This window comes from Mus caroli, unplaced genomic scaffold, assembly GCF_978045245.1.
Source record: "Mus caroli unplaced genomic scaffold, Mus_caroli_1 scaffold_1, whole genome shotgun sequence".
NCBI lineage: Eukaryota > Metazoa > Chordata > Mammalia > Rodentia > Muridae > Mus > Mus caroli.
In genome coordinates, this window is record NW_028227256.1 from 71,314,627 (window position 1) to 71,522,723 (window position 208,097).

The 208,097-nt window shown below is 47.5% G+C and overlaps 7 protein-coding genes, 1 non-coding gene and 3 pseudogenes across 17 annotated transcripts; 8 read left to right on the forward strand and 3 right to left on the reverse strand.

Moving 5' to 3' along the window:
- The first annotated feature begins 5,542 nt into the window (after positions 1–5,542).
- On the forward strand, positions 5,543–5,649 carry LOC115032347 (U6 spliceosomal RNA). Its single transcript, XR_003838027.1, has one exon. It is a non-coding gene; the product is annotated as a U6 spliceosomal RNA (small nuclear RNA).
- A 33,076-nt stretch (positions 5,650–38,725) lies between these two features.
- Arpc2 (actin related protein 2/3 complex subunit 2) lies at positions 38,726–70,985 on the forward strand. 2 transcript variants are annotated; one of them, XM_021157274.3, is made up of 11 exons: positions 38,726–38,844; positions 39,052–39,133; positions 48,732–48,766; positions 50,765–50,877; positions 54,041–54,086; positions 57,618–57,804; positions 58,771–58,864; positions 65,297–65,423; positions 66,549–66,649; positions 67,181–67,281; positions 70,555–70,985. In XM_021157274.3, exons 2-11 carry the CDS (start codon positions 39,060–39,062, stop codon positions 70,577–70,579), a joined length of 903 nt encoding a protein of 300 aa, XP_021012933.1. In that variant the 5' UTR covers positions 38,726–38,844; positions 39,052–39,059; the 3' UTR covers positions 70,580–70,985. The 2 variants fall into 2 exon arrangements, with proteins under 2 accessions (XP_021012933.1, XP_085694468.1); XM_085838342.1 differs by having other exon boundaries at positions 38,766–38,784.
- Positions 70,986–88,711: 17,726 nt separating this feature from the next.
- On the forward strand, positions 88,712–89,707 carry Gpbar1 (G protein-coupled bile acid receptor 1). Its single transcript, XM_021177263.2, has one exon. The coding sequence runs from the start codon at positions 88,718–88,720 to the stop codon at positions 89,705–89,707; it is 990 nt and encodes a 329-aa protein (XP_021032922.1). The 5' UTR covers positions 88,712–88,717.
- A 266-nt stretch (positions 89,708–89,973) lies between these two features.
- Aamp (angio associated migratory cell protein) lies at positions 89,974–94,869 on the reverse strand. Of its 3 annotated transcripts, none has more exons than XM_021158225.3 (11): positions 94,656–94,869; positions 94,040–94,195; positions 93,240–93,359; positions 92,549–92,688; positions 92,165–92,309; positions 91,873–91,956; positions 91,663–91,778; positions 91,465–91,568; positions 91,224–91,314; positions 90,918–91,072; positions 89,974–90,444 (listed from the first exon to the last, which is right to left on the reverse strand). In XM_021158225.3, the coding sequence occupies exons 1-11, from the start codon at positions 94,774–94,776 to the stop codon at positions 90,369–90,371; spliced, it is 1,308 nt and encodes a 435-aa protein (XP_021013884.1). In that variant the 5' UTR covers positions 94,777–94,869; the 3' UTR covers positions 89,974–90,368. The 3 variants fall into 3 exon arrangements, with proteins under 3 accessions (XP_021013884.1, XP_021013875.1, XP_021013891.1); XM_021158216.3 differs by having other exon boundaries at positions 94,040–94,198; XM_021158232.3 differs by lacking the exon at positions 94,656–94,869 and adding an exon at positions 94,327–94,553.
- A 307-nt stretch (positions 94,870–95,176) lies between these two features.
- Positions 95,177–167,911, forward strand: Pnkd (PNKD metallo-beta-lactamase domain containing). 4 transcript variants are annotated; one of them, XM_029474495.2, is made up of 10 exons: positions 95,177–95,290; positions 96,020–96,188; positions 161,512–161,627; positions 161,766–161,878; positions 163,111–163,169; positions 163,654–163,746; positions 164,060–164,223; positions 164,852–164,938; positions 165,748–165,863; positions 166,014–167,911. In XM_029474495.2, the coding sequence occupies exons 1-10, from the start codon at positions 95,224–95,226 to the stop codon at positions 166,185–166,187; spliced, it is 1,158 nt and encodes a 385-aa protein (XP_029330355.1). In that variant the 5' UTR covers positions 95,177–95,223; the 3' UTR covers positions 166,188–167,911. The 4 variants fall into 4 exon arrangements, with proteins under 4 accessions (XP_029330355.1, XP_021013958.1, XP_021013904.1 ...); XM_021158245.3 differs by lacking the exons at positions 95,177–95,290; positions 96,020–96,188 and adding an exon at positions 145,778–145,954; XM_021158253.3 differs by lacking the exons at positions 95,177–95,290; positions 96,020–96,188 and adding an exon at positions 156,653–156,809.
- On the reverse strand, positions 98,373–115,016 carry Tmbim1 (transmembrane BAX inhibitor motif containing 1). 2 transcript variants are annotated; one of them, XM_085838343.1, is made up of 13 exons: positions 114,887–115,016; positions 114,546–114,802; positions 105,176–105,417; positions 103,631–103,725; positions 102,729–102,793; positions 102,557–102,610; positions 102,170–102,220; positions 101,780–101,819; positions 101,510–101,547; positions 101,285–101,372; positions 100,890–100,985; positions 100,001–100,054; positions 98,373–99,654 (listed from the first exon to the last, which is right to left on the reverse strand). In XM_085838343.1, the coding sequence occupies exons 3-13, from the start codon at positions 105,375–105,377 to the stop codon at positions 99,508–99,510; spliced, it is 930 nt and encodes a 309-aa protein (XP_085694469.1). In that variant the 5' UTR covers positions 105,378–105,417; positions 114,546–114,802; positions 114,887–115,016; the 3' UTR covers positions 98,373–99,507. The 2 variants fall into 2 exon arrangements, with proteins under 2 accessions (XP_085694469.1, XP_021013927.1); XM_021158268.2 differs by lacking the exon at positions 114,887–115,016 and having other exon boundaries at positions 114,546–114,832.
- LOC110291245 (glutathione S-transferase P 1 pseudogene) lies at positions 131,305–132,817 on the reverse strand (annotated as a pseudogene).
- Positions 167,912–174,446: 6,535 nt separating the features above from the next.
- On the forward strand, positions 174,447–175,035 carry LOC147006062 (large ribosomal subunit protein eL20 pseudogene; annotated as a pseudogene).
- Positions 175,036–177,802: 2,767 nt separating this feature from the next.
- Positions 177,803–184,612, forward strand: Catip (ciliogenesis associated TTC17 interacting protein). Of its 3 annotated transcripts, none has more exons than XM_021169350.3 (10): positions 177,803–177,845; positions 178,026–178,166; positions 178,393–178,590; positions 178,924–178,979; positions 179,964–180,050; positions 180,196–180,363; positions 181,903–182,027; positions 183,078–183,154; positions 183,426–183,514; positions 183,684–184,612. In XM_021169350.3, exons 1-10 carry the CDS (start codon positions 177,821–177,823, stop codon positions 184,362–184,364), a joined length of 1,647 nt encoding a protein of 548 aa, XP_021025009.1. In that variant the 5' UTR covers positions 177,803–177,820; the 3' UTR covers positions 184,365–184,612. The 3 variants fall into 3 exon arrangements, with proteins under 3 accessions (XP_021025009.1, XP_085694470.1, XP_085694471.1); XM_085838344.1 differs by having other exon boundaries at positions 183,690–184,612; XM_085838345.1 differs by having other exon boundaries at positions 178,026–178,130.
- On the forward strand, positions 181,012–181,120 carry LOC147006063 (U2 spliceosomal RNA; annotated as a pseudogene).
- A 7,344-nt stretch (positions 184,613–191,956) lies between the features above and the next one.
- Slc11a1 (solute carrier family 11 member 1) lies at positions 191,957–202,971 on the forward strand. Its single transcript, XM_021161834.2, has 15 exons — positions 191,957–192,064; positions 192,456–192,589; positions 193,552–193,674; positions 193,916–194,035; positions 196,765–196,871; positions 197,179–197,249; positions 197,605–197,672; positions 197,838–197,993; positions 198,655–198,813; positions 200,372–200,461; positions 200,558–200,677; positions 200,956–201,105; positions 201,621–201,694; positions 202,064–202,217; positions 202,316–202,971. The coding sequence occupies exons 1-15, from the start codon at positions 192,058–192,060 to the stop codon at positions 202,427–202,429; spliced, it is 1,647 nt and encodes a 548-aa protein (XP_021017493.1). The 5' UTR covers positions 191,957–192,057; the 3' UTR covers positions 202,430–202,971.
- Positions 202,972–208,097: the final 5,126 nt, after the last annotated feature.

Here is a 208,097-nt window from a genome sequence, read left to right on the forward strand (position 1 = left end):
AGAGTGAGTTCCAGGATAGGTATTTGAGAGACTCCAGAAACACAACAGACATGCAACAGGGTAAGACAGGCCAAGCACACACAGCAGAGAGGCTACAGTCAGATGAAAGGCCGCAAAACCCCTAGAGACGGAAGATACAGGGAGGGAAATGGGGAATTCAGATATGGGCTCATTCATGGTCTAAACTATTCCAAGGGGTTGAAGAGATGGCTCAGTCCTTAAAGGCTAATTCATTCTCTGACAAACGCCACATCCACTTGACTAGAACCATCTCCTTCTCTGTGGGCAGGGTTTTGTATTCTCGTGAGGTTTCAGAGAGCTCTAATGAACATTTGTGTCTCTGATGCAAGCTTTCTTATTGCCTCTTACGAGCTGCCAACAATACCACGTTCTACCCTGTGCATCCCAACGAGCAAAGTCAGCATGCTGTGTGACAGACTGACTGTCAAAGCAGTATCCTTGGTTGCAGTAAAAATAAACTGCACAAATGGCTGCCAGGGGTGGGGCTAGAGCTGGGTACAGAGCAGATGGGAGACAGGTGGAGAAAGGCTGTTCAGTAATAGCTGCTTTTTTTTTTTCTTTCTTTTTCTTTCTTTCTCCCCCCCCCCCCAGGGTCTCATTGTGTACTCCAGGATGCCTTTTAATTCATGATCTTCCTGCATCCACCTCCCAAGTGCTGCAGACGTATGCTGCTGTGCTCTGGCTCTTTGGTAGCTTATAGCTCTCATTGTATATTTTAATCTTTAAAAAAAAAATGCTTGCCGCCACCCGGCAGTGGTGGTACATGACTTTAATCCCAGCACTTGGGAGGCAGAGGCAGGCAGACTTCTGAGTTTGAGGCCATCCAAGTATACAGAGTGAGTTCCAGGACAGCCATGGCTATACAGAGAAACTCTGTCTCTAACCCCCCCCCAAAAAAAAAGCTTCCCAAGAATACACAAAACCTGGGGTTTGAGCCCCAGTACTGCATACAGTAGGTGTGGTCGTGTATACCAGTGATCCTAGCACTCACTCGGGAGGTAGAGGAAGGAAAAATATTAGTCCAAGTTTGTCCTTGGCTACTTAGGGAGTGTAAGGTCAACCTGGGCTAGGTGAGAACCTGTTTTAAAGAGCGGGGGGGAAAAAAATGATTCACTTAAATGTAGTGGTAGAATATCTGTGGTCCCAGTCTGAAACCTCGTTTAGGCTATCGCAGCCTCAATGTGTGTTCCTGGCTGTTCATCTTCACTTAAACCCAAAGAGTCCAAGATGTCTCCAACCAGCACCCAGGTCGTCACTTCCCGGCTCAGGGGCTTTGTCCTTCAGTCTTCACAACCTGGTTTGCTTGTTGTTTGTTTGTCTGGGGTGTTTTGTTGGGTTGATGTTGTTTGTTTTTTGGTTTGGTTTGTTGTTTTGAGATTCAATCTCAAAGTACGGCCAGCCAGTCCTTAAACTTTGATCCTCCTGCCTCCGATCTCAAGAATGCTGAGAACTCAAGCATGTACCACCTTACTGAGCTAGCTGACTCCTTCAAACTGCCCCCACCCAGTTCCACCCTGTCCTCTGCCCCGCCCTGTCCTCCGGCTTTGCTCCCAGCTTAGCACAGGCGTGTTTGCTCTGTAGTGCACGAGCGAACGCTGTTAGCTGAGTGTGGAAGAAGTTGGATGATTTTTGCACCTAGAACATAGAAAGAAAATAAGCATGTCAAACTCCAAACGAAGGCCAGCGAGAGAGCTCAGAGGTAAAGATGCCTGCCACAAAACCTGAGGATCTGCATCCGCCCCCAGGACGGAGTTCCGCTTCCCCTGGTCGAAGGAGAAAATCAACTGCCAGTGGTGGTTCTCTGACCTGCACAAATGTGTCTAGAAACAGGAATCAATAAAAATTTAAAATCTCAAGTATATTTTCTAAAAGTCCAAACTCAGGTGAGAGAGGCTTAGCTAGCAATAGGGTCTGTGCAGGCATGGAGACCTGCACTCAGACCCCAGCGCGCGTCAAAAGCGGGGGTGTGACTTTTCAGTGCCTATATGCCAGGCCCGCTAAGGGCAGAGAGAAAGTGACTGAGCAGGCCACCCACCTGGGGTCCTTCTCTGCCGAGTCTACCTCACCTCACACATAGGTACAAAAGATAAAGAAATACATATGTGTTTATTTCACTTCTTTAATAATAATTGCTTTGAAGCCAGGCACACCTATAATGCCAATACTCAGGAGACAGAAGCAGGTGGATCTTTGAGTTTAAGGCCAGCCTGGTCTACAGAATGAGTTACAGAAGAGCTAACAGATTGAGCCGAGAAGCCAGATAGGCTCGTCTGTTCAGATTGTCCAGTTCTGGGCTTCCAGGCAAGGGTCTCTCTGACACCTGTACCACAAGAGTCAGCTGCCTAAGTTCCTTTTTGTTGTTGTTGTTGTTTAAGATTTTTATGAGCATTGGTGTTTTTTTTTTTAAGATTTACTTATTTATTATATGTAAGTACACTATAGCTGTCTTCAGACACACCAGAAGAGGGCGCCAGATCTCATTACGGATGGTTGTGAGCCACCATGTGGTTGCTGGGATTTGAACTCAGGACCTTCAGAAGAGCAGTCGGTGCTCTTACCCGCTGAGCCATCTTGACAGCCCGAGCATTGGTGTTTTGCCAGCATTTATGTCTGCGTGAGAGTTTCAGGTTTCCTGGAACTGGAGTCACAGACAATTGTGAGCCACGGTGTGGGTGATAGGAATTGAACCTGAGTCCTCTGGAAGAGCAGCCAGTGTTCTTAACCACTGAGCCATCTTTCCATCCTATTTGTTCTTTAAGACAGAGTCTTGGACTGATGAGATGGCTCAGTGGTTAAGAGCACCGACTGCTCTTCTGAAGGTCCTGAGTTCAAATCCCAGCAACCACATGGTGGCTCACAACCATCTGTAATGAGATCTGACACCCTCTTCTGGTGTGTCTGAAGACAGCTACAGTGTACTTAGATATAATAGTAAATAAATCTTAAAAAAAAAAAAAGAGTCTTATGTAGTTAGCTGCCTTCAAACTCACTAAGTAGGTAAGCACAGGCTTACACTGCCTGATCCTCTGCCTCCATAGAAGGGGCACTTGAGTTGGGCTTTTTAGACTGAATAGAAGTTTTTTAGGTTGACATGGAGAAGGTCTACCATGGAATCTGGAAGAACAATAAACCCCAAAGTGCCAGCAAAGAGAAACCAGTGTGATGCACAGTCATAACAGACAGCCCAAGGAAGACTAGTGAAGCAGGACAGAAAGCTAAGGACCAAATCGTCCCCTACTGGCCACGCTACAGAGGGAAGGTTGACCAAGCACCGTAGCACTGGTTTTTCAGAAAGATACCTCAGGGCACAGTGACCTAGTCACTAACAAAAAGGACCAGGCCGATCCCAATTCCATCCATCCATCACTCAGAAGCACCTGGAACACTTGCCCTGCATTCAGATTCCCCATCCTGTGGGATGGAGTCTAGACAAAGGGGTATCGTGAACAGCACACCTTGTTTTCCAAGGACCAGGTAATGAGTACAGGAGATAACAGACCCATCCTCTGAAAGGGAGGCTGGAACTCAAGCTCCAAGAAAGAAGGAGACGGGGACATGAGGTGATTTCCAGAAAGAGACCTGGTAGCATGGGGTGGGGTTTGCAGACCTGGTGATGATGACCTTTGAGTCTGTCTGTGTTGTACCTTCAAAAAGAGATGGGCCCGGGCCCGGAGTGGTGGCACATGCCTTTAATCACAGCACTCAGGAACAGAGGCAGAAAAATTTCTGTGAACTCAAGGCTAACCTGGTCTACTTAGAGTTCTACCCTATATTTTTAAATTAAAAAAAAAAAAAAAAAAAAAAGCACAAAACAGACAAGCTGCCTGCTTCCTTAATCCTGGCCTGGAAGTACATCTTGTCCCTGTGGGCTGGAGCTGGGTGCCTGCTGTGGCTCTGCTGCAATGTTCTCTTTGGGAAGATACGGTTCCCATCTCTGCTCTCTCCCCAAGTCCACACTTGCCTGCATAGGGGTGTGATGGCTGCCCCTCACTATGCCTGCCTCTTCCTCTTTCTCTGGCAGGTCCTCAGTTTGATGAAGATAATCTGAGCCATGTAATTAAAGATAAAAGTCAGCAGAGAAGACTAAGTTGCCTTGCTGTTTGTTGTTGTTTAATAAAGCCACAGGGCAGGGCAGATGGCTCGGTGGGTAACGTGCTTCCCAGGCAAGAGTAAGAACCTAGGTTCAGATGCTCAGAACCCACATAAGTGCTGAAAGGGCATGGCAGGCCACCTGTGACAGAAGCACTCCAAACTCTGCCTCAGTGAAGAATATAGGAGGGAGGGGAGACGTGCTTACTGTCAGCCTCTGGTCTAAACCCACACAAACACACATACATACACGCATGAATGCACGTCACACACAGAGACACATATGAACATACACACAGACACAAATACAGATAAACACACAGAAACACACAGACAGCCCTACACACACACACACACACACACACACACACAGACCCTTACATAGATATATACACCCACACACATACAAACATGCATACATGCATCACACACAGACACAAGCAAAACAAAATTAAACCACGGGATAAAAGAAAAGTCAAGGAAGAATTGTTTTTAAATTGTGATATTATTCATATTAATCTCACTAAACCACCAATTATTTTGAAATACCTAAGAAAATTGCAACTTCAGTCCCACAGCAGTAAAAGGCATGAGAAGAACTCCATTAAAAATACATGCTGGTGGCACACGCCTTTAATCCCAGCACTCGGGAGGCAGAGGCAGGTGGATTTCTGAGTTGGAGGCTAGCCTGGTCTACAGAGTGAGTTCCAGGACAGCCAGGGCTACACAGAGAAACCCTGTCTCAGAAAACCTAGATAAATAAATAAATAAATCTATAGATAAACAAGCAAACATGTCACAAGCCAAAATTCACATTTGAGACGTCTAATTGCACTGGAGATCATCTGCTTTCTTCTGATGGGTAGGATTGAAAGCTGCCAGTTGTCAGCAAGGATGAGAGGAAACGGCTGCCCCTTTGTTCTGGGAAGGAAGCCTAAATTGGCAAAGCCTTTGGAGGGTCATTGAACAGCGAGGTGTACAAATATGAAATGAGCATGCACACTGTGCACTCTGGCCTCCCTGGGGAAGTTACTTTAAGAAAATAACAGCACAGGTGTGCCAAGCTGTTTGAACAAAAATGTCATCCTATTGAAAAGCTGGAAAGAGCCGGGGATAGGCTCAGGGTGTCTCTGAGGCAGAGTGCTCCCAAATGAACAGGGCCCTGGGTCAGCACCAACAACCCAAGCAGAAGAAGGGAGCTGGAATAAGAACAGCCTCAATGTTAATGAGGGGTTTTGTTTATGTGTTAAACTCAAAGACAATTCTATTAGAGTTTAAAAATGAGTCCCTCCCACCCCCAGGACCAGCAAACTGTAAATCTCAGCAGGTGCCTTGAAGAGAATGGAGAAGATAAGGGGTGGGGACAGAGGGGGAGTGAGGCTGTGACAGTTCAAGCAGACAGCCACTTGGTAAGCTTAAAAGAATGGATAAGGTGCTCTCTTCAGCAGCACATACACTAAAATTGGAACGATACAGAGAAGATTAGCATGGCCCCTGTGCAAGGATGACACGCAAATTTGTGAAGCGTTAAAAAAAAAGAATGGATAAGGAAGCTGAAAATACTGGGAAAAGGATGCCTAGGCTCTCTGGCCAGAACAGATGAGAAGGATAATAATAATAATAATAATACTTTCTGAATCAGGAAGTGGGCAGACCCCAATCCTTGTGGTGGATCATAAGGACTGCTCATTAATAAGGATTTGGTTAGTTTATGACACAGATGTTACGAGGACCAAGCAGGTAGTATGAAAGACAGAACCAACAAAAAGCATTTGGTGTTGCTTATTATTTGTGTGTGCATGTGAGTGTGTGTACACACGCATGTGAGTGCACATCTCTGTGTGTGTGTGATGCTGGGAATCACACTTGGAGCTTTGCACATTTTTTCTTTCATCCTTCCTCCCTATTTTCTTGTCTCTACTTCCCTTTTATTTATTGTTTGTATTTCTATTTTTTATTATTGTATGTATATAATAAGTGCATTGCCTTCATGTATGTCTGTGCATCACATGCGTGCAGTGACCACAGAGACCAAAAGAAGGCATTAGAGCCACTGCAACTGGAGTTACAGACAGTTAAGAACCATCACATAGGCGCTGGGAATTGAACTTGTGTAGCTGGGCTTCTGCTACTTTATGGGTTCTTTTTTCCTTCATGCTTCTCCCCACCTCTTCTTCCACCCTTTCAGACCCCTAACACTAGATAGGAGAGAAAAAAAGGATAGAAAGAAGAGATAAAGAAAGAAATCTCCAAATAAAGTCAGGGACAGGAAATGCGTGACAATATTGTTAGACTGCTTCCTGCTGATTAAGCGCATCAAGTTCCTTAGGTCAAGTTTGATCTTCACTGTCAAGATATCTAATTTTCACACTCAGGAGGCAGAGGCAGGCGAATTTCTGAGTTCAAAGCCAGCCTGGTCTACAGAGTGAGTTCCAGGACAGCCAGGGCTACACAGAGAAACCCTGTCTCGGAAAAAAACCAAAAAAAAAAAAAAAAAGATATCTGGTTTCTTTTTCTCATCTCTCTGTGCATGACTATAGCAACCCACCAACAACCAACAACAGCTCCCCAACTCTCGGGGCCCTAGCATTTATATATCCTCTGAAAAGTCCCCAGTAATTCCAAACACCACACACTCACAGAAACTATCTGTAGCTGTCAAAATCCACACTCAAGCTAGAGCATGAGGCAAATCATATTCACCTGCTATGAAGCAGCCCATATCCCCACATCTGGGATTAAAATGAAAACATATACCTACAATATTTCTGTGTTCTTTAAAGAAACCAAAATTCTCACTACAAATGAGACCTCTAAAAGGGCAGTCGGTGCTCTTAACACTGAGTAATCTCTCCAGCTCCTTCTTACTTAGTAAGAAATTTCTCTCCTTGAGTGGTTTTCATTGCTGACACACAAGTAGGACTGCAGGAGAGGAGAGGACGAAGATAAAGACAACAAACATCGCTGGGCACTTCATCACATGCATGTAGTCCAAGCACTTGCAAGGTAGAACAACCAAGAGTTGCTCAAGACAACCAAGAGTTCAAATCCATGGCTTGTCAGGGAGAATGAGACTCACCACACAAACCTCAAGGACTCCTGAAATCTGTCTTCCAAAGAGACCTTGCCTCAGGCTTCAATCTCCATTCTAGTGCCTCACAGATCTCATCCAGTCACTTAGTCATCCGGCTGAGCACTTCCTGTATGTCAGGAGCTCCAACGAGCACTGTATATTGAGTAAAAAACAAAATAGCCATGACCCTGAGTGTTTGATTCCACAGGAGGACAGCTAAATTCAAGGCTCTCCCTCAAGCCTTGGAATCCCAGTACTCTGGAGGTTGAAGCAAGAGGATAAGAGGATCGCTAGCTCAAGGCCAGCCTGGGCTACAGAGAGAATAGGTACATACATACATACTACATACTACATACATACATACATAATGCAGGGCATGGTATTCCAGACATGTGATCCCAGGAATTGTCACCCTTACTCAGCCCAGTCTGGACTCTGTCTTTCTCTCTTGAGGAGCCTATACCTTCGCGTAGGCACACAGTATGTCTTACTTTATTCAGCTCTTGGAGAAGCTCATGCCCATGCTCTCAAGTGTACTTTCCTTCTGAGTGCATCTCTTGCTCTGCCTCATACCTAAGCCTATATTAAGATGTCTCTATTAAATCCTAACTCTACTTCATTTTATTAAAAGGTATGTCCGGGGTGGGGTGGGATGACTGGAGGGATAGGTTAAGAGGACTTCTTACTCTTCAGCAGACTCAAGTTCATTTCCCAGGACCCATCTCCAACAGCCTATGAGGGCTACACAGAGAGAGAGAGAGAGACAGACAGACAGACAGACACAAAGAGACAGAGAGAGGAAGAGAGAGAAGAGAGAGAGGGAGAGAGAGGAAGAGAGAGAGAGAGAGAGAACTCCGAACCTGGCTTGCTTCTCTTCAGTCTAACAGCTGTGTCTTAGTCAGGGTTTCTATTCCTGCACAAACATCATGACCAAGAAACAAATTGGGTAGGAAAGGGTTTATTTGGCTTACACTTCCATACTGCTGTTGATCACTAAGGAAATCAGGACTGGAACTCAAGCAGGTCAGAAAGCAGGAGCTGATGCAGAGGCCATGGAGGGATGTTCTTTACTGGCTTGCTTCCCCTGGTTTGCTCAGCCTGCTCTCTTATAGAACCAAGATTACCAGCCCAGAGATGGTCCCACCCACAAGGGGCCTTTCCCCCTTGATCACTAATTGAGAAAATGCCTTACAGTTGTATCTCATGGAGGCATTTCCTCAACTGAAGCTCCTTTCTCTGTGATAACTCCAGCTGTGTACAAGCTGTCAGTCAGATCACTATAGCAGCTGTTGGAAGGTAGCTGTCAGCCCCTTCGGTTATGTCTTAAGGGTAACCGGAAGTCGTTCTCTTGAAGACTGGAATGAGAGAGACTCCCTTGCACTTGTTTTTGTTTGTTGCTACATCAGTCTCTTGAAGCCCAGGCTAGACTCAAGCTCTCTACAATGGCCTTGAACTTCTGAATCTCCTGCCTCCACATCCTCATGCACCTCCAAGTCTGGTTTCAGTGGTGTTGGGGATTGAACCTAGCAGCTGGCTAAGCAAGCACTCTACCAAGGGAGCGGTAGCCCCATGCCCTTTGCAGGCTTTGAAGAAGCATGCCATCACGCTTGCTTGTTAAGGAGGAGGACTGAGTAATAATAGCAGGGTTACAGCTGCAGGGAGATGAATTTTGAAACATCCTGAGGCATCTTAGAGCATTGCCCCAGTTGAGCCTGGGATAGACCACAGCTCCAGTCAACAACTGGATTAAAATCTGGTGAGACCTAGAACAGAGCACCCAGCCATGCTGCCTGTGACTCCTAAGCCACTGTGAGATAGTAAATGGTATTTAAGGCTTTGAATTAAATTGCAGCAGCTTTTTATTCCACATGGAAAACTAGTGCAGCACCTATCCAATTCATCAAAGAAGCTCTTAAAATAGCCTTCTGGGGGCTGGAGAGAGGGCTCGGCAGTTAAGAGCTCTGGTGCTTATGCAGGGAACTCAGCATCTACAACTCCAGCTCCAGAGGATGTGATATCCTCTGACCTACAAGGGCCCTGCGTACACATAGTGCACAGACACATGCAACCAAAACACCCATACACATAAGATTAAATAAAAACAAACAAACAAACAAAACACGCCGGGTGTGGTGGCGCACGCCTTTAGTCCCAGCTCTCAGGAGGCAGAGGCAGGCAGATTTCTGAGTTCGAGGCCAGCCTGGTCTACAAAGTGAGTTCCAGGACAGCCAGGGCTATACAGAGAAACCCTGTCTCACAAAAACCTAAATAAATAAATCTTTCTCTTAATCTATTTCTGGGACTGAGGAGATGGCTTAGTGTATAAAACACTTGCCACACAAACGTGAGAACTGGAATTTGGATCCCGGGGCAGACAAGGCAGCCTACCCAACTGGATTCCCAGTACTCAGAAGGCAGAGACAGGAGATCCCCACAGCAAGCTGGCTAGCTAAGATTAGTCACATAGGTAAGCTATGAGTTTATCTGAGGACAACTGAATTAAAGGCCCTTCCTCAGGTCAGGTCTGGTGGCTCCTATCTGCAATCCCAGTACTCTGGAGGCTAAAACAAGAGGATCTCCAGCTCAAGGCCAGCAAGAGTAAGAGTACATGCATACATACAAATACATACATACATAATACATACATACATACATAAAGTTTATACACACACACATGAAGAGGAAATGTAGAGGAAGACACCTGTGTCAATCTCTGGCCTCCGCACACACAAGATCACACATGTACACATGAAACCACACACACATGTGTACCCATACACATTTGAGCTTGCATACACACATGCAGGTATACAACACACACATACATACATCTGTCCATTTCCACCATTCTACCCAGAGCAAGCTACATCAACTTCACCCAGGCAAACTAAATTCACTATACATTTCTGTCCCTCCTCACAGAACGGAGCCAAGACACAGAGCCCCCAAGACAAAACGAGAGTTTGGCATGCCTTCCTTCCGTGGAAATAGGAGCTTTTGATAGTCTATTAATAAAAAGTAGTATGCTTCTGTTTTTATGCCAAAATGAGACATTCAATATATGTAAGATTTTTGTAAAGCAGATAGCTTCCTGGAAGGCGCCCCAAGCCACTTAGCGTTTAAACAACAAATTGATAAATTCCCATTTCCAGTAAACACAGCTTATTGCAGGCTCTCAGCTGACTGTAAGAAAGAGTGGTTCTTGTGGGACTCATGTCGGGTGGGAAGAACAGTTTGTACAAGCCCTTCGCAAGTTTTTAATTTTTATGTAAAGCAGCGGATCTTTATATGGTGCTTATGATTTTAGGCCAGACCTGAGGTCATGAATATTTGCCCTTACCTTTTTTTTTTTTTTTTCGGTTTTTTGAGACAGGGTTTCTCTGTAGCCCTGGCTGTCCTGGAACTCACTTTGTAGACCAGGATGGCCTCGAACTCAGAAATCCCCCTGCCTCTGCCTCCCAAATGCTGGGATTAAAGGCATGTGCCACCACCGCCCGGCTGCCCTTACATTTTTATCTAATAATGCTACAGTTGGGGCATTTATATTTAGGGCATTGATCCAGTATGGATTGGCAACTGTATATAGAGTAAGGAAGGATGTGTGACTCAGTTGGAAAATGCTTAAGAGCCTGTGTTCAAGTCCTAGCACAGGCTAAGAGAAAGGGAAAAAGAGGCAAGGGTACGGTTTATCCTTTTGTTATCCTATTATCTAAATATCCACAACTTATTAAAGAGATTGATTTTTATGCCCACTAAATGTCACTCTTATCAAAAAAATTAAATCAGCTGCAGTTGTTTTGGATTGTCACTAAACACTCAGATCTACTACATTGTTTGATAGCCACATGTCAGCACAACACTGTCCTGATTGTCATACATAAGAAACCAGAGGCTGTTCTGAGGCAGAATTGTTCCTATCTAAAAGAACCACAGGAACAAAAATGGAAAAGAGACTGAAGGAAGGTCTGTTTAGTGACCGGTCCCAACATGGGATCCAACTCAAGGCAGTGGGGGGCGGCACCAAGGCCTGACACTATTACCAATGCTGTGGTGGGCTTACAGACAGAAGCCTGCCATGGCTGTCTTCTAAGAAGTCCCACCAGCAGCTGACTGAGACAGATGCAGATACTTACACCCAACTGCTGGACTGAGGTCAGGAACGCCTATGAAGGAATTAGGGGAAGAATTGAAGGCGCTGAAAGGGAGGGTGACCCATAGGAAAACCAGCAGTCCCAACTAACCTGGACCCCTGGGAGCCCCCAGAGACTGAGCCACCAACCAGGCAGCATACAGGAACTGATCCAAGGGCCCCGACACATGTATAGCAGAGGACTGTCTGGTCTGGCCTCCGTGGGAGAAGGCGCACCTAATCCTCCAGAGCCTTGAGAACCCAGGATGGGAGATGGGGGAGCACCCTCTCAGAGGCAAGGAGGAGGGGGAGGGGGAGAAGGAACTGTGGGAGGGGCAGGGGAAGGGGAGGCAACGGATGGAATGTAAATAAATACAATAATTAATTTTTAAAAAGAAAAAAGAAAGCAGAGGCCGGGCAGTGGTGGTGCATGCCTTTAATCTTAGCACTTGAGTGGCAGAGGCAGGTGGATTTCTGAGTTCAAGATCAGCCTGTTCTACAGAGTGAGTTCCACACCACTTAGAGCTACACAAAAACAAAAGAGGAAGGAAGGAAGGAAGGAAGGAAGGAAGGAAGGAAGGAAGGAAGGAAGGAAGGAAGGAAGGAAGACAGACTAGAAAGCATGAGACCTCTATTTTTTTTTTTATTTTTATTTTTTCAGTTTTAGTTTTCAATATTGTTTTGGCCACTCAGAGGCCCTTACATTCCCATATAAGTTTGGAAGTCAGTTTAAATTTTGGCAAAAAAGAAAAACAAAAAAGAAAGAAAAAGAGCCATTGGAAGTTTGATAATGATTGCACTGAATCTATAAATTGCTTTAAATAATAATAACAATATCATTAGCTCTTTCAATCTATCTACATGGTTGTCATTCTGTTTATAGAGCTCTTTTTAGATGTCTTTCATCCGTGCTTCACAGATTTAGTACAAGAATCTTTCATCTCCTTATCTAAATTTATTCCTAATTTATTCTTTTGGATGAATTTTAATCTTTTCTGGCCTGGAAGCATACTGTGTAGACCAGGCTCACCTCAAACTTGTGATCCTCCTGCTTCAACCTCCTGAGTATTAGGGTTATAAAAGCACACACCATATTTTGCTTTGTTTAATTTTAAGATTATCTTATTTTATGTGTACGGTATTTTGCCTGCATGTGTGTGTGTATATACATATATATATGTATACATGTATGTATATACGCAGATATATGTGTATGTATATATGCGTTTGCATGCCTGGGGCCTGGGTTAACCAGAAAAGGTGTCAGATTTCCTGGAACTGGTTATAAAAGATTGTGAACCTCCACGTGGGTGCTGGGAATAAAACTCAGGTCTTCTGCAAGACCAGCCCCTGCTTTTAACCACAGAGCCACTTTTGCAGCCCATTGTGTGTGATGTTCCTAATGTGTGATGCCTCTTTTTATACATCTCATGTAATCCAGACTGGCCTTGAATTTGCTACATATCAGAGAATTACCTTGAATTTCCACTTCTCCGGCTTCTACCTTCCAGGTGCCAACTTAGAAGTGTGTGCCGCCACACCCAGCTCTGTAATGTCAATTTCTTTTCCTCTTTTCCCTTTACATCTCTTTCCACTGTATATTTTAACTTATTTTCTTAGTGGTTGCCATGGGGATTACAACTGGCACCCTAAACTTGGAGAAATTCAGTTTGAATTGGTACCAACTCAGTTCAACAGCAAGCGTTAGCAGCAGCTATCCCAGAACCATCCGTTCCTCTCTGATAGTATTGGCCCAGACAACATCTTTAAATATCCTGTAACAGATTCGTAGTTATTTACACGTTTGTGCTTTAAATCACATAAGAAATAGAGCCATGATGTTAAAGAATACAATTGTACTACACTTTATGTTTACCTGTGTGATTACCTCTGGATTTCCTTATTCTTCACACACCTACAGGGTGGGAGTCTTACAGCCTGTAGTTTTGTTTTGCTCTAAAGGATTTCTTTTCTGACTTCTCACTGGAAAGGGCTGCTAATGGCTTTTGCTTTTGTGTGTGTGTGTGTGTGTGTGTGTGTGTGTGTGTGTGTGTATGTGTGTGTGTGTGTATTAATCTCATCTTACCTTATGAAGAATAATTCAGTTAGACACAACATTCTGACTGACAGGTTTCTCTTCTGGCTTCTCAAGGATGCCATCCTCCTCTTGTCCCCTGGCCTCCATGATTTCGAATGAGAAATTAGCTGTTAGTTCTTGCTGAGGTTCGCCTGATAAAATGAATCAATCAACCATCGTTTGCTACTTTCAACATTTTCTCTCTGTTGTCTTTCAACTTCTTGACTATAATGTCTCTAAAATCTCTGGTTTTACTCTGCTTTAAGTTTGTCCAATACATAGTAAATACAGGTTCATGTGTTTTATCAAACTTGGGGGGGGGTTGTGCATAAAACTGGAGTCACAGATGGTTGAAGGCTGTCATGTCCACTTTGGGAACTGAGCCTAAGCCCTCTGGCAGAGCAGTGCTTAACCACTGACCCTTCTCTCTGACTCCTTCTTTTCTGGTTTTTTGTTTGTTTGTTTGTTTGTTTGGTTGGTTGGTTGGTTGGTTTGGGTTTTGTTTATTTTGTTTTGAAATAGGGTTTCTCTATGTAGTCTTTTCTGTCCTAGAACTCACTATGTAGACCAGGCTAGTCCCAAATTCACATATATCTGCCTGTCTCTGCTTTAAAATTGTGCTTTACAATTTTTTAAGAAAAGAAGACAATTTTAATATTAAAATTATAAGTTGGCAAATCAAATTTTCTCACTCCAAACTATCTCAAGGATTGTTGTTAGCTGGGAAAGGTTACAATCCTTCACTTATATTTTCAAATATTGTTATTTTTGTTATTTTAAGACAAAAGTTTCGGGCTGGTGAGATGACTCAGGGGTTAAGAGCACCGACTGCTCTTCTGAAGGTCCTGAGTTCAAATCCCAGCAACCACATGGTGGCTCACAACCATCTCGTAATGAGATCTGATGCCCTCTTCTGGTGTGTCTGAAGACAGCTACAGTGTACTTATGTATAATAATAAATAAATCTTTAAAAAAAAAAAAAAAGACAAAGTTTCTCTGTGTAGCCCTGGCTGTTCTGGAATTCCCTTCATCCACAAGGCTGGCCTCAGACTCACATTGATCCACCTGGCTTTACCTCCCAAGTGCTGGGATTAAAGCCATGCACCACCACATCAGGCTTATTTTTGCTTTTTTTTTTTTTTTTTTTAATGCCTGTGAGTACACGGTAGCTCTATTCAGACACAGCAGAAAAGGGCCTCAGATCCCATTACAGATGGTTGTGAGCCTCCATGTGGTTGCTGGGAATTGAACTCAGGACCTCTGGGAGAGCAGTCAGTGCTCTTCACTGCTGAGCCATCTCTCCAGCCCCCTTATTTTACTTTTTTTTTTTTTCTCTGTATAGCCCTGGTTGTCCTGGAACTCACTTTGTAGACCAGGCTGGCCTCGAACTCAAAAATCCGCCTGCCTCTGCCTCCCAAGTGCTGGGATTAAAGGCGTGCACCACCATGCCCAGATTTATTTTTACTTTTAATTGTGTGTCTATATATGGGTATGTACACACAAATGTAGGTACCCATAGAGGCCAGAAGAGGGTGCCAGATCCCCCAGACCTGTAGACACAGACCCTGTGAGCCATCAAGCATTAATACTGAAAACAAAACTCAGGTTCTCTGCAAGACCAGTATATGTTCTTAACTGCTCAGCCATCTCTCCAGGCCCATAATTCACATGCCTGGTGCCTTTTCCAAACTATTTTTACAGAGACTAATTCTTGGCATGTGTAGTGTAGTGGTCTGAATATGCTTGGCCCAGGGAGTGGCACTACTGGGAGTGGCCTCATTGGAGGAAGTGTATCACTGTTGGGGTGGGTTATAGGATCCTCCTTACTACCTGTGAGCTAGTTTTCTTTTAGCAGCCTTCAAATATGTAGAGCTCTCAGCTCTTCCTGCACCATGTCTATCTGGATGCTGTCATGCTCCTACTTTGATGATAATAGACTGAACCTCTGAACCTGTAAGCCAGCCCCAATTAAATGTTGCCCTTATAAGACTTGCCTTGGTCATGGTGTCTGTTCACAAGAATAAAACTCTAACTAAGACACGTAGTCACTGAAAATTTTTTTTTTTTTTTTTTTGCTATTGTTCCAGTCAGCTAGTGGCCCAACAGACTTCCTTAAATACTTATATCCAAAAAGGAAAGAAGAAAACTAGTTGAAAAACAAGCAAAAGGTCTGTTGGTCTCTTCAGTCCTCTCCACCAGTAGGAAAGCCACTTCAGTCTACACTCAGGAGGTCTGAAGCAATGACCAGCTTCTATGATGCTAGGCAGATAAAACACACAATCGCAGTCCTTGTGGGACAAGGTCTCTCTTGCCCATACTCACATGAGTAAACAGTATCACTGATGTGATCCACAATCCTCATGATTCCCTGCTGGGAGGATGAGCTCACCAAAATATCCATCAGCCTCATCCTTCAATATATACTTCTCTATACTATATACTTCATATACTGTAAAATGCTCAGCTGGTCCATTGTCCCGAATAATTGAGTCTTCTGGTTTTTTGGGTTGTTTGTTTGTTTGTTTGTTTGTTTGTTTTTAATGATTTATTTATTTATTTATTTATTTATTTATTTATTTATTTATTTATTATGTATGGGTGTTTTCCTGCATGTATGTGTATCACATTCTTGCCTGCTGCCCATACAGGTCAGAAGAGGGTGCCAGATTCTTTGAGAATAGAATTAAAGACAATTGTGAGCCATCACGTGGGTGTTGGGAATAGAACCTGTGTCGTCTGCAAGAACAGCCAGTGCTCTTCACAGCTGAGCCCTCTCTCCAGACTCAATTCTCAGAGTTCTTGCCAACTTTATAATTACAAAGCATGGCTTGGGGGAGAATCACTGGACACACGCACTAGGCCAAGACTAACGGGAACTAACTGATGATCAACTCTCCATCCGAACAGGTAAAGAGAAAAGAGGTGGCTGGGGCAGAAAGAAACTGAGAGGAGCCATGACATTTGGTTGATGATACAACCAGCCAGAAGTGAGTGCCTAAGAAGGAACCAGGAGTTAAATACCTGACAGCACTCTCTCACCCACTGTTTTCTCTTCCTGCCGGGGCTCCCTAGTGGCCAACCAACATCCAGTTTATGTGGGGATAAAAAGAATGAAGAGTGGACTGGAGGAGTGAATGGAAGACAGCCAGGAGCCTCCTAACCCCCAAATTATCCCCAGCTTCTACCTTTAAGACTGAGAGCTGGAGCGGTAGCTCAGCTTGTAAAGCTTGACTTGTAAGCGTCTGAGATTGAGCCCCAGAATCTGTGTTCTTAAAAAAAAACAAAGCATAGTGATATTTGCTTGTGATCCTAGAACTGGGTAAACAGATCCCTGAGCCTGGCTGGGCAAGCTCTAAGGCAGTGAGATATGCTATCTTTAAAAAAAAATGCTGTGCAGTGGTGGCAGAGGCAGGAGGATCTCTCTGAGTTCAAGACCGTCCTGGTCTGTCTACAAAGCAGGTTCCAGGACAGCCAAGGCTACACAAAGAGACCCTATCTTGAAGAATAAAATAATTAATTAATAATTAATTTTTTTAAAAAATGCTTTTGCCGGGCGTGGTGGTGCATGCCTTTAATCCCAGCACTTGGGGGCAGAGGCAGGCGGATTTCTGAGTTCAAGGCCAGCCTGGTCTACAAAGTGAGTTCCAGGACAACCAGGGCTATACAGAGAAACCCTTTTAAGGTAGAAAGTAGATTCAAATCCCTAGAACCCATCTTAGATAGTCATGGAGCCAGACAGTGATTCCAGCCTTCATAAGACAAATCAGGATTCCCAGAGCAAGCTGGATAGGCAAACTAGACAGTTAGAGCACTGGCTGTATAGGTGGACTCAGTGAGAGGCTCTGTGTCAGTGAATAAGGCAGAGTGATGTAGGAAGACACCCCCCCCCATGTCAACCTCAGTTCTTCACACTCAGGCACACACACACACACACTCAGGCACACACACACACACACACACTCAGGCACACACACACGTTCATGTGCTGGCATATGCATGTGTGCCCACACACATGCAAACCACACGTAGATGAGTGTAGAAAAGGTGGCTGTCTCACGAGGAGCCACCTCTGAAGCTATCCACTGACCCCCACATCCACCTGCACTTGTACAAGCACGCCCACACATCACACAAACACAGAAGTTCAAATACAGCACAACTCTGTTTTGTTTTGTTTTGTTTTGTTTTGTTTTGTTTTGTTTTGTTTTGTTTTGTTTTGTTTTGAGACAGGGTTTCTCTGTGTAGCCCTGGCTGTCCTGGAACTCACTTTATAGACCAGGCTGGCCTCGAACTCAGAAATCTGCCCGCCTCTGCATCCTGAGTGCTGGGATTAAAGGCGTGCACCACCACGCCCGGCACAGCACAACTCTTGATGTCTTAGAACAGTTACTTTCCCTATTTTGACCCTCAGGATTCAGCAAAGTAAAGACCCAACCAAGAAGTTCTTGATAGGACATGTGCGCACACAAAACCTATAATTTGGGGGCTGAAGAGATGGCTCCATAACCAGAAGCATTTACTATGCTCGCAGAGGGTGTGGATTCAGTTCCCAGCATCCACACCAGATGGCTCACAACCATCTCTAACTCCAGTTCCAGGGTTCCATCATCTCTGGCTTTCAAAGCACCACACTCATGTTCACATACCAGTATGCCCACACAAACACACATTTTAATTATAAAGAAATAATTTTTAAAATAAAAAATAAGTCTTTTAAATATTTAAAACTGGAAATGTTGGTTTTTAAAAAGTTATTGATATTTTAATTTTTTTTAGAGAGATTTGTTTTATTTTATGTGTTTGACTGTTTTGCCTACATGTATGCAGGTGCACTGTATGTGTGTCTGGGCATCAGATCCTCTAAGACCGGAGGAATTACCACAGATGACTGTGAACCACCACATGGGTGCTGGGAACTGAACCCGAGTCCTCTACAAGAGCAACAAGTGCCCTTCACTGCCATCTCTCCAGCCTCCCTGACATTATTTTTAAATTATTTATAATTTGAAAATCGCATGCATGTGCATAACATATCATTCATCTCCCATTACCCTCTCTTATCCCCCTCCCACTTCTTCTAAACTCCTTCTTCCCAACACATCTTCATTCTACTTCCCTCTTAAAGGCCCATGTCTTCGTTAGGGTCACTATTGCTATGGTAAAACCCCATGACCAGAGCAATTTGGGCAAGAAAGAGTTTCTCTGGCTTATGCTTCCACTTCACAGTTCATCATCAAAGGACAGGGACTCAAGCAGAGCAGGAACCTGGAGGCAGGAGCTGATGCAGAAGCCATGGAGGAGTGCTGCTTGCTGGGTTGCTCCCCACGGCTTGCTCAGCCTGCTTTCTTATAGAACCCAGGGATGGCACCACCCACAATAAGCTGGGCCCCCCCACCAATCACTAATTAAGAAAACGCCATATAGGCTTACCAAACAGCTTGACATTAGGAAGCATTTTTCTTTTTTTCTTTTGTTGGGATTTTTTGTTTTGTTTTGTTTTGTTTGTTTTTGTTTTTTCGAGACAGGGTTTCTCTGTACAGCTCTGGCTGTCCTGGAACTCACTTTGTAGACCAGTCTGCCTCAAACTCAGAAATCTGCCTACCTCTGCCTCCCAAGTGCTGGGATTAAAGGTGTGCGCCACCACCGCCCGGCAGGAAGCATTTTTCAATTGAAGCTCCCTCCTCCCTGATGGTTTGTGTCAAGATGACTATAAAACTAGTCAGTAAGTTATTTAAGTTAATTCTTGTGTGAGCATGTACATAGGGTTATTTAGTGGAATGTGGCCAACTTACCAGTGGCTAGCAATAGCATATAGAAAAATGAGTCCACACTGAGGAGACAGTTGATAAAGTGCTTACCACTCAAGTTTGAGGACTTTGGTTTGATTCCTAGCACCCACAAAGAAAAAAAAGTCAGGTGTAGTGGCACACACTTGTGATCCCAGTTCTATGGAGGTACAGACAAGTGGAACCCTGGGGCTCACTAGCCAGCCAGTCACCCAATCAGTGCGCTCCAGACCAGCAAGACACTCCACCTCGCAAAATAAGGAGGGCAGATCCTGAGGAAGCATACTGAAGGTTGACCTCTGACCTCTACACACATGTGCGTGCACACACGTACACGTCAACACAAAATAACAGCAAATGAATAACAGCAAAATACATTCTAAAAGAAAATTACTCCCCCTTCCCAGGAGCCATTAATTGTCAATAGCTCTTCAGTAGGCTTTGACATTAGCTTAGGAAGAAAATGACAGAATTTTTAACATTCTGGTTTTTATAATTTCTTTGTTCATGGTTTTTGAGACAGGGTTTCTCTGTGTACCTCTGGCTGTCCTAGAACTCTTTTTGTAGACTAGGCTGGCCTAGAAATCATAGAGCTCCATCTGCCTCAGTCTCCTGGGAGCTGGAATTAAAGCCATGTACTTGTGTCATAATTTTATCATATTTTAAAATACAGAATCATCCGTTTCCGTATTGGATGCCTGTGTTGCATAGTGTCCCAGGTCATAATGCCTGGACTCGGTTCCAGCTCTGTTCCAGCTCTGTGCAGGACTACGGATGGACTCATCAGGTCCTCACACCTCAGCTTCATTAACTATTAACTACAAGATGAGGAAGAGGAGCATCTACTTCTTAGAGCTGTCACCGAGATTCAATGAGTCAGAATGGGGAAGCACTTAAAACGGCAGCCAGCAGAGCTTCAAGCCACGGGTATCAGCCACTCTCCAGTCCCCAGCTGTCCAACTCAGCATTCCCCCTGCAGCGGTCCCTGTAACACGCTAGTCTGTTCCCCTTCCTGGGTGACGTCATGTTCCTTTTCCTGTAAGTGCTCGTACATGCTTCTCTAGCGGCCTGGCTGATCGCTATTTTTAAAACAACGAGACACTTTTCTCATATTGATCCATTTTGAAGAATGATAGTATCAAGTGCTAGCAAGAGAAAGGGTGAGTGGCTGGAGAGATGACTGAGGGGTGAAAATCACCGTACAGGACTCTTGCAGAGGACTGAGGTTTTGTTCCCAGCAGCCACATGTTACTCCACTTTTTGGGGACTGACACTCTTTTTTGACCTCCAAGGGCTCCTGCATGCTCGTGGTCCATACAAGTACTTCCGGGAACACACTTATATACAAAAACTGAATAAAAACAAACATAAAAATATTTAAATAAATATTTTTTGGGGGGGGAGGGGGTTTCGAGACAGAGTTTCTCTGTATAGCCCTGGCTGTCCTGGAACTCACTTTGTAGACCAGGCTGGCCTCCAACTCAGAAATCCACCTGCCTCTGCCTCCCGAGTGCTGGAATTAAAGGCGTGTGCTACCACTACCCAGCTAAATAAAAATATTTAAAAGAAACCATTTTCAGGTAGAGATATATAATATGATACAATTAATACAAGCTTATTTTTGTTTTGTTTGGTTTGCGTTTTTTTCTTTTTTTTTTTTTTTTTGCTTTGAAGAGAGTTGGGTCTTTTGTTTCTTTTTCATTTTGTTTCTTCTTGTTCTTCTCATAGCCCAGGGCGGCCTAGAACTAGCCACCGAGTTGAAACAAGGCCTTGAAGTATTAATTTTCCTGCCTTTACTGTCCAGGTGCTGGGATTTCAGGTCTGTGTCAACACACTTAGGTTTGTACACTGAAGTGGAAACTTAAAGGTACTTTGGTGAGTGAGATATGTTGAATAGTGTTTTTCTGGGGCAAACACATGATGGAGTGTTTTCCTGAAGTGAACACAGGTGAAAGGCTCAGGGAGAGTCGTGAAGGAATGTTTCACTGAAGCAGACACAGGAGAGAGGATATTCTGCTAAAGCAACCATGTGACAAGATACATGGTGAAGGATTCCTCACTAACAACACTTGTGTATCAGTCCGCCTTGCATTGTGTAGTCAAGCTGCATTTGTCAGGACTTTGTAGAGAGAAATGCACTAAAAATCTTCTGGTGATGTGCTGTAGTTTCTTGCCGCTTCCTCGGACATGGGCTGATTAGCAGAGTGACGTCAGCTGAGACAGATGCACATGCTGAGGTAAACATGTGCTTAGGCAAGGCACATGGAGGACAAGGGATGTTTGGAGGGTATAAAAAGGACCTGATGGATGGCGATGGAGGGTGAGCTAGGCTTGCTTATAGAGCTAGCTGTGCAATGCTTGTGGGTCTTGAGTCTTCACTGATCTTTGTAGAATCCAAAATAAATATAAGACCACCTAGCCCCTTCCTCCTCTTGAAGGGACTTCCCAAACTATACTAGCAGGCCAAGTGCAGACCTAGATAAGGAAGCTGGCTGACTAAACAATGCTGAGAAAAAACCATAAGGACAGGCAGAGTGAGGGACTAGGCCAAAGGTAGTCATCCTATGCAAACCAACCAATGTCTGAAATGGTTAGTTGTTATACCAATTAGAATAAGCCAGCTAGACCTGTTGCCTAAACCTGCCCCTTACAAGACATAAAAAGTGTGTTCTTTGTTTGTTCGGGGACTCTCCTCTTGCCTGCGTGTGAGGGGGTTCCCCAGTGTGTTGGATTAAAAAAAAAAAAAAACTCTTCTAGTTTGCAGCAATGTTGATCTCTGTGGTCCTTGTGAGTGTGGGTCTCTGGCGGACTCCAACATCTTCACTTCCCTGAGGGAGGCACAGCTGAGAACTTGAAATCCTGGTGTTCCTCCTGATCCCTCCTGCTGTGACCCATCCAGCAGGTCCAGTTATTCGAGGGTCTCAAGGGGACCTTCTCCTAAGAACCAAATGGGGGTAGGGAGAGACAGACACCAAGTGCAAGAACACACGGAAGCAGTCTGATTAGCATCAAGGTGTCACTGTATTCAGCAAGGCTCAAGGCTTAAATGCATAAGCAAAAGGGGAAGTACTTCTCAGCAGGAGGAATGGGGCAGCAGAAAAAGAGTATCCCGAGCTTTTGTCCCCGCCGGCAAGAACACACTCAGGACAACCGGAATCTTCTGCAGCAAAGCTTTATTGCTTACTTCTCAGGAAGATCTCGACCCCAGAAAATGGAGTCCGTTATATAGCACTCAGCCATGACGTTTCAGCACCTGATGTGGTGTGACAGCTCTTGATTCGTTGCTCGCTCATCACACCACTATTACACCCCGAGAATGGGCAGTGACTAGGAGTGAGTTCACTCTCGCACTTGCGCACAAGGCTTGTTTACTAGTTTGTCACAGCGGAGGCCAGCGCCATCTTATAATGGTGATTGCTCGCGGCACGAGCACGGCTCTCCACAGTGATTGCTCGCTGCACGCTGCACGGCTTTCCACATCTCCCCCTTTTTATTTTATTAAATTGAGGCTGGACTAGGTCTGTGTAATTATGCCCATCCGCTGTGGCTCCTGTCTTAGGTCGTTCCTCCAATGTCACAGCCTTTTCCTGTCATAGGGTAACCCTATCGCCACTGGGCCCCGTGTCTTAGGATGATCTGTGCATGAGGAAAGTTGCCCGTCCCTGGATACCGCAGTGCTATGTGACAGTAACTACTAAATGACCTAGGGCGAACTCTACAAAAGAGGCCAGCCACCAATGTCAACTAATTTTTGAGCATAGATAGCCAGATTTCGGGGGAGGCACCTTGCTCAATGGCAGCAAGTGCTTGAGCTATCACAACCTTGTCACGTGTTTGTTGGGTTCTGAGCTTGCAAACCAACCAGAGCATGAACACAAGTCCACAGCAGGTGGCAACGCCAAATAAACCCACCCCCACCCATTCCTTAAAATAAGAAAATGCAGATGAAATCCAGGAGGAGAGGCCCTCTGTCAATGACAGGTCCACTCGCATTGAGTTGATCTTTAAAACTGCCACCCTCAGGGCCTCAAGAGTCTCATCGAATCCCTCAGACCAATTTCCTGCAAGATACAAGGAAAGCTGTCTAGACAGATTAGCTGCATAAGTAAAATTTTCATATTGGACACTGGTAATACACAGGGCTTCCAGTTTTCTTTCACAACCCAACTGGGCCATCTGGTATAGAACTCCTATCTGTTCTTCTGCCAAGTCAAGGCGCTGATTCAATATCATCAGCCCTCCCTTTAACTTGGTACTAGCAGAAGTTTGGACAGTGATGGCATCAGCCAGATCTGCTGAAAGCTGATTTAATTTTGTGCCTGATTGAACCGTACTAACCATAGCATACCCTGCAGCTGTAGCAGCAGCTGCACTGGCTGAAATTGTTTGATCACGGCAGCAGTAATTCCAAAATCTCTTTTTTGTCAAAACAGGGATAAAGTGGAGGGTGTTTCCACTGGAACCGGGATCCAACGTGGGATCCGTGCTACCATGGCACGGGTGTTCTTTGTTATGTCCCAACATTGAGAAATCCAACAAGAATCATTGGAACAGACTTCAAATGAATCATTTGAAAGAATAAACAAGAAAGGGGGGTAAACACAGACTGGGGTAGATGGATAATTAATCTGGTTTACCAAAGTTTTATTGAACCCAGTGATCTCTACACTGGTATTAGTATATCCATAAGAATCCTGGGAGGCAGCATGTATTCCCCAATACTGAGCAAATCTTGAGATGCCATTAAAAGAAGCTTTTCCAACTGCTCCTCCCTGGATAAAGATCAAAGGATTGAGTTCTGTACAACTGCCATTGACTCCACAAAGCACCCACTTGTGAAAGGGATGCATTCTAAAGTCCTGTATGAAAAGTCCCTTTTTCATAACAAATTCCTTCTCTGGATCATCTATCATGTTGGGAGAAAAGGAAAAGGTTTTACTCTGATCTGCCCAACGAGTGATGGAGGATTGACAATCAGACCAAGGCAATATCAGCCCTTCATCTTCCAAGCTACAATGAGGGGCTATTTTTGGTTGGTGGGGACGTTCTTTGTCTGAAAAGTTAGGTGGTAGAAATGTACCATTAACCCAAATTGCCTCCTGCCAAAAGGTCCGATTTGTAAATGTTATATCTGCATTGGAAGTATCTTGGGTTGTGCTTACCCAACCTCCTCGGTGCTCATTAAACTTCCCCAAAGCTCGAGCTGTGAGGTTGATACATTTTCCTGGTCCATTAATTTGAAAACATAAAGAACCCTGTTCTAATAAAGAGCGATTTTCCCCTAATGGTGCTCGGGTGGGATCATAGGGTAGATATGGCAAATCTAATGTTTTATTAGTAGTAAAGAATTTTGGAAAAACTATAGCATTATGGCGAACTGGCATTGGTTTAGGGAAAGTCGAAAGAATGGCCCATCTCTGTTCGCCCCTCATACTAGGAACCTGAGACAAGTTCAGCATTGTCAGGATCAGGAGCAGTCCTCGGGAGGTCAGCATCTTCTGCACCATCCTTGATGAATATCTTGCGGGTGAGTCGTTCCGGCAGCCAAAATGGGTTGTCTTCACTCTGTGGAAAAACACAAACAGCTCCCCTGGATCTTATCAAAATAGGATCCGGGCCTTTCCACAGACCAGTTAAGACATCCTTCCATTTGACCATTTCTTTTGGTCTATCAGGGTCTGAGCTATGTCGATCAGCTGCAGAGCGACCTTGCTCGTCAAGATTCAAAAAATTGAGTGTAAAGAGTGACATAGATACAGCTACTCTTGGCACTGAGGGCAGAGTCTCATCAACTCCCCTTTTTTGTTTTATGAGATAAGACTTAAGTGTACGGTGAGCACGTTCCACAATGCCTTGTCCTTGAGGATTATAAGGAAGGCCAGTCAAGTGAGTGACATCCATTTGATGACAAAATTGCTGAAATTTAGTAGAGGTATATGCTGGCCCATTATCAGTTTTAAGAATTGTGGGCTTGCCCCAAGCACTCCATGCTTCTAAACAGTGCTGTATAACATGAGAGGCTTTCTCACCTGTTAAAGGTGTAGCAAACATAACACCAGAGCAGGTGTCAATGGAAACATGTAAATATTGATTTCTTCCAAAGGAGGAAATATGAGTGACATCCATTTGCCAGACCTGTAATGGTCTGATGCCTCGGGGGTTTACCCCTACATGAGGAGTAGGCAGAAATTGACAACAGTTTTGACATTGGGTGACAATGTCACGAGCTTCTTTCCTAGTTAAAGTGAAACAGCGGCGCGTAATGTTTCAGCCGTCACGTGGAAGCGTTTATGAAACTCCCTTGCAGCCTCTGACTGCGAGGACAGAGCAGCAGCCACGATTCTAGTAGCTTTGTCTGCCAAGTCATTTCCATGAGACATGGGGCCAGGAAGGCCAGAATGAGCCCTAACATGAGTAATATACACAAGATGTCTTCTATGTAACAAGGCTGACTGAATTTGCTGAAAAATGTGAGCAAGCTTGCTAGAGGGTCTAATTAAACCAGCAACTTCAAGCATATTAACTGCATTGACCACATATGAAGAGTCAGATACAATATTGAGCGGTCCCGGAAAAGTTTCAAGGACTTCTAGAACTACCAAACACTCTACAATCTGGGGTGATGTCTCATTATATTGTTTAGATGTTACTTGGCCATTTTCTACATATGCACCTATGCCAGATTTGGATCCATCTGTATACACTACTACCCCATCCGGAAGTGGGTGTTTGGCTGTTATTACTGGAAACACTATGGCTTGGCTTAAGGCAAATTGTAAAATTGGATGTTTTGGATAATGATTATCAATTTGTCCTGAATAAGAGGCAACCAAGACTGCCCAATCGTTAGTTGTTGCTGCCAGGGTTTGAACTTGAGCAGAAGTATAAGGTACGATTAGCATATGAGGTTCTTTCCCAAAATAAGTAATAGCTGCTTTTATCCCCCTAAGTGCAAGTTGAGCAATTGCATTAGGATACCACTCAATAATTTTTGCAGGGGAAGCATTAGGATGGACCCACAATAAGGGTCCTTTTTGCCATAAGACTGCTGTTGGTAACTGTGCAGTTTTTAATATGCACAATTCAAATGATTTTGACTCCTCAATGCGTTGTAATTGAGCATCTTGTAAGGCCTTTTCTATCGTTTTTAAAGCTTGACATGCAGCTGGGGTAAGTGCTCTGTGGGAGGAGATGTGGGTATCTCCCTCTAATATGTCAAATAAGGGCTTTAATTCTGCTGATGGAATTTTCAAAAATGGTCTTAGCCAATTAATATCTCCTAGCAATTTTTGGAAATCATTCAAGGTATGTAGTTGATCTTTGCGAATCTCTAATTTTTGAGGAACAATTTTGTCAGGATAAATGAGTGACCCTAGGAAGGCTCCCATTCGAGCAACTTGCACCTTTTCAGTGGCCACCTGCAATCCCCATTGCCCTAACGTTTTTATTAATATAGGGTATGCATCTTGCAATAACTGCGAATTTTTATGGCAAATCAAAATGTCATCCATATAAATTATCACCTGTAATGATGGAAAATGCTCTCTAACTGACTTAAGTGCCAATTGCACATACAGTTGACACATGGTGGGGCTATTCGCCATCCCCTGAGGTAGGACCTTCCATTGGTATCTTTGATCCGGTTCTAAATGATTAATGGCTGGGATGGTAAATGCAAATCTTTGCCTATCTTGAGGGCATAAAGGTATAGAGAAAAAGCAATCTTTAATATCTATAATTATAATTTCCCAATTTTTGGGTAAGGCAGAAAGCAATGGTAGCCCTCGCTGAACTGGTCCAAATAGACGCATTTGTGCATTAATAGCTCTAAGATCATGTAATAAGGGCCATTTGCCAGATTTTTTCTTAATTACGAAAATAGGTGTATTCCAGGGTGAGGTAGAGGGCTCTAAATGACCCAAGCGTAGCTGTTCAGAAATTAGTTTTGTAGCTGCTTCTAACTTTTCAGAGGAGAGAGGCCATTGAGGAACCCATACAACTTCCTCTGTAAGCCATGGTATGGGCATGGAGCCCTCAACGGCCCCTAGAAAAAACCCAAACCTTGTCTCCCATTATTACCTTTTTGAGGGATAGGTTCAAGTTTACCCTGCTCTCCTTTCCCTAATCCCCTTCCTTCTTTATAGCCCATTTTCTTCATTATTTGAACAGCTTGTGGCGAGTATTCATTAGTCAAGGTCAATCCTAGTGCCTGTAAAATGTCTCTCCCCCAGAGATTTACTGGGAGTGGTAAAACATAGGGAGTGAATCGTCCTGTTTGACCTTCAGGAGCTGTCCAGCTCAAAGAATGGGAACTAATAGTGGGACAGGACTGATAACCTAAACCTTGCAAAGAACGTGATGACTGAGTAAAGGGCCAAGTTTTTGGCCACCATTGGGAAGACAGGATACTTTTATCTGCTCCTGTGTCTAAAATCCCTTTAAATTGTTTTCCTTCTATAACTAATTCTAAGAATGGCCTGGAGTCAAGAGGCATCACTAAGTAAGCAGAATCATTTCCAGTAGAACCAATCCCTCTGGTAGCTCGAGGGACACCAGAGGAAGGAAAACAGCCATGTAGGCTTGGCAAAATTATTAACTGAGCTATTCTATCCCCTTGTGAAATAGAAAAGACACCCTGAGGACAGGAACAGAGAACTTGAAGTTCCCCTTCATAGTCTTGATCTACGACTCCAGGGTGAACAATAAGACCTTGTAAGGTAAGGGAGGCCCGGCCCAATATTAGGCCAACACTCACGGATGGCAGAGGTCCTTTATAGTCAGTAGGAATAGGCTGTACCCCCATTTGGGGCATTAGCATGAATCGGGTGGTGGTACGGAGGTCCAACCCAGCTGATCCTTCTGTTGCCCTGCGGACTGTGGGGTCCACCTTTTGCCTGTCGAGGTCCCATATGTTTTCGGGCCCTGAGACCTGAGGGCCCTGTACTGGTTTTTTGGAATGGTCTCATTATCTACTGCTTGAGGGAATCCTGGCTGCAGGGGCCTGCCTCAAATGTCCCTGACTGAACGACAATCTCTAGCCCAATGATATCCTTTTCCACACTTAGTACACAGTCCTGGTGCTCTCCTTTTGACAAGGGCTCTACAGTCCTTTTTTAAGTGTCCCGGTTTGCCACAATTATAGCAGAGTTTGAACTCAGCCATGTCAGGGTGTTTTTGCCCTTGTAGAATGGCAGCTGCTAAACCTGCATTAGTGAGTGGCCCTCCAAGCTCACGGCAAACCTTCAACCAATCCTGCAGTCCCTTGCTCTTTCTAGGTGTAATAGCCACCCTGCATTCCTGGGTAGCCTGTTCATAGATCAACTGTTCAATTAAAGGCATAGCTGTTTCTGGATCCCCAAAAATTCTCCCTGCCGCTTCTGTCATTCTAGCTACAAAATCTGAGAATGACTCCTGTGCGCCCTGGGTGATCTTGGTCAAATGCCCACTTGCCTCTCCCTTCTTAGAGAGTGCCTTCCATGCCTTAACTGCAGCAGCTGAGATCTGAACATAAGCTCCCCAATGGTAATTTGTCTGGTTATTAGCGTGTTGTCCCTGACCTGTAAGCAACTCAAAAGTCCATGTTCCTTGGTCCCCTTCAACATTGGCATTGGCCCTTGCCTGTGCTTGGCAGGAGTCTTGCCACAAAGCTTTCCATTCTAAATACATTCCCATGTTAGGAGATGCGGCTTTTACTACGGTCATCCAATCGCCAGGGGTCATTGCCAGAGTCGCAAGCCTTTCGACTTGGGCTACAGTAAAGTTGGCATTGACTCCATAGTTACGAACTGACTCTGCTAATTCTTTAATCTGTATATACTCCACTGGGGCATGAACGCGTCCACCCTCTGCGCCTTCGAAGACTGGGAACGCTTGCTGCACTTTTCTCTGTTCCTCTTTTGAAATGAATGAGTCTGATTGATACCTCTGCACGTAGGGCGGAGGTGTACTAGGACCCAGAGGTTGCGGATCTGAAGATCGCATAGTGATTTGACCTTTGTCTCTAGCTACTTTTGCTTTCTTTATGTTATTCTGTAACTGATTAGCTCTTCTTTCATCTGGCTGGTATCTTTCTTCCTCTAAGTCTGTTTCCTCAGAGGAGCTACGTTCCTTATCCAATTCTGAGCTACTGACAGCTATTGCCTTAAACTCATCTAATGGCGGGTAGAGGCTCCTTTCCTTATGTGCCTCTCCAGTTCTTTCTCTCTTCTTCTCTCCCTTTCCATCCCTTTTTCTAATCTCTCCCAAGGCATTCTTTCCTTTGTATCTCTTTTCCTCGGGCTCAAGGCCCGTGGAAAGGCCTAAATTCTTCGGTGCACCTTGTTTCGTCCCAACTTTCAATCTCTCTCCCCACTCTGCCTCTGATAGACTGTCTTGAATTTCGTCCAAAATCTTCTGCCCTGCTTCTACCATCTGCTGACAATCCTCATCTGTTAAGCACGATCTCACCAATTTCCATAACGGCATGACCCCTGCTTTAAGTTTGCCGTTCTGCTGTTCCCTAACTAGATCTCCTTTCAGTTTATCCCAAGAAGTGACAGTTAACGAACCTGAGCAAGCATACCATGGTGCCACACGGTCTACCTCCCTGACAAATGCCTCTATACTCTTAGTGGCGATTTTTAGGCCACACTGCTTCAGGACCGACCTTAACGCCACTACTACAGAGTGAGAAATTCCCATACTGCCGCTATCCAGTCCTGACCATGACTGAAACTAATCACTGTCCAGGCACTGTCCAGGTGCTGTCCGAGCCTGACTGCGACTGGGAACCAGTCAGCAGTTCCAGCGGTGGAAGCAAAACGAAACTGAAAGGGAAAGTGCAATCGCCGTGCAAACAATCAAAAGGGCATCTAACTCTGGAGAAATTTCAAGACAATACTTACCTTGCAGAGCTGTAGTGTCCCGCAGTTCTGATTCCGCCCCGCGAACAAGGGATCTTCCTTGCGCCGGTGTGATGGTATAAAGTTCCCGGGTCTTCGGCGCCACTTATCCCGAGCTTTTGTCCCCGCCGGCAAGAACACACTCAGGACAACCGGAATCTTCTGCAGCAAAGCTTTATTGCTTACTTCTCAGGAAGATCTCGACCCCAGAAAATGGAGTCCGTTATATAGCACTCAGCCATGACGTTTCAGCACCTGATGTGGCGTGACAGCTCTTGATTCGTTGCTCGCTCATCACACCACTATTACACCCCGAGAATGGGCAGTGACTAGGAGTGAGTTCACTCTCGCACTTGCGCACAAGGCTTGTTTACTAGTTTGTCACAGCGGAGGCCAGCGCCATCTTATAATGGTGATTGCTCGAGGCACGCGCACGGCTCTCCACAGCGATTGCTCACTGCACGCTGCACGGCTTTCCACAAAAGAGGAAGTACTCCTCAGCAGGAGGGATGGGGCACCGGAAATTTTTCTTTTGGCGACTACACAGGGAAGCAGGAACTTGGTGGTATCAGGGTACATCTTGTGGTCAGGACATCCAGCGCTGACTTAGGGCTGGAACATTCTGTCCTTGTTCTCGGAGCGGTGCTTCGGTGGCCCGCTTTTGACCCCCCTTTACTTCTGGGGGAGGGGGGAGGCCCAATTCAGAGATCAGGACAATTGTGTTGTCTTAATAGCTCCCAACACTGCTGACTTGAGCCAAGGCTGAGGCATGGCTGCCCTGTTAGGTCATGCCACCACTGCTGCTAATCTGACTCTACCGAACTGGACAGCTGGTGTATCCATGAAGTGTTTACAAGTGGCTTGAGCTGCCTGCTGACCTGTGAACTGAACTGCCAATTTCCAAACAACACAGCAGGGAGTTGCTCCAAAGAACCTTTCTAAACAGGTCCCACTTCTCCCCTATCCTTTCCCACTACCTCTGATGGGTGTTGGGCTAAAAGGGAGGTTAAAGCATTTAAGAACAATCATTAAAAATAGGTTTTGGAAAAAATTAAATTACAGTCTACTGTTCTAGACACATGCATACAGAATAGGAGCACAGATTAGAAGCACACGTGGGAAAGGTAAATGTCAAATGCAATTCATGGTTATATTTTCTAGATTTCTAGGAGGAAGCAGAGAAAGGGCTCCATTTAGATGGGCCTGATAGAACACCTCAACTGTATTTCATATTTTGTTTTATAATTTATTTTTATTTTATGTTCATTTGTATTTTGCCTGCATACATGTGAGGGTGTCAGGTCCCCTGGAACTGTAGCTACAGATGGCTGTGAGCCACCATGTGGATGCCAGGAATTGAACCTGGATCATCTGGAAGAGCAGCTAGTGCTCTTAATCTCTGAGCTGTCTCAACAGCCCCCTGTATTTCATTTTTTAAAAGCCCTGAAATAATCTTATAAATGTTAAATTTCAAGAAAGCTGGGTATTTATTTCCTTAATCATAAGTTGAAAGAGACCAAAACCAAGACAAAGTACAAAGTACATGGCGGGGGTGGGGGTGGGGTGGGGTAGGGGAATGGCTAAAAGTCTGTGTTCAAAGCCTTTAGAATTCTTGGTCTCCAGGGAATGTGCAGGCTCTGTCCCAGCCATCCATTCCACACCCACCCCTTCCTCCATTCCCACCACTGGAGATTATATTATCTGCATAGACCATAGCCCAGTAGAAGGCAGTGGGAGGCACAAGGCTGCTGGGGCTCAAAATATTCTCTCATCCTTAGCAAGCCATTCAGTGCTTGCAATCAAATTTCTAAGCCTCAAATAGTCTCCTAGTGACTCCCAATGCCCCATGCTGGCTCTCAACATGGAGGATATTATCAGAGCACTATACAATGAAGCCCATTAGTCCTACACTTCTCAAGAAAAAAAAAAAGGCATGCTATTCTAGGATTCTTCTTGTTTTGTTTTGTTTTGTTTTGTTTTTGAGACAGTTTTATGTAATACAGTTTCATGCAGCTCAAACTTATCATGGATCCAAAGATGACCTTTGACTCCTGATCCTCTAACCTCCTCCTCTGGAGTGCTGGAATCACAGATATATGTTGTGTCATTTCCCCCTTCCCCCATTGACTTCACAGGAGTTTTGTTTGTTTGTTTGTTTGTTTGTTTGAGACAAAGTGTCTTAAAGACCATACTGGCCTTGAATTGGCTATGTTACTGAGGGTGATCTTGAACTTCTCATGCCTTATACCTCCCCAGTGTTGGGATTGCCAAAACATCAGGTTTCAATGGGATCCTGGGTGTCAAACCCAGGGCATTGTGCATGCAGGGCTACATACATACACAGCCTATCACAGGACCCTTAATGAAAGATGTATAATTGGATGTAGTTCAATCCTTTCTGAACTGAGTGCTTATCAGAACACTGATAATGCCCTATGGTGTATCTATTTATAATCCAACCAAAAGAGGAAAGAAAGAGAAAAAAGAAAAAGACCCAAAATCCAAAAACAGGAACTACAATATAGTACAATAAATATTAAAAGCAAAAAATTGAAAAATTAAATTTCATACTATCTGGGGGTTTTGTTTGTTTTTTTGAGACAGGTTTCTCTGTGTAGCCCTGGCTGTCCTGGAACTCACTCTGTAGACCAGGTTGACCAGGTGGGCTTTGAGGTTTCCAAAGCCCAAGCCAAACCTAGTGTCTCTCTCTTCCTGCTGCCTAAGAATCTGGATGTAGAACTCTCAGCTATCCTCCAGCACCATGTCTGCCTGCATGCTGACATGGTCCCTGCCAGATGCCAATGGACTAAACCTCTGAAACTGCAAGCAAGCCCCATTAAATGCTTTCCTTTATGATAGCGGCATGGCCATGGTGCCTCTTCACAGCAACAGAATGATGACTCAGACAGGGAGTGATGTTTCAGTCAGTAGAAGTGATTGCCATGTAAGCCCCTAATGACCTGGCTTTGACTCCAGGAACAGACCGTGGAAGAAGAGAATGGACTTCCAAAAACGGTGGAGACCCTTTGACCTCCCCATGCACAGTGACATTTACACATAATCACACACACACACACACACACACACACACACACACACACGGATTATATTAAAACAAAACTTTAAGGATTTTTTTTTAGATTTATGTGTATGAGTGTTTTGCCTTCGTGTGTGTGTGTGGTACCTGTTAAGGCCTAGGTAAAATATTAAGGCCTACATGGAATGTTAAGGCCTAGGTAGCTGTTACCTGACTAGCCTGCCGTTTTGTGCTGTTACTCCTGTTATAAGTAAACTCTCTCATATGCTGTTTCTGCTGTTACTAGGGAACTTTCTCATGCCCAAATTGATTCCATCTTCTGTTATGCTCTGTACCCTTGGAAACCAAGCACAATAGAAGTCAGTAGAACTGGTTTGTGTAGTTACCCACACTAAGCCTGGACCACAGCCTGAGAGAGACACCTGCACCAATATAAGAAACTATTTGGAATAAGACTTCCATTTTGAGTAGGGGTAGAGTAAAGTTGACGCTTCCGAGATGTCTTAGTCAGGGTTTCTATTCCTGCACAAACATCATGACCAAGAAGCAAGTTGGGGAGGAAAGGGTTTATTAAAAATAGCCAGTACAATTGACCCCTTGTCAACTTGACACACAAACACATCACTAGTAAGCCTCAACCCTTACATTCTTATTCATCCCCAAGATCTAAATAACTTTAAAAGTCCCGCAGTCTTTACATATTCTTAAAATTTCAATCTCTTTAAAATATCCATCTCTTTTAAAATCCAAAGTCTTTTTACAATTAAAAGTCTCTTAACTGTGGGCTCCACTAAAACAGTTTCTTCCTTCAAGAGGGAAAATATCAGGGCACAGTCACAATCAAAGCAAAAATCAATCTCTAACCGTCCAACGTCTGGGATCCAACTCACGATCTTCTGGGCTCCTCCAAGGGCTTGGGTCACTTCTCTAGCCATGCCCTTTGTAGCACACACGTCGTCCTCTGGGCTCCAGATGCCTGTACTCCACTGCTGCTGCTGCTCTTGGTGGTCATCTCGTGGTACTGGCATCTCCAAAACACTGCGTGACCCCTTCAGTCCTGGGCCTTCAATTACAACTGGGGCTGCACCTTCACCAATGGCCTTCCATGGCCTCTCACAGTGCCGAGCCTGAGCTGCTGTGTGACCCCTTCATGCCTTCAAAACCAGTACCACCTGGGTGACCCTTACACATTACCAAGTCCCACTGCAGAAGGAGTACAACCTTGCCTATCTCTGGAACACAGCCTTTTTGTGCTTTCAGAAAACACTTCCCAGAAGATGTCACATCAAAGATGCTGGTCTCTTCTTAATCACCGCTAATTTCTTAGCTCCAGCTAACCAGCATCAATAGTCCCAGTAATGCAAAGTTTTTGCTTTAGTAGTTCTGGTATCTTGTTAATCACAGCTGATTCTTCAGCCCCAGCTAACCAGAACTACAAAATCTTCACAATAAAAACAGCAATGGCCCTGAAGAGAGTCTTTAATTTTCCCTCTGAAATTTCACAAACCAGACCTCCATCTTCTGCACTGTTCTCAACATTATCTTCCAAGCTCCTACACAACATCTGACAGAGCTCTTAACAACGAATGGATCTTCAAGCCCAAAGTTCCAAAGTCCTTCCACAGTCCTCCCCAAAACATGGTCAGGTTGTCACAGGAATACCCCACTCCTGGTACCAATTTGTCTTAGTCAGGGTTTCTATTCCTGCACAAACATCATGACCAAGAAGCAAGTTGGGGAGGAAAGGGTTTATTAGGCTTACACTTCCATGCTGCTATTCATCACCAAAGGAAGTCAGGACTGGAACTCAAACAGGTCAGGGAGCAGGAGCTGATGCAGAGGCCATGGAGGGATGTTCTTTACTGGCTTGCCTCCCCTGGCTTGCTCAGACCACTCTCTTATAGAACCCAAGACTACCAGCCCAGGGATGGTCCCACCCACAAGGGGCCTTTCCCCCTTGATCACTAATTGAGAAAATGCCTTACAGTTGGATCTCATGGAGGCATTTCCTCAACTGAAGCTCCTTTCTCTGTGATAACTCCAGCTGTGTCAAGTTGACACAAAAATAGCCAGTACACGAGACCTCCCTGGGAACTGACATCCTACTTAGCTAGAAAAAACATGTAAGTGGGTAACTGACATCCTGTGACTATTCTACAAGTCCCTTCCTGGAAACAAGTTAGAACATGAGTATTAGATAAGGCAAGTCCCCTGCCACAGTTGAATACCTCAACCAATAAGAGCAGGATAAGTTTATAACAAAGACTTGTTTCTAAGGAAATCCCTTATCCCTAAATCCTGATTGGTGGAATAACTTGACAAAGATTGTTTGTGGATTTTAGGCTTAAAAATCCTGTAGGAGTGCTAGTGAGATGGCTCAGTGGTTAAGTGCACTGTCTGCTCTTCCGGAGGTCATAAGTTCAAATCCCAGCAACCACATGGTGGCTCACAACCATCTGTTATGGGATCCAATACACTCTTCTAGTGTGTGTCTGAAGACAGCTGCAGTGTACTCATATAAATAAAAATAAATAAATAAAAATGATAATGACAAATCTTTTCACACTCCAATATCCAGTACAAATACATACTAAGGATCAGAATAGTCCAAACTTGCTGCATAGTCAAAGTGAACTTAAAACTTCTGTTGTCATTCTTCTACCTCCTGAGTGCTGAGATTATAGTGACTGCTACCAGGCTCAGTGCTGGGGATGAATCCAGGGTGTTGTGAATGTTAAGAAAGTATGCTACCAAGCCGGGCGTGGTGGCACACACCTTTAATCCCAGCACTCGGGAGGCAGAGGCAGGAGGATTTCTGAGTTCGAGGCCAGCCTGGTCTACAGAGTGAGTTCCAGGACAGCCAAGGCTACACAGAGAAACCCTGCCTCGGAAAACCAAAAAAAAAAAAAAAAAAAAAAAAAGAAAGTATGCTACCAACAGAGCTATAGCCCTTCCTCTATATACACATTTAAAACTGTATGCATATTGTTTTTGTCAAAAACATTAATGTTCAAAAGTTGGAATGGTGTGGTAGAAAATGTCTGTAATATCGTGAAGTTTATCCGCTGCCCACAGGAAATCTGATTTGGGGGCTAGAGAGAGAGCTCAGTTAAGGGCATGTGTTGCCCTTGCAGAAGACCAGAGTTCAATTCCAAGCACCCCTACGGTGGCTTACAATCATCTGTAACTTCAGTTCCAGTGTTTCCAATAGGCACACATGTGGATGTGGTGTGCATATGTGCACACAGGCCTGTGAATCACACTTATTCACACAATGGCACATGATCACACTTTTCATATCCTTCCTGTTACTTTGAAAGACATGTCTGAAAACATGTCAAATACATACATACACACACACATATATATATTCAAATTGTATAATTAAAATATTTATTTGTCTGGTTGTTGTTACTGATTTGGGGGCAGGTTCTCACACAGCAGCCCAGGCTGTCCTGAGCTTACTTCTTAGCCCAGGGTAGACTCAAACTCACCATGATCCTCCGGGTCAGCTTCTGAAGACTGAGGCATAAGGCACCATGTCCCGCTTTAAGGACTTTTATTCCTTCTAAACAATTGTGCTGTGGAATGGGATGTTTGGGGTAAGGTGATACAGGCAATGTTTGTAGGTGTTCTGACCAAATCGGGTCCATATTTGCTCATTTCACAGTATATCAGTCGTTGAATGGCCTTATTTGCTAAAATCTGTTCCTTGGGCAGCCCAGTGTGGAGTCCAGAAGAGGGATCTCAGGGATATTTATGGAATAAGGAAGGAAATAGTCTAAGGATTGGGCTAAGGTGACTCAAGAACCGGTAGGCTGTGCTTCCCAAAGCAAACTTTACTGCTCTTCAGATTGTGCATGCTCAGAAAAGGGCAGCACAAATACCTTCTGAGGGTGGAGTCTTGTCCCTCTGTAGGTGACAGGTCAGCTGTCAGACACCTGCCTAAACCTGAGGGGCCTATGGCCTCAGTGTGAGAAAGACGATGCTGTTGTCAACTTCTTGAAAAGAAAAAAAAAATAACTCAGGCAAAGGTTAGACACGTCGTAGGTGTCATCTTTAGCAAAGCTAGTGGGACTCTAATCTATTGCTTAGCATACACATTTGTGCTTTGGGGTTTGAGAGATGGCTCAGCAGGTAAAGTACTTGCTAGGCAAGCCAGATGACCTGAGTTTCATCCCAGGATTCCACGGTGGAAGAAGATAACCGATGTCCAAAAGTTGTCCTCCAGCCTCCACTCAACAACCAGGATGCACATGTACTCTATAATAATAAATCTTAGAATTCCATATTTGTTCATTTGCTTTGAGACAAGAGACAAGGTCTCACCATGCAGCTCTGGCTGGCTTGGAACTTGCTGTGTAGAACAGACTGGCCTGGAACACACAGAAATCTGCCTGCCTCCACCTCCCGAGTGCTAGGATTAAAAGTATGCCCTCACCACAAGTAACAAAAAAGATTTTTAGAGACAACTGAAATGAAGTAAGAAAGGCATATTGGTGTGAACTTAGAATCCCAGCACTTGGGGGCACCAATACAAGTTCAAGGCTAGCCAGAGCTACAGAGCAAGTCCCTCTTTCAAAAATCTGGACAAACAGGGCCAGGGCGTGGCTCAGCAAGTTGTGCCTGTTGTTAAGCCCGATGACCTGAGTTCAATTCTCAGGATCCATGTGTTGGAGAGAGAAGGGAACTGACTACCAAAAGGTGTCCTCTGATCAATATCAGTTTTTTTTTTTTTCATTGCATGGAGAAGAAGCTTAATTAAAATTGTTCCTGGAAGAGAAAAGAATGGAAACATGGTACCCAAGCAGAAAGGACAGGTGGCGGTGGCGGCACTTAAGCAAAGAAATATATGACAGGAATCACTAAGGCCCATCTGGATTCCTTTCCTTTATTGCTCAGTAACAACGTGTAATTCCTTGAGAATTTATTGCATTGTTGTTGTTTTGGGTTTTTTTTTGGTTTTTGTTTTTTGGGTTTTTTTTTTTTTTTTTGCGGTTTTTTTGTTGTTGTTGTTTTTTGGTTTTGGTTTTTCGAGACAGGGTTTCTCTGTATAGCCCTGGCTGTCCTGGAACTCATTTTGTAGACCAGGCTTGCCTCTGCCTCCCGAGTGCTGGAATTAAAGGCGTGCGCCACCACGCCCGGCTTTTATTGCGTTTCTTTTAGCAGATCATAAGCTTTAGAAGGTCAAGTCGTCATCTATTGCATTAATCACTGTATCCCCGAGAAGGAGAGATGGCCACTAAACAGTCGCTGGCGAAGAATAGGCACAACGGTGCTGCAGGATAGCCCTAAGCACGGAATGAGCAAAAAGCACCCACAAGTTGGAAGCAAGGAATCCCTCCCCAAAAAACAAGCTTCTTAAGGGGGCTTCTGAAATAATATCGGAAGGGTGGAATCAGGCTTCTGGAATACTCGCGAAAGGGGCAGGTGGATTGTAAAGACAACGGGGAATAATGACAGGTGAGCGTTGGACTCTCCTGGTCAGGAGGGGCGGGGCGGCGTGTGGCGCATGCGCACGCATGCCCTCTGCCTGCTTCCTCACCGGGACGCGCTTGCGGGCGTGTGCACGCGCGAGGTCGAAGCGGAAATGGCGCCGCGGGGCCGCGCGTCCGGGCGGCGAGCGGAAGTGGGTGTGAGAGCGGAAGTGGCCGGCTGGAGCCGGGGGCTGGGCGGGGACCGGGATCGTCAAGTAAGGCGGCGGCGGAGGCGGCGGCGGCTCGGCAGGCGGGTTGAAGCTTCGGGGGGCCAGGTCGGTCGGGTGGTGGCTGCCTGCTACAGGCAGCGCGTGCCGGGCCAGCGCTTGTGTCCACCTCTCCCCACCCCGCTCCCCGTCCCCTTCTCCCCTCACCTACCGCACCCAGCCCCCCTCGTCAGGGGTAGCGGGGCCGCTCCCTCCGTCCTACCCTCGATTGCCCACCCTCACCGCCCTTGTTTCTCCTTCCCCTGCCCGGGGCAGCCGCCGCCATGATCCTGCTGGAGGTGAACAACCGCATCATCGAGGAGACGCTCGCGCTCAAGTTCGAGAACGCGGCCGCCGGGTAAGCGCACGCCGGGAGGAGGCCGAGTTGACCCCAGCTAAACCCCGGGTGGCATCCAGCTCCCCAGCCCTAGAGGGGGACAGATCGGGAACCTGGCGCGGCTTCAGGGTTGCCGTGGCAAGATGGACGTGGGAAGCCACAGGGCGCGGTGAGCCGAGGGCCTGAGATGCGTGGGGAGAGGCAGAGACAGGGATGCGGAAGCAGCGAGAGGACAGGAGCAAGGCGTGCCAGAGAACAGGAGACCTGTGGGACATGAGGGCAGCCGAGGCCAGAAGTCACGCCCGAGAGCCTACTGTCCTCAGGGGGGAAGAGAGGGGTCCACTTCCCTCTGTCTTTTCCGTCATTGTTCCGAACCCAGAGAGACCCTTTTGGGGAAGCTGGATTGAATGGAGTTTTCAGGAATTCCCAGGGCGAGGGGAAGAACGTGTAGGCCCAGATCGCCACCAGCATTCTGCTTCCCCACCCCCATCTCTCGAGACCCCGGGAAAAGCAGGAGGCAAGACTGAAAGCAGACCCAGGCTGCTAGGGGGAAAAAAAATCTCTTAACCTACTGTGAGAGAAACTAGCCATTTTGTTATATATCCTTTAGGCAAAGCCAACGGTTCTCCATCCACACACTCTTTAGCTCTCGAGACAAGCTTGCTCTATTTATTTATTGGTTGTGTATCTTAAGTTCTTATCAAAGACCCCTGGTCTTTGATTTCTTCTGTAGTAATGCTGACTGGGTTAATAGCTGCTTCTGCTCCCAGAATCTATAAAGTTCTTAAGATAACCATCTATAACATCAGCATCTTAATATATGGGGCGTATTTCCAGCCCTCTCTGTCATACACAAAAAAGCAAACTCCTCCCTTAAAGCTGCGTTACCTCTCTAATATATTTAAAACCTGAGCAGAGGAATTGGGTTTTAGGTTCTAATTTATGGTGGCCTGTGGCCATTCCTTTGCCTCATTTCCTCATTGGTAAAGGTGGGGCTTCACATTTTGGTTTCACAGTTAGGAAATAAGTGCAGGCTGTTTTCTGTGAACTAGGAACTAGAAATAGGAAAGTGCTTGCCGATCCACAGAGGGAAGAGGATTGGGAGAGGGGGAATTCATTCATTCTCCCCTTTAATTCTAAGCATTTGTAATGAACTTGTGGTTCACAGACATGGAAAGCATGAACCCACTACTTACTCGGAATATATTGTCTGTTCCGTCTCCTTTGTAAGGTTACAGATTTTACCTGCAAAACAAAATGGGACATTCCTTGAATTGGCGCATTCAGTGTCATGCTGTTTCCTGCCCTGGACCGCAATTGAGCACATGAGCACCTCGCTTGTTTCTTGTCTGCAGCTTCTTTGCATTTTGAGTTTTGGAGTTAGTCAACGCAGGGCACTTATTGTGGGTGAGGGGGGTGTGTGCTTTTTTTTTTTTTTTTTTTTTTTTTTTTTTAATTAGTGTAGCACAAAGGAGGAAGTTAAAATAACTTCTGCATTTTCACTGCTGATCTTAATACATACATTCTCAAGTCTTGACTAGCAAAGAATGAGTCCTGGGTGGTTACAAGCTGATCTACAAGATAAATGGCTGTGTGTGTTCAAGTGGAGGCATGCCTTTAAGTGGAGGAGGGCTTTCACACTTATTTATTAATAACTTGATTCTAAGATGTGACCCATTATTCAGGACTTTATGTAGGCCTTTTTCTTTAGAAAACTCTCCTTAAAGTTCTGTGGTTGGTGGTATATGCCTGTAGTCCAAGCACATTCAACTGTAACCCCAGCCTTCAGGAGCTCATATGAGACAGGAGGAGCAAAAGTTCTAGGCCCTAGTGAGACTTTGTATCAAAGAAAAAAGAAAAAGGCAGGCCAGACTGGGTGTGATCTGCTTGTAATCCCAGTGCTTGGGAAGTGGAAGCAGGAAGACCAGGAGAGCAAGGCCAGCCTGGCCCACCCTGTTGCAAATAAAAAGCTTAAAATAGGGTTTTAAATTTGGAGGGCATAAGTTAGAATTTCTTTGGGGGGAGGTGGTAAGGGTGCTCACTGCAGCCAGGTGTAATGTCTGAGGAGGTAGGAGGTTTTGTCTTATTCTAGCTCATCCTTAGAATGTATGACTTAACAAATGCACTCAAAACATTGTGTTTAAAAATACTTTGATATCTTTGAGAAGAGACTATGGAGGGCGGGGATTTTCTGAAATTGCCTGTTTCTGTGGGGTGTGATGGCACCCTCCTATAATCCTAGCACTAGGGAAACAGGCAGAAGGGTCAACACAGGTTCTAGTCCAGGGATATGTAGTGAGACTCTATCTCAAAAGAAATGAAAAGAAATTAAAAGAAAAGCCTACCTCTGGAAAAAAAAAAAAAAAAGTATGTTTCCAGGTCTGCCCTTTAAGATGAGGCAGCACTGGGGTGGTTACAGAGGTCAACAAGGATGTCTAGTGTGCTCATCATAAACATGGGTGCGTCTCACCAGAGCCCAATACCAGGCAGCAGCTGAAAGAATGGGGGGCCTTCTGAAGAGAGCCTGTTAGCCGAGTTAGGGAGGAACTGATGTCTACGCTATATTGGGAGAGGATAACGAGCTTAAAGAGAAGAAGCCCGGAGACCCCAGAGAGATGAGAGGCTGTGCAGGGTGGAAGTGGGGAGGGCTGAGCCCCACACTGCTCTTTGCACTTTGCAGAACAGATTAGTCAGGGAAGCTATGTTCACGGTAGCCTTTGCCAGAGGGGTTCTTTCTGTTCTGGAGTCTCCTGTACCGTAGCCACTTACTATATGTGGCCCGTTATTTAAATAAAAAGATGAAGTAAAGCTAAAATTTGTTTCCTGAGTTGGACTAGCTGTGTTGGATCTTTAGACTTCATTGCCACTTGGGGCGAGCGACTGTTGTGTTTGCCCAGTGTTCGTGCTTGTTACTGCAGACAGCACTGTTGGGACGGTGCTGTTCTGCCTACTGACAGTGAAGGTGTGAGCTGGTTTCCTCTGGGGAGGGTGTTTGAGTCCTCAGGGCCTTGTACATGCTGGGAAGCACTCGGCCTGCACTGCTTCCCAGCTCTCGGGAGGTGTTCTTCAAAGAGTAGTGCAGTGCACACTCCAGAATGACATTGCCCTGGCTTTCCTTTTCATTGTTTCACTTTATCTTTTTTATTTTTAATGATCCCTTGGGTTATCTTGCTGCATCTTTTTGCCTATAGCATCAGACTGAAAATTTAAACTTGTATTTGGGTGAGACTTCTGTAAAACAAACTCTGTAAGCATACAATTGGCCACAATCATTTGTAATTTAAAGACAATTTTAACAAAGTTTCCTACTCTTTCCTGCCATACTCCTGAGAAGTGGCTTATTGGATCTCTCTGTAAATGTCTTCATAAAGGGATGCAGGAAAGTAACTCCTGTCAGATGACACAGTCTCTATACTATGACTAATTCAAAAGCTACACCCAACACTGTAAATAATGTCCTGCGTGAGTCTTATCAACAGCACTGCCTTTTCACTTGGGAATTCTTGCCCAGACCACAATTAAAGCAGAAGTAATCTGGAAATTTAATTGACTTCTTTTGTTACTACATACATACCAAGAATCTTTTATCCTCAGACTCAAGGCCTGTCAATGTCGCAGTTACACAGTCCAGAGCTGAGGAAATGCTAGTAGATCTGAGCTGCTGCTGGTTTTCAGTGCCTTCTGGCTCTTTACCACAGCGTGTGCATATCGTGGGAGCCGTGGTTCTGTGAGGGGGAGAGCTCAGTGAGCAAGCAGCGCTGAGTTGGGTGGGCGAGGACCGTGGGAGGAGAAATTTGAGAAAGGAACACATTAAATCTTGTAGCTACCGTGTTCTCATTCCCAAATATGCCACATATGTCCTCAGAGAGACAGACTAGCTTAAGAGATTCGGAATTAGGACATTGTTTAAACCTATAGACGTAGTGGGATGTACTGTCTGATTATTAAGGTCTAGTTGATCTTTTTACACCGTCTTGTGATTGACACTTTACTACCTGTCCTCTGGTCCCTGAATTGTCTTTGGGGAAGGAGTCTCTAAAACTGAGGACTATTGTTTCAGCCATTTCTGTTGCCTCAGAAGAGAGATCTGCTCAGTAAGTTTATATTGAAGGAATAAATGCAGACTAAGAGATTCTTGTTTTCTTTAAAAGCTTATCCCCCTACCCTTATTTTTGAGAGAGAGGAAGAGGGAATGAAAGCCATCATACATCAGAGGCCAGAGAAGAAGTGTTGTAATGTTGTGTGTCCTACCGTATCTCTGTCTCATTCCTTTAAAACTAGGTCTCTTACTGGACTTGGAATTAGTCTGTCAGTCAGCAAGCCCCAGTCATCCTCCTGTCTCAGCCTCTGTAGCACTGAGGTTACAGGCTTTTTCCGTGGGTCCCGAGGATTCTAGCTCAGACCCTCAGGCTTGCCCAGTGTGCACTCTTCGCACTTAGCTATCCTGCTTCAGTGGCAGCCTTGCTGTTACTGTGGTGCTGAGACAGGGTCTCTAGCCCAGGCTGGCTTCAAACTCATGGTGCTCCTTCTGCCTCAGTCTCCTGTATACCCTGCCCCACTTTTCTAAGAGTGTATGTCAGCTTTTATTTTCTTGGTTTTTTTTTCTTTTTAAGATTTATTTATTTTATGTATACGAGTACACTGTAGCTATCTTCAGACACACCAGATCCCATTACAGATGGTTGTGAGCCACCATGTCGTTGCTGGGAATTGAACTCGGGACCTCTGGAAGAATAGTCGGTTCTCTTAACCACTAAGCCATCTATCTCTCCAAGCCCTATTTTCTTGTTCTTTTGAAGGGTGGCTTAGCAAAAAAAAAAAAAAAGGTGGGGTTTACTTAGAAAGAATGATTGGAACTTTGTAGAGGACTTAAAGTAATCAGAAATCTTCAAGCTGGGCGTGGTGGTGCACACCTTTAATCCCAGCACTCGGGAGGCAGAGGCAGGTGGATTTCTGACATTCCAGGACAGCCAGGGCTATAACAGAGAAACCCTGTCTCAAAAAAATAAAAAAGAAGAAGGAGAAGGGAGAAGGAAAAGAAGAAAAGAAAGAAGAAGAAATAATCTTCAGTGAACACAACAGAAGATTTCTCTAATTGAGGGTAGAAGGGGTAACCAGAAGAGGGCCACAGGTGCCCCAGTGGAAAATTATTTCCAGGATGTATTTAGAAGTAAAAACTCCACCTCACCAAAAAAATGAGGTGATATAGTTGCTAATAGTACTTTACTAACTGTTAACATTCTAGAAGCATCTTCAGAAAAGTACAGAACTACAACACCCAATTTTAAGAAAGTATTTGGGTGCAAGAGCGATGGTTCAACAGTTTAGCAGCATTGGCTATTCTTGCAGAGTTCAGTTTGCAACCTACTTGAGATAGCTCACAACCACCTGTTAACTCCAAATCTAAAAGATATGATGCCTTCCTCTGGCCACCGAATGTGTACACACAAGCAAATACATCTGCAAAAAAATTTCCCTAAGAGATTTATTTTTATTTTATGTGTTTTATGAGTGAGTGTTTGCCTGCTGCATGTATACATACAAGCCCAGTGCCCGTGGAAGTCACAAAAAGATACCTGATCCCCTGGAATTGGAGTTACAGACAGTGTGAGCTACCATGTAGGTGCTTGGAACTTAAGTCTTCTACCAGAGCAGCCAATGCTAGAGCCATCTCTCCAGCCTCCTTTTAAGAGATTTTAAGAATAGTTCTTAAAAATCAGATGTGGTATCTCATGTCTGCCATCCCAGTACTTGGGAGGCTGAGACAAGCTGATCTCTGTGAGTTCAAGGCCAGCCTTGTCTACAGAGTTTTGGGACAGCCAGGACTACACAGAGGAAACCATGTCTAGAGCTTGTAATGACAGGCTCCCACCCTGCCTCCTGAGTTTTGGGATCACAGGTGTGCACTACCATGCTTGGCTGATGTGGGTTATGACCTCATATGGAGGTCATATGTGGGTTTTATGGAGAAGAAAACTAAGGCAAAGAGAGGCTAACTGGCTTCACACGTCACACAGCTAATCCTTGACAGCTAAGACTTGGCCAGAGGCAGTCAGACTGAGTCTGCATTCAGGCAGCAGCTGGATAGGATGGTGCTGGGTTGTGATTCTAGCACTTGGGAGGGCTGGGCAGGAAAATCAGAAGCCCAGGTCATCCTCAGCTACATATTGAGTTTGAGGCCAGTGGGTTGCATGCGACTCTGTCTCAAAAATGAAAATAAAGCTGTGTGTTTGGGGTGGGGAGGGAAGACTCGGGGTTGGGAGAAGGAACATGCCTTAATCCCAGGACTTGAAAGGCAGAGGCAGGGATTGAACTTGAGTCCTCGGGCTTGGTAGCAGTGCCTTTACTCACTGAGCTTCTTGAATCCAAAGCTCGAGCGGATGGCAAACAGTAAATGTTTCATCTTCTTAGTCTATTAAGTGGACTATCACTATGATTTTATTTTAAACAAAGCAGAACAAGCTAGCTGTAGTGTATCCCTGTGACCTAGCTAGCATGTAGGAGGTGGAGGCAGAAGGGTCATGTGTAGCTCAAAACAAGCCTCAGCTACAAAATAGGTTTGAGGAAGCCTAGGCTACATGAGATTCTGTCTCAAAAATAAACCAATTAAAATACAGTAATAATGGAGGCAGAGGCAGGCAGATCTCTGAATTCAGGACAAGCAGAGAAACCTTGTCTTGAAAAGTAGAACTAACGGGGCTGGTGAGATGGCTCAATGGGTAAGAGCACTGACTGCTCTTCTGAAGAAGGTCCTGAGTTCAAAAGCCAGCAACCACATGGTGGCTCACAACCATCCGTAATGAGATCTGACACCCTCTTCTGGAGTGTCTGAAGACAGCTACAGTGTACTTATATACAAAATGAATGTGTATAATAATAAATAAATCTTTGAGTCAGAGCGAGCAGGGACTGAGTAAGAGGAGTTGACCAGAGCAAGCAGGGCTGACCAGAGCGAGCAGAAGTCCTAAAGTTCAATTCCCAACAACCGCATGAAGGCTCACAAACAACCATCTGTACAGCTACGGTATGCTCATCTACATTAAATAAATAAATAAATAAATAAATAAATAAATAAATAAATAAATAAATCTTTAAAAAAAGAAAAGTAGAACTAGCTTGCTCGAGCTCTCTCTCGCTCCCCCCATCTCTGCCCCCCCCTCTCTACACACACACACACATACACATAAGCAGAGGAGGTGGGAAGGGCACTCCTGTGCTTGGGGCTAAGCAATGATTGTTACAGTGTTTTACATTCAGCATTTCAGCATTTTCCTTGTTGGGGCACAGAGCTTACAGACCTCCAGCTCCAGCTCTCCTGTTCTTTAGGCCAGTACCTTAGCAGCCTTTCTCCTCCAAACCTTTGTGTAGCCTTGAAGAGTGAACTAAAATATTCATGGTGGTATGGCGGTGGTTTGATATATATTCCCAAGTCATATAGCAAGCCACTTAGAATGGATCTTAGCAGCGTTCCCCAGTGGAGATCCATGCTCAGGCTGCTTTCTTGCTAGAGAGACTCAAACCTTGAGTGTTTATGACTTAGAACATTAAGGTTCTTCTTAAGTTGATTTTTCTCAGGTCTGTTGATGCAGTAGTAAGGTGGGGACTCTCGCCTAAGGGTTAGAGGGAAAACAGCACTCCTAATATCCCTCCCACCCACCCGAGGTAAGTCAGGTAGTATGGCCCCTGACTCTAGAACAGCCTATCAGGTCACAAGAGTGCGTTTGCATGCTTCCTTCCTCTAACTGGCATCATGTTAGTATTTTATTTAAATGGACTTGTTAAAGGTTATGTATACTCTTGGTTTTTAAAGGTGAGGGAAGTTGTATTGTTCTTCATTGCCGTTTGTTTGTTTGTTGGCTACATTTGGAAGTGAAAGCTCAGGAGCAGCTCCAGCTTTCTCCTTTTTGGAAGGGCATTCATTCCTTGAGACTGGATCTGCTTCCAACTCAACATTGAGCCAAGGATGACTGAATTCTGATCTTCCTCTAGCCATCTCCCAAGTGATAAGATATCATCTAGCCACATCCCTTTTGTTGTTATTGTTGTTGTTGTTGATGTTTTCCTGAGACAGAGTCTCCCTGTGTAGCCCCAACTACCCTATAACTCACTATGTACACCAGGTTGCCTCTGCCTCCCAGATGCTGGGGATATGGACATGCTTTGAAAAGTAGGGTAAACTTGGATGTTTCCTCTGTGTGTGTGTGTGTGTGTCTGTGTGTGTGTGTTTTCTTAACATAAACTTAATAAAAGCTAGTTTGTTTAAGGGGATATCATTTAGCGTCAGTATCAGCTTTTAACATTCATGAACCATGTTAGATATTCCATAATTGGCTAGCAGAGTTGGAACTCTTCTTGGCTTCTTTCATACTCAAGGGCTGGAGAGATGAGCTCAGCAGTCAGGAGCACTTGTTGCCTTACAGAGGAAATAACTTCAGTTCCCAACTGCCTATAACTGCAGTTCCAGGAGATCTAATGGCCTCTTCACATATATGGTGCACATGCCTTCGTGTATAAATAAAGTATATTTAAAAAGAAGATTCCTACTAAACAGGTCTTGAGCAACGGAATAAAATGTGGAAGTGTGTGTATCTTGTCTGCTAAATGTGAAACAAACTAGGATCTTTTGAATTAACTGCTAACAAGATGCTAGAGGCAGTAAAGTTTTCTGACATTGGCATTGAAGAGAAGAGAAGTGTAACAGCTTTCACTGGGGTTTAATAAAGTAAAACAAGTAGTAGCTGTTGTCTATCAGAAGGTCTTCCAGGCCTGTTTTACTGTTTTGTCCATAGTAGTTCTGCAAGATTGATGATTTGTATTCTCCCATTTTATAAATGAAGAGGTGAGGAAAGGAGGGTAAGAAATCTTATTTGTCCAGTGCATAAGCCTGGTGAGAAAGATGAGAAAACGAGTGCTTTGCCTCTGCTCAGTAATTTTCCCCCCAGTGTTAGTTTGTGCTGCGCTTCTGTGTAAGTCCTGAGATGTAACAAAAGGTAGGACCAGAGCAGTCTTGACGGAGAGTGGCGGTGCTCTGATGATGGAAGGAAGACGGGAGGTATATGTAAGGGCCTAAAAAAACGATCTGTGGAATGGAACAGAACTTACTGTGCTGTAGATAGCTTAAATCATCCTTTTACCTTAAACAAACAGAATCACTCTACTTGACTATACTTAGCCATTTTTCTGTCTGATGTTATTTCCATAGGCATTATGCTGAGGGTGGGGGAGGGGGAGGGGCAGGGAGCCATTAACACAAGCTACAGGTGTTCTTTGTCTGCCTTTCACCTTTAGCAAGTTCAGGTCCTTGAAAGAAGAATGTGTGTTTTCTTCATTTGTTAGCCATTTAAATAGGATGCTCCAATTTCAGTAAAAATCAGGACCCCTTCAAAGTCCTCCTATAAGCAAGCCACAGTATAATTATTTTCCCCTATTTACATTTACACGCCATTTATGTGTATTTGTGGACTCGGAGGTCAGAGTACAACCTGAAAGAGTCGGCTCTACCCTTTCGCCCTATGGAACTTGGGGATCCAACTCAGGTTTGAGGTCATTAGGACTAGCTGGCAAGTGTCCCCATCTTATCCTAAAATTTCTTACTAAGGGCCTTTTTGTTGTTTTACAGAAACAAACCAGAAGCTGTAGAAGTAACATTTGCAGGTAAGTGTCTTTATCTCATCCCTTATAATTTTAGTGTGTTTTGTCTGTGTTCCTTCTATGTGCCCTGATGCCTGAGGGAGACCACAAGAAGGCATCAGATCTCCTGGAATTAGAGTTACCAAATGGCTATGAGCTGCCATATAGGTGCTTGGAATTGAACCTGGGTTCTCTGGAAGATCAGCTAGTTCTCTTAACCACGGAGCTAGCTCTGCTTCCCTGGAAAGAGAAGTTTTGATTTTCAAGTCTTTCTTGAGGCCTTCAAGAATTATTTTATGTATTTGTAATGTTGCTAACTGATTTTGGAGTTCAGAAAACTATATAAGACTAACCTACATATCTTAGTGAGTAGGGACATTTGATATCTTAGAAATTTGGTTTTTGTTTTGTACAAAGAACTGTCTTTAAGCTGGGCGTGGTGGTGCACGCCTTTAATCCCAGCACTCGGGAGACAGAGGCAGGCAGATTTCTGAGTTCGAGGCCAGCCTGGTCTACAAAGTGAGTTCCAGGACAGCCAGGGCTACACAGAGAAACCCTGTCTCGAAAAACCAAAAAAAGAAAAAAAAAAAAGAACTGTCTTTCTACTTTGGAAGTCTACAGAGTTATAATCTAGTAGCCATCATCTAAGTTTACCTAACATTTGGGGGAGGCAAGGTCAACGATGATGGAGCTTGTTTGTCAAATCAGAGAAATGGGTTTGTTTGTTTGTTTGTTTGTTTTTCCCATTCTCTGTTGGCCATATATGGTGGTACAAGTCATTTGTGCCAGGAGGCAGAGGCAGAGCAGGTAGATCTCTGAAAATTTGAGGTCAGGTTGGTTTACATGGAGAGTTCTAGGCTATTTAGAGCCATGTGTTGAAAGTGTGCTTCATTTAAAAAAAAAAAAAAAAATTGACTAGTCAAATGTGAGCTCAGAGATTTTACAGCTAAGTGTCCAGACAGGCAGGTGCTTGACCAGAGGATCTGAGGAGATTTGTAGCTCCTCCGGTGGGAGCATCTGTGCATCCTCATCGCCAGCAGTACCCAGTCCGCATGGTTCTTGTGATTCCAACGCAAGTTCTCTGCATTCGGCTTCTCAGAACCAAGCTACAGTAATGCTACAGATGAGCTCAGCTCACTTTGTAGTGCAGGAAGAAAGAGCCTTTAAGAAAGGCCTAGACATAAAGGAGACCTAAAAGATAATCATCTATCTTGTCTTGATCTTGGTTAGATCTTAATTCAAATATTTTTTATAAAGAATTATTTATTTTATGTATATGAGTGCGCTGTAGCTGTCTTCAAACACACCAGAAGAAGGTATCAGATCCCATTATAGATGGTTGTGAGCCACCATGTGGTTGCTGAGAATTGAACTCAGAACCTCTGGAAGAGCTGTCAGTGCTCTTCCACTGAGCCATCTCTCGAGTCCCCTTAATTCATATATTTATGACAACAGTGTTTGTGGGGTGTTGTTGTTTTTTAAGACAGTAGGTAATAGATGAATAGCTTACCAGGTATTTAGTATTAAAGTAGAATCTTTTGTTTGAATTTGAGTATGACTGGTTGTAATTATGTTCATGTAATATGTCTCCCAAAGATACATCTTGATGTATATGTGGATCAGATGTCTGGGGTTTGCTTTGTAATAGATTGAGGTGGGGTGGTGAGAACACTCTGAAAGAAGCCCCGTGTGCTTACCAGCATTGATGCTGCATAGGCGGACTCTTTAATAGCTTTCTTTCTCTTGGAAACATGTTACAATGAAAGGGTTTTGTTTTTTAACGTTACTTTAGTATAAGCTATGGTTACACAAAAAATAGCTTTGTAATTTTAAGAGAGACCAAAGAAGGGGCCATGGAGCAATTCCATAGCAGATTTTTGGTTGGCTTCCCATGAACTAAAAATAAACATTGTTTTACTTGAATCTCTCTTATCGGAGGTCTCCTCCTGGCCAGCCTTGTGGTAGGTAGTAGGAGATTACTCCTGTTTCTAGAGTGAGCAATCTTTCTTGCTTTTTTCCCAGATTTTGATGGCGTCCTTTATCATATTTCAAATCCTAATGGAGACAAAACAAAAGTGATGGTCAGTATTTCTTTGAAATTCTACAAGGAACTTCAGGCACATGGAGCTGATGAGGTAAGGTCCACATTGGTTTCCTTGGGACTCTTGTTTTTGGTTTACCTTTTGTTGGCCCCTTACCCTTCAGTGAGGGCCACATCACCCTTACAAACAGAGGCTGCTTTATACAGCTAACTGAGGCTTCCAAACTCCATTCCCCATAAAAATGCTTTCCAGAGATTTTGCCTCTTGTCTTGCTTGGTTTTATCTTGGAGCAATAATGATATTTCCTAAGCAAAGTTTAGAAGTTTTTTAAAAAGGGTCTCACATAGCTCAGGCTGGCTGGAAAGCCTCCAATTCCTGATTGCCTTCATCTTCCAAGTACTAGGATTATAGGCATGTACCACCATACCCAACTCAGGGTCTTATCTTTTCAAATTATTCAGGCTAGACAGATTTTGCAAAATAGTGAAAACGGAACAGTCCTCCAGAAATAACAGAGAATATTTCCTTAACTAGTACAAAAATAGTTATAGTAACAATAAGACAGGTTCTGTTCCATATTTAGAATCTTATCAAGGCAGCTTGGAATTTATGGTGTATTAAACGTCATAATCTTGGTTTCCATTCCAAAAGGAAAGCATAAGTTACTGTCTTGTAATTTTTTTTTAAGTTAATATTCTTTAGAGCTGACCTTTCCACCTGTCCTTCCTTATAACTACCATAGGGAAGTGCACAGGGCCGTCCAGGCCTTGTGCCCTGGCTTTGGTAGCTAGAGTAGAAGGCTTGGTTCCTGTTGAACTGCAGTTGCTCTGGGGCAAGCCATTTATGGAAGAAAGAGAATGCTGTTACAGCAGTGTGTGCACATTGTGGTTGGGTCTCAAAGCAGGAAGTATGACTCAGTGCCCGAATCAGCTTTAACAAACTAGACTCTCCTTAATCTGCTACGGGAAGATGCAGCCATTTCTCATTCTGAAAGTGGTAGCTTTTGAACAGCTTCAGATTTCTGAAAGGCTGTGTATTGAGGAATGTGATCTAGAACTTTGTAAAGTTTTGCTCTAAAATCAAGAGTTCTAAGATCTTCAGGGAGCTGAGCCCTGTTTTGTTCAGGTGCTTTTGATTTGCTGAAGGAAGGGGAGTAACCAGAGGGAATTTAAGGGAATTTTTTCAGAAGACAAGAAGCTGGTCTGCTGCAGCTTGCAACCCAGCATGGCTTGGATTTATTAAGACTCATTTTATCCTGTGTTTGGCCTGCTAGTGCACCTCTGGAACACATTGCCGTTTTCATAGCTCACTCATAGACCAAAGAGCCCAAGTGGGTGGAGGAAATAACATTCCCAGTGTGGGAGTGGAGTAAGCAGTAATTGACTCCCTAGGTTGGTTAAACAGTGACCAGCCTGTGATAACCACAGGAAGCTCGTTACTGTTTCATAGTCCCTTTTTAAAAGCAGAACGCTCTGCTGCTCAGTAGGCAGGTTTAATAGTTATAAGTAGGTAGACCGCCTTCCTCTTCTCCCGACTGTTAAAGAGAGGCACAGATGTAAAGGTGAATCAAGATAGGAAGTGTGAGTGAGCTGTGTGCTACAGTTGTACATGGCTGTGAGCCCAGCAGTGGGAGGCGGGGGCAGGGGGGATCATGAGCTCAAGGCCAGTGTGGGTTACATAGTGAGGTTGGTCTCAGGAAAGTAGCAGGGAAATGTTGAAGGGATATGCAGAACAGAGAAGGCCTTCAGTGGCTCAGTGGGTGAAAGCTCTTGACATGCAAACCTGATGAGCTTAGTTTAGTCCCTGGGATCACGGTGGAAGGAGAAAAGTTGCCGTCTAGAAGTTGTCTTCTGACTTCCACACTTGGCACCAGCGGCCACATACGTGATAATAATAAGTAAAAAATAAATAAATAAATAAATAGCTTTTTTAAAGAAGAAAGAACAAAGGAATTAAAAGTGGTATAAACATGCCTCTAAATACTTTATAGATTTCAGAATATTGACTTGGTAAACCTGGAGGGGCTTTGGTTTCCCCGTGTGTGTGATACTCCCTTTCTTCACGTATCAATTGTGTAAGATTGTAGCTCGGAGGGAGCTTGCCAGTGTTCCTTTATACCCCAGGGTTTTAGGGGAAGTGATATCTGCACCACCTGCAGGTCAAAGCTTGACCTGCCACCAACAAAGTCTGTGACCTTGATCCTTTGCAGAAGTTTCTCTTCTGTAAAAGCTCCCTACCACTTAGTTATTACACTGGGCAGTGCCTGCTTTTCTCTCCGTAAACAAGTGTGGTCATGAATTCACAGTTTGGGATTCACACTGTTACCAAATTCTGTAGGTGAGGATTAAGTCTAGAAATATTAGGAAGTTATTTACTGAACTATTTTGAGGCCTTTACTTGAGATAATTCTAAAGACTATTTAAGATAAGTGGCTTCTCTGAAAGGGCACAGCTCCATGGGGAAGAGTTTATTGAGCTTCTGCAAGGCTCTGGGTTTGGTCTCTGGCATCACCAAGAAAAGGAATAGGTTGGGAGTGAAGGGCCTTATTAACCTGTGATGGATTTTGAGGGTTTTTAGATGAAACATAAAACACAGTTTTGTTTATTTTAACACTGTCTGGAGAGTTCATTGAATATAAGATGAGAACATTCATACACCTTTAGACAGCTGTTGGATGTAATGAGGGTTTTGTTTATGCTCCCCTTCCAAAAGCTGGAACATAGTTAGCAGAGTAAATGTTTTGGATAGGGACATTCCAGGTAGGTAGACACTGTTGTGTAGAATATTGGTATTACAGGCTCACTGAGATTCTGTTGTCCATTGATCTTTGCATTAAAAGCCAGCCGTGAGCTAAATTAATTTATAGCACACAGTATTAACATATTGAATAACAGAAGACAGTGCCTGGAAATTGACCCCTTCATTCACCTGAGCTAGGCTTCAGCCTGTGTTTAGTTGATGCATTCTTTTGTCATACCTGAACTTGTCTTCCTCTACTCTATAAAAGTGCAGTGTAGAATCTGAAAGGAGAAAACAGGTCTCTGAGAGACAACCACTGAACTAACCTTTGGGTTATAATCCAGTTCTACGAGAGATCTGTTTTGTCGATTAGATGAATTCACTTTCCCCTCTAGTTTGCCACCCACTGATTGAAAATTAAGGAGTTTAGGATGAGTTTATCAAAAAGTACTGTGTGATCATAAAATAATGAAATTACCACAAATTTTATATTAACTTTTCTTCTCTCTCTCTCCAGTTATTAAAGAGAGTATATGGGAGTTTCTTGGTAAATCCAGAACCAGGTATGTAGTGATGCTAGCAGCTCTGAATGATGGCAAAGCACCCTGTCCTGTTTGTGTCTCACCTTTTGTAGTTAGAGAATTTTGTTTCAATTTTCATCCTATAAAATGCATCTGCAGGAGTCCAGTTCTTGATCGGCCCCCTCTGTGTAAGTAGCCAGTAAAGGGTTCTACTTTTTTCAGTATGATACACACAGTAGGTTAAGAATTGGTGGGTGGGTTATTATTCACACCCAAGAATGATTCTTTAGGTCCTTTACCCAGACGAGCCTCCATCATCAGAGTGAGTGCTCCTTGAGCATAATCTCTAAAGCATGAAGGCCTGAGTCTGAACAGCAGCATCTAATTAAGAAACAGTGCACAGTTGTAGTCCCAGTGCTGGGGAGATCACAAGTGTGGTAATAAATCTCCAACCTCAGTAAGGCCGTGCAAAAACTTATAACTCAGCTACAGTATTTATAAGCTGCACACCTAGATTGGGCAGGTTTACCATTGCACTGCTCTGTTTCCTGGCTATTCCTTGCTCCTTAGGCTTCTCTGGGCCATGTTGTTCTGCTCCATTGTCCTTTCACCTCTCCTGTCTCCTTTCTCTCTCCTTCCTTCTCTTCCTCCACTCTTTAAAATCTCCAGCCCCACCTTTCCCTTCTACTGCCCAATCACAAGTTAAAATGGGGGGAATGTTCACATGTAATCACCTGAGTACGGGATCAACTCCTCCTTGGGGCAGCCCTTCTTGAGGAAGCAGACTTTACATTAGAATACAAACAGTGCCAGGGTTACCACGTAGGTAACCCCAGAGCTTGCTTGTAGCCAGTCTAGCCTAATTGACCACCCCTAGTTCTCAGTGAGAGACCCATTTTCAAAATACAGGATAAAGAGATGGAGAGATGTTTCAGCAGTTAAAGAGCACTGGTTGCTATTTCAGAGGACCCAGGTTCAATTCCTAGAACCCATATGGCATCTCACAAGCATTTGTAACTTAAGATTAAAACGAAAACCAGTAATTATAAACTGGTTAGTTTAAAATTCTTTCTTTCTTTAAAAAAAAAAAAAAAGGCTGGGCGTGGTGGCACACACCTTTAATCCCAGCACTCGGGAGGCAGAGGCAGGCGGATTTCTGAGTTCGAAGCCAGCCTGGTCTACAAAGTGAGTTCCAGGGCAGCCAGGGCTACACAGAGAAACCCTGTCTCGAAAAACCAAAAAAAGAAAAGAGAAGAGAAAAAGAAAATGTAAGATGGACAGCTCCTGAGGAATCACCCCAGACTGAGCCCTAGTCTCACACAAATACATGGACAAACACTGGTCCCCACTCACAATCCCTTACACAGTTACTATACATAAGTGTAAATAACTGTAAGAGAAGCATTTACATTCACTAGCTTCTTTGGGCAGCTTTGGAAAGCACAACCAGCCATGAAATCAATGATTGATCATTTTGTTGGGTTTTTGTTTGTTTGTTTGTTTTGTTTTAAGATTTTTTAGTTATTTATTTGTCTTATTTATATATATATATATATATATATATATATATATATATATATATATATATATATATATAAAATGAGTACACTGTAGCTGTCTTCAGACACACCAGAAGAGGGCATCAGATCCCATTACAGATGGTTGTGAGCCACCATGTGGTTGCTAGGAATTGAACTCAAGACCTCTGGAAGAGCAGTCAGTGCTTGTAACCGCTGAGCCACCTCTCCAGCCCTGTTTTTTTATTTGTTTGTTTTTAAATTAAGAAGTATTGTAGCTAGGTGGTGGCACAGGGCTTTATCCCAGCATGAGGGAGGCAGAGGTAGGTGGAGCTTCTAGAGTTCCAGGTCAGCCTGATCTACAGAGCTGGTTCCAGGACAGCCAGGGTTACAATAGAGGTCCTGTCTCAAAAACAACAAAAAGGTGTGACTGTATATATGTATGTCTAGGGGTGTGGCTCTGAAGTCAGGGGCAGCTTACTGTCAGTTCCCTCCTTTGACCTGTACATATATTCTGGGCTGAGCTGAGGCTGTCCTGGGTTTGTAGCAAGCGCTTTACCCTCAGCCGACTCACTGATGCTTGATCAATACCTTGCATCCTCAGTGTGTGCTATCCTATCTGAGTTCCCTAATGAGGTCAGACATTGCTTATACTTTGCTTTTGGGTGGATTCTGAGCAAGCCTTAACTCTTATTGTCTTGTTTTTTAAATTTCTTCAAATGCCCCAAAATTGAATCTTGATTGTCACAGGTTTTGATATTAAAATAACAAAAATGGGCAAAGCATCTACTTAGAGTGAAGATTTAAACAGTCTGTGCTCTCAGAAAGGCAGATAGGAAAAGTGGGCTCAAGGAATAACCTTAATAATAATAAATAGTATAAAGTTGATTATTTGAGAATATGAGACCTATATGGTTCCAGTCCTCTATTCCCATCACTTTACTGTTTTAAATGATCCCCAGCTGTTTAAAGATATTCTTGAGAAAGTATGTATGTCTTGAGAAAGACTTTGGTGTACCATTATTGACTTGATTAGGCTTTTCCTGACATTCATGGGACAGAAGGAGCAGGGTCACTTAATGGTCAGTAAACATGATTCTCAGTCCCTGTTCTGCACCATTTATTGGTCACCCCGTCCATAGATTCTATGGATGTTTTAGGTACAGTTTTGCTATGTAGCCCAAGCTGTCCTGGAACTCAAAAGATAGTGACCTCAGTCTCTTGAGTGCTGGCTGACATTGCAAGCCTGCAACCACATGCCTACTTAAATACCGTACTTGTCCCTAACTTGATGCTCACAGCCATCTCTCCCCTTCTAACTACTACATTTTCCTCTACCACCACCCTAGGACCTCCCCTCCCTGCTTTTGCCACAGATGAGGGCATTGCAGAGGTTGGACAGTTTTCCAAGGTCATACAGTGAGGCCAGAATTTGGATTCACTTCTGTTCAGTTCAAAACAGACTAGCCCATGTTGTGCTATATTTAACAAGACCCTGCTTCTCTGAAGAACTTTTCTTTCTAAATGAAGATAAGCTTATCTGTCCTGACTTCTTTGAAGAAAGGCATGGGGGTCAAATGAAGTAGAATTCTGAAAACACTGGAAATTTACATTTTCAGATAAATGCTCTGGGGGAAGTACATATGTGAGAAACAGATTTTCTACCCTGCCCCCTCTCTCAGAGTGTTGGGGGGGGGGTCATATTTTATTCTCAGAAAGCTTCCACCTGCTGGCCATGCATATTAAACCGTTGGAGGAAATACAGACTTGTACAGCTTGGCTTCATATAGTCCTCCTTCACGACTGTCTCTAGGACCCTAAAGTTGTAATTGGAGTTCAGATTGTTACTTCTTCCCATTACATATTTGTAATTGCTCATCTTTGATACTGCTTGGGATTGATTAGCTAGCTGTAAATATTTGATATTGTGGTATAAGGTAGGTAGGGATGAGCAGTTGCCTCTCCACTGTGTTTACTTGGGAGAGATGGGTTTGATTTGGTTTTTTTCGTTGGTTGGGTTTCATACATCTGATGGATGTTTTTTTCCTCCCACAAGGATATAATGTTTCTTTGCTATATGACCTGGAAAATCTACCTGCATCCAAGGATTCTATTGTGCATCAGGCTGGCATGTTGAAGAGAAATTGTTTTGCCTCTGTGTTTGAGAAATACTTCCAATTCCAAGAAGAGGGCAAAGAAGGAGAGAACAGAGCAGTTATCCATTATAGGGATGATGAGACCATGTAAGTATGAACGTTTGCTCCTCAAGCCTGGGTGTGGCCATCTCACAAGGTGCTTACTGAGAAAAATAGAGTGTGATGAAACTTTAAACTCTGGTATATGGATCCTACTGAAAATCTTTCTTATAGAATTTCTTAATCTGGGATATAAGTGATAAGAAGGAAAATAGACCACTTCTCAGCATCTAAAGTTGACAGAAGATGAAAAGAAAATCCTATGCTTTCCTTTAAGGCACTAATTTTATGATTTTTCTAAATGTGTTTATTTTTTAGACCTCCTTGTTATTTTATGTGTTTTGGTATTTCATGGTTGTGGGCCACCTTGTAGGATGAGAATTAAACTCTTGCCTTCTGGAAGGGCAGCCAGTGCTCTTAACCACTGAGCAGTCTCCAGGCTCAGGGCACCATTTTTCTGAATTCTCTTATTGAAAAGCACTTCCCTTTGGCTGGGGAGATAGATAGTTCAGCTCTTCAGTAAGATACTTACTGCTTTCCCAGAAAATTCGAGTTCAGTTCTCAACTCACATGCCAGCTCACAACTGTCTAACTCCACTTCCGGGGCATTGGGCACACATGTGCACAGGTTTATAGACAGACAAAACACCCCATAGATATCAAATTAAATAAACACATAAACAAAATTTAAAGATGTTCCAGATAATTCAGACACCACAGGCTAAACATAGATGCTGTTGCTGTAGCTCTATATAAAGAGGTTTTTTTTTAATATGTGACATTCTAAAAATAACTTAAAATGCATAGTATAAACAAGATAAATGAATCTAGCTTTGTTAATTTCTTTTCCTTGGGAATGAGTTTATTGCCCTGCCTTTCCTGACTCCCAAGTACTATCTGTGGCTCACCTGTGTTTTATTGATGAGAGACTTTGGACTTCAGCTTCCACTTGCAGGTGAGGCTAGGCACAGTTCTTCTGATGCTATTCTTACTGCCTGAGTTTTGTGCCCTCAGGTATGTGGAATCTAAGAAAGACAGAGTCACAGTAGTCTTCAGCACGGTTTTTAAAGATGACGACGATGTGGTCATCGGGAAGGTGTTCATGCAGGTACGGAGCAAAAATCTGGAGGGGAAATTGTGCTATAGGAAGTTCAATCTTCACATACTGTGTACACAGCCACCATATAGTGTGGACTTGAAGCTCATCGGTAGAGCATTGCCTGATATGTATAAGGCCCCAGGTTTGCCTCCATTGCCTGGGCAATTGGTAACAGAAACAGAACAACGTACATATCATATACTCCATAGACTAGAAAAGATCAGTTCTGTTAGTGTTGAAACTTGAAAATGTAATGAACAACCCTGTCTTAGTTTGTTTCTTTGTTGCTATGATAAAACACTGTGGCCAAAAACAACTTGGAAGAAAGGAGTTTATTTCACCTTAGACTTCCAGGTCACAGTCCATCTCTGAAGGAAGTCCTGATAGCTCAAAACCTAGAAGCAGGAACTGAAGCAGACACCCTGAGAAGTGTTGCTTTCTGGCTTCTTCCCCATAGCTCGCTCAGCCTGATTCTTTATATAATCCAGAACCAGCAGCTCAGGGGTGCCACTCTACAGGAAGAGCTGAGTCCGTACAAATCAGTCATTAATCAGAAACACACCCCACTAGCATGCCTACAGCACAGTCTTAACAAAGACAGTTTCTCCACAAGGTTCCCCTTCCCTGATATGTCTAGGTTTGTGTCAAGTTGACAAAAGCCACCAGCATAGCCCCCCACCCAAACCCGAATGCCTGTTTCTTGTTGATGGTTCTGACAGGACAAGGCAAGAGGGTGAATTAGTTTTGACTGAATAGTAACTATCCTTCCTTCTATGATGGAGGCCTTGGTCTGAAGTGTGCTCTCATTTCCTTATGTCTTGTGTTTGCTCAGTTTTGTAGCAAGGCCTACTGATTTAGGTCCTGTGCCTTTCAGAGTGGTTAGTAATGAATTCCAGGGTAGGAGATAACATACAGTGGGTGGAGCTGTAGCCTGATTGACAGGAGAGCCATGCCACGGCTAAGGGAGTGGCCGGAGCCTGCCTCCTGCTGGGAAGTCTTGGGATTTAGAAGAGCATCTTGTCTTTGGGGTTTTGGTGCAGTGGGACTCAGCATATTCTATCTAGACCCTTCTTGAGTGTCGTTTTGTCTGCTGGCCAGTCACTGTCTTCAGACATTGAGAGCTTACTGGTCAGGGGGTATTCAGGCACTGCCTTCTGAGGTAGGTCAACATTCCAAGTTTAATACATTGGTTAGTTTTTTTAAAGCTTTAATACATTTACCTATCCTTGGCAGAATGGTGAATGCTGTTTTATTTTTTTAATTCTGAAGCAGCCAGGCTCGTGGTCCAGCCTCTAATCCAACCACTTGGATTGGAGGCCTGAGGCAGGAGGATTACTGCACAATGGCCTAGGCTATAGATAGTAAGGCCTTACCTCAATTTTTTTTTTCCTTAGGAAGAAAATTCTGAAGCAGAATCTCCTCCCCCTCCCACCCACATTGACTTGAAAGACAGTTGTGCTTCTCACAGTTCTGCTTTGTTTGAGCTGCCTCCTACCTAGCAAGGGCCATTTTCAAATCGCTGTCCTCAGGAACGGCCTTGTACTGGGACTAACTAATCAGATACTGGTTTTGGAGTCCCTGCGCAGAGAAACTTGAAGGTTGACACTTGGGCATTTAATAGTTCTCGGCTTTCTGAAGAAAACGAAAATCTCAATATCTGACTCGTAGCAGCCCTTAAATAGACATTTCATAATATTTTTTCTGCAGAATTAATGGGAACTAAATACATTAGTTAAGAAATTGGGCTAAATGTAGACTAGCAACTAATTTTAAAAACTATGAAGTATGAATTTAGATTTGGCTAGTTTGGAGGGTGTGTGTAATTTTTTTGTAAGTCTTTTTCCACTTTGTGCCTGGAAAATTCCAAGCTATTTTTATACCTCAAACAAATGTTACCCCCTAGAGTTTACTGCAGGATTTTGTAAATGTTCTTTTTGTGTGTGTGGAGGAGAATATGAATTTAGGCTCTTCAACATCCATGCGGCAAGACAGTTACCTAAAACGGAAAGCAAACCTACTGTAGTAGTTTTGGTTTTGGGTCTTTGTTTGTGCTGCCAATATTTCTAGCCAGTGATGTTGCTACCCATCTCCTCGGCCATCTTCTCCATACCAGAGGCTAGGGTGATTCGCTTTGGTGACCACAAAGACCAAGTTAATCACGTAGGATTTTTCCTGAGTCCAGGAAAAGTTAGTTTTGTTCTGCACAGAGACAGGGTTTCTCTGTGTAGCCTTGGCTGTCCTGGAACTCACTCTGTAGACCAGGCTGGCCTCAAACTCAGATATACACCTGCCTCTGCCTCCCAAGTGCTAGGATTAAAGGTGTGCACCACCATTGCCTGGCTGTTTTCTTAAAACAGGCAGCCTCTCACTAAGTAGCCCAGGCTAGCCTGGAGCTCAATGTTTACCTAGCTGTCTTCACATTTAGAGCAGTCCATTCCCCCCACCACCCATGTGCTGGAATTAGAGGATCTGTCACCACATCTGGCAATTGCTTGTGTCAAGACATACACACTTTGTTGCTTTGGGACCAGTAAGAAAAGCATGAAATGTGCTTTTCATTTTTACACAGGGGCCATGTTGACCTTGTAATGTATGTTCCAGTTTTAGTGCATGTGCTACTCAAGTGAGCACTTCTGTTTTCTTAGACTGCCTCACTGTAGCCTAGGCTGGCCAGTAGCTTGTGGTCCTCCCTCCTTAGTCTCTTGAGTTCTAGAGTGTGCCACTGTGTCCAGCTTGAACTACACCCCGATTTAAGGTGCTCCTTTCTCGTAAATAGTGTGTCTCCAAAATAAATGATACTTTCTTACAAGAGATAGCACCATGGGCTTACTTAGCAGGTGAAGTCTTTTGCTACCAAACACCTGCATTCTACCCCAAGGTACCACGAGGTGGAATGAAAGAACCACCTTCCTAAACAGCACAGATGCTCTCACATACAGCAAATGAAGTGTAAGGAAAAAAAAAAAAATTTTTTTTTTGAGACAGGGTTTCTCTGTGTAGCCCTGGCTGTCCTAGAACTCACTTTGTAGACCAGTCTGGCCTCGAACTCAGAAATCCCCCTGCCTCTGCCTCCCAAGTGCTGGGATTAAAGGCGTGCGCCACCACCGCCCGGCTTAAGAAATGTTTTTTAAAAAGAAATACTGTCCTGGTATTGAGCAGACATCTATCCTGTCAGAAGAAAAAGAAACAATCTGTTAACAGATAATGAAGGGGGTCTCTTTGGAGGGCTGATTGCTGTTGCTGTTTCAAGACAAAGCAGGGAAGAACAGAAGACGCCAAGGTGTCTAAAGGCCATTTCCTGCTGCAGAGAGTGTTGAGTAAATCTTTGGTGGGTGTAGAGAAGGTGAAGAGAGAGACTGGGTCTCAGATAACCAAGAATGAACTTGATTTTTTTGTGTTTGTTTGCTTTTTATTGATTCTGTTTTGTTCTTTGTGGGGAAGAGCTAGCCTCAAACTCAGAGAATCTGCCTGCCTCTCCCTCCTGAGTGCTGGGATTAAAGCCGTGCACCATCATGATCTTGAATTCTTAATCTTTTCCCAAGTGTTGGCTTTACAAATATCTTTCCTTTAGGGAAAAAGGTATGTTGGGAAGGGAGCTAATCTAACACTGTGTTCTTTCTCTTCTCTGTAACCCAACAACAATCAGGCAGTGCTATCTCAGAGGCAGTGTTTTTTAAAAAAAAAAAAAAAGCAGAATACCATGTGATCTGTATTTTGCTTGAGACTTGATAATCAGTATGTCTTAGGGTTCCTATTGCTGTGATGATACACCATGACCACAGTAACTTTTATAAAGAAAAACATTTTATTGGGGCTGTTCAGAGGTTTAGTCCATTATTGGCACGGTAGGAAGCAAGTGTTGTGCAAACATGGGGAGGAGCTAAAAGTTCTGCATCTGATTGACAGGCAGCAGGAAGACAGAGTGGGCCACTAACTAGGCCAGGCCTCAACAGCTACCCTTAATGACGCACTTCCCCCAGTTAAGCCACACCTACTCAAACAAAGCCACACTCTCCAGTGGTGCCACTTCCTATGAGTCGGATCACCATACTGTGTTCTTCCTACTTGCAATACAAATGGGAGCTTAGACCCTGCCCCTTCCTGCCCATTGCAATGGTTCTGTATTGGAGGGGGTTGGCGTGGGGGTTCTTTTACTAGGCAGGATTGTGCTAGACAGACTCTTTGAAGGACAGGGGAAAAATAGGAATAAAGCAGGAGCTTTGGCCTAAAGAACCTAGCCTGGCAGGGAAGCCAGATGCCGTAATAACTAGTGATGTATAGAGATGCTTGTGGAGAAGAGAATAGTAGCTCTCAGAGTATCCAGGTGTCCCTGGCTGTTGGAGGCTGACTATAGAAGAAATGGTATGTAAGCAGCAGCAGCCACACTTCTTGTCATATGGCTGTGTGACCATGTTTTCAGTGTCCTAACCCTGAGACTGTCCTTAGCTTCATGCAGCTGCCCTGTTTCAGGACCAACTCAGTCTACATGTTGGGTTTGTCTTCTTTAAAGGGCAGGCTAGTGAATCCAAAGCTTTGCATGTATTGCTGTCCTGCTGGGAACTCTGGGAGAGAATGTTATAGTCACACGCCTTTTTTTATAGAATGCATAGGGTCTGGGGATTAAAGGATCAAAGGGGTGGCCTGGGTTTTGTTGTTGTTTTGTTTCGTTTTTTTCTAGTCCTTTTTCTTACAGTTTGATAAGCACTGTACTTTTGTTAAGGACATGACTCTTTTCTTATTTTGGGTTGTTTGGTTTGGTTTTTTGAGACACTCTGTAGGCTGGGGCCAATCTTGAACTGTCAGGTATGTCCCCTCCCAGGTTTTGAATGATGCATCTGTGCATTCCTGGCTCACTAGAATTTTCTTACTGTATGTTTGTGTGTTTAATTGGGGGAGGGGTGTCTTTCTATGTAATCCATGCTAGCCTGACTTGATTTCCCTGCCCTACCCTTTAAGACAACTGAGTTCTTTCATTCTGTCATGGTTGGCCCCTAAAGGGAGAGGTTAAATTTGCTTTAGAGTTTTAATTGTTAAATTCTAAATAATACCAGGTAAAGATCTTGTAGTTAAACAGTACTTGATCAAAGCCCAGCACCCAGTAAAAGCACGACATTCATGAAACTGAAGTAAAAGATCAGGTGTAGGTATACTGAGGATGTAGACACCAGATAGTCAGGAATTCAAAGTTTTCATCATATACATTCAGAGTACCCATAGACATAAAACACATATATTTTTTTAAAGTCCTCATTGAAGAGTTGGCTCAGCAGTTTATAGTAGTGACTGCTCTTCCAGAGGTCCTGAATTCAATTCCCAGCAACCACATGGTGGCTCGCAACCATCTGTAATGGGATCTGATGTCCTCTTCCTGTGTGACTGAAGACAGCTACAGTGTACTCATAAATAAAGAAATTCTTTTTTTAAAAAAGTCCTCATTGGGCAGAAGAGGTGGTTGGCTATCTCTTAGTGAGTTGGTTTTTTTTTTTTTTTTTTTTTTTTTGGTTTTTCAAGACAGGGTTTCTCTGTATAGCCCTGGCTGTCCTGGAACTCACTTTGTAGACCAGGCTGGCCTTGAAGAACTCAGAAATCCGCCTGCCTCTGCCCCCCGAGTGCTGGGATTAAAGGTGTGCGCCACCACGCCCGGCTCTCTTAGTGAGTTTTAAAATCAGCCCTGCCACATGAAGCCCTGCCTGGGGGTGAAGGGGTAAAAGAACATGTATAGAATTAAAAACTCCAGATAAAGCCTGGGTCCTAGATACCACGATGTTTTAAAGATTTCCTATTTTAGGGGCTGGTGAGATGGCTCAGTAGGTAAGAGCACTGACTGCTCTTCCAAAGGTCTGAAGTTCAAATCCCAGCAACCACATGGTGGCTCATAACCACCCGTAATGAGATCTGAGGCCCTCTTCTGGTGCTACAGCTACAGTGTACTTACATATAATAAAATAATAAAAAAAAAAAAAGTAAAATCTTTAAAAAAAAAAAAAAAGATTTCCTATTTTAAAAAACTAAGAACAATCCTTTTCACACTGCACGAGAGAGCAGTGAGCTGCAGTACCCATCTGCACTGGAACCAAACCTGCACTTCGGCTCTTTCTTTTCTGGTGTAGTCTTCCGCTCTGCCCTAGTGGGCATGTTGCTTGCTGTGTAGCCCAACCTGGCCTTGAAATCATGATCCTCTTGTCATGTTAGTCCAAGCTAAGAAAGGAGAAAGGGCAGCATTGCTGTGCTTTGTACCACAGTCTGACGGTCCTGCTTGTCGGTGCTCTCGTCTTCCTTTTGAATCTGGTGTGCACTGAAAGCGGCTAACACTCCTTGTACCTGAGGTCTAACGGTTCATTTTTAGTTATCTGCTGGTCAGGAGGACTATGAAGGTCTGAGCACATAGCATGAGTAAATGCTACTCATCTCATACAAATTTCCTTTGCTGTATCTCCACAGGAGTTCAAAGAAGGACGAAGAGCCAGCCACACAGCCCCCCAGGTCCTTTTCAGCCACAGGGAACCTCCTCTAGAGCTGAAAGACACAGATGCTGCTGTGGGTGACAACATTGGCTACATCACCTTTGGTGAGGCTGGAGAGGTAGTTGAGTGGTAGGGTGCTTGCCTACGCGCCTGGCCCTGGGTTCATTCTCGGCACTGCAGAGAACAACCCCAAAACCTTCATGGCAGGGTGCCCACATCTAGGCGGCCTTAAGGAACATTTTTAGTGGGCAAAAGCAGGCACGGCATGTTTGTGTTTCCTCTTCTGGCTGTGACGCAGTCACAGGGACTGATTACAGAGATAGGCACTGTTTTGCTGCCGACATCATTTCCTGTTTGTTTCTCTTAAATGGTAAGGGAAAAGGTAACCTGGTATGTCAGGAGTTAGGGGCGGCCGTGTCAGCATCGCTCGGCAGCTCAGGAGAGTTCTCTGTCGGTTAGTAGTGCTTCAATTTTTGCTTCTAATGCCCAGGCTCAGCTGCAGTTTGCTGAGTCTTCTTTTCCACCGAAGACACCAAACTTCACGTGTGTCGGCTTAGTGAGCTGGCTGACTCCTCATTTCCACACTGCAGGATTGTCTCCTTTAGTTCGCCTTTAGCTAAGGATGGAGCTGTTTGTTGCTGCTGACTACAGTTTTTTGTTTTGTTTTTTTGAGACAAGGAGTCTCCCTCTAGCTCTGGCTATCCTAGAATTTGTTATGTAGACCAGGCTGGTCTCACACTCTGAGATCCACTTTTCGCTTTATTTTCTTCAAATCAAGGTAAACTAAGAACCAGAGTTCTACCTTTCTTCTCAGCCATTCAATTCAGCCTGGTTGATGGAACTCAGGGCTCTTGGTGTTAGTGGCAAGTACAATACAAACAGGAGCCCCGAGGCAGGTCTGCCCAGTGTAAAAGTCAGGACAGGACAGGCCTTTGGGTGAAGAACAACTTATCCTGCCAGGCCTGCCTTAGAGTTTGGTAGTCATGGGCAGGAGATGAGTTCTCTTCAGAACCTAGTTTTTCTGACAGTAACAGTCTATGCTTTAGCACCTAGGACCCAGGACAAGCTAGAGTTCAGAATGGTATCCAGACTTGAAATGGGTGCCCATAGTCATGCTGGTTTTCTGTGTCATGAGCCTCACCTCTTGCACTCATTGGCACTCTGCAATTGTGTTGTCTGATGGTAACGCACACACCACTACAATGCCTTGTTTTCTGTCCCTGCCTTAGTGCTGTTCCCTCGCCACACCAATGCCACTGCTCGAGACAACACCATCAACCTGATCCACACGTTCCGGGACTATCTGCACTACCACATTAAGTGCTCTAAGGTGAGAGAGAGGCACCAGCTTCCCTACGAAGCCGTTGATTTAACTCCCAGTAGACACTGCCCCGTGGCTGCAGAGATAGCGCAACAGGAAGAGTTCTTAGTTCTTTCAGAGGACCTGGGTTCAGTTTCCAGTAACCTGATGCTGTCTTCCAACCTCTGGAGAATAAGTACATGGTATACATAAATTCATGCAGGCACACATACACAGTTTAAAAAAAAAAAAAAAAAAACCTTTAAAAAGTTACAGAAACCATCTCTTGGACCAAAAGTGTAGCTCAGTGGTAGAACACTTGGCTAGCATGCTCAAAAGCACCAGTTAGGCTCCCACTACCCCAGTAAGAAAAATGTCTCTCCCCTTCGCCTCATCCTTCTTATAGCAGAGGGATGAGTCTGCATCTCTGGTATTGCTGCTTAACCATCCCGTTCCCCTTATGTGCTGCTCCCCAACCTCCCCCATGACTTACTTCAGTGAAAGGAACGCTATCTTTCTAGAACGTGAGCCGCCTTCAGTTCTTCCTGTGTTTGCTCTTAGGCCTATATTCATACACGAATGCGAGCAAAAACATCCGACTTCCTTAAGGTGCTCAACCGTGCACGCCCAGATGCCGAGAAAAAAGAAATGAAAACAATCACGTAAGTAGGAGCAACCACCTTCCCGTCCCTGATGGCTGCCTGCAGCCCAGGGAACTGAAGAGTACCATGTGCGAGGCCAGCAGGCCATGCTTACAGCTACCCAAGTGCAAATGAAATTGAAAGGGCCGCACCTGGACACATCTGGAATATCTGAAGAAGCCTGGGCCAGTGCCTACTTACTTCTTCTAGTCTGCTCAGCAGGAAAGGTGTACAGGGCAAAGGCTGCCTTGGTCAGGGAGGAAGATGACAAGCAGAGTAGTAAGCTTGTGTGGCTTACTGTATACTCAAGGCCAACATGGTGTGGGACCTAGAGTTGACTCTGGTGTAAGTAGCATTTAGAACACCTTTAGCCTCCTCCACCCCCACCCCACCACCGTGTGTGAGACCACTGTGCCTAATTAGACTCCACTGCCATTTGAGAGCTCAACTGAGTACTGTGTAGTACGTGAGGGTTTCCAATCCCAGGAGCATCAGGCATCTGTGCTTGGTGAGAAGTCTCCTGCCTTTCTGCGCTGCCTCCTACAGCCTGAAGGTTGCTGTTCTATCTGATCTCTGTTCAGAGAGTGCATCAGTGCCCTGTCAGGGTATAACACCTGCATAGCGTATCTAAGGGTGAACAAGGTAGATGAGAAAGGGCATGCATGCCCAAGGAGGCACTTGTTCCTTCTGCCCTTTCAGGACTTCCTTGTCTTACAAAAGTACTTTCCTCCAGCCATCACTGTGTGACCTGAGAGGGAAAGAAAACTTGTCTTGGTGATGTGTCAGAACTACACAGAACCAGCTACTGTAGGCTAAAGCAGGAAGATAAGTTGAGCCAGGAGTTTGAGGTTGGCCTGAGTAACATTAGCAAGATCTTATCTGAAAACCAAACAGAGAAGTGGGCTGAGAGAAGGCCTACCTGCTACCGGGCTGCTGTGTGAGCCTGAGGGCTTGGGTTTATACTGTTATACATGTACACACTAGGCATGGCGGCACTTGCCTGGAACCCTGGGACAGAAGGGACAGACGGATGGGTTGTAGGAACTCTCTCTCCAGTCAATTTAAGTCAGTGAGTTCCAAGGTCAGTGAGAAACCCTGTTTAAAAAAATAAGACAGAGAGCCAAGCATGGCGGTACATGCCTTTAACCCCAGTACTCACTTGGAAGGCAGAGGCATGGCTTCAGTGATTTCTTGGTTGTTTTGGTTTTGTTTGGGGTTATGTGGTTGGTTGGGTTGGGTTTTTAGGGGTTTTGTTTTTTGTTTATTGGTGTTTGTTTGTTTGTTTTGGGTTTTTTGTTTGTTTGGGTTTTGTTTTTTGGTTTGTTTTTTTTTTTTTTTTTTTTTTTTTTTTTTTTGGTTTTTCGAGACAGGGTTTCTCTGTGTAGCCCTGGCTGTCCTGGAACTCACTTTGTAGACCAGGCTGTCCTTGAACTCAGAAATCCGCCTGCCTCTGCTTCCCGAGTGCTGGAATTAAAAGCGTGCGCCACCATGCCCAGCACCCCAAGCAACTCTTAAAAAGGCAGCTATTTAATTGGGGCTGGCTTACAGTTTCAGAGGTTTAGTCCATTATCATCATGGCAGGAAGCATGGCAGCATCCAGGCAGACATGGTGCTGGAGAAGGAGAGTTCTGCACCTTGACCTGACTGTAACCAGGAGAAAGAAACTTGATTCTTGTGTACTGGGAGGAGCTTCAACACCCACCCCCACAGAGATCCACTTCCTCCGACAAGGCCACACCTCCTAATAGTCCCATTTCTCATAAGCCAAGCATAGTCAAGCCACTATGTAGCTCGGCTGTTCTTGATCCCTTTGTAGATCTGGCTGACCTGGACCTCTGAGATCCTCCTGCCTCTGCCTCCCAAGCACTGGGCTTAAAGGTGTGCATCGCCACCACTCAGCAAGTCTCAGTGGTTTCAAGACTAGCAAGTTCCAAGCCATCCAGGCCATCCAGAGCTGTCAAATAGGACCCCGACTCAGTGGGGGGCCACAGTTGACTACTGAAGGAAAGTACCCATTGCTGACTTCTGGCCTTTACACACACACACACACACACACACACACACAGAGCAAGCAAAGAAAAACAAAATCAGACAGAAAGGTCAAAAGGTGGGGATGTTAAGATAGCCCTGGGACTGCTTGCATCACCTTCCTTCACCCTGATGGCTGCCCTCATCACTCTGTCTTGTGGCCAGCAGGTGTTCCTGGTAGTTGCTGCCAAATGGGACACAAAAGAGGCAGGAATTGATTCCTGTCCTGGTGGAGGAGCCTGAGGAAGGATGAACCCTTTACAGGAATAAATTTAGTTGTTCGAAAACCTCTATTATGCTACGTATAGACAGTGAAAATTAAAGTGGGCCTGTTAGGAGTGTGGCCCCGAGCTAGAAGTTGCCTGTGGAGTCAACACAACACAGTGCTCGGCTTTTCTTGTGTGGAAGGCCATCAAGAAGTTTCATTTGGGGTGAGCACAAAACGTGGAGAGCTCTTTCTTCTGCTCTCCTTTTCTGTAGTTCTCAGTTCTCAATTCCAAGCTACTTTACCAAATACCCTTGGAGTAAGTACCATTTGTAGGCTCTTTATGGGTCTAGTAATCCCTCTGGGGACTTACTGGGTAGAAAAGGATACCACAGCTCAGGAAGCCAGAACCAGGCCAGGGTTCTGTGAGCCAGAGTACATGCCAACTGACAACCAGGATGTCTTTAACCTTTGAAGTTGGATTTTTTTGGGGGGTTAGTTGGTTGGTTGTTTTAGCCAGAGTCTAACTATATATCCCTGGCTAACCTAGAACTTAAAGAGATCCACATGCCTTCACCTCCCGAATGCTGGGATTAAAAGCATATACCACCATGCCTAGCTAATGTTTGAAAATTTTAAGGTGGCTTTGCACTTTCTTTCTCCTGTTGAAAGGTTAAGAAATTGTTATCTAAATGGGATCAACTGGGTAGACGGAGCCTCAGCTGAAATTCATGTCTCTCTAAGCCATCTGAAAGCTAGAGAAAAGTGGGTGTGGTAGCACTGTCAGGAGGCAGAGGCAGGCCACAGCGTGAGACACTGCCTTTTAAAAAAATTGCAGACCATTTTCTCATCTGCTGGGAACATCCAGTGTGCTTATGGGCTTGCCATGGTGTTACTTAGTGCTGGGGCGTGACTGAGTCCTGTGGCTCTAGCACCTTTGCTGGAAGACTTTCCCTTCCTCTTTCTTTGGTCTCCAGTGGGCAATCCACCGCAGGCCTAGAGCATAGGCTGGGAGGGAAGGACATCTGGAGTAAGCCTTCACTCTGTCTCTGCTTTTGAAGGGGGAAGACTTTTTCATCCCGCTAACTCTTGGGAACTGAGGAGGAAGCGCTGTTGACCGAAGGCTGGACTGCTTGCTACTGGATAATCGTAGCCCTTCATGTTGCACCTTCTCCAGGTTCTTGAGGGATTCTCCATTTGGGTTCCATTTTGTACGAGTTTGGCAAATAACCTGCAGAAACAAGCTGTGCTTGCAAGGACTTGATAGTTCCTAAGAATTAAAAAAAAAAAAAAATCCACTTGATCAACTTAATTCCCTTTTATTTTTCCTCCCTCACTCCCCTTCCTTTTCCAAGCTGTTTGCTTTGCAATATGTTACTGGTAATGAGTTGCAGGTAATGCAATCTTAACTTGTTTTCTTCTAAGTATTTGAGTTCAAAACTCCTGTATCTAAAGAAATACGGTTGGGGTCATTAATAAAGAAAATCTTTCTATCTTACATGAGAATTTGTTGATTTTTCTGGACTGTGAGTCCAAAGGAGAAGAGGAAAGAGTGGCTCTACACTGCCCTTGTACCAGCAAGCCTCCCTTCTCTTGTGGAAGGAGGGGCTGGTATGTAAACTGTGAGGTTGGGTGGGGTGGGGAGAAGTGGGGGGCTTATCTGTTTGGGTTCATTTTATTGGTCCTACTTTGTAGCCCATGTTGGCCTCACACTCCAGCAGTCTTCATGCCTCAGCATTTTGAGTTCTGGGATTATAGGAATGAGCCACCTTTGGGTTTTGTTTCTTTAAACATGCTTTCTCCCTTGTAAAGCTTGTTTGCTAACAGTACTCAGCTGAGTAGCCAGGAAACTCCCTTAGTGCAACAGGCAAATTAAACTATTCTGGGAATGTACTTCAGTGGATATAACATGCAGGCTTAAATTTTTCAAAATCTACTTTAATAAGGGCTCTTAAAGATTGGGGAGAAGATGGACAAGGGGGATGGGGACCTTTTAGAAGTTCTTTGGGGCAAATCCAGTCTTCATTGTCAGGATATATGTAGTCCAGTCTAAAATATCAAAAGTCTGTAGTGACAGTCCAGTCCAACCAAACAGGAATCAGTAGCAACGGGACGATCCAGAAGAAACCTCAAAGCTCTGTTGTATTGGCGCAGTCAGAATACCACAAGAAGTTTTTTTGGAAGTTTTTCTCTATGAAGTCACAACAAGCGAAGATCAATGAAGACCAGCAAAATGTTGAAGAGTGACCTCTATGGGGTTGTATTTATATTCTTTCCAAATATCACTCGCCTTCTCAAGCATTGGCTTCATCAAAATATCACATGCCCCCCTAACACGTCTGCTTGAACAAAATATCCTCTGACAAGACAGCTTTCAGGGGCTGGAGAGATGGCTCAGCAGATGAGAGCACTGACTGCTCTTCCAAAAGTCCTGAGTTCAAATCCCAACAACCACATGGTGGCTCACAGTCATTCGTAATGAGATCTGATACCCTCTTCTGATGTGTCTGAAGACAGCTACAGTGTACTCACATATAATAAGTTTTTGGGCCAGAGTAAACAGGGCTGGAGAGAGAAGAAAAAGTGTCTGAAGACAATTACAGTGTACTTATATATAATTAATAAATCTTTTTTTAAAAAAAAGACAGCTTTCAGAAAAACACCACATGACACAACTAAGTCTCCAAATAAATTTTCCACTTTAATGTTTACCTAAACTTTTATCAATCCCAGGTTTCAATCACCAGTACCATATATTTGAAATAGGGTTTTGCTGTATAGTCTAGCTGCCCTCAAATTCAGAGATGCACCTGCCTGTGCTTCTGAGGAACACTTGTATTAAAACTGCATGTTGAGCCGGGCGTGGTGGCGCACGCCTTTAATCCCAGCACTCGGGAGGCAGAGGCAGGCGGATTTCTGAGTTCCAGGCCAGCCTGGTCTACCAAGTGAGTTCCAGGACAGCCAGGGCTACACAGAGAAACCCTGTCTCAAAAAACCAAAAAAAAAAAAAAAAAAAAAACTGCATGTTGTTCTATCATAAATAATAAAGGGCATTTCCTAAAAACGTGGTACTGCAGGACTTCACTATGGTGCTAATGCAGACTGGGTGGGCACCGTTACTCATTACACATTGCAACAGATCTGTGTACTCCCTAAAGCTCACTCACTGTAGGAGATGCATGCTGAATACCTAGCAGATACCTGGATACCTAGCAAAGTGTGCTGTCTCCTAGCAAGATATGGTGCCAAATCTAGGATGATTTGAAGGCTATTTTTCTGTCTCCATTTCAGGCAGTGTGTTGCAGACTAGTTTAACTATCAGTAAATTGTGCAGTCACCTGACTTTATATAGGCGGCACTTTCATTTTCTACAATTTTAATTTCGAGATAACATTCATTTACATGCATATTAGAGATGATAACGTGAGGTCCTGTCACCTTCCCAGTGCTGACACCATGAGTGATTGTGGTGCAGTGTCTGTCACACCAGTAGAATGACAAGGCTATATGCTTTCTTCACATTTAACCCATTTTATTTAACACTTCTGCTGTTGTATGTTTCTGCTGTTCTCTGCATTTTTCTCACTTGGATGGAAACTAGCATTTGTAGGATGGAGTAGCACGGTCACTACGTTGCTTGTAGCATTGATTGGAAATGTGATTTTTGTACAGGACAGTGTTAGAGTACCATTTTACCCCATCCATTGTCAAATTTAAAATAGGTCATTATTTTTAAATATGTCCTTATGTCATTAGGCATAACTCATTAGAATGGGGTCCTAGGGACCTGCAAGGTCTCCTGTTTCTGGGAGGTAGTAAAGTATCTTGAGAGAGGTAGATTTAATAGAGTTTCACTGATAGTTTTGATAGAGGAGTTGTTCTTGGTGTGTTGCTTTTGGAGACAGGATCCTGCTGTCTAATCCAGCTTTTCTAATCCTGGCTTTTGCCTCTCAAGTACTGGGACTACAAGCATGCACCACCATGACCAACTACTTTTTTGTTCCATCTTTTTTGGTTTGGTTTGTTTTTTTGTTGTTGTTGTTGTTGGTTTTTTTTTTTTTTTTTTTTTTTTTTTTTTTTTTTTTTTTTTTTTGGTTTTCGAGACAGGGTTTCTCTTTATAGCTCTGGCTGTCCTGGAACTCACTTTGTAGACCAGGCTGGCCTCGAACTCAGAAATCCGCCTGCCTCTGTCTCCCGAGTGCTGGGATTAAAGGCGTGCGCCACCACGCCCGGCTAGTTGGTTTTTTTGTTGTTGTTGTTTTTTGGGGGTTTTTTTGACAGAGCATCATTTGGCCCAGGCTGGTCTCCAGCTCAGCAGTCGTCTTGCCTTGGTCTTCAAGGGCTTACCCTGCCTCACCTTTTCCTTTGTGCCGACTTAAGAAAGAGAACTCTGGATTGCCCTGTGCATTCTTGGCGGTGGTGACAAGTTGCTTGCTTTGTTTGTTTGGAGATTATTTTCACTACCCATCACCCTTTGGTATATTCTTCCTTTCCCCTCTGAACCCTGTTTCTTCCTACTTAACTTCCTAGTCTTCGACTAGGAGAAAAATACCATGTCCTCCAGCGACCATTAGCAATCCTTAGGGAAGGGTGGGGTCTTATGGGCACCTCCTCCCTCTAACATAAATGTTGGAAGATCTGGCCTTAATGCAGGTACCCTTAGCTGCTGTGGTTGTGGTTCCAACAGCAACATCATGCCTTGATGGCAGTGTTTCGTGATGCTCTTCCCATTTTCCAGGTCTTGAATTCTTTTTTACTTCACTTCTGTCTTAGGATTTTACTTCTAATGAAGAGAGAGAGAGGCTTTAACCAGGACAACTCTTTTTTATTATTTTTTATTTTTATTGATTCTTTGTTTCACACTATACACACCAATCCCACTCATCTCCCCATTTCTTCATAACTGGCTGGCAACCTGTCCCCCAAAAGAAGAAAAAGCATGAAAACCATCTCATCGTGGAAACCGTAGTATGCCGCAGATTGCTGCAGTAAGTATACCATCCTGTCTACACATCTTTACTTGCAAATGTTCACTGCAGTGAGTCATTGGTCTGGTTCTGGGCCTCTGGCTTCTGTCACACCATCAATACTGGACCCTCACCAGGATTCCTCCCCATTATCCTGTTGCTGCCTTGTGTCCTGGTGGATGGATCTCAGGCAGCTTTGGATCTGCATTCCCACCCCTTCCACAGGCTCAGCAATTCCTACATGAGATAAATATTGGGGTGGTCGAGCACACACAGTTTAAAAAAAAAACAAAAACTATAAACTCCAGTCCTCGTTGGGAGGTAAAAGCAGGTGTGTTTCTGTGACTTCAAAACAAGCCTATTTGATACAATGAATTCCAGACAAGCCAAGGCTGCATAATGTAACCATATCTCAAAACAAAAAACCAGCTAGGTGATGGTGGTGAATTCCAGCACTTGGGGGTGGGGGTAGGGATAAACAGGCAGCTCTCTTGAATTCAAGGCTAGTCTGGTCTACAGAGTTCTAGGACAGCCAGTTATAGACAAATACTGACTCAAAAAGAAGCCAGGCCATGGTGGCACACGCCTTTAATCCCAGCACTTGGGAGGCAGAGGCAGGCGGATTTCTGAGTTCGAGGCCAGCCTGGTCTACAGAGTGAGTTCCAGGACAGCCAGGGCTAGAGAAACCTTGTCTCGGGGAAAAAAAAAAAGAAAAGTGTTGCGGCCCGCCCACAGTCCGCAATGCGAACGGTTCAACTGAGAATGGCAGTTCGAGCTGAAAAGAGAGGAAGCTAGATGGAGCGGGAGAAAGAATGAGGCCAAGACGATTCCATGTTCAAGGTCCCCCTTTACTAATTCCAACATTCAGTTATAAAGGAAGGGGGAGGGAACCCAATTTCCCGCCAAGTAACTCGGGGTCCCGTAGCAGGACGAACACGTGTGTGCCTCCAAGCAGCAAAGCTGACAGGGTCCAGCAGTGGGCGTGGCAGAACGAATGAGCAGGAAACCACCCTTGAGCAAGCAGGTTCAAGCAGGTGGGGGAAGAGAGACCACATCTCCTCCCATTAGTTAACAAAAAAATAAAAAAAAAAAAGAAAAGGCTGGCCTGAGGCAGAAAAATTATCTATGCTAAATAGTTCTGCCTGAGTTCTTAGGGCTAAAGAAAAAACCTGTTTCCGTGGGATTCCCTATCTTTTCTAATGGTAAACTGTATCTGGCTAAGACTGTCCTTATTATCCTAGTAAACCACTAACAGAATAGTGCTGAGCTGTAGGCTCTGACTATATAATGCTAATTAGTGCTGAATAGGTAACTTCCTGGTTGCATTTTAAGTAGGGCGTTGGAACCCTGGCTAAGTTTGACTGAACAAATTTAGAATAACACTGAGTTGATATTCCTCCGCAATTTTGGATGACAGGCGGGGAAACAGGGAGAAGGGGCAAGACTGGCTCCTTAGTACAAGGCCAACTGGCTTTTTTATTTGGGTGGGAGGCAGTGAAGGGCTTGCCCTTTCGACAGTATGGTCTTCAACCTCTCTCCCCCCTATTAATTAAGTTTAAATAAGCAACGCTTAACTGAGGTGATCAAATGATTTTCTCATCCGTAGATGAGTGGGCCTTTAACCTTGGCTTGGGTGGACATTGACCAGATTCCTCCCGTGGGTGCTATCAGGACCCACATCTGTGGCTCTTGGTATCTTTTGGGGAGGGGAGGCAGAGCCTTAGGTATTTTTGGTTTTTAGCTGGAATCAGATACCAACCTCCTTCAAACCAGGTGTGTCACACAGGGAACTCAGAAACGGTCAAGCTGGACCTTCCCCTGCAGTAATCTCCTGCGCCAAGCGGTAGCCATACTGTATTCGTATGATCACGAACCAGTACGCGCAGTTCTGAGTCCTGCGCAGTCTCTACAGGAGACTTGTCAACCTCAGATTTAGCAAGGCCTAGACAAGAATTATGTCATTAGTAACACCACGAATTGTGGCTAAAATAGGAGCTGGAAGTCTTTCCTCCTCATCCCTGTTATTCCCTTAGCCTGAGGAACTAAGGACACCTTGCAGTAACAGCAAGGGTGAAAAGCCAGAGGCCAGCTAAGGGACTAAGCCTGTCTATCAAAATAAGAACTAATCTCTGTAAATAAATGAAATTTCTACTTCCCTAGCTCTCTTGGTAAATCTAAATTCTATCTCAGACTGAAAGCCATGTGCTGGAATGTCCTTAGAAGGAATATAATAGTAGCCACCTGTGTGCTCTTGGGGGAGGGGAAGGCACGCCTGCAGGTCCGGCCAGAGAATGTAGATTGACCTGCTTGAAAAAAGAAAGAGATCTAGACAATGAGAAAGTAGCAACGCAAATTTTCTTTTTGGAGAAGTCCAGGTACTTATTCAGATGCAAATAGTAAAGCTAAAGCTAGTCTCCGGCCTCCTGTAGGGGATTTGGCTCAGAGGAAAACAGCATTTCTGGGAGCTTCCATTCCCAGCTGAATTCTAAGCACAAGAGGAATTTTAGTCTTTAGAATGATACTTACGAGAAGAGACAGGATCTGTGTTTATCTGACAAATTAATCTCTCTGGCAGCCACCGTGCTCCATCTTCATCTCGTGAAAAAACACAAACCGAGCCTCTTCCCCAGATTAGAACCGGATCCGGATCCTTCCATTCATTAGTCAGGAAGTCCTTCCATTTTACCAATGCATAAGAATTAGAAGTAACTGGATGCCAATGGCGATCTGCTGCAGACTGACCTTTAATGTCAGTTTGCAAAAAGTTTAGGACAAATAAGGTGAAGGCAAGATGAGCCTTTGGTGACCTTGGGGGATATAGCTGCCCCTCTTTTGTTTTAAAAAGCCAATTCTTTAAGGTGCTATGAGCACGTTCAACTATTCCTTGCCCCATGGGGTTGTAAGGAATTCCAGTTTTATGTTTGATACCAAATTCTTTACAGAATGCAATAAAGTTTTTACTAGAATAAGATGGCCCGTTATCTGTCTTAATAAGTTTAGGTAACCCCATGGCATTAAAGGCTTGTAGGCAATGATCAATTACGTTTTTTGAAGCCTCCCCTGTATGCAGAGAAGCAAAGAGAAATCCTGAACAGGTATCAATGCAAACATGTATATATTTTAGTTTTCCAAATTCTGCATAATGGGTTATATCCATTTGCTAAATATGATTAGGCATAAGGCCTCTAGGATTGACTCCTAGATGTGGCACTGGAGATAATGTAATACATTTAGGACATTGTTTTACAATCATTCTTGCTTGCTCCTTAGTGATCTTATGTCGGAGCCTTAGGGTATGGCTAGAGAGATGAAACCTTTCATGATCACGTTGGGCCAGAGCAACAGGATCCGAAACTAAAGCTTCTCCTATTAGAGCTCTGTCAATGCGATCATTACCCTCGGCCAGAGGTCCAGGAAGACCAGAGTGAGACCATATATGGCCAATATAAAACGGATTTTTCCGGGCAAGAATGATGTTTTGCAATTCTGAAAATAAGGATCCTGACGGTGTATTGAAGTTAAACGTACCACAGGTTTCCAATAAGGGTACTGACTGAGCAACATATAAACTGTCAGTAAAGATATTAAAAGCCTCATGTACAGACTGAAAGACCTTTAGTACTGCTGTTAATTCGGCTAGTTGATCCGAGAGACCAGGAATCTCTACGATAACCTGTTGATTATTAATAAGATATCCAGCTCGCCCTTTAGAGGAGCCATCAGTAAAAATCAATAGAGCACTATTTAAAGGCTGTAAAGAAGTCATCTTAGGAAATATCATATCATATACATTTAAAAATTTTATCAACCTATCTTGAGGGTAGTGGCTGTCTATAGTTCCATTAAACCCTATTTGTGCAAGCAACCAATCTGTACTATGCTGTTTCAGCCAAGTGTCCTGACTTACGCTGTAAGGCTGAACAATGATATCTGGCTCTTTTCCGAAATAAGTCAATGCCTGCCTTCTTCCAGTGATAATCATCTGAGCCACTGCTTCGTGATATGGAAAGATATTACGTTTGGGAGAAATCCTCGAATGTATCCACATTATAGGAAATTTTTGCCATAGCAGTCCCGTAGACACATGAGTCGTATTAAAAATTAACAGGTGCAGCGGCAAGGAGTAATCTATATAGGTAACGAATTGCTCTTCAATAGACTTTTCCACTAGCTGTAAGGCCAGCAATCCTTCTGAGATTAGGGATCTAGGGGAAGTGGGATCAGAACTCCCTTTAAGAATATCAAATAAAGGTTTCAACTCCCCTGTAGTAAGCTTTAAATAGGGGCGAAGCCAGTTAATATCACCTAACAATTTTTGAAAATCTTTTAAGGTCCTTAAGTTATCTCTACGAATAACGATCTTTTGGGGAAAACAGCTTGATCAGTGAGTCTAAAACCCAAATAATTATAAGGATCCTGAGTTTGTACCTTTTTAGAAGCAATTTGCAATCCCTTATCAGCTAGGGCTTTTTGTAAACCTTTATAACACAAAAGCAATTCTTGGAGGTCCTTTGCCGCCATCAAGACATCATCTGTGAAATGAACGATGTAAATATTTGGCCATTGTTGTCTAACAGGCTGAATTGCTTTTGCCACAAACCTTTGACATAATGTGGGACTATTATCCATCCCCTGCGGGAGAACTGTCCATTGATATCTTTTCATGGGTTCCTTGAAATTTACAGAAGGAACACTAAAAGCAAATCTCTCACAATCCTTTGGATGCAAAGGGATGGTAAAGAAACAATCTTTCAAATCTATAACAATCTTATAATATCCCTTAGGAATGGCTACTGGGGAGGGGAGCCCCAGTTGTAAGGTTCCCATAAGTACCATGGTTTCATTAACCTTTCTTAAATCTTGTAATAGTCTCCATTTTCCAGATTTCTTCCTGATAATGAAAATGGGTGTATTCCAGGGAGAATGAGACTCCACCAAATGTCCTGCTTCTAACTGCTCCTGCACTAGCAAAGAAGCGGCCTCTATTTTCTCTTTAGGTAAAGACCACTGATCCACCCACACCGGAATATCATTACGCCATTGAATTTTTTCGGCGTGGGATGCAGGCAAGATAGTGGTCGCTATTGAAAATACTTTAAACCTCTCATTTTAGAGTGGGGTTTAAGATCCTCAAAGGTCTTAATTCCCTGTCCTTTCTTTACTAGTTCACGACCAGGCAGGGGTCCCTGCCTGAATGTCTGCTCAGTCACCATCTCCTTAGAACTGCACAGAATAACACCCATCTGTGACAACAGATCTCTTCCCCACAGGGTCACAGGCAAATTTGACATAACATACGGCTGAATCTTTCCTGATTTCCCTTCCTCATCTCTCCAGGTTAGCAATTTGGAACTACGTTTTGGGTTACTGGCGTACCCAATTCCTTGAAGGTGAGTCAAGGAAACAGTCAAGGGCCAGTTTGAGGGCCAGTCCTGCCCTCTTATAATTGTTACATCGGCTCCGGTATCTATTAATCCTTCAAAGCCTTTTCCATCAAGAGTCAATTTAAGGTTAGGTCTCTGATTAGTGATAGATTTCACCCAATTTACGCCAGAGGAGTCAAAGTTATTTTGTCCTTCCTCATTTTTAAGGAATCTATACAGTGACTGGTGTAAAGGGATCAAAGTAAGTTGAGCAATTTTCTGATTGGCGGGTATAGTTATAACACCACGAGGGCAAGCGGCTATGATTTTAAGTTCTCCCTCATAATCATTATTTATAACACCTGGATAAATCTGCAGGCCTTCTACAATAGAACTGCTTCGTCCTAAGAGAAAGCCACAGGTTTCTACGGGCAGTGGTCCAAAGACTCCGGTAGGCAGAGTTTGGACTCCCACTTCTGGGGTTAATACTGCGTGGACAGTGGAACAGAGGTCCAGTCTTGCATTTCCTGGGTTTGACCTGACAAGCTCAAGAACTGATCTTGTTGGCTGGGCAGCAGATTTATAGCCCCATAAGCTGTCTTCTTTGAGTAACTCGGGGCCTGGGGCTGACCCCTTTCCTCGTTTCCTGGCACCAGGCGGCTCAAAACCCTTGGTTTATGCTTACAATCTTTTGCCCAGTGGCGGCCCTTCCCACACTGGGGACATATTCCTGGGGTACGGCCTGTTTGTCTACCCTTGGCGCCCTTGTTCTTAGGACAGTTACTTCTAAAATGATCCAAACTTCCACAATTAAAGCATGCATTATTCCCTCGTTTCCTCGAGAACATTGCTTGCGCGTGGGTTCCCTGCGAGAACTCACAGGAAGGCCCGATGTCTGCGCAAAGGAGGACATATCCCGCCAAATCTGTTTGTCCCTTATGCGGTTGAATTACAGCTAGGCAAATTGCGTTAGCATTCTCATAAGCCAGTTGTATAACGAAGGGACTACCCGTGTCTGGACTTCCAAGGATTCTACTAGCTGAAATCAATAGCCTGTCCACAAAGTCCTGATATGGTTCATCAGAACCCTGCCGAATGTTAGCTAAACTTCCACCAATATCTCCTTTAACTGGCAGCCTTCCCCAAGCACAGCGTGCGGCTGTCGCAATTTGTGCGTACACTGCAACGGGAAAATCAATCTGATTTGTCTGTCCCTCATATGGACCCTCTCCTAAAAGCATGTTGCTATCCCAGTCTGAGTTACCAGCCTGAGCATTAGAAGCAGCAGTTTTCTTACTGGCGTCTCGCCATTCAGAATCCCAAAGCAAAAAATCTCCTCCTGACAGGGTAGCCTTGGACAGAGTCTTCCAATCTGAGGGGGTTAAGTTTGACTCCACAACTGTGTCCAGTAATGCTTGAGTGAATGGGGCTGAAGGACCATATTGCACAACAGCTGCCTTTAACTCTTTTATCAACTTGAAATCCAAGGTCTGGTAATGTCTGGCCCTAGTATCTTGCTGATCAACTACCTCGACCACAGGAAAGGCTAGCGTATTAGACGAATTCTGTCCTTTCCCACAAGCCTGACTCACAACTCTTTCTAGCGGCACCTGGTGAACTACAGAAGAGTTACTCTTCTCCGCTTCTGAGATCTTTTTTAGTTCCCGAAGCTCATTAGTCAGCCTCTGAAGCTTAATCTCAAACTCTAACTCACTTAGCCGTGTGTCCCTATGAGTAGCACCTCCTGAAGTGGTGACTATAGGTGAAGCAGGAGATTCACAAGAGGACCAATTCTCATTAAGGTAATGGGCAATTCCTCTATCTGAGTGATTTTTGTTAAAATTCAGTTCATCATCAGAGTTTCCACATTTATCAATTTTTTTTTTTTTTTTTTTGTGGTTTTTCGAGACAGGGTTTCTCTGTGTAGCTCTGGCTGTCCTGGAACTCACTTTGTAGACCAAGCTGGCCTCGAACTCAGAAATCCGCCTGCCTCTGCCTCCCGAGTGCTGGGATTAAAGGCGTGCGCCACCACGCCCGGCTCACATTTATCAATTTTTGAGTTAAGATCTTTTTCTGAGGAGGCCTTCTCTGATAGGCACTCCTCCTGAGATACCACAAGCTCCGCCTGAGGGCAATTTAGCCCTGGAGAAGTTGCATCTTTTATAGCATCATTTACGAGTGCCCAGAGGCCTAGGGTAAAATTATCTGTCTGAGCGATTTTCAAGGCCTCACCAACTTTCTCCCAGGTTCCACAATCTATCATTTCTTCTTCCTTGAACCATGGGCAACAGCTATCTATCTTATCTAAAAAATTTCTTACTAATTGTACTTCAAGCCTTACTCCTCTGGCCTGAAACAACTCCTGAAAACTAAAAGCAACTGCCTGATCCATGACTTTAAACCCTTCCTTCTTCCACCTAAGCAGCTTTCTAGAAAGCTACGGCACACCACCTGTTTCCATATCTAGTTCCAATTAACACGCTGCTGACCCAAGCAGAACCAGTGTTGGGTTAGCACTGATTCAAACTTAATTCGTATCCTACCGCATCCTCAGCAACACTTTACAAAACTGAAATTTTAAGCTAGCGCTAGCATGTGTACCTGTCCGTTGCTCCGATGCCCAATACGAAGATCCTTTCCTTTCTTGTGGAGCTCCACACAGCAGCCGTTTCTCTTAGCATCCCTCTGCCATTCTTCAGGTCCCAGTTCTGGCGCCAAACTGTTGTGGCCTGCCCGCAGTCCGCAACGTGAACGGTTCAACTGAGAATGGCAGTTTGAGCTGAAAAGAGAGAAAGCTAGATGGGGCAGGAGAAAGAATGAGGCCAAGACGATTCCATGTTCAAGGCCCCCCTTTACTAATTCCAACATTCAGCTATAAAGGAAGGGGGAGGGAACCCAATTTCCCGCCAAGTAACTCGGGGTCCAGTAGCAGGACAAACACGTGTGTGCCTCCAAGCAGCAAAGCTGACAGGGTCCAGCAGTGGGCGTGGCAGAACGAATGAGCAGGAAACTCCACCCTTGAGCAAGCAGGTTCAAGCAGGTGGGGGAAGAGAGACCACAGAAAAGAAAGAAATCATAGGAGAACGTGGCATTAAATATTCTTTTTTTATAAAGATTTATTTTATGGGGATGGAGAGATGGCTCAGCAGTGAAGAGCATTGACTGCTCTTCCAGAGGTCCTGAGTTCAATTGTCAGCAACAGGGGATTCACATAAATTCACATACATAAATTAAATTAATAAATCTTTTTTTAAAAAAAGATTTCTTTTATATATATGAGTACACCACCATTGCTCTCTTCGGACACACCAGAAGAGAGCATCAGCTCCCATTACAGATGGTTGTGAGCCACCATGTGGTTGCTGGAATTTGAACTCAGGACTTCTGGAAAAGCAGTCAGTGCTCTTTATTGCTGAGCCATCTCTCCAGCCCTAAATATTCTTCTAATAATAAACAAACCCTGTTTCAATTCCACAATGTGTTGTCAACATCCAAAACCCATGCTGATGGGAGGAGTAAAAGACATTTTCTTCAATGACTTAGCCACTGGTAAGGTATTCATGCTCCTGTAAACACCTCTGATGAAACTCACTGAATCCTAAAAAAAAAAAAAAAAAAAAAAAAAAAAGACAGCAGGGGACAAGAGGGTACCAAATGTGCATGCTTATAGGGTGATGTGACAGGACATAGTGATAATTGAGACATGCTAAATGGGGGCTAAGCATGGTGCGTTGGGCATAGTGGCTCACACTTGTATCCCAGCTCTTCCAAGGACAAGGCAGAGAAGTGCTTTGCGTTCCTGGCCCACAGGGTGAGACCTTGCTTCGGCACAATGGGAAAAGAACAGATAAATGCATGTTTTGCATTGTAGACATCTCTAGTACACACAGACAGATAGACATACATAAGTTATATTTATTTGGGTGGGATTCCCCCCACACCCAGCACTAGGGATGGATCCCAGAGCCTCATGTATGCTACACTGTCACCAACCACCACTGAGCTACACTCTGGTTCTAGAATTTAGCCGGGTAAGTTCAGTCCTCCTTTTTACAATGTTTTTAAAATTGTGTGTGTGTTCGTGAGTGCAGGTGCCCTTGAAGGTTGGCTTTCTTACCTAAGGTGGTTAGGTTGCCTCTGTTGGAGAGAGGAGACGAGGAACCTCTAAATCTGAATGGAACATGTTTAGCAGGAAAAGGGATATGAGATTGCAGTAAGATGTTGGATAAGGAAGGAAAAAGCCCTAACCTAATCCATCATATGTGGCAGCTGGCATTCGGTTGCCTTTATATAGGGTCTGCCTGATGCCCCCTTACTCAGTCTTCCCTGAAACCTAAACAGAGAACATTTGTTAAGATTGCTGGGATTCAAGGGTCTCACATAGGATAGGACAGGGTTTCTTCTGCCTCAGCAACTGAATACGGATTTCTCAAAGCCAGCATCCTGGCCAATCTGTTACAGTGTCTAGAAGGGACATCCACATCAGCTTTAAGTGCAGGCCAACTGGGTATAAACCAGTGATCCTAGCACTTGGGAAGCCCAGACAGGAGGCTCAAGAGTTTAAGGTTAGCCAGCATGCTGGCCAGTCTTACAGTATCTAGACCAGGGGTACTCAACCTGTAGGTCTCAAGCCCATTGGGGGTTCAAAGTACCCTTTCACAGGGGTCACCTAAGACCATTAAAAGACATAGATGTTTACACAACAATTCACAACAGTTTGTTTCATAATTTACAGTTATGAAGTAGCAACAAAATAATGTTATGGTTGGGCGTGGCGGGGGGGGGGGGGGTGCCATTCACCACAACATGAGAAACTGTATTAAAGGGTCGAAGCATCTGAATGGTTGAGAGCCACTGACCTAGAAGGCATGTTGTTCAAATCAGCTTCAAGTGCATGCCAACTGGGTGTGGTAGATGCAAACCAAGGACCCCAGCACTTGGGAGGCTGAGGCAGGAAGGTTGGGCGTACAAGGTTAGCCTGGGCTATATACCAAGACCCCGTCTCATTGGTGTGGAGCGTATTAAACAGTAGCTGGGAAAACAGTTCAGAGTACAGGAAATTTCATCTGCTTCCCTGGTCCAGAGTAACTGCTTTCAGACTTCATAAAGCACACCCACCCAGTCCCTAATGCATCAGGAAAATCAAACATGAAAGTGGATCAGGGAGATGTGGGAGGCTTCTGGGACAGTCTGGATTGTCCAGCCCAGCACATGCTCTCCACCAGAAAAACATCAGGTCAGGGCCACAGGCAGCAGATGGAGTGTCTGAAAACTTGCACCAGGGGGCAAAAGAAACTGTCATGGCCGAGGGCTTGACAGTTACAGAGAGGAAGCATATGAGCTGGTGATGGAGACGTTGAACTGAACACAGGACAGAACCCAGACTCTCCAGCTTCGCTGCCCGAGCTGTCCCCCCTCACACGCCATACCACACACAGTGTTTAGACAGAACAGAGAAGAAACAGACATCCTGAATCTCTGGGGAAGGAAGCTGGGAACAGAAGACAGGCTTGTTTATTCCTGGCAGCCCCTATATCCAAGGGGTCTAGTACCATTTTAGACTAGCCCCAGGCTGAACTCTCCCAGAGCCTGACTCATGCCCCACTGCCACTGCGTGGGACTGAGACTGTGCCGGCCGGCCAGCCGTCATCCTGGAGGATGGATTTAAGACCGGTCTGCTTAGTCTCCCAGCAGAAGCCCCACCTCTCCAGGACCCTGGAATGTGCGCTGTAGGGCAAAAGGTGCCAGAGTCCTCAGACCTCCAGCCGTTCAGGCTGCATCTCTCCAAGGATGGTGAAGTCTTGCTCTGTGAGGAGGTTGGTCTCATCTCCATTCCAGCTTACTGCAGTCCCAGCCTGGTTCAGTTCTCAGGAAGTTTGGCTGGGCTCCCCTCCCTTCGCCCTAAAGCTGCACATGATAAAGAGTGGGAATTGGACACAGAACTCTCGGCTTCCTGAACGTGTCCTTCTCTCTGCACCTTGTTTCCTCAGTTTTCCTGTAAAGCAAAAATGCCACCCCTTGGATGTCCTAGGCTCCCGATCTGCCTTTCAAGGCAGAGCACTTGTTTGAAGGTAACAGGTGCAGAGACCAGAAATCCTAACGATGTTCTCATTAACCGTAATGAAGTACTCAAGAGAATGGGCTCATCTGGTTCATGTTACCTGCTTTGCTGTAGGGGGACTCTTCTTTTCTTTGGTTGCTTTAACAAGGTCTGACTATGTTTCTGAAGCTGGCTGCAGCTTACTGCCACCTACACGTCTGTCTCAACACCCAAGTGCCAGGACCACAAACCCAGGTTAGGTAAGTACAATTTTGAGCTCCACTCTGCAGATAAAGAAAGGGAGTTGAGAGAACTTAAACAGTTTGCCCAAATTCACACAGTTAAAGCAGTGGGACCACCACCAGCCCTGTTATGCTCACTGTGGAGTATGCCTCTGAACCCCATGGAGGTGGAAGAGCCAGCCATTTGTTGACTTGACCTCCCCTTGGTACTGTCAAGCATTGTGGTATCCACAGGTCCCTATTCGGACATCCCCCACCGCAACTGCAACAGGTGACTTTTCCTTTTGGGAAGGTTTGACAGTATTGAAACAGTATCGCCGTAACCCAGGCCAGCCTCAGATTTACACTGATCCCACTGCCTCAGCTCCTAAATGTTGGAAATCACAGATTTGAACCTCTATATCAGATCCATTTATGCCTTATGCATCTCCCGAAACTTGACTCAGAAACCATTCAGGACTGGGGGGGTGTCGTTCCATTGATAAGAGTGCTAACCTAACATCCATGAACTCACGAGTAACCTGCCTGTAATATGGCAGAGTGTAGGAGAGCCATCAGACTCTGTGACATATAACTTGGGAGGTGGAGGAAAAAGGACCAGAAGTTCCAGGTGACACTCCACTCCACAGGAGTTTGAGGCCAGCCTAGGCAATATGAGAGAGACCCTGCCTCACAAGAAAAGTTGAGAGGTATGAGGATGACTGCAGACCGGGGGAGACAAGGCTGGATCAGGTGCCCAGCCCCACTTCCATCTTACATGTGCATGATCCTTTGGTGTAGGATCATGGCTGAAGATTCTGGCTGGTTACGGGCTGCTGCCTGGCACATTCAGAGATTAAGATACCTAAAAATGGCTCTGTTTGTGTGTGTGTGGGGGGGGGGAGTGTTGTGTACCAAACATTCATTAGCTAAAATGTGTTTCCCAGGTAATGTTCAGCAATGGACAGCAAGAGGGTTCTCAGAGGTAAGGAAACACCACCCAGGTTTCATGATGTAGCCGACTGCTAGGGAAGGGTTCACTTACACAGGAGGGGGGAGCCCTCCCAGTAAAAGCAGTCAGGATGTGCCACGTCCTACCCCAGAGGCGGAGCCAAGACTGAGGTCCTTCAGCCTGGACTCCTCCATCCCTTCAGGAGTCCAGGCCAGGCCAGAGTCTGAGCAGGCAAGCCTGGTTCCTGCTGTCTCCACCATAGAAGGAAGCACCATGCGCTCACTGACCAGGACACCAGGCATGGCGGGAAGACCTGCAAGAGTGGCTGATGCGATGCTTTGATCCTCAGAGGAAGAGCTTGCAAGCACCACCTGTTCCTAACAGCCATGTGAGTAGCTACACATCACCCCTCCGGGTCTGACCCTGAGGTCGACACTGCGTTGGCTCAAGCCATTCAGGAGACATGGTCCACACCCCATCAGGACATTACCCCTGGATAATCTCTACCTTTCTTGCTATACTGAGGGAGGCTGGTGCAGGTCTGAAGGGTGGGTCTCTAGCTCAAGCCAGGTCTCGGTAGTTTAATAAAAGTGGGTGGCGAAGGGAGAAAGGGGAACAAACTAGGGGGCTACCGGAGACGGAAAGCTAGGTCTGAGTGGCAGGCTGTGGGGGAGCCCGAAGGAGGTGGCCAGTGGAGAGGAAAGCATCAGGAGTGCGGGTTGGGAGCACTGGGAGGGAAGAAGAGCATCTTGCAGCCTAAGGTAACTGTACAGCTGATGCTGGTCCTAGGACAGAGGCCAGAGGAGCAGAGGGCAGAATCCTTCCGTATTGACTTTGATCCTAGCAACAGCAGATGCTCCTGTTGACAGGATCCAGGACCCCTCCCACTGGCCCTGCAATGTGGCCTGGGGCTGAGACCAGGCAGCCAAGGAAAAGTAAGCTCAGGAGTCAGTTTGGAGGCTTTTCCTTGTAGCCTGGTTTCAGCTTGTATTTAGGGGGGAGGTCTTTGTTTAATACCCCCAATTCCTTACCAAGCATCTCCCCACCCTTCCCTCCGGTTCCCAGGAAGGGCTCTGTTGCTAGTGTGGAGCGGATGAGTCAAGTTTATGGGCTGGAAGTCCTACCCGGAGGCTGTTCACTGATGTGTAACAGGCTCCACGTGGAGACAGGGTGGGGGTGCGGGAACAGAGCACTCTGTGACTTCCCAGACCTGGCCTTTGGGAGCCTCTCACCCAGTGGCTGGCCAGCTACTGTCCTCTCTTGGCCCCCTGATGTGGGTAGGCAAAGATTGACAAATGCTTAGGGTAGGTTGCCTTCCAGTCTAGACAGGCATAAACATAGCTGCCTGGGGCTGCAGGACGGCTGAGAGGCGAAGCTGCCTGTGGGAACTGTGGTTATCGCCTGAAGTGTAGCCTCTTCTAAGATAACACCAGAATTGATTTTCCAAGAGAAACCAAAAGCATGACTTTCCTATGTAGGGTTTGTTAGTTTGTTTGTTTTAAGTTGGCAACTGAGAAAATCTGTATCAGAAAAAAAGGTATGGCTCAGAGTCTGAGTCTGAAGCCTCAGTGATAATGGGCTGTCCCCACCAGGGCAGTGACTGCAGGACCAACCTAACTCTGGCCACTCCTCCATCCAGGCATGCTGGCTGCAGCTCCGGACCCTCCATGTGCCAAGACCCATGATGACACCCAACAGCACTGAGCTGTCAGCCATTCCCATGGGGGTTCTGGGGCTTTCCTTGGCCCTGGCAAGCCTCATCGTCATCGCCAACCTGCTCCTGGCCCTAGGCATCGCCCTGGACCGCCACTTGCGCAGCCCACCTGCTGGCTGCTTCTTCCTAAGCCTACTATTAGCCGGGCTGCTCACAGGGCTGGCACTGCCCATGCTGCCTGGGCTATGGAGCCGGAACCATCAGGGCTACTGGTCCTGCCTCCTTCTCCACTTGACCCCCAACTTTTGTTTCCTTTCCCTGCTTGCCAATCTGCTGCTGGTGCATGGGGAACGCTACATGGCAGTGTTGCAGCCACTCCGGCCCCATGGAAGTGTGCGGCTAGCCCTGTTCCTCACCTGGGTCAGCTCCCTGTTCTTTGCCAGCCTGCCTGCTCTGGGCTGGAACCATTGGAGTCCTGATGCCAACTGCAGCTCCCAAGCTGTCTTCCCAGCCCCCTACCTCTACCTGGAAGTCTACGGGCTCCTGTTGCCTGCCGTGGGGGCCACTGCCCTTCTCTCTGTCCGAGTGTTGGCCACTGCCCACCGCCAGCTGTGTGAGATCCGCCGACTGGAGCGGGCAGTGTGCCGCGATGTACCCTCAACCCTGGCTAGGGCTCTCACCTGGAGGCAGGCTAGGGCACAGGCAGGAGCCACACTGCTCTTCTTGCTGTGTTGGGGGCCCTATGTGGCCACATTGCTCCTGTCAGTCTTGGCCTATGAGCGTCGCCCACCACTAGGGCCTGGAACTTTGTTATCACTCATCTCATTGGGCAGCGCCAGTGCTGCCGCTGTGCCTGTGGCCATGGGGCTGGGTGATCAGCGCTATACAGCACCCTGGAGGACAGCTGCCCAAAGGTGTCTACGAGTGCTTCAAGGAAGAGCCAAGAGGGACAATCCAGGCCCCAGCACTGCCTACCACACCAGTAGCCAATGCAGCATTGACCTGGACTTGAATTAGGGAAGCAGCAGCTACTGCTGCCTCCCAGAACACTTTTCTATCTCACAGTGCCCCACTTCTTTGGATTGGAACCTTCACTCCATGAGACCTCACCCAGACCAAATAAATCTCTGGCCATCAGGGCAAGTTATTCCTTCCATATCTCCAGAAGTGGGAGGGGCCAGTGGACTGCCCTAGAAGGACCCAGAGACACACTAAGCACCACAGGAAGACTCCACCCCACCCCCACCCCACCCCCGCAGCCACCACAAAATGCACACAGACACTGCCAATGGGAAGTATATTTTATTTACATTTTTAAAATCTGTAACTAGTCTCTCTTCCTCCTTTCCTTTCCCAGAGAGTTGGGAAGGGAAAGAACGGGAACCTCAAAGACCTAACCCCAACATACAAAGACGCACCCCATGGCTCACACCAGCGAATCAAAGTCAAAGAGACATGGCCTCCTACAAGGCCCCAGGGCTGGGCAGGGGAGGGAGGGCCTGGCAAGGCGGGTCTCCAGGGAGGAAAAGGACAAGGAGTAAGCAGGTCAGCTGAAGGGGTCAGAAAGCAGTCCAGTGGTCTCCCCTCCTCTTCCCTCTGCACCCCGCAACTCTGCTGGGGGCAGGGGCGTCCCTTTATCCCCCCTCAACACCAGACACCATGCCAGAGGCTACAGCTGTTAACGGTCAGGTCGCTGGACACAAAATACTTTTGCTTTGTGGTCTCCTGATGTGGTCACCACCAGGGAAGCATCTCTGTAGACAGAACACAGGGGTCAAAGGACAGAGGAACCTGAGGCCCAGCGCAAGCCCACTCCCAGGGGTCCTGAGGCAACGGCTCCAGCATCGCCTCTACCATCAGTCCCTGCCTGAATCTGCACCTGCTTCTCAGACCCTTCTCCCAAAGCCAGGGAGCTGATTCAACTATGCCCATGCAAACTGCAGAAGAACCAGTGAAGGAAGCCCCTAACATGGGAGGAACACAGACCGAGTAGGACGGGTTCATTCTCAGCGTCAGGCCCCACAATGGGTAGTTCACTGCCAATCGCTGGGATAGGGCTGGGTTCTAGGACTGTGACTGCACAGGTGGACGGCCCAGCATGCCTTTATTACAGGACACAGTCAGGCATTGGGTCTGTTTCCCTTAGGAATTGCCTCCCATTCCACAAAGGACCTGTGCTACCTCACACTAAACCCACTCTCTAGAGCTGCCAGCCCACAATGCTTACTTGCTGAGGGCAAAGTCCAGGATCTCAGCAGTGTGGCCCCGGTAGTCAGTAAGCAGGCGGCCAGTCCGGGCATCCCAGAGACGTACAACACCATCCAGGCTACAGGTGTACACCACAGCAGTGCCAGTCTCCCACAGCAGCTGAACAATGCCCGACTGTCCCGGAGTGTGACACAGTAACAGAGTAGGGCAGAAGTCAGAAGGGAGAAGAGAGGACCCCAACCCACCCTGAGGGGCCACAGAGGACAGGCTGCCCCTTAGCCAGCACAACAGCCCCTAAGTAGGAATTAAGCCCCAGACATCACACCTGGTGCTGACATTGGTGCCGGAGTGTCTGTGTAGACAGGTCATAGATGGCCAAGGTTCCGTCCAGATAGCCAACAGCGGCTAGAGGCATGCTGGAAAGCAAGTGACACAAAGAAGGCTCTTAAGGCCCTAGATTCATATACCTTTCCCTCCTCCTTGGTCCCAATACCTAGATCTCTCCTCAAAGCCACCTCCTCCCTCAGTCTTTTGGGTCTCCAGGCCAAGGTTCTGCTCACACTCACACACTGCAGAAGCCCAAGGACTCCACGGAGTTAGACTCACTCTCCTCCCCCTCTCCCAGGCTGGGCTGGGAGGCGACTGTCTCAGGTCTGAACACACCCACCACCTACAGGTAAAAGAAGAGGCTCACAGACCTGGACAAAGAGGGAAAGGACAGGGGAGGGGCAGAAGGTTCAGACAAAGAAGCCCAGGCTACTTACCTTACCAGTGGTGGCACTGACCAGCTTGGCCTGGCAATCTACAGAGCCAGTCAGGATCAGGCTGCCATCCTGGTTGGTGGCTACACAGGTCAGAGGGCCTTGATGACCCTCAGTCCCTAGACAAGCAGGTGGACAGAGGTTTTGAGTCCTATACCTGGCTCTCAGGCTCCTCCCTCAAAGCCAAGGAAAACACCCCGCCCCCTCTGATACCTTTCAGTACATGGATGGGGTTTCCTTGCTTGAGGTCCCAGATCCTGATGGTACCATCTTCATACCCTACCACAGCTCTCTTCCCTAAGGACCAAGGCATGGATAACCAGAGGACAGAGGAAACTCAGACACTCCAAGGAAAGAATGAGCAGAAAGGATAGCGTAGGGGGTCCCCAAATTCCCCCTAGAGTCACAGGTAAGACCAAGTATAGGGCAGGAGACTGGAATGACTGAAGTACCCCCAAGTCACTGAATCCACCTCTACCCCCCAGGAAGAGATAATTGCTCTCACCATCAGGGAGGACGCGGCCACAGGTTGCAGGGCAGTTGGGGCCCTGAAAGGTCTTACAGTCACCATTCGGGACCTTCCACATCCAAGTGTTGCCATCGGCTGTGCCCGCCAACAGGACAGGAGCCCGAGGGTGCCACTCCATCCACTGATCAGAGAGGGAGGATCAGCAGGCAGGGCCTGCTACCCAGCCTACCTAAGTCCACGAGCCTCATCTAAGGCGTGACCTTCTAAGGTCAGCGAGAACTTTACAGGTGAACAGATACATTGCTAGAGCTGGGCTGCTATGGCTCTAGGCAAACTTCTCCAGGCTAGATCGGGATCCGTCTGCCGCTATCCCTCTCATTTAAGGTCCCACAGAGTGGAAGCTCACTCCAAGGATCTCACCTCCAGGTCTCCTGCTTCAAAGGACCAGACTTCTTCCTTCGTGTCTACCTGCCATACTTTCAAAAGACCACTCATGTCGCCTGTGGCCACTAGGGTGGAATCGTGACTGAAACCAGCGCATGTCACAGAGTCTTTGTGGCCTGCAGCAAAGAGAAGTAGGCAGGTTTTAAACTCAAGTTTGCCTAAGAGATGTACCAAGTTTGAGGCTGGCCTTGCCAACATCCAAGGCCAACCCAACTATATAACCTTTAAAAAGAAAAGGTGGCAGAAAAAGAACATTGAAAACTACCTAAATGCTGGGGCAAGTGACCCATGCATCTAGTCACCGTTTAAAAGCAACTGAGCAGAAAAGAAAGTAGGAGGACCTCAACAAAGAAGGGGGCCAAACTTGCTGCAGCGCCAGGGACCAGACACTCCCGGTTTCCCAACAACAGATACTACTGGCCCCACTGTTAAGCAACCAGAGCCTATCTTCTCTGTGCCTGTCTGTTCCTACCCCAGCACCATGCTCATCTCAGCCAGCCTCTCTTGGCCTATTAGCATGTCCTGTCCAAATGCCTGCCAAACACTTCTTCTTCCATTGTGGGTCCCTAAATCCGGCACAAGACGGAGGCTGGTAAACGGCAGCTGGGTCTTCTCAGGGGCCCCCTGCCAGGACGTCCAAAGGAACACAACCTCCCCAGCCTCTCACCTGCACACTCAAAGAGCAGCTCTCCATCACCGAGCCTCCACACGAAGGCCTTGTCGTCTTCGCCCCCTGTCACTGCCAAGGTGTTGGTTTTGGGGTCCAGGCTCACACAAAACACAGACGCTGTCCCAAGACATAGTCCATGAGAATGGGGATGGAACCGGGTTCTCACCTAGAGTTCTGTCTTTCAGAACCTTCAGGAAGCACACTCCCTCTCTCCCCAAAGCCATAGTTGCTCTTTCCTGGGACAGCTGCATCCAGTTCTTGTCTGGAGCCTCAGATTGTTAGAGAAACGCTTCCAGAGCCCACAGAGCTGTGACCTCCTGTGGAGCATAGCCCCCTGCTGTGCTGTTCCCCTTCCCACATTCTCTGAGGTGCAAGCTAAGAGGTGGCTTCATGTGCACAGCTGACAGGACAGGCCATACCAGGCTAGGTATGAATTAAGTTATGAGAGTTTCATGAGGCTGGCATCCGAGATTATTATTAATGCCCCTTCTGGAGTGTAAACTACCTTTAATTTCCACTTAGGTTACTTCCATTCACTTTCATTCAAGATAATTTTTTTTTAAAGAATACCAAGATCCAGAAAGCTAACAAAGCTGACAGACTGCTAAACAGCAGAGGTAGGATTTGAACCCAGGGGTCACACTTAACCCCAGTGCCCTATGGCCCTTCCTTTGAATATCCTGCAGGTCAAAGTAGGTGGCTTTCACGTTGGTCTCTCATAATAGCTACCTAGGACCAACAGGCCATACTCAAAAGCCCATCTGCACTGATCTGAGATGATCCCTTCAAAGGCCTACCTGAGTGCAATGCAAAGGTGACCTCACTATCATCCGGGCCCTCCATGCTACCGACCACCCCTTCCTGGGGTTCCAAGACCCAGCCCTCGTCATTGCCCTCTTCTTCTTCTTCCTCTTCCTCAAAGTCCACGTCTTCCATCTCCTGGGCCAGATCATCTGCTTTGAGAGAAGCATTAAAAGATGGAGCTCCAAAGATAATAGAAGGAATGGGGTAAGGGTTAAAGAATGAAAAAGGTGAAGCTAGGGTGGGTCGTGTGGCAAAAGGTTAAGATGTTGTCTACACGTACCGAGCAGGAAGAGAGCATTTGGGGGGCGGGGAGGGGGAGAGAGGCTAGGTCTGAAGATCTGGTGTTGGCCAGCGACCGTGTGGGAAGAGAGGACAGAGGGCATGATGGGAAGGGGGTGTGTGAGGGGAAGGGCCAGGGGAGGCGTCAGGGAACCCCCACCCAGCCAGGCCTAGAAACTAAAGGTGGGGGGTAGGGGAGGAGGTCTGGGAGAGAAATGTCGGTAGGAACGGCCGGTAGGGAAGGGGGGAGGGGGGACTGGGGAGAAGCAGGGGTCAGAGGCCAGGGGTGAGCGCCTCTTGTCCCGTGGCCTCAGGAGCGTCAGTTCTCACCCGGGTCCGGCGGGCCTGGATCCAGCTCTACCACCTCAATGATCTCTTCATCTCCGTGAAAGCTCAGAGTCTCCAGAGGCGGGGTGTCAGCGGCCGCTCCGCTCTCCGATTCGGACTCCATGCGGCGAAAGCTACCGATCCACTTCTCTGGGCCCAAACGCCTCCCAGAGTCAGCTCTGCGCGACGACGCGGAACTCGAGCCCCTCCTCCCGGGAGGAAGTAGGCGTAGGTGACTCCCGACCGAAAGAGCGACGGCATCCGGGCCAATAGCGACAGTGGTGGACTAACAGAGCCGCCAATCATAAGGCAGAACTAGGATGACCAGGCCGGGGCGTGGCGGGAGAGCCCAAGCTCCACCTTACATGACTCCGCCCCCAGCTGAAGGGAAACAAGCGAGCGTGCGCGCCTCCAGGGTCTCCTGGGAGGAGTAGTTCTCCCGGGCCTGCTACGCGGACTTCTGGGAAATGTAGTTTTTGCTCTGTAGGCAGGACGGAAGGCGCGGGGGAGGCCCCTTACGCAAACTACAATTCCCGACCGGGAGCGCAGTGAAGGGGGGTGGGACCCGAACATGGCGGCGGTGGTAGCTGCTACGGCGCTGAAGGGCCGGGGGGCGAGAAATGCCCGCGTCCTCCGGGGTAAGGAGAGGGACCCTCGGGAGGGCAGGGTTTTAAAAGATTCCGTTTCCTTCATATCCCACCCAGCGCGACAGCAGGAAGTCAGCTTGCCAATTGCTGCCCACACCTCTCTGCAGGATCTTAGAGAGTCTGGGGGTGAAAAGATGCTCTAGAGGTCACCCAGTCCAACCCCTGCGTTTAGGTTGCGCGGCGTGTCTAGGGTCTTATTGCTGGAGAGGGTACCAAAGAAACCTTTAGACTCCCGCGCCCCAGGGGTTTCACACTCACCGCAGTGCAGAGGAAAGAGCCCTGGGCATCTGGAGGCTTGAGTTCTAGCACTAAGTAATTAGCGGTTTGACCTTGTGCGAAGCAGCTCGTCTCCGGGCTTCAGCTTCCTCTTCGACGGGATGGAGTTAGTTATCCTTAAGGATAGCTAAGGTTCTGCAGTTTTAAAACAGTTCCCCGGATTTCCTTCATACGTATGTCTCCGGTGAGTTCCTCTGCAGTCCTTCCCAGCCTGACTTCTGAATAGAACAGCAGCGAAGCTCACTGCCTTGGCACCAGGGTGAGGAGCCCGCAGTGACGTTTAAGTAGCCTTCCAAAGGTGTCACCCGATGGCGATTTTCCCATTTCTCTTTAGACTCTTCACTGCACTTGTTACTCCAGACTGCAGTCACTCCCCTTCCTCAAATCTCAGCCTCTCTTCCCCTTCCTCATCTCCCATACTGACATGCCATACTTCATTCACAGGGATCCTGTCTGGAGCCACAGCTAACAAGGCTTCCCAGAACAAGACCAGAGCACTGCAGAGCCACAGCTCACCAGAATGCAAGGAGGAGCCCGAGCCCCTCTCCCCTGAGCTAGAATACATTCCCAGAAAGAGGGGCAAGAACCCCATGAAAGCCGTGGGGCTAGCCTGGTGAGTTTAACTGCTCCCTTTGCCTACCAGTGGGGAGTGCACTGAAAGGTGTGGGGACCTAGAAACTTCTCCGAAATGCGGGTGGAGGGCTGAATCCAAGGGAAGGAAATTGCTGGAGTCAAGGAATGGACTCTCACAAGAGGTGGGGGGGGGGGGTAGGGTGGAAAAATATGTAAAATTGGGGGATCGTGGCTTTTCTGTGGGGCAGATTGAGCTACTCTGATTTGAATTTGAGTCATTGGATTCCTCCTTCCCTTTGGGAGCAGGGGTAACATTCCAATCCCAGTCATTAAGTGTCAGATTGTGTTGTGTAGAAGCTGAAGTGTTGCTGTGAGTTCTGTGGTTGTGATTCTGGCCTTAATGCATATTACTGATTATCAATTACTAAAGTAAAAGGAAGGGAAATTAACATTTTTTTCCAGCAAATGTCTGAGGTACGACAGTACTTTGCCATATAACGTTTTAAGCTTCCTGAGGTAAACCTTGCATTTCCATCCCTCCAAGGAGGGAACTGAGGCTCCCAGCTGCGATTGTCACCAGCTCTCGTGGCTTCCTGTTATTTGGCCCTTACCAATGCCCTCTTTCAGTTGTAGCTGCTAAGACTGAGAGTTGGTCGATGTACCTTAGTGGTTGTGCACATGCTTAACACCATAAAGAAAAATAAAGAGGTCTGGCACGGGACATGAGACAGTGTATGCAGGGAGGTCCTTTGCTAACTCAGAGCAAGCCTGGGCTACTTAGGCTATCACACAGAAGCATTCAACACAAGTGAAGAGACTCATAAATATCAGCCATCAGAGGAGAAATGAAGAGGTAGGTAGGACCACACTGGGCTTTAAGTACTATGCCTAGGAGTTTGGAGTTGGCCAGGATGTAATAGAGAACTATTACGGTTGTCTAAAGCAGGCAGCAGCAGGAGGCTCTGGTTTGTGGGGACCCTCCAGCACTCAGCACAAAGGACAGGTAGGTGTAAGATGTCTCACCACAGTATTTGTACAAGTGACAAAGCTGGCCTGATTCTTCTAGCTCCTCTGGCTCAGTCCCAGTCCCTGCCCAAACCCGGTACACATCTCCCCATCCCTAGGGCCATCGGCTTCCCCTGTGGTATCCTCTTCTTCGTCCTCACCAAGCAGGAAGTGGACAAGGACCGAGTGAAGCAGATGAAGGCTCGTCAGAACATGCGGGTGTCCAACACGGGCGAGTATGAGAGCCAGAGGTTCAGGGCTTCACCCCAACAAGCCCAGTTCCCCGAGGTTGGGTCTGGGGCCCAGACCTGAGTGAGGATCACTGCAACCTTGTGCTAGACGATTGACTGCCGTCCTGTGTGGCCATGGCTCCTGAGGCCCACCAGAGGGCGCAGGATGCCCAGGCTGCTGCCAGCACCCAACTCTTCCACATGGTGGAAGGAGCCAAATGCAAATAAAGTTATTAAGTACTGGCACGGAAAGGAGGCCAGGTTGAATTTGTAAGCTCCCAGGAGGGGAGGGTCAGAGTGGAAATAGCTGCTCATTCCCTGTTCCCTCACTGACCTGTGTTCCCAGATGGCTGACGGAGCCACGGCAAGCCTAGGAGCAGGCTCTGGAGACCCAAGTCTTAGGAGGGTAACTGCAAGCTACCCATGCAGCCAAAACTGGTTAAAATTAGTCAGGCATGGGCATCTTTAATCTCAGCAATCAGGAAGCAGTGGATCTCTGAGTTTGAGGCCAGGGTTCCAAGACAGCCAGAGCAAAATAATAGAGACCTTGCCTCCCAAAACAAAAGAAACCAAAAATCAAATGTAGCATTTAGGATGTGGAAGAAAATTTAAAATTAAAAAAGAAAAAAAAGTGCATCTAAATATGTCAACCTCTCTGAGCCTTGTTTTCCTCCTTTGTAAGAGAAACTAGTTTCCAAGAGATTCTAAAGCTATGGTCTAGCCCCTGTCCTATAAAGATGGAGCTTCCTGGGGGAGTTAAAGTTAGGCAAGTTTTCCAGAGGGTTCATGGCATACATGTGATCCTGCAGGTTGGCTGAGAAGCCCTTTCTGGAGCCAGTGCTGCAGACTTGAGCTCCGTTCCTCAGGCAGCTTTTACCATTTCAGCAGCCTGTCTCACCCACCATCCAGAACTGTTCAGGAAAGTCTGCTTTCTTCCAAATACTGGGTTCCCACCTTACCGTTAAGAAAGCCACAGCTACTCAAGGGTCTTACTGCCAAACATAGAACTTTATTACATTTCTAGTTGTGTCCCTTTGTGATATATTCAGAATCAAGTACTGGACAGAATAGCTCTAACTATGTCCTTGGGCTAGTAAGGTTTCTACCCCACCTGATAAGCCAGCTCTGTTCCCATCCTGGTACCAGCTGGAGGAGGCACTTGGATTACATAAAAAGCAGCAGCTGGCTTGAAGAGGGGGTTTTAGTCTGAAATCTCCCAATGGGAATACAGAACAGATTGAACTTGTGTACCAGAGTAGACTTCAGTGTTTCTCAGACCAGAGAGGGTGCCCAAGGCGCTTTCCCTGTCCCCACTTATCTCTCACCCATACTGCTTCGCAGCCACACCCAGAATCCCACAATCCACCTCACTTGCTGACCTCCACACCTCTATGTGTCAGAGCAAAGTAGGAGGTCCCTCTAGGTCCGATTTTAAAAGCCTCAGAAGGCCCCAAGGCACTTTGGGTCTGGATGGTAGCCAGGCTGGGCACCAGGCAGGGTGGATGCCATTCTGGCTTAGCCCCCATACTGAGTAAAGTCTGCTCACTGTCTTTTCCCCTAGCCAGATAAATAACTGATACATGTTACTGGAAGATGGGGTTGGAACAGAGAGACCCCAGGGCACAGATCTCTTCTAGCTTCTAAAGCTAAGAGATGCCAAGCCTAAAGAGTTCAGACAGCATAAGTGGCCTATGAGCACTGGAGCTGGAAGCAAAGCATCTGGCTTTATTGGATCCAGGAGGGAAACAGCTCCAGCTCCTAGCCTAGAACCCTGCGGCCGAGGTGGGAGGGGAGCCTCTTCACCTCAGAGCTCCTGTGTTCACAGGCTCCCTACTCCCCTACACACACACACACACACACACACACACACACAGTTTGGTGCATACTCGTCGTGGGTAAAGGGAAGGAGATACACCTTCAGACTTGTTCTTACCAAGTCCGCCAAGGGCTAAGAGGTGCCAGTGATCCCAGCATCATGGCTCTCACTGAACACAGCCAGAGGTCCTCCCATCCCCAGGACAGAGAGGAAACTGAGCAGGTTACTTGAGGGGAGACGGGACCTAGGGCCCAGCCCAATAGGAAAGGGTGAGTCCAGGGCCAGTGAAAGGGGCTGCTCTCTTTCTCTCAGTCTCTACTTCCCACGAGCTGGAGCACGAACGTGAAGATGTAGACTATATCTGTGTAGATCTGTAGGGCGCCTGTGATGTAGTCCTCAGGGCTGATGGTATGCTTCCGGTTCCCCAGGACCAGCTGTGTGTCATAAGCCAGGAACTGCAGGGAAACCAGACATGAGTGCCAAGGAGCTCAGTGTCCAGGGTTCACTTCCTGTCAGCACGATGTCCTGAGAGCCCTGGGCCAGCCATATAGCTCACTAATGGAGTCATTAGGGAGGAGTGATTTTTACATGGTTTCTGCCATTGAACAGTTCACTTGTCTACCAGAGACTGGCACACATCTGTTACCCAGCCAGCAATGTGAACAGAGCACAACAGGGATGTCAGAAACTTGTAAAACACCTACATAAGAAGAGAACAATTGTCCATGGCTCCTCCCCACCTCCCAAGCTGCCTAAACGCCACCATCTCAGCTCCCCTCCCAGAAGAGGGAACTAACTTACCAGGGTGAAACAGATGGCCCCCAGAGCTGCATAGACCATGTGGAGCCAGTAAATCTGTGAAATAGCACAGTATGGCATTAGGGAGCCACGCAGAGCATAGCCAAAGCATGGGCAAAGCAGGCCTTAGAGATCCAGCTGACCCTGGGACTCCAACTAGAGAGGCAGGTAGGGAAGCTACCTCTCCAGGATCCTCATCCTGCCTCTAGATCCTGGGAGAAACTGAGATTGTAATTTATCTGCCAAAGGCTGTCCCACAGTGTCCACGTTAGCCCATCAGCCCAACTGAAAGCTAGTGAAGTCCAGGAATGTCTACTGGAGGTCCTGGAAACAAGGCAAGCCCAGTGCATGCTGTTTGAAGAGCTTGTGACAGTGAGCTCCCAGGAGCCAGCCCATGGATACAGCTCACTGGCTCCTACAGCCCACCTTAGAGACAGTTTAGAGAAGCCTGTTGGCAACCTGCCACCCCGCTCAACACTCCTGCCAAGTGCCTGTACACAGACCAGGACCAGCCATGGTGAGGGGGGCAGCACCTCTTGTTTTGATCCTTCCCTTCCAACCCTGTGTTCCCGCCTTAGCTGACTAGAAGCAAAGAACGCAGCAGAACCAGCAATCTCGGGGCCCCTTCCACCCAGGCCTGACTTAGTCCTTCACAGAACCTGGTCCCGGGTAACCTACCAGTTCCTGTAGGAACCAAGTGGTGCTATCCAGGACTTAAGGGGCTGTGGTTTATCACCTGCCTGAGAGAAATCTGTTATATCCTAACCCAAAAGGATGGTATTGTGTTGGTGCCTGCACTGGCCAGTGGAGAGGTGTGTGAGCCAGAGCCCGCCCCTGCTCCACAGGAAGTCTGCTGCCTGGGTTCTGCCTACCCTTCTGGCAGGACACTCACATATTTAAAGATCAGCACTATGCTTGTGACAATACCGGTCACCGTCAGCACTATTCCCAGCACACAGAAGAGGCCTGTACATGAGGTGAAGTCCACCTAGCAGAAAGGGAGAAAGAGGCACGTCGATAACTGCCATCCTTAGCATCCCAAAGGACTGACCCTGAGCCCCAGTTGGGGAGTCCCAGTGCTGCTCTTGGGGGCATGGCAGTGACATGCTAACACATATCATACAGGAAGCAATTTGTCAAGTACAGACATGGGGGCAGGAGATTAGGCTAGGGAAATGCCTGGCCTGCAAGGGTCTGAACCCTCCCATGCCTGCCCAAATGCTGAACCCAAAGGGGTGTGTGTGTGAGAGGGCAGGGTGGCCAGAGAAAGGCCTTCCCCATCCTCACCTTAGTCTGAAAGCAGAAGATGGTGACAGAGATGGATACCACAGCGGTGATGATCATTGCTATGATGACAGCTTTGGTTTCATACATACTGGGGAAAAGGAAGCAGCGTTGAGATGGGCCAGAAGCCATAAATAGACTCCCTATGTTCAGGATTGTGCCCATAGTCCATCCAGTCTTCCATGACATTCCCTCCCCAAGAGCGTGGAGGATTGTCCCTGAACATACCTGGAAATAGTGCCTGTCACAAAGCCCAAAGCCAAAGTCTGCGGGCAGGAGAAAATGAGGCCAATAGTTAAGAACAGCATGGGCTATTGAGTATGGCTCAACACAGACCAGCCTCAACACTGTGGTCGCCATGACCCTGCAGGAGCTGAGGGTAAGTGTAACTGTATTGGGAAGAACAGCCACAGAGGAAAGCAAGAGTAGGGCCAGCCAAGGACAAGGGTGCCCCCAACCCTTCCCCGAGTAGGTCTTCCATTTCCCTTCTAGACTTACAAAGATGGTGAGCAAGATGATGTTCCATGGGAATCGGCGCCTGGAGACAGGGAGAGGGAGGAAGACCCTGGTTACCTGCCTGGGCCATCAAGTCTCAGCAGCTCCTTTAGCAGAAGTCCTGAGAAATAACTCTTCTCCTTAGGGAGGGTACTCAGGTATTTACACAGGATAACCCGAGAAAGTCCTTCCCTGTGGATATAATTCTTCCATATCTTGTAAGATAGATATAGCCAGGTGGGCATTGCACACTACTCTGTAACACAGCTGGCCTCTTGTCCCTCATCAATACTCCTTGTAGGCTCTCTTCACTGTACAAACCCTTTTCCTCTTACAATGCTCTGTCCCTGTCCCACTTTCTGCCCTCCTCTTGTCAGGGTCTCCAACACTCACCTGGGTCCCTGGCAGCAGGCAAGGGTCAGGTAGGTGACAAGGAAGACAGCACTGAGGGAAGAGATGGGACATAGCTATAGGACACGACACCCCCCCCCCCCCCCGGCCTGCTCCTAGCCCAGTATGACCTGAAGGCAATGCAAGGTGATCATAGAGAGCCTGGGCAGCACCATGAAACCTTCATTCCATCACCACGTGTCTGCCTGGTCCTGCCCTGTCCCAGCACTCCGTGATGTTACTCCTCCTCAGGTTGCTCTTCTGCCTCTGCCTGGAGACTGGCACAGTTTCTGGGAAGCCCTCTCTCTTAGGGCATAGTTCTGCCCTGAACAATGCCAGTCAGCTGCCTCCTGTCCCCCTCCCATCCCAGCAGCAACACCCTGCACTCACTAGGACACGTAGTACACAGCCACATTGTTCCTCACGTATTTGCCGACTGGTTCCCTGTAAAACAGAGGACGCCAAGAAAAGAATCATCCTGTGGCGGTCCACCTCCAGCCGAGAGCCACCCCTCCATAGGCAGCCCAGCAGGTAACCCAGGCTGAGAGAAGGAGAGACTCACACAAAGGTGAAGATTGCAATGATGGCCACAGTGATGAGCAGCTGGACAGAAATGATGCAGTATACCTAGAACAAACAGCCAGGGGTATAGCTCCCGCCTCATACAAGCCTCTCCCTGAAAGACAGTCAGTGCCGAGGCCTCTGCCCACCTGCCTCACCCCCAACATGCTAGTGGTACAAGGGGCCTCCTTTTAGTTTGAAAGGCTCAGTGGTTAGGAACATATATTGCTCGTGGACCCGAGTTTAGATCCCAGGAACAGCATCAGGCAACTCATAGTCACTTGTATCCAACTCTAGTTCGGGGGTCTGATGCTCTCTTCTGCATTCCTTGGGTACCACACTCACACGTGTGCACACACACACACATGCACACGCACACACACACACATGCACACACACACTCAATTAAAAATAAATCAGTCTTGAAAACATAAACAATGACTGTAATTTGGAAGGCTCCACTTTTCGAGTCCTCAGAGAGTCTTCCCTGACTGCAGTCTGGCCTGAAAGGGACCCCTCTGCCACTCCAGCCGTTTCTTGGCCCCTTTCGACCTACCCAGCATCCAGCTGGGTATAGAGTTTGCTGCTCGCTTGCTCTGCCTGCTCCTGTCCTAACAGCAGTTTTCTGTGACAAGGATTGAAAGAAGGGATGTGTGGTGGTTTAGAGACAATATGTATACTTCAGCTCCCAGTTGCTTGCTGTCTTAACAGGTCAGAGCAGGAAGGGGAAGTGCAGAATCCAAGCCCAGATTGACTCTGTCATCCCAAAACAAAGTCGGGGCAATGGGAATCACAGAGAGGGGAATCTTCTCTGAGGAAGATGCACAGGTAGGCAGCTAAGACACGTATGTGGGAATGTCTACCTAAACCTAGACCTCCCCTAAGTCCCAACCCAGTTCTTACCTTTTGGATGAAGGAATGTCGGACTTTCTGGTCATCCCATTCTCCAGGACGAAAGCTGTCACTTCCTGCTCTCTCCTCTTCATTATAGTCATGGCCTAGGACCAGAGGCAGATCACATCAACCAACTGGGGACCTAGGACACATAGCCTCCATCTCAAAGCACCCCTGGGGCTGGTGAGATGGCTCAGTGGGTATGAGCACCCGACTGCTCTTCCAAAGGTCCAGAGTTCAAATCCCAGCAATCACATGGTGGCTCACAACCATTCGTAATGAGATCTGACACCCTCTTCTGGTCTGTCTGAAGACAGCTACAGTGTACTTACATATAATAATAAATAAATCTTTAAAAAATATATCAAAGCACCCCTGACCTCCCTGTCTCAAACCAGGGCTCAGGTACCTCTGTCCAAAAGACACCCTTGTAACTCACAGACTCTTATTAAGCTTGGGTTCTCTAGGCATCCTCAGAGTAACCCCAGCTTGACTTAGGTGAGAAAGAGCTGTGCTGTCAGCAGGCAGCTGCTGTGGGCTGTGTGTCCAGCGCGCCTATTTGGAGACAGGATAGTGGCATCACCATCTAGGAAGCAGCTGGCATCTAGGGAGTGGAACTGGCTGGCAGAGCAGTGGCCTTGGGAGTGTTGTGCCAGAGAGTAAGAGGGAAGACTACACAGGAAGTAGGTACAGGAGGGCATGGGCTGTGTCTATAGTAGGCTTCACAATGCACAAGGGTCACCTGTGATACCTTAAGATCTACCTTAGAATACATGTCCAAATAAGAGCTGGCCATACACTCACTGGCTCTAGGACACTGAGGCTACTGCAGCCACCAACATTCCATGGATGCCTCTTGGGGAACTACTTCCAAAATCTACCCAGAAGGAGCTGGGATACAGCTCATAGGCAGAGCAAATGCTTAATGACCTTGAGTTCAGTCTCTCGTACCAAAAACAAACAAACAAACAAAATATATGTGTGTGTGTGTATATATATGTGTGTGTATATGTGTATATATATGTGGGTGTATGTGTGTGTGTGTATATATATATATATATATATATATATATATATATATGCACAAAATCCACCCCCAGGAGAAGAGGCTTACTATAGTCTAACTTCACCTTCACTGGACAACCTTGACATTTTGGCTGTTGGCAAAAATCAGACTGTACATAAAGGATGGAGATGTGTCAGCCCTAGGATATTAAAAAGTGCTTAGGGCTCCTAAGGAAGGAATGGTGCCCACACACAGTGGTAACAGCCTTGTTGAGAAACAGAAATGGTTCCTTAGGGTAACCACTTAGAAGCCATTACTTCACCCAGCTGCCATCTCTGGGTGTAAGTTCAGTCTTAAGGCCTCAGTCTTCTTACTGAATATATAGGCCAGCAAGTGGCTGGAAGGAAGACCAGGGGGTTAAGGGGAAGGTGAGACAGGAAGAGACAAAGGTATCAAAGGAGATGGTAGGAGGAAGGGAATGTAAGGGTTCCTCAGCAGTGCCAAGCTCCACCTTGTCCCACCAACCCCAGCCACCCTCCATGACTCACCGTAGTTCATGGGCATTGGATGGATGGGAGGAACCGGCTGTGGGTAGCCAGCAGGATGACCGTAACCAGGTTGAGGGTAGGCAGGGTAGGCGGGATAACCACCTGGCAGGACAGATGGCTGCCCGTAGCCACCAGGAGGTGGAGAGCCAGGGTACAGGGGGTTGTGGTCCTCATAGGGAGGTGGGGCAGTGGGATTGGACATGGCCACTCAAGGGCTGAGGGGAAACCCCAGCTTCTGGGACCTGCAATAGGAAACAAGCAATCAGTCATGAGTTCCTGGCTGCCCACTCCGCCCTTTCTCCTTTCTAGGCTATGACTGTAGCTTACACATGCCACTCACTGCCCACAGGCCACCACCCCACTGGACCAGCCCTTGGGTTTTATAATCTCTCACAGCAGCCTTTATCTGGGGCCTCCCCTGCCCTGGCCACAGGAGAGTAGGGGTGGGGATTAGTCAGCCGACCGGCCAGCGGCCAGCGTCACAGCTGAGCATCAGAACAACACAAGAGAACGGCAGCCTGGGAACTCCCTGTTCTCCTTTAAGGAAACCTTGCAGTGGTGGCTTGACAGCAGAACCAGGGAAGAAGCTGGATGGCCCCTAGAAGAGCTTCCTGGTGAGTCACAGGGCTGGCCAGCTGGGACCCTTTAGAGGAGTCAACCCAGCCCCCATAGCAGCTGGCTGGAGCAGCAGGCTTGAGGGCCAGATACAGGGTGGAGCCAAGCTAGAAGCTGAGCAGGAAAGAGGAGGAAGAAAACAATCCCGCCACTGTGCCAGAATGGCCAGGCCCCAGAGGGAGGGGCGGGGCTGGCAGCAGACAGACTCTCCAGTTCTCATCCCATCACGGGACATGTGGCAGCCTGTGCCTGTTGCTCCCTTCGCTGGTCTTGCCAGGGAGTAAACAGTGCTCCGGAGCTCCCTGGAAGGGGGTCTCTGGAGTCTTCCCAGCAGCAGTGGCGGGAGGGTCAAGGAAAGCAAGCTGAGAAGTGAGGGCACAGGATGGAATGCCTCTGACAGGAGAGCCCAGCAGCTTGCGGAAGCACCAGGTGCCACACTGATGCTCAGGGGAGCAGTGAGGCCCATCGTAGTAAAGTAGCTCCCACAGTCCTGGAGCCAGCTGTTAGGAGCACACCCTGAGTGGGTCTGGTGTTATGAGTCCTTCATGCTTTGCTGTACTCTCTAGACCTCCTCTGCCAAGCTCATCACAGCCTGTGGACCCATAATGAAATGGCAGGCACATCCAGATATGGCAGAGATGAGGACAGAGACAAGCCAAGGAAATGGTGTCTTTATTTCTTTCACAGAACCACCCCTTCCCATGCACACCCTGTGACAGAGTTATCCCCTGCCCTACAGGAAAGACTGGCAGATCCAGGTCAGCCACACCTTCAGGGCCGCTGCTGGAAGCAGGAGAGTCCCAGCTTCTCTTTCAGGGCACCAGTGCAGCTCAGAGATCAGATAGGGGACATGCACGGCTCCTCTCAGGACAACGGGAGTGATTCACAAGGAAAACCAGTGAGGATCCAGTAACAGGCCAGGTCTCTGAGCAGGTCACACTGAGGAAAGCTGTTCTCCATCTCCCCAGAGCAAGAATGTATCAAGCCAGAGAGAAGAAAGCCTTTCTAGAGAGGAGGGGTATGAGAAGTGAGCCGGGCAGGGAAGCATGGGAGTCAGGCACTGCGCAGTGCAGAGCCGCTGGAGAAGTGGGACTCCCAGAGTGGAGGCTGAGTCTAAGATCAGCCACTGGAACTGGTTTGGAGAGTCTCGAGTCTATGAAAGGACAGAGTAATCACAAGCAAGATAAAAGAAGCAAGTTTTTCCTGCCCCAGCCTTTGGAGCAAAGGCCTTGTTCCCCTAAACCCTACTCTTTCCCTCTCCAAGCCTCCTTCTGCGTCCACAGAAAGAATGACATCCTGGTGGATGGGAAGAGGACAAAGCAGGTTACCTTTGGTATAGAGGTGCCTGACATTCCATTATGGCTTTTATCTCAGTAATCTAGGTCTATATGAAATCCTCCATGGGGGGAGAGGGGGTGCTGGCTGATGGCTAAACAGTCCTAAAAGGCACTGCCAGGAAAGGCCCTGTTGTTAAGAGTCCCAACAGTGCTACCAAGCCATGATGTCCCAATGACCTGGCCCTTCACTTTTCACAGGGTATGTGGGAAATGGGGTGGTTGAGTGATCTCAGGGCTCAATGACAGCTCTAAGAGCTGACTGTGACCCAGGAAACTGACCATGCAGGGCCCCCTCCCTCTTCCCAAGAGAGGGGCTGCAGTGACTCACTGTCTGGGGTGTGGCTCCAGGGTCTAGGTTGGCTCAGCTGCTGACTCACAGGCCTCCCCCCTGTCTTCCCTGACCCTGCCCAGTCGTGCTGGGAGGAATTTGCCAGTGGACCTGTCTGATCCCAGCATAGTTCTCTGAGTCCTCCACCACCTGCCCTTTTGAACCAGAGATGATGTCATGTGTTAGTGTCCCCACCTGGAAGATGGGTTCAACACCACTTAACAGTACCTCCCAAGGAACCGTCAAAATTAAGACAAAATATACACACTGAGTGGGTGGAGAGATGGCTCAACAGTTAAGAACACTGGCTGCTCTCCCATAGGACCTGGGTTCAAGTCCTGGCATCCACATGGCAGCTCACAACTGTCTGTAACTCTAGTTCCAGGGGATTTGACACCCTCACACAGACATACAGGCAGGCAGAACACCAATGCACATAAAATAAAAATAAGTTAATTTAAAAAGAAAAGGGGGGCTGGTGAGATGGCTCAGTGGGTAAGAGCACCTTACTGCTCTTCTGAAGGTCCAGAGTTCAAATCCCAGCAACCACATGATGGCTCACAACCATCCGTAATGAGACCTGACTTCCTCTTCTGGTGTGTCTGAAGACAGCTACAGTGTACTTACTTATAATAATAAATAAAATAAAAAAATAAAAAAGAAAAAGAAAAGGAAAGAAAGGAAGGAAAGTCGGAGCTCTTAGAACAATGCCCAGCCTAACCAGGGATACACTCTGGCTGTTTTCAGCTGTGAACTGACTAACTCCTAACTCCGTAAAGTATGACAGCAGGTGAACACTGCTATTACAGAGACACCGAGGTTTAGGAGAATGAAGAAAGGTGGCCAGGGACACCTCACCAGGGTATAACAAAGTCAAGGCTTACCCCCAAGGCTGGCTGACTCTGGTGTCCCTTTTGAGTCCCTTATTTGATAGTGTATCTATCCCAATTTCTCAGCCATCTCCCATGGCTTTGGTCTCAAATCCTCCAGTAATAATAGCAGGCTTACACAGAAGTGGATGCCTGAAGATTCAGCCCCTCCACATTGCACTCCAGTCCCATCCACCAGCACAAGGAGACTCAAAATGTCAGAATCTAGACACCCACCCACTTAAGACAAGCTGGTGGCACACGCCTTTAATCCCAGCACTTGGGAGGCAGAGGCAGGTGGATTTCTGAGTTCGAGGCCAGCCTGGTCTACAGAGTGAGTTCCAGGACAGCCAGGACTACACAGAGAAACCCTGTCTCGAAAAAACAAAAAAAGAAAAAAAAAAAAAAAAAAAGACAAGCTGATCCTAGGCTACAATACAATCCTGGCTGTCTGACCCTGGTGCAAGAGAGTAAAACTCTTGTTTTGTACCAGCTAGAAAGTTGCCAGCCTCTGCCACACTCGCCACTGAGCCATGGCATGGACGATATTTGTCAGACCAGAAAGAACTTCAGGAACCCAGAACACCCAACATGGCTTCTAAGCAGGCCTCAGCTCCTGCCTGGCCTCCACCAAGGCTTCCACCAGGGCTGAGGTCTGGGCTAGCACTGCCTTAGGGGCAGTGGTCATTCATTCTCCTAGCCAGGCTGAGGCACGGGGACAAGAGAAGGAAATGAGTAGGAAGAAGGACAAGGACAGAGAAGAGACCTGGAGACAGTTCTTCTGGGTTCACCCAGGGCTGTGAGGGCTTCACAGACTCCAGGGGTTACAGAGAACTGGGATCATTTTCCTAAGCTGAGAAGGCCTTTGCCCCGTCCTGGCAGTTCCATGTCTCAGCCTGTACCTTTCTCAGGTAATCCATCCATGTCAGGGAAAACCCAGAACCTCTCCCTGACTCAGTCACAGTGGCAGCAGGACTGGGTACTGGGCCCACACAGCGGGATTTGTTGGTGGCCAAGGTTTTCAGTGTAGAATCTGGGGAAACTGTTCCCCACTAAACCCTGGGTTATCTCAGGAGGCCGACTCTGTCCCTGGTCTGCCGAGGTCGGAGACTCTGGCTCTAACTCTCCTGTGGCATAAGAAGTGTTAAGACTATGGAATCTGTAGCCAGAAGGCTGAGCTACTGGGGTTACAAGCAAGAGGGTGTGTCTGGAGGGAAGGACAGAAAAGAGCAGTCCGGGCAGCTTGCCCTCCTGAATGCCAGGAACCAATGCCCAGACCAGAATGGAAAGAAGTGCTCAGCGTGCATCTCAGGAAGCCCCACGCCACACCAAGGTCTAACACCTCCCTCCCCAGCACATAGCCACTGGGACAGAGAAGTGACAGAAGCAGCCAGGAACCCAGAATGAACATAGTACTCTCCGGTGGCCTGGCCTCAGGATTCAGAGGTGAAATAGAGGGGATCCAAATACTGGGGTGTCAGTAGAACCAGGAAGCCCTAAAGTGCCAGCCCAGGACAGGCCCTCCTGGCCAAGAATTTGGAACTTCTGGGCCATGTATTGTACCTCATGCCTCTAATTCTAGCAGAGGCAGGGGGAATCTTTGTGAGTTCAAGGCCAGCCTATTCTACTACATAGCAAGTTCCGGGCCAGCCAGGAAATGATAATGAGGTGCTATCTTGGGGGAGGGGGTGTGTGTTAAGGACTTTAGAACTTTCCTTCCCAGCCTCGCCCAGTATCAAAAGCTCAGCAAAAGAGCCACAGATGCCAGCAAAGAACCCTCTCCAGTTCCCTCATTATTTCTTGCTCATCCTGCCAACCTGTTACTTTCCTCCTAGGCCCCAGGCCACTCCCCAGCTTCCACCTCTAGAGTGCCTCTCTCTGTATCCACAGAAACAGAGGGCCGAGTCCTAGAGAATATGGAGGGGCCCCATCCAGCAGCTTCTCCATCACCCTTATCTCAGAGGACAGATTTGTATCATGAGGTTGTAATATCAGAGAGCCCAGCCACATCACCAGTCAGGATGGCCTTGTGCTTATAAAGAAAGAGGGGCTGGGCAGTGGTGGCACATGCCTTTAATCCCAGCATTGGGGAGGCAGAGGCAGGCAGATTTCTTAAAATTTTTTTTTTTTTTTTTTTGGTTTTTCGAGACAGGGTTTCTCTGTATAGCCCTGGCTGTCCTGGAACTCACTTTGTAGACCAGGCTGGCCTAGAACTCAGAAATCCGCCTGCCTCTGCCTCCCGAGTGCTGGGATTAAAGGCGTGCGCCACCACGCCCGGCTGCAGGCAGATTTCTGAGTTCGAGGCTAGCCTGGTCTACAGAGTGAGTTCCAGGACAGCCAGGGATACACAGAGAAACCCTAACTTGAAAAAGCCATTAAACAAAAGAAGAAGAAAAGAAAGAGGAGAGGGGGAGAGAAAGAGAGAGAGAGAGAGAGAGAGGGAGGAGAGAGAGAGGAAGAGAGGAAGAAAGCATGCCAGGTGTAGTGGCTCAGACCTTTAATCCCAGTGCCTGGGAGGCAAAGGCAGGCAGATCTCTTAGATGGAGTCCAGCCTAGTCTACAAAGTGAGTTTCTGGACAGTCAGAGCTACATAGTGAGACTGTCACAAAATTAGAAGAAAGAAAGAAAAAAAGGAAGCCATTATTAGGGCTGCTGCCATTTTTGACACAAAGGCCTGCCCTGCCCGGTTTGTATTGTCTTCGGGTTAGGAGGGGAGACAAGCAGGAGAACAGAAGTATTAATCAGACCACAGTGGAAAATCACAGGGGTGGGGAAGGAAGAGCGCCACGGAAGAGTGGTAAGATCAGTACTTAGTAAGCAACCAAGGTATTTCTTATGCTCACAAAAGATCACACCTTCAATAAAAATGCTACATTTGAGAGCCAGGAATAGTGGGACACACCTATAATGTGAGCACTCAGGAGGCTAAAGCAGGATTGCTTCACGTTCAAAGTCGGCCTGAGCTACACAGTGAGCACAAGGCCAGCCAAGGCTAAGGCAACAACAGTCACTTGAAATTATCAGGAGGATGCATGGAGGCTTTAGGATTTAAGCATCCAAGGAACGCAATCTGCAAGCAGCAGGGACAGATTTGAACTTGGTGACTGATTTTGGGTGCTTGTCTGCCAGGGAGGACACCTGAAGCACCCTCACCTGGTTAGGGGAACACAGGGCTGAGGGTGAGATGGTAAAGACCAGCGGAGTTAAGTGCACAGTGGATATGGATTCCTTTTGCCATCTTTGCCCAAGACTCCAGTGTAGGAGCAGGGACCTAATTCTTGTCCTGGTGTTGGTACTGACCAGTACATGAATTGGGGTCGGTCACTTCCCACTTCCAGGCTCCATTTTTACATCTGTAAGATGGGTATATTCTAGGCTGAAAGATCAAAATCCATTGCAGCCCTGCCAATTTGATTCTGTATAAACAGGGTAACAGGACAGGAAGCTTCAGAGCAGAATGACATAGCCACCTCATCCCCAACCCACCCCCACATACCTGGGAATCTACACACTGACTGGATGCCTCTAGTAATGTGTAGGACATATACAGAGGCACATGGCATGTTCTAGGCAAGAGTGGCCATTAATTCACTCTCTCCTCCTAAGATGTTTCCACTCTTCACAGCCTATGTGATGCTGACCTGGGCAACCTTTTTATTACACAAGGACCTAACCCTAAGAAAAAAAAAAAAACATGTCTCTACCCAGCTCTTAAAACCCTATACTTCCACCAGCCTGTCCCCTCAAAACAGTTGCACTAAAAACCAAGCAAAAAAATCTCAGTGGACCAGCAGATTAAGGCACTTGCTGCCAAGCCTGACAACCTAAGTAGGATCCCTAGAGCCCACATGGTGTAAGGAGAGGACTGACTCCCTGGAGCTGTCCTCTGGACTTCCACATGCATGCACTCACCGTCACACACAAATAAGCAAATATAATTTTTAAACAGAACCACACATGAATGGGGCATGGTGGTGTACACCTGTAACCCTAGCACTAGGTTAGCTCAAGCAGGAAGATCACAAGTTCAAGGCCATAAGAACCTGTGGATAGGAGAACCAGACATGCCCTCATTCTCATGTCAGCTGAGAGCCAGGATCCCCTGCAGGTCTGCTCCCACCCTTAGGTCCAGCAGCTACTGGAACCTCCATGGTAGGATTGATAGCATGGCATGGAGGAAATCTAGGCAGCACAGAACCAGGAAAGTAGCATCCCTAAACATCACCCCCGCGTCATAGACATGTACTGACCAGTCGATGTAAGGAAGTCTTACCTTCCTCCCTGACAAATGCATTATGTCCACGACGAGTAGAGGTCTCTGGACCCGTGCATCTTGTTCCTAGTCCTACTTCAAAACAAGTCCTGTTTTGGCCTAGACTCCCAAAATCTTAGGTTAAGGCTGGAAGATTTTATCAAGGTCAGCTATTGTTCAGCATTCCCAAGAGAACTGAAGGCCCTCTGAAGATCTGTACCTTGCTTCAACGCTGGCTTGTTGAGATACGGTCTCACTCCGCAGCCCAGGTTGGCTCCAGGTCTGCAGCCTGGCCTGCAATCCTCCTTTTGCCTTTCTTCTGAGAAGGATGAGGTACCGCGCCCCAGTGTTGTTACTATTTTGTGAGGCAGGCACTTGCCCTTATAACTCAGGCCACTACACTACACACTCAGTCCCAGTGCTTCTATTCTGTCTTAAGGGCACATGGTGAGAGGTCTTGGGTTGGGAGGTGCTCTGCTATAGATGGCTTCTATCTGAGGATTCCCCATTCTTACCGAGGAAGCTGAGCCTAATTGCCTATTACCCTAGCCCATGAGCTTCTCCAACTACTTGCCAACTAATGTGTTATTACCTCTTTGATCTGCCCAGTTTTATATGAGCAGCCCTGAAGTCAGACAGGAAATCAGGACCCTTGAAGCAATGGTCTCACCTCCCTTGAAACTATAAACCAAGACCAGGGCCCCATGACTGGAGAGGTAAGAACAGGCAAGTGAAGAGGAGGGGAAGTATGGTGGCCTGTTTAAGGCAGACAAAGCAGCACAAAGAAGCACCTACCTGGCTTGCCCTGCCACCACTGGCCAGGCCAAAGACACCAGCTTTGAAACCAAAGCTCACCACTGAGATAAATATTTCAGAGTCTCAGAGAACCAGACACCTGCCAGACCTTCCATGACAGCTCTCCCCACTTAGCCAGTGTTTAGGTTGACCCTCAGCCCCATGGGTACCACCACCCATAGGCCACAGTGGAGTGAGTCACTGAGGAAGGATGCCCCAGGGAACAAGACCTGGTGAACAGTCCAGGCTCTGCCTTGGCAGAGAGAGAGCCTTCCATTCCTTCCTCCTTTTCTGGTTCCCTCCTGGCCCTCCCGGACCTGCTTTCCCTTTTCCCATTTCCTTGTTTTGTTTTTTATTTTTATTCTGACCTAAAGAGGTCACCAGGGCCAGGCAAGACAGCTTTCACCTGTAATACTCCCAGCACTTAAGGATCTGAGGCAACAAGTTCGAGGCTTGACTGGGCTACTGAGTGAAACTGTCTCAATAAATAAATAAATAAATAAACAAACAAACAGTTCATCAGCTTGACTGTACTTTCTGGTAGGCTTCTGAATTACAGAGCAAAGGAACAGGAGCAGGCCAGGTTAGGAGTAGGAATGGCTTCTTCTCTAGACCTTAGATTGGCTCACTGGCTTCACTGACCTAGGGCTCCCTCCTCCCACCCCCCACCTTAGACAGATTCTCATGACCAGTCTTTACTGGTCTGGTGACGTCAGGGCAAGCTCCAGGGCAAGCTCGAACAGCCCCGGGTGAGTCCCAAGCCTCTGGCTGGCTCCCTCCCTCCATCTCCCCACCAGCTGAGGACCATAACAGCCTCCATTCTCACTTGCTTCACGGCCACTCTGGGGCCCTGGAGTGGGGGACACGTCCTCAGACAAACAAGCCACTCAGCCACTGAGAGGAGCACCCTACAAGATGCGGGTCAGCTCGCGGGTGCGCACCGAATGCGGGCGCGCCACAAGCCCGGGCCATATGTCCTGCCCGGGCGCACATGGAAAGTGAAGACCGGGACAGGCAGAACGAAAGGACCCTAGTCTGGCTCCTGAGCACGACCGGAGTCGGCCTGCGCGTGCCAGAAAAGTTCGGGCGCCTGGGCGCAGCGGCGCCCCAGGCCACTTCCATTCCCCGCCGGTCTCGGGTCCCCACCTCCAACGGCCGCAGCCCCCTCACTTGCCTGCGCTGTGAGATCCGGACCGTGAGATCCGCCTGGGCCTCCGGGCGCTGGCGAGGACTGGGCTGGGCCCGGCTGGACTGGGGCTCCGTGCCCCGCCCCGCCTCTCTCCGCCGCCAGTGGGGAGGAGCTGCCCCGCACCCCGAGACCTCCAGGGAGCGCTGAGGTCCGCTCCAGACCCCAACCACGAGCCAGGTGTGAGTGGTTCACATTTACTGGAAGCAACGCTGGTTCGCAGAGGAGGACGAAACCCAAACTCACTGGAAAAAAATAACTTCTTTCAATGAATTCCAGACTCCACCCCAGTAAGAAGCTCTATTTATGCGTCATCAGTGCCTACATACCAGCGATTTGCGCTAGGGGCTTTAGAGCTAGTCCTGTCGTCTTAAAAGTTGTTATTGGGTTTGTTTTTGTTTGTTTGTATTCTGGGTAAAAGTACGATGTCGCTATGTCTCCAGCACTTGTCACCCGGCCTCAGCCCAAGTGTTGCAATTACTGACCCTGGTTTCTCATAGTCAGATTTCACTGATTTTTTTTTTCTTTTTCCTTTTTTTCACTAACTGATCTTCAGCACTTTCGGTCTAGGGGCGTAGGTCAGTGGTAGATCTCTGGCTTTCCATGTGAGAGACCCAGCTGGGGTTCATCCCAGGCCAGGAAAACCAAACAACAAAAGAATAGTTTCAGTGATGCACAATATTGTATCACATGGCTATGCTATGTTTATATCAATTCATTCTTAAAACTTCTTATTTTGTGAAAAAAAAATTTAAGTCACAAAAAAAATCTGTGATGAATATCTAACAATTCTGTGCTTTTAAGCTAACTGCCCTTTTCAAATTTAAAACTTCAAACATAGGCATGAGACTCCGAAGCTATGCTTGGAATCAGTCATGTGTCACTTAATGACAGGGATGTGCTATGTTAGGAAATTTCTGTTTTGCAATCCTCATGGTGTGTTTACACTAACAGCTCACTATGTGTGACTGGGAAGTAAAAATAATCTTATAGCAGTTGGCAGTATGCTGGTTTAGGGTGCGAGCAGTCCTGGGTTCCATCTCCAGCACTGCATAGACAGTGGAAGTGGCGTGTGCCCGTAATGCCAGATATTTTGGGAATGTTAATAATAAAATAACTTACCTCAAAGAGGTTAAGAGGAGCCAAATATGTGGCCATGGTCAGAGAAAACCAATATAGGTTATCCAAAAGTCTGTGTTCCAACATGGTAATCGTTTGGTGAAGTTTTGAGGAGGTTGGAAAGTCATCTTAATTAGGGTTTTATTGCTGTAAACAAACACCATGACCAAGGCAGCTCTTATAAGGACAGCATTTAATTGGAGCTAGCTTACAGGTTCAGAGGGTCAGACAATTATCATCAAGGCGGCATCCAGGCAGGTGTGGTGCAGGAGGAGCTGAGAGTGCTATGTCTTCATCTGAAAGTCACTAGAAGACTGGCTTCCAGGCAGCTAGGATGAAGGTCTTAAAGCCCATGCCCACAGTGACACACTTCCTCCAACAATGCCACACCTACTCTAACAAGGCCAAACCTCCAAATAGTGCCACTCCCTGGGCCAAGTATATTCAAACCACCACCGTGGTGTTTTGATTTGGTTTTGTTTTTGTTTTAAGGGTCTCACCATGTAACTCTAGTTGACTTGGGATTTAGTATGGAGACTAGGCTACCCTGGAACTCAGAGAGACCTGCCTACCTCTGCTTCTTGAGTGTTGGGATTAAAGGTGTGCATAACCATACTAAGTTTGATAAAGTTTTTATGTCGGTAGAAAAGAAATTGTTAGATGAGGCACTTTTCAAATGGACAGTTGGAAAAACTAAGTAGGAAGTTATAGCAAAATGGATCATCTCAGCTATAGCTATGGGCCTCAGAGGCTGTCTGATGATACTCAGCCTTTGGGTTGGTAGAAGGGTTTCATCTATTAGTCACTGAATGGTAGGTCAGACACAGAGGTAGGCAAGGAATGGCTATTTAGGGCTGAAGACAACCCAAGATAAATTGTAATGAGGCTCTGGACCAGCAAACATTCCACCCTCTACACAGTCACTGGAATTCTAGTCTCGTAATCAGCCTGTTAAAATGCTCTGGTGAGCATGCGGTTTCTTTCTAGGAATGTCTATTCAGAAGTAGAAGCCAAAGGATCAGGATTATTCTCAGCTACACGGCAGGTCTAAGGCTAGCCTGAGCTAGAGTGGGACCCCCCACCTCAAAACAAAATAATGATTTTTGTGGGCCCAGCACCATATATTTGGTCCCTGTTTGACCTCATCATGTGGTACATCTCTGCACTTTGAAACAGAATGGTCTCAGTTCCACATGGTGGTGTACATTTTGACGTTGCTAAACTGGGAACTTAGCTCCTGTTGTCCTACCCCTTATTACTTATAAAAAAAAAAATGCATCAGCAGAACCCAGGCTGGGTGACAAACATCCGGATCCCTGCACTCAGAAAGCTGAGGCTGAGGCACAAGGATCTGAGGTCAGTCCATGCCTCCAGGTGAGAATCAATCTCAAGGAAGTTGGCAGGGTGGCTCTGTGGGTAAAGGCGCTTGTCACCGATCCTCACTACCTGAGATCAATGCCTGAACCCTTGTATCTGAAGGGGAGAATAGACTCTGGAAGTTGACTTATGACAACACACACACACTCATTAAATTAATGAGATTTGAAAGGGTTTGGGTTTTTTGTTTTGTTTTATTTTGTTTTGTTTTTAAGTTCAGTGAGCCAGGTATGGTGGTGTATGCCTTTTTTTTTTTTCAGATTTATTTATTTATTATATGTAACTACACTATGGCTGTCTTCAAACACTCCAGGGTGTCAGATCTCGTTATGGATGGATGGTTGTGAGCCACCATGTGGTTGCTGGGATTTGAACTGAGGACCTTCGGAAGAGCAGTCAGTGCTCTTAATCGCTGAGCCATCTCTCCTGCCCCGGTGTATGCCTTTAACTCCAGCAATCAGAAGGTAGAGTCAGGTGAATCTTTGTAAGTTTGAGGCCAGCCTGGTCTACATAGGAAGTAATGGGCCAGCCAGGACTACATGGTGAGACCCCATCTTAAAAAAAAAAAAAAAAAAGGCAGTAGCAGTTCCTTTTTCTTTGGAACAGCTGCCTGGGTTTGTGTGGTTCCAAAGTCCAGTTCCTGCTGAACACAAAGGCTGCTGGGTAGGAGTGCACCCTTGTTACCTGCCTAACTTATCTCTTGCTTATCTCATGCTAATAGCTGCAAACCAGTATCAGCTCTTTCCACTGCCTGTTAACACTCCTCCCTTTAAACTTTATCTGAATATACACCTACATGCCAGAAGATGGGGTCAGATCCTATCATAGGTGGTTGTGAGCCACCGTGGTTGCTGGGAATTGAACTCAGGACCTCTGAAAAAGCAGCCAATGCCCTTAACTCCTGAGTCATCTCTCCAGCCACTTTCCTCTTTAAATTTTTTGTTTGTTTGTTTCCTTTTTTTGTTTTAGTCTGAGACATGACCTCACTGTGTAATTCTGGTTGTCCTGGAACTCACTATGTAGACCAGGCTCTACCGCCTCTGCCTTCCAAGTACTGGAATTAAAGTCATACACTACCGTGAGGAACAACTTCCCCCTTTGTAAATTGTTTTAAATCACATTTCTTTATTCTGTGTGGGTTCGTGCAGGTGTGTGGGTAACTGCCTCCCACATGACGCCATCTCTGCCTAACAGGATTCACAGTCCTCCATCCTCCCTAGTGCTTGGACATTGGGATTACAGGTGTGTGCTACCAGGGCAGGCTCACTTTGACCTTTTGAGTGGACAGGGATCACAATGAGATTTATTTGTTTTATGAAGTCCACTGTTGCTGTCTTCATGGTTGTGAGCCACCATGTGGTTGCTGGGAATTGAACTCAGGACCTCTGGAGGAACACACTAAGAAAGCACTGCTAGAAATGGAGTCAGGTGGAGCTGAGCACTCAGGAGCCGCTATGGGAGTTCCTACTCAAATCTTTATGTCTCCCGGCACACCCCACCCTTGCCAAGAGCAATAGTTAGGCAAGAGCTTGCCAGGTAGGCTAGGCTTGCCTAGCCAGCTAGTCCCAAGGGCTTGTCTGCACCTCCCCAAGACAGGGATTAAATTTGGACCCTCATGCTTGTATTTGGACCCTCATGCTCTTTACCAACTGTGCCATCTTCCTACCCTGGAGTAAACTTTAAAGACAGACACATCAGTGAAGTGCTTCCTGCACAAGCATGAAAGCCTGAGTTCAGATCAGCAGCAGCGCATAAAAGCCAAGTGGAATAGCACAGGCCTAGAGTCTCATGCTTGTTATGGAGATGTCAAGCCAAGAAATGTTCAAGAACTTCAAAAAGACACCAAGGAGCCCAGTTGGATGCAATCGCTTTAGGGTCTCTTTAATCAAGCTTTAGCTTGGGCCACAGGACACGCCCCACCCCCCAAGCCCAGTTTCATGCAAGCATTTATAGAGGCAAGAAGGGGGTATCTAGCCAGGTATTTATCTGACTGGGGTCCATTATGGCCTTTAACATAATTGGCTAGCGTTGGGAGTCAAACCATAAACTTAGCTTCTGCTTTTCTTCAGATTGGCGGTTGTTAGGAAGTGAAGTGTCAGGGGGTGCAGATTTGTTGGGGAATAACCTGGAAACTGGTGCTAGATATTGTCCTGTTAGATATTGTCCTGTTAGTTAACTTGAGTTCAACCTTGGGTCAGATTCTCTAAGATGGAGTCTGAACCCAAAAGATTTGGTCTCTCAGAGACAGGCCAAACACAATGAAACAGGTCCCAAAAAATGTGTGTGTGTGTGTGTGTGTGTGTGTAGAATAATAGAGGAAGACACTGGATATTGATCAGGTAAGTAGACCCTACCCCAACACACACAAGCATACACCACCACACACAATAAAATAAAATAAGTTGACTAATGTGCACACACTCAGACACACTACTCACATATGCAGTATGTATGTGTATTTATTTAGCAAGATATAATTGCAATGGAAATTACATAGGAGGACTGGGCTTGCTCCACTGACCTAACCCCAACCCTTCCGTGTACTCCTAGTTCGCACTGCCTATAGTTCTCCTTTTAGGAACCAGAGAAACCATGCTTCTATTGCCCAGTCTTGGTCTCCTTGTTGCTGCAGGGATAGAATCCTAGGTAAATTTTTCAGCCTGCAAGATTTGGCAGGCAGCACCTTTAATCCAATACTCAGGAGGCAGGGACAGGTGGATCTCTGAGTTCAAGGCCAGCTTGATCTACATAGAGAGTTCCAGGACAGCCAAGGCTACACATTGATAGACCCTGTCTAATATATGCACTAGCCTCCACCATGTAAGGAAACCAACTAGTAAGGCCTTAGCTGTGCCCTGCAGCAAGTCATCAAGCTTTGGTAAAAAGCCATTGATGGAGAGTTTGGGAGGTGACCCACATCTGTAATCCCAGCAAACAGAGGCAGAAAAGTCAAGGAGTTCAAGGTCATCCTATGCTACAGAGGCCGTTCAAATGAGGCCTGACTACGTAGCAGACTGTCTCAAAACAAAGGAACAAGACTCAAAAATAAAAATTCTATTTTGCATAATAATGCCTTCACTGTCTCAGAAAACATTTTGGGATATTTACCCTAAAAATAATATTCATTGTTTATCTGGAATTCAAACTTACTTGGGTGTCTGGCATTCCTCTGACAATCCCATAATCCTACTGGAACAGAAAGTCATGTCAGGAAGGGTGGAGAGTGAGAGATACCAGGCTGAAGTATATTTCCTGAATGGGAGGAAGCCAAAAAGCTGATGGGGGAGGAGAGGGTCCAGGGAGCCTGACAGGTGTAAGTAAGGAGTGGGAGGCCGGGTCTGCACGGTTGTGCGCTGCCCACTCCAGAATCCCTTCCATAGCTCTGTGACTGCCTAGGCAGCTTTCCTGGAGTTTCCCAGCCCTGTGAGGCTTTGCTGTGTATCAGCTGCCTCACTGAAGGTGCCCTCTTCAGAGGGCTTTCCCACTAGAGACAAAGCCCCATCCCTCTTCTCTGCCTGGCCCTGCCCCATCACCTATAGGAGCAGAAGTGCCCTGCAGCTCTTTGCTGGGACAGGAAGGTAAATTGTGAACTATACAAGAGGAGAGGGAAGATGGGAGTTGGGGGAGGACACTGGTCCTTCCTCCTATAAAGGAGCCTTGTGGTTTTTTTGTTTGTTTGTTTGTTTTTAGATTTATTTATTTATTATATGTAAGTACACTGTAGCTGTCCTCAGATACTCCAGAAGAGGGCATCAAATTTTGTTACAGATGGTTGTGAGCCACCATGTGGTTACTGGGATTTGAACTCGGGACCTTCAGAAGAGCAATCGGCGCTCTTAACCACTGAGCCATCTCACCAGCCCCAGGAGGTGTTTTATTCACGAAAAATACATTTAATCCTGGCAGAGGCAGGCAGCTCTCTGAGTCTGAGGTCAGCATGGTCTGAAGAGCAAGTTCCAAGCAGCTGAGTTACACAGAGAAACCTTGTGGTAGTAGGAGAGGGGTGGAGAAAGAAAGGGGGGGGGGGAGAAGGAAGGAAAGGAAAAAGACAAATGTTTATTGAGCGATTATTATGTTTCAGGCAGTGTTATAGGGTTTGGATATCAGGGACAATTTAAGTGAAAATGTGCATCCTAGCAAGAAAACAACAGGCATTTGATGTCAAAACCAATTGATAGAGGTCGCTCCATCTTGAACAGAAAAGAGGAAAAAATCCTATTGATAAAATATTGGACTTTGTTGGGTGTTGTGGTGGATGCCTTTAATCCTTATCCTCCTCGGGAAGCAGATACAGGTGGATTTCCATCAGTTCAAGGCCAGCCTAGTCTTCCTAACAGATCCCAGCCAGCCAAGGCTACATGGTGAGGTCTTGTCTCAAAAATAATAATAATCAGGGGCTGTAGAGATGACTCAGTGGTTAAGAACACTGACTGCTCTCCCAGAGGTCCTGAGTTCAATTCTCAGCAAGCATATGGTGGCTCACAACCATCCACAATGAGATCTGATGCCCTCTTCTGGTGTTTGAAGACACCTACAGTGTACTCATACGAATAAGGTAAATAATTCAAAAAAAAAAATTTTTTTTTTAAATAAAAAGACATTAGTGCCATGGACCGGGCTCAGTCAGCCTCTCTCAACCCGTGGGGAATCAAGGTTCCAGACAGGTGGGCATGGCGTGCTGAATCTGAATGTAATTTTTCACAAAGCAAACAGCAGTCTTATATAATACAGAAAACAAAGGAGTAGGGTGTCACACCAGGCAAGGTACATTAAAGTATCTGACACAAGACAGAGGAATGGCTTCAAAGGACTGACAGGACCCAGGTAATGTTTACAGTAAAGATAAAACAGCCCTGCCTAGCTAGAGTCAACTAATGAGAAGTAAGGATTTCACACCCTAGTCACAATTTGTCCTTCTCCTTTGAGCCTTGTGAAAGCTAGCACCAGGGGGTTCTGCTCTAGCAGACCTTATGAATAATGCAAAGCCACAACCTCCCTTTTTCCTTAGGCCTTGGTAAATACTTGCATATAAGAGTAACTTGGCAGTTCTTTTAAGTATCTGTAAGGAATCTCCATTTGTCAGAAGAATTCACCAACTTTCTTCTAATATGCAAGGTAGTCTGCTATACCTGTCTGTAATGAAGATTCTAAGTATACTTTGCTAAGCTTGCCCTGAGATTTCTAACTCTTTATCCAGTAAAATACTGTAAGAAAGTACGCGAGACCTTCCAGAATATCGCAGGGACAAATCTGGGGCATTCTAGCTATGGGAATGACAAGGTTACAGGAGGCTAAGTTTCCTTGAAACTCTTTGCCTCATGATTGCTTCCAGGCTTTTAAACCTATCTGTGACACGAGTCACTACTGGAGTGGATGTAGCACATTAGGAATAGTCCTGTGGTGCTGTGTAAACAGACCCAACTAGAAATGGAAGTGAGCTTGGAATAAGGACGCTGGACCCTGTCTGGCATCCACCAAGGCACGGCCAGGGCCAGGGTCCCCTGTCCAGCTTCTCCGACCATTGGAATCATTCGAGGTGCTTGTGAAAAAAAATGCAAATGCCCTGGGGGAATGTTTCCCTCCAGACCTGAGGGCCAGCTGTAAGCTCAGGCCCCAGGGGAGCCAATGGCCAACTCCAAGTTATAATCACTGGTGGCTGTGGGACCTTGGGGCTGGTCCTTAACTACTCTGTGCCTTGCTGGCTGTGTCTGTACAAAGAGAGGTAATAATAGAATGTGTTTGTAAGGTTTAAAAATAGTAGTTGTCAAGTGCTTGGGGCAAAGTTGAAAAGTCCCTTGTTAAAGGTCTGGAGGGAGCCCGCCCAGTGATTCACTGAACTTGATGATCTCAGGACCCATTGGGATGAATTTGCCTAGGCCAGGATTCTCAGCAGGGTCCGGATCACGCTGAATCCTTATTCCCTGCCCAGTGCCACCTGTATCTTGGTCTCTTGAGCCATCAGGCCTGTTTGTAGTGTTCAGGATTGGGTTTGCCCACCCAGCCCCTGCTCCTATGCTATGGATGACTTCCTCCATCTTTTGTTTCTCCCTACCTCAGTCTCCCAATCAGGAAGCTCCCTTTAACATTCTTCTTACATATCTAAGAAATCCACTCTCTGAGAATCGTCAACACTTACTGGCTTCTCACTCTGACCTTACCACAGGCCCTGCCTTCCCAGGCCTGCACTGTGTTCCAAGTGTTTACCAGATTCCTACCTCTGGATCCCAGCTTTCCAGCTCTACCTCTGAAAATGCTATGACCACATCAGGCTCAACGATGTATTGATCTTAGCACGTTTCCCCCTGTGTAGGGACTGAAGCCGGCGATTAAAACCAGGGTCCCACATATGTCAGGCAAGTGTTCTATGTTCAGATACCATGACCTCACTGCCTCTTCCTCGTCCCACAAAAAGTAATTTGATCTGAAATTAGAAAAAAAAATGGAACAAAATTTGGTTTTACACTAAGTACACTTCAAGTCTCAGTAGTAAGTAGCTACCATACAGAACAGCTCTGGGGGGCAAGGTGTAGATCATAGTTCACCCTTTACCTCACTATAAGGTGCCTAGCCTAGCCTGAACCAGTCATTTTTAGTTTTTGAGACCAGCTCACATGTAGCCCAGGCTGGCCTAAGCTAGCCTTGAATTCTTCATCCTCTTCCTTGCACCTGCTAAGTGCTAGAATGACAAGCATGAGCCCCCTAGATCCATTAGTTTGCTTTCTTATCACAAGCACCGCCCATCCCATTGACATCTCACTAAGAGAAAGACACAGATCTAGACATGACCACTAGAGGGCATGATCTGGCTACCAATGCTTGACAAGAAGGTAGGTGCCAACGATTTTGCAGACACAGATGGAAGAACATTCACTCAGTGCTTTCAATGCTATGTTCAAAATCAATTAGAGGATCCCAGCCAGAACTAACAAATATAATAAAACAGACTAATTAAAGTAGGAAATATTGCTCAATGCACTTCCATTTCCTCTTTACTTATTGTATATGTCTAGTGTGTAGAGCTAAGTCTAAAATGTAATTCCCCGCTTCAATCCACGCTTTCTCAGAGAATCAGACTGAGGGGAGATTTATGTTAAAAAGCCACAAGGGGGGCTGGTGAGATGGCTCAGTGGGTAAGAGCACCCCACCCGACTGCTCTTCCGAAGGTCCAGAGTTCAAATCCCAGCAACCACATGGTGGCTCACAACCATCTGTAAAGAGATCTGACGCCCTCTTCTGGTGTGTCTGAAGACAGCTACAGTGTACTTACATGTAATAAATAAATAAATCTTTAAAAAAAAAAAAGCTACAAGGGGCCACCAACGAGCAGGTAAAGAGCTTGCTGCCAAACCTCAACCAAAGTTGGATCCCTGGGAACCACATGGTAGGTAAAGGAAAGAAAGGACTCCCGCAGGCACATGGTCACCTCTCTCTCCCTGTCTCTCTGTCTCTCTCCTCTCTCTCTGCCTCTCTCCCTCTCTGTTTCTCTTTGCCTCTCTCTGTCTCTGTCTCTGTCTCTCTCTCTCACACACACACACACACTGTGTATTTGATCTTTTTTTTTTTTTTTTTTTTTTGGTTTTTCGAGACAGGGTTTCTCTGTGTAGCCCTGGCTGTCCTGGAACTCACTTTGTAGACCAGGATGGCCTCGAACTCAGAAATCCGCCTGCCTCTGCCTCCCAAGTGCTGGGATCAAAGGCGTGCGCCACCATGCTCGGCTGTGTTTTGATCATTTTAACCCCTCCCATATTCACCCCCACTTCCCTAACCCAAACAACTTTGTTTTCTTCAAAAAACAAAACAAACAAAAATCCTGTCAAGTGCAATCTGTGCTGCTCACATTCTCTTGATGCTTGCACAGGGTTCCACTGCAGTGTGCTCAGTCCTCCAGGAACTACGTTCTTTTTTCTTTTCTTTTCTTTTCTTTTCTTTTCTTTTCTTTTCTTTTCTTTTCTTTTCTTTTCTTTTTTGGTTTTTTGAGACAGGGTTTCTCTGTATAGCCCTGGATGTCCTGTAGACCAGGCTGTCCTCGAACTCAGAAATCTGTCTGCCTCTGCCTCCAGAGTGCTTCAGGTGCTACCTTCTTAAGGAACACGGACTCCCTCCCTCAGCTGCTCCCAGGTGCCAGTAGCTCCCCTCCAGGCGGGATTAGTCTGCCTCAAACTAATTAATGTTTTAATTAAAGCTCCTGGGTGGAGTGGAGGGAGAATAGCCTGTAAAGTGTAGAAAATGTATGTTATTGAGATCCATGGCCAAAATGTTTGAGAATCCCCTGACCTGTCACCTGTAGATGAGGCATTGAAGGTAGGTGGTGTGTTTGTAAAAGTCTGCTCGTTTTTTCCTGCTTTTCTGGTTGTTTGTTTAAAACACCACAGCCAAAAGCAACTCAGGGAGGAAAGGGAAGTCAGGGCAGGAACCTGGCTAGGAACTGGAGCAGAGACCAGCGAAGAATGCTGCTTACTGGCTAGCTCTCAAAGACCACAGCTCAGAAAAGTCAGCTACCTCATTTATACAGCCCACACTCACCTGCCTAGGGGTGGTGCTGCCCACTGTGGGCTGGGCCCTCCTGCATCAGGTAACAATCAAGAAATGTTCCTCAGAAATGCCTATAGGATGGGCATCTGACTGAGGCAATTTCTCAATGGCAATTCCTTCTCCCTGGGTGTGTCAAGTTGACAATCAAGATTAGCTTCAGTTTGTTTTGTGTTTGTGTTATTTCAAGATAAAGTCTCACTTAACTGCCCAGAGTGGCCTTGAACTCATCTATAGACCACATAGGCCTTGAACTTGTAATCTTTCTTCTTCAGCTTCCTCAGAAGAATCAGGCAGAATCAACAAACTAGCAGGACTTAATGATGCACAACACAGGAATCTAGGGCAGGGGGATTCCTGGAAGTTGGAAACTGACCTGAGCTTCCAGTGAGCTCCTGTCTTCAAAATAAATTCTCCACTGGGTATGGTAGCACATCTTTAATCTACATTCGGGAGTCAGAGTCAATTGAACCTCTATAAGTTGGAAGTTGGCTTGATCTACAGGTTGCGTTCTAGGTCAGCCAGGGCTACTTGTAGTGAGTTCTGTCTATCTATCTATCTATCTATCTATCTATCTATCTATCTATCTATCTATCTACCTGTCTATCTATCTATCTATCTATCTATCTATCTATCTATTGTGCATTGGTGTTTTGCCTGCATTTCTGTCTGGGTGAGGATGTCAGATTCCCTGGGACTGGAGTTGCAGACAGGTATGAGCTGCCATGTGGGTGCTGGGAACTGAACCTACGTCATCTGGAAGAGCAGTGCCCTTAACTGCTGAGCCATCTCTCCAACCCGAGAGCCCTGTTTTTAGGGAGAAAAAAAAATCCCCATAATAAAAAGTTACTTTAGTGGGGCGGTGGTGGTGTATCCCTTTAATCCTAGCACTCAGGAGGCAAATCTCCGTGGGTCTGAGACCAGCCTTGTCTATAGAACTAGTTCTAGGACAGCCAGGGCTACATACAAAGAAACCCTGTCAGGAAAAACCAAAAAAGGCTGGGTGGTGCTGACAAACACCTTTAGTGCAAACACTCTGGAGGCAGAAACAGATGGATCTCTGAGTTCAAGGCGAACCTGGGCTACAGAGTGATTCCTAGGTCAGCCAGAGCTACACAGAGAAACCCTGTCTCAAAACAAACCAAACACAACAAAGCTAATTTTAAAAGAAACTGAAGAAAAATGAACATAAGTAAAGTGAGGCACCTCATCTAGAGAGGCTTCTCAGAGGAAGCCTCTATGAGACTGAAGGAGAGAGAGAGAGAGAGAGAGAGAGAGAGAGAGAGAGAGAGAGAGAGAGAGAAGAGAGTTCAGAGCACACAGTCCCCATCCTTGAGGGTAATAGTGAGGGAACAGGATGTGGGGAGGTGATGGAGATAACCCCCGAAGCTGGACAACCTCTGAGTGTTCCAGAAACTTCAAAGAGAGAGGGTCAGGCCCTGGACATGAGGAGACTGGGCAGGTGGCCAGGGTCAGGTCTACGGACCTCATGGGTCTCCTTAGGGAGAGGTCCTTCATGTGTGATATAAACATAGGCCCACCTCAGGAAAAAGCCACTCCAAGCTGTGAGTGTGGGTTAGGAGGCTAGAGCCTGAGAGTAAGAATCCAGTTAAGTCAGTCACAGGCCACAGGGCAGCAGGAGCCAGCCCAGCCCCTGTTCTGAAGACTCAAAGCGTGCCCATTACCACTACAAGCCATATGTGCAGCCCACCCCCACCCCAGCTACATTGTAATTTTTATTTAGGGGTTGTGTTGTTTTGTTTGATGTGTGTATTCATTTATTTAGGTTTTTTTAAATTTTATGTGTATGATGTTTTTGCCTGCACATATGTGTGTGTACCACGTGTGTGCCAGGTACTCAGAGAAGCCAAAAGAAGGCATTGTATCCCCTGGAACTGGGGTAATTGTGAACTACCATGTGGGTGGTAGGAACCATACCTGAGTTCTCTTCAAGAATATCAAATACAGCCTGGCATGGTGGCACATGCCTTTAATCCCAGCACTTGGGAGGCAGAGGCAGGTAGATTTCTGAGTTCGAGGCCAGCCTGGTCTACAAAGTGAGTTCCAGGACAGCCAGAGCTATACAGAGAAACCCTGTCTCAAAAAACCAAAAAAAAAAGGGCTGGTGAGATGGCTCAGTGGGTAAGAGCACCCGACTGCTCTTCCGAAGGTCCAGAGTTCAAATCCCAGCAACCACATGGTGGCTCACAACCATCCGTAACGAGATCTGGCGCCCTCTTCTGGAGTGTCTGAAGACAGCTGCAGTGTACTTACATATAATAAATAAATAAATCTTTAAAAAAAAAAAAAAAGAATATCAAGTACTTTTAACCCCTGAGCTATCTATCTCTTCAGCCCCTTGGTGCTCTTATTTTGAAACAGGGACTCATGTAATCCAAGCTGGCCTCAAACTTATTAAGTTGCTGAGGGTGATGACTCTTGAACCCAGTATGTTAGAGGGTCAGAGGCAAGGTGACTGATCAAGGTTAGGAAGCAGTGTTTCAGATGGTGTTGGAGAACTTGTGCAGGTTTGGCTCCCAGCTACCCATATGGTGGCTCAGCTGTCAGCATAGTGTGATTGCAAAGGCCAGATTTCAGGTCCAGTAAAACAAGAGCTGAGTTCAGACTCTACTTACCGGCTCTGTGATGGAGCAAGTCATTTAGCTCATCTGAGCTTCAGCCTGCCCATCTCTACAAAAGAGGATGCCATAGTTGTCCCTACAGTGTTGCCGTGGTGATGAATGACAAGTATCTCATGCAGGTCTTCTGTTTAGCAGAGTCTAAACTCTTGTTTTCCCTTTCCCACAACTGAACATTTATTACACTCCAACTGTCCAGCAGGTGTTAGGGGAGGGGGGAGGGGGAAAGGAAGGGGGGAGGGGGAAGTGTGTTGGGTACCAGGAAAGAAGCATGCTGCATTGCTCCTGCCTATGGGGAGGTAGGCTCCCTTTAAGTCCTGCATAACCTCAAGTTCAAAAGTAGCACTTTTCCAACAATTATTCACCTCTGACTCTGGCGTGGTACCTTCCCCAGAGGGAGATGAAGTGCTGACCAAACACTTGTGACCAGAAACACCTTCAAAAGGGAAGTCAAATTTACTATTTACTTTGCAGTGCTGGGGATCAGACTGTGCCTTTCTGTGCCCGACAAGTGTGCTGCTGCTGGCTGAGCAATATTCTTAGCTAGCTCAACTTGTTTTTAGCTGCAGTGGGACTGAAGGGAGGCACATCAGCTTCCCTAAGGTCTGAACTGCACACACTCCAGTCTATTAGGTTCCCCAGATTGGAAGCTGGAGCCTTAATTAGTTTTAATTCCTCCCGGGAGTATAACATATCCCATGGGTGGGTTGGGTAGGAGGCACCTGGGACCTGAGGACATTTACTTTAAAGGATTTCTTAGATGGATAAGGTGTTCACTCCTGGGGTCCCAGCACTTGGGTAGGGGAGGCAGGGCGATCAGGGGTTCAAGATTGTCTTCAGCTACATATAAGGGGTTTGCAGCTACATGAGAGCCAACCTCAAACAAAACAAAGATGATTTCTCCAGAAGCCGTGGGGCAGAGGACACAGGCCAGTGAGCAGCACGGGCTGGCTGAAGGAAGCATGTGGGGGCGCAGCACTGGAAAGCTGTCTTGAGACCATTTTGCTAAGCCAAGGGATGTGCCCTTGGTTGTATAGATTCTGGTTTCAGCCTGTGGACTCCCCGAAAGGCTTCCGTACTACTTGAGGTGGATGGGTACGAAGGAGCCAGCAGTGGGACAGATGTGACCTTCTGATCTGTGGTGACAGTGACAGCAATGAGGAATGGAATCGTAGCTCCCTGGTATTCTTTCCTCACATGTTTGAGTGCCTTCAGCACCAAAGGTTGGTTTCACAATAATGGTACAATGAGCTGGGTCTGATGCCTAGGGAAATGGCTCCTTGGGTAAGGCCTTGTCTTGCAGGCCTGAGGGTGTGAGTTCAGTCCCCCAGAACTTGTGTAAAAACTAGGTGCAGTGCTCCTGTGGGGAGATGGAAGGCTGAAGTTCTCAGGCTGGTGTAAGCAGCAGCAAACCACAAGAAAGACCTTGTCTCAAATAATGTAGCCAGTGAGGACCAACACCTCAAGTTGTTCTCTGACCATACCCACATTCATACAGACCAACACACGCACACTTCACTCACGTGCACACATATACACATACACAACATATATAGCTCCCAAACATACATATACACAGAACACATACACCCACAGATGAATATGCACACATAAGTACACACATACACACACATACTCACAAGTACACACACATACACACACATACACAAAAGTGCACACACAGCCGCGCAGTGGTGGTGCATGCCTTTAATCCCAGCACTTAGGAGGCAGAGGCAGGAGGATTTCTGAGTTGGAGGCCAGCCTGGACTATTCCAGGACAGCCATAGCTACACAGAGAAACCCTGTCTCGGAAAAAAAAAAAGTGCACACACAAGATTTTTAAAAATTGTCACTATGGGCTAGTGAGATGTCTCAGTGCTTAAGAGCACACACTGTGCTTGAAGAGGAAACAGGCTTAGGTCCCAGCACAGCAGCTCATAACTGTATGCATGTATGTATGTATGTATGTATGAACTCCTGTTCTACCAGATCTGACACCCTCTTCTGATGTATAAAGCCATCAGGCATATATACACAGTACACATGCACACATTAGTCAAACTCTTATACATATAAAAATGGAAAAAAAATTAAAAGAAAGAAAAACAAGCCGGGCGTGGTGGCACACGCCTTTAATCCCAGCACCCGGGAGGCAGAGGCAGGCGGATTTCTGAGTTCGAGGCCAGCCTGGTCTACAAAGTGAGTGCCAGGACAGCCAGGGCTACACAGAGAAACCCTGTCTCGAAAAAACAAAACAAAAAAAAAAAAAGAAAAACAACCAAACAAAGAGGAGCTCATGGCTCCAGCCGCATATATAGCAGAGGATGGCCTTGTTGGGCATCAGTGGGAGGAGATGCCCCAGTGTAGGGAAATGCCAGGGCAGTGAGGTGGGAGTGGGTGGGTGGGAGGGGCAGCACTCTCATAGAAGCAAGCAGCACTCTCATAGAAGCAGGGGGAGGGGAGGGGAGTTCCAGAGGGGAAATAGGGAAAGGAGATAACATTTGAAATGTATTTTTTAAAGAAGATTTATTTATTTATTATATGTAAGTACACTGTAGCTGTTTTCAGACAGATACCCTAGAAGAGGGCATCAGATCTCATTACGGATGGTTGCGAGCCACCATGTGGTTGCTGGGATTTGAACTCAGGACTTTTGGAAGAGCAGTCAGTTCTCTTAACCGCTGAGCCATCTCTGCAGCCAACATTTGAAATGTAAAAACATAAAATATTCAAGAAAAAAAGAAAGAAAGAAAAACACTATTTTCGTTGCCACCAGAGTAGGCACCAAGTAAGAAGTAGAGTGAAGAGGCAATGCAGCCTAGCGCCTGCCTTCCCCATAAGGACCTCCAGGTGTCCCCCACAACCTGCTGAGGACATGACAAGAGAAGTGCATGTAGCTAGGGGACATCACCTAGACCAGAGTCAGGATAGAGGAGGCCTCTTCTAGGAACTAGCCTGCTAGTCCATACATCATTTGACAGATTTGTATTCAGGCCTCTGTGTGCCAGGTACCGTCTCCAGCCTGGGGGTACAGCTGTAAATCAGCAGACCAGAATCCCTGCCCCTGAGGAGCCCAGTGTTGCTCAGTATCCGACACTGCTCTGAGTGCCTGTGTCTTTAGTGTCCTCACTACACACTCCTTGTCTGGTGAGGAAATGGGAGGGCTTGTCCACGACTGGGAGGTGGTGAGTTGGGAGTTTGTTGGGGAATAAGGCAGGAAAAGTTGCTTCATAGAGAAACAGAAACAGGTGCAGAGTAGCAAGGAACCTGTTTCTCCACAGTCAGTGCCAGTGGGGCCTCAGCTAGAAGAGGTTGGGGAGTCCTCCAGGGATGCAGGAGGGGTGGGTAGGGCATGCCAAGGGCGTAAGTCCACAGAGAATAAGTGCCCTGCAGCATCTTCCAGAGGAGATGGGCACATTTAGATTCACGGGTTAGGAAGATCTGGAGCTAGAGAGAGCCTCCTATGGAGGAGGGGAGGCTGTGGCGAGGGTCCCAATGAAAGAAGGTAAATCTATAAAAACAAAGCCAAAAGCAACGCGTGGGGAAGAGGAGAGCAATTCAGTCACTAGGAAGACTGAAAGATCTCCAGGAAAAGAAAACTAGCCCAGCACAGGGACACCAAGGTTTCAGGTCTCCTCTTCTCTCCTCTCCTCTTCTCTTCTCTTCTCTTCTCTTCTCTTCTCTTCTCTTCTCTTCTCTTCTCTTCTCTTCTCTTCTCTTCTCTTCTCTTCTTCTCTCCTCTCCTCTCCTCTCCTTTACCCTCCCCTCCCCTCCCCTCCCCTCCCCTCCTTTCTTCCTTCCTTTCCTTTCCCTTCTTTTCCTTCCTAATTTTATTTTATTTTATTTTCTTTCTTTCTTTCTTTCTTTCTTTCTTTCTTTCTTTCTTTCTTTCTTTCTTTCTTTCTTCTGTCTTACAAACTTTATTAGCGCTAGGAAAAAGGGGGCAAGAAGCTCTTGTCTCTTCAGTCCACTGCTGTTTGCCATTGCCGGGACAGTTCACATGTTCCAGGGAGGACAGAAAGGCCTTGATCTTGGGCTGGGCACTGAGGCAAGCCACATAGGCAGAGAGCAGGGGAAGTTGTCTAGGCACCCAAGGGCCAGGACGTGGTGGATCAGCAGCAGGTCCAGCAAGTTGTAATTGGCAAAGGCGATCTGGTCACCCACGATGAAAGCTTTGCCTCCCTGGTTCTGGGACAGCAGGATCTCAAAAGGCCTTAGATGCCCAGGCAGGGCCTTCACATAGTCATCCTTACCATTCTCATAGTGGGTGTAGATCAGGCTGCCATATTTGTGGCGAAGGTCCTCCACCCCATCATTCACCATATCCACCTGGGCTGCCTCCCTCTGGTCCTTCCCATAAAGCCCAAGAGAGCGGCCAAGGTGCCTCAAGATGGCATTAGATTGGTAAAGGGTGAGGTCTCCATCCTCAAACTTGGGGAACTGCCCATACAGACAAGTGGGCTTAAGCAAGCCTTGTATCCAGGTATCTATGGTAACCACCTCTGCCTTCCAGTTCTGGACCTGGTCAGCCAGCAACATGTGCATGCCCTCACATCGCCCTCGCCTTGGGAAGTAGACAATGGTGTACAGTGGCATGGCTGCTTTGTAGATGGAAGTGCGGATTCAGTGCTGAGTAGACGGAGAGATGTCTTGGGAGTAGATGCAAACCTTCCATTTCTTTTGAAGTCTTCTTTTTGTCTTGCTTTGTTTTCGTTTTTTGTTTTGTTTTGTTTTTTTTGACACAGTGTTTCTCTGCAGCCTTGGTTGTCCTGGAACTCACCCTATAGTCCAGGCTGGCCTCAAGCTCACAGAGATCTGCCTGCCTCTTCCTCCAGAATGTTGGGACTAAAGGAGTGAGCTACCACCACCTGGCAAGTCAGAACCCCTTGCAGGTAAACTCTCTTCTCATGTCATCTACAGATGAGGAGACTGTGTCCAGGGGTGGGGCATACTTACCTGAGATCACACAGTTAGGAATGGCAGAGCTAAGACTTGGAGCCAAGACTCTAAAATGTATGGCCTTATAAATCCCACTCATGGGACAAACAGGGGGATGCATGTGGTGGTTTGAATGAGAGCAAGACCTCATAGGCTCATATATATGAATGTTTGGTTACCATTGATAGAAGTGTTTGGGAAGGATTAGGAGGTGTGGCCATGTTGGAGGAGGTGTGTTGCTGGGGGCAGGCTTTGAGATTTCAAAAGCCCAGTCCTTTCCAGTCTCTTCTTTGCCTCCTATTTGCTGATAAGGATGTAAACTCTCAGCCACTGCCTCAGCACCATACCTGCCTGCCTGCTGCCATGTTCCCCATCTGACGGTCACAGACTGAGCTCCTCGAGCTGTAAGTCCCAATGAGCTCTTTCTTCTATAAGTTGTCTTAGACACGGTGCCTCTTCATGGCAATAGAAAAGAAAGACATTCTTTTTTTTTTTTTTTTAAAGATTTATTTATTTATTATATGTAAGTACACTGTAGCTGTCTTCAGACACTCCAGAAGAGGGCGCCGGATCTCGTTACGGATGGTTGTGAGCCACCATGTGGTTGCTGGGATTTGAACTCTGGACCTTCGGAAGAGCAGTCAGGTGCTCTTACCCACTGAGCCATCTCACCAGCCCAAGAAAGACATTCTTAAGATGGGAACAGTATTAGCTAACTTCCTCACAGCTGTGACAAACTATCTGACAACAGTAACGTGAGGAAGATTTATCTGGGCTCTCATCTGAGGGTACACAGTCCATCATGACAGAAGGGAAGGTAACAAGAGTCCAGGGTCACACTGTGCGCATAAACAGTGAGTGGGAAGCAGAAAGGCATGAATACTGATTCTTAGTTCTCGTTCTCCCTCTCCCTCTCCCTCTCCCTCTCCCTCTCCCTCTCCCTCTCCCTCTCCCTCTCCCTCTCCCTCTCCCTCTCCCTCTCCCTCTCCCTCTCCCTCTCCCTCTCCCTCTCCCTCTCCCTCTCCCTCTCCCTTCCTCCCTGAAACAGGATCTCACTATGTAAATTTGGCTGCATGGAACTTCCTGGGTAGACCCATGCTGGCCTCAAACTCACAAAGATTCACCTGTCTTCATATCTGCAGTGCTGGGATTAAAGGTGTATACTTGTAGTAAAAAATATTAAAATCCTGGTGCAGGGCTTCTTCCCTGCCTTTGGTTATTGAGATTCCAGATTTAACACACACACACACACACACACAGCCTTTATATTATTAATGTGCTTTAAGCAGCACAGATGCTGGGCAGCAGTCTACCTTCCATCCTATTAGGATCTACTTTCCTAATGATAACCCGAATTGTTACTATATTTCATCTTGGCTGCACTTAGCTCCAACTGGGCAGCCTTGAGGGCCATATTTTTTTGTTTGTTTGTTTTTAAATAATTTTTAATTTATCTTATATATGTAAGTACACTGTCCCTCTCTTCAGACACACCAGAAGAGGGCATCTGATCCCATTATAGATGGTTATGAGCTACCATGTGGTTGCTGGGAATTAAACTCAGGACCTCTGGAAGAGCAGTCAGTGGTTTTTTGAGACAGGGTTTCTCTGTATAGCCCTGGCTGTCCTGGAACTCACTTTGTAGACCAGGCTGGCCTCGAACTCAGAAATCCGCCTGCCTCTGCCTCCCCAGTGCTGGGATTAAAGGCATGCGCCACCACGCCCCGCGCAGTCAGTGCTCTTAACCTCTGAGCCATCTCTCCAGCTCCTGAGGGCCATGTTTTTATGACTCAGCTAGCCCATGGTGATCTCCTTTCTCCTCTCCTGCATGTTCTTCTTCTATTCCATAGCAGCTTCTTTCTCTTTTCTTCTCACCTTGAAACCTCAACCTCACCTATGTCTCTTCTGCCCAACTATTGACTGCTGGCATCTTTATTAACCAATCACAATGAACTGGGGCAGGGCCACTCAGTATCTTATGTGTGGACTCTCTTGTCCTTGGGGTAGCCAGTCTTGGGGGCCCCAGCATTAGAATACAAGCAGCATTAGGCCAACCTGCTACATGTACTACTGCCCTATCTGGTCCTTTTCTTTCTGCCTTGAACTCTAGTCTATGGAATGACACTTCCCTCTTCTCTTAACCCCGTATAGAAACTCCCTCACAAACCTGCCCAGAGCTTCATCTCCTAATTAATTTTAGGTCCTGTTAAGTTGAAAGCCAATATCAAGCATCACAAGGGCAGCAAAGAAGCAAATGTGGTGAGAGTGAGATGTGAGACTGGTGAGGTCAGCTTTGGACACATAATGTGGGAAAGCCCCCGGAAGCAGCTTCGTGGAGGTGACCAGCAAGAGGGTGGGCACTGAGACTGGCCACTCATGAGGGAGCTTATAGACACATCTCTTTGGAGCAGTGAACATACAGACAGCACCTGAAATCTGGAGACACAAGGATTAGACAGACATAGGTCAGCCAGGCATGGCAGCTTACACCTCTACTCCCATCCCAACCTAGGAGGCAGAAGCACTTGGCCAGACGCATGAGAGGAGAGCCTCAGCAGACTGACAGGGTGTTACAAGAAGGGGACAGTGGCATGCTCTCCTGTCACAGTTGCTGCCTTGGAGTTCGGGGACAAGGACTGAGCAGGGACAAATGGGCTTGACCTTCAAGGGACACAGCCTGCTGGGATGGAGAGGCTAGAGCATGCCCAGATGAGGAACTGAGAACGAATGGAAAGACTTCTGTCTTCATAAAGTGATTATGATACTTCATACTGTGGAAGGTCACAGAAGACTTAAAAGGAATAAGAAACAAAGTAAGTGACACCCAGTGGCCTATGAACCAAGTTTCTGTCTGACTTTTCTATAGCTCTGATAAATACCCTGACAAAAAGCAAGCTAGGGGAGGAAGGATTCCGTTCGCTTTAGCTCAGGTTACAGGTTTGCAGGTTATAGTCTGTTGTCCTGGGAAAGTCGAGGCAGGAATTAATCTTGGTGACCCTGTCTCAAAGGAAGTAGGAAGTGATCCTGAGGATTATGCTCAGACCTGAACACGCGCACACGTGCACCCACACACACACACACACACACCAAAAGACAGGGAGGAAAACTTGGATAGAGACTCCAAGTTGGCTACTTCAAGGCTAGGTTGGTTGGTTGTGACGAACAGTCTGTGTAGCCCAGGCTGGACTGTAAATTATGGTCCACTTCTGCCTCACCTTCCCAAATGCTACGACAGCGGGCATGAGCCACCATGCCCCCTCTCCCGTGAGGTCTTCAGAGATGCAGGTTGTCTTCATTTATGCTCTGCCATCCGCAGTGTTCTGAAACATCCCATTATTGGTGGTGGCGGTGGTGGTGTAAATGAGTGTGAATCTGAATATGCATGTGTAGGGCAGAAGGCAACCTGTGGGAGTCAGTTCTTCTCCATGGGATCCTGGGATTGGATTTAGATTGTCAGGCTGGCCCTGCAAGTGCTTTTAGCAATTGAGCCACCTTGGCCACCCTGGAATATTCTTTTAAACTGCTTCATGATAGTACCAAAATGGCTGCTGGGGTCCCAGATGCACAAACAAATGACAACACCCTAGAGCAGTAAAAGCAGCTTCCTTACAGAAAGAAAGGTGACATTTGAGAAAGCGAAGCTGAGATAAGTGGTGAGCACAAGCCATCCCAGCAGTCAGGAAGGGGAGGCAAGAAGATCAGGAGTTCAGGGTCAGTCTCAAGTGTAAATCAAATTCAAGAGGTCAACCTGAAAGACATGAGAGCTGACAACAACAGAAAGCTGCCAGTAGCAGTGGGCCTGTCATCTCAGTGACAGAAGGCCTTCCTGGGCTGCAGAGGACCCGGGTTGGACTGGAACACTGAACACTGCAGATGCACTAGATCCTTTTTAAGGACAATGGAAACTTTTCAAGAAAGTCCCAGTCTATCTCTCCTGTCCTCTTACAAGATATGTGACCTGCAGTCACTGACTTGATCTCTTGGTATTTGATTGATGGGGTGCTGTGAGAGCCAAGGGTTCTTCTATTTAAAGGACTAAGAACAGTGCCTGGCACATGTTTGCTATATAAATATTTGCTATTATTATCTCATGGCAGGAACTGCATTGCATTCCTGGGTCTAACCAAGACCCACCCACCAGGGCTGGAGAGGAGCTAAAGGCTAAGCTGTTGAAAGGAGAATGGGCAAGATAGAAATTAAGGGGGAAAACTAGGGAGTGGTTAGAGAATGGCCATGAGTTGGCCAACGGAATCTGCCAAGTCCACGGCCTAAAAAGGAGGTAAAAAAGGCTCATAAATTTCAGCACGTGAACACAGTTCTATTTGTATAAGTTTCATATTTCTAAACTCTGTTTGGGAATAATCTCTGGTTTTCAGAATTTGTTTTATTTTTAAGACAGGGTTTCTCTGTGTAGCCCTGGCTGTCCTGGACTTGCTTTGTAGACCAGGCTGGCCTAGAACTCACAGAGATCTGCTTGCCTCTGTCTCCCAAGCACTGGGATTAAAGGCATGCACCACCCTAGCCAGCAGCAGAGTATTTTTGAAAAAGTACAGGAGAGCCTGTACTTATTACGGGGTTTTCTAAAATGTCCACATTTTTCTTAACTATAATATTAGTATGAAGGCCAGGAAATTAACACTGACCCAAGTCTAACAATTCATGCCGGGCATGGTGGCGCACGCCTTTAATCCCAGCACTCGGGAGGCAGAGGCAGGCAGATTTCTGAGTTCGAGGCCAGCCTGGTCTACAGAGTGAGTTCCAGGACAGCCAGGGCTACACAGAGAAACCCTGTCTCGGAAAAACCCAAAAAAAAAAATTCATATAGAGCCTGGTCCCAGGTAGATTTAGGTCCCTTTCCACATCTTTGGAGAAGAAATACTTTTTCTTTTGCTTGTTTCTGGGGACAGAGTCGAGGGTCTTCCTCATATTAAGCGTTTGCTCTTGCCACTCAACTATGCCCCTAGCTGTCAGGAATGAATGTTTTCTTCCTTTCTTTCTTTTTCTTTTTGTGTATGTGTGTGGTGTGACAGTATGTTCCCGTGCCTGCACAGGTTTAAACAGTGGTACTCAAAGCATCCACTTTTCTCACCCCTTAAGGCAAATTCAAATTAAAGCTTCCCTCAAAAGTCTACTGCAGTGGTGCATGAAACAATCACAACACTCAGGAAGCTGAGACAGGAGGATCTCAAAGTTCAAGGTTATGCCCTGTCTAAAACAACAATAAAAAATTCTTTCAAGCACACCTTTAATCCCAGCACTCGGGAGGCAGAGGGAGGCGGATTTCTGAGTTCCAGGCCGGCCTGGTCTACAAAGTGAGTTCCAGGACAGCCAGGGCTATACAGAGAAACCCTGTCTCGAAAAAAACAAAAAAAAAACAAAAAAACCCACAGAAATGGTAGGAGAACAAACAAATAATATAATGCCTAAACCTCAATGTTTGCTGCTGTTGTTGTGACAGGATCTCATATAGCTCAAGCTGGCTTTGAACTCACTATGCAGCTGAGGACCGCCTTGGATTTCTGAGGAGTCCCGGAAAACAGCTGCAGAGAGGGCTGGGCAGCCCCAAAGCTTGTGTTCTCGAAGGCCATTTGCTAAAGGCAGAGGAAGTGAAGGGGGTTGGGGGTTCAGAATGACAGTTGAGTGGTGAGACTGTAATGGGAATCCTGGAGCTTGACGCTGCCTGATGCCTGCAGATGTTGTGAGAGGAGACAGAAATAGATGCTTGAGAGCTATGCTTTAACCAGAGAGCCAGCAATCAGAGAGGAGGGAGCATTAACATCCTGGAAACCTGTTTTCCTCCAGTCCACAGCCAGCAGATTCTATAAGGAGGAAGAGTGTGGTTGCTCGCTTCTGTTTGTTTGTTTGTTTGTTTTCTCAGCTTGACACAAGCTAGGGTCCTCTAGGAAGAAGGGACTTCAAATGAGGAAATGCTGCTATTACAGGCAAGTCTGAAAGGCGTTTTCTTGATTAATGACTGACATGGGAAGGCCCAGCCCACTACAGTGGCACTGCCCCTGTACCTATGGCCCTGGGAGGTATAAGAAAGCAGGCTGAGCAAGCCATGGGGAACAAGCCTGTCTTAAGTTGCTGCTCTCAACTTCAGTGATGGAGTCAGTGGTAAAATGAAATAAATCCTTTCCTCCCCAAGTTGATTTTGGTCACACATCTGTCACATCAATAGAAAGTTAACTAGAACAGGGGACGGAGGCCATCAGTTGTTCTGTAGCTTGTTCTTCCCCCTCAGGTCAGGTGGCTAGCTGCAGTTTTGAGGCTCAAGGTCGGCTTATCTTCCCCTGTACACTTCCCTCATTCTGTGCGTGCTTGGGCTCAGGCTCTCGAACCTCCGAGTGAAGTTGCTTTCCCTGGTTTCAGCCTGTACTCTTGCGGGGGGGGGGGGGGGGCCCGGGCTGGGAGGGATTAACTCAGAATGAGCAAACCATTAATACGTGGGAAAGACGCGCACGCGCTGACTCTTTTTTCTGATCTAGAGTGCAAGCGGGCTGCGGGTTAGTTGTCTATACTAGTCTGCAACCCCCAGTTTACCCGAGAAGGGATGAAGAGAACCAGGCTGGAAATGGGGCAAAGCCTTTGTGCTTGGGGCTGGAGCGATGGCTCAGCGGTTAAGAGCACTGACTGTGCTTCTGAAGGTCCTAAGTTCAAATCCCAGCAACCACATGGTGGCTCACAACCATCTTTAATGAGATCTGATGCCCTCTTCTGGTGTGTCTGAAGACAGCTACAGTGTACTTACATATAATAATAAGTCCATCTTTAAAGAAAAGAAATAAGAAAACCTTGTGCTGATTAGGAACAGTGCAGCGCAGCAAGGCCCAGAGCTGTGACGGGGCAGAAGCTACCTGGTTGGTTCCCCTGCAGAAGGCAGGTGAGTGGGTGGGCAGGAGAGAAACAGAAAACCTGAGACAGATTCAGTCAAGACCGGGAAAGGCAAGGCAAGGCAATACCTCCAAGCAGACCAAGCTTTCAGAGTATGCAACACAACGGCTCAGGGGAAGGTCACTGTGGGCACAGTAAGCTCTTGATGGCAAAAGACGGTGGGGTTGGCCAGAGTGTCCCAGCCACCACTGTGCATTGGGTCAATGCTTCTAAACCAAATTGACTTTGCCACTTGGTCCAATGAGACGTCCCTATTTTTTTTTTTTTTTTTTTTTAAGATTTATTTATTTATATATAAGTACACTGTAGCTGTCTTCAGACACTCCAGAAGAGGGTGCCAGATCTCGTTGTGGATGGTTGTGAGCCACCATGTGGTTGCTGGGATTTGAACTCTGGACCTTCGGAAGAGCAGTCGGGTGCTCTTACCCACTGAGCCATCTCACCAGCCCCGAGACGTCCCTATTCTTTTTGTTTGTTTGTTTGTTTGTTTTGTTTTGCTCCATTCTGTTCTGTTTTGAAACAGGATTTTTCTGTGTAGCCCTGGCTGCCCAGGTACTTACTCTGTAGACCAGGCTACCTGCTTCTACGAGTGCTGGGATTAAAGGGGTACTCCACCATGCCAGGTGAAATCTCTTCTTTAACACTGAAACAGCTCCATCTATTAAAGCTCCTCCATGGTGTTCTTGACGTCATCATTGCTACCATCACCACCGATGATATCCTGTAAGTCAGCTAAGCACCAGGCATCTAGCTTGCCCTAATGTAAAGGTGAAGACAGGCTGTCCTTCCAAGGGACACAGCTTTGGCTGGCAGCTGGAATAAGGAGCAGGCATGAGAACATCTACCTTTACCCCTGGAACCTGGAACCTGGAACCTGGAACCTGCTCTCTCTCTCTCTCTCTCTCTATGTCTTGTTTTTGGGTTTTGGTTTTATGTGTGCAAGCTTTTCTATCTGCATCTATGTCTATGCACCACTTTCAGACCTAGTATCTGCAGAGGCTAGAAGACAGTATTGGGTTCTCTGGGACTGAAGTTACAAACAGTTGTGAGCTGCTACATGGGTGCTGGGAATCCAACTCTGGTTCTCTGGAAGAGCAACCAGTGCTCTAACCATTGAGCTATCTCTCCATCCCTGTTTTGTGGTTTGTTTGATTGTGTGTTTGTTTGTTTGTTTGTGTGTTTGTTCGTCGAAACAGGATTTTGCTGTGTAGACTTGGCTAGCCTTGAACTCACAGCAATCCTCCTGCTGGACTTACTAGTGCTGGAATTACTAGTGCTTAGTTGCCCATTTGTTGTTGCTGTTTGGGGCATGCATTTGTTTGCTTTTGAGACAGCATCTCACTATGTAGCCCAGGCTAGCCTTGAACTCATGAATCTTGCATCAGCTTTCCCATTGCTGAGCTCACAGGCAGGCACCATCACACAGGATTGTGCTTCAAATTATGAATGGGCCTCTCCTTGGAGAGTTACAGAGACAAACTTTAGCCTTGGCAGTGCTTCTGAACTGCTCCAGGGAGGAAGGATTGTGTGGCCAAAGACCTCGAGTGTGTGAGTGTTCAGAGACAGCTAGCTCTCCTGCAGCCTTCCAGATGTGGACTGTTCTGCCCTCCTATCTGCGTTGCCTTCCATACAGCTGTTCTGCAGGGATGGCAATAACATTTCCATTCAGCCTTTCTTTCCTTCTGTCATCCCCTCATTAATTCATCAAACACTTAACACTGTCTCGGGTCCAGGCATTGTACATCCCACTGACTCTGTGGGGCTTACATCCCAGTGGGAGGGACTGACAGGGGAGAACCACAGACAGTGTCCAGTTGTAAAAAGTGAAGTCTGAACTCTTCTGCTCCCTTCGCCTGTCTTGGTTTCTCTCCTGTTGCTGTGAAGAGACACCATGACTAAGGCAGCTTACAGAACCATACCTTCAGAAGGTTAGTCCATGCCCATAGGAGATGGCAGCTGGCAGCAGGCATGGGACTGGAGCAACAGCTGAGAGCTTACGCACTCAAATAACAACCACAAGGCAGAGAAGGAGGGAGAGAACTAACTGGGGGCGATGTGAGCTTTTGAATTTTCAGAGCCCACCCACAGTGACACACCTCCTCCAACAAGGCCACACCTACTAATCCTTCCCAAACAGTACCACCCATGGGCCATCTATTCAAACACTTGACCTATGGGGACCATTCTCATTAGAACCACTACAGTAGTGTAAGTAGTATAATAGAATGTTGAGGGACCAGCAGGGGCCTCTGGGAGGACCAGCTATTTTTCTCTGTCCCTTACACCTTAAGGAGTTTACATTTGCAGATGCTCCCTTCTCAGCCTCTCTCTATGTTATCACAGTCACTTGGGGCAACAATTCTTTGTTGTGGGCTTGCCCTAGGTATTACAGGCCCTGAAGCCTGTACTTGTGGATGCCATAGAACCCCCTCCCTCCCCAGGTAAACAGAGTGTAGCAATTCCCCTGCTCAAGGTGTAGATTGTTTTTCATCTTCCAAGTGGAAGGAGCATGTGTCGGTTTCTTTTCCCGTTACTGTGATAAAATGCCCCAAGAAAAGTAACTCAAGGGAGAAAATGGATTTTGTTTTGGTTTTGAGACAAGGTCTCAACTACGTAGCCCTTGCTGGCCCAGAACTCACTATGCAGACCAAGCTGGCCTCAGACTCAAAGAGATCTTCTTGTCGCTACCTGGGACCCAAACAGTGGAGGGGTGTCACTTTAACTCACAGTTGAAGACTACATTGCATCACAGCAAGGAAGTTAAGATAGCAGAAGCCTGCAAGCAGCTGGTCATATCTCATTCATAGTTAGGAAACGGGGATCATCAAATACCTTTAAATACAGATCAATTGCAGCCCAGGGAATGGTGCTGCCCTCATGTAGCCCAGAGAGGTGAGATGATCTCACCTCAGTTAGCCTAATGAAAACAATCCCTCACAGGCAAAGAGGCCCACCTCTCAGGTGATTCTACATCTTATCGAGTTGACACAGAGATGAACTTCATAGCGCCCAAAGTGGTAACAACCTTGGTACTTTTGAGGGACCAAGCGACCAACCCAAAGTGATAAGCAGATGAATGTCGTCATTTGAGGAGGTTGGAAACATAGGCTCAGCTATCAAGCAGAGGCCCTGTGGGCTGTGGATGGGACTTTGACATTTCAAAGAACATTTAGTAAGTATTTAATATGCAGGTGGCACCATGCCAGACACTGGCAAGCTGAAGATGAATATATTAAATTATAGTCTCCACTCTGAAGAAGGCTAGTGAAGCCTGAGATCACATGCTGATGCAGTGAGCAAGTGGGAAGGCATGGCATGAATATCCTACCAAAGGGCATGGAATGCACAAGTGCGTGCTTGCACAGGAGAGCACATGAGATCTGAATCTATGGAACAAAGAGTGAGCAGCACTCCAGACAGAACACAGTGTATACAAAGGCACGGGAGTACAAAACAATATGGTCAGTTCTAGAAATTGTGAGTCGTTAGGTGTCACAGGGCAGAATGCAGGAAGAGGGTGAATAGCATCTAGCTTGCTAGAACAGCAGATTCTCGTGGACAAGGGAGAGCTACGGCAGATGAGGAGCAGTCATGGAGTACCCTCCAGAACACACCAGAGCAGCAGAGGCTGGCTCCCTGAGCCTGCATGAGTTTGCACAGACACTGCCCTTCACTCTCTATCCCCAGCCCCGCTGTGACTCCAAGGAGTTCATAAACAGTGTCTTGAGTTTATTATCTATAAATGAGTGGTATGTGTGTGTGTATGTGTGTGTGTGTGCCTGTGTGTGCAAGCACCTGCTCATGGTGGGGCTGGGGCTGAGGTTAAAGATTAAGTTGTGTCTTCTGCAGGGTCATGCCTGAGCCTGCATTTCCTGTTTCAGATTACAGGGACTGTACCCTAATTTCTCCATATAATACTGCTTTACAGATCCCTCCCTGCAGCAGGCTATGTTCACAATGACCCACAATCCTTCAATCTTGCATGTACAGAGACAGAGACACAAACTCTCCTGTACTGGTCATGTCTTCTGTGTTTTTGCTTTTTGGTCTTCCTCTCACCCCCCCCCCCCCCAGGCCTTGGCAGCTTCACCCTTTCCTGTGCCTGGGCACAGAGAAGTAAAATTTTAGGGAAGAGACAAGGCAAGTGCAGGTTGTCCCTCAGATGTTCCAACAGAACCTGAGTGCCTGGAGCTCTCAGGTTAAAGCAAGAATTGGGTGGACTTTAGTGCAGTTTAGGGAGACTTTAATCCACCCCTTGGCTTTTTGCTGGGGTGTGAGGGAGGGAGAATGAAGTAGAAAATTATACATAGGAACCTTCAGCTGCACAGTGTGCTGTGACCAACTCTGAGACCACAGATGTGGGGTCTGATTATCTAGGGCTCTCAGGCTGAGCACAACAAGCAGGGCGGGAAGCGAGAGCATTTCCTCACCTGCTTCCCTCCGCTGCCTCCCAGTGGGAGTGACGGCGAGCCTGACTTTGCAGAGTTTCCTTCCCTCCCTGCAGAGGGCTAGGCAAGGCAGACTGCACACAGCCCAGCCCTGGCTCCTTTGGACAATTTGGACATTGCTCCACACTTGCTCTCACACCCATCTCTCCACTCCAATTTGGACATTGCTCCACACTTGCTCTCACACCCATCTCCACTCCATTGGCCAGAACAGCTTCTAGAACTCATTAGGAAGGCAGTAGTAATAGGTCAAGGAGCCACGGATGTGGAAACCAGACTGGGCATGGAACTGAGGATGTCTAGGTGCTGGACCTGGCTCTCCCACGCATGGCTGCATAACCTTGATAAAGTCTCCATGGACTGTCGCCTCTTTTCAGGGTGAAATATCACATGCCCTCCCCATCTAAATTGATCCAATGTGTTCCATATTGATTCCTCTATTCCCTTCCCTATATGTACCACTGTTTTTCATCGCATCTATGTTTGTGAGCACATAACATATGCACATGCGTATACATGCAATTTTATTTGTTTGCCCACTTAATCTCCTTACTGTATTCTATAGTGTAGGCTCCAGGAATGCGCCCCTCTTCCCTGTTAGGGATTGAGTCCAGGGTCTGGCACATGCTACACCATTAAACTACTGCCCCGCCTGGATACAGTGTATTTGTGTGGTCTCAGGCACCATAGCCCTCCACAACTTGTGGGAGTGATTTTCTCCTTCCACCAAGCAAGTCCAAGGATTCACACAGGGCAGCAGGTTTGGTAGCAAGTGTTGATCCTCTAAGCTACCTCTGGGCTCTGTGGTCTTTTGACCACCTGAAAACCTGGCACAATGCCTTCAATTTAGTGAATGAATAAATGAACAGTAGAAGATCCAACGAACTCCCGGATGCCTTCTAGCTAATAAAGTTTAGGAGTCAGGTTTCTCTTCAGGAGGACCACTCCAAGGCCTCTCCCCTGCACAGGAAGAAGGAGGGCTTGGCTTCTGTCCTCTCACAAGACTCTCCCTATACCGACCCTGATTAGCGCGCAGTTAAACTGGCTAGAGCTCCGCCTCCAGATCCACTAGTAGGGGGAGGAGCCAGTCCGTCCTTAGACTAGGGATTCGCAGCGGGTGCCAGGCCACAGCTGGCGAGGGGCCGGGTCTGAACGCGGTGTAGTGGGCGGAGCCAAGTGCCATCGCACCCCCTAGCGCGCAGGTGCTGGGAGCCCCGCCTCTCCGCACAAGGGGCCGGGGCGGGGCCGTCGCCTAGCAACACCAAGCCCCGCCCCCGGTCCCGGCCCCCAGCATGGCTTGGCAGGGTTGGCCCGCGCCTTGGTTGTGGGTCTCCGGCTGCTGGCTGCTATTCTTCGCCTTCGTGCTGCTCCTGAGTCCCCGCGGCTGCCAAGAACGGCGGGGTTTCCGCGGCCTCCTCATGACGCGCAGCCAGCGGCTGCTCTTCCGAATCGGGTTAGTGCTCAGGCTCCGATCTGTGCAGGCTAGGGAAGGTGGGCACACTAGGAGAATGGACGCAGAAAGGATACCGGGCGGGGCGGGGGGGTGCCGGATGTCTTGGATTTAGGGGTTTCTAAACCACCGGCCAGAAGGATGGAGAAACAGGCTGAGTTTAAAAAGCAAAGAGTTGAAGGACCGAAGAATTGGATGGGATGGGTAGGAAAAGAGGATTAGGGGCACAGATCCGAATTGGTAGGGCTGGGAGCCAGAGGACTCAGGGAGATGAGGGCTAAGTAAGATGCTGGAGCCCAGGGAGTGCGGGAACTGGTGCAGGGAAGAGCTCACGCGGCCGCAGGGCAGAGGTCAGCAAATCGGGCTCCCTATCTCAGGTGCAAGAGTAAAAGCATGCCCTAGATGTCTAACTTTACTCTGTATGCTCCTGTCCTTCTGCGCATCATCCAACACTCCACACCTCTGGGTGGGTCATTCTGTCCTCCTCATAGTTCAACTCTTTAGGTCAATCTAGCTCTGTCCCTTTTACCTTCCACTGCTGGCACCCAAAGCCCTCGGCTGTGAAATTTGACCCAACAGCCAGCCGCGGACCTCCCGGACCTCCCGTGACTTTCCCCTAGCCAACTCTCCTCCTCTCTGCCCCTAGCAAGAGTGATAGTCATCACTGTTCTTCTGCATTCAGAAGCAGGGAAGAAACCGGAAGACAAGCTTCTGAGGGGCTCTTGGGCAGGACCTCAGACCATAGTTTAGGGAAATCAATGTAAAGACGGGAATCTTGGTCTGTGTCCGGATTCCTGGGAAGACCTAAGACAGGGAATTTCCTTAGTTTCAGAGAAGACACTGTGCAATTCACCCTTCCTCCCTCCCCAGGCCAACCCCCCCTGCTCCCCAAAACTTCAGGCCTGGAGCTCCATTTTATGGTCTCTAAAGTAGAAATATAAAAGCCTAGTGGGCTGAAAAACATTCTAGATAATGCTCTGACCAAATCGCCATTACTTTGTGGGTTTTGTTTTTTGGGTTTTTTTTTTTTTTTAGCATTAAAGTCATGATGAGGTGGCAGAGTTTTTGTTTAGCTGGCTGGCTTGGTAAGACAGTCTCACAATGTATCCCAAGCTGGTCTTGAACTTGTGGTCCTCCAGTCTTCTAGGTGCTGTCATTACAGGTGTGCACCACCATACCTAACCAAGGTTTGTGACTGTCACTGTACTCTTTACCTGGATTTTGGAACCAGGCGTGAGGTTTTATTTTGTTTGGTTTCTTTGTAATTTGGTTGGCTGGTTGGTGCTGGAGACTAACCTAGAGCCACATGATGATATGTGCTCTACCACTCATCTACACACCCATAGTCACTAGATTTATGGGCTTTGTGTGTATGCGTGTATGTATGCATGTGTATTGTATGTATGGTGTTTGCATGTGTATGCATTGTGTATGCATGTATATGTATATATGCATGTGCATGTGTATATGCGTGTGCATATGCATGTGTGTGTGCCTGTGTGTATGTATGTGTATACATATGTGTGTGCATGTACCTGTGTGCCCATTTGCTTTGATTTGGGTTTTTTGTTCTTTGGGGTTTTTTTGTTTTGTTTTGTTTTGTTTTTTAGTTTTTATCACGAAATTTCTGGGAATTATGTAACTCTATTTAGAGAAGAGATTTTAAATCTACTTTTAGCATCCAAAATTGGTAAGCTTGAAGTCACACAAATGTCAGAGGAAGTGGAAAACGGGAGTTTCCGTAAGGAACTAGAACCAGAATTCCTAAGATCAGAATGCCAATAATCGCATTATCAAAACCACACGAGTCTGGGTATTCCTAGACTTGAGATTTGGGAGTTTTTCCCATCCCTTACGTTTGATTTCTTGAGGGAGCTTCTTCATAATTCTTTTTGGGGGAGAAGGGGGATATTTGGGGTTGAGATAGGATCTTTCTGTTTCCCAGGCTGGCCTCAAACTTTGCAGCCATCCTGCCTTAGCCCCATGCTCAATTAGGTACATACTACCACCCAGGCTTAGAACTCAGTGTTCTGAGCTGGAGAGATGGCTCAGCTGATTAAGGACTGGCTGCTCTTGCAGCGAGCTCCAGCTCAGGTCCCAGAACCCACACGGTAGCTCATAACTATTCATAACTAGAGTTCCAGGGGCTCTAACATCCACCTCTGACCTCTGTTGAGGGCACCAGACACAAACATGCCGCACAGATACACATGCAGGCAAAACACCTGTAAACAAAAAATAAATCTAAAAGAATTTTTTTTTTTCAGAATTCAGTTGTTCCATGAGGCTTTCCTTGTCTAGATTTCCAGATTGTCTTAGAATCGACTTTCCAAACTTGCAGAGCAGGAGGGTGTGCCTGGAATAGGATTTCCAGCTCCTGCTGGTCTGTGGTCTGGGAAACAATTAGTCCAGTCCCTTGAGGGGAGACATTGCTAACCTTCAGAGTGGGGCAGGGATACCGGCAGGAAACGTGGCAAAAGTGTAGGTGGTATTGTGAGGTGCCTCCAGGCCTGCAGGAAGGATGGATACAGGAGCCCATCCCCACTCCTTAAGCTGAAGGTGTGGCCAGGAGGACCACAGATGGATCATTTTGTTGGGGCTGGAAAGCATAGTGGAACTCCTCAGCAATCTACCCACAGAGAGGACCTGTTCGTGTGGTCACTAGTCATGATAATTCCACAAAATATTGGCTTCCCTCAATAGCCACTATTATTTGGGGATGAAAATAACTAGGCTAGGCTGAGGTTAGATCCAGCAGACATGGGCTGACTTTAGGCACTTGCTCTGGGGACTCTGAGAACCAGAGCAGAGAGCAGCTAAGCATTTAGGCTGGACAGGTCACCTTTGGAATTCTGGCTCGGCTGCATATTGACCATGTGGTGTCCTGGGCAGATATTCTTTCTGAGCCTGGCTCACTGGCACTTGCAGAATGGGGAATGGTGTTAGTGTCTGCTTTCGGGGCTCCTGTGAAGGTTTCATGAACCCACATGTAAGTGATCCAGGAAGGAGAGCAATTGTTTGTGTATAGCCTGTGATGTACAGGAGGGAGATGCATGTCCTCCTTAAGTTCTCTTCTCTCACAACTGTCTTCTAAGTTTATCCAGCCACGGTTGGGAAATGCCGCCGTCTCTCTCTCATTCCATAGCTCCTACCTGCCCAGGGTCAGGACTGTGTGAGCCCAGGGAACAGGATCTGGCCAGTGTTCTCTACTGCTGACCTTCAGAATGAGGTGATAGCTCTGTCTGAACTCCCACAGCAGGGATATGACACTTTATTCTGGCCTCCTTGCATAACTCTCTGTGTGTGTGTGTGTGTGTGTGTGTGTGTGTGCGCACGCGCACACACATGCAGAAAACACTTTTTTTTATAAATTGTTTTATTTTATGTGCATTGTTGTTTGCCTGCCTGTACTAGGGTATCAGATCCCCTGGAACTGGAATTATAGACAGCTTTGAGCTGCTATGTTAGTACTGGGAATTGAACCCAGGACCTCTCGAAAAGCAGCCAGTGCCCTTAACTATTGTGCCATCTCAGGAGATATTTCTTGACCCTTGCTCCAGCCATCTGATAAAATTGATGTGAACAGGTCCCCTAGGTGAGCCTTAGTTTTACCATTTCTGAAAGAGGAAACCTCTTGTCTGGGCCAACAGGGTCCACTGCCCCATTGTGCAGGGTGGCAAAGCCCTGGCATGAGGGTCCTTGAGGAAGAATCCTCTTGTTTGTGGCTTTGATGAAGGCTGGGTGTTGTGAGCTGGGCTGTCAGCGACATAGCTGGCAGTAGCCCTAAGCATCCTCAATTGGAATTGCTGATTTAAGTCAGAAACAGGACCCACAGAGATGCCCAAGGTTTCAAGTCTGGTGCCTGGAGTTCATGATTCCTACAAGTCCTCTAAGCGCCACACAGAAGCAGGCACACACACCATACATGTAGTAAATTAAAATGATATATAAAAAACCCAGGAACAGCCAGGCAGTGGTGGCGCACACCTTTAATCCTAGCATTTGGGAGGCAGAGGCAGGTGGATTTCTGAGTTCGAGGCCAGCCTGGTCTACAGAGTGAGTTCCAGGACAGCCAGGACTACACAGAGAAACCCTGACTTGGAAAAACCAACCAACCAACCAAATAAACAAAACAAAACCCCAGAAACTTGTCACTTCTCTGTTCAGACCCCTCTTATGGGCAGTGTCTCCTGGAAGAGGCAGAGTTGACTCTGCCCTGCCCATTCCTCAGCCACAGGAGCTGGTTTTCTGGTTTCCAAGGGCTGCCAGCAGTCCTTCCTCCCAATGTTGTGACCACCCCACCTGTGCACAGCAGGGTCCCCATCCCTGCTGTTCCAGTCCCTGCTGCCCAGCTTTATCCTCAATAATACACGACAGTGATGTTGAATGGCCTTGTCTGTTTACCAGTTTTCTCCTCCTACCTGAATATGGCCACACAAAGAATAAAACATAGTTACTACTGTATCTCAGCTTCCAGAGCAGTGCTTGGCACGTAGTCAGCCCTTATCATATGTTTTTGAATGGAGGGAGGGAGAGAAGAATGGGAAGATAGCCTTGGCCCAAGTGCCATGTTCTCCTGAAGCTGGCTTAGCCTCCTTAGCATAAACTCCCCTTTGCCTCCCTTGGGCCTAGCCCTGTTATCCTCCTTAGAGCTTTCAGTGTGTTCTCCTGTCCTGGGCTCAGGCTGCCACAGGTCTGGCACCCCAGCTGGACTCCCACAGGTTTTGCCAGGGTTCTGTCAGAGGGCCTGTGCTGAAAATGACTGACAAGGGAGAAACCCAGTAGAAGTGAATCCCAGGGCGTTGGCCAAGGGTGGCCCGGGGCTCAGGCCTCCTGGCAGAGGCTCACCTGAGGGGCTGTGATTCTAATGTGTTTCTCACCTTGCTTGAGCACTCCTGGGGGTCATATTGTCTCCTTCTATAAAAGATCGCTGTCTGTCCTGTCGTCTGCAGAGGACTACAGAGATGGGAAGGCTGAGAAAACCCAGACGGGAGCTTGCATGCCCTGGCCTCTCCTGGGCATGTGGAAGAGACCTCCAGATATACTGGAGGCTACAGGAAAGCCTTACCCAAGAGCCTCTTCAGCTGCCTCATTAGCTTGTTTTTTTGTTTTTTTGTTTTGTTTTGTTTTTGTCGTGTGCCCCCCCCCCCCAAAAGCACACAACAGGGTGTGACTGCTCCTATGGTCTTAAGCCAGTCCTACTCAACAGAACCCTGTGACCTGCTGGCCCTCCAGGTCTAGACCTTCAGCCCTCAGGCATTACAAGTTTGTTATTAGGTGTGTCCCATCCCTGGTCATATGCAAGCCTGGACAAGCTGAGTCTTGGCCAGAAATACGCATGACCACCAGCCTCACTACCCTGGGCCTGTCTCACTACCTTGAGCCTGCCCCTTGGGTACAGTAGTGTCTTGGGTCTCACTGTACTCAGGGAACCCACATATAGGGAGGACCTAAGCTGGGAAGGGGGTAAGGGAGGTGACCCTGGCTGCCGTGCTGTATGTTCTGGGGCTACGGGATCCCCTTCATCTTGCACCCTCCTGTCCATACTGGCCTGAGATAGGACCCCGGCCCAGACAAGGTCAGACACTTGACAGCCTCCAGCTTCCTTCAGGGCTGCCCTGGAGAGGAGGATGGGAGAAGAGCCAGCATTGTGTGTTTTCTCTGTTCATCAGAAGACTGGCTGGGGGAGGGCATGTCATCTTACTGTCAGCTGTCCTCATGGCTTCCAGGCTGGCCTCAGATAACAGAGAAGCCATGCTCTGGCTCAGCAAGGCAAGGGAGGGGTGCACTGTGAGCCCAAACTAGGGACCTGGTACTGTTCCCAGCCCTAACCCCAGGGAGGGGAGGGCTGGGGGAGGGGTGTAGCTCTGCAACACACACACACACACATACCCCGTACTTTCTCCCACTTGGGTCCCAGGGGGCCAATTAGGAAACTTGATTTTTCTCTCTGATGTGGTTATAGTGGGTAGAAGTGCTGTTCCAGGCTGTAGAAATGCTGAGCCAGATTTCAAGACTGGGGAAAAGATTGAGCTTAGCAGGAGAATGCGTGCCCAGGCTTGTACCAGTTCCTAGATTCTAACTCTAGCACTTCAGATTGTAGGAGGGGATAGAAGAGGTCTGAATCTTTCTCCTGTTGTTGTTTTGTCTTGGGTGTTGGTGTTATTGTTGTTTTGAGACAGGTTCTCACTCTGTATCTCTGGCCAGCCTGGAAACTCACAGAGATCCACCCACCTCTGCCTCCCGAGTGCTGACATTGAAGGCTGCCACATCTGGCCCAAGATGTCAAAATCTTTATTTATTTATTTATTTATTTATTTATTTATTTATTTATATGTAAGTACACTGTAGCTGTCTTCAGACACTCCAGAAGAGGGCGCCAGATCTCGTTACAGATGATTGTGAGCCACCATGTGGTTGCTGGGATTTGAACTCTGGACCTTTGGAAGAGCAGTCGGGTGCTCTTACCCACTGAGCCATCTCACCAGCCCCAGATGTCAAAATCTTAATGAACAACCAACCCTAGTAGCTTGTTCTGATATACTGCTGTGAGTGCTGTGCTTGTCCTAGATCCCAGCTTGCTGGGCCGTGCCTGGGGAGCCCATGCAGAGCATGGCTGTCACCCTATTAATCACATGGGTTTGTAGAAGAAGAATTGAACAAAACAGGGAACAGGCTGCGGCGTAAGTTCCTCCTTTGTGCACTGAGCATTAAAAGACCAGAGGCTGCGTATCTGGTAATGACTGAAGAAACCAGGGGCCCTGGGCTGGGTGCAGCTCAGTGACAGGCTGCTTGCCTTTCATGCATCGGGCCTGGATTCCTTCCTAAGGCCTTTCCATAGAGCCTGCATCCCAGTCATGTTGGCTGTGGGACACAGCTTCTGCAGTGACTCTTCACAGTGTCCCCTCCACTCACTGCCCCTACATTCTCCTCTCCCTCTGGCTCCTAAGGCATCCGTGGAATCACTGGCCTGCCCACACTCCACTTCTAGAATCATTAATTTCAAAAATCCTTATACCAGATGTCCATCCTGACAACCCAGGGCTCTCTACAGTTGAGTGCAAAACATTTGCCAATGTCCTGAAGAAGACATAGAGCAGTCACCAGATCCCAAGGTCCCCGAGGCCAGATCCTGGGCCACAGACCCAGCTCTGTGTAATCACTCTGACCTATTGTTTTCCTCCAAAAAGGCCCGCAGAGGAATTGGGGTATCCTGTCATCGCTCAGGCCACTCATCCAGTCCAACCCCTGACTTGGGGCTTGGGGAGGATTTTAGTGGTTGAGTGGGTTGTGGGTCAGGGTTCTAGGGAAATATCTCTACCCACTATCGCCCGGCCTGTGACCTGACGGAGCTCCGCCCACCCCCACACCTCCAGGCTCCGCTTCCTGCCTGTTAGACGAGGATGTGATGCTTGCTGGGACTCAGATGATCCACAGGAGCCTTGGGCTCACGGAGCTTGCTCTCAGGCTTAGGCAAGAAAAGCTTGGTATTGGAAATTGTTAAAGACAAGGCGGTGAGCTCCAGGGAGGAGCCAAAACCCTGACCCTGGGGACCTCTTGTCTATCCAGCGTTCCTTCCATTTTCTCACTCTCTCCTGCCCCTCTCTCCCTTGCCTCCCTCTCTGAGGCTCTGGATGCAGCCAGCCTACACGGCAAGCAACTTTAGGATCTTATGTCCCGTGACACAGCCCCCACCCATGCCATTGGATCTGGGTGACCTGCTTGGCAGAACACCCTGCTCGTCCGGGTCTGTGGAGGTAGTAGGGCAAGAGGAGGGTGCAAAGGTGGAGAGGACTTGAGTTGGGCAAGCCACCGCCATTAGGTTTGCTGGGCTGCCAGCCCTGGCCTTGCCTGGGATCCAGTCTTGCCAGGCACTGTGCCAGCCTTTCGTGAATGCCACTTGCTGTGCCGTGCCAGTGTAGGCGTCCCTAGGGGTGGAGGGAAACACCAGAGTCAGAGGGAGCCACACAAGGGGCAAGTGGAGCCTGCCGGACCATGCAATCCATAGGCACTGGGTCTGGGGAGCTGGGGTTGCTGTGTGTCCCAGATGAAGCAGAGGGAAGTTGTCTGATGACATCATCAGTGGGCACCTCCTAGGAGATAAGAGTGGCCTACGTCTGAATGGTAGTTAGGTCTTCAGTAAAAAGAGAAGCCTAGGGGCAAAAAAAAGGGGGGGGGAGGGGCCAGAGGAGAAGAAGGTTTGAGACAGGGTCTCAGTAGCCTAAGCTAAGCTGCCCTCAAATTTCTGATCTTCCTGATTCCATTAGTATTATAGCCATGTACAACTACACTTGGCTGATTGGAAAGCCAGAGATTTGAACTCAAGGCTTCGTGAATGTCAGCCAAGCAGTCTACCAACTGAGCTATGTTTCCAGACCTGTTTTTATTTTTTATTTTTAACCCTTTTTCCGTGGGGGAGGGGGCACATGAGTTCCAAGCACACATATGCTCAGAGGACAGCTTGCAGGAGTCAGTTCTCTCCTTCCACTGTGTGAATCCCAGAAATGGAAGCAAGGACATATGACTTAGCTGCAGTCATCTCAAAAGCCTGCGTGCACATAAACGCACACGTGCACATGTGTGCACACACGAACACCACAGAGGCTATAGTACTCTGGTGGAGGTCAAAGGACAACTTTTTTTGTTTTTTGGGTTTTTTTGGTTTTTTTTTTTTGAGACAGGGTTTCTCTGTGTAGCCCTGGCTGTCCTAGAACTCACTCTGTAGACCAGGTTGGCCTCAAACTCAGAAATCCACCTGCCTCTGCCTCCCAAGTGCTGGGATTAAAGGCGTGCGCCACCACTGCCCAGCAAAGGACAACTTTTGGAAGTCAGTTTTCACTTCCCGTTTTGTCTTAGTTAGGGTTTCTGTTGCTGAGACTGAGATGAAACACCGTGATCAAGTACCTTGGGGAGGTTTATTTGGCTTACGCTTCCACAGCACTGTTCATCACTGAAGGAAGTCAGAGCAGGAACTCAAACAAGGCAGGAACTGGGAGGCAGGAGCTGATGCAGAGGCCGTGGAGAGGTGCTGCTTACTGTCTGTGCTCTGCTCCTCAACTCAAGACATAGAGCATTGCAGATGGGCAGAAGGTCCACAGCCCCACCACCACCCCAGGGCTGAGCGGTACCGCTGGCTAGGATGGTGAGCATCTTCAACATCTTATCCTTTACCACGTGTCTGCATCCTGAATGGGAGCTGGAGTGGTTTCTGCGTGCATTGGCATTTCAATAAATGTCAGGGTGTTTTCTTGGCAACTTGTCTTTCAGCATATTTGGAATCTGTGCGTGTTATCTCCTGGTTCTGATCATTTGTTTTGCTGGCTGTGTAGTTTCCCACAGTCTGGGTATGACTTGGCTTATTTTTATATTTTGCTGTTGATGGACATGTAAGGGGTTTCCACCATTTCACTCTGGGGAGCACAGGGTTTTCAGTGGGAAGGGAGGAGACTGTCAGAGGGTCAGGTCAGGGAGCAAGAGTCTATTGGGAACACTGGAGGCCACAGGAGGCTCTGAGCAGGAGCAAGACTCAACCAGAGGTGGTTGAGCTTTGGCCCTGTCTGGAGTTTGGACTGGAAGACAAAATTAGGTAAAGGAGGCTCTTGCAAGACTCAGGGATGAGCCCCGTGGACCGCCCGCTGTATGAGCTCACTCAGAGCAGCAGAAGGCAGAACTGAGAAAGATCCGCATTTGAAAGAGAGCGGGTTAGCTGGGCGGTGGTGGCATACTCCTTTAATCCCAGCACTTGGGAGGCAGAGGCAGGCGGATTTCTGAGTTCCAGGCCAGCCTGGTCTACAAAGTAAGTTCCAGGACAGCCAGGGCTATACAGAGAAACCCTGTCTCGCAAAACCAAAAAAAAAAAAAAAAAAAAAAGAAAAAAGAAAGAGAGCGGGCTAAAGAGGAGGGGGAGTCCATAAACCCTGTGACTGTGACACTCTGAAGACAAATGGTACCCAAGATGAGTCGCACTCAGCGTCAGACCCATATAAAGTCATATTGTGGTGGCAGTGGGAGTGTGGGGCTGCCAGGCCTGACTGGGGAGTGTCCCTGCACAGCTAGGACCTTGGGCCCACCCCCAGCCCAGGCCCCTGTTCCTGCCCTTTGCCCCCTGCTCCTCCCCTCAGGTCTCCTGGCAAAATTCTTAGAGTATGGCACATTCCTTCCTGCCCAGGCCTTGGCTCTATACCATCCAGAATACCTCACTACAGGCTCCATCTCTCAGTTCCCAACCGCAGTCTCAGTCAGGAGACTGCGAGAACAGGTCTTGGTTCTTCTGCATGCAGTCAGGGCCCCTTCCCTTCCAGCGGCTCAGAACTGGCTCCAGTTAGCTGGGAGTTAATGATTCATCTGCTCTCCAGTTTAATGCATTCGAGTTCCCCTGGTTTTGCCACAACACAATAATGGGAGCCTTTGGCTTTCTTCTGTGCTATCCCCACGGTGTCCAGCAAGCACAGCAAATATTTTCCAAATTAAACGAGCCCGAGAGACTGGCCCCTTGTCTACAGCATACATATTAGCATTGGATGAGGAAGGCAGGGACATGTCTCAGCTCCTCACAGATGCAGGCCATCTTGGTCTGGCTGCCCTGTCGGCATCTGACAGAGTTTGGATAGGAAGTGGTGATTTCAAAACCCCTTCTACCATCCGGTCCTGACTGGGCACTTTCCATGTGTTCTCTTACTTCGTGCAGTCTGATCTTTACGTGGTCCCAGCAGGGCATCACGGTTAAGGGTGAGGAACCTTATCTGTTAGGCCAAGGACATGGAGCAGTAGAAGCCACGCTGTTGTAGGAGCCATGACTGCTGTGCTTTCTATGAGAGGACGGGGAGAGATGACAGACTGATGCTCTATAGAGGATGGGGTAATTGTATTCATTGTTTAACTTTTCAGTTTGAAATAATCTAAGATATGTCAAAACACAAAAATGTTCCTTGTACACCTAGCCCAGCCTCTGGGATGTTAATGTTTCATGATTACAGCACAGTTCTCAAAAGCAACAAATTCGTATCAATAAGAGACTGTTACCACCGTCAGACCGTATTCAAATGACACCAGCTGTCTCTCTGGTCCTGATTCTGATCAAGGACCCTGCACTGTTCATTTCCTCAGCTGGCCAGGTGTCTTACAGCCGTCCCTCCATCTGGGTTTGCCTGAGGTTTTTCTCATGAATAAATTATGGTTGTGTATTTTGGGCATAGAGGCCACAGAAGGGAAGTTGTACCTTCCTCCATGGTCAAATATCTATTGTTACAGCTGAGATTAGCATTTGTTTTCTGCTCTGCTGTGCTGGGGCTGGAATATGCATTTGCAAGCTGGGCAAGAAGAGCCTTGCTGCGGCCTCCCGCCTATCATCGTTATCTTCATTAGTTTCAGGTGAAGTTAGCCAAGGTGCCCCGATGACTAATTAGTGTCTTGTAAAGCAGACAGTTTGAGACTATGTAAATCTCTCTCCAATTGTGCCTGCTGACTTGCCCCTTGTCCAGGTGTTAGGCTGTGCTCCTGTGCATTAAAATTGGAACTAGTGTTTGTGTGTTACATGAAAGCAAGCTGAGAGAAAGAGAGCGAAGTCAGGGAAGGCTCCTGGAGAAGAGCAGAGCTGGGACAGAATCTAGAGCAGCAGAGGGAAGAACATCCCAGGTAGGAGACCTGTCCAGGAGAAGGTGTGTAGTTAGGATAGCTCGGACTCCGTGCTCTCACTAGTGCTCCAGTGCTCTCACTGATGCTCCAGTGGCTCTCACTAGTGCTCCAGATAATCCACCTTCACCCCACTGCCCTCTTATCCAGGCAGTGCACCACCTTGAACTCAGAAACAATGGCTTGACACTAGGCTGCTGACACAGGTCCATTTGAGTTCAGCCCTCTAGTTCGGCCCTCTAGGAAAGGTTAGGCAGTGGTGGTGCACGCCTTTAATCCCAGCACTTGGAAGGCAGAGACAGGCGGATCTCTTGAGTTGGAGGCCAGCCTGGTCTACAAAGTGAGTTCCAGGACAGCCAGGGCTACACAGAGAAACCCTGTCTAGAAAAAAAGAAAACAACAAGTGTAGGAAAGGAGAAGTGTTTGCTGAGTGAGCTTCTCTCAGGACGGGCCACACCCTTCCCCAGTCACCCCTACAGGAGAATAGATGCCTGGAGGGTGGTCTGTCTCACCACTGCCAGCAGCTGTGTACACCTGGGGCTCCGAGGCAAGGGGTGCAAGAAAGGAACTTTGACTTCTGCAGGGTATAGATGGCTCTCATCTCCCACTGCCTCCTCCCTGTAGTCCATCCCCTCTAAGAGGATTGCAGATGATCAAAGGCAGGAGCACTTCTGGAACTTTCTGGATTAGATTTGCAATCCTAATATGTCTTTAAGTTTATGTGTCTCTTCTCTCCTTCATGTTTCAAATTAGTTCCTTCCCCTTTTTTTATATTTGCATTTTCAGGTATAATGTTTATGCTTGTTGATTTTAAAAAAGGAAAGGAAAAAAATGTTGGTTGAGGGCAACGTGAGTTGGGGTGGGTGGGTGTTAGTTCTGACCCACAGGATTCTTTCAGAATTTTCCAAGCTAAGTTTCTCTCCCTTTCTCCTTTCTTCTCCAAATTCCTAGCATATTTACCACAAATGATAAAATCCACTCAAGCAAAGGAGGCACAGAGGAGGCCCTAGTTAGGGTGTGGGACCTTGGACTCCAACCCCAGCACACAAAGAGGGCTACGCTGATGTTTTCACCCCCGACAACCACTTTCGATGACCATGGGTCCTTTTCCTGTAGAAATATCTAAATATGCAATGGCTGCTCTTCCAGAGGTCCTGAGTTAATTCCCAGCAACCATGTGGTGGCTCACAACCATCTGTAACAGGATCTCTGTGCCCTCTTCTGGGGTGCATGAAGACTTCATACTCAGATACATACATACATACATACATATATACATACATACATATATACATACATACATACATAAATGTTTTTTAAAAAGTGGCTGTAAAATGCAGAAGGCAAAGCTTCTCTTGGCATGCAGAGTTGCCAGGGCTGCGGAGAGGCATAGAGCAGAAGTTGGCTGGGGGGAGGGTAGGGTTTGGGGGACTTTTGGGATAGCATTGGAAATGTAAATGAGGAAAATACCTAATAAAAATAAATTTAAAAAAAAAAACATGAGGGGCTGGTGAGATGGCTCAGTGGGTAAGAGCACCCGACTGCTCTTCTGAAGGTCAGGAGTTCAAATCTCAGCAACCACATGGTGGCTCACAACCATCCGTAACAAGATCTGACTCCCTCTTCTGGAGTGTCTGAAGACAGCTACAGTGTACTTACATATAATAAATAAATAAATCTTTAAAAAAAAATGATGCCTCATTAAAAAAAAAAAAAAAGTTGGCTAGGCTGCAGCTGAACTGTCACTGCCAAACTCTCGGGAGCCTACTTGGTTTGTCCAAACTTTGCAAATAAAACATCTAGTATTAACCCTGCCTCGAAAAACCAAAAAAAAAAAAAAAAATCTAGTATTTCTCTAAGGGGCTAGGGAGAGTCTGAGAGTCTGCCCATCTTTATGCACACTGTGAGAGATTTAGGGTCCACATTCCATGCCCTCTCAGGTTCCCAAGTTTAGGATGCCTTTAGTTTTCTGACTGGTTCTGACAAGCACCCAGTGCCCACTTACACTGTGCCTGCCTCAGCCTCAGTTTCCTGCACAGCAAGGGCCCAAGCCATCTCCTTCCCATCCTGACAGGCCTAGATACATAATTTATCCTGCCCAGTGTAATGCAAAATCCAGGTGCAAGGTGTGGCGGTACAGACCCCAGCTTTTGAGAGGGGATGGCAGGAAGATCATGAATTCAAGGTCATTTTTGGCAACTTACCAAGTTTGAGGATAGCCTGGGCTACACAAGGACCTGTCTCAAGCAAACAATAACACCTAAATAAATAGATAACTAAATTAACTAGTTAAAATAAGTCACTTATTCAAACAACAGGAAAAAAAAAACTATTAGTCAGGGTACAAATGTAATAAGACCAGCTTGGTTGTGCACGCTTACAGTGTAGCACTGAGACAGAGGCAAGAGGATCTTAAGTTTGAGGACACCGTGAGCCATACAGCCAGATTCTGGGGAAAGAGGGGGAGGGGAGAAACAATAAAATCCGAAGTGTTTCCATTCTTCCATCTCTTTCCATGTGTGTTTTCAATTTTCTATTTAATGTCATTCTAAATAAAGAAAAGTAAGCCAAGCATGGTGACAGGGACGCTGTGATCCCAGCACTTGGGAGGCAGATGTGGGAGGACCACGGCCAGCTAGTTAGTGCACAGCTACATAGTGAGGGTCTACAAATGGAGTTAGGCTACATAATAAGGCTGGGACTCAAAGGGAGAAAGAAAGGAAGAGAGGGAGGGAGGGAGGGAGGGAGGGAAGGAAGGGAGGAAGGAAGGAAGGAAGGAGAGAGAAAAGAAAACTAAATCACTAGGCAGTGGTGGGACACGCCTTTAATCCCAGAACTTGGGAGGCAGAGGCAGGTGGATTTTTGAGTTCAAGGCCAGCCTGGTCCACAGAGTGAGTTCCGGGACAGCCAGGGCTACACAGAGAAACTCTTGTCTCAAAAAAACCAAAAAACCAAAAAAAAAGAAAAAAAAAAAGGACCCGTTTGTTTTTGTATTGCGCAATGCCGGTGTTGCTTGTTTGCGGTCCTGAGCATTGAACCCAGTAGTTGAACATGCTAGGGAAGTACTCTATCATTCTACCATTAAGCTATATCTCCAGCCCTTATTTATTTATTTTATTCTATTTATTTATTTATTTAAATTTGAGACAGGGATCCACCTTCAGGATATAAATTTATTATATGACAAGATCTGTCTCATAAAACATGTTAAAGATTACAAAAGTCAGGTCATTAAGATGAAGTCAAGTCATTAAGATGACGTTGGCGTGTTGAGCCCGAGGGGCCCTTCTGACCTGGGCCCTTGGTGGCCTCACAGGTCTCACGTTTTGTTTGGAGAACTCTGGCATCCTGGTCCACTTTCCTGAACTACATATAACTGGGATGGCAGTGGGGCAAGGGTCAGGCCCTCCAGCCTCACTGCTGGCTGTTCCTCTATCTGCTAAGTAGCTACAGAATTCTCTATTTGTGAGCAAACCTGCTGTCTGCCATCTTTGGGCCTCAGACTTGCTTCCTCTACCCTAGTGGCTTCCAAAGATGGTCTCTGGACCAGCAGCAGCAGCATCTGAAGTGGTTAAAAGTGTAATTTTCAGGGTTGAGATGTAGCCTGTTTGGTAGTGTTTGCTTAGTGAGCCTGAAGCCATGTATCCCACCCCTGGCACCATAGAAAGCAGGCGTGGAAACCGACACCTGTAATCTCAGCACTTGAGAGGTAGAGAGGCTCGAGGGCCGGAGTACATGATCACCCTTGACTATCTAGTGAGTGTGAGGTTAGCCTGGGGTATGTGAGACTAAGTAAAGAGCAAAACAAAACATGTCGATGTCGAAGTGCTTGCCTAAGGGTGTCCGTGGACACAGAGATCCTAGAGATGTGAGGCCTACAGACATGGAAGAGGATTGACCTGACCCCAGACCCTCTCTCTGCCCTGCAGGTATAGCTTGTACACCCGAACCTGGCTTGGATACCTCTTTTACCGACAGCAGCTTCGGAGGGCTCGGAATCGCTATCCCAAAGGCCACTCCAAAACTCAGCCCCGCCTCTTCAATGGTAATCTCTGTCTGCCCCTGGCCAGCACCCCACCTTGCTCCCTACGCTCACCCCCACCCCCGCGCCTACTTCCCTTCTCCCCCTGACCCCTTCAGTGGGCTTCCATCCCGCCCCAGCCTCTCTGTCTGCCTCTCCCAGGAGTGAAGGTGCTTCCCATCCCTGTCCTCTCGGACAACTACAGCTACCTCATCATCGACACCCAGGCTGGGCTGGCAGTGGCTGTGGACCCTTCAGACCCGAGGGCTGTGCAGGTGAGGGGACAGGGAGCAGGGGCGCTGGGGGTCACTGCAGGGGACTGCCAGCTTTTGCTTCCAGTCTGGGGTTGGTCCTGGTTCCCCTGACTATGGGCTATGTTGCATCTGGGTGAGCATCCATCTCTCATACAGAAACACCACACCCCTTAGAGCATGGGGGACGAGTGGGTGTCCTAGGCCTGCAGATGAGAGTAGAGCAGAGCAGAGGGTGGGTGGCTTCTAGGACTTGGTGGCAGTTCCAGTCTGCATTTTACCCTCTTTTTTACCCTGGTGTACATTCTTTTTTTAAAAATATTTATTTATTTAATATTCGTGAGTACATTGTTGCTGTATTCAGACACACCAGAAGAGGGCACCGGATCTCATTACAGATGGTTGTGAACCACCATGCTGGGAATTGAACTCAGGACCTCTGAAAGAGCAATCAGTGCTCTTAACCACTGAGCCATCTCTCCAGCCCCTCTTTTTTCATTCTTATTTGTATATTTACTTATTTTGGGGGAGGGGTATTTGTCCTCTCTTCTGTTCTTCCCCCCCCCCCCATCCCTGCCCTAGACATAGTCTTAGGGAGTAGCCTTAGCTGGTCTAGAACTTGCTATGTTGATCAGGCCCCTTCCTCCCCAGTGCTGGGATTCAAGGCATGTAGCACCGTGCCTAGTATAACATTTTTTCCCATTATACATATGGGCATGGTGTGTGTATGTATGGTGTGTGTGCTGTGGCATGCACGGGGAGGTCAGAGGTCACCTTATGGTTATCTCTTTCCACTATTATGAGGATTCTGCTGATTGCTGATGGGATTTACCCGCTGAGCCACCTCACCAGCTTTCTTTCCTCTCTGACCTCTGTCAGTACCTGGGCTTCTTCACTTTTCCCTTCATGTTCATAACACGCCCCGCCCCCCCGCCCCCCGCCCTGTGTACGCATGTGTGTGTGTGTGTGTGTGTGTGTGTGTTATATGATAGTAGGACTAGAACCTAGGCTATTTGTCAATGTGAGTGAATCTGTGTCAACTCCTGATGTCCCCCCCTTCCCTGCCCCATCCTGCCCCATCCTCATTTGCTGGATCTCTGCTCTTCCAAGTCTCCTTTGCCAGCTTCTCATTCCCTAGCCCATCTCCTGCCTTGACCCCGTCTCTCCAGCTATCTTTCCCACACAGCCCTAACAAGACTTAGAGCATCTCTCCCTCTGTATACTACCTCCACCATCAGTGTCTCTTCTCTCCCCAGGCTTCCATTGAAAAGGAAAGAGTTAACTTGGTTGCCATTCTCTGCACCCACAAGCACTGGTAAGGGGCTGGGAATGGTGCAGCTACAGTTAACAGCAGTTTTCCTTCACAGGTTGGGCTCAGAGGGAACAACCTGGGAGATATCAGGATGTTTGGGACCTACCTTCTTCATAAAGTCACTTGGGCACCAGCAGAGGTAGAGAGACAGGCTGAGTCACCTATGGCCCTTAGCAGTTTGAAGGCTCAGCAATGGGCAGGCATTATTGTGCTCCATTCACAGGCAGGTAGTAGGTACCGACAGAATGAGCACCTAGTTAGTTAGTGGGTGGCTCAGCGTACAGAGGTGGGTGTGGACAGATCCACTTGGGGGAATCTGAGGATGACAACTGGAGCTCAGAGTCCAAAAGGGTCATGGGAGCATAGCAAGTTGAGGGGTGGCGTAAAAAGGGAAAAGGCTTGAGCCAGGGGTTACTTTAGGGAAGGAGGGAGTCCAGGTACAGTTGCCCTTTGAAGTGCCCCTGTCCTCATCTCTGCCATCCCACAGGGACCACAGTGGAGGGAACCGTGACCTCAGCCGGCGGCACAGGGACTGTCGAGTGTATGGGAGCCCTCAGGATGGTATCCCCTACCTCACCCAGTAAGTCCCCCACCCAAACATAGATGGACATCACCTGCCTCCTGCCTTCATCCCTCCAGGGTGTCAGCTGCTGGATCTCTGGTGACACCGTGCCTAGCCATTAGACAGCTAAGTAGAACCCCCGTAAAAATAAGAAGACTGCATGAGCCAGCTATGGTCAGAAGAGAAAGGCTGTGATCTCAGCCCCTGGGCACCCGTGCCTTCTCCCTGTTGTAGAAGTCCCCCTCCTATAAGACACCCAGCCTGGCATGGTGCCAGAGACCAACATGACAGAAGCTTGAATGCCTCTCTTCTCTGTTGTTTTGTGCCCTAGCCCCCTGTGTCATCAAGATGTGGTCAGCGTGGGACGACTTCAGATTCGAGCCCTAGCCACCCCTGGCCACACTCAAGGCCATCTGGTCTACCTGCTGGATGGGGAGCCCTACAAGGGTCCTTCCTGCCTCTTCTCAGGGGACCTGCTCTTCCTCTCTGGCTGTGGTGAGTTTCTGCAAAAGAGAGGGGAACAGGGACAAGAGGGAGAGACAAAGGCCAGAGTGGCCACCATTCCATGTCACATTTGGAACTGTTGTTTTCCATCATTCAATGGCTCAGTAGCAGGCCTCTCTGCTCGTGTTGCCTGACTGTTCTCCAGATTCTCAGAGGGGAAGGACCTAAGGAGAGGGCACTTTAGGCAAAGACCCGATGGGACACGAATTTCCACTGGGTGGGACCTGTTTCCCTAAGACAGTGACTGGGAAGAAGAGAGCATGGGCAGTGGAGGATTCCTAAGTGAGAAGAAAGTAACCGTGGGTGGATTCCCAGAGAGCAGCCAAGGCTAAGGCTGTCTTGGAGAAAAGAGCATGTCTGCCCACCAAGTCTGGACCACAGGAGCTCAGCCTGGAGACGGCAGCCTTGCCCTGCACTCGGGCACTGTGTGTGTCTGTGTGTGTCTGTGTGTGTGTGTCGGGGGTGGGGTGGGGAAGGGGGATCACATCAGCTCTGCCAGAGGGCCGAGCTCCCATGAAGAGGGAGTGAGAAAGCTGCCCAATCTGGTTCTTAACCCTGCCTTTGTGTACCTTATACCATACTGTGTCCTCCTTGATGATCCCACTTGATCCCAATGTAGGACGGACCTTCGAAGGCACAGCGGAGACCATGCTGAGCTCACTGGACACTGTGTTAGACCTGGGGGATGACACCCTGCTGTGGCCTGGTGAGGTGCCCCTCCTCCTCCTCCCAGGCCCTTGTTTTGCCTGGCACCTGAACCCTCCCAGTCCCTCACTTTCCTAGAGACTGGCAAGCTCAGCTCATGGCCCAAAGGTCACGCAGCCGATCCACGGGGCTGTGGAGGGGGAGCAGACACTTACCTTTCTCCTGGGACGTTAGACTGGCTCTGTGACGTCCATGCCTCACACACCACTGTCCCGTTCCCCAGACAGACCTTGGCCGCTTGTGACCCCTGAGGACCCAGAGTCCTGGAGAGATCTCTAATTGTTCAGATAACTATGGTCAGCTCCCCAAACAGAAAGTAGCATTTGCTTATCAGAGAAGACTGTAAATCTGGTCCACATGTACTGATTGGCCTGAATTTGATACAGAATATGCACACACCCCATATCTCCCCCAAATCCTCCCCTAACCATCCAACTTCTTTTTTTTTCCTTTCTTTTAATTTTTTTTCTGACGTGTTATTGTCTTCTCCGTTTGCTAAATGACAAAACTGTGGCTTAGGCGGGTGCCAGGTCATAAATGAAGTATGCTGGGCAGAGTTAAGAAGCTAACCATGGCCTCACAGCTCCAAAGCTAGTGATTTTCCCCATGAGCCCTAACCACTGTCCAAACTGCCTCTGCCTCCCCCTCTCCCCCAGCAAAAGTGTCCGTGGTTGGAAATCACCTTTGGTGATTCCAAGAGCCTCGCCCCCGACCCCCCCCCCCCTTTGCTGGATAGCTGTGGGCCTGGGCCTTGGAGTAGAAAGGCTATATGACCTCACCACCCATCTCTTTCCCCGTGGTTTTGGCTAGGACATGAATACGCAGAAGAGAACCTGGGCTTTGCAGGCGTGGTGGAGCCCGAGAACTTGGCTCGTGAGAGGAAGATGCAGTGGGTACAGAGGCAACGGATGGAACGCAAGAGCACAGTGAGACCTGGGGGATGGTCAGGGTGGGGTGGGATTAGGGGTGGGGTGGGATGGGGTGGGATGGGTTGGGATGGGGTAGGCAGACATCCCTGCATTGGTGCCTTTCCAGTTTCTATCCACCCACCCATCCCTGTGCCTCTTGCTCTGTAGTGCCCATCCACCCTGGGAGAGGAACGCGCCTACAACCCATTCCTGAGAACCCATTGCCTGGAACTACAGGAGGCTCTGGGGCCAGGGCCAGGCCCCACCAGTGATGACGGCTGCTCCCGGGCCCAGCTCCTGGAGGAGCTGCGCCGCCTGAAGGACATGCATAAGAGCAAGTGAATAATAACCCTCGCCCACCCCAGTCCAGGCTCTCCCAGCAGAGGGGAGGCCACCCACCGCCCACACCTCACCATCCTCTTCATCACTAATACCACCACCACCACCATTGGTGCCCTAGGCAGCACTAATCCTCCAGACTGGCCAGGGAGGGCAGAGCCCAGGCAATGGGACCTAGAGGAGGAAGCACTGGGAGGCTGAGACCCCGCACAGTAAACAGGTGGTGTTTAGGGCAAGAGGAAGGAAGCACCTGAAACGTCTCCAGACTTGGCTACCTTGGAGGGTCTGCCTCCCCTCCCCCACCCATGGACCAATAGCCAGATCATGAAGGCTGCAGTTGGCTCCTGCTCCAGAGGCCACACTACCACTAGAGCCCTAGAACCCAGGAGAAGGGAGTCCTGAGCAGGCTAGTCTATCTTCCACCTTCCCCCATGCAGGGTTGTCGGGGAAGCTCACCCCAAAAATGATCTAAAATGTGGTGCCTGGGAAAGTGGTCATCAGCCCGGGCGGCCAGGCTCTGGGTGACTGAGACTCTAAGCCCCGCCCTACCTACCTTGCTGAGACATTGCCAGGCAGAGCCATTCCTAAGAACACCTAAGGACTGGAAGCCTGGTTCTGGCCCATCCCTGCCTCAGTGGATGTCCTGAAGGCCAGAGAGAGAGGTTCCTGGTTGCCAAGGAATCTTCTGCTTCAGGCCAGGGAGTCACAGGATGATGGCATACAGAGCCACACACCACGCACATCTGTTCTGGGTCTGCCACTGTCCCGGGTCCGCCTTCCCAGGGGAGAGTGAACTGTGGTCTGCCTCAGAGACCTGCTTCTCCGTTCCGCCCTTGTTCTTAGGAATCCCTGCCTGCCTGCTGTCTCACTTAACCTCCCTTGCTCTATCCTCCCTTTCCTCTCTGAGTCATAAAAGACTGACCTTTCTTCCAGCCTGGTACTCATCCGGCTCTTTGCAGTTTGCCAAAAACCTTCATTCCCACGTCATTTCCCACTGGATCCCAGGGCCCCCTTGCTGTCAGTGTGCAGAAAGCAGAGGTCTGGGAACAGGAAGCTCCAGTGAGTGGCAGCTTCCAGGACCTCAGGCCTGGGCATACCCCACTGCTCATCCCCCTCCAGATCTGCTTGTCCTCTGGTCTCAGGTCAAGGGCCCTTTGTGGCCACAGGAGCACTATGGTCGTTTCGCAAGCACACCTTAGGTGAGTTAGCCAGGAGCCACAGCTTCCACTGGGCTGTGCAGTGCCCTCTGTTGTTCCTCTGAGATGCCCCTGCCTCAGTTTCCCCTCTCATCTGGCTTCGGCTGCCCTCTCCAGGCCCAGCCTTTGGAACTCACTCTAGCAATACCACCAGACTAGTTAGCCTTCCCGGCCCCCAAGACACTCGCAGTTTCATGCCTTTGTGCCTTTCGCTCATGCGGTTTCTTCAGCTGGAATGCCTTCCCGCTCCTGCCGCCTCCTCTGCCTGGCAAACACCTATTAGCCTCTCCCAGGCCCCTCCCCCAGGAAGGCACCCTTCACCCCTCTCTTCCAGGCTACCTCTGCACCTTGTAAATGCTTCTCTCGTGGCACCTATCACACCGTACTTTACTTGTTTACATGTTTGTCTCCCCTTCTAGACTGTGAATCCTTAAGGGCATGGACTGTATCTTATGCATCTCTGTATTTCTGCGCCTAGCACGGTGCCTGGCACACAGTAGGCGCTCAATAAATGTTGAATGAATGATTTAACCAAGGTCTGAGCTCTCAATGGCTGATCTATGCTGCCCATGGGTAGCAACAGCAGAGAATCTGCTCACTGTTTCCTGACTCCATTCTGAGTCCCTTAACTCTGGGTACTGCGTGGGGAAATCTCTGGACAGGAAAGGCTCCAAGAACAACCCAGAAAAAATGCCTCCACAGCCTCCTTCCACAGCCCCTGTGCTTTGGGTTCAGAGTTGGCGATGTGTGTCCCTGGGTCCTTCCCCCAGCTTGAGACACACAGGATACCACTAGCCACAGACCAGCCAGGAAGAGCACTCAAGGGACACAACCTTGGCCCCAGCTTGTCTCTTTTGTTCTGTTCTGTTCTGTTCTGTTCTGGTTTGGTTCTGTTTTGTTCTGTTTTGTTTTGTTTTTCAAAACAGGGTTTCTCTGTGTAGCCCTGGCTGTCCTAGAACTTGCTCTGTAGACCAGGTTGGCCTCAAATTCAGAGATCCTCCTGCCTCTGCCTCCCAAGGTATGTACCATACCACCTCCTGAATTTTTATTTTTCTCTTCTTTTTTCTTTTTTGTTTGAATTTTTTATTAGATATTTTCTTTTTTGTGTTTTTTAATTAGATATTTTCTTTATTTACCTTTCAAATGTTATCCCCTTTCCTTGTTTCCCCTCAGAAAATCCCCTATTCCCTCTGCTCCCCCCTCCCCCTGCTCCCCAACCCATCCACTCCTGCTTCCTGGTCCTGGCATTCCCCTATACCGGGGTATATAACCTTCACAGGACCTAGGGCCTCTCCTCCAGTTGTTGACTATCTTTCTCTTCTTTTCTTTCTCTCTCTCTCTCTCTCTCTCTTTCTTTCTTTCCTTTCTTTCTCTCTTTTTTCTTTCTCTCTCTCTTTCTTTCTTTTTTTTTCTTTTGGCTGTAGCCGGTCTTAATGCCTGTGTAAAAACGAGCTGGAGTCCTGTCTATGCTTTGCTTGTGTCTCACTGAATCTATCTTTTTGTCCATCTTTGTTTTTGGTGAGTGAGACTAGTTTTTAGTTCATTAAGGTGATTGAAGATATTTCTTTCTTTCTTTTTTTAAAGATCTATTTATTATTTTATACCTAAGTACACTGTAGCTGTCTTCAGACACACCATAAAAGGGCATCAGATCCCATTACAGATGGTTGTAAGCTACCATGTGGTTGCTGGGATTTGAACTCAGGACCTTTGAAAGAGCAGCCAGTGCTCTTAACCACTGAGCTATCTCTCCAGCCCCAATGTTTTTTTTTTCAGCATTTCTTTTTTTTTTAAGATTTATTTATTTATGTATATGAGTACACACTGTAGCTGTACAGATAGTTGTGAACCTTCATCTGGTTGTTCGGAATTGAATTTAGTACCTCTGCTCCCTCAGGTCGGCCGGGTGGTTTGTGAGCCACCATGTGGTTGCTGGGATTTGAACTCAGGACCTTTGAAAGAGCAGTCAGTCCTCTTACCCACTGAGCCACCTCACCAGCCCCCCCCCCCCGATGTTTTTTAAAATAAGAGAGCAAGAAGTAAAGTGAGTTCCCGCTGTGGCAGCAGCTCTACAGGTGGCCGTGCGTGGGTGAAGACACGCTGGCACAGTGCAGCCCCGGGCCAGGCAAGCATGGCTTCCTCATCCTGGCAGAGATCCAGCTCCCTCTTGGGCACGAGGGCGAGTCACAGTTAAGAGTGGTCTGGCTCCCTGCTGTCCTAGTGGATGAGCCCCAGGCCCTGAACCACATAGCTCACTTTGGGCATGCTCAGTGTAGGAACTGTCATAGATAGTGGACATGTCCACAACCTTGGGGATGCTCCCACAGGACTGTTCCATTTTGAATGACAGGTGATCTGTAGTTAGTGCTTTCCAAACAATCACATCATGAGGTTTTGCTTATAGGACAGCGAGTGCTATCAGCCTTAGACCCCTGGGGGGGTCAGTCCCAGCTCTGACCTGCTTGGCAGTATCTCAGGCAAGTAATTTCCCTGCCGTATTTCTATGAGAGGCTATAGTAAGAGGCATAGTATCTCCATGGCTTGGGTAGGCAACCTAAAACTGGGATTTTCTAAGTCACATCGTGATGAGTCCAGGCATGGGCAGAGCCAGAAGTTCAGAGCATCTTCGCTAGATGCAGATGCAGGAAGATTGCAGGTTTGAGGCCAGACTGGACTACATCCCAAGAGCCTGTCTCATAGCAACAGCAGAACCAGTGTGGTGGCACACACTAGTAATCCTAGACTGAGGCAGGAGGGCAGGAGTCCAAGGCCAGCCTGGGCTACATGGGGGTATCTATGGACTACTCTGTCTCAACAAACAGCAACAAGAATACTAAAAGATTTTTTTCAACACACACACACATGAGCATCTTTAGCTCTGCTTTCTTCTGTGTTAGCTTCTCCCCTGTCAGGCCTTCTCTTTGCAGGGCAACGCAGATGTTCTCTAGAAACTTGAGCCTCTCAGACTACCAGTTCATCAAGCCTAGCAGAATCTTCCTTAGTTCCAGGACTGGAATTCTGTTGGGCCACCTTGGGTCATATGACCATACCAGGCTGGGCTCTATCAATCCTAACATTTTCTATCACACTGAACTGAAAGGCAGAGAGTCTGAAACAGCAGGTGAGGGCTGGTGAGATGGCTCAGTGGGTAAGAGCACCCGACTGCTCTTCCGAAGGTCCAGAGTTCAAATCCCAGCAACCACATGGTGGCTCACAACCATCCGTAATGAGATCTGGCGCCCTCTTCTGGAGTGTCTGAAGACAGCTACAGTGTACTTACATATAATAAATAAATTAAAACAAAACAAAACAAAAAAACAGCAGGTGACCTGACCTGAGAAACAATGCCCAACAGCCCAAGCATAAGCCTCCACCAGCTCCACTGGAGGCTGTTGAGGAGCATTGGATGGGAAAGGCATAGGCAGCCACTGGGAAAAGGGCTGCATCAAATTTCTGGGACTATGCTTTTAGGGGGGGAATAGAGGTGAACACATGGACTGACCTCAAAGGTGTTTGAAGGACACACAGCCTCAAAAGTAACCAGCACAATGACTCGTTTTGTTCCTTCTTTTTCCTGGATTGCAGAATTGAACGTGGAAGTCGTGTGTATGTCAGTGTGTGCATGTGCATATGTGAGTGTGTGAGTGGAGGGCTGGAGCCATCTTGATTTCTGAAGCTCTGCTCACATAGCAAAACCATGAAAACCTGATAGAAGGCCTGGCATAGCAGGGCACTGGAGAAGAGGCAGGTGAATCTGTGGCCATCCTGGACTACATAAAATTCCAGGCCAGCCAGAGCCACATAGGAAAACCCTGTCTAAAAAAAAGAAAGAGAAAGAAGTCAGGCATGGTGGTGCATGCCTTTAAGCCCAGCACTCTGAAGGCAGAGGCAGGTGGATCTCTGTGACTTCAAGGTCAGCATGCTCTACAGGGTGAGTTCCAGGACAGCCAAGACTACACAGAGAAACCCTGTCTTCAAAAATTAAAGGAAGAAAAGACAGACAGACAGACAGACAGGAAGGAAGGAAGGAAGGAAGGAAGGAAGGAAGGAAGGAAGGAAGGAAGGAAGGAAGGAAAGAAGAAGGACAATTTTATGTCTAAGCCAGTTATTGGGCTGTTCCCAAGTCAAGGAATTAGCAGATCAGGTTACCTGTCCTGTTTGATTTTGTCGAATTTTTCGAGATTTTCAGGGGGGTCTTCCCATCATATCTGGTCCATATCACTCTGGAAGGGGTCCAAAGTCTTTTCTCCTTTCCTGTCAACACAAATACAGAGCCTTTCTCCCCAAATAGGATATTCTTGGTCCAGAAACTGGAAATCATTAAAGGTATAACTTGACCTCTCACCCAGAGGAACTTTAATATAACCACCAAGCTCATAACCACATGCATTTGGATAATTAAAATAATTCAAGCAATTAAAGCAATGTAAGCAAATATTACCCATTGAAGCAGTGCTTCTTCACCAGCTCCTGCTCTTTGACCTATAAGGATCGAAAGCCTCGATATTTATGCATCTCTGTATTTAACTTTAATTAAATTCCCTTCTACTTACAGTATAAACCTATTTCCAGGCTCTGTTTCTGTCATGCCAGACTAGGAAATCCCAGAAATCCCATGTATTGAGAATTTGCCTTGGCAAGACTTTTAAATTTCTTTAAAGTATATTTAAGAACATTTAAACAATTACCATTATACACTCTTCTATCCTTAAAACAATTAAATTGGGCTGGCGAGATGGCTCAGTGGGTAAGAGCATTGACTGCTCTTCCAAAGGTCCTGAGTTCAAATCCCAGCAATCATATGGTGGCTCACAACCATCCATAACAAGATCTGACTCCCTCTTCTGGAATGGCTAAAGACAGCTACAGTGTACTTACATATAATAAATAAATAATTTTTTTGGAAAAAAAAGCAATTAAATCAAACTTATAAATTTCTATTCTTTGATTATTTGCTGGCTGGAGACAGACAGCTTTTATTGTCTGTTTCTCATTGCCTTCTTCCTAGCACCAGGCCAGGGAACCAGCCAGCCTCTTTGCACAGCAGGAGTTCCCAGCATCTCTGAGCTGAGGCTTTCTGTGGCAGCTGTGTTCCTTTGTTCTAGTTTTCTGTGTGGGAACCCTGTGACTTAGCTCCACTTAATAAGGAACCAGTTCTCTCCTCTCCTAGACTTAAATAATTTGCATGTGTGTTTTCTATCCCACAATACCTAAATTATGTTTAATAGTGGGCTCTTGCCTACCATGTTGCACACCATATGTAGCATCATGCTTCCAGCTGCCCCCGCCCCACCCCCCATCTCCCTTTGCCCAGCCGTTAGCCTCTGGCATCCTTACTGATGGATCAAAATTGGGGTCAAGGACCTTTAGCATTTGGACACACAGATTCTCTGTTGAATCAAAACATTAGAACCAATCTTCAACACATAATACCAACACTTAGGGACAGAGGCAGGGGTATTTCTGTGATTTTGAGGCCAGACAAGTCTATATAGCAAGTTCCAAGCTGGGCAGGGCTATATATTGAGGCCATGTCTCAAACAAACAAACAAACAAAACAAAAACCAAACAAACAAACAAAAAACAAAGAACAACAACAAACAAGGTCTCTGGAGCCCCAGGTAGGTTGGAGTCCACATTTTCCATTTACAGGCAGGTGGCTTAGCCTTTCTGAACCAGGTTTGTCATCTGCCAATGGAGATGATAGTGGTACCAAGACAAGAAGCTTGCTGTGAGCCCTGAACATGTTGATCGTGTGGAGTTCAGCACAGATGCTTCCTCTAGGTCACTGGATATTGCTCAGTAGGTGCCTACCCCATCTGCCAGAGCCTGTTTGTCCCACTCAAGGCCCTCAACTTGTATCCAGCTTGTCATAGTGCTCCGGTATATATTCACACTGGCTGGGAGTGCCTCACAATAATGATGAATGCAAACCGCAAAGTAGCAAACAAACAAACATCCAAACCAAACAAGCTAGAAAGGAGGCTCAATGTTGAAAGCACTTGCTACTCTTGCAGGGGACTCAGTTCAGTTTCCAGCACCCACATCCAGCATCCACATCCAGCAACCACACCCAGAAGATCCAGTGCCCTCATCTGGATTCCACAGGCACAAGGCATGCATAGATCTACATGCAAGCAAAACAGCCATATGCAAAATAACAATAAAATAAATAAATCTTAAAATGTTTTTCAGCCGAGCGTGGTGGCACATGCCTTTAATCCCAGCACTCAGGAGGTAGAGGCAGGTGGATTTCTGAGTTCGAGGCCAGCCTGGTCTACAGAGTGAGTTCCAGGATCAGCCAGAACTACACAGAGAAACACTGTCTCGAAACAACCCCCCCCCCCCAAAAAAAAATAGATACATTAAAATGTTTTTCAAACACTGGGATTACAGGCTTATCCAACCATGCCCTGGCAGGGCTTTATTTCTTTCTTTCTTAGACATGGCGGGGATCATCCTAGAGGCTGTGGCTTGTAGACCAGGCTGCACCCCCCGCGCCATATCCACAGCAGCTCCTTGTCCCTTTAACTTTATTCTGATAACCAAATCAATTTAGGGGCTGGAAGCCTTACATTCATGAATCCCCAATGTCTTGTGAGCCAAGCATGGTGGTCTACACCTCTAGTCCCCGGCATTCAGGACATGGAGTCAGGAGGATCAAAAATTCCACAGGATTCACAACTACAGAAAGCACTTTGGTTCAACCTGAGACACATGATGCCCTGTCTTTAAAAAGAAGTGTCTTGGTACATACCTATAATCCCAGCACTCAACAGACCAAGAAGGAAGATTTTTTTCTAACATTATATACATTTATATTATGAAAGCAATAGGGTTTGCCTTTTTATTTTTTAATTTTTTAATTAAAACTTTTTTTTTTTTTTTTTTTTTTTTTTTTTTTAGGAATAATCTCAAACTATAGCCCTGGCTCGTCCTGGAAGTCCCTGTGTTGACCAGGGTGGCCTCTTGAATACTGGGCCTAAAGATATATACTACCATGCCTAGCTAAAAATGTAATTTTAAAAATGGCTAGTGTCGCCTTTTGCGACTGGCGGTAAACGAGCACGCAGTGCCATGAAGGCCTCGGGCACGCTTTGGGAATACAAGGTGGTGGGGCGCTGCTTGCCAACCCCAAAATGCCACACACCACCACTGTACCGTATGCGAATCTTTGCACCCAACCATGTGGTGGCCAAATCCCGCTTCTGGTACTTTGTGTCGCAGCTGAAGAAGATGAAGAAGTCATCCGGGGAGATTGTGTACTGCGGACAAGTGTTTGAGAAGTCACCCCTGCGTGTGAAGAACTTTGGCATCTGACTGCGCTATGACTCCCGCAGTGGCACACACAACATGTACCGGGAGTACAGGGACCTGACCACTGCTGGTGCAGTCACACAGTGCTACCAAGACATGGGTGCCCGACACCGTGCCCGTGCCCACTCCATCCAGATCATGAAGGTGGAAAAGATTGCAGCTGGCAAGTGCCACCGGCCAGTTGTCAAGCAGTTCCACGACTCCAAGATCAAATTCCCACTGCCCCACTGTGTGTTGCAGCGCCAGCACAAGCCACGCTTCACCACCAAGAGGCCCAACACCTTCTTCTAGACACAGAGACCCACTGAATAAAAACTTGAGACTGTCAAAAAAAAAAATGGCTAGTGTCAGCCGGGCAGTGGTGGCGCATGCCTTTAATCCCAGCATTCAGGAGGCAGAGGCAGGCAGATTTCTGAGTTCGAGGCCAGCCTGGTCTACAGAGTGAGTTCCAAGACAACCAGGGCTATAGAGAGAAACCCTGTCTCAAAAAACAAAGAAAAAATAAAAATAAAAACATAAATGGCTAGTGTCTGTCAGGGCCACATAGAGAAACCTTGTCTGAAGAAAACAAAATGACCAGCAAAATGGCTCCTTTGATAGGGGCACCTGCCACCAAGCCTGCCACCCCAGGACTCACACAGAGAGAACTAACTCCCAGAAGTCCTCTGAGCTCCAGATACGTGCAGTGTGGTGCACCCCTCCCCCTCCACAAATAAATGCAACAAATGTAATGGATTCTAAAATGTAATATAGAGGAGCTCTATCCTAACTGGGAGGAGTATGAGTTGGAATAACCCTTCAGTGTCTAAGGCTAGCTCATGTCAAGAAATTTTCTAAGGTTCTGGCTATCATATTGAACTGTGTGTATTAGACATAACATCAACTCCAACATGCCCAAATGGCGATTAAGTGTCCACAGCATGAGTACAAATCAAATGTATGAGTCCTGTAGCCATTCCTCCGAGTCTGTATTTAATCACTTCAGGTGCTGTTACACCAGAGGTTTCCATTCACAGCATCGCCTACCACCCACTCCTCTCCCGCCCATTCCTCTACCACCTATTACTTCCTTGCTGCTTAATTCTTTGTAAGACGGGGTCTCTCTGTGTAGCTCTGGCTATGCTGCAACTCACTCTGAAGATCAGACTGGCCTCAAACTCAAAGAGCTCCCCTGCCTCTGCCTCTGAGTGTTGAGATTAAAGGTGTACACCACCACTTCCTAGTTTTATTTTCAGTTTTTGAGACAGAGTCGCATGCAACCCACTGGCCTCAAACTCAATATGTAGCTGAGGATGACCTGGGCTTCTGATTTTCCTGCCCAGCCCTCCCAAGTGCTAGAATCACAACCCAGCACCATCCTATCCAGCTGCTGCCTGAATGCAGACTCAGTCTGACTGCCTCTGGCCAAGTCTTAGCTGTCAAGGATTAGCTGTGTGACGTGTGAAGCCAGTTAGCCTCTCTTTGCCTTAGTTTTCTTCTCCATAAAACCCACATATGACCTCCATATGAGGTCATAACCCACATCAGCCGAGCATGGTAGTGCACACCTGTGATCCCAAAACTCGGGAGGCAGGGGCAGAATAACTATCTCTAGGACAGCCTGAGCCACATAGTAAGCCCTTGGCTCGATTCCCTCAGTGCCTCATAACCTGGGGATGGCGGCACACGCCTGCCTGTAATTGTAGGACTCAGGAGAAAGAGACAGGAAGGTCAGAAATTTAAGGTCATTCTCCACTTCATTAAGTTTGAAGCCAGCCTGGGATATATAAGACCCTGTCTCAAAACAACAAAACAAGGGGCTGGAGAGATGGCTCAGTGGTTAAGAGCACCGACTGCTCTTCCGAAGGACCTGAGTTCAAATCCCAGCAACCACATGGTGGCTCACAACCATCCATAATGAAATCTGACGCCCTCTTCTGGTGCATCTGAAGGCAGCTACAGTGTACTTAGATATAATAAATAAATCTTTAAAAACAAAACAAAGAAAGTACTATGGGCCAGGCTAGCCTGACAAATAAGATAATGTCCACAAAGGCCACTAAAACTGTCTCAGACAGATGTAGTTTAACCATTCTGAGGTGAGGTTGGGCATCTGCTATAAAGTTGAATCTTTGGATCTCTTTGGTTTCCAGACTACGCTGGTCTATATAATGAGTTCCAAGACAGCCAGGGCTACACAGAGAAACCCTGTCTTGAAAAACCAAAAAGGAAGCCGGGCGGGCGTGGTGTGGTGAACACCTTTAATCCCAGCACTTGAGAGGCAGAGGCAGGCAGATTTCTGAGTTCGAGGCCGGCCTGGTCTACAGGGTGAGTTCCAGGACAGCCAGGGCCACATAGAGAAACCCTGTCTCGAAAAATCAAAATGAAAAAAGAAAAACAAAAAAGGAAAACAAAAAAGACAAAAGAGAAAAGACTTTGCTGTCCCTCTCAGCGTGACCATCGTTATGCTAGAACTAGAAACAGTTTCTACTGAATGCGAAAGGCTTTCCCACCATCGTAAAGGCAATGAATGGGAACCTGAGACTCAGGAGATAGGAGACTGTTTTTATTGGGATTGTAGCACACAAAGACAGTTGTCCAACCTTGAAGTAGATTCTGTGTGTGAGCCTGGGTCCGGCCCAGGAGTCACGAGTGCCCGGATTATGGGCACAAGTCACTATTTCTGGTTTAGTCTACTACTTCTTTGTATTATTATTATTATATTTATATATTTGGGTGTTTTGTTGGGTGTTTGTGTGTGTACCATGTATGTCTCTGGTATCCATGGAGTCCAGAAGTGGGTGTTGGATCCTACAGAACTAGAGACAGTTGTGAGCCATCTTATGGGTGCTGGGATTCAAACCCAGGTCCTCTGGAAAAGCAGCCACTGCTTTCAACCGCTGAGCCACCTCTCTAGCCCGCTTTGTCCATTAATTCCCAAGGAAATTGTAATGACCTGCTTTCCCTCAGCCTCTTAAGAATGTCAAAGGCTCCCTCTGCTGGACAACCTCTTAAGCTTGGGCTGAGCCCCAAAGCTTGACAAATCTAGGTTCAGTAAAGTGGGTTGATTGCCCTTTAAGAGGCAGTACCTAGCTTCTGGTTGCCATGGAGACTACTAGTCACAGACTTACTAGCCTCAATAAAATGTCTTCCAAAGTTTCCCCCACTGGTGAGGAATGGACTTCTGGTCTGTGGGTGGAGGGAGAAGGGATATTTGTCCCTTACAAACCCACCAAAGTGTGGTCTTCACAAATTTAACTTTTGGGGATGGGGATCAGAATGGGGTATTCCTACCTACTCTACCCTTTTCTCTAGGGTCTGACTTAATAGCTTTTCCTTCCTCTTGTAGTTTCCAAAGCCAAGGACCAGCATCACGTAGGCCAGTTGCATCAACAGCAGCAGCAGCCATTCCCAGAAGCCAATGCTGAAGCCATCAGCTTTCTCAACTCCTTCTGTGAGCCAGATGGTGGGGCAGGCGTGGGGAGGAGAGGTACAAGTCTCTCTCTCCACCCGATCCTCTTGAGATTCAGAAAAGACCTGTTTGCTAATGAACATGGAGGGACAAGCCTGTCGGGGAGAGCTTTACCAGCTGGCACCGAGTGATGACAAGGAGGAGTTGGCGGGGCTGGTTAGGAGATGGGAGACGTGACAAGGGGTGAGTGGGCAGTGTGGGGTCTGGAGGCTGGGCCTGGACAGAGCTTCTCTGCACCACCCAGGGCTGGAGGATATGCTCCTATTCTTCCCGGAGACTCTGGCCATCCTCTCAGACACAGGGGAACCTCAGGGAGAACTGACCATTGAGGTGAAGAGGGGGAAGTACAAGGACGACGTGGGGATCCTGACCCACTGTCTACTGGTACACGCCTCTAGCCGCGGCTTCCTAGACAAATCACTGTGTGGGAGCTCCCTCCTAGGTAGAGTCCTGACTGCTGGCTGTCCCTCACATCTTCTCTCCACCCCCCAGCCCCCACCCCACCCCCACCCACCCCCGCCATTCCAATCCATAGGTCCTTAATTGGGACCTGCCCCTTGACTTACCTGGGAGAGGGTAAAGCCTGGGGGAGGGGAAGAAGAGGAAGGGGGAGGGGGAGAGGAGAGGGAGGGGAGGTCATTCCCAGCCATATACCCAGGACAAGAACAGTGTTGACCACCATGTCATTTTTCCATGGCCATGTTGCCCCAGCCTGGGCCAGCCCGTTCCCTAGGGTCCATCCTATGACATCAGTGCTTGCCTCCCTGTACCCCAGGCTACCTAAACAATAATCTGGAGCTGATGGAACAGCACAGTCAGGAGTTCATCAAGGTATTTACTCCCAGGCTCCCCCAGCCTTGCCCCTGCTCCAGGGTAAGCCAGAACATGGGCTTTAAGAGGGTGGGAGGGACCTCAGGAGAATATCACACTCCCATATGCCACCAGCCTGAACCTGCACCACACATGGTTGGTTTGATAACCAGTCACCTCCCTTACTGCTGCTGATGTTTTCTGGACGCACAAACCGAGCCCAGCCCACTGGCCTCCTCCGGCCTGAAAGCCTGGTCCACTTCCCAGGGCCACGTGACCTGACCTTTCCCAGAGTCTGTCACTATTTAGCCTCCAAATCTGGCTCTATCCCCTTCACCCAGTCCCTTCAGGAACTTCCTCTGTGGGGCCATGACCTGTCTAAACATGGGAGATGACTTGGGCCTAACAGCCTTCTCAGAGAATCTGTTCCCAGCTTCCAGCCTGTGTTCCGTTCTGAGGTTTACAGCTGCTCATTTTTCCTATTACATACTATGGGCCTATTTCTGACCTCCACCATAAATGGAAGGTCTCCTTTCCTCCCTCTCCTCCCCTTCCTTCCTATTTTGAGGCAGTCTCATAACTAGACTGGCCTCAGACATGGTGTGTAGCTGAGGATGATTTTGAACCCTGACTCCCCTCCCAAGTGCTGGGCCACCACACCAGGCTATGAGGCTTTTTGTTCATCTTTTTGTCTGCTTGCCCGCCTGCCTGCCTGTCTTATTTTATCTTTTTTATTTATCAAGACAGGGACTTTTGTCTTATTTTGTTTATAAAAAACTAAGATTGACTGCATTTGCCTATAATCCCAGTGCTTAGGAAGCCGAGGCAGGAGAATTGTTGCAAGTACAAGGCTATCCTGAGCTACATAGGGAGTTCCAGGCCATTCTGAACTTTTTTTTTCTCTCAGAAAAACAAACTACAGACAAACAGCGTCGAAGAAAGGATGGGAGCTAGCTTCTCAAGGATGAGCACGTGATTGTCTCTCCCGTGTGCTCTGTTCTTCAGTTCCCCATCCTTCCCATGGAGAGGAAGATGAGCGTCCTGAAGCAGGATGGCCAGTTTGTTGTGACCAGAAGTGTCAAGGAGGGTGAGGTAAGAGTGAAAGCCAAGTGGGAACCCCTCCCACATCCTCAGAACCACAGCAGGGACAAGCTGTGCGAGGCCAGGTGCCTACATACCCAACACCCTGCTCCAACACTTCCCACCTCTTCTGAGCTCTAAGATCTGCCCCAAACAGGAAACGAAGACCGGAGTCTCTGTTTTCCCCTGTAAAACATTCAAGGGCTTTGTCTCCAGTGCTGCCAATGTGGTGCTGCTGAGAGTGATGGCCTGGCAGCAGTCGGTGCCCAGTGGGGCTTGCTTCCTAGCCTTAGACTCCGAGGGCAAGCTCTGCCATTGTACCTACGTGAGTACTGTCTCTGGGCAAGGAATCAGCCTGGGGAGAACTAGAAGGGTCATGAAGGCCTCTGAGGTGGGAAACACAGATGTGATGTGGGAGGGTGGTAAGCAAGGTGGGTTGGGTCTAGGTCCTGAGGGCAAAATGAAGTACACTGGAGCAACAGCAGTTAGACAAACGTGATAGGAAGAAGAGTGAGGACGGAGCACCCGGGATAAGTGGGAACAAAAAGGTGGGAAGCAACCTTCTGTACACAAAGGTCAGTACACAGAAAAGACTCATGGAAGCCTGCTTTCTAAACACCTGCCTTCTAAGGCTGGAGAGACGCTCAGTGGGGCATGATGAGGCTCTGACTTTGATCCCCAAGCTCATGTAAATGCTGCACACATATAATCTCAGAACTGCAGCAGTAAAGACAGCCTGAGTGCATCAGGCTGCCTCAGGACCCAGTGAGAGAGAGAGCCTGTCTCAAAACCAAGATGAGGGCAGAGAGATGTCTCAGTGGTTATGAGCACTTACTGGTTTTGCAGAAGACACAAGATCAGCTCACAGCACCCACAATGGCAGCTTACAACCTTCTGTAACCCAAGTCCCAAGAGGTCTACATCTACATCTACATCTACAAACACACACACACATATATGTATACACATATATATCGCTTCTCGGCCTTTTGGCTAAGATCAAGTGTATGTATACACATATATACGTGTATGTAGGTAAAACATTCATACACATAAAGATAAAATTTTCAAATAAAACAAAATAGTTTCTGAAGAACCCACATACATGCATGCCAAACACCCACACACATGTGCACCTACGAACACATATACCAGTTTGTTGTGGCCCAAACTGGTGTTACCCCACTTCTCTGACAGAGTTTCACTGTGTAGCCCTGTCCATCCTGGAACTCAACTCTGTAGACCAGGCTGGCCTTGAACTCACAGAGAACTGGTTATCTCTGCCTCCTGAGTGCCGAGATTAAAGATATGTGCCACCAGCTCCTGGGCTTTAGGCTCTCAACCCTCATGCCTTAACTCCCCAAATGCAATTACATGTGTGCACCACCACACTAGGCTGACTGACACCCTGGACTTTATACTTTATATATATACATATATATATATATGGGGGGTGTATGCTCGTGCACTCTTGCAAATTATACAGGTTTGTGCAGGTAGAAAATGGAGGTCGGCCTCAGGTATTTTTTTCTGAAACACTGTCCACCTGGTTTTAGAGACAAGGACTCTCATTGTATAGCACCTCCATCCCCATACTGGGCCTCCCTGTAACAAAATGTGCAACTAGCAGTGCTCCTCCATTGAGATGGCTTGAGAAGAGGGTGGCGGGAGCTGACTGTGAGAGTCTGAAACATATCCTGAGAACTCAAACCTTGTGGCATGTAAGGAACTGAATAGCTAAGCTTCGGTTTCCAGTGGTGAGCCGGGATGAAGACCCGAGGAGAAGGAAACACCTTCACCTCGAGGAGAAGGGGACACCAAGGGGGACAATGCCTCACTATGCCCTCCACTTTGGTTGCTGTAGAAATCCCTGGGTTTCCAGACAATCCAAGTGGGTAACCAGCAGGCTGAAATGTTCATCGTGGAGCAAACCGTACACTCTGAAGAGGGCATCCCCTTCTCCTGCCAGTACTACTTGCTCCCTGATGGGTGAGCCACTTTGTGGGGAGGTCCAACGTGACCATGTCATGTAGCGGCTGGGAGCTCTGAATATGAAGAAAAGATGTTCATGGGGTGGAATGGGGCATGGGAGTCACTCTTATCCCCAGGATGCTGCCAGGAAAAGGTCTCAGTGAGACCCGGGTGCTCCTTTGCTTTCCCCATCTCATTTGCTTAAAAAAAAAAAAAGAAGAAGAAGAAGAAGAAGAAGTGAGCTCAGGTTGGCCTTAAATTCACGGCCCTCCTGCCTTAGTACCCTAGGTGCTGTGGTTACAGATATGTTTTGGGCAAGGCATGATGCTTGCTGTTATCTGGGACAGGCCCCAAGAACTACAAAGATAAAGAGAGAAAGCAGAGCTCAAGGGGACACCGTAGTGTCTTACCTCAGCTGCCATGACAAAATACCACAAAATGAGTCAGCAACCGGGGGAAGGGGAGGGAGGCTCACACCTGTCTTCCCAGCATTTAGGAAGCTGACACAGGAGGATGGCTCCAGGTCTGAGAGCCATCTATAGTTGTAAGATATTCCCTCAAAAGGGTGCACACAAGTTAAAGGATGGCTCAGCTGGAGAGGTGGGGAGGGAATTTGCTACCAAATTTGATGACGTGAGTTCAAGTCCTGGAACCCACTTAGCAGAAAGAGAGAACCAACTCCTACAAGTTGTCCTCTGACCTCCACACAAGCATGTGTGTGAATGGTGTGTGTGTGTGTGTGTACATGCATGCACACAGGAAAAATTAATGTTGAAGGAAAAAAGATCACTGGATGTTTTAAACAATGGCCAGCAGGGTTGGTTTCTGGTGAGCTCTCTGGCTGTTTTCAGTGCCCCAGGAGGGAGACGGCTCTGTAGACAGCTTTCTCTGCGTTCTCTTCCTGTTCTGAGGATGCTAATCCTTTCTGACTGAAACCCCACCATCATGCTGGTCAATTGACCTTAGTCATGTCCCAGAAGGCTTTCATTACCCTGGGGTCAGGAGTGGGAGCCACTACCGCTGCCCTGTCCTATAGTTGTCTTCCCCAACTTCTGTATTGCCCTGCAGGCACCTGGCTAAGAGAGTCCAGGTGGGCTCTCCAGGATGTTGTATCATCACCAAGATGCCCCTCATAAGAGAGGAGGGTAAGTGGCCCAGGGAAGGATGGGGCAGTGAAGAGAAGATGGGTGAAGCATGTCCTCTGGTTCGGTTGGGAAAGGAACCAGCGTCCTGGGGGTGGAACAGGATTCTTGAATCAGGTAGAGAGGCGGCAGGTTTCCAGGCCCTGACTCAAAGGGTTAGGGGTGGACCTCTGATGCTAGTCCCTCTCAGCAACTCTGCCAGTACTTGAGGGTTCCTGGGATCTTCCCGTTTGCCAAGGGATGGGTAAGCAATTCCCTTGCTCTCTCTACTCAGATGTGATCGAGTCTCCGCCCACGTTTGATAAGAAGCCCCTGGTTTGGGAGGAAGATTTGGAGCTTTACTCAAAATTCCTGGACCGGAAGGTGAGAAGTGGCTGTGGCCTGGGGGTCCATCTGCTATCCTACTGTGGACCAGGAGTGCCGAAATGCACGAATCAGGGAGATAATTGGGGGAGTAGGAGGTGTCCCAGGCGCTCCTGGCCAATCAGAGCTGTGCTCAGCTCTGGTGATGGACCGCCCTATGCCCGGCCAGGAGCAGCTGCGCCTCAGCCACGCGAGTTATCTGCGGCATCACCCCGAGGCCCAAGCCCTGGTCTCCGACTTCCTGCTGTTCCTGCTGCTCCGCCGGCCCGAGGACGTGGTCACTTTCGCTGCTGAGCACTTCAGGCCGTTTGCAGCGCTGCGCTCGCCTATCCCAGCCCTGCGATCCTCACACCAGCCCAGCCCTTTCCGCACTCTGGAGGAGGAGGAAGAAGAGGAGGAGAAGGAGGAGAAGGAGGTGGAAGAGGGGGAGGAAATAGTCGGGGAGATAGAGAGGGAGGAAGAAGAAGAGGAGATAGAAGAGGGCGATGACTACTTGTACATCGACGAGGATGAAGACATCGAGGACTACACCTACTATGACAGTTACTATGACAACTACGATGAAGAAGATGACAATTACGATGATGTCAACAACTACGATGATGATGACGACATTGCCAATGTTGACGACAATGACGATATTGACAATTACGATGATGACAACGACGAGGACGAGGACGACGACGAGGACGACGACGAGGACGACGATGATGTTGTTGATGACAATGATGACGATGATGTCGACAAAGTCCGAACCAAAGTCGACATCCTCAATGTCGACAATGATGACAACGATGTTGTCGACAGTGACAACGTTGATGTCAACAATGACAACAACAACCAGGGTTAGACTCTCGAAAACGACTAGGTGGGTGGCTAGAATCGGGAGACTGGGCCTGGCTGGGGCTGCGGCTTCAGTGGGAGATAAGCAGGGTCTTTCCCCAGTTCTACTCTGCCAGCAGGGACTGTATTTGGCCAGCTCTTCTTGTTAAAAAAGGGAAGCTTTAATTTCGTTTGCCCAGCGAGTTTCATGTTTTCTTCCTAGAGTCTATTTTCATAGTTATGGCCATTTCAGAGAAAATAAAATTAAGGCCTGTGGCCAGGTGTGTTGGCTCAACATCTTTAATCCCAGCCCTCAAGGCCCTGACTGAGCCAGGGGAACTACTGTGAGTTCAAGGACAGCCAGCTACACAGCAAGGCCCTCTCTCAAAGATCAAATTAAAAATTAAGAAAAAGAAGGGAAAAGAAGAGGAAGAGAGGGCTGGTGAGATGGCTCAGTGGGTAAGGGCACTGACTGCCCTGCCAAAGGTCCTGAGTTCAAATCCCAGCAACCACATGGTGGGTCACAACCACCCATAATGAGATCTGACACGCTCTTCTGGTGTGTCTGAAGTCGGCTACAGTGAATTTATGTATAATAATAAATAAATCTTAAAAAGAAGAGGAGGAGGAGGAGGAGGAGGAGAGAACCACTAGGCCCATGCCACCCATAATCCCAGCACTTAGGAAACAGGCAAGTTCCCAGTCATCTTTGGTTCCCTTCGGTGAGCTTGGGTCCTGCCTGGGCTACATGAAATCCTGCAGGTGGGAGAGCAGGATTTGATCCTGGAGCTGGACATGAGAAGCCTGCAGTGGCGCCATGGATCTAAACATAGTCACTACTACCACCTAGAAACGAATGCATAGAAAGTGCAGGCGGTGTATAAGGAGGGACACAGGACACCCCCAGCCCCCTCTCAGCTTTTTTGTGCTTTAGGTTCTCCTTGACACATCAATACACACACACACACACACACACACACAGGACTCCCCAGACTGTGCAAGGGCCCCCCAGCCACCCAGTAAGAAGGAAAGAGAAGCAGGAACCCATCACCGCCTCCAGGTTCCTTGCTCGCCAGCAGTTCTGGTGGCTTGTCTGCCTGACGCTGACGCTGGCTTTAGAACCTGTGAGGGGTTGGTAGTTGGGGTGCAGCACCACACCGCCATTAATGTCTCTGGCTGTCAGCCCTGCTGCTTTGAAATGAGAGACTCCAGAGGAACTCCAAGGTGTAGTGGAGAGTTCCAGTCTTGGCTACAGAGCTGAGGAATGTAAGGGAGGGTAGTGTCTGTCTGTCTGTCTCCCAGAAATCACTTCAGAAGGCTTCAGACAGGGCTGCCACTTGAGCCATGCAAAGTGTTTTATGACACGTCCCAACTCCTTAAAAACAGAACAAAACATTCACAAGCTGGGTGGTGGTGGCACATGCCTTTATCACCAACTCTCAGGAGGAGGCAGAGGCCAGGCTGGTCTATAGAGCAAGTTCCAGGACAACCAGAACTACACAGAGAGATCTTGCAAATACACACACACACACACACAACCAAACCAAACCAAACCAAACCAAACCAAACCAAACCAAACCAAACCAACCAACCAAAGACCCCAAAAATCAAAAGACATTCACAACCAAGAAAAGTGAAATAAAACCACAACAACAAAATTATCTTAGTTTCTCTGTCCTAGGGCTTCACACATACTCTCCCAGAGGCTTCACCCCAGCCTCTGTCAAGCATTTTCTTTAAATTGATCTTTATAATTCCAATATATTCTCAAAATGAAATCATACCAGTGATATATGCTTGTTAGTTGGTAATTAGATACTTAATTATATTATATATTGTAATTTATATACATTATATATAGTGAAGCTGAAGTCGCCCTAGGTCCATTGTATTTTGAAACACTATTTCATGTGTTGGCTTTCTGGGGCTGGGGGGGGGGTGGCTCATGTGTAAAAGTGTTAACTGTGCAAACCTGAGGACCCCAGTTTCACCAGTGGAACCCACATAAAAATCTGGATGTGACCCAGCATGGTGGCCTGGGCCCGAAATCCCCGGCACTCAAAGGCAGAGGTGGGTGGATCTCTGAGTTCAAGGCCAGCTTCATGGCTAGCTACATGGTGAATTCCAGAGCAGTCGGGGTTGCACAGTGAATTCCTACCTCAAAAACAAACGACAGAAGCAGGATGCAGTGGCATGAAGCTGTGATCCTAGCACCTCTATGGCAAGACTGGAGACAGAGAGACCGGAGAAGCACTCTGAAACATTTGGACTCTCTAGCCTTGAGTACACATCTGCAGCAGTAGAAACAGGCCCTGCCTCAACGAGGTAAAAGGTGGACTGGAGCGTACACTAGCCTGTAGGCCCCTGGACACATGCGCCCTTCCATGTTCTCACACACCCCAAGACTGACTTTGCTCATCCATCAGTGCACTTGGCTTTGTTATTGATCTTTGCTCTGTGGACAGTCTCATCGTGAATTCTATGCTAGCTTCAGCCTCGAAAGTGTTGAGATCACAGGTGGATACCACCATCACCAACCTACCAGTGTGTTTGAACACACTTGTCATATCATTACAGCCCTCTATCTTCATGTCTCTGTATGTTGGTACAGTATGCTGGTCGGGATTTAACCCAGAGCTTCATGCACACTAAACACATACAAGGGAGGCACAAACTCCATTCTCTTGGTTGTCCTTTAGCCACCCGCACTTTTGGGGGTGGGGGGAGTTGTTTGTTTTTAAAACTTTATTACATAGTTTTATTATATGTTTCTAAAATAAGGAATATGAAATTCAAGGAAATTAGGGTTTTGATTTGTTTTGTTGTTTTTCGTTTTGGTTTTTTGGGTTTTTGTTGGTGCTGGTTTTTTGTTTTTTGGGGGAGTTTTTTGGGGTTGTTTGTTTTTTTGGTTTTTCTTTTTTTTTTCTTTTTTCTTTTTTTCAATTTTTTATTAGGTATTTTCCTCATTTACATTTCCAATGCTATCCCAAAAGTCCCCCATACCTCCCCCCACTCCCATACCCACCCACTCTCACTTTTTGGCCCTGGCGTTCCCCTGTACTGGAGCATATAAAGTTTGCAAGTCCAATGGGCCTCTCTTTCCAGTGATGGCTGATTAGGCCATCTTTTGATACTTATGCAGCTAGAGTCAAGAGCTCCGGGGTACTGGTTAGTTCATAATGTTGTTCCACCTATAGGGTTGCAGATCCCTTTAGCTCCTTGGGTACTTTCTCTAGCTCCTCCATTGGGGGCCCTGTGATCCATCCAATAGCTGACTGTGAGCATCCACCTCTGTGTTTGCTAGGCCCCGGTGTAGTCTCACAAGAGACAGCTATATCAGGGTCCTTTCAGCAAAATCTTGCTAGTGTATGCAATGGTGTCAGCATTTGGAGGCTGATAATGGGATGGATTCCTGGATATGGCAGTCTCTAGATGGTCCATCCTTTTGTCTCAGCTCCAAACTTTGTCTCTGTAACTCCTTCCATGGGTGTTTTGTTCCCAATTCTAAGAAGGGGGCAAAGTGTCCCCACTTTGGTCTTTGTTCTTCTTGAGTTTCATGTGTTTTGCAAATTGTAACTTATATCTTGGGTATTCTAAGTTTCTGGGCTAATATCCACTTATCAGTGAGTACATATCATTTGAGTTCTTTTGTGATTGGGTTACCTCACTCAGGATAATGCCCTCCAGGTCCAACCACTTGCCTAAGAATTTCATAAATTCATTCTTTTTAATAGCTGAGTAGTACTCCATTGTGTAAATGTACCACGTTTTTTGTATCCACTCCTCTGTTGAGGGGCATCTGGGTTCTTTCCAGCTTCTGGCTATTATAAATAAGGCTGCTATGAACATAGTGGAGCATGTTTCTTTCTTACTAGTTGGAACATCTTCTGGATATATGCCCAGGAGAGGTATTGCGGGATCCTCTGGTAGTACCATGTCCAATTTTCTGAGGAACTATCAGACTGATTTCCAGAGTGGTTGTACAAGCTTGCAATCCCACCAACAATGGAGGAGTGTTCCTTTTTCTCCACATCCTCACCAGCATCTGCTGTCACCTGAATTTTTGATCTTAGCCATTCTGACTGGTTTTTTGGTTTTTCGAGGGTTTCTCTGTATAGCTCTGACTGTCCTGGAAGTTACTCTGTAGACCAGGCTGGCCTTGAACTCAGAAATCCACCTGCCTCTGCCTCCCATGTGCTGGGATTAAAGGCATACGCTGATGAAAGGGTCTTGCTGACCGCGTGAGTCAGCCATGACTGTTAGAAGACAATCCCCCAGGGCTGGAGAGTTGGCTCAGTGGTTAGGAGTCCTGTTCTCCCGAGGGACCCAGTCTGATTCCCTGCACCCACAAGGAGGCTCGCCACTTACTCAGGCACCAGGCGTGTGTAAGTGTGGTGCACAGACATCCATGCAGGAAAAGCACTCAATCTAAAAAAAAAAAAAAGGTGTAAAAAGAAAATAACCGAAGCCCAGTGTGGTGGCACACACCTGTAATGCCAATATTTGGGAGGCTGAGGAAGGAGAATCTTCAGTTCAAGGTCAGCATGGAGGTGAACGGACAGAAAGCTTCTCTCTCTCTCTCTCTCTCTCTCTCTCTCTCTCTCTCTCTTTCATGTGTGTGTGTGTGTGTGTGTGTGTGTGTGTGTACATGCATGCACAAGTGTGGGCACTGCTGAGCACCCAGAAGAGGATGTCAAATCCCCTGCAGCTGGAGTGGCCTGACATGGGTATTGGGAACTGACGTCAGCCCCTCTGCCAACGCTGCGCCTGCTCTAACTGCCGACCTATTTCTCCAGCCCAGTCCTGCTCACTTGCTTGCTTGTTTGTTTGCTTGCTTGGGTTTTTTAAATTTTTGTTTGTTTGTTGTTTTTGTTTTTTGTTTTTTGTTTTTTTGCAGGAAGTAGAGGTTCAGACGGGGACCCGGGAAGCATAGGCTAGCCACCTTGCCGGTACCTCTTAGCTTCCGATGTGAGCTACATCCCCTGTTTATGCTGGTGATGGAACCCACTAGGCAGACACTTCACCAAGTGAGCTCCATCCCCAGCCAGCCCCTAAAACCTCACCTGTGAGAGTAGGAGGCCTTGTGACCTCAAAGCACCCCAGGGGTCCCACCTCTTAATATGATTCATCACTTGGTGCATAAATGTTGTGGGGTTACAACATTCAAACCATAATGGTGGGCAACCCTGAAAGCCACTGTAAGCATCCTTGTAACACTTGAGCTCCAAAGAACTGATGGCAACCACAAATGAAGTCCCATTTGGTCTTAATTTCATTTTGTAGACCAGGCTGACCCTGAATGTATGGCAAACCTCCTGTCTCACCTTCCCAAGTGCCAGGATTGCAGGCAGGTATGGGCTCCCATACCCAATCCAGCACGATGTTTATAGGGGGTTTCTATATTACCTAATGCATCAGAATTCCGTGAGGTTTTAATCCCAAGTGACATTCCGTGGCATGTCTATACTAAATTGTATTTATCCATGTGTTGACAGATATGTGGCTGGTTTCCATGCGTTGGCTAATGTGAATAATTGCTAGGAACGGGTCTTCCAATGTCTGTTTGCATTTCTACTTTTACTATAGTTGGAATACTCACATTGATCCAACGTCATGGATCGTTATCTAACGGCCTCACTTCCTCACAGATGCACTATCTGTGGAAGGGTGCATGGACACATGGGTATATTAAGTCCTGTACAGTCGGTTCACATGTGGTTTCCTTACTTACCACATCTCAACAACACAGGGCCCCTCCAAGTCACATTTATAACCACATCCATCACCTATCTACCTGACCTATCCCTAGCCTGGGTAATCACAAATCTGATCTTCGCTTCTAGAATGTTACCATTGCAAAAGGACTATTTAGGGCTGGGGAAACAGCTCAGCCGTTTCTTAAGAGCACTGACTGCTTTTCCAGAGGTCCTGAGTTCAATTCCCAGCAACCACATGGTGGCTCACAACCATCTGTCACCAGATCTGATGGCTTCTTTTGGTGTGTCTGAAGACAGCTACAGCACAGTGTACTCATATATATTTATAATAAATCTTTAAAAACAAGTTTGTTTAAATGGAACAACAAGCTGGAGAGATGGCTCAGTGCATCCGAGCGTTTGCTTTGCAAGGATGAGGAACAGAGGCCCAATCCTTAGCACTGTATACAAACAGGCACCACACACTCCCATGCATAGACCACACGTACCCACACACCCAGCATCCCCAGGACTCAGAGTGCTCATGCTCCTGTGTATACACACACACGGCAGGTATGACATGTACCTATAATCTCTGTATTCAGGTGCAGAGGCAGGAGGACTGTGAGTCTGAGCCAGCCTGGGCTACATAAAGCCTGTCTTGAAAAATCAAGAGCCGAAGCTACAGGTCAATGGTAGAGCACTTGCCTGGTATGTGCAAGGCTCACCCGGAACACACAATTCTTCTGCCACAGACTCTGGAGTACTGGATTTGAGGCATGTGCTACCACATTGAAATAATACATAAGCTTTTGAAAGTGACTTAAAAAAAAAAAAAACCTGAGCACACATCATTCTCCCACTAAATGACGTCCTTACGACTGGTTTTACTTTGCAGGGTTTCACTACATTGTTTAGACCTTAAACTCAGTCTGCAGCCCAGGCAGATGACAAACTTCTCATTCAGTATGATTTCCTGAAGATTTCTCCGTCCGTCATATGTATCCACTTACCTGTTGATGGACAGCTCAGATAATTCCAGCTTCTGATTATTGCAAAAAATATTGCTGTAAACATCATGTGGAGGTTTTTGTTTGGACATATGTTTAATTTCTCTGGGGTAAATACCCAGGAGTTCATGCTTTGATATGCACACTGCATTCACCCATGGCTATCTGAGTGAGACCCTCACAGGTCCACAGGCAGAAGGAATTTTGACCTCCCTCCCATCTTCCCATTAGGTCAACAATGCCCCTTGAACTCCAGACTGAGATGAAAGACCTGACATGTCTGTGTATGCGTGTGTGTGTGTGCATACGTGAGCATGTGTGTGAGTGTGCGTGTGCATGTGTGTGCATGCGTGAGCATGTGTGTATGTGTGTGTGTGCATGCGTGAGCATGTGTGTGCATGTGCCTGTGTGTGTGTGAGTGTGCGTGTGTGTGTGTGTGTGAATGTGCCTATGTGTGTGTGAGTGTGCGTGTGTGTGTGTGTGTGAATGTGCCTATGTGTGCCTGTGTGTGTGTGAGTGTGCGTGTGTGTGTGTGTGAATGTGCCTGTGTGTGTGTGAGTGTGCATGTGTGCATGTGTGAGCATGTGTGTAAGTATGCGTGTGTGTGCCTGTGTGTGTGTGCATGCTTAGCTGCCATGAGATATTAAACATTAATACCCAAATGGCAGGAAGGACCAGAAATCGGAGGTAATTTTGGAAGCAAAGAATCTGGGGTGTCTGGAATGGGGCCAGACTTATTATGGAACATAGGGTATCCAGGAGAGGAACAAAGGTCAAAACTGTGGGTTACCACCCCCTTCCCCCACAACTGGTCACTTCTGCCTTTGGTGAGTGTTTCGAAACGCCAAGTGTGTGAAATTGTGAGCATGCCCTCAGTGATGTGGAGATGAGGTCTGGAGGGGATGGGAAGGGCGTGGGTTCCCACTCTTACCAGCACCCACAGAAGGGGACAGATTGAGGAGCTAGCTGCCAGGCCTGGTGACCACACACAGAGTATCCTGCCGCCTGCGTCCTCATGATTAGTGAGTGGTGGCCTCCGGGAGTCCTAATGGGATTCCAGTGGGGGTGACTTGAGGGGGCAAGGAAGACTTAGGGTCTCTGTGGGGGCTCAGCTCTGCCAGACGCACTTCAGTCAGGCACTTCTGTGGATTAAACCTGGTGGAGGAGACAGAGCATGGGGATCAAGCAGCTGAGCGAGGGGCCTCCTGTCTCACAAATCTCCTGACTCAGGGGATTTGGATTGGAGAAGTCCTGTGCTCACTGGGAGGGAAGTGATTCTTGGAAACCTCTGCTTGGCACATAGGTGGACCTGCCAGTTGCGGGGAGTGGAGGTCGTGGGAGGAGGCAGGTGGCTTGAATCCCAGGCTCTTGAAAGAAGCACACACCCACCTAGCATCCTGGGGTCCCTGACAGGTGACAAGAGCCCCCCGAGGCTGAGCAGGCCCAGTTATGGCTCCATATCCAGCCTGCCTGGCCCAGCACCTCAGCCAGCGCCTTGCCGGGAGACCTACCTGAGTGAGAAGATCCCCATTCCCAGCACAGACCAGGTAGGGATGGTAGGAATGTCCTCAGTGCTTCCCCGTCCTACCGGATCCTCCACGACCTTGACGGCTGGGGAGGGGGCACCATCGGTGACCTTGACAGTGATTAAAGGGGGTGCTCTGTACTTAGTTGGGAAAAAAAATCAAATGGTCCTCAAGAAGACCTTAGCTTTTCCACAGGGGTAAAGAGCCTAGATACTATGTTGATGCTAAAAGAAGCGATCACTTAGGGACTTGTGCAGGGATAAAGGCGAGCATCAGCCTGGTTCTGGCATGCTGCCATCCAGCTTTGCCACAGTCTTTCTTTTTATAATGTATCACGTTTATTTATTTAGTTACTTTTATTTATTTGCCCGTATTTGTGAGTGCATGTGTAGCTGTGTCCATTATAAAGCATGCATGTGGCGGTCAGAGGACAACTTGTGAGAGTCAGCTCACTTCTACTATGTGGGTTCCAAGTTTGGTGGCCTTAGCCTCTGAGACCCTTCCCGGTCCCCATTGCCACACTCTAAGCAGATTCCTAGGCTGACGGGCCAAACCCTGAAATAGAGTTGAGTGACTGAGACCTCAGTGGTCCCCAGAGAGAAGAGCCTGAAGTATGAGAAGGGTCTGGGGAGGGAAGAGCTGTAACAGGGAGGTTTAATTACAACAAGGTCCCCCTCTTGGGACTCTGAGAAGCCTGAAAGAGGCAGACAGGTCACGTGCTGGCCAGCTGCAGAGGCTACTGCTGAACAGGACCTATCCAGAAAGCAGAGCCATAGTGACTCAGCAAATGGCCCTGGTCCCTCGGGGGGGGGGGGGATGGGCAGCGGTGGCATTGGGTGGGTGATGGAGGACAGGGCTGGCCAGCCTGACTGAAGAAGATACCTGCTGAAGAAGATACCTGCTGAGTTTTTAGCTGAGGGGATGGTCAAGGCCAGCTGCATCCACCCAGGAGCTAACATGACCTGATCTGCTTGCACCCCCAGGGTACATTCAGCCTGAGGAAGCTGTGGGCGTTCACGGGGCCTGGTTTCCTCATGAGCATCGCTTTCCTTGACCCGGGGAACATTGAGTCGGACCTTCAAGCTGGCGCTGTGGCTGGGTTCAAAGTACTGAGTCTGGGCTGCCATGCTTGCTTTGTGGGGAACGCGGTGCCTTAGCTAGGACAGGGGAGACCCCAGTTTTCCAGAGCCGGCTGCATGGATGGTTTTTCTGAGGATAAATTCGTATCAGGGAGGAAAAGGCCCTTGGAGAAGCCCCTCGAGAAAGGATGCTGTAGGGGTTAGTCTTCCCGCCCAGTCCCCGTCAGAGAGGCTGCTCTGGCTGAGCATCTCCTCTGTTTCCTCGCAGCTCCTCTGGGTGCTGCTCTGGGCCACTGTGCTAGGTTTGCTGTGCCAGCGGCTGGCTGCCCGGCTGGGCGTGGTGACAGGCAAAGACTTGGGTGAAATCTGCCATCTCTACTACCCTAAGGTGAGCTGGGAACCGGCAGAGGGGGTCGTGGACAGAAAGCACCCACAGCTCTCAAACCCTGAGCAGTTGTTGATAGCTTCCATAATAAAATAAATACAGCATGAGCTCCCAGGCTCAATTCATAGCACACGGACAAAGCCCCATATCCCAGGGCTAAGCACTGCTCCCTCAAGACCACCCAGACCACACCATGGTATATTTCAAAAGGATTTTTTTTTAAAGATTTATTTATTTTATGTATATGAGTACACACTTTAGTTGTTCAGATGGTTGTGAGCCTTCATGTGATTGTTGGGAATTGAACTTAGGACCTCTGCTTGCTCTAGCCAACTCCACTTGCTCGGGCCAAAGATTTATTTATTAGTATAAGTTCACTGTAGCTGTCTTCAAACGCACCAGAAGAGGGCGTCAGATCTCATTATGGGTGGTTGTGAGCCACCATGTGGTTGCTGGGATTTGAACTCAGTACCTTTGGAAGAGCAGTCAGTGCTCTTACCCACTGAACCATCTCACCAGCCCTCAAAGGGATTTTTAAAAAAGATTTATTTATTTATTATTTAATGTATATGAGTATACTGTAGTTGTACAGATGGTTGTGAGCCTTCATGTGGTTGTTGGGATTTCAACTTTAGGACCTATGCTTGCTCTAGGAACTCTGCTCGCTCTAGTCAACCCCACTTATTCCAGCCAGCCGACTGCACCAGCTATCTTCAGACACACCAGAAGAGGGGGCATTACGGGGGGGGGGTTGTGAGCCACCATGTGGTTGCTGGGATTTGAACTCAGGACCTCTGGAAGAGCAGCCAGTGCTTTTAACCTTTGAGCCATCTCACCAGCCCTCACTTACTTGTTTTTAACATGGTTGGAGATTCTACTCAGGGGCTCCTGAAGGCTGTATGAGCAATCTACCTTTAGACTCCAGCTCCAGCCTCATTCAAAGGGATTTAATGCAATTTAACCCTTGCAGGAGTCAGAAGGGCAAAAGGTGTCACAAAAGCTGATAATGCCTGCCTGCGCACCACAGGAACCTGAAGCAGACATTTGCTTTAGAAGCCTGCAGCAACTGCTTAACTAACCATGAGAGGGACTGGAGCTAGGGTCCTCACCGGTGTCACTGCCCCAAACACCTAGGAACAGGAGGCCTGGTTTCTCTCCACATCCATCTGAGTTAGTCTGTGTCTGTTGCTGAAAGTCCATGAAGCTGAGTGGTTTAGTTTATCTATCTATCTATCTATCTATCTATCTATCTATCTATCTATCTATCTATCTATCTATCATCTATCTATCTCTATCTATTTATCTATCTATCTATCTATCTATCTATCTATCTATCTATCATCTATCAATCAATCTATCTATCTGAGTATATTTTTATTTTTTCAAATCAGGGTTTCTTTGTATAGCCCATCCTGAAACTGAGTGCTGGGATTAAACTATTACCAAGCCTGGCCCTTTAACTTTTTTTTTTTTTAAATAAATAAATAAACAGGCCGGAGAGATGGCTCAGCAGTTAAGAGCACAGACTGTTCTTCAGTAGGTCCTGAGTTCAATTCCCAGCAACCACATGGTGGCTCACAACCATTTTTAAGGGGATCTGATGCCCTCTTTGGGTGTATCTGAAGACCGTGACAGTGTCTTCACGTACAATAAATAAATAAATAACTTTAAAACTAAATAAATAAGCTAAATGATCATTCCAGACATGATGGCGCAGCATACCTTTAAACTCAGTACTCTGGAGGCAGAGACATGTGGGTCTCTCTGAGTTCCAGGCTGGTCAGGGGGAATACACAGTGAAACTCTGCCTTAATAAAATAAATAAAATAAAATAAAATAAAATAACCAGGCAGCAGTGGTGCACTCCTTTAATCCCAGCACTCAGGAGGCAGAGGCAGGCAGATCTCTGAGTTGGAGGTCAGCCTGGTCTACAGAGGGAGGTCTAACAGTCAGGGTTACTTAAAGAGATTCGAAGCTCCAGTACTGCAAAATAAAACCAAAACCAAACCAAACCAAACCAAACCAAACCAAAACAAAAAACAAAGACCCAAATTAGTTCACATCTCTTTACAGGTTCAAGGCCAATTTCTGCTTGTTTAGCTTTATTTGGCAAGGGGGGAGGAGTGTGTGGGGTTGGCCTTGTCCACACCAGGCAAGCTACCACACTTTGTCCTCTGCCTCCACCCCTGCCTCCGCCTTCTCTTTACTTTCTGTTTGAGACAGGGTTTCACCACACTGCCCCAGGCTGTCCTTGAACTTGTCTCCTCTTGTCTTAGTTTCTGGGCTGTCAGGCCAGCACCACCAGGTCTGTCCTCTGCTCTAAAGGGTTCCACCACGGATCAACATGAGGACCAACGTTCCAACACACAAATCCTTGAGAGGCCCAGAACTGCCAGAGCAGAATCCTTTAAGTGTGCCTCTTTTCTTTTTCGGTTTTGGTTTTTCAGGACAGGGTTTCCCTGTGTAACCTTAGCTGTCCTAGAACTCACTCTGTAGACCAAGCTGGCCTGGAACTCCCAGAGATCTGTGTGCCTCTGCCTCCCGAGTGCTGGGATTAAAGGCATGTGTGCCCTCACGGGCCCGGCAATCCTGTCCTATAAACTCGGCTGGTAAATGTGAAAGTGCACAGACTTCCAGCTGCTCAGCACAGTGCAGAGGGTGCAAAGGCAAGAAAAGTGGAATGTCAAGCAGCCAGCTTCTTCTTCTAAGGAAGTGACCTCTCCTTGCCATAGGTGCCCCGCATCCTCCTCTGGCTGACCATTGAGCTGGCCATTGTGGGCTCAGATATGCAGGAAGTCATCGGGACGGCTATCTCCTTCAATCTGCTCTCCTCTGGACGGTATCATGCTAGGGAGCCCACCTCAGTGCCAGGCTGCAGGGAGCCACTGTTTCCTCCCCAGGACAAGCCCCACCCCCATCTATGTTATCACCCCATTTCCAGTAGGGCTCCTGGGAATCTATTTTTTAGAACTTGTGGGTCACAGAGCACAAGGCCGGGGCTCCCTACCGCCCCTGGTCCCCTCCCTGGGTGTCTATAGATGTTCAACACAACCGACATTCCCCTCATCCTAAGCTGGCCAAGCTATTTGGGTTCCTGACTCCCCAGATCTGGGCCAGGCTGGTTGATCTGCCCTACTTGGTTTCAGCATCCCACTGTGGGGCGGCGTACTGATCACCATTGTGGACACCTTCTTCTTCCTCTTCTTGGATAACTATGGTGAGAGAAAGCCCCTCCTCTTGGGGGATAAAAGTAGGCAGGGCTGCCCTTGGGAAGCCTTGGCTTCTCCCAGGGCTGTGGGTCCCCCCCCCGCGCCCCCCCCCCCATCCAGCTGTATGGCGTGAGCAACTTACTCTGGTTTCTGTTTTCATTTTCTGTAACATGGGACAGACATCCAGGTGTCACAGGGCCGTGGTGACATTTCAGTGAGAAAAATATATGCTAAGCCCTTAGCCCAGCGCCCAGGACAAAGTGCTCAAAACAGCCACTCTCAAGTGTTTATGTGACAGGGATTTGCTTTTTTTTTTTTTTTTCTTTCTTCTTCTTTTTAAATCCTCCTTCCCTGTGCCCCTAGGTTTGCGCAAGCTGGAAGCTTTCTTTGGGCTCCTCATTACCATAATGGCTTTGACCTTTGGCTATGAGGTGGGATATCAGAGTTAAACCCCTTCCCTCAGGATCACTCCCTTCCCTTCTGCATGGGTAGCCTAAGGGTCTAGAGAAACAGCCCTTAGCCTCCATCCTTACCTGCCTTTGGGGATGGAGTGGGGGAAGAAGGTTCTAGTGGGCTGACCAAGTTCCTCCCCACAGTATGTGGTAGCGCATCCTTCTCAGGGAGCCGTTCTTAAGGGCCTGGTGCTGCCCACCTGTCCGGGCTGTGGGCAGCCCGAGCTGCTGCAGGCAGTGGGCATCGTTGGTGCCATCATCATGCCCCATAACATCTACCTGCACTCAGCCTTGGTCAAGGTGAGCAGAGCAGAGGGAGGGAGGGAGGGAGGGAGGGAGGGAGGGACAAGGGAGGAGCCCATTTCTGAGCCTGGACTCCTGCCTCAGATGCCTTCCTTGAGGGTCTTGTGAAGAACGGACTCCCTCTCGGTTCAGCCTGTCTATGCCGACAGGTCTGAGGCAAATCAACAAACATCAGTCAAGGCCTAGAAACTGCATCCCCCCTCCCTCATGTAGGGGACAAGAGCAGTGTAAATAGAGGAGGGGACTGTGGTTGGTGAAAGGCGCTCACAGAGGGACAAACGGAAAAGACTGATGGACAGACTGCAGGATGGCAGGGCAACAGGGAGAAGAACAGCAAGTGCAAAGGGCCTGAGGTAGAACTGAACCAGACACGTTTGATGATGAAGCGTGATGGAGGAAGGGGAAGGGGATATCAGGTTGAGTTACAGAGGGACCTCAAAGGTCTTCCTTCATTCACATAATTGGTCACTATGGACCAGACCTCTGGCAAGGACAAAGATGTGGGCAGGCGGCAGCTGACCAGGACCTGAATCAGATTACCACATAGGGGACTTTCCCGGAACGGTGACTCAGAGAAGACAGAGTATAGAATGGGGGTAGGAGACATTGGGTACCTCTGAGGGACTTTGGTCCTTCCCTTCACCTCTGACCTTACTAGTCTAGAGAAGTTGACAGAACCCGCCGGGTGGATGTTCGAGAAGCCAACATGTACTTCCTGATTGAGGCCACCATCGCCCTATCAGTGTCCTTCATCATCAACCTCTTCGTCATGGCTGTTTTTGGTCAGGCCTTCTACCAGCAAACTAATGAGGAAGCGGTGAGTCACACTGTCCCTATCACCAGCTCATTTGCATATACCCACACCCCACGGGCCCACCAGCTTGGCCAGGGATTTCAGGTCACGGGGCCACATCCTCCCTCCGGAGTCTCTGCTGGACTCTGAGCTCTTCTCTCCCCATCATCTCAGCTCCCAGATGACAGGTGTCAATCACGTTGAAGTACTGCTTGGCTTGAGTTGTTGCTTGGTACCAGGCCTCACCTAAGAGCCCCCAGGGTAAAGCAATCAAGCTCTCCACCTTTGCTCTTGAATGTAGCGAGCATAGGGGAGATGTGAAGTGACAGGAAGTCAGCCCACCCACCAGTGAGCGCTCAGGGACCTTCAGAGATGGAGCAGTGTAGCTACAGGTGGGGATGCAGAATGACAGGCTAGGGCTAAGATCCCTGAGGGACCTGACTGTTCTGTTCTCTCTGGAGGCTGGAGCTGATGGGAGTGGGGGCAGGGGGGACGTGGGGACTGGGAGTCGATAACCACTGCACTTGGAAGTCCTTGCTAAATGTCCTGAGTGTGTGAGGTTGCATCCATTCTTGGATGTCACTCTGCCACCTCGAATGAGGGAGAGGACTCTATAGGGGCTTTGAAACCTGGTTTCCCTCTCTCCCTCTCCCTCTCTCTCTCTCTTCTTTCTTTTTCAAGACAGGGTTTCTTTGTGGGTAATCCTGTCCCAGCTGTCCCAGGCTGGCCTCAGACTCACAGAGATCTGCCTGCCTCAGCCTCCCAAGTGCTGGCTTTAAAGACGTGCATGCGACACCACCACTCGGTGGAATCCTATTTTCAAATTCAAGTGACTACAGGCTCTTGGATGAAGGAAGGGGGGTGGGGGGTGGGGGGTGAAGGTGGGAGTGGGGCTGTGGAATGTGGTGCCAATGTGCCTACTGATCCCAGAGCCTGGAAGCCCAGTTCTCACCTGGAGCAGAATTGTAAATTCTAACAACACATTCACAGCAAGAGAAATAAAACCAAGCTGGGCATGGTGGTTCATGACTTAAATCCTAGCACTCGGTAAGCAAAAGAAGACAGATCTCTGAGAGTTCAAGGCTAGCCTGGTCTACACCAGGGAATTCCAAGACAGACCCAGTTATATAGAGACACTTTATCTAAAAAAAAAAAAAAAAAAAAAAAAAAAAAAAAAAAAAAAAAAAAAAAAAAAAAAAAGAAAGAAAGAGAAAAAAAGAAAAAGAAGAGAAGAAAAACAAAACAAAACAAAAACAAAACCCAAACCATTATTAGCAAAGTGTGTCTAGGCAGACATAGCCTGCAGGATCTGTAGGTTTTCTTTTTGTTGCTGTATTGTTATTTTGAGACCAGGGTTTCTCTGTATAGCCTGAGCTGTCCTGGAACTCGCTCTATAAACCAGGCTAGCCTTGAATTTACAGAGATCTGCCTACCTCTGCCTCCCAAGTGCTAGGATTCTTTAAGGCATGCGTGACAACCGCCACCCTGGGCAAACCCCGGTTGGGGCCTAGCTGGGGTCCTGATTTTCCAAAAGTGAGTTTGCGTTTTTCCCACGTCCTTCGTACTGACTCCGGGCCTGCAGTTCAACATCTGTGCTAACAGCAGCCTCCAGAACTATGCTAAGATCTTCCCCAGGGACAATAACACTGTGTCAGTGGATATTTATCAAGGAGTAAGTACCACTCAAGCCCAATGTTTGGCCATGCCTTGTCGGGGGTGGGGCCTCTATTGGGCGGGGCCTCTGTCTGATCACACCTCCTCCTTTTAGGGTGTGATCCTAGGCTGTCTCTTTGGCCCTGCGGCCCTCTACATCTGGGCAGTAGGTCTCCTGGCAGCGGGGCAGAGTTCTACTATGACCGGCACCTATGCAGGACAGTTCGTGATGGAGGTGGGTATCGAGGGCCTAAGGACAGCAGACACACTGCTAGAGGCTTGGACGCTGGGTCTTTCTGAGTTGCAGAAGGGTAAGATGACAATCAGAATCCCCCAAAGGCGTCCCATATTCAGCAAACCAGTTATGGGAATCCTCCCTCTCTCACTCGTCCTTTCTCCCACCAACAGGAGTCAGATCTAACCCCCATTTCCAAGACAAACAAATGCATGGGGGGGGGGTGTCTGAGACAACTGAGGCCATGTAGCCCTACCAGGATGCTTGGTCCCACCCAGGGTTTCCTTAAGCTGCGGTGGTCCCGCTTCGCTCGGGTCCTTCTCACTCGATCTTGCGCCATCCTGCCCACTGTGTTGGTGGCTGTCTTCCGAGACCTGAAGGACCTGTCCGGCCTCAACGATCTACTCAATGTTCTGCAGAGTCTACTGGTGAGCCCCATGGTCTAGGAACATAGCAGACCCCTCCCCACCCTCCAAAAGTCTTACAGGGTTTGCCCTAAACACTCACAGGATTCTACAGCCACACTAAAAAACAAGAGTCCCCACTGTCCCCATTCCACAGATAGAAAAATCAATACATTGGGTTGGTTGACTGGAGGCTGAGCTGACATTCAAACAACAGCAGTCTGAGAGCCCTGCCTACTTTTGAGACACAGAATACTGCTCAGGGCTCTTTTGGGTGGGGGTGGGGGGGTTCGAGACAGGGTTTCTCTGTGTAGCCCTGGCTGTCCTGGAACTCACTCTGTAGAACAGGCTGGCCTTGAACTCAGAAATCCACCTGCCTCTGCCTCCTGAGTGCTGGGATTAAAGTCCACCACTGCCCGGCTGCTCAGGGCTCTTAGGGAACATTCCTAAAGGCTCCCAGCCAGAGGAGAGGCAGAACTCCCCACTCCCTGCTGTGCCAAGGCAGGGTCTCTCAGCCTCAGTCTCCACCCTGCCCACAGCTGCCCTTCGCTGTGCTGCCCATTTTGACTTTCACCAGCATGCCAGCTGTCATGCAGGAGTTTGCCAATGGCCGGTGAGTATCCCTGACCACCATGGTCCAGCTTTCTCTACTCTCAGCCACGCAGAGGCAACAACTGTTATCTCCACCTTCCCATGAAACCAAGGCCCCAAGTCCATAAAGAACTTGCCCAGTGTCACACAGCTACTAAGTATGGGAACCAGGGTTTGGTGGAGTGGTTTCTAGAACCCCGGGCTTAACTTCACCACACTCCTTGCCAAGTCCCGTCAGTGATGGAGCCTGAAGTGCCTCCAAGTGGCTAACGGGGTCTATCTGCTCTAGAGCATTCAGGCAGTCCTGAGGATGGGGGTGTCCTGAGGTGGGGAGACCATCCAGGAGGCCCGGCTGTTTTCAACCAGCCCTGAGCATCCATTCTTCCCCCAGGTTGAGCAAAGCCATCACTTCCTGCATCATGGCGCTGGTCTGCGCCATCAACCTGTACTTCGTGATCAGCTACCTGCCCAGCCTCCCGCACCCTGCCTACTTTGGCCTTGTGGCTCTGCTCGCGATAGGTTACTTGGGCCTGACTGCTTATCTGGTACTGGGGTCAGCCACGGGGCAGGGAGGGCAGGAGAGGGAGACACAGAGGGCTTCTGTGGAGCTCTGGCCTCTCCTCCACTCATGGTCCTTCCCCAGGCCTGGACCTGTTGCATCGCCCACGGAGCCACCTTCCTGACCCACAGCTCCCACAAGCACTTCTTATATGGGCTCCCTAACGAGGAGCAGGGAGGCGTGCAGGGTTCCGGGTGACCGCGCCATCCAGCAAGCAAAGAGGCAACACAATGGACACAGCAGAGCAATTGGAGGTCCCTACTGGCTTTCTGGATTGCGGGTTTCCAGTTTGGACAAGTGCTTTACCTCAGAATAATGACACCACTCTTATCACCACAACCTAAGAGACTTAAAAAACACAGTGCCTGGGGCGAGAGATGGCTCAGGTGTGAAGAACACTAGCCACCCTTTCAGAAGACCGGGATTCAATTCCCAGCATCAACGCGGTGGCTTTCAACTGAGGGTGACTCCAGTTCCCAGACCACCTCAAACAGAACCGCCACAACTCCATCGTCTCACTCCAGCTGGTGGAAGATGAAGGGAGGAGTCCTAAAGAGTTCTAGGTCAGGTCTGGAGAGCTGGCTCAGCTGTTAAGAGCACTGACTGCTCTTCCAGAGGTCCTGAGTTCAATTCCCAGCAACCACATGGTGGCTCACAACCATCCGTAATGGGATCCGATGCCCTCTTCTGGAGTGTCTGAAGACAACAACAGTGTCCTCACATATATAAAATAAATAAATCTTAAAAAAAAAAAATCTTAAAGAGTTCTAGGTTATCCTCCTGTTATAAAGTGAGTCCAAGCCGGGCAGTGGTGGCACACGCCTTTAATCCCAGCACTTGGAAGGCAGAGGCAGGCAGATTTCTGAGTTCAAGGCCAGCCTGGTCTACAAAGTGAGTTCCAAAACAGCCAGAGCTACACAGAGAAACCCTGTCTCGGAAAAACCCAATTAATCAATCAATAATAAAATAAAATAAGTTCGGGTCCAACCTGGGCTACCTGAGAGCCTGTCTCAAGAAGGAAGTAAAAAGAAGGAAGGAAAGTGGAGGAGGAGGACCTGACAAACTTGGGGGGGAGGAAGGGTCGGACTGGAAGAAACTTTAAAAAATAGAAATCGTCCGATGAACCAAAGGGTGGCTCCCCTCTGTTCCAAAGCGCTAGAAAATCTAAACGCCAAAACCCGAACCCTCCAAATGAGTGTACGGAAACCTATTTTCCAGAGTAAAACCTAGAAACTGCTCCTTCTCTGTCAGGAGCCAGGCCGTAAAGAGCCCAAAAGTCTGTGCCTTCAAGGCCCAATTCATTTGTCATCTCCCCAGGGAACTGGGCTGACCGGACTCCCACGCTGCGCTATTAGGGTTCCCTGCACTTCACTCTCAGCTCCCCCTAGGGGCAGGGACTCTCCCGGGCGCCCACACTGCGGCCTAGGCCCTGTCCTCCTTCAAGGGCAAGCGGAACTCAGGTGAGAGGAGGGTGCTTTCTCCCAGGGCCGCACAAGCCACCTCGGCACCCGGGTAGGGAGTAGCGGCGTGGGCGGGGAACCCCCTCCTCCGCAGTCAGCGTCCCGGCACCCTTCGCCCTGTGTAGACCTAGCACTTTGCAGACGCTCCCTAGGCAGTTTCTAGGCTCCCCTAAGTCCCTCCTCCTCCTGACTCCTCCGGTTCCTTGCACTGTAGTCTAGAACAGCCCAGAGCCGCACGGGGGAAGGGGTGACCGGGGAGCCTTTTCCCAGGGTCGAGCCTGGGGGAGGTTCTCTGTCTGAAAGCAGCTCCCATTACCCGGAACCCAGCTGGGAAGGCTGTGGACTGGCCGCTCAGAGTGGGGCGCTTGTTTATGAAAAGAATTTCCTCTTTCTTAAAAGGGCAACGAAAAGAGTGGGGCCCAAAAGGAGTGGCTAAGGGAGAGGTCTGGGTGCCCGAGCAAGAAAGAGTACCTCCCTTCTCCGTGGTGCCTGCTGCTGGAGAAGATGGGAGCCGAGATAATAAAGGGGTAGGGGGCTGGCAAAGAAAGCATCTCCAGATTCCCCTCTGATTTCTCCCGTGTCCCCCAACTTGGTGCACATTCAGGCAATTCACTTGGCACTTTTTGGGTGCTTTATTTATTTTTCATTTATTTTTTAATTTTTTCTGTGATAAACCCTGGGTTAGAAGTGGAGGAGAGGTAAAAGTCCCGAATTAAAGAGGATGTCAGCTGTCTGTCCAGGAGCTCTCAGGGGCAGTGGGTGGGAGGGCTAAATGAACTGGCAGGATGAGGCGCACACCTGACACAGCGAGTTTAAGAAGGCCTAGCGTGGTGTCACACGCCTTTAATCCCAGCCCAGGAGGCAGAGGCAGGCGGATTTCTGAGTTTGAGGCCAGCCTGGACTACAGAGTGAGTTCCAGGACAGCCAGGGCTACACAGAGAAACCCTGTCTCGACCCCCCTACCCCCAAAAAAGAAAAAGACCACTGAACACAGGATTGTGAACGTTAAATAAGAAAGGGCTGTCAGTGAGTGTGTCCACAATTCTTGGTTCTCAGATGCTGTGGAATGGGGCTGGGGGACCCAGAAGGAGGGAGAAGCCGATCCTATGACTAGTTAAGTTTAGGACTTAGAATTGAGCGCTGAGAAGGTAAGTTTGGCTCAGAACACTCACTGAACACTCACCTCCATAGGACTGAACTTACCAGCTAACATGGCAGCTAACAACAGCCTGGAACCCCAGCTCAGGGGACAGGACACTCTTCAAGCTTCCAAAGGCACCCCAACACTCACTGCATACACTAACACATATACGTAAAAATAAATCTTAGCGACATTGTGGCATACTCCTTAATATCAGCGCTCTGGAGACAGAAGCAGGTGGATCTCTGTGCACTGGAGGCAAGCCAGCTCCGGCTAAGTAGCAAGTTTCAGTCCAGCAAAGGCTACATAGTGAGACTCGCTCAAAATTAATAATAAATAACAACAACAACAACAATAAATCTTAGGGTCAGCGAGAGAGACTCGCTCAAAATTAATAATAAATAATAACAACAACAACAATAAATCTTAGGGTCAGCGAGATGGCTCAGTATGTCAGGGTACCAGTCACCATTCCCAAAGACCAGAGTTCCGTCCTTGGGACACACATGGGTGGATTCTCTAGCTCCACACATGTTTTGTGACACATGCCTGCTCACACACACAAAAAATAATGATTTAACCTGCCCCACACCACAGGGTTTCTCTGTGTAGCCCTAGCTGCCCTGGAACTCACTTTGTAGAAGAGACTGGCCTTGAACTCAGACATCTGCCTGCCTCTGCCTCTGGAGTGCTGGAATTCAGCCAACCTGTCTGACTTACCAAGGCCCAAGATCAGGGATAAGGTTGGCCATTTCCAGCCAGGGGGTGGCACTTAGTGCTCCTCCATCCCCGTGGTGGCCCTAAAGACCTCAGCCCCAAAACTCAAATTGAATTTAAGGAAAGAGGCCCACCTTAGGGTTTCCCGGCAGCTCCATTGGCCCTAGGTGGGAGTCAGTCCGCGCATACCTGCTTTCGGGGAGCTGGCTGAGGGCTTCCTACCAGACCTCCTGTCCAGTCCATCCACAAGCAGGAAACTGAGGTGCTGGAGGGAAGGACCCTTGTCTCAGGTGCCCCAGGGTATCCCGCTTAGTCCTGGATAGCAGTCCACACCATTGTTTTTCTTGGGGATGAGTATTATATGTAAGTACACTGTAGCTGTCTTCAGACATTCCAGAAGAGGGCGCCAGATATCGTTGCAGATGGTTGTGAGCCACCATGTGGTTGCTGGGATTTGAACTCTGGACCTTCGGAAGAGCAGTCGGGTGCTCTTACCCACTGAGCCATCTCACCAGCCCGGGGGATGAGTATTAAAATAATAATCTTAGGGGCTGAGAAATGGCTCAGCAGCACTGACTGCTCTCCCAGAGGTCCTGAGTTCCATTCCCAGCAACCACACGGTGGCTCACAACCGTCTGTAATGGGATACCTTCTTCTGGTGTGTCTGATATACTCATATACATAAAATAATAAATAATAATCATAATAGATTGTGTGGGTAAAGCCCATCACCAACTGCTGGGTGAGGGGAGACGGCAGCGGAGATGGAGCCATGCTCCCCTGCAAGGAAACAAACAAACAAAAACAAACACTGCCCCCACCCTTCGGACTGGCAGTGCAATCCTCACAATATGGCACCAGAACAGGGCGAGGGCTACGGAGCTTCCGAAGCCATGGCAGAAGGTGGGAACTCTAGGCTCTCTGGCTCGGGACGAGACCCCCAGCTAAGGCCTGAAGCGGGTGATAGGTCTTTGTATGGGGTGGCTTCTGAGGACTGCTGTGAGCTTATAGGGCAGGTTCATGAGTGTCAAGGTGTGTGTGGGGGGGGCGGTGGGGGATGTTAGGGAAAGATGGAAATCTGAGGCCGCCAGCTGCATGGCCCAGTCGCTGGACCCGGGCTCATTCAATTTCGGGTCACTCATTTCCTTTTGGGAACTGTGCAGGCCCAGCTAAGAAAGCGAAGGCACCCCTGGTGGGCCTGGCCCGCTCAGAGAGAGGTGGAAGGGCCTGGGTTGAAGGTTTCACTTTCCCAAGCTGTCCCCTCTTGTCATAAAGGCAAGGAGGGGATTGTTCCAAGGATCCCGAGTGCAATTAAGAGCGCGCGCCCCTGGGCACCAACACACGGGAGGCGGAGACCTTGGGGTGTAAGGATGGCAGCCTTGTGGCTCCCCAAGGGCAGAAGGAGGGGTCAGGGATCAGTGCCCCACGCTCGCTGCTCGTGCAGACGCAGAGCAGGGGCCAGGCTCCCAGCCCGCTATCTGCTGGGAAGCCACAGGACGCCCACCGCACCACACCCGGCCACAGGGCCCAGGGGAGGAAGTGAGGCGTGCGTGTCAAGGCTTGGCATTCGTGTTTTTAAAATTAAGGTGAATGAAAGGAACTTTGTAAGACAGGAAAAATAAAAAATAAAAATAAACGAACCGCAGCCCTAGAGCGGCGCAACTGAGGGGCTTCCTGCGAGAAGGCTCCGTATGCAAACGCAGATTCAGGCCCTGGCTGGGGTGTGTCACCACAGATCCGGTGACACGTGTGTTTAAAATCTGAACGGCTGCGGTCTCAGGCGCCCAAGGGCGGGCGCTGGGCCCTCCCTCCGCGGGCGTCCCCTGAGCACAGCCAGCCCTAGACCGGGCCCCTCTAATAGTCACAGATAGGGGCGGTGGGGTGGGGGTGGAGGGCCTCTAAACAAGGTGGTATTTCTTCTAGTTCGATGGGATTTGGCTCTGCCAAGAACGAAGGGGCACGTTCCAAGCCGAGGGAACAGCACGTACAAGATACAAGAAGCCTGAGCAGCAGAGGCTTGGCTTCTGCCAGGGTTTGGCAGGGGAAGAGGGCGAGATTTGCTACAGGACAGTCGGTAAAGGTAGGCGCCGAAGTGGACTTTTCAATCCTGGGATGTTCTCGAGACTGCAGGGAACGCTGGATCACGAACATAATTTAGGACTGGAGAGGTGGCTCAGCCGTTAAGAGAAGTATGCAGGCCACCTGAATGAGTTCAGGTGCCAGCACTCACGGCTAACCACTGCCTCCAACTTCTGCTCCAGGCGATGGCGCCCTCTTCTGGCCATTGAAGGCTCCGGCATTCATACACATACACAAAAATAAAATCAATCTTTCTACAATTCCACAATTTGATGAGTTTGCATAACTGGAGCTAGCAAAGAATGCCTTTTTTGGGGGGGTATTCACAACGTTAGACAAAAGACCCATTGTAGAGGCGGTGAGAAGGCTGGGGGGTAAAGGTGTTTACTGGCAAGCCTGACCACCAGAGTTTAATGTCTCTCCCAAAGAGTGGAAGAAGAGAACTTCTGATCTCCACTCGTAGAACGTG

What these genes read in the sequence shown, in the direction of transcription:
- Aamp (XM_021158216.3), bottom strand. Translation starts at nt 94,776, where the DNA reads ATGGAGTCCGAATCGGAGAGCGGAGCGGCCGCTGACACCCCGCCTCTG. An exon ending in TCAGTGCCACCACTGGTAAG is followed by an intron (nt 91,569 to 91,662) that starts GTAAGTAGCCTG and finishes TTTTACCTGTAG; the next exon opens with GTGGTGGGTGTGTTCAGACC. An exon ending in CTGGACTTTGCCCTCAGCAA is followed by an intron (nt 90,445 to 90,917) that starts GTAAGCATTGTG and finishes TTCTGTCTACAG; the next exon opens with AGATGCTTCCCTGGTGGTGA.
- Catip (XM_021169350.3), top strand. Translation starts at nt 177,821, where the DNA reads ATGTCTTCCAAAGTTTCCCCCACTG. An exon ending in GTGTGGGAGCTCCCTCCTAG is followed by an intron (nt 178,591 to 178,923) that starts GTAGAGTCCTGA and finishes CCTGTACCCCAG; the next exon opens with GCTACCTAAACAATAATCTG. An exon ending in CAAAATTCCTGGACCGGAAG is followed by an intron (nt 183,515 to 183,683) that starts GTGAGAAGTGGC and finishes ATGCCCGGCCAG; the next exon opens with GAGCAGCTGCGCCTCAGCCA.
- Tmbim1 (XM_085838343.1), bottom strand. Translation starts at nt 105,377, where the DNA reads ATGTCCAATCCCACTGCCCCACCTCCCTATGAGGACCACAACCCCCTG. An exon ending in TCCAATGCCCATGAACTACG is followed by an intron (nt 103,726 to 105,175) that starts GTGAGTCATGGA and finishes CTCTGGTCCTAG; the next exon opens with GCCATGACTATAATGAAGAG. An exon ending in GCTGTGTACTACGTGTCCTA is followed by an intron (nt 102,221 to 102,556) that starts GTGAGTGCAGGG and finishes CTCTTCCCTCAG; the next exon opens with TGCTGTCTTCCTTGTCACCT.
- Slc11a1 (XM_021161834.2), top strand. An exon ending in CTTTGACCTTTGGCTATGAG is followed by an intron (nt 197,673 to 197,837) that starts GTGGGATATCAG and finishes TCCTCCCCACAG; the next exon opens with TATGTGGTAGCGCATCCTTC. An exon ending in ATGTTCTGCAGAGTCTACTG is followed by an intron (nt 201,106 to 201,620) that starts GTGAGCCCCATG and finishes CCCTGCCCACAG; the next exon opens with CTGCCCTTCGCTGTGCTGCC.
- Gpbar1 (XM_021177263.2), top strand. Translation starts at nt 88,718, where the DNA reads ATGATGACACCCAACAGCACTGAGCTGTCAGCCATTCCCATGGGGGTT.
- Pnkd (XM_029474495.2), top strand. Translation starts at nt 95,224, where the DNA reads ATGGCGGCGGTGGTAGCTGCTACGGCGCTGAAGGGCCGGGGGGCGAGA. An exon ending in TCAGCCCCGCCTCTTCAATG is followed by an intron (nt 161,628 to 161,765) that starts GTAATCTCTGTC and finishes TGCCTCTCCCAG; the next exon opens with GAGTGAAGGTGCTTCCCATC. An exon ending in GGTATCCCCTACCTCACCCA is followed by an intron (nt 163,747 to 164,059) that starts GTAAGTCCCCCA and finishes TTTGTGCCCTAG; the next exon opens with CCCCCTGTGTCATCAAGATG.
- Arpc2 (XM_021157274.3), top strand. Translation starts at nt 39,060, where the DNA reads ATGATCCTGCTGGAGGTGAACAACCGCATCATCGAGGAGACGCTCGCG. An exon ending in AGGCACATGGAGCTGATGAG is followed by an intron (nt 50,878 to 54,040) that starts GTAAGGTCCACA and finishes CTCTCTCTCCAG; the next exon opens with TTATTAAAGAGAGTATATGG. An exon ending in ACCACATTAAGTGCTCTAAG is followed by an intron (nt 66,650 to 67,180) that starts GTGAGAGAGAGG and finishes GTTTGCTCTTAG; the next exon opens with GCCTATATTCATACACGAAT.